Source organism: Ovis canadensis, chromosome 7 (genome assembly GCF_042477335.2).
Source record: "Ovis canadensis isolate MfBH-ARS-UI-01 breed Bighorn chromosome 7, ARS-UI_OviCan_v2, whole genome shotgun sequence".
Lineage (NCBI taxonomy): Eukaryota > Metazoa > Chordata > Mammalia > Artiodactyla > Bovidae > Ovis > Ovis canadensis.
The window spans coordinates 92,908,629-93,196,986 of NC_091251.1; the positions used below are offsets into that span (position 1 = coordinate 92,908,629).

General features: G+C 40.9%; 1 protein-coding gene across 5 annotated transcripts; it reads left to right on the forward strand.

Moving 5' to 3' along the window:
• The first annotated feature begins 6,997 nt into the window (after positions 1 to 6,997).
• Positions 6,998 to 197,089, forward strand: PCNX1 (pecanex 1). Of its 5 annotated transcripts, none has more exons than XM_069596912.1 (36): positions 6,998 to 8,455; positions 37,226 to 37,434; positions 49,413 to 49,518; positions 55,818 to 55,863; positions 56,671 to 56,760; positions 64,020 to 65,726; positions 76,576 to 76,708; positions 82,652 to 82,836; positions 96,057 to 96,147; positions 100,558 to 100,615; positions 102,071 to 102,288; positions 111,552 to 111,705; positions 114,707 to 114,739; positions 116,259 to 116,430; positions 116,848 to 116,958; positions 119,781 to 119,872; positions 129,350 to 129,459; positions 130,082 to 130,187; positions 133,116 to 133,208; positions 135,875 to 136,025; positions 137,891 to 138,032; positions 138,979 to 139,156; positions 141,629 to 141,737; positions 142,751 to 142,880; positions 146,102 to 146,160; positions 148,120 to 148,335; positions 152,668 to 152,921; positions 154,577 to 154,807; positions 179,407 to 179,507; positions 180,245 to 180,395; positions 185,489 to 185,719; positions 186,580 to 186,854; positions 188,144 to 188,349; positions 190,881 to 191,323; positions 191,736 to 191,876; positions 192,053 to 197,089. In XM_069596912.1, exons 1-36 carry the CDS (start codon positions 8,303 to 8,305, stop codon positions 192,191 to 192,193), a joined length of 7,026 nt encoding a protein of 2,341 aa, XP_069453013.1. In that variant the 5' UTR covers positions 6,998 to 8,302; the 3' UTR covers positions 192,194 to 197,089. The 5 variants fall into 5 exon arrangements, with proteins under 5 accessions (XP_069453013.1, XP_069453015.1, XP_069453014.1 ...); XM_069596914.1 differs by having other exon boundaries at positions 102,086 to 102,288; XM_069596913.1 differs by having other exon boundaries at positions 76,579 to 76,708.
• Positions 197,090 to 288,358: the final 91,269 nt, after the last annotated feature.

Sequence of the window (288,358 nt, forward strand, 5' to 3'; positions counted from 1 at the left end):
GGAATCTTCCCAACCCAGGAACTGAACCCTCATCTCCTGTGTCTCTGCACTGGCAGGTAGATTCTTTACACTGTGCCTTCTGGGAAGCCCACTGTATTACAAACAATAGCATATTATACACACTGTTCCACACTTTTTAATTGCAACCATATATCATAAAGATGAATCCAGTTCATTAAAGCCATTTCAATATTCTATTGGCTGCTTGGCATTCTGTTCTTTTTAATATCAAAAGATGGAAAACAATGGGTGTTTATATCCATTCTCTAATTCAGGGATTCCCAACACTGGAGGAGTTTTCCAGCACCCCATGTATTGATATGCCATAATTAGGAAGTCCATGTTTTTAAGATTGTGATTTGGGTGGTTCATGGACTACCCATTGCAAAACACCTGTCATGGGACTTAAGAGCATACTGAGCTTAAAAGATGAAAATACTTGGAGAAAAAGAAGGAGAAAACTAGAAAAACAGGGAAGTTTCACTTTGCGTTGTGATCTCTACTGATTTTTTTGAGAGATTTTATCCTGACTACACCACTCCCTTGGAACATATATACAAAATATACTCTATTTGCATAATTAGAAAATGGTTATGTAAATTAACAGTTGCTGAATCCCAGTGACAATAAGCAAAGCAAAAGCAAAAACCAAAATCAAGCAAAATCAAGTCAAACCAAATGAACAAACAAAACTAGTAAATATATTCCCGTGTTCTGTCAAGGTTTCCACAAAGAAAGTTGTGTAAAATCTCCAAACAAAAAACCTTTTTAGTATTAGATTGTTGCGCTGCTCATTTTTGCCATTAGGAAAAAAGCTGCAGTACTCAAACTAAAAGCAGAGTCTACAACATTAAAGTCCCCAGGATTCTTGAATTCTTCTTGAATTTTTTGACTTGGGGCTAGCACTAAATAGAAAGTAGCAGGCTTTGGATCAAAACACAGGTTTATCTGATTCCACACCCCACTGTCTTTCTACGACCAAATACTGCTTCCCACCAAAGAATGTTCTTGGGTATTCCTTGCTAGGGGAGCCAGACATCCAGCTTCCAGAGGTGACACCTCTCTCATTTCTGCAGAACTACAGGCAGATGCTCTAGATGACACTGCTGCTGCTGCTAAGTCGCTTCAATCGTGTCCAACTCTGTGCGACCCCATAGACGGCAGCCCACCAGGCTCCCCCGTCCCTGGGATTCTCCAGGCAAGAACACTGGAGTGGGTTGCCATTTACTTCTCCAATGCATGAAAGTGAAAGTGAAAGTGAAGTCACTCAGTCGTGTCTGACACTCAGTGATCCCATGGACTGCAGCCCCCCAGGCTCCCCCGTCCATGGGATTGTTCAGGCAAGAGTACTGGAGTGGGGTGCCATTGCCTTCTCCGAGATGACACTAGTAACTACTAATCAGGTGAGCTTTTCATGGAATCACCCAGTTTCATCAGTTGGCCCAATAGGTCCTGCTGGAATTGTTACCCGGGCTGAATCAGAATGGTAAACCAGCTCCTTAATGTGGTGCAGCTAAACACATCAGACGTCTGACATAAAAGAATGCTTTTGCATTTGCATATTGTTTATAAGTCAGGGATTTCCAGTATTTGGTTTTTTTTTTTTTCAGTATCCTATTTATGTATCCTTTCCTTTCATTGCCCTATCCCAAAAGTGTTGTGCATGAGTTTAAGAAAAGTGATTTGGGTTTTTAAATAGGCAACAGAAGACAACCTTAGGATGACACAAAACTATAGTGAGAATTACTGAACTAGTGTCAATTAAAACATGTTCTAAAGTACTCATCATGTGGAATTAACATTAAAAAAAAAAACAAAAACAGAATAGATTGAGATGAGATTTCCAAGAAGGATGAGCTACTCCTATTTTACTTACTTAGCTCCGTATACAGATATTGGGATTTTATGATTCTATTATGTAAGACTTGGAAAGGTCTGTACTCCCCCAACTCCTGCCTCAGCCACCCTTTGACTTTCATTTTCCTGATGTAATATAAAGTGGTATACAGCAAATGACTAAAAAGAGAATCAGGGAAGAATTGTAGGGCATTTCCCTTCTCTTACAAATGATCTTGACCTTTATTCTATATTTCCATTTATTATAATTTATTCCATATTTCTTCTAAACTGGCGAAATGCTTTTTGACTGTTGAAGAGTTACCAACTGAAAGCTAAAACAGACTAAAATCTGTAATTGAAAAGTCATTGCTTTCCGTGTTTATTTATTCAGATTACACTGACCAAGTGTCAATTGATCTTAACAGCTTACTACTAGACATGGTGTGATCGGCTAAGAAGTGCCTTGCCCTCAAGGAATGTAGTTTAGGTGGAGGAATATAAAGAAGCATACATTTAGGTGCTAAATGAATGGAACATATGAGTACTCTAGGCTATTCAAAAAATAATGTGTGGGTTTGAAATAGTCATAGTGAATCTTAGTAGGCAGATGGGAGAGGAAGGTTTTCTAGGTAAGGCATGTGGCATCAGCAACAGCATAGAGGTAGACCACTGATAAATCAGTGGTTTGATAAATAAAAGTAAATGCATATGCTGATATTGATGTTAAAAATGTTTTATGTTGGGGAAATAACAAAAGCTAAGTTACAGAAAACAGTGATTCAGGTTGTGGGGGACCTTGCCTGCCTGGCTAAGGAGTGTGGATTTAGCACCGTAGGCACCAGAAGGGAAAGCTTCTGAGAAAAGGAGAGGCATGGGCAAAGTGAATCAGGGAGATGAATTGGTTGGTGGAATGCAGAATGGTTTTGAAGAGAGACTGGAGACAGCAAGAGGCTATTTGGTCTGAGTTTATGACAGTACACACCAGACTGATGGATCTGGCAATGTCACAGAAGGATCGAGCAAGAGTAAGACTAGGAAACTAGATATGGCAAAGGGTCTAGGAGGTTCTAAGCCTGAGTGAGTGGAGAAATGTTGGTTTCACCAAGAGAAATAAATGAGAGGAGTTGGTCCAGGGTGTGTGTGGAAGAAGACATGGATAACTGCTACATTTAGGTTGCTGGCAGGACATGTGGCTAAGCAGACCATTGCTACTGCATAAACTGACCAGAGCTGCAGTCTGTATGCCTTTGCTCCAAGGTGGGCTTGCGGGGGGTGGGGGGGTTGTTAGAAAATTTTGCACACTCAGCTTTGGCCCTTTCAGGCAGGAGAGAGCATATGCTGTCAGAGCCTTTCCAGTTCTCAAGGGGCCTATGAAGTACAGGAAGTACAATTTTAACAGAATTAGCTGAAAGATGAGCAAACGTCAGGTGGTGGTTTGGTAGTAAGTCATTGCTGCTAACTTTGACATGTTAAGTGTCACATTATTAATGGCTTTTATGCATGGCTAAGAGTGTTAACACTCAGTAAGTTAGATTCCTCAGCTTTTGTCTTGCTCTGATAGTTTATGGGTATGACAGGGTTACCTTTCTGTGTCTCTGCTTCCTGTTTATAAAACTGGAAGCTTGTTGTGGCAACGTTCATAAACACTTTGAAAGTTACAGGTAAAAAGCACTGTAGGATTCTCTCCCCTCCCACCTCCACTCCAAAGACTGAGTCAGTCTCTGGGAAAGGTCATCCATTTCACTGAATTCTTTCAATGGCTAACTCCCTAAGTCAGTTAATTAGCATTTTTGTAAAATGCTTTTACCAGTTCAGAGCTGAAAGATATAGTTTATAACTGTCTTTGCTATCTTCTGGGCCTGCTCATCCTGCTGACCCCTTTTTTACTGAGTGACTAGTGCCATGTGACTCCCAATTCTAGGTGCTTGGATCAATCCTAGCCATTCTGGAAGGAACCTGCCTCCTGAGAAATCTGTACGCAGGTCAAGAAGCAACAGTTAGAACCGGATAGGAAACAATCAGACTGGTTTCAAATTGGGAAAGGAGTACATCAAGGCCGAAAATTGTCACCCTGCTTATTTAACTTATATGCAGGGTACATCATGTGAAATGCCGGGCTGGATGAAGCACAAGCTGGAATCAAGATTGCAGGGAGAAATATCAATAACCTCAGATATGCAGATGACATCACCCTTATGGCTCAAAGTGAAGAGGAACTGAAAAGCCTCTTGATGAAAGTGAAAGAGGAGAGTGAAAAAGCTGGCTTAAAACTCAACATTCAAAAAACGAAGATAATGGCATCTGGTCCCATCACTTCATGGCAAATAGATGGGGAAACAATGGAATTGTTCGGGCTTCCAAGCCCAATTGGATTTTTGGGCTCCAAAATCAATGCAGATAGTGACTGCAGCCATGAAATTAAATTGCTCCTTGGAACAAAAGCTATGACCAACCTAGACGGCATATTAAAAGCAGAGACATTAATTTGCCAACAAAGGTCTGTCTAGTCAAAGCTATGGTTTTTCCAGTAGTCATATATGGATGTGAGAGTTGGACCATAAAGAAAGCTGAGCATTGAAGAACTGATGCTTTTGAACTGTGGTGTTGGAGAAGACTCTTGAGAGCCCCTTGGATTGCAAGGAGATCAAACTAGTCAATCCTAAAGGAAATCAGTCCTGAATATTCATTGGAAAGACTGATGCTGAAGCTCCAATACTTTGGCCAACTAATGCAAAGAACTGACTCACTGGAAAAGACCCTGATGCTGGGAAAGATTGAAGGCAGGAGGAGAAGGTGATGACAGCAGATGAGATGGTTGGATGGCATCACTGACTCAATGGACATGAGTCTGAGCAAGTTCTCGATTTAGTGATGGACAGGGAGGCCTGGTGTGCTGCAGTCCATAGGGTTGCAAAGAATTGGACACAACTGAGTGACTAAACTGAACCGATTAACACTCTGGAACCTCAGCATAATACAACCAGGATCAGCATAAAATGCAATCCTCAGTTCTAGGTATTAAGTTCCTCCTTCATTTCTAAGTCTTCCTCTGCCTGTCAGATCTTGCCTTTGGATACCTGTCTTGTTGCCCCAAGCCCTTGTCTTCTAAACTTGCCCGGTACCTCCTCTTAAGAACCTCAATTCTGTTTTCATCAGTTCCCCAAAGGCAGAGGAATCCAGACCTGGGAGACAGCAGTGAGCTTGAGGTCTTAAGCAGTACATTTTCTTTTAACAATTTATTTATTTATGGCTGTGCTGGGTCTTCATTGCTGTGCAGGCTTTTCTCTAGTTTCAGGGAGAGGAGCTACTTTCTAGTTGCGGTGTCCAGGCTTCTCATTGCAGGGGCTTCTCTTGTTGAGGAACACGGGCTTTAGGGCGAGTGGGCTTCCGTAGTTGTGGCTTCTGGGCTCTAGAGCACAGGCTCTATAGTCGTGGCACAATGAGCTTAGTTGCTCCGCACTCACGTGGGATCTTTCCCGATCAGGGATTAAACCCATGTGTCCTGCATCGGCAGGAGGATTCTTTACCACTGAGCCACCAGGGAAGCCCAACACATTTTCTTAATGCTTGCTCATTTCCCAATTTTTGTCTGTCCCTGGGTTTCCCAAGGCTGCACAGCAGCTGCCCACTGGCTTACATTTTCTGTGTTGAACCAGCCTGATCTTGGCTGCCTTCCTGGCTGCTGCTGGTTATGTAGCCTCCAAACATTGTCTTCTGGCTGCACATTCATCACGCCAACTGGGTCTGCCTCCAGTTCCATGGCTGTATCTCGTTCTGGTCTCCATTCTTCCAGTCCACCTCACCCCATTACAGCTAATTCTTTTACATTAAACTACAGCAGATATTTGTTGGTATGGAAACTGATTTGGTATTGAAATTTTATCCTTGTTTACATTTTTCTTTGTGTTGGAAAAACTTGGGATCACTTCCAAAACCTGCTCAGAGAGCTTTCCTCTTTTAGGAGAAACAAATGAACACTTGACAAAGCCATGTGTTTGTGACAAAGACTCTAGGCCACTCTTTTAATTGTAAGACTGCATATTTTACCTTAATTTTGCTTTATTATATTAATATTAAATTAATATGTTTTAATTAAAAATTAAAAAAAAATTTGGGGCCACACCACACAGCATGTGGGATCTTAGTTCCCTGAACAGGGATTGAACTCATGCCCCCTGCATTGGAAGCGAAGAGTCCTAACCACTGGACCACCAGGGAAGTCCCACTAATACATTTTAAAGTCTATTTTGGCCAGTGTTCATTCAGGTCTCTCAATTTCAAGATATGTTATTGGACTTTCAAGCCTTTTTGCTTATAAGGAAACAAAGAAATCACGGCTGGGGATGGTGTTCTATGATGTAGTCTCAACTTTTAAGGTATGTTGGAATCTTCTGGAAAAGTGTTAGTTGCTCAGTTGTCTCCCACTCTTTGCGACCCCATCGACTACAGCCCACCAGGCTCCTCTGTCCAAGGGATATTCCAGGCAAGAATACTGGAGTGGGTTGCCATTTCCTTCTCCACCGGATCTTCCCAACCCAGGGATCCTACCTGGGTCTCCTGAATTGCAGGCAGATTCTTTCCCATCTGAGCCACCAGGGAAGCATCTTCTGGAGGGTTTGTTAGAACAGAAAGCTAGGTCTCACATCCAGAGTTTCTCTGAGTGATGCCTGAGAATCTGCATTTCTAACACGTTCTCAGGCAATGTTGACACACCTGGTCCTGGGATGACACTTTGGAAACAACCGGTTATATGTTTAAATGGGCCCCAGGTGACCTGAAGCAGAGCAGTTATTGATTAGTTCAAACTCTTATCTGAGTGTATAAGGTGGAGAGTACTGAAAAATAAACTTCCAAAGTTCAGTCCATGCAGTTAGGATGACTGCTGGTGCCAGAGGTCTTTTCAATCCCATCAGAAACTCCGACAATCACTTAGTTTCTTTGAGCTTGTGTTTCCTGACCCATAAAATAAGGGTAGCCTCTATGCTGCCCTTACAGGAGTATTGTGAAGGTCAAATGAAATGGGTGTGGGAATGTGTTAACAGGAAAGCTGTATGACTCTGGAGACACTGCAATGGTTTTTCAATCTTCTTAAAACGTCAGCCCCAGTTTCTTTGGACTGTCTTGCTTTTCTCATTAATTACAGTAACTTTAATCCAGGAGTAGAGAGTACTTTTATTGCTATTATAAACTCAAACTTTTTTGAAAATCTCATTCAATGAGATCAGACACGCCTTACAAATGTTACTCAGAGCCAAGAATGATTCCCATTCTTTACAGTTATAAAAAGAAAAATACAAGACCCTATTGTGACTTGAGGTGGAGTCACAGTTAATCTTTCAATCCTGTTTAAACTGGCCCATTAAAAAAAAAACAACAACACCAAAAAACTGCTACAAGTCACAGCACGTTATAAAAATAAAGTCACCGTATACAGTGCTCAACCTCTCCACCCTATGCTTTCACATCTTTTGCAGCTTCTATTAATTCATCTGTCGTGGGAAGTAGTAAATCTGTTCAGTCCTGGCCGTGGCTATTTTTCTCAGTCAAGGGCCTCTAGCTCGCTTTATGGGCCAACACAGTTCTTGCTCAAATCGGGCGGTTTGTCGTTTTCAACCGTCATCAGCTGTACCTAATTCTTTCGGGCCTTCCACGAGTAGCTCAGATATGAGCCTCTTGTTCCTTAGGTCTTCCCTAAATATCATGAGACGTCAGCTAGGATGTTAACCAGGTTCTAAGGACAAGGTTTCGGGGGTAAAAGAAACCCGCTTCCTAGAGTGTGAGGAACGTGCCAGGTTCGGGCACCAGGAGCGCACTGGGGGTCTGCCACAGCAGGGACTCGCGGTCCCCGGAACCTCGGCAGCCCCCGCCCGCGGCCCGAGCCCGCGACTGCGCGCGCTGCCCCCGGGCGCCGGCAGGAGGCGCCCCCGGCGGCCGAGGCGCTGCGCGCACCCGCGGGGACCAGCCCAAGGGGCGGAGGGAGAGGAGAGGAGGAGCTGGAGGGGGGCGCGGCTTGCTCCCGGTCCCTCCCGGGCGCCGGGCCTCCTTCTCCGCCGGGCCCAGGGCTGGCGGCCGGCGGGGGTCGCGGCGGCGGCGGCGGCGGCGGCGGCGGCGGCGGCGGCGGCGGCGCTGGCTGGCCGCCGTCGGCGGGGGCCTGGCTCCGGCTCCGGGTGTGAGGAGACAAGATGGCGGCGGCGCTGTGGAGGCCGGTCTCCTCCTCTTCTCCGCTCTCCTCCGCCCCGCCGCTCGCCGCCTCCTCCTCGGTCTCCTCCTCCTCGTTCGCTGCCTCCTCCTCCTCCTGCTGCTGCAGCAGCCCTAGCGACCGCCGAAGCGCCGGCCGGCTCTCCCGGAGCTCCGGAGGGGGATAGACGGGGCAGCTGCGGGCTCCGGCGACCCGGAGGCAGAGCTGGGGCCGGGGCGGGGACGGCGGCGGGGACGGCGGCGGCGGCGGCGGCGCCGGGTGGGGATGGGGTCGCAGACGCTGCAGATCCTCCGGCAGGGGGTGTGGGCCGCGCTCAGCGGGGGCTGGTACTACGACCCGCACCAGGCCACCTTCGTGAACGCGCTGCACCTCTACCTGTGGCTCTTTCTTCTCGGCCTGCCCTTCACCCTCTACATGGTGAGTGTGTGGGGGCGGGGAGGAGGGTGGCTCCTTCCCCTCCTGGCGGGCCGGGTTTCCCGAGTCCGGCGGGCGGTCGCGCCTCCCTGGCTCCGGGCCGGGTGTGTGTGTGTGCGCCCTCTTCCCCTCTCCGGCGCGCGCCCCCCCGCCATCCCGCGCCACTGAGGGCCCGCCGCCCCGCTCCCGCTCCAGTGCGCCCCCTCCCCCGCTCCCCTCCCTGGAGGGCTTCCCCGTGTTCAGCGAGCGCAGGAAAAGCGGATCGGCAGCGGCCCCCACCTCCCGCCCCCGGGCGCCCAGCCCGTTTACTGGGAGATAGTAGCTGCCTAGGCCCCCTTCTTCGGGGTTCGGCTGGGCTGGGAGGGGGTCCTGATCCTGCCTTCTCCAGCCTTTCCACCCCGCGGGTAAAGCCCCCAAGTACGGTCGTGGGCGCCCAGCCTTCTGCTCCGGAGGGCCGCTGCGCCCATCCCTGGGCACGCGCGTGCTTATTTGCGCTCCGCGCCTCGGGCGCCGGACAAACCCCCCCCATCCCGGGCACTCCCTTCCCCTCGAGGCGTTCTCGCCTCTCCTCCCCGAGGAGGACCCTCGCTCCAGCGTGTCCGCGTGCGGAGCCCTCGGAGCGGGGTGGGGGGAGAGAATGCGTGCCGCTCCGTGTGGAATGCATCTGTGGGGCGCCCGGGCTCCTCTCAACTCGCTTCGACGTGGTGGTTGAAAATCTGGCTCTCACCCTTCCTGCCTCGCAGAATCCCGTTTTTGCTTACCATTGGTTCTTTTCTGTTCAGCTCCGTGGTCAGTGGTGGTTATTTCCAGGCCAGCTTTCGGGGGAGGGAGCGGGGGAGATACGGGGACTCTGGCTGGCATTTCAACAGATTTGTTTGGGTTGGTTCAAGGCCTTGTACTGATAGGAAAAGGAAAGCGCTGCCTGTTGCTGAATTCAGGACGATCAGTCTCTCCGAACGATGTAGGGTTTTTAAGCTATATTTTGGCCGAAAGTTTTCTTAAAAAACAAAACAGTAGGTTAGGGTGGGGCATTAGGGAGACTAAAGGGGAAGAGAGGTGATACTTGAGCTTCAGTTAAAATCTTAAAGTAACCAGAAGGGAGGAAAGACTGGTAACTTTTTATTTTAGGAGAATGTCTTTGAGAATATTTCTGCCAAGTTTGTGGTTCTTCATGAAGCTGTAGTAAGGGTGCTGGGTTAGAAAATCTGGGAGTATGACTACACCAAGTGTTAAAGGTGAGCATACCTAATTCTTTGCTAAGTGAAGCTCCTTTACCGTAGTTTGCAGAAAAAGTGGAGGAAGATGAGCCAGATAATTCATATTCTTAAGCGATTTTTACTTGAATTGGGAGGGAGGGAAAAGCCGTTTTAAGAAAAAATGCTGAGTTACTGATGGCTTATTTTTTGAAGGGACTTGTTCAGTCTTGTCGCTTTCAGAAAATATATCACAAAATGTTATAATTTTCAATTAATTCTGGCCCGGAGTGTTAGTTCTACTTGCACTTCTCTATCTTCCAGGAATATGACATCATTAAGCAATAGGTTAATTACTTTGGGTGTAAGAATCCTCAGGGTGTCACAGAGCTTTTCATGCAGTTTTCTTTTATCTCCAGGAGAATTGTTCTTCAGATATAAGGATTAGTTGCTGTGTTCCAGTGTAGGGTTTCCATGTTAGCATGGGACCTGTGTTAGTGCCTAAGATTGTTTAATTAACAAGCATTACTAAAGGAAATTTAGAACAAATGTAAAGCGATGCATTGAGTTTGCTGTTTCATTTTGGGAACTTATTCAGTTAAATTTAATTCACAAATAAATACCTGAATGCCTGATGTGTGCTAGGCAATTTGCTGGGTTCTGGGAAAGTAAAGTTGCTTTTCTAACTTTGTTGTTTAAGTGAATGGCAGCTCTACTCTTCCTGAACTTTTAAGAAGCTTTCCTTGATTCTTCTCTTCATTTCTCTTCACATCCCATTCATCAACCAATCTTGTGGGTTCTCTCTTTAAAACCTAACTAGAATCTAGCTAATCTTTGTCACCACCCCCTAATGAGAGTCACTGCTTCCATTCTTTATTCTCTGTTCTTCATAGAGATGTCTGAGCGATCCCTTAAAACAGGTCAGTTCATGGCATTCTGCTCTCGAAGCCACCCCGTCCAGTGTTTCCCCTGCCCCTACTTCATTTGCCTTCTCAGTTTTCCTCGCACAGTAACTGTGTCCCTGCCTCAGGGCCTTTGCACTTGCTCCTCTCCTCCTGTCTGGATGACTCCTCTCCTCCAGATATCTGTGTGACTTATGTGCTGCATTAATTTCAGGTTTTAGGTGTATGTGAGTATTTGCTTGATAACCTATGTAAATAGGAACTTTCCAGCTCCTGCAATACTTCCTAGCTCTGCTACACTCCTTTATTTAAGAGCACTTATTACAAATTGGCTATGTGTTTATTAATTACCCTTTAGAATGTAAGCTCTAAGAGGTAAGAGACTTTTGTTTATTATTATCTTTATCAAGATTAAGATCAGTGCCAAGCACATAATAAGTACTCAGATATTAGTGAATGATTATAAGTTAACAAAATACAGCTTTTGCCTTTGAGGAACTTTAAGTCTAGCTTGGGGATAATGAACAACTACAGGCATTAGAACTGTTGTGAAAAGGTCAGTGTAGATGGCCCTGAGCTTTTTGATTGATCATGATCTAGGGGCAGTTGGCAAAGAATATTGATAAACTTTTTAGGAAGCGTTCTAGTACTATAGTATTGAGGTAGATAGATTGACGTATACATTGGAACCAAAATCCAGCATTCCATGTTAAAATTCAGGCAGTTATAGATTATTTGTATGCTCTTCTGATAATAATTACAAGTGATAATAACTAGTAAGTATGTGTATAGGTTCTTTATCCCAAACCCTGTTTTACTGATGAGGACACCAGCCTTAGTGACTGGTTCCCGCAGATTTTTGAAGCCATTTTGCAGGCATCTGTCCCCTACTCCCCTTTTGTTTTTAAAGATCTCTTTGAACAGATTTATATTGAGCTGGAGAAGGCAATGACAACCCACTCCAGTACCCTTGCCTGGAAAATTCCATGGATGGAGGAGCCTGGTAGGCTGCAGTCCATGGGGTCGCTAGGAGTCCGGCACAACTGAGTGACTTCCCTTTCACTTTTCACTTCCATGCATTGGAGGAGGAAATGGCAACCCAGTCCAGTGTTCTTGCCTGGAGAAGCCCAGGGACGGGGAGCCTGGTGGGCTGCCGCCTCCGGGGTCGCACAGAGTCGGGCACGACTGAAGCGGCTTAGCAGCAGCAGGAAGAGTCTTCATGGCTTTTTGTATGGGAGTCACTTTCTTTTGTTTTTAGTGAGTAGTGTTTGTGGATACTTTGAAAGGTGGATTTTGAAGTTTCTGCAATTATAAAGTTTTTAAGTAGTGAAAGTCAAGAAGTGACTTCCTTATTTTCATTGTCCTTCTATTGGCCTTAAGGCCCTCACCCCATTTTATCTTGTTATAATTATGTGTGTACATGTTATGCCACAGATGGTGAGCTTTGTGGGTGTGAGCTTTGTGGCATTTTCATGTGATGGAAAGCAAACTGGAGTTGGTGGTTATCTTGATTTTTGAGTCTTGGCTCTGTTGTTGATAAGGTGCCCTTTAGACCAGACTCTCCACCTTTTTGAACTTTGATTTACTCACTTGTGAGAGAGTTCATGGGTATTTTGTAAGACAATATTTACGAAATAGAGGAAATTATTCACCTTCAGAGCGACTGTCAGTCATTTGAAAGAGCTAATTAGAAAGAATCATTCAAAAAAGCTAATTAGAAGAGTATTTCCTCTATAATGTATGACTAGAGGAGATTAGACAGTAAGTCAAACCATTATCTTCACATGTTGTTGCTCAATGTAATGTTTTCTTTTATAAAGAGTTATATCCTTAGGTAACGAACCATAACAATAAAATCTCTTTACATAAGTGGTTCTCAGACTCTATTGACGTCAGAATCATTTTATTCAGTTTTTCAACTGTGTCCAACTCTGTGACCCCATGGACTGTAGCATGCCAGGATTCCCTGTCTTTCACTATGTCCCGGAGTTTACTCAAACTCATGTCCACTGAGTCAGTGTCCTCTGATGCCATCCAACCATCTCACCCTGTGTCGCCTCCTTCTCCTGCCTTCAATCTTTCCCAGCATCATGATCTTTTCCAGTGAGTTCACTTTTCACATCAGGTGGCCAAAGGATTGGAGCTTCAGCATCAGTCCTTCCAGTGAATATTCAGGGTGGATTTCCTTCAGGATTGACTGGTTTGATCTCCTTGCTGACCACGGGATTCTCAAGAATGGAAACAGTGACAGATTTTAGTTTCTTGGGCTCCAAAATAATTGTGGACGGTGATTGCAGCATCACTTGGACAAGTTAAAAATGTGCACCTTCTGATGTGGGTGATCTGGAGTGTGACCTATTTAATGTATTTTGTAAACACTCTGGGTCAGTATAGAGAACTTGATCAGAATATGACTCTGATTCCTAGCCCCTGACTTATATCTAGCTGCTTACCCAACAGAATTTGGCCATTGCACAGGGATATCTAAAACCTTTCTAGATTCCCTATTACCCGCCCCCCCCCCCCCAAAAAAAAAAAACAGTGTTTTCTTTCTGTCCTTTTAGTGACACCATCTTGTCTGTAGTAGCGCATACCATCCCCCTGTTTCTTGCCTTAGGAGCAAGTCTTGCCAGTCCCCCTGGCAGCGCGTCTCAGGCCTCCCTGTCCACTTCCAGTTCACACTGGTTCTTGTCTGCACTGCTACCCTGGCTGCTTCTCGTGCCCTTTTACAACTTTTTCTCCACAGTGAGAGCACAGTCTGTTTGTGTCACGCCCCTTTTATATAATATCCTTCCTTTTTTTTTTTTTTTTGCACTTAAAGTCCATCATCTTTACCGAGGCCTCACCAAAGCCAGTTCCGTCTTTGTCTACAGTTTGTGTAGTTTTCCACTGTGTTGTGGTCACACTGGCCACCGTCCTGTTACTTCAGCCTCCTGAGCCTGCTCCTCCAGTGGGCCGTTTGCACATGCTGTGTGTTCTGAAGGGATACGTTTCCCTCCAGCTCTCTGCAAGGCTGCTTGCTGCTGGGGCTTTACGGCTGGTCTTAAAAGTCACCTCAGAGGCCTAACCTGGTACGCAGAAACAGCTTCTCTTTTCCATCGCTCCTTCCCATAACTTTCTTCTGCAGTGCTTATCAGAAACACGTTTATGTCTTTGCTTGCTTGTTTGCTGTCTCTAACTTTCTCCTACCCACTGCCTTGAAAGTCCCTTGAGGACAGAGGCTGTGTCTGACTTGTTTGGCAGTGTACCACCTGTGCCTTCTCTTGTGTTTGGCTTATATTAGGTTCTAAATAAGTATGATATATATTATATTATGATATGTGTGAACCTTCTTTAGACTTAACACCTTCACTGACCGGGTAGCTGGATGTAGAGTGTACTGTGGTAGGCTGTGTTACATGGTAGAGTTACATTTTACTGGGGGTTGGGTTCAATATCACTATTCATGACGGAAATAAAATAGAGAATTATTCAAAAAATCAAATACAGAATAACTTGAAAAACCCTTAAGTCACTAGAAATGCAGCATATATTTTTTTGTGTATAAACTTTGTGCCATTATACATACATATACAAATATACACACTGTATATACAGTAATATATACTGTATTAAACTTATGGAGAAACTTATTCAGAAACTAACCCCTTCATATAAAATATATGAAGGCTTCAACTTTTTCCTCCTGGTTATCTGATTGTTATTTTCTTCTCTGTAGCTGATCTTTATCATGTACTAAATAATAAATTCCTTATTAGTGAGTAATTCTCTGAGGCTGTCAAGTCATTCTTTCCCAAAGATTTAAAAATATTTTAAAGATCACTGTAAACAAGATTTAGTTATGATGACTAAAACTGATGTTTTTATATTTTATAATTTTTATTTCTTAACATGTTTTCCTTCAATTAGGAAAGTTATATATTAGCAATTAAACATGATTATTAGTATTAGAGTATTTTTAGATTATTAGTATCTGCATCCTTTCAGTTCAGTTCAGTTGTTCAGTTTTGTCCGACTCTTTGTGACCCCATGGACTGCAGCACGCCAGGCCTCCCTGTCCATCATCACCAACTCCTGGAGTTTACCTAAGCTCTTTAGGAAAAGTTTAATGGCTAGTGGATGATCTGTTTTGACCTATATTATCTCTGTTATATACCCTGAATAAATTAAGGGGTACATTGTCCAAAGATGGTTTACAAATGCAAGTTTTTAAGAAAGCATTCATTTTATCAACTTGTTAAAAAAAACTTGTGAATTTATCAAAGCAGTTGATCCCTGGAATGTTTTAGTGTCTTTTGTTAATGTCTTTTTGCCATTTGAGAAGTTATTCCAAGTTGTAAAATGATTTGGCAATTAGAAAACTAGGAAAGTTTCCTTTTTTTTCAAGCCTTTGAATACACACGTTTAATAAGCAGGTAGCTTGCTCTCTGTAGCTGACTTTACTTTCAGTAAGTTTTTCCAACATTTTTTTTTAAGGATTTTGAGACATACACAAAAGTCAAAAGAATTGTATCCACCCCCTGGATTCTACTATTTTTAAAAATTCCATTTCTGCCTCTGAATTCCTCTACCTGTCAAGAACCGCCCCCCCCCTACTTTTTAAGGGGGTGCATGTGAAGTAAGTTGCAGACATTAATACAGATCACCCCAAACACTCCAGCACTCGTACCATTAGATAGAGTTCTAAAAGTGAACCATTGGGTGAGTTTTGGTAAATGACTTTGCACCTGTGTAGTGCAAGCCCATCACGTTGGAAGAACATCAGCATCGCCCCAGAAAGTTCCCGCTTGCCCTTTCAGTGAGTTCTGTCACCCCGGTTCTGATTTTTTCCTTTCATAAGTGAGTGTGGAACTTCATATAAATGGGGTCGTGTAGCATGTACTTGTGGAAGCTTTCTCGGCGTAGTGTTGGAGAGAGTCACCCGGGTTGTGTGTATTGGTGGCTTGTTCCTTTATTGCTGAGCAGTGTTCCTTTGTGTGAATACGCTCTAGTCTGTTCATCTTTATCCACTTTCCTGGATATGAGGAGGGCCTCTTGCCAGTTTTTGGCTGTTTTATAAAGGGTGGCACTCCAGCATGAGGGTTAGTTTTATTAGAACTGAAAGAAGTTGGAAAACTTTATTGACTATCAAGAATGCTTTCTCTTCCCAAGTAAGACCCAAGTTTTAATTTAAAATAACTTAGTGATAATTGCATGTTTCAGCCTTCATTTCACTTGTGTTGTTGTTTAGTTCTAAGTCATGTCCTACTCTTTGAGACCCCATGGACTGCAGCATACCAGGCTTCCCTGTCCTTCACTGTCTCCTGGAGTTTGCTCAAACTCATATCCATTGAGTCTGGGATGCCATCCAACCATTTCACTCTTAGTAGTCTTTAATGCTGTACTTTTATTTGCTCAGTATTTCGACTTTTGTTTTGTCAGTGCAATAGAACCTTTTTGTTCAGATGTAAGTATATATATGTATGACAATCAGAAATTAAAAGTAAAAAGAAAATAAAAACCATCTGTAATCCCTTTCAGATAGGCTGTTATAGTAACCAAAATGTATTTGGAATATATAAATACGTATTATGCTTCCTCCTTACAAAAATGGGCTCATAAAATTTGTAGTTTTGAAGTCTCCTCTTTTCACTTGACTATAAATTGTGAATGTTTTCCTGTGTGGGGAAAAAAGCAGTTCTAATCACTCTGTAGTAAACTATAGTATGGATATGTTACAGTGTATTTGACAGTTTTCCCATTGCTGTAGTTTTTAGCTATTTAGAAAACACTAGGGTAAATATTCTTAGAGGTAAATCTTTAAAATAGTCTTTTGTATAAATCCTTAGAAGTGGACTTATTAAAGTATATGCATATTTTTCTTTGATAAATAATTCACTTTTATTAAATGACTATAATAAAAAAAAATATGGATGAGAGAGTGAAATAACAGCGTAAGATCACTGAGAAGGTAAAATCGATTCGTGGTCCAGGGAGCACGGGTAGTAAGGGATCATCCTCAGGAGGAGGAAAGGACGAATGCTGCCGCAAAAGGGATCAGCAGTTGGTGTTAATTAGTTGAGGTAGATCTTCTGTGGTTTATGTAACCTCTTAAAGTACAGAGTGTTTTCTGTTGAGAGTGAGCAGAAGGTGAGGAGCATATTCGAGGTTTGAGGAGGATCTCCAGGAGATGAAATGCTATCCTTATTTTCATGGCGGGAGAATTGTGTAGCAGAGATGGTAGAATTACCGGTCAGTTTCAAGGGTTCCTTTGAGGTTGGAGAACATGAGTTCAGAGTTGTTTGAAGAGGAATGCTCAAGAGAGAAATTGCAGGTAATCTTTGCTTGAAGTTATCAGTGATAGAGGAGAATCCAGGCCACAGAGTAGAAGATCTGGGGAGAAAATACAATTCATCAAGAGAAAGGAGCTTGGTTAGAACTCGAAAGCCCAAGAGCAGTTAAAAATCAGCAAAGGAAGCAAGAAGGCAGAAGGAAAATGAAGAGAGGAACCTATAGCAGAAGCCAAGAAAAAAATTTTTGAAAAGAAGAAAATGGTCAAAAATTCCTCTCCTGACAGGTAGTACTAATTTAATTTTCATCAGCAGTATTGAGAGTACTTGTCTTCCCACCCCTGTTCAACATTTTGCAAAAAGAGTGCTATTGTTATAAATTTCTTTTTCAGTGAATGTTGAATAAACCATTTGTGTAATTTTCTGTTTTTGATAATAGGCAGAATTTCTCATAAAGTACTTTTTAATACAATTTTTTTTTAGTCCAAACTAAAGATGTTTACTGCACTAATATATGTCACAAAACAGTTTTTATTTGATTTTTCCTATTCTCGGTACTCAGATAATTTCCACAGTAGGTAATTCTTAAACAAGCAGAAATGTTTCGAGAGGAAATTGATTGCTTCTTTCTGTTATTTTATCCGAGTTAAATCAAATGGTTTTCCTGTATCTCTGCGCATTCCTGGGGAGGCAGAGAATTATTTTGTAGGTGAGCTAGGACTCCTGGGTTAATAGGGTAGTCACACTAGGATGGCATGGAGAGGTGGTATGGAAAAGGGCAGATTACAGCAAATATTCTGTAGATTTTACTATACTGTTAACTTCTTTAGCAGATGAATTGCTGATGAATTTTACCAAACCTATTGGAATAGTTATTGCTTCTGATTCCTCTGCTTGTCACCCTAAAAGTTGATTAAATGCTTTCTTTGCTAGAATGATAAAACAGTTCATTCTTTCTTTCCTTCCTTTATCTTCAGAACCTTAGGAGTCGCATGTTTTATAACTTGTACCATGGGTACTAGTCTCTGTTGCTTAATGTTATGGTAAGAAAGAAAAGAAAACTTAGGGGAAAGCAAGCCATTTCCTTTTGAGGTTTTAAGGGGAAAAGAAGTCCTATTTGTAGAGCTTAGTACAAACCAAATAGAGCCAGCTGCCCTGAGAATAGGCAGGAATATTAGTCACAAATTGGAGAAGTTTGAATTGTGTATCTGGCTGTTTTCCTAACCCTCCTCACTCCTTGAATGTTGTCTAGACATAAACTGAACAGATTCAAGCACTGTAGTTATCATCTTGAAAACTTTGTATTTTGAAATAGTTTTAGGTTTACAGAAAAGTTGGCAAAACCAGTAAAGAGAGTTGTTATATACCCTTTGTCCAGCTTCCTCTAATATTAAAATTGTACATAGCCATGGTGCACTTGTCAAAATGGAGAAATTATCATTGGTACGTGTAGTACTATTAATGAATCATGGACATTATTTGGAGTTCACCAGTTTTTCCATTAACATCCCTTTTCTGTTTCAGGATCCAGCCTAGGATTCTATATTGTATTTAGTATCATCATCTTTAATATGGCTTTCTTTCTTTCTGTTTTCTCTTACCATTCCTCTATTCTTTGAGGAATTTTACAGTTTATAACAATCAAATTGTCTTAAAAGAAAAATTAGTAAAAGTTTTTATGTCTGTGCTAGGTACATTTTAGATGGATAAAAGAGTATTTTGAATGAATTTTAAATCATGCATTGACCATTGACCTATGTGAGGCTATTTTTAATTGAAATATTTTACATATGGTATGAAATAATTCTAAAGGTGAGAAAAAGATTTTAGACCCCATTCACACAAAATGGACACTGGTGTCCATTTAATGCTATTTCCCTAATTTATAAATTAGAAGCAGTGGGACAGACGCACAACCATGTTACACAGAAGACTGTGAGTAATCTCCTATGTGTCATAAAGTGTTCAGGAATTAGAAGGAGGGTGTATCATTTCCTAGAAGGCTTTATGCAGAGGGTTTATACATTCACAGCCTTAACCCTGTGTTAGGCCTTATGGTGGGGGACCTTTATGGAGTTTGTTATTTCTGCGGAAACATCATTTCCCATAGTCTTGCCACCAGGCAAATGAATCTTTGTTCTGTGGAAAAGATTTTTTAGTGAAAGAATACCTGTTCTTGGGTGTAATGGTTTGCTCTGCTGTCAAGTATTTTATTGTAATATATCCAGCCTATTAAGGCTTTCTTAAGCTTTGTTTAATCATTCAAAGTTACAGTTCCTAGAATTTATAGAACTTAACATGATATCTAATATGGGTAGTGTACTGTTGCAAATTTACTCCTCATTGTTGCTGAGCCTTTGATTTGGTAATCTCACACAACTGCCGACAAACGTTCGTAGCGTCGTTTTTGTTCACATCATACTGCAGTGTCAGTGTTGCTCAGACTTTCACTGTGGGTCTGTCTTGGCTCTGTTTCTTGGTAAAGAATATCTGTAGGTGATCTACTGAAAATCAGACTACTAAAGCCACAGAAGTGCACCACATAGCTCTTCACACCGTTGCAGGCGTTGGCAGGTGGCTTTTAGTTAATCATAACTTTATGTATTTTTGCTGACTAGTCGGGTGAGAATTAGAATTCTCCATGGGATGATTTTAAGCTGCCTGCCCTCCACTCCCCTGCTCATTCTGAGTACCTGCTCATCTCTTTTCCTTCTCTAACAAAATGCATATCATAATACAGGAGTGGGGCTGCTGTTGAGATACTCCTGAGTCAGCCGTCTTTGTTTGTTTTTAAAGGAAGTTACTCAGCAGCTTTAGAAGATTATTAGGAATTCTTTTTATTTTCGTGACTAATGTTTGTCATGACACTCCACTTGAGAATTGCTGGCCTGCCCTATGACTCAGGCTTCTACACAAGGGGTAACATAGAGCTGCCTTTACATTTCTTCTTTAAAAAAAGAAAAGCTCACCATCTGATAACTGGGGATTAATTTACCTGCATTCTTATTTTGCTTTACTCCAATGAATCACTGTCTAGGGGAATTTCCAGATATGTGTATTTTGGAAGCCACTCTGCCTAGATGTACGAACAGATAAAGCCTGTAGGTGATTGCTAGTGAACACCTTATGCTAACAGTCACTACGTGGGAGGTGTTAGTCTATTATTCGTGACTGTCTGAAAATACCTTATTGATTCCTGCTTAGGTTGCTGGTTTAAGTCATCTTTTTTCCAGCAGTGAATAAATTACTGAATAATTTTGATTCTGTCTGAAATAGAGGCTTTTATGGAACTGATAATAGTAACACTTATATGGTGCTTTTTACCCATTCTAATCCTTGAGCGTTTCACCCTCCAGTTAAAAAACCGTTAGGTTTTTATCATGAAAATAATATTAGTTACAGAAATTGTTCCAGGTAGTACTCAAGTATAAAGAGTCCAAAGTAAAAGTACATATAGTCCAAAGGAAGGGTTCAAAGTAAAAGCAAACGATGTGTGGCAATACTGCGGAACACATTCGTACATTTAAGGTTTTAGTTGTGGAGATTTTATAGCATCAGTTTCTAGAAAATTGCTGGGTCAAAGTATGTACATTTAAAATTAAACTAGATGTCAGATTATACCTCAGAAAATGTTAGACCAGTTTATATTCTCACTAGTGTATGTGAAAGGACTTACTGCTCTTTGTTTTCACCAACATTATTAGTCTTTTTTTGATGTTTTGATTTTGTAAAATGGCATCATGTTTTAATTTGTGTTTCCTTATTAATAGGTTCTTTGAATATCTTTTTATAGGTTTAGTAGACATTTATCTCTCTTTTCTTTTAGCTATCTGTTGTGTCCTTTATCCTTTTTTGTAAGTCATGTTCTTTTTTTTGTCAAATAATCCTTTATTATTTTAGTCATGTTCTTTCTAAGTGGTTTTGAGAGCCCTTTGTATATATAGAAGTTAGCTCTTTATTATGTATTAAAAATTTCCCCTAATATGTCTTTTAACTGTATGATTGAGTTTTTTGAGCATGTAAATTTAACATTTTTAGTAGTCACATTTGCAGCTTTTCTTCATGTGATAAAGACCTTCCCTGTTAACAATTTGTTAAAAAAAATTCATGTTTTTGTCTAATAATTTTTAAATTTAAAGTTGCCTGATTAAAAAGGAAACTCTAAGTCACCCTTTTGTCTCTGCCACCATCTTCCCAGTTTTCACCTGCACTGCCTCCCATAAGCAGCCACTGTGAGTAGTTTCTCATGAATCCCATTACAGCATATAGATTCAAATTCAAATACCTGTCTCCCTCTCCTATCAGTCCATTCTATATATTGCTTCCCCTCCCTTAATAGGTCTTAAACATCTGTGCATCAGTACCAAAAGGGCTTTTCAGTTCTTTATTTAAATTAACATAGAGCATTATACTAATTTCAGGTGTGCAGCGCAATGTTTGAATATTTGTGAATATATTATGAAGTGATCACCACAATAAGGCTAGTTAACATCTTTTACCATACGTAGTTAGAAATTTTTTTTTTCTAATGATGACAACATTTAAGATTTACTCTCCTAGGAACTTTCAAATATGTGATGACAGTAATATTAACTGTAATCACCTGTCATTATATCCTTATGCTATTTTATAGCTGGAAAATTATACCTTTTGATCCCTTTCACCCATTTGAGCCACTGTCTACCCCCACCTCTGGCAACCATCAAATCTGTTCACTGTGATCTGGTTTTGTTTTGCTTTTAGACCACATATGAGATTGTACAGTACTTGTCTTTCTGTTTCTGATTTATTGTCTTTAGCATAATGCTATCAAGGTCTATCCGTGTTGTTGCAGATGACAAGATTTCCTTTTTTTTTTAAGGCTGACTAGTATTTTATTTTATATATATATACACATACCACATTTTCTTTATCCATTCATCCAGTGATGGACATTTAGGTTGCTTTCATGAATTGGGTGTTCTAAATAATGCTGCAGTGAACATGCAAATGCATCTATCTTTTTGAGGTAACATTTTTGTTTTCTTCGGATAAATACACTGGTGAAATTACTGGGTCGTATGGTGGTTCTGGTTTTAATCTTTGGAGGCTCCTCTGTGTGCTGTTTCCCATAGAGGCTGTAGCAGTTTATGTTCTCTTCAGCACTGCTCTAGGGCTCCCTTTTCTCCACATCCTTGTTAACACTTGCTGTTTATTGTCTTTTTGATAATAGCCATTTCTGAGTTTTGGTTTACATTTCCCTGATGATTAGTGATATTGAGCACCTCATATTGAATATGAAGATGTACTTGTTGGCCATCTAGATGTCTTTGAAAAAGTGTCTTTTCAGACTCATTTTTACGTTGAAAAAAAAATTTTTTTGCTGTCGTATGAGTTCCTTGTATATTTTGAATGTTAATTCCTTACCAGACAGGATTTGTAAACATTTTCTTTTTGTTGATGATTTCCTTTGCTGTGCAGAAGTTTTAGTTTGATGTAATCCGACTTTTTTTTTTTTTTGGTTTTGTTGCCTCTGTTTTCCATATCAAACACAAAATGTCACTAAGATCTATGTCAAGGAGCTTAACCTTTGTTTTTTTCCTAAGAGTTTTATGGTTTCAGATATTATGTGCAAGTCTTTAATCCAGTATGAGTTAGTTTTTTTGTGTGGTGTAAGGTAGCAGTCCAGTTTCATTCTTCTCCATGTGGTTGTCCAGTTTCCCAACACCATTTATTGAAGAGACTGTTCTTTCCTCGTTGTCTATTCTTGGCTCCTTTGTTGTAAAATTAATTGGCCGTAAAAGTGTGGGCTTATTTTGGTGCTCTGTTCTGTTCCATTGATTAATGTGTCTGTTTTTATGCCAATACCATACTGTTTTGATTACTTTAGCTTTGTAATATAGTTTGGAAGCAAGTTTTGGCTGTATAGTGATGCCTCCAGCTTTGTTTGTCTTTCTTAAGATTGCTTTGGCTATGTTAAGATTGCTTTGGCTATTTGGAGTCCTTTGTGATTCCAGATCAATTTTAGGATTGTTCTATTTCTGTGAAAAATGCCATTGGAATTTTGTTAGGGATTGCTTCGATTCTTTAGGTTGCTTTAGGTAGTATGAACATTTTAAAAATATTAATTCTTTAATCCATAAGCATGAACTATCTTCCCCTTTGTTTGTGTCATCCTCACTTCTGTTCTCAGTCAGTGTCTTATAGTTTTCAGTGTACAGGTCTTTCTTTCCCCTTGTTGAATTTATTCTTAAGTATTTTATTCTGTTGATGCAGTTGTAAATAGAACTGTTCCTGCTAGTAATTCTAATAATATGTTGAATAAAAGTGCTGAGAGTGGGCATCCTTCTCTTGATCTTAGTGGAAAAGCTTTCAGCTTTTGATGATGATGTTAGCTGTGGGCTTATCATATATGATCTTTATTATGTTGAGATACATTCCCTCTAGACCCACTTTGTTGAATGTTTTTGTCATAAATGAGTGTTTTGTCAGATGCTGTTTTTACATCTGTTCAGATGATTATATGATTTTTTACCCTTCATTTTGTATAAGTAGTGTAACATATTGATTGATCTGCAGATGTTGAAACATCCTTGCATTTCTATAATAAATTCCACTCATGGTGTATCATCCTTTTAGTGTCTTATTGGATTTGGTTTGCTGATATTTTGTTGAGGATTTTTGCATCTGTGTTCATCACAGTTATTTGCCTGTAATTTTCTGTCCTTCTGGTGTCTGGTGTTGGTATCAGGGTAATGCTGGGCTTTCCAGGTGGTGCTAGTGGTCAGGAAGCCACCTGCCATGCAGGAAACGTAAGAGATGCAGGATCAATCGCTGGGTCAGGAAGATCGCTTGCAGGAGGGCACGGCAGCCCACTCCAGTATTCTTGCCTGGAGAATCACATGGACGCAGGATCCTGGCAGGCCATAGTGTTGCAAAGAGCTGGACCCGACTGAAGTGACTTGCAGTGCACAATGCTGGCCTTACAAAGTGAGTCTGGAAGTATTTCTTCATTTTGTGTGTTTTGGAAGAGTTTGAGAAGGATTGGTATTAATTTTTTAAATATTTGGTAGAATTCACCAGGGAAGCTGTCTGGTCCCGAACTTTGGTTGGGTTCAGTTGTTTTTTGTTTTAGTTGCATGGGTATATTATTTATCATGTTTCCTGCTAATAGATATTTGTTTATAGCCTTTGCTAGCACAAACCATGCTGCAGTAAATAATTTGCACAGATGTAATCTTACATGTGTCTAGATACAATGTTAAGATAAATTCCTAGATATGAAATTGGTTGGTCAAAGGGATAAATGCTTTTGTCTTTTTCAAAGATAGTGCTAAGTTGCCCTCCAGAGGGGTAGTTATCACTTTACATGCCTGCAGGCAATGTATTAGAGTGCCTGATTGTGCTCCTGTGTGCCACAGCCTCACATAGTTTTGGGATTTTCATAGGTTAAAAGTAGTATCCTAGAGTAGTTTTAATTGACATTTCTCTCATTTTGGGATTGCTGCTACTGCTGCTGCTAAGTCGCTTCAGTCGTGTCCGACTCTGTGCAAGCCCATAGATGGCAGCCCACCAGGCTCCCCCATCCCTGGGATTCTCTATGCAAGAATAGTGGAGTGGGTTGCCATTTCCTTCTCCAATGCATGAAAGTGAAAAGTCAAAGGGAAGTTGCTCAGTCATGTCCGACTCTTAGCGACCCCATGGACTGCAGCCTACCAGGCTCCTCCGTCCATGGGATTTTCCAGGCAAGAGTACTGGAGTGGGGTGCCATTACCTTTTCCAACTAATTCACTAGTTTAGTATGCAATAAAATAACAGAGGCTTTGAATAAGTTAAACTGGCTAGTAACAACTAATCAGTTTTCTGACTACTGTTCTTCTGCATAGGCAGGATAATTCACGGATGGTCTTTCTGGTCTATCTTCAACTATTCTCACCCTACATAATCAATTAGGGACATCTTTTTACAGATATATGAAGAGAACACAGGTAGCTTTACGTAAGTTGAGTTTGTTAAATCTATTTGTTAGGACGGGATTTCTGACACAAAAGTTGCTCCCTGCACACTGAACCCCAGAGAAGTGATGAAACAAGACAGCTGATGTTAGGAGGCATATGGGAGTGGGGTAGGGTGAGAAGTCACGGATAAGTTAATCTTTTCATAAGCTTAGGGGTCATTTTTTTCCCCTATTTTTCTGTAATAGTTTCACGTACTTTATTTTCTAGTAGATTGTTATTGATATCTAGATATTTATTTTATATAGTAAGAATTAATTATATATTTGTAATCTTATTGGAAACATCTAAATAGTTCAGCCTATTTGGAATTTATTTTGCTCTAAGTGATATGGAATGTCTATTTAAAAATTTTTTTAGACAGTTGTCTCAATCAACCTAATTTATTACACACTCCTATCTCTTTCTTAGTGGTTTAATGCCTCATTTTTCATAATCTTAAATTTCCATTGGGGTATTTGCATTTTCTGTTTTATCAGTATATTTATTCTTACATGAATGCTATACTTTCTTTTAGTAATTCTAGTTTAATAAGTTTTTCTTTCTTAGTAATTATTTCTTCTTGTTATTTCTGTGGCCATTCTTGCATGTTTATTCCTCCATTTTGTTCCGTTTCCCAGGGATGTTGTTGAATTTTTTTATTGAAAGGTGTTGAATTTTGGATTTCTTTAGGGAGGAAGGTTTGATATTTTTATAATATTGGGTTAAGATGAACTCTTCATTTCTTTTTTGTCCCTCAGTAGATTTTTTTAAAAAGACATTTTCTTCTGTGTTAACCTCGCACACAAAAGACTGTATAGTCAAAGCTGTGGTTTTTCCTGTGGTCATGTATGGATGTGAGAGTTGGACCGTAAAGAAGGCTGAGCTCCGAAGAATTGATGCGTTTGAACTGTGGTGTTGGAGAAGACTCTTGAGAGTCCCTTGGAGAGCAAGGAGTTCCAACCTAAAGGAAATCAATCCTGAATAATCATTGGAAGGACTGATGCTGAAGCTCCAATACTGTGCAGCCATTTCTTTTGCTATATTTCTAACTGATAATTAGTTGTATGTAAGAAAAATCATGTTTTTTTTTTTTGAAGTCTTATTTTAGAATAGTTCTAGATATATAGAAAATTTGCAGAGAAAGCTCAGCGAGATCCTCTATATTCTGTACCCAGTTTCTCCTGTTGTTAACATCTTAGCTTATTATGGTGTGTTTATCACAACCAATAAATCAGTGTTAATACATCATTGCTAACTTACAATCGCTGCTTTGTTCAGATTTCTTTTTTATCTCATGTCCTTTATTCTGTTCCAGGATTCCATACAAACCTGTTGACTTCAATTTATCTTATAATTAGATACCATAGAATTAGGTTATTCTTTCTAATAATTTTTCTGTTTATTTAAAAAAGATTTTCAGATATGCAGTTACATTTGTAAGTAACAATTTTAACTTCTTCCCAGTATTTATACTTTTTTCTCTTGTGTAATTTCTTGGTATGATACTTCACATATCTATATAAACTAATGCTGAAAATATGGACAGCCTTGCCTTATTCCCATCTTTAATGAGAATTCTAGTGTTTTACCATTGAGCATGCTAGGTTTTTGTTTAGAATATAGATTCTTTTTTCTTTACTGTGTTATGGCAATATTTCTCCATTTTCCAGTGACTTCTGGTGGTTCAGTATCAGACTAATATTTACCTCTGTGTATTCTGAGGTCTCACAAGTTTTAACCACCTCATCTTTTTTTTTGCAGTTCATATTTGCTTATCTTAGTTTTGTCACTACATTGTTGTTCAGTTGCTCAGTCGTGCCTGACTCATTGCCACCCCATGGACCCCATGCTGGGCCCTCCCTGGCCTTCACCATCTCCTGGATTTTGCTCAAACTCATGTCCATTGAGTTGGTGATGCCATCCAACCATCTCGTCCTCTGTCGTCCCCTGTATCCCCTTGTGCTGCCTTCAATCTTTCCCAGCATCACGGTCTTTTCCAGTGAGTCGGCTCTTTGCATCAGGTGGCCAAAGTACTAGAGTTTCAGCTTCAGCATCAGTCCTTCCAATGAATATTCAAGGTTGATATCCTTTAGGACTGACTGGTTTGATCTCCTTGCTGTCCAAGGGACTCTCAAAAGTCTTCTCCAGCACCACAGTTTGAAAGTGTCAATTCTTCCGTGCTCAGGCTTTTTTATGGTCCAACTCTCACATCCACACATGACTGCTGGAAAAGCCATAGCTTTGACTATATGGACCTTTGTCGCTACATTGTTCAAATATTATTAACAACATCAAATAGTTGTGCTATTATATGCCCATGCACTATCTCCTTTCAAGTTTTCTCACTTAATACTTATTGTAGCTCTGTGAAATGAAGATCTGTTACTATCCCTATTTTTCTAGTGAGGAAACAAAGGCTCCTAGAAGTTAAACCACTGGTTCAGGGTTATACAGATTGCCTCTGCTGTTTCTTCCATTTGGCCTCAAGATGACCATCACGGTCACTTTCCACTGTGCTCTTCCACAGTCATGTAAGATGCTTTTCTGATTAATCCGTGTCTGAAAGCCTTCTTGTGATTGACTGGGGTCAACTAAGTGTCCCCAGATCTTTTTCAGTATTTATTCTGAGTCTAGAACTCTCAGAGCTGCCCTTGAAATCACCATCTAATTATATCTTTAATCTTGGCTCCCCTTCTCAGCTAGCATATTATGTGAATACATTGGAAGCCCATTATAAATCTCCTGCAATTTAGTTTTGGTTCTCAGTGAGATAATTTGTCTTACTCATCATTTTGGAGGGGGGGCTAAGGTAGCCAGATTCTGTAGCATGTACAGGCGTACTTCATTTTGTTGTGGCTTCCCTTTGTTATGCTTCATAGGTATTTATTTTTTCACATGTTGAAGGTTTGTGGCAACCCGTTCAGCAAGTCCGTTGGCACCATTTTTCCAAAGTGTTGTTTTCTTGTGTCCCTGTATCATGTTTTGGTAATTTGCATATTATTTCAAAATTTTCATTATTACTAAATTTTTTATTATGATCAGTGATATTTGATGTTACTTTTGTAAGAAGATTACGACTTGCGGAAGTTTTAGATTATGGTTAGCATTTTTAAGCAATAAAGTATTTTTAAATTAAGGTATGTACATATTTTTAGACATAATACTATTTCACACTTAATAGACTACAGTATAGTGGGTATATATTCTATATATAGGAAACCAAAAAATTCATGTGGCTTACTTCACTGTGCTGCCCACTTGATTGTAGTGGTCTGGAACTAAACCTGCAGTATCTACAAGGTATGCCTGCATTATAAGTGGATTCTATTAACATTTAATACCCTTTCACTTCCTGGTCTAGTGTGGGCCTTTTTCCCTGCTGTGTTTCTTTAAAATGCTATTTGTTTTGCCGTTGCTGCTGCTATTACATGTGCGTCTTCATCCAGCTGCAGAGGTGCAGCACTTGCTGTCTGTTTAAATCCTGCTCATTCCAGTTTTTTATGAAATTTTATGAAATCTGAAGTTGTTGTCTTCATGAATATGTAAATAGCAGCAAGAGACACAATTGTTTCAAGGGCTGGAACTTTTTTGGAAACTTTAACCGAAGTTTGGCATTGCGGTTTCTAGTGGGTAGAGGCCAGGGTTGGTGCTGAACATGCTATCTTGAATAGGACAGCCCCTAACCACATAAGATTATCTGGCCCCAGGTGTCAGCAGTGCTGAGGCTGAGAAACTGCTCTGGAGCGTTCATTCTCTCTCTTTTTTAAAGTTTCTCTCTGCTGGATCTTAGTTTCTGCCTGTGGGCTCTTAGTTGTGCCATTCGGGATCCAGTTCCCTGACCAAGGATCGAACCCCAGCCCCCTGCATTGGGAGTGCAGTCTTAGCTCCACCACCAGGCAAGACCTAAGAGTGTTCATTCTCAGTAGGCATGTTCATTCTCAATAGGCATGTTGTTGTCTTCAGGTGGGCGGCGGGCAAAAGTTATTTCTTGGGATGGGGGTAGTGGTGAAATATTTTTATGTGCAAAGTACAGGTATGCATGTAGTATATGTAGATACACAGTGTTCCTGTGGTGGTGAAATTTTATGATGGAGTCAGTATTTAGAAAACCTACACTTCTGTATGCTTCTCCTCTACACTTACAGCACTTCTGACACCAGATGTTGTGGGGGGGTGGTTCCCCACCAAGGAATTCTCTGAGACACTCTCTGACAGTTTAATTCAATTCTGATGCATTTACGTACAGATAGCATCAGACCCCACAAGTTAAGTTTTTCATCCTACAAAACTGCTCCTCTTCCCCACAATTAAAATGCCAGCCCAAAGTGCAGACTGTTTCTCGTCCTTCTGACCAATTGACTATAAATCAGTGGTTTCCGTGACCCCATCCTGAGGTTTGATTGAGTTGCTAGAGAGGCTCACAGAACTCAGGAAAACAGTTTGCCTACTGTCTGCCAGTTTGTTGTAAAAGGCTGTAATTAAGATAGAGAATATGCAGGTGGAACGGATTCATACAGCAGGGAATTTGTGTGGGAAAGAGTTCCCAGCTTTCATACCCTCTCTGGGGGTGCGGCCCTCCATCACCTCTCTGTATTCACCAACCTGGAAACTCACGGAACTTCATACTATTGGGATTTTATGGAGATTGTTTCACACAGGCCTGATCAGTTATTAACTCCACTTCCAGCCCTTTTCAAACCGTACAGAGCTTGAAGGATGAGGCTGAAAATTCCTAGCTTCTAATCATGGCTTAGTCTTTCTGGTGACCAGCCCTGATTCAGGAGCCCACCCAGAGTCACCTCATTAGAAAACAGGCCTTCCTATCACCCAGGAAATTCCCAGGGATTTGCATGTCAGGAACGAGAGTAAACACCAGATGTTAGAATGGCAGATGCCCTTTGTGCTCTGCTCGTTTAGGAAATCGGAAGTGTTGAGGAGCTCTGTGCCGGGAGCCAGGACAGAAACCAATATATCTATTTGTTATTATTTCACAGGGAACACTTAGGGGGAAAATGTCTAAAATGACTCCTTAAGATGGCGGCAGTGAAAAAAAAGTTAACACTGCCTTGAAGGAGACGGTCTACTTATAATGATTTGGAACTCAGGTTCTCAACCACTGAAGTTGGACTAGATGTAAATCCTGTTTTTGCCAGTTTACCAGCTACAGACAATGACTTCATAAGCCTTTAAGTTTTCCTATTTGTAAGAGATGTAGATAGTGATAGTACTTTCTTCAAAGGATTGTTGTGAGACAGATACTTTGCCATTTAAAGCACGTAGCACTTGGTAAAAGCATAGTCATTCTCCTAAGATGCTCCAGGAGAGAGAAAGGATCTTATTTATTGCAATGTAGCTGGGGCTTAAATCAGTATTCAATAAATATATGTTGAATGAATGAATAAAACTCTTATTCCTTGAGTTGAATGTGTCATTTACCATTATGGAAACTGAGGAAGTGGCAGCAGTAAGATAAACTGTACTTCCCTTCATTCTTTTTTCCTGTTGGGCAGCTTTTATATTTACCTCACGTAAACTCTCATGTGTGATACATTGCCTATTTGAACATTTACTTTTAAAGTAGAAATGGATTATATAGCATGCAATACCATCATTCTGTTTCAAGCCAGTTGAGTGAGTTCAGAGCAAGAATGATAGATGCATTCTGTTAATGCTCTTCAGAGAACTAGTATACTTTTTTAAATTTAATTTTGGCTGCGCTGGGTCTTCCTTGCTCTATGGATGGGCTTTCTCGGCTTGCAGCGAGGGGGGCTTCTCTCGAGTTGCTGTGTGTGGGGTTTTAGTTGCAGTGTGTGGGCTCCGCAGTTGTGACTCTGGGCTTAGTTGCCCCGTGACAAGTGGGATCTTCCCAGAGCAGGGATCAGATCTATGGCCCTACATTGCAAGGTGATTCTTAACCACTGGGCAACTAAGGAAATTTGCTAGTATACTTTTAATTTCTAAATCTTAACTGACTTTCATTCTTGTGTTAGGATCTCAACTTGCAATTTATTCCATTCTGTTTTCAGTGAAACATGAAAGAATGTACAATCAAATAATAATGCTTGATAACTTATTTTTTGTGTATTCATATTTTATATAAAAATTTATTTTTATTGATCCTTGTAATTTTCCTGTGGCTTAATGCTTTTGTTACTGAAATAAATGTTTTGATTTTTAAGCCTTAAATTGGAACTGTTGTTATTTGTGCTTATATTGTACCCTACTTTTATAGGAATATAGTTATTAAGTGCACAAAGAATTCCATTATTTTTCATATATTTGCCTCTAAGATAATCTCACTGAATATACCCTGAACTGTTGTTTTTTTGAGGTATAGTAAAAATATAATGACCTAGCTTCTATTCTTCAGAATCACAAAGTGATGTGACAGATTTCTTATTTTCACTTACTATAAATTCTGAAAAATTATTTCAATAGACTATATCAGAGACAGAAAGAAATATTTACCATATGATTAATTTTTTTATCAATTTACTTAGGGATTTACTTAGACTGATTAAACTATTGAAAGAATGATTCATACAACAGAATGTCAAGTTAACTTATTTACAAAAGGAGATATGAATCAAGATGGTTCTTAGTATAGGATACCCCATTCTGTTTCCAGAATGGTTAGGTTTACTCAGAAAAACATATGTAAAACAAAACATTGGTACCTTTCCAAAAACAGACACACAGATCAATAGAACAAGATAGAGAGCCCAGAAATAAGTCCTTGCATTTATGGTCAATTAATCTATGACAAACGAGTCAACACTATACAAGGGAGAAACGGCAGTCTCTTCCAAGTGGTACTCGGAAAATTGGACAGCTAAAGTTCAAAATGGATTAAAGATCTAAGTGTAAGACTGGATACTATAAAACTCCTAGAGGAAAATATTGGCAGACACTCTTCGACATAAATTGCAGCAGTAATTTTTTGGATCTGTCTTCCTAAAGTACAGGAAATAAAAGCAAAAATGAACAAATGGGACCTAATTAAAATTGTTTGCACAGCAAAGAAAACCACCATCACAACAAAAAGATAGCCAAGTGATATGACTGGTAAGGGATTAATATCCAACATATATAATCAGTTCGTACAACTCAGTGCAAAATAAACCCAAAAAAACCAGCCTAATTAAAAAATGGGCAGAAGAACCAAATAGACATTTTTCCAAAGAGGAAATGTAGATGGCCCATAGGCACATGAAAAGTTGCTCAACATTGCTAATCTTCAGGGAAATGCAAATCAAAGCCAATCACACCTGTCAAGATGACTGTCATCAGAAAGAAGACACACAACAAATATTGGTTAGAATGTGGAGAAAAGGGAACTCTAGTACATTGTTGGTAGGAGTGTAAATTGGTACAGCCATGATAGAAAACAGTATGGAAATTTCTCAAAAACTAAAACCAGAACTGCTGTATGACCCAGTAGTTCCTCTTCTGGATGTATTTCTTTAAAATAAAAAAAGCACTGATTTGAAAATATGCATCCTAATGTTGATAGCGTTATTTATAATAGCCAAGATATGGAAGCAACCGAAGAATCCAACAGATGAATGGATAAAGAAGCAGTGGTGTATATATATATATATTCAGTGAAATACTACCTAGCCATAAAAAAGAATGAAATTTTGCCTTTTGCAGCAATATGAATGGACTTGGAGGGCATTATACTAAGTGAAATAAGTCAGACAGAGAAAGAGAGGTACTATATGATATCACTTACATGTAGGATCTAAAAAATACAGCAGACTAGTGAATGTAACAAAGACTCACAGATAATAGAAAATAAACTATTAGTTGCCAGTAGGGGTAGGGGGACTTAGCAACAGCAGCAGCAGCAGGGCTAGGGGGGCAGTATAAAGGTAGAGGAGTGAGAGGTACAATCTGTTGGGTGTAAGATAGGCTCAACGATATATTGTACAACATGGGGAATATAGCCAATATTTTGTAATAACTGTAAATGAAAAATAACCTTTAAAAATCATAAAAAATTTTTTTAAATTAAAAACAAAACATTGGTGCCTCTCAATTTATGTTCTTATAATTTCATTTGAGGTTTTTTTTTTTTTTTTGGTAAAAAAAAAGATCACTTTCAAAATATTACTGCTCATTGCCAACATACTTGGCCCATTAAGAGCTCAGTTAGAAATGTACAATGAGATTCATGTTGTTTTCATATTTGCTAACACAACAACCATTCTACAGCCCATGGATCAAGAAGAATTTCTACTTTCAAGTCTCATTATTTAAGAAATACATTTCTTAAGACTATAGTTGCCATAAATAGTGATTTTTCTCATGACTTGCTTTATTGCAGTGCTCTAAATTCAAACCTATGATAGCTCTGAGATATGCCTATAAAAGTCTAGATTCATATAGGTATGCCTATGTAAGGCTAGATTCTGCCATCTAACTGTCCCTCAACAAAGAAAGAATTACCATATTATCTGAGTTGTTACGAAGTCTTTTATATTGCCTGCTGCTTGCTTGCTTGCTTATTTTCCCCAGTTGCTTTTTTGTGTTTTCAACACGGTTTTCTTTTTTAAGTCCTAAAAAATTTAGCATAGTTACGGTAACTATGAGGAGGGTTTGTTGTTTAGTCACAGTCATGTCCTGCTGTCGCAAGTTTTGAATGCCGTAATGAATTATTAACGATAAAACCACGTATGTTACTCAGTTATGGAGACAGGAATATGCATTTATGAGATGAATGGAAAAGGAATAAAAATTGTCCTAATAAAACACAAATGGGTATCTGTTATAAACAGTTTCCAGTAACAACATCATACATGTTCAAAAGTGTTATAATTTAAATGATATATGCCAAAGTGATGATAATGTGCTGTGTAAGCCTGTTAGATAACTCATGATGGCTTTTAGTTAGATAAAAGATATATGTAAATGAATTGAACAGAATTGTTTTATGAAATAGGAGGGAAGAAATAGAATGGTAAAGAACCTACCTGTCAGTGCAGGAGAAGTAGGAGAAACAGGTTCCATCCCTGGGTTGGGAAGATCCCCTGGAGGAGGGCATGGGAACCCACTTCAGTATTCTTGCCTGGAGAATCCCATGGACAGAGGAGCCTGGTGGGCCACAGTCCATGGGGTGACAAAGAGTCGGACACGCCTGAAGCAACTTAGCATGCACTCAAATATAATGTTTTAACTAAAGACATTGACTTTCACCAAAATTTACAGATTCAGATCATCTAAAAGCTTTTTCTTTTCTTGTTGGGAAAATTTAAAATATAGAAAAGTTCCTATAAAATATGGAAGATAATTTTAGTCCATCAGTATACAGCCTTACTTTTATTTCTTAGGACTTTTATTCCCTCCCTTATTTTTCGAATTTGTGCTCTGTCTTTTCGTAAATGTTTTAAGCTGCCTATCTTTACTCCTAACACTTGTATATTGATGGTGGCTTGTATGTACTGTATATATTACTTTGGTCTCTTTCCAGCTTGTTAATATGTGTTTTTTAATGTTGCTTTCCTAAGCACATTCTACTGTAGATAAAAATGTAAACACAAGTACATGTTTTAGAGTGACATAAATATAAAATGCAACTGTGAACAGAAAAAATCTAGTATTTTTAATAGTTCTATTCATATTAAAATAGTATGTAGATAAAATTCTAACATGCAGAAATATGTATGTATGTATGTGTCACTCAGTTGTGTCTGACTTTTTGCAACCCCACGGTCTGTAGCCCACCAGCCTTCTCTGTCCATGGGATTCTCCAGGCAAGAATACTGGAGTAGGTTGCTGTTCTCTTTTCCAGGGGATCTTCCCAATCTAGGAATCGAACCCAGGCCTTCTGCATTGTAGGCAGATTGTTTGCCGTCTGAGCTTCCAGGGAAGCACAGGAATATGGGTAGGCTCATTTCAATAGTTTGTTTGTAAGCCAGTGCCTTGGGGAAAATATATTCTGAGCTTGTGAGAGGTTCCCAGCTGGCCTGCTGAAATCAGTTTGACTTACTATGTAGTTGGAACTATAGAAAATTATATTTTGGACTTTTTTCTTCGGGCATGTATGTCTGAATCTTGACAATGGGAATAGTTTCTTGTCTTCTGCAGCCCTGTCCTCTGAAAGGAAATACTTACCTGGAATCCTTAACCTCAGCCCCCTGAAGGGGACTGTGGCAAGAGGGCTGAATTCCTCAAGCTGTGGTTGTGATATGAGGGCCTTTCTGAGTCCTTTGGGGGCAGCCTCCCAAAGGTTAAAAACATTCCTTTGGGGACTCCACAGGCAATGGGATAAACCCTACTGGAGGCTAATATAAATAGATGTGTTGAAAATACTAAGCAGCTAAGATCTTACTACTTCCTGGTTCTCCTTCCCAGTTCCTTCTAACACTTTCATAAACATCTCCCCCCATACCTACCTACCATGGGGCGCCTTGATGAATGGGATTGTCCTAAAGTTCAGAAGTGACTGCCTCACTTATTTGTGCAAAAGGTGCCTACGTAGTGAAATACATACTCTTTAGACTAAAAAGATGAAATAAAAATAAAATAATTCCTTTGGGGATTTTCCTGGAGATCCAGTGGTTAGGATTCCACATTTCACCTGCCATGGCTTGAGTTCAGTCTCTGGTCTGGGAACTGAGATCTTGGGCCGTGTGGCCAAAAATAAATAAATAAATAAATAAAATTCTTTTTCTTTCTGATCTAACCTCTTCCTTTACTTCTAATTAATAGTCATTTTCTAGTTTATGGACAATGTTTGGTTACTAAGACCTTCATCTTCCTTTTCCCCCCAGCATTCTCTGTCTGCCTGAAGTGAAAGGTGGTACAGATAGGGAACTGAATTCTGTACTTTGTAGGAATTAGCTTATGCACTTACCTTTTTTTTTTTTTTTGGTGAATAAGCCAAAAGAAATTTTCCATTAGGATGATTAAGTAAAGGTAGCATCTCCAAGCTTCAGGTATACCAGTAGAAAAGCTAGATCCCGGTGCCAATCGACTGCCCCACTGTAGCTCTGTGAACTGTGGTTCTTAATTCTTCCCCTAGTTGACCCTTTGTGCCCAGCGAAATGGCCATAGGACTGATGGATTTGAGGGTAGACTCTGGAAGGAAGGCAGTCCCCTTGTTGTTGCTGTCTAGTTTTTCTTTATCTCAAAAAGTATTCAGGAAAGTTGGTTCAGATATTATTGATGGATAGAATTTATGGTTTAGGACAGGATTAGTACCTATGGTTCACCACCCCATCCCCAGGCATACTGCTTTGAAATTCTGCTAATTTTTGTTTTCATTTGCCATATTTATTTTTGCTGTTTTATTTTTACTCCCTTTTCTATTATACAAAGACAGAGCAGACAACTTTAAAGCTAATAAAAATTTAAGTTCAGTTTTTGTCTCCAAATAGACTAATGATTGTTTATGTTGTAGCTCAGTAGAAGCACCTTAGTAACTGGCAACAAAGTTCCCAAACCACACAAGGAGAGAGCATGGACTTAAAAGAATAATCTGAATGAATTTAGTATTTTGAACTTGGAAGCAAAACTGCTATTCAGTTTTTTTCTTATAGCTGGATATTGAACTGTGACTTACCATAGGGGAACAAAGAAAGGCCTCAGATGACTGGTAGTTGTATTACTAGTTACAAATTTATGGCTAAACACTCTCAGGAAAAATGTCTGATTAAAGGAGATATTGAGAAATATGACCTTCTAGTTAACTATTTGTTTTGAAAGGCAGACCTGAAATTTTTTTTCCCCAATTTTACAATTTCTCTCATAGTTAATCTATGAGGTTAACTATTAACAGCTTTTATTTTTTTAAGAGACAGTGAGGTTCAGCATAGATAGTGGACATAGTGTCTTTACATTGCTGCGCAAGGAAATGAGTGTGTTTATATCATTAAAAAAAGTTACAGGGAGCACATAAACAAGGATTATTTATATTTGGAGTACAACCCTGTCTTATTCACATATTATGTAATGTGATACATTAACTCTCTATTTGGATTATAAGCTTTTTGGCATGAACTTTATTTATACCAGTGCTGTCCACTGGGCATGTAACATGAGCCACATAGTTAATTTCAAATTTTCTAGTAGCCACATTATATATTTTATTTAACCCAATATAATCTAAATGTATTTCAACAAGTAATCAATATAAAGACTGAGATATTTTGCACCCTTTTCTCCATACTAAATCTTCAGAAACTATTGTTATTTTATTCTTAGTGCACATTTCAATTCAGGCTAGCCACATTTTGAGCACTCGATAGCCATAGGGAGAGAGTGGCTACTGTATTAATAGATAGTGCTGTCTTACACTTTTACAGTTTAATATTAGGAGCACAGTCGTTGCTTTGTGTGAGAATTTGTGTCTGTTATTTTAGCTACAGATTTCTCTGGTTGAATAAAGTATAAAAGATTTTAAAATGCCTGTCTTTTCTTTCTCTTTAAGGCCCTTCCTTCTTCCATGATTATAGTAGCAGTTTATTGTCCTGTGATAGCTGCTGTTTTCATTGTTCTGAAGATGGTCAACTATCGACTCCACAGAGCCCTGGATGCTGGAGAGATTGTAGATAGGAACGCAAATGAGTTCACAGATCAGCGAGCCAAAACTGAGCAAGGCAACTGTTCAACACGGAGAAAAGATAGCAATGGCCCAAGGTAAGGAAACCCATGCCACTCAGTTTTTAAGGGTGCACATGACGCCTGTGTCCAGTGATGTGGTTATTGTGTCAGGCCTGTTCTGTTCACCTGGTTTTACCACTGTGAATACAGTGACAGGTATGATTGTCACATTAGACAACGGCAAAGGTGACTATCTGGAGATAAATCAGTATCCTTGGCTTTACTAATGAACATGTTTGAATGATAATAATCAGAATAGTATAATAATTAAATACACCAAAGACCAAAACCAGTGGCAAACAAGGTAAAGAAGTAATAAAATATGACTTCGTAAATCAAAGCATTTTTACTTATACGTATATGTAGTTACATGTATGTACATATACTTATATACTTTTATATAAAATGTGTATACATCTTAAGCTGTGATAATATTTTACTTGACACTTATAATCTGCAGTTTTCCCTTTACTGTAATTTTTTTTCAGTTTTATATTCTCGCCTTAGAAACTTAGCTATTCCTTCCCTCGACCTTAGCATGACTGATTTCCTGTGTAGTGGTAACCCCCTCCTAGATGCTTTCTTTTCCTGTCTCAGCTAAAATATTCTCCCTGCTGCTCTCAGTCACATTCTACCCTGTTAGCCCAGCCTCAACCGAGGAATTTAGTTGTTACAGTCAAAAGGTTGTGACTTCTTAGAAATAATAGGTGTCCCTATTGTAACTCTTCAATTGTTGCTTTATGAGCATACAACATTTTTAAGCTCATGCAGCCCTCAGAGCAATTCTATGAGATGGATGCTGTTATTATCCCTGACTTACAGATGTGGAAAGTAAGGTGAAAAGGATCAAATAATCCAGGCATTCAGGCTCTGGAGTCCATGCCTTTTAACCACTATGCCGTGTTTCCACTCAGAATGATATATTATATCAAGATATAAATAATGCCATTAAAAAGGGGGTATTCATCTTCTAAGGCAGGGCAATATTTCTGTGCCATCTTCAGTGCACTTAAAGCCTTTGTCCTTTTTCAGTTACACTTTCCTTCATCCCTAACATGAGCATTGAACAGATATTTTACTCTTGTGATAATTTTATTCATAGCATAAATCACTATCTGAAGTAATCTTACTTAATCATTTGTTTGCATTTATAAGTTTCTTGAAGGCAGTGCCTTGTTTTTCTTACAAACTATTTTATTCCTAGGTTCTTGAACAGTGTCTTGCACTAATAGGTACTCAGGAAATATTTCAAATTAGTGAAAACATTTTTTTTCTGTGATAGTATTTTTTTTCCCCCCTGTGATAGTATTGTTAATGACTGCACAATATTCCATTTTGTGGGTATATAATAGCTTAATTTAGCTATCTTGTTTTTAGTTATTTAAGTTATTTCTAATTTAAATTTAAGTATTAGACCACTGTGATGTTTAAATTTTAAATGACTAAAATGTTTTTTATCATGATTTAGCAGAAGTAGAATTACTCAAAAAACTATACCCCATTTTTTAATATATATTGCCCTAGTTCAAAGAGTTTTACCTTTTAATTATTGTGATCAGCAGTTGGAGGGTCTTCCCCCCCCCCCCCCCCCCCCGCTTTTGGCAGCACTGATTATTCAGTATTTTCACAAGCTGGTAAATATCTCATTGTTTAATTTTTTCAGTTTTCAGATTACTAGTGAAATGGAGGCATTTTCCTTATGTTGTTCCATTTAAATTTGTTATTTTGCGAGTTGTATGTTTTTCTATCAGTGGTTAATTTTTTACTGTTGGTTTGGAGAAGATACTTATGAAGGATATCAACTCATCTTTTATGTCAAATACTTTTCCTTACTTTATGGCATTTTATTTATGTATTTATATGCCACAATTAATTTTTTTATGATCTGTTCTGTTCTATGCAAGTTTATTAGTTCTGTCTTTGATATCAAGTTTTGTAAGATTTTTCTTTCCCCAAATTATGTAAATTTTCATCTGTGTGTACTTTCAATGTTTTTACCACTTTATCTTTTATTTTTTACTTGTAGTCAATCTGAAGAACATTTCTAACTTTTTTTTCAGATTTGTTAGGACCAACAACATTGAATGAATAATACATCATTATGTCCATTTCTGGGCTCTGTTTTCTGCCCCGTTGATCTCTCCCTTTGCTTAGAATACACTGGCTTTCTAACATGCTTAATACTTAGCAGTGTGAATCGCTCGTCACTATTTTAGTATTTTCTTAGTTATTCTCATGTGTATGCTTAGTTTTTTGTGAGATGTTCCCTTGTCTGCTCATCCTCCAGAAAATCTCAGTAGAATTTTGATGATAATTGTATTAAATTTGGAGGGAACTCAGCTTTTAAAATAGAAAGCCTCACTCAGAGACTTTGTGTGGTTGTTGTACAGTCACTTCGTCTTGTCTGGCTCTTTGATGGGCTGCAGCACGCCAGGCCTCCCTGTCTCTCACCATCTCCCAGAGTTTGCCCAAGTTCATGTCCACTGCATCAGTGATGCCATCCAGCCATCTCATCCTCTTATGCCCTCTTTTCCTTTTGCCTTTAATCTTTCCCAGCATCAGATTTTTCCAGTGAGTCGGCTGTTCACATCATGTGACCAAAATATTGGAGCTTAGCTTCAGCATCAGTCTTTCCAATGAATTTTCAGGACTGATTTCCTTTAGAATTGACCGGTTTGTTCTCCTTGCTGTCCAAGGGACTCCCTTGTATATGTATATGGTATATGTGCATAAATCTTTTAGTGGATTCTACATAGTTCTTAAGTCTATTCTATTTCTGTTATGAAATGCATACCCCCATTTAGTGGGTGAGCAAAGAGAATGTAGATTCTGCACTTAATCTGCCAGGGGCTTGATCAGTTCCTGATAGTATGACCTTGGGGGAGTTAAGCTTTTATGCCTTGGCTTCCTCATCTGGATGATGAGACAAATAATAGTACTATCTCTAGGATTCAGTTCAGTTCAGTCCCTCAGTCGTGTCTGACTCATTGCAACCCTGTGAACCACAGCACGCCAGGCTTTCCTGTCCATCACCAACTCCTGGAGTTTACCCAAATTCAGGTCCATTGAGTCAGTGGTCATTCCCTTCTCCTCCTGCCCTCAATCTTTCCCAGCATCAGGGCCTTTTCAAATGAGTCAGCCCTTCGCATGAGGTGGCCAAAGTACTGGAGTTTCAGCTTCAACATCAGTCCTTCCAGTGAACACCAGGACTGATCTCCTTTCGGATGGATCTCCTTGCAGTCCGAGGGCCTCTGAAGAATCTTCTTCAACACCACAGTTCAAAAGCATCAATTCTTCGGCACTCAGCTTTCTTCACCATCCAACTCTTACATCCATACATGACTACTGGAAAAACCATAGCCTTGACTAGATGGACCTTTGTTGACAAAGTAATGTCTCTACTTTTTAATATGCTATCTAGGTTGGTCATAACTTTCGTTCCAAGGAGTAAGCATCTTTTAATTTCATGGCTGCAGTCACCATCTGCAGTGATTTTGGAGCCCAAGAAAATAAAGTCAGCCGCTGTTTCCACTGTTACCCATCTATTTGCCATGAAGTGATGGGACCAGATGCCATGATCGTCGTTTTCTGAATGTTGAGCTTTAAGCCAACTTTTTCACTCTCCTCTTTCACTTTTCATCAATCTTCACTTTCTGCCACAAGGGTCGTGTCATCTGTTCATCTGAGGTTCTTGATATTTCTCCCGGCAATCTTGATTCCAGCTTGTGCTTCCTCCAGCCCAGCGTTTCTCATGATGTACTCTGCATAGAAGTTAAATAAGCAGGGTGACAGTATCCAGCCTTGACGTATTCCTTTTCCTATTTGGAACCAGTCTGTTGTTCGATGTCCATTTGTAATTGTTGCTTCCTGACCTGCATACAGGTTTCTCAAGAGTCAGGTCAGGTGGTATGGTATTCCCATCTCTTTCAGAATTCCACAGTTTATTGTGATCCACACAGTCAAAGGCTTTGATATAGTCAAAGCAGAAATAGATGTTTTTCTTGAATTCTCTTGCTTTTTCAATGATCCAGCGGACATTGGTGATTTGATCTCGGGTTCCTCTGCCTTTTCTACCAGCTTGAACATCTGGAAGTTCATGGTTCACGTATTGCTGAAGCCTGGCTTGGAGAATTTTGAGCATTACTTTACTAACGTGTGAGATGAGTGCAATTGTACAGTAGTTTGAGCATTCTTTGGTATTGCCTTTCTTTGGGATTGGAATGAAAACTGACCTTTTCCAGTCCTGTGGCCACTGCTGAGTTTTCCAAAGTTACTGACATTGAGTACAGCACTTTCACAGTATCATCTTTTAGGATTATGAGACTAAATGAGGTCATATATGCAAAGCACTTAGAACTATTTCTGATACATGGAACAATGTAGTAATTGCTAGCTCTTATTAGTTCTGTATAAGTTATATATGATTAATTCTGGATAATTGTATATATTCTTAATGCTTATTTTACTTATCTTTTCTATTTTCTTTTAGTTTTCAAAAAGATTTATTGTTAAATATATATTTCAAACAGTATATCAAGTATATGTGAGAATAATAACCAAGTGAATACTTAACCACCACACAGCTTAAGTAATAGGACATTATACAAATTCAAGTCTTTCTCATTTCATTCTACCCTTTTCTTTTCAGGAGTGATCTTTATTTTTAAATATTTTATTAATAATTCCATTGGTTTACTGTTATACAGTCTGTCAGTTCAGTTCAGTCGCTCAGTCGTGTCTGACTCTTTGTGACCCAATGAATGGCAGCACACCAGGCCTCCCTGTCCATCACCAACTCCCAGAGTTTACCCAAACTCATGTGCATCGAGTCGGTGATGCCATCCAGCTATCTCATCCTCTGTCGTCCCCTTCTCCTCCTGCCCCCAATCCCTCCCAGCATCAGGGTCTTTTCCAATGAGTCAACTCTTTGCATGAGGTTGCCAAAGTATTGGAGTTTCAGCTTCAGCATCAGTCCTTCCAGTGAACACCCAAGACTGATCTCCTTTCGGATAGTCCTAAACCTATTATTACTTAATTTTGTCTGCCTAAGATATCCTAAAGACAGTCATACTATTTGTATTTCTCTGTGAAGGGCTTTTTTTGTGCAGAATTTCGTATTTTGTAGACTTACGTATGTTGATGCTTCCGGCTGTTATTTGTGTTTGCTCTTGTATAGTCTACTACTGTTGGAGTAGACTACAGCTTATCCGTTTTCCTGTTGATAGTCATTCAGATTGTTTCTAGGTTTCTTGCTCAGATAACACATTATCATATGTTTCTTTGGCCACATGTGTATATCTAATATTCGTAAGCTGGTTCACAGGGCATTTTCACATTCAGTTTTATTAGGTAATTCCAAGCTGTTTACCAAAACAATAATACCAGTTTATGTGCGAAAGTCCTTATTGTTTCATATCCTCAGTATTTGATTTTGTTGTTGTTTTTGTAAGTTTTACTAGTTTTCCATTTTAACAGCTGAGTGTTAGGTGTGTCTTATTTTGACTTCTATCAATAGTTAACCTTTCTGATTACTAGTGAGACAGACCGTCTTACTTCACATATATGATCCATTTAAGCTTTCTGTTCTTTCCAGTGCCTGTTTATTTCTTGTTTCATTTTTCTTTGGGGTTCTCCTTTTTTTGTTAAGAAGGAGTTCAAGAGAGAGGGGACTTATGTATACCTATGGCTGATTCACGTTGATGTATGGCAGAAACCAATACAATATTGTAAAGCAATTATCCTTCAATTAAAAATAAATAAAATTTAAAAATATATATTCATTATATTACCCCTTTGTTGATTATATACACTACAGATGTCTTTTTCCAGTTTATAGCTTGTCATTTTGCTTTTCCTAAGATTTCTTATGATTATCACACATTTCTTTAATTTATAGTTTATTGATTTTTTTTGGTAATTAATGTTGTTGTGTCTTATTTAAGAAATTATTTTCTACCCAGATATCAAAAAATACTCTCAGAGATTGTCTTTTTAAAATTCGATGTTTCTTTGTTTTCACATTTCAGTTGTACTGGAAATTATTATGTTCTGTTGTCAGGTATGGATTTTAGGGTTTGTTTTTCTTTATATATAACTGGCTTAATCAGTATTTGTTATAAGACTGTCTTTTCCTTTTTGACCTGTGGGACTCAGTTTATCATAAATTGTTTTCACATATGGTGGGTATGTTTCTGGGCTCTATTCTGTTCTGTTAATATAGTTTATGCCTATGTAGTTACTACACAGTCATAATTGCTATAGCTTTGTAACAAGACTTTTGATAACTAGTGGGGCAAACCTTGTACCTTGTTTTTTTTCAAGAGTGGCTTTGCTACTCTTGATCTTTGATACAAACTGTAGAGTCTGCTAGGCAAAGTCTACAAGGACTTAGAGTTTTTATTAGCATTACATTGGATATGTAGATTCCTCTGCTGAGATTCGATATCCTTACAATATTGTATCTTTCCATTTATTTAGTCGTCTTTAATGTCTCTCAGTAAAGATTTATCATTTCTCCATTAAAAGGCTTTCATAGCTTTTATTAAATTCTATCAACTTTTTCTAATTACTTTTTGTTTAAATGTAGTAGTTTACTTTGTTTCCAGCAACCTTATTAAACTCCCTTTTAATGGTAAAATTTTATAGGTTATTTTTTGATTTGCTGCGAATGATGACAGTTTTATTTCTTCCTTTCTATGACTTATTCTTCTTGTTTAACTTTTCATTGACTATAACTTCTAACACATGGTTAAATTAAAATAGTATTGGTGTACATCTTTGTCTTTCTTTAATCTTAAAGAAAGTATCTTGAAGCATTACCGTTAAATAAGATCTTTTTTGCAGAATTTGCTTTTGACATCTCCTTTCCCTCACTCTCCCACTTACAAATCTCTGTTCTGAGGAACAGAAATGAATAGGAACACAAATGCACTTATTTTCAGAGCCTCTCACTGTGCTTGGTACATTAGAGCTGTCAGTTTGTTGCATGGATGAACAATTGCAGTAGGAAAGACTGCTGCTGCTTCTGGTTGCCATTGGCCGTGGTATGGCAGCTCAGAAATAATGATCTTAAATCCTGATCTTAAAGAAAGAGTCAACATCATTTATGTATGTATTACCTTTCTAACGTTTCAGGAGAGGAAATGAGCACGTTGAATTTTAGAATGTGAATATGTGAAGGCAGAACATATCTTTTCTGTTTCTTGTGCAGTGATGCTTGCAATATTGTAAATTAAGGAACCATTTAAAATATGCACAGGTGAGTTTTAGGCTAAATTTTCTGAAGATTTATTCTGTTTAGGGACTTTGTTTTTGTCTATTCATGCTTTTATGAACATCCGTGTGGTCTTGATTAGATTTACTGAGGTAGTACTGTGAAGTTCTAGTTAAAGCTTGAGCTGTTAATGATATTAGTTATCAACAAATTTATTTGTGACATCTTCTTTATAATTCAGATTAGACCCTGTCTACTTTCCTCTTTCCCCTGTACCTGTTTTTTTTTTTTTTAAACAGATGAGGAAATTAAGTCGTAAAGGTAGCGATTTCCTGAATTTGGTCGGTTCGGTCTACCACTTACTGCAGTAGACCACTTTGCTTCTGTGGGAATTGTAAACTACTTACTTTCCAGGTACATGCTGAAATCACCATTGCCGAAAATCTGCAAGCCTTGCTAGTAAAGAAAATTCTTACTCATTCAATTTATATATTAGAACACTGTTAACTGACTAAAAGTTGTGCTGCTTAATTTGTAAGGAAGAGAAAGGTACAGCAAGTTTGCAGGAGGATTTAGTTTTTTTCTATAAAAAGCACTATTTGTTTTTTCTTTCATCTTTTCTTCTCCCTAAGTACCTCCTTCCACTCAGTGTTGATCATTGAGCATTAGATCTAGATTATTTTTTCTCCACTGGAGATGACCCTCCACCACAGGAGATACTTGGCAATATTTGGAGACGCTTTTGGTCATTACGGGGAGAAATACCACCAGCATCTGGTGCATAGAAGTCAGGGATGCTGCTAACCATCCTGACAATGCACAAGACGGTTCCCAGCAGCTGAGACTACGTGGCCTCAAACGTCAATCGTGCTGATGTTAAGAAACCTTCTGTAGATAATGGAGTTTATTTTTGATTTTGAACTGGAAAGAGAACTTCAGTGCCTATTTGTTAAAAGGCATTATTAATATCTTAGACTGTGGCCTTTAGACTTAGACCTGGTGTTCAAATCTTATATCAGTCCTTACTGATTATGAGTACCTACATTCTCATGCGTAAGGGAAAAAAGCAGAAAGAACAGATATGATAATCCACTGTAAAGTGCTGAGTAAGTATTATTTGTGTCCTCCCTTCCCACCTGAATTCCATATACCATTGACTTGGCTTACGTTGTATATTCCTCTGAGAACTTAGGGAAGTTTTTACACCTTTCAGTTTTTTTATCTGTGTAATGAGGATGATAGTGTTTATAGCATAAATTTTAGGGGAATGTTTCATGAGAAAATGCAAATAAAACATGTGCCCTGTGACTAGAATATATTAAATATTTAGTAAATTTTGCTTTGTTATTAATTTTATGTTCTGATTGTAATCATTTGAACTTGCTCTCAGAAGTGATATGTAAAACTAAGAAAGATTATTCATCAACTGATGATTGAATAAACAAAATGTGTTCTATCTTTACGATGGAATATTTGGCCAAAGAAAGATATAAAGCACTGATACATACTATAACATGTATGAACTTTGAAAACATTGTGCTAAGTAAAAGAAGCCAGTTACAGAAGATTAGTGGTTGCTGAGGGCTGATGGGAGGAGGGAGGTGGGCTAATAGCTGAATGGGTTTTGCTTTTGAGATGATAAAGATGTTTTAAAATTGACTGTGGGGTGGATGCCTCACCACATTCACTTTGTGAATATATTAAAAATCATCAAATTGCACAGTTTCAGTGGATGAATTGTATGATATGTGAATTACGTATCATTATAGCTGTTGCATAGGTACTAGGGAAGATGAGAGCTGTCTGTCCTTTCTGTGGTATCGAACATTTTGTTCCTTGGTTTTCACCGTGCTTACCATCTTCTGATTCTTTGCAGTCTGAATTAGAGGATGCTTTCCAGTGGAGTTAGCAGTAATATTGCTGGTTATCACTCATCACTCGCTCAGTGGGTGATAACTGCTTGTATATACTCACTTAAGATTTTGCCAAATTAGAAAAGTATTTCTCATTCTGGCCTAGATAGCCTGTGTGACTTAACACCAAATGTCCAGCACACTTGAACATATTCCAGTTTTCTCACACATGGACATTTGTACACAGAGTCTGCCTTCATATTCATATCTGAGTTCCATTATATCTTGTTTTTATAGATGGGTAACTCAGACAGTAAAGAATCTGCCTGCAATTCAGAAGACGCAGGTTCAATCCCTGGGTTGGGAAGATCCCCTGGGGAAGGAAATGGCAACCCACTCCAGTATTCTTGCCTGGGGAATCCCATGGACAGAGGAGCTGGGCAGGTTATAGTCTATGGGGTTGGAAAGAGTCGGACACTACTGAGCGACTAACAACAAGTTAGAAAGCTGATTTCCATTGTTGGACATTAATTAGCCAACTGAGGTCAGTGGCCTAGACTTAGGGACCCCGTAAGCAAACAGGGACACGATGATTATTAGACCATTAATTAAAAAAAACACACTAGAACTCAAACAGCTTTAGTGATAAATGCGTAAATGGAAGGTGTACTTGTAAGCAGGTTCTATTTGCCTGTATCTTTTGATTAGAGTTGATGGAATATCCCACCTAAACAGGGTTAAGGTAATTTATGGCTCACAGTAGTGAAAAGTTTCTGTCTAAGGGATGTCATCAGATGTGGCAGTGTGCAGAATTTCAAGTAACTTCATGACTGGTTCCCTTTATGAGGCTGTGCTTTTCTTTTAGTTGGTTCCTCAGACAGGTTCTCCCCTTACGGTTGTAAAATGGCTACAGCAGCTCCGTGACTCTTCTCAGCATTTAAGACAAGCAGATACAAAGAAGTTTCTTCTCTCAATAGTAAACCGCTTCTGACCTGAGTTGGGTCATGTGCTTATTCTGGAACTACTAATTGTTTAGACCGAGAGATTGGGATATGCTGACTGACTTTGGCCAGTAGAGCTTCCCTTTAACCCTGAGAGTGGGGTCAGCATTACCCCAGCCATATGAGAGCCTGGGTTGAGGTGATTCACCAGAAGAATTTGGGATTGCTTTTTCTTTTTGTTAACAAGGAGGTTGAATTAGATGCCAAATGGTAAAATAACCTATGGCCACAATAATGTTCAGCATTAGAGCTTTTATCCTTGGTAATGATAGCTAAAAAATTCATAGACTGGATATCAGGTAGAGTGAATAAAAAACTTGGGGCAAAAGATAAGATTATGATAATTACGATAATAATTAGGCCTGAATTATTCTAAAAGTGTGTTCTAGAGGAAACTTATTATAAAATGGTCTTAAATGCTTTGAAATTTGTCTTATCTTGTTTCCTTATTTTGGGATGCCATTATCTTTAAGTATTTTAAGTGGACTTCTCAGTTATTTGAACTTAGTGCTTTTCTCTTATGTCTTTCTAATGCCTGTTTTTCGGAGAAGGCGATGGCACCCCACTCCAGTACGCTTGCCTGGAAAATCCCATGGATGGAGGAGCCTGCTAGGCTGCAGTCCATGGGGTTGTGGAGAGTCGGACACGACTGAGCGACTTCACTTTCACTTTTCACTTTCATGCATTGGAGAAGGAAATGGCAACCCACTCCAGTGTTCTTGACTGGAGAATCCCAGGGACAGATGAGCCTAGTGGGCTGCTGTCTCTGGGGTTGCACAGAGTCAGACACGACTAAAGCGACTTAGCAGCAGCAGCAATGCCTGTTTTACTACGTAGCATCATTTCAGTTTTTTAAACTTGTGCCTTCTAATTCAGCACATACAAATCTAAAATCTTAAGTTTCCAATTCTGTAAAACAAGTTAGTGTCCCAGTGAAATTCTGTTAATTTTAGAAGTACAGATACAAATAGCTTGACCAGGATCATCATTCTTATGCATGTTCTTTATTGTGTTAGGCAGCTTAGACTGTACTCTTGGAGAGAACAGGTTGTGTAAGATCTCATTACCTTCTGACCAATTTCTCTTTGCCGTTGGGAAACAAAAGGCAAATCATCTCTTTGCTACAGTGGTTTTATGGCATATATCATAAAGTGAAAGTGAAGTCGCTCAGTCGTGTCTGACTCTTTGTGACCCCATAGACTGTAGCCTACCAGGCTCCTCTGTCCATGGGATTTTCCAGGCAATAGTACTGGAGTGGATTGTCATTTCCTTCTTCAGGGGATCTTCCCAACCCGGGTCTCCCGCATTGTAGACAGACGCTTTACTGTCTGAGCCACCAGGGAAGTCCTTGTATATCATGAAGTGCGTGTTATATTTAGTCTGGTGCAATTATAGTCGGGAGGAGGCCATGGCACCCCACCCCAGTACTCTTGCCTGGAAAATCCCAGGGATGGAGGAGCCTGGTGGGCTGCAGTCCATGGGGTCGCTAAGAGTCGGACACGACTGAGCGACCTCACTTTCACTTTTCACTTTCATGCATTGGAGAAGGAAATGACAACCCACTCCAGTGTTCTTGCCTGGAGAATCCCAGGGACGGGGGAGCCTGGTGGGCTGCCGTCTATGGGGTCGCACAGAGTCGGACACGACTGAAGTGACTTAGCAGTAGCAACAATTATAATCAAGGCCAGGTTCTAATACTGAGTGGATGTAGAGAAATTGGGAGAGAGTTTTAAATATTTTGGAATAGTGACGTGGTTATAAAATAATTCAAATTATTGGACTTACAGAGGAAGAATAATTTTTTTCTATTTGCTGTATTAAATACTTGAACCTCTTAGTTTTACAGAAAAAAAGTATAACTTAGTAAACAAACCAAAAGAAAACAATTGGTGTCAGAATAAGAACAATTACTCTCTTTTTCTCCCCCCCCCCCCCCCCCCCACACAGTGATCCTGGTGGGGGAATTGAAATGGCTGAGTTCATTCGAGAGGCCACACCCCCAGTTGGTTGTAGTTCAAGAAATTCTTATGCTGGCCTGGATCCAAGCAACCAGGTAGGAACCTGTGCTATTCTGTTTTGCTTTTTTCTTTCCTCTGGATGGTGGTCTCAGGTGTTCTCTTGTCTGTTAGTCAGTTGATGTTTGGGTTTATCTTGCTGATAATTTTTTGATTTGTTTACTGATCATTGTTTATTACTATTACACAGAATTTTCACATTAATTAAGTACTTTGTTGCTGAGCACATACCACATGCTCATTGCCCGGGGTAGTTTTGATCAAAATAGTTGTGAATGCCCTTAGGAACTTGTACTTATTTGCCTTCACAGTGTCTGTATTGGCAACATCTCAGTCTCTTTGTGGAATGAAATGGCTTAGTTCTTAAATATGGCTGCACTTTTTATATTCTTAATTAAACCTGCACTTTCTTCATACTGACAAAATATTGGCAGATTACCCTGGGGAGTAAGCCTATGATTTTGCAACAAACTTTTGAACAGCCACACCTTCTACTTTTTATTTTTTGGTAGCGCTGACAAAAGGACAGCAGTGGCTAACCACCTTTGGTAACTATACTCTTGGCCTTGTGTCCATTAGACTTGCCCTGTTGCAGGAAAGAGAGTGGGGCACGAGAGGATGGTCACATCCCACGTCACATCCAAGTCCCTGGGACAGTTGCCAAGTGTGGGTTCGTGGCTTCACACAGGAAAGAATTCAAGAGGTGTCTTAGTAAAGCGAAAGAAGGGTTATTCAGGCAGGAAACACACTGGACAGAGTGTGGACCAACTCAGAAGGTAAGAGAAGCCCAGGGTATGGTGTTGTCAGGCTTTATAGGGTTAAGTAGTTTCCTATCACTTAACCCTATAGTGATAGTGAAGTCACTCAGTCATGTCTGACTCTGCGACCCCATGGACTATAGCCTACCAGGCTCCTCCATCCATGGGATTTTCCAGGCAAGAGTACTGGAGTGGGTTGCCATTTCCTTCTCCAGGGGATCTTCCCAACCCAGGGATCGAACCCAGGTCTCCCTCATTGTAGGCAGATGCTTCACCTTCTGAGCCACCTGGGAAGTCCCAGGTTCATAGGCTAATGAGTGGGAGGAGTATTCCAGCCATTTTGGGGAATGGGTGGGAATTTCCAGGAACTGGGCCACTGCCTACTTTTTGACCCTTATGATCAGCCTTGAACCTGTCATGGCACCTGTGGGTGTGTCATTTAGCTTGTTGATGTGTGTTGTTTTTTTTTTAATTGAAGTATAATAGCTTTACATTATTGTATTAGTTTCTGCTGTAAAACAAAGTGTATCAGCTATATATATACATATATCCCCTTCTACTTGGACTTTCCCCCCCTCAACTCATCCTACCCTTGTATGTCATCACAGAGCACTGAGCTGAGCTCCGTGTGCGATACAGCAGGTTCCCACTGTTGTTTTTCAGTCACTAAGTTGTGTCTGACTCTTTGTGACCCCATGGACTGCAGCACGCTAGGCTCCTCTGTCTTCCATTATCTCTTTGAGCTTGCTCAAGTTCATGTTCCTTGAGTCAGTGATGCTGTCTAATCTCATCCTCTGCCGTCCCCTTCTCCTTTTGCCTTCAATCTCCCAGCATCAGGGTGTTTTTCAATGAGTCCAGTCTTTGCAACAAGTGGCCAAAGTATTGGAGCTTCAGCATCAGTCCTTCCAATGAATATTCAGGGTTGATTTTATTTAGAATTGACTGGTTTGATCTTGCTGTCCAAAGGAATCTCAAGAGTCTTATCCAGCACCACAATTCAAAAGCATCAGTTCTTCAGTGCTCAGCCTTCTTTATACTCCAACTCTCACATCTGTACATGATTACTGGAAAAAACTCCTGTTAACCTTTGTCCTGCTTCATTTTATACTTCATGGCCAAACTTGCCTTATTCCAGGTTTCTCTTGATTTCCTACTTTTGCATTCCAATCACCTGTGATGAAAAGGACATCCTTTTTTGATGTTAGTTCTAGAAGGTCTTATAGATCTTCATAGAAGCAGTCAATTTCAGCTTCTTTGACATTAGTGGTTGGGGTATAGACTTGAATTACTGTGATGTTGAATGATTTGCCTTGGAAATGAACTGAAATCATTCTCTTATTTTTGAGATTGCACCCAAGTTCTGCATTTCAGACTCTTGTTGAGCGAGGGCTACTTCATTTCTTAGGGATTCTTGCCCACAGTAGTAAATATAATGTAACTGAATTATATTCACCCATTCCCATCCATTTTAGTTCACTGATTCCTAAGATGTTGATGTTCACTCTTGCCATCTCCTGCTTGGCTACATCCAGTCTGCCTTGATTCATGGATTTAACATTCCAGATTCCTATGCATATGGTTCTTTACAGCACTGGACTTTACTTTTACAGACACATCCACATCTGAGCATCGTTTCCACTTTGGCCCAGCTGCTTCATTCTTTCTGGAGCTATATTAGTGATTGCCTCCCCACTCTTCTCCATTAGCATATTGGACACCTTCCGATCTAGGGGGGCTCAGCTTCTGGTGTCATATCTTTTTGCCTTATCATAGTGTTTATGGGATTCTCAAGGCGAGAATACTGGAGTGCTTTGCCATTTCCTCCAGTGGATCACTTTTGTCTGAACTCTTCAACACGACCCATCCGTCTTGGGCGGCCCTGCACAGCAGCATGACTCGGTAGCTTCACTGAGTTATGCAAGTCCCTCTGCCAAGGCTGTGATTCATGAAAGGGTGCTCACTAGCTATTTGTTGTATAGTAAATAGGTGTCATCCCAATCTCCCCATCCTTTTCACCCTCTCCTTCTTTCCTTGCTGATGTATTTCGATGAGTGTGTACTAAGGCCCAAGGTCTAAGAGAAGTAGGCTATTTTGGACCTAGTTGGTTCTAATCATTTTATGTCATTTCCTTGGGCTGTGTCATTCTTTCAAAGCTTGTGTCCTGCCCCTATCCTGTCTCAGCCCTACTTGTTTTAGGGAGGGAGTCCCATCTTGAATATATTTGACTCATGTCTGCACCTAAATGCATAGCACATCTGACTGATTTGGTTTTCCTTAAAATATTAACTCTTGTATTAAAAAGGGCAGATGTCAGAAGCTATTGTGCTACTTGGATTTTGGTGTTTTAGTTTTATACTGTTTATAACAAAAGAAATTATTGATGTAATTATTGTTATCCTTTAGGAAAGCTGAAATGAGGAAGTAAGTTGGACTTTTTGTATATTGGTAGAGAGATTATCAATACAAAGATACCGTGTTTCTTGTACATGTTTTATTATATAGCTCTCACTGCACGTAGTCATAGTGGTTTCTAGTCTTCAGTACTAGATCGTGAGCTCCTTGAACACTGGGGCACTATCATAGTCACTGGCACCGTTCTTTCCTTCATGCCACTGCTGCCCGTCTCCTTTCCATCTTCTATTCTCCATTTCCCCACCCCCCACCCCCCCATTTTTTAAACTGTCGCTTATACTCCTCTCTTTCTGTCACTTACCTTCCTTAAGATGTTTTAGTGCCTGATGGTATTTAAGGCATTTTGCTTATCTGGGATGTGGAGTGGGTCTCACCCTCTCCACCTCTTACCCTCGAAGGGTTTGCAATTTCATGCATGCTCAGTCGTGTCCAACTCTTTGTGACCGCATGAACGGTAGCCCACCAGGCTCTTCTGTCATGGGCTTTTCCAGGAAACTATTGGAGTGGGTTGCCATTTCAATTTCATAGTAGATATCTATAAGTAACTGAAGTTATGATATATTACCAAGGAAATATAAGTAAAAGGTGCAAAGTAATAGTTGTCATAGAAATGGTACAGAAAAGGGGCTAATGATTTCCGAGGAGAAAATAAATGTTTCCAGCTAGAGAGATAGATGGCAAGCTTTCATGGAGGAGGTGGCCTTGCCTGATTGCCTTTAGTTAGAAGTAATTTTTGTTTTCTGATGTTCATAATTGTACCTGGATTTTCCTTTGGTCCTTCTCAAAGAGAAGAAACACTGGAGCATTTTAGTTTGTGCAGATCTATTAAGGAAAACTTCACTGCTAAGTGTATGCAGATACCATTTTTTTCTTAATTTTTTCCTTTTCTAAATGTGTTTATTTTTAGAAAGTTAGCAGATGAAGGAAAGCTGCAAGAAGAAAATAAAATCATCTATAATGTCATAATAAAAAAAAGTTTTTAAACAGAGATTGTAGCGTGCTTGCTCTTTGGCACTTGACTCTCTTCACTGACTATATCATGAATGTTAATACTATTAAGTGTTTCCTGCAGTGAACATCTTGAAAACTGCATTTTATTTGTATGTACTGTGGTTTATATTTTCAGTCCCTTACTGTTTCACATGTGAACAGTAACCACCCCATTATATTTGCAGGGATAAGCTTGAAACAGTTCAGAAAAGCATGAAGGATAAAAATATAACCATACATTGTATCTGTTAAGATTGCTTTTGTCACCAAGTAATAGAACTCAACTAATTAAGTGACTTAAAGAAATAGGAGTTTGTCACCTACATTTGGAGCTGGTTGTGTAGCATTTGTTCAGCAGCTAAACATTATTAGGGCTCTGGGTTGGAATTTCCCCAGGCCTTTTGGTTTTCTCTCAGAGTCGCAGAATGAGCACAGACAGCAGCTTCAATTATGATCCTGTTGAAAAGTGAAGAAGCAGGTGACAGTCTGGGGCAGAGTTGTCCTTGGTCATCATCGTCTCAGACACAGGGAGGTCTTTCCCCAGAGCCTTCCAATAGACTCTCCTGTACATTCATTGACCAGAATGAGGGCACACACCTAGATTAGAGTCTGGGTCCTCTCTTCATAAATCAAAAGGCATATGTCCAACATTTGAACAAAATGAGAGGCTTGTTAAGGAGAGAAAAAGGAAACACTTTGAGGTTGTGAGCAAATGACTACTCTATGCATATTCAAAAAACTTTTCTTTTTTTAAAGTTTAAATTCTTAGAAGGATGCCACGAAATGGTACTTTCTGGTTTGCTTACTTGTTTGTAAGCTTCTGTGTAGAAAGTTATGTGTTTATTATTCTAGTAGAAAAATAACTTGTTGGTTTTTTAACTTATTTATTTAGCAGGTATGTTTAGAATGAAACTCTTTTTGCACTAAAATGCTTTTGGGGCCTTTTTCTCCCTGTCTATTGCAGTGCTTTTTGTGGCTAATTGAAAGCAGATAGCAGGAAAAAGCAGGAGAATCAAACTTAATAAACTGTTCAAAAATATTGCAAAGCTCATTTTTTTGGTCTATACTGCTTATTAGAAGTTTTAACCTATATACATATAGTTATTTTTGCTGGTTTTCACTGACATAACTTTCATATGTGTAGTGTATGCATATTAAGTGTATAGCTCAGTACGTTTTTACATAAAGTGTACATCCATTTAATTGCCATCCAGACCAAGAAAGTCCCTCATGCCCCTTTAAAGTCATCATTAGCTATACTTTTACCAAATTTCTCATTATATACTTCTGTTCAGTTGAATCAGTTGAAGGGAAAGATTTGGCAAAATGCAGGTATTTTCTTGGTTTTAGTATAAAGATACTAAATTTGCTTGACTGTTCTCTTCTCAAATCCCTTGAAAACAGATTATAACAAGAACTACTCAGACTTGTTGATTTAGTAACTGTCATGTTGTTATATTTGGTTTCCTTAATGTGTTCATGAAATTTGTGGTATTTGTTTATATGATTGTTATAATAGTATAATACATGATGGTTATAAAATTTTAGGGACATTGTATACCATCTTGAGTATAAGCCCTAAAAACCCCACAGATTTATAATAGTGTTCTGTTTGTAGAGTTTGTGCTAAAAATTCCTTTTTCTTAAATGCCTTAGTTGTTTTTTTTATTACTATTTTTAAAAAATGCATTGTAGCAGCCTACAAAGAACTTTCTGCCTGAAACTCGGGAAAGTACATACTGATGCACTAACAATTTGACAGGAAGATTTAGGTTGCTCTTTGTTACTATGTTTTATCCTCCAAACTTTCCCTTTATAACCCCTGATAAGTCTACATTTATTTCAGGTAAACTTGACACCTAGTTTTGCTTTGTTTATAACTGGAACACGTCATGATGCAATGTGAAACTGATAACGACTGTTTGACACAGATTGTCTGGGATTGGAGGCTGTCCCCCCGGGGGCTCCATCAGCCCTGAGCACGCGCAGGATTCAGCGTCCTGCTTGTGTGTGCTGGGTGTGCCGCACGCGCTGCAGCAGTGTGGCTCTGATATGTCATGGCCTTTTGGTGAGAGTGACTGGTAGCTTGTTCTGATGATATCACCTCCTTTGATAGTCTTGCTAGCCTGTGCTGATGGCGCAGCTAGCATTGTGTTTACTTCATGTCATGTTTGCAGATTGGATCTGGCTCCTCTCGTCTGGGAACAGCAGCAACTATTAAAGGTGGGTGTGGTCTTCCCTGAACATTACCTCTGACTTTCCATTTCTTTTTTGGTTGTAGTAAAGATAATTAATTGTATCGTGTATTTACGTGTAATGAAAAATCATTCTTGAAATTATTTTGTGGATAAAATTATGTATCTTGTATTAAAGATTGCTGGTTTTAAATTGTGGTCCCTTTTCAACAGGACCAAGTGACTTTCACTTTTTTTATCATCCAAATTTCATAACAGTATTTTAACCACTTGGATTATACTGTATGAATTGTACGTTTTGATCTTTAAGAAACTTCTTTGCCTTGAGGGAAAATGCTTTCATGGGTTTTAGTGGGGTTCATAGAAAACGAATTTAATGTGAAACCATTAAATTAGGCCCAAATAAGACACTAAAAAAAATTTTTCCCCAATACATCATATATATCTCATTTATTCAATACATCTATGTCAAATAAATTAATTATTATTTTTCCCTGTAACTTTATAACTTTCTACTTTTTCCTGGGAGGGACTTTTAAATTGTTTCAAGTTATTACATAATTTGTGTTTCATTTTTAAAACTTCTTTTGAAAGAAATAGTTGTATTAGCTAGTATTATGAGGCCTTTCCATATTTGGTCTGTAGCATATGTGATCTGACAGTCGGTGATGCTTCCTGTCAGTTTAATGGATCTTCTTTTATTGTAACCCCTGATACAAAAACTGCTTTAGTTAATAAATATCTACTATACTCTCTTATGTCCTTCTTTGTTATGCCGCCTGCACAGCTTTTACTTTTAATATAATGTCTTCTTGGGTTTCTCTTAACTTTGTAGGCGATACAGACACTGCTAAGACTTCTGATGATATCAGCTTAAGTCTGGGCCAGAGCTCTAGTCTTTGTAAGGAGGGAAGTGAAGAACAAGGTAAGAACAATTGACTTCATGGCAGCCTCATGTACTGTGATGACCAGGGTGAGTTTCTGCCATGTGCTGCTCATATTTTGGCAGAAGTTTGTAATAATTTAGTGTGGCTTTTTAGAAACGTGGAAATAAAATGATTCGCTAGCATAGCAGTAACACAGTGTGATAGGTACTCATAGCTTTTGGAATTCGGCTTCACATGTTCTGCCAGGTAAACAGAGAAACTTGGTGAGCATATGCCATAGAATGAATATGAGATGGGAGATAAGAATCTGCTCTTCCTTTAGTTGGTCAGAGCATCTTGCTTAGCTCACTGATAACCCAGTGTGTAAAGCTGTTCTTTCCATTCAGTGTGACCTCTAAATGCCAACTGCTGCATATGTTGCCCGGCTGCAGAGACAACAGTGTGTGTGACAGAGAAATAACTTGCTGTTGGACTTACTGAGAAACTGTCTGCCTCCAACATGGTGTCTTCTTGTAGCAGATTTGTAATGTAAATTTTGGTTTTAAGTGATTTTTTTTTTCTCCTTATTCAATTTCATTGTAAATGAGTACTTTGGATTTTATAGAGTTTTTTTTTTCTTTTTTTTTTTAAGAACTGCCACATTTCTGAGTTTGATTTTTAATTTTCAGACATGAAAGGATGGATATGCCATACCCATTTCCGGTTGAGATTATCCCAGGTTATATAATCAGTGAGCCAGAATTGGATTAGAAACCTGTCTCCCTATTTCCAGCCTGTTTTTTTTGTTGTTAGCTTATGGGTGATGTTTGGTAAGCAGGCAAACTGATAAATTTCCTATTATACTTCATTATGAAACTTATTTATAGGGTTACAAATCGATCATTGAATGGAGACATTTTCCCACTAATTTAGTGTTTTACCCAGGTTTGATTCTTAGAAGGATATTTTGTTAGAATTTTAGGTTTATCACTGTAATTGCTTTTGGAGAATTGCAGTACCTCATCATTATTCATTTGCTTTGGTGGACCACCCCTCACAGCCTGTCTCCTCCCCTTAAAATATGCAGTTGAATGTACTGTGTGGTCTGAAAGCTATTTTCTTATGAAAGGGAAAGGTGAATTCATCTCTGAGAAGCACAGTGTTCTTTTGTAGAATACATAATCAGCAGTGTCTCAGAAACTGGGTAGTGATCATAGAGGGGCTAGTGCCCCTGCACTTAACGGGTCATAGGTCTGTTCATTTTCATCTGGGAAGTACCTTGTGTGAGCAAGAATGTAGTAGTCTGGCAGGTTGGGAATTATACTCACACAGATCTACCCTGGCAGGTACATATTGACGCAGACAGTGATGACATATTCAGTCACTGAGTGCATACTGTTGTCCTGTGAAGAGTCAGCATACTTCTCCTTTAAAGCTTTGTCAGCCACATGGCCTCTGTTGCAGCTATTCAACTTTGTTGTTGTAGAGTGAAAGAGGCTGTAAACAACCTATCAATGAGTGGAAATGACTGTGTTATACTAAAACTTTATTTACAAAAGCAGGCAGAAAGCCACTTTGGCTCTATAGGCCTTCGTTAATCAAACCCTGGTTTAGGTCATCTCTTAAGCACTTGCTGTGTGTTCACCCAGTTAATCTTCACGACAGACATTTGAAGTTCACAGTGTTACTATTCTCACTTTACAGAAGAGTGGAGTTACGAGAAACTTGCCCCAAATCACCCATCTGCAAAGTAGCAGTCGTGTAGTTCAAATCTAGTTCTAAATTCTGCTTTTAATCACTATGCTATACTACTTTCATACAGTTTTACAACTTGCTTTTATCATATAACATTTTTCCCATGTATTTAGCAGTTATTATTGAGTACTTATGTGTGCCTGATACCATTCTAAGTACTAGAAATCAGTTGATGAACAGACAGAATTTTCCACCATTGTGGCTTTCATGCCTTTAGTATGGAAACATGCTACTGTGGATCAAACGTGTATGCAGTGATGTGGAATGGTGGGGTGGGCGCTGTGGGCATTGTGAGTTTAAATATTACAGGATGGTCGAGGGGGAGTCTTGCTGAGAGCAGAGACCTGCAGGAGAAGGAGTGAGCTGCGCAGGCTCTCTGGGAGGAGGGAGACTGCCTCCGTGCAGAGCTAACAGCACGGGCAGAAGCCCCAGTGCAGGAGCATGCCTGTCAGAACAGTGTGGCTGCTGCAGAGCCAGTGAGGGGCCAGGTTACAGGCTTGTAGGCCGATTTATTTTATTTATTTTTTAAAAAATGTTTACGTATCTGACTGTCCTGGGCCCTTGTTGTGGCATGCAGGATCTTTAGTTGTGGCATGCACACTCCTAGGTGCAGCATGTGGGATCTAGTTCCCTGACGAGGCATTGAACCCAGGCCCTCTGCTTTGGGAGCACAGAGGCACTGGACCACCAGGGAAGTCCCTTGTAAGCCATTTTAGAGATTTTGCTTTCAATTTCCAGTGAGACGAACAGCTGTATAGAGTTTTGAGCAGAGAAGTATCATCATCTCTATTACATTGTAACAGTCATTTTGGCTCCTGTATTGTTTGAGTATGTATTAAAAGGGGCAGAGGCTGATGCAGTTGGCAGATTATTGCAATAATCAGAGCACAGATCAGGGTAGTGAGAAGTGGTCTGACTGTGTGTGCTTAGTTGCTCAGTAGTGTCCAACTTTTTGCGACCCCATGGACTGTAGCCCCCAGGCAGCTCTGTCCATGGGGATTCTTCAGGCAAGAATCCTGGAGTAGGTTGTCATGCCCTCCTCCAGGGGATCTTCCCAACCCAGGGATTGAACCCAGGTCTCCTGCATTGCAGTTGGATTCTTTACCAGCTGAGCCACCAGGGAAGCCCAGTCTGACTGTGGCGGATGTTAATGAAAGGATATGATGAATTTGGAAATAGCATGTGAAAGAAGTAGTAGTCATAGATGACTCTTAAGATTTGGGGGGTTAAATCATGGGGAGGATGGATTCTCCATTAACTGAAAAGGAGAAAACTGAGAAGGAGCAGATTTAGAAGTGGGGAGAGCATGGTGAAGGGCATGAGAAGGGGTTCATTTAGGGCATATCAGGTATGAGTTGCCGTAGGACCTCTAAACAACAGTAGTTAGTAGATAATTAGATAGGCTTGGATTTTAGATAAGAAATCTGGGTTGAGGTTTTAAGTTTAGGAGTTTTCAGTATATAAATTTAAAAAAAAAAGATTCAGTTATGTCAGACGTGGGGTTGGGTTAATATGAAGTTCATGAACTAGCAGGGAATGCCTGTATCGTTAGCTGGGCCTGGAGTTCAGGCAGCCTGGTTCCCTGATCCAGATCCCTGTAGGTCTGGGCTGCGGTTTGGCACCACCTAGTGGCTGTTGTTCATTCTGGCTTAATAGCTGAGACTCTGCTGGCTCTCTGGCTGCTTTGGATTTACAGGACAGTGACCTTTAGTTATTTGGTTAGCAGTTAGTTGACTAGTTGGCACTCATTCTGTCAACCTGATTCAGGATGATTGGGAGAAAACTGAGGTTGTGGGCATGCGTCAGGTATGTTTTCTAAGAAGGGATTATCTGCAGTTTCCCTCCTCAGCTTCATTCATGTCTTCCCTACCCAAGATCAGAACTCTAATCCATCCCTGTGTAAGTACTGAGGCTGGGTAGAAGACAGAGAAACTAATTACAAGGTATTTCTGAATTGTAGTTATTACGGGGCCAGAATATTGGATGAGATGTATGAGAGAGAAAGAGTATAGGTAGAAAAATGAATGGGTTCCAACAGTCGAGCTCTGAGCCACTGCAGTCTAATAAATCCAGGAGACTGAATTGGAGCAACTGGTGAGGTAGAGGGGCATATCCCCACATCTCAGGGAGAGTGGTCAGCTTTGTCAGAGGTTGCTGGTAGGCCAAGTTATATGAGACTGAGACTTGACCGTTGAACTTCACAGCACAGAGGATGTTGGTGAGCTCGATAGCTTCTTAATGGGGTGGGAGTAGAATACATGTCAGAGGAGAATAATTGAAAACAGTGACTATAGACTACTTTTTGGTGAATTTCATCGGAGGTTGTTATAAAACTCCTTAAAACAAAAACCTATAAAAACATGCCATAAAAAGGTTGAGTAAATTATATTGTCTTAATAATAACACTATGCAGGTACTAAAATGTATATAAAGAGTACACAATAATATGAGAAAATATCTAAAGTGAAAAAGATGGCGCTGTATAAAAACCATGACTGGGTTGCCCTAGTGGCTCAGTGGTGAAGAGTCTGCCTGCCAATGCGGGAGACACGGGTCCAGTCCCTGATTCAGGAGGATCCTGCATGCCTCGGAGTGGCTAAGCTCATGCGCCACAACTGGTGAGCCTGTGCTCTGGAACCTGGGAGCTACAACTACTAAGCCCACATACGGCAGCGGCTGAGGCCCATGAGCCCTGGAGCCCGTCTCTGCAACAAGAGAAGCCACCGCATGAGAAGCCCACACATTGCAACTGGGGAATGGCCCCACTCGCCACAACTGGAGAAAGGCCCGCCCGGCAGCAAAGATCCAGCAGAGCCCAAAAGCTATTTGTAAATAAAATTATTTTAAAAAATAGGGTTCCAATCTGTAAGTGTGTAAGAGAACACTAAGGGTATGTGTGCATGTTCGCAGGAATGTTAAAAGTCATATACCGTATTTAGCCATAAAAGAGAATAAAGTCCTGATACATAATATAGCATGCAAAGTGAAAGAAGTCAGATACAAAAAGTCACATTGGAACATTATATAGTTCCATTTACATGAAACGTGCAGAATAGGCAAGTGCATAGGGACAGGAGTGGTTGCCAGAGGCTGAAGAAGGAAATGAGTATAATGGGTATACGTTTCTTTTTGGGATGATGCAAAGGTTCTAGAATTAGCCAGTGGTCATGAGTGCCCCAAACCACTGAATTTTATTCTTAAAAGGGTGAGTTTTATGACATGTAAATTATACCACAATAAAAAGGAAAAAAGTGACACACCAAAAAATATTAACAGTTATCTCAGTGGCAGAAATGTAAATCATTTTCTTCCTCATACTTAACTGGGTTTTCTAGAATTAACATTTTACTTTTATAAACAAAAATCATAACTTCCTTCTCTCTTCTAGATCATCCTCAGCAATTATAAAAAACAAACTGCTTTATTTCTTTTACATTCCTGAAAAATCCACCTCTCTTCCTTTATCCTCACCTCCTCTGTTACCTGTCACCTTGTATCCCTGGTGTCCTTTACATGAATAATCTTTTCCAGAACCTTGTACAAATATCTGATTTTATCTTTTAGCAGGAATTTCTAGAAGTAGATTATTGATCAAAGGGTAGGTATGCTTTTTGAAGGTTTTTGGTTACCTTGCCAGATTTCTTTGTAGAAGGTTGGTTGCACCAGTTTGCATACCATGAATAGTGTGTTAGATGCCTTTCTTAATCTGAATACTACTAGTAGCAATCACTGGAAAAAACCTTAATTGGGTGAAAAATAGTATCTCTCTGGGTTGATTTGATCCTGTCTTTGATAGTATTGCTACCAGGAAGAAAAAAATGTCTTAAGAAAGCATGTATACTTAAAATTTCCTAAAACCACCTAAAATTCTTACTGACAGAGTCAAACTTACTATGATATGTTTATTTAGCAACACTGAAGAAACCAAATGCATTAAATTAAATTTGGCTATGTCTTTTAAAATGAAAAACTTAAATTTCTGCTTCATTAATGTTTTGGGAGTTGGTATTTTTTTAAAGTCTATTGTATATTAGAATTAGTGATTTTCAACTACTTGCTCAGTTAAGTTTTTGTTTTATAAAATATCCTTGAAATGTGAATATTATATCACCCCATAATTGCTTAATAGGGATATATATTCAGAGTTTTTAAAAATAACATTATAAATTAATACTATAGAAAAGTAAATGCAGGGATGGTTTTTAAATTTGGGTTTTTTAGAGAATGTAAGAACCCAGCTATAGCGGCACAGTTTTGAACAGATGAAAAGAATATTGGTTTCACTTATCTTGAGGACTTTAAGACACAAGATAGGTCATTTATAAAATCACAGTTTTTATGGTACCTTCTAGAGAGTATCTCTAGTTTAGATTTTTAGTTGTTTACATCTAACTTACATTAAGCTTTTTTTGAAGTCCGTAAATATTTCTAGAAGTCATTCTTATTTTATAGTAATCTTAGGGGAAAAATTATGCTTTTATTATTTAAAGTGACTATTGGGAAGAGTCTGACTTATTATAGACTCTGTCACTCTATTTTTCCTCTTCAGTTATGACAAATAAGACAATAATATTTCTTTTTATTGAACTAACAGCAAACTCAGCAATCCTTATCTGTTAAAAGGTATATTAAAAAATCGGCTATTGTACAGTTTGGTTGTCAAGCTATGTTTCAAGATAAATAACAATGTAGGTAGGTGGGTAGATGGGTTTATTTATATTTTTAATCTATCTTTATGTGTGTATAGTATATATGATAACTCAGGTCACTAATCCCTGCCCTAAATGAAGGGTTAAGGAATAATCTTACAGATAGAGGGGGGGATATGTATTTTTTTTCATGAAGCATTTTTAATTGCTGCATCAGTGGTAAAACATAAAATGTAGTATTTTGCCCTGTAATTATTATTTTAATACTTTCAGCCATTGTGAACAGGAAGACATCTTCTATCATTATACCATATCTTGTCTGGGCCTTGGTCAACCTTTTGATTCTTTTTGTTTGTTTCTGATTACTCTGTTTTTGTGGATTTGAAAAATCAATTATATTAGTTTTTCAAAAACATTTTAAATTTAGCTAGGTAAAATAATGATAGCTACCATTAATTGTGCCAGGCATTGTGTTAGGGAAGTATGTTATTAACTCAGTTATCCCATGGTGAGATTGATATCACAGTTTACAGATGAGGAAGCAGAGGCTTGAAAAGGTAACCCACCTTTACCCAGTTACTAAGTTAGGGACAGAACTTACACAGAAATCCAGGTCTGTTTTAAATGTAATCCTTTGTTGCTTCTTATTTTATTGTTGATAGTCCATAGAACTTTTTCTGAGGTTCGTTGAAGATTTGGAAGTTCAGTTCATTCCATTAGTAGAATGCTTTCTTTCTTTAGCTGGGAAATAGAAAGAAGCCCTTTGGAACGACTGGCCAACTGTTATTCAGTGAGCTACTTGGGAAATAGTTTATGCTTAATTTATGGTACGCTGTGAATTCTTTCCATTGTTAGACAGTAGAAAAACAGATTATAGATTTGTGTTAACATTTCCAAATATATGTTTGAAACAGATTTGGCAGCTGACCGGAAGCTCTTCCGCCTGGTCTCCAATGATTCCTTCATCTCCATTCAGCCGTCCTTATCCTCATGTGGACAGGACTTACCAAGGGACTTCAGTGACAAAGTGAGCCTGCCAAGTCACAGCCACCACCACCACGTCGAGCAGTCTCTATCTAATGCCTGTGACACAGAAGTAGCTTCTCTTGTCCCTTTACATTCGCACTCTTACAGGAAAGATCACCGGCCGCGGGGTGTACCACGGACTTCTAGCTCTGCTGTGGCTTTCCCAGACACCTCACTGAATGACTTCCCTCTGTATCAGCAAAGGCGTGGGTTGGATCCTGTTAGTGAGTTAGAATCCTCCAAGCCTCATTCTGGATCCAAAGAATCCTTGGTGGAAAATTCGTGTTTACCTGGGGAATTTCAGCTGGTTGGCGAGCTGAAAAACAGTAATTCTCAGCCACCTACCAGAAGTGGGAAGAGCAAACCCTTGAACGCAGACAAAAGCATGGACAGCTTGCGAAGCCTGAGCACGCGCAGTAGTGGCTCCACGGAGAGCTACTGCAGCGGGACGGACCGGGACACCCACAGCACCGTCAGCAGCTACAAAAGCGAGCAGACCAGCTCCACTCACATTGAGAGCATCTTGTCGGAACACGAGGAGTCTCCCCAGGTGGCAAAGAAGAGCAGTCAGAAGAAAGAGGGCTGTGCCGAGGCAGAGGACAAGAACAGCTGCGCCGGTGACGAAAGGACTAGCGGAGCAAAGACTGCCGTGGACGAGAGCACTGACAGCGGGGCTCAGGGGGCCAAGGAGCCTAACGGCTCTGGGGGTGCGCACGGCCAGAAAGGCCTCAGCACCTCTGCGTCTGAAGAAGCCAATAAAAACCCCCACGCAAATGAATTCACTTCCCAGGGGGACACACCACCTGGGAAGACTGCTGAAAACCAAGAGGAGGAGGGTGAGAAGCCAGCTGTGTCAGTGGACTCGAAAGTTAGTAAAGATGTTGGTGGAAAGCACAAGGAGGGGGATGTGCGACCTAAATCCTCCAGCCTAATCCACCGGACAGCCTCTGCCCATAAGTCAGGCAGGAGACGGACAGGGAAAAAGCGGGCCAGCAGTTTCGATTCAAGTCGGCATAGGGACTACGTGTCCTTTCGAGGTGTCTCTGGTACCAAGCCGCGTAGTGCTATATTCTGTCACGACGAGGACTCCAGTGACCAAAGTGACCTGAGCAGAGCGTCCAGCGTCCAGTCTGCTCACCAGCTCGGCAGCGATAGCTCTTCTAGCACCACTTCTCATTCTTGTCAGTCTCCTGAGGGCAGATACAGTGCCCTCAAGAGCAAACACGCCCCTAAGGAGAGGGGCACCGACTCTGAGCATACACACAAAGCCCACCTGGGCCCTGAAGGAACTGGCAAAAAGCGGACAACACGGCGGACTTCCAGCACAAATAGTGCCAAGACTCGGGCCCGAGTGTTGAGCCTGGACAGCAGCACAGTAGCGTGTCTGAATGACTCCAGTAGGCTAATGGCGCCTGAAAGCGTAAAACCCTTAACGACTTCAAAATCCGATCTGGAGGCCAAAGAGGGAGAGGTGCTAGATGAGCTATCTTTATTGGGACGGGCTTCCCAGTTAGAGACAGTCACTCGGTCTAGGAATAGCTTGCCAAGCCAGGTTGCTTTTCCTGAAGGCGAAGAGCAAGACGCGGTCAGTGGAGGTAAGTAAATTGCAGGAGGAGATTTACCCAAGAATCTGCAATTTTCGATGCTGTTGATTGGATGCTACTTCAAGTATATTTTGTGTTAACAGCCCCATATCCACTATGTTGTTAAATAAACTTTCTTTCCATGAAGAAGAAGATGGTTATCTTAAAAAAGGTTTTGATCTGAATACCGAGAAAATGTTTTTTGTTCTATTATATATCAGTTTGTTTCCATGACATTCACCTTTTCTAAGCCATTTGCCACCTGTTAATGTTTTACCAGGAATAACAAAAAAACTGGTCCCCTTCCTCCTCTGTACAACCACAGTAACAACAAAATGTAGAATTTTATTAGGGTACCAAACCATTTTTAGTTATCTCTTATACACTGTGTGCCACTGAACTTTGAGAATGAGATCTCTCAACCTGTTACATAAGATTTTTCCAAATATTACTTTAGCTCTGTGTACTTTGAAAACATATGGCTTTTTTCTTTGTTTCTGTCTTAGGTATTTTCTTGCTTACTCAAGTTTTAGTCATTAAACCGTTTTTCTGTAACTTCACATTAAAGTTTATTAATCTACGTTTGCAGTTTATTATCCATTAGTGGATATATGATGTTCCGTGTGATAACAGTAATAGTGCTTTGGTTAAAGTATGAGCTTACTGATTTCTGGTTTATGCGGAATTGTGCAAAATTCAGTAGGTGATTTTGTATTGCCAGTGTGTGTTGGCCATTTTGTTTATTTCAGAGTTGTCTCTTGGTATTTCCTCCTGCCCAGAATAGTTTGCTTATTCTGTTTCGGTTATTATGGAGTCTCGTTCTTGAATCAAATCAGAAGAATGAAGTCTTCTCTTGATAGTGCATGACTTTTTTATCATCTGCCTCATATCCTTTAATAAAGCTTATGTCTTTGGCTTTATAGTTTACAGTCTATTGGTTCAGTAACATTTAGTCTTTTTATGAAAAGTTAAGCTGAGTTTTTGTTTGCACAAACATACTGAAACAAAGAACATGCTTTTTCTCAATTCTAATTTTACCCACAATTTTTAAAGTCCATAATGTGGTAAACATTCTCTTGCTTCTTTTGGTATAGTTTATAACAAAGATTAATTTTTAATAGAAATGTAAAAAGTGATCTTTAGTGCCTAAGGAAGAAACTAGTCTGACTTAAATATTGAGAACTAATTATATCTGAAGTGATTATAATCATTTGGTAACAATATAGTAATTAACTTCTCGAGTCTTTGATGTGGCTGTCAATCTGCTTTTTGTAACAGGTCTGAAATGCTTTTAGTGATTTCTCACACAAATCATGTCTGTTTGTGATATGCAGGAAACCATTGGGTTTTAAATTATAGCTTAATTTTTATTAAAAGGGTGATTAAAATAAATTCTAAGAATGAGCATGCAATGATAGAACACTATTGCCATTCTAAATGTTGAAATGTAAGTAAAAAGATAGTACATCTTACGCTTTTGTATTAAAAATGCCATTTCCTTTTCATAGGGAATGTAGGGTGTTTTGTTTTTTTAGGAAAAGTTACATGAGGTCTTATTTGATCTTTGATTAATATGAGCCCTCATTTTTTAGATTTCAGCTTTTGTGTTCTTATTTTTTTTAAAAAAGCAAACTATCCACTATTAAAAAAAAATAAGGAACTAAAAATTTCCATTTATGTCACTTCAGTGGAAAAAATTTTATCATCTGTGGGCTGTTAAAAACATTCTTTTGCTAAAGGAAGACATTGTCGGAACTGTTTTTATCTGAGCTTCATTGTGTTTAGAATAAAAATAAGGACAAAACTAAACTGCTTAAATATATTGGATTTATATTTAGTTTGTTTTCATCTCATTTTGTTAGTGTCTTGGTTTCTTGGAAGATTGGAGGGAGTGGGAGGCAATGTATTTTGGTTATCATTATTTAAAAGTTATGTAGAATCTCAAATACTTTGTAAAATGTGTTAGGTTACATTTATTGTTAGTTTTTTGGTTTTTTTTATTTTTGATGATTAGGAGACATTTTTCTTCACCATCTGTTCTACTTTCTGTACTCCTGAAATGTGTCGATACAACAGAGGATACAGGTTGACCATGTGTATGGCTATACATTAACTATAATGTATACATTATACATTAACTATACATTAACTATAATGTATTCATTATACATTAACTATATATTAACTATAATATATAGCCATACTAACCATTAGATTTTATCCTAATGAATTTGGATGTGTTGCTGAGCTTTCCAGTGGTTTCTTTTTGTCTTATCTTTAAACTGGATGGTGTTGGTCCTGTGGAAGGATGAAACTAAGGAAATGTACTTTGAAGTACTAAAATAAACTAAAATGGGGGTTGCCTAATATAGTGACATGGCGTCATACATCCTTGTCAGTATATGGGCTCACTATTGTCATGATTCTGGGAAAGCTGCTTACCTTCTTAAGCCTTGACTTCCTCATCTTAAAATGGAGGTGATAGTGATATCTATCCTATAGAGGTTTTATGCAGGGAAGGCAATGGCACCCCACTCCAGTACTCTTGCCTGGAAAATCCCATGGACGGAGGAGCCTGGAAGGCTGCAGTCCATGGGGTCACTGAGGATCGGACACAACTGAGCGACTTCACTTTCACTTTTCACTTTTCACTTTCAGGCATTGGAGAAGGAAATGGCAGCCCACTCCAGTGTTCTTGCCTGGAGAATCCCAGGGACGGGGAAGCCTGGTGGGCTGCTGTCTATGGGGTCACAGAGAGTCAGACACAACTGAAGTGACTTAGCAGCAGCAGCAGAGGTTTTATGAGGACTGAAGGCTTTAATAGATTTAAAATGCTTACAACAGTGCCTGGTACATAGTAAAAGCTTATTAATAGCACTGATGTTCCTGTTTCACTGGGTTTCCCTGACAGTTCAGTTGGTAAAGAATCTGCCTGCAATGCAGGAGGCCCCAGTTTGATTCCTGGGTCGGGAAGATTCCCTGGAGAAGGGATAGGCTACCCACTCCAGTATTCTTGGGCTTCCCTGGTGGCTCAGTGGGTAAAGAATCCACCTGCAATGCAGGAGACCTGGATTTAATCTCTGGGTTGGGAAGATGCCCTGGAGAAGGGAAAGGCTATCTGCTCAAGTATTCTGACCTGGAGAATTCCATGGACTGTATAGTCCATGGGGTTGCAAAGAGTGGACACGACTGAGCGACTTTCACTTCACTTCTGTTTCACTGACCAGTCTGTTCTGCTACTCATGTGTATCCTGTCCTAAAGAAAATGATTAAATATAGAAATACATTAGAGATACTCTCATTGTGCCATTTTGAAACTCAATAATAGTAAAAATAAAAAATCTGAATTCTTAATTTCTTACATAATACCAAAAAGCAAAACATTAATCTGATATAATATTACAGACTTTAATCTCACCTTGGCAGCAATACATGTGTAGCCTATCTTTTGATACTCATTCATATAACAAATGATTGTTTTCATAGGACTTCTCACTATTAATCTAATACTTTGATTAAAGTTGGATTTCATCAATAATGTTCTGTGATTGCTTAGGTAGGAAAAAAATTTTATGTTCAAGCTATTTTCTGTTGTTGATCTCTTGTTTTTGCATTTAATTTTTCTTTTATAATTATAAAGCATATCTTTAATAACTTATGACTGGTATTTTAAAAATAAAAAAGTACAGACAAATTATATATGACTGAAAAGTATCCTGTTTTCTTTTGGGTCACTTAATCTTATTTACCACCTGATTCAACAGACTGTGAAGAACAATCAGAATAGAAAGATTTATGTTCATTCCATTATTTGTTTTTTTTTTTTCCTCGATTTCTTAACCTCTGTTTTTCTGTTTGAGAACATTATTTTAAATGTAATAGTTGGGTTCTATAAGCATGAAATAGGATTCTGTTATAATATTTTTGTGTTGGGAATCAATGATAGTCTTCTGTGAAGGGATTGTCACTATATAAAGAAAAGCCAAATTTTCTTGATGATGGCTTGTGAGAGTGTGTACCATACATGTAAATTTGATCCTAAGTATCATTGAAAGAAGACAAAGACCACTGAACCAAAAAGAGTATGTGAATTAACGCTTTTGTATTTTACTGAATAGAGGGACTCTAAATTCTAATAGATTTAATCTTCTCATTTCCCAGTTCACATGGGAGGTTAGAAGAAAATAAATAGAAAGGGAGGGGTTCCTGTTGAGGCTAAAACTGATGGCAGCAGAAGAAATGCCCTGCTGACTCTACAGAAGCCGGAATAACCATACGAACCAATGCCAGAAACACATGGGAGGTGGTCATTAACTGCAGGGGCGAACTGTTTGTTCAAGGACATCATAATATCATAACTTAATGCTGTATTGCAGTATAACTCACTAATAAATGTGTATGTGATTAAGGAAAGTTTATATTTTATTTAGTCTATACTGAGAAGAAAGCTTAGGCATATAAAACCGCATCAAAGCGTGTTCATTAGATGTAATAAACAGGTTTGGATCCTTCAGTTACTTGGAAAAATTATCTTAAGAGTTAAGAGGCATTTTATTGATGAAGCACATAAGGATTATATATCAGATTCACCAGATCAGCCCATTCTTTCTAATACCAGTAATGTTCTGTTTAAGGAATCAAACAGTTACATTTTAATGCCATCTCTAATTACTTCCTGGATAGTCCAGCAAGCCATTAAACCTGTGTCTCGATTTCTCAGTTGTAAACCAGTAGTAGTAAGTGTTCAGGTTGGCTCACAGTTAATGATCAGACTTTTAACAAGCTACCATGTATAAAACTTCTTTCTATATTCATTATGAAAACTAAGACACTGATGCCTTTTAATCATTTGTAAGGACGTTTTCCATTTTAAATATGTCACTTCAAATATATATTCTTCACTAATGACGCCTTATTAGGTGAATCTCCTGAAGATATATTAAAAAATGTTTCTGAGTGCAGTTTTCCAGGAGAGAGGGTCTGTCAGACCATTCACAAAGGATTTAAAAAGAGTAGGAACCACCTATGAAAGTAAGTAATCCTTAAACTCTGTCTTTTAGGAATTGTTCTGTGTGATAATGACTCCAGAGTATCATTTAATTTCGTCTACCAAACTGTTTGATTGACTGCCTGGGATTATAGAAAGTATCGATAAGGATATGCAGATTCTCGACACAGCTAATAATTTTGTTGTTGTTTGCTATTGTTGCTGGTTTATGGGTCAAAAAATAATGTAGTCCTTTAAAATGTTTTCACAGATAGAAATTATTTAAATTCAGAATGAATGCTTAGAAACTGGGCAGTAGATTCTTGTTCTTTGGCCTCCCAGAAAATGATGCTTATAAGCATTTGTTTCAATATTAAAATCTTGGCATGCTGCTATTAGCATCATTCTTGACTGACATGGAAATAAGAAAAGGAAAGAATGGATTTCATGCCTAGACTAAAATATTTCCTTTAAAAGAATTCTTTGTGCATTTCTTCATATAGTAACTTAATTATTAAGTAAAATAATTTTTTACCTTGAAGAATATTTCAGTGTATTTCAGAATATTTGCATTAATTTTCTGAAATGTGTATATGTTTCGTATTTTCATCTTTTTTCTTTAATAGACATTCCCCACTGAAAACAACACCTTTCTTGAACAGTTTCTTCTAGTTTTTTATTCATTTAATAGTGATTGAGCTATTATGAGAGACCAGTTTTAGCAGTCTGTAACAACTAGAAAGTAACAAAGTACATATGAATCCTTCAGCTAATCAGCTGAATGATTCACATCATTTTTAAGTGGCATTTTTTCCTATATGTATCTCTGCTAATAACTTTCCAGTTGTTGAGATACAAAGCCTTCACCGCCTACCTCACCAAATCGTGCTCTTTTGTGCCATCCCAGTCCCCCTGAAATAATATGAGTGCCTTTTTTTTTAAAGTCTTTATTGGATTTGTTACAGCGTTGCTTCCAGTTTTGTTTTGTTTTTAATTGCTTCCACTTAAAAATGTTTTTGTTTCTTGGCCTGCATGCATGTGGGATCCTAGCTCCGCAACCAGGGATTGAACCCACAACCCCTGCATTGGAAGGCAAAGTGTTAACCGCTGGACTGCTGAGGAAGTCCCATATTAGTGCTTTTTAACGCTTTCCCCGTCTCATTCACAAAGTAAAACAAACTGATGATCTATTCTTTTAATACCCCCATATTAAAAAAAATGGTACGTAAAAGAAGTCAATATAGAGTGTGTAGGATTTTCCTTAACTCATGGAGATAAATGGGAAGTAACTCAGGTGGGAGGTGTGTATTTTGTTTTCTTTGTAATCTTTCAGTTCAGTTCAGTCGTTCAGTCGTGTCTGACTCTTTGCGACCCCATGAACCACAGCACACCAGGCCTCCCTGTCCATCACCAACTCCCGGAGTCCACCCAAACCCATGTCCATCGAGTCGATGATGCCATCCAACCGTCTCATCCTCTGTCATCCCCCTCTCCTCCTGCCCTCAATCTTTCCCAGCATTAGGGTCTTTTCAAATGAGTCAGCTCTTCACATCAGGTGGCCAAAGTATTGGAGTTTCAGATTCAGCATCAGTCCCTCCAGTGAACACCCAGGACTGATCTCCTTTAGGATGGACTGGTTCTATCTCAGTGTAGTCCAAGGGACTCTCAAGAGTCGTCTTCAACACCACAGTTCAAAAGCATCAATTCTTCAGTGCTCAGCTTTCTTCACAGTCCAGCTCTCACATCCATACATGACCACTGGAAAAACCATAGCCTTGACTAGATGGACCTTTGTTGGCAAAGTAACGTCTCTGCTTTTTAATATGCTGCCTAGGTTGGTCATAACTTTCCTTCCAAGGAGTAGGCGTCTTTTAATTTCATGGCTGCAGTCACCATCTGCAGTGATTTTGGAGCCCAAGAAGATAGTCAGCCACTGTTTCCACTGTTTCCCCATCTATTTGCCATGAAGTCATGGGATCGGATGCCATGATCTTCGTTTTCTGAATGTTGAGCTTAAAGCCAACTTTTTCACTCTCCTCTTTCACTTTCATCAAGAGGCTCTTTAGTTCTTCTTCACTTTCTGCCATAAGAGTGGTGTCATCTGCATATCTGAGGTTATTGATATTTCTCCTGGCAATCTTGATTCCAGCTTGTTTTTCTTCCAGCTCAGCATTTCTCATGATGTACTCTGCATATAAGTTAAATAAGCAGGGTGACAATATACAGCCTTGACGTACTCCTTTTCCTTTTTGGAACCATTCTGTTGTTCCATGTCCAGTTCTAACTGTTGCTTCCTGACCTGCAAATAGGTTTCTCAAGAGTCAGGTCAGGTAGTCTGGTATTCCCATCTTCTTCAGAATTGTCCACAGTTTATTGTGATCCACACAGTCAAAGGCTCTGGCATAGTCTATAAAGCAGAAATGTTTTTCTGGAACTCTCTTGCTTTTTCCATGATCCAGCGGATGTTGGCAATTTGATCTCTGGTTCCTCTGCCTTTTCTAAAACCAGCTTGAATATCTGGACGTTCACGGAATAGATCAGATCACAACTGTTGAAGATGTCTTAGTATATCTGCGCCTTGTGTGTGAATTGCCGTTAGGTGCTCAGTAAATGTTTATTAATTGAATGATTGTATCGCTACTCCAGAAATAGAACTAAGTTATCTGAAGTTCTCTCTTCATCGTAGATAGTAATTCAGTTTCTTGAAGTCTTTTTAATACAAAGAAATAATTAGAAAGTCAAGACTCTTATATTTAAAAAACATGTTGAATTCACATTTGTCTAAATAAATGTCCTTGAAAGTGTTTTATATCTGTCTTGTCATTCATGGCCTTTGAATCAGTTGAATGTTTGTGATTTTTTTTCTTTTTTACCTACACATGCATAAAATTTAGTTGTACCTAGAGTGCTAGGTTTTTACTTTTTGCATTTCATACTCTTACTATACTAATTTTATTCTTTACGAGGGATACTGAGTTTTAAGCAGTAAAGTGTTTTCTTTCTCCTTCTCTAGTCCCCTAGTTAAAAGATTTTTTTATTGTTTTCTTTCTGTTTATAAAGTTAAAGAATTCAGAAAGAGCTTTTTGTAGTTGGATTGTGAAAGCGAATTTTCATCAAGTAAAGCCATACTTAATGTCATTGAATATACTTACAGTAAGTTATTTTAAGCTTTAGACAACTCTAATAAACATTGAATATTCTTTTATCATTAGACATTTATGCCCTGAATATTATAGAGGATGACTGAGGGCAAAATAGGCAGCAGTCGTAACTCCGTTTTAATATGTTGTCCTGTGTACATCTAAAATTTTTTCTTGGTATGTTTTTAAAGCTGTTTTAGTAAGAAAACAGTGTTAAAAGTTATTTTGGCAGATTACAAAATATAAATAATATGTTAATAGAAAAAAAAGTGTTTTCTGGAGAAGCCAAAGAATATATTGACTACAAAGGGACACTGTAGTTGTGTCTTTTTGTCCCAGTATTATGGAGTAACTAGCTTATATTTAAAATTAGCTTCATTAAGTCCTCAGTAGAAGGAAGATAGTAAAGAAAACTGTTTCTTATTTGCCTTCTTGCTGTTCTCACTATTCCATGATCATGTATTGCTTTTTTCAAATACTTCTGAATAGTTTTAGTACATTTTATGGATTAAATTATTCTCTATAAATTCTATCTGGATGAATTTAACTGTTATTTTGGTTGAAACAAACTCTTAGTGAGAATGGAAGTTTAAGTGAATTGACGTGTATAAATTGAGCAATAATATGATAGAAATCTTCAATATAATTTCAAAAAATGTCTTGAATTGAGGTTTAAAATAGTGACTTAAAATCTTGTAACCTAAGTTCTTACTGACATCTAAGAACCATTAACAGATATACAAGTCACTCATTAACTTCTCATTTCTTCTTCCACGTAGCTTGTTTGTTTCCCTTGGTTCTGTCCTTCATCCAGTGGCTGCCCTGCCGGCATTGGTTTCTTAGTGACAGTGCTGGTTGGTGGTGGTAGTTAAGTTGTTGAGTGCTGGTTGCTGCTTCCTCTGTTGAGGTCTTCGTCCTCAGGGGTAGGTAAAGCACACAGTATGCTTTGTGCAGACAGGCATCCTTGACTTTCTAGATCAGCACTGCCAGTACCGCTTTCTGTGGTGATTGAAGTGTCTTTATCTGTACTGTTCAGTAAAGGTGGTCACTGGCCATATGCAGCTCTGGAGCGTTTGAAATGTGGTTCATGAATCTGGTAAATCAAACTTTTAATTTTCTTTAAATTTAATTTGTTCTCACAGGTCATATATAATTTTTGTGTACATGAGCTTCTGCATCACAAGAAACAGCTTTTTTCACATTAAAGGAATTTTCATTGTATCACAATAAAACTGGAGAAAGAAAAGAAGTATTAGCTCCAGGAGTCAAGTTTGATTTGGATTCAAAGCCCCAAAGTTTAATTCTGATTTCGTTGTCTGGCTTATAATGTCACTGGAGTGTGTGTGCTAAAAAAGAAAGTAATAATGTAAATTATTCACCTGTGATTTGTGACTTAATGCTTCTTACTGGAAGAAGTTTGCCAAGTGGGTGAAGTAATTCTGTGCTTGTCATCCCTTTAATAAAAGAAACATTGCCTGAAGATAGAGAAGTCCATGCCTTCTGGGGGTAACCCATATATTCCTAATTGTAATGAACTAATTACACAAAGAACGTTCATTGGGGAAGGGATAAAATGTAAACATTTAAAAGAAAACTTTATTACAATTAACATTTAAAATGATGGAGATTGCTGTTGCTGAGCAGAATAATGATGAGAATTAAAAGCCTTTAAAATGTCAATAAGGCTTGTCATAGAACTGAAGTCCAAATACAACACTGTTGATTTTGTAATCCATGTCATCCTTTTCAAATGAAAAGGAATTTTCATTTGTTGTTTTTTAAAAAAGATGTTTTACGGGCCAAGTTGTCTGTATTCATATTTATCATCAAAATGCACTTTCTCAAAATCAAAATGATTCTTAAAATATTTAGATCACTATAGACAACAGTTGTTTAAGAGTCAGATGGATAAACATCATTTTGCTTTAGAAACCCAAATCAGTCATGGTTCTGTAAAATTTTATGTAATTCTGTTTAGCCTTAGTTTTGATTTTCTCGTTGTTATATATTTGGTTTTAGTTTGTTGCTGTTTTGCTTTTCGATTAAACTATGGGTTTCTAATTTTTTTTTGCTGATGTTTTGTTTGCATTTCCTTCCTAGTGTTGAGGGAACCAGTGTAGGGGCATGAAGTTGCATAAAATTTGGCAGCAAACTACAGCTTAACGTATATTTGTGCTACCTTGAATCAAGCATTTAAAAAACTAGTTGTGCAGCTTAGCAGTCAACCGTTTCATTTAATGCTGCCAAAATTGTGGCACAGGGTAGTGTCAGATAAATGCACTGCCTGACTCCAGTCATCACAAGTACTATCGTTGCTGCTTTTACTATCTTCGTGAAAGGAAGAAACTAATGCCCCTTTCCCATTATTCAGAACTAACCAATATAATACATATGGTACTTTTAAGGCTGACTTAAAGGGCCAGTAGAGGAATATGGGACTTTATAAATAAGACGTTTAGAAAAAGATTGAAAATAACAGAGATCTTAAATAGAAAATTGAGGTTGAAGAGAAGATGGTGAGGCCAGATACTCAGAAGCATTTTTACAAAAACAGTTATCTATAGCAAAAGGTGTAGTCCCTAACTTCTCACCCTCAAAGTAAAGGGGACCTGACTGACTGAGCCAAAGCTTTCGTAGGTTCACTGTTGATCTGTCGTACCAGGGAGGACAGGCTCAGCTGCTATTTACATCCCCGACCTAGGCTTCTGTTTGACCTCAGTCTGTCTTGATGCAGCAGCCCAGGCCAGCGAGGAGACGGTGTCATTTCGCCGTGAACGCAGCACATTTAGGCGCCAGGCAGTACGGCGCCGGCACAATGCAGGGAGTAACCCTACCCCTCCTACATTGCTCATCGGATCACCCCTAAGGTATGGTATTTTAAAATTCCACCAAGCTTAGCATGCATTGTAACAGACCTCTAACCTGTTTTGTCAGTCTGAAGAAAGCATTTATTAAGTAGTTTTGTTTTTCTTTTTCTTCCAGTCTCTCTGTATCTTTAAGATATCTTTCTCTGCATGTGACTGTGAGCTTATTGCACCATGCATGTCTTACGTTGCATTATAAACAAAATGATCAGATTGGTTTAGTCAATTTTAAATCACAAAAGTTATGTTTAGGGCAGTTATATAAATGTAAATAGAGGCCTTAAGTTAGTTATTTATTTTTTTCCTATTCCAAATTAGTAATTCAGTATCTTTCCCCAACACCTTAGACAGTGTTCAATATGAGCAAATACGGACTGAGTGATGAGCTTATTGAGGATATCAGCTTGATAAACCAGTTTGATTATTTTATTCCATTAAAAGATGGTATATTTTATTTTGCATTGCTTGAAAGTTAATCACTAGGACTTAGTAAATGATGCAGAACTAGAATATTTAAGTTTTGGTAATGTATGATCAACTGGGGGCTTCCCTGGTGGCTCAGACAATAAAGAATCTGTCTGCCAGTGCAGGAGACCTGGGTTTGATCCCTGGGTTAGGAAGATCGCCTGGAGAAGGAAATGGCACCCCACTCCAGTACTCTTGTCTGGAGAATTCCATGGACGGAAGCCTGGCGGGCTACAATCCATGGGGTTGCACAGAGTCGGACACGACTAAGTGACTTTCATGGTCAGTTGGTGATACATATACATAATGTATATGTATTTGTATGTACACATTTGTTGAATTTCTTAACCTCCATATGCTGAACAAAAAGCATTTTTATTTTTGCCACTGTTCCTAAGAAAGCTTCTTTATAATCTTGGGAGTAAATTTTTATTGAAATTCTTAAGCTTGTTTATCCTTAATTATGTCAGATATAATGAGTCTGTAGCTTGAATTAGAGATATTTTTTATAAAACCTATTCAAAAGACTTGTGCTTTATTTTAAGAATACAAATATGGATGAAAATATGTGTTCGCTTATTCATTAAACCATGTGTATGTTATCATAGTGAAAGTGAAAGCTGCTCAGTCCTGTCCGACTCTTTGTGATCCCATAGATTGTAGCCCACTAGGCACCTCTGTCCCTGGAATTCTCTAGGCAAGAATACTGGCGTGGGTAGCTGTTCCCGTCTCTGGGGATGTTATTACACCATACGCTTTTTATTAATCTCTGCATCTAAAGGCTCCATTATCCAAGTTATTTCCCTATATTTTGAAATTCAAAAGGAAGAACATTTGATGAAATAACTGCTGTTGAATGCATGGTAGGTTTGAAGAGATAAATTTCTTCCCTTGTTAAAATCTGGTTCCTGAAAGTAGCAAAATCCTTATTTTTTTAAATTACTATTTTATTGTATATTTCTCTTGATATTTAAGATGATTATTTTTCTGAGTTTTACATTACAGTCAGGAACTTCATCTTTCATAGATCATGTTCCTGATTAATTCTGCAGTAATGCGTCATTTACAATATGCAGTATGGCTTAATTAAACCAGTATTTAAAATATAAAAATGAGAAGGCAACCGTTTAAAAGAAGCGTTGGGTTTAGACATCTTTTCTGAGTGCCTTTGCTTTTAATGGGCCCTCCTCTTCTATTTCCTTTGCTCCCTGAAGTAACTTTTTTTGCTAATGGATTTAGGGTGTGTAGTCCCAACCTGCAGAAAGAATTCACCATTTCATTTTACGTTTTCTATTTTGTGTTTTCTAACCTCATCTTTTTTCTCCTTGAATAATACTTGCCATAAACATATTCTTTGCTTACCTTCTCACTCCGTGTTGATATTTCTTAATCCTTTTTTTTAACCTTCTCTTTTTAGTCTTTATAAATCCTTTCATTCTTTGGATCTCACTCACTAAACAAATGTAGACAATTTTTGTTTTCTCTGCCTGGTGGAATATTAAAGAACTGTGCTAACTCCAGACAACCACATAGGATTTATCCTTTTTTTTTTTTAAGCATTTTAAACATATCACCATTCAAATGAGGATATGGTGTGAGCTATTTATTTCTAAAGGGCTCACTTTAGGATTTTTGGAAAGTAGTCTTCCAGTAGTCAGTCAGCATGTAAATTGTGTTAGTTCAGTTCAGTGGCTCAGTCGTGTCCAACTCTATGCGACCCCATGAACCTAAGGTTCCATGATATTTCCAGTGCAAAGATTATGTGTATCTTAAAGAGGCTGACTACATCATGAATAAAAGAAGATAAAATTTAGCTGTGATTAATTAGGAAAAACGCCAATTTAATAAAAATTGTATTTTTTTTAATTGCAAAAATATTCAGGTAAAGTATAGTGATACTCTCAGTGTAAGTTATATAATAATGTCATCTTTAAATATAAGATAGCATGGTTTTGAAAAACTTGTCAGAAATGGAATAGGTATGATGATAGTTTAATTATAATTATTCTGTAGATACTAGTAAAATGTATTAACTTATTTTAAACTTTAATGAATAGTGTAAGAAATTGACAGTCTAAAAAGCAACTTCATAAAAAATATGTATCCAAGGATTGGGATTGAATCATCCATTTCCTCACAAAGAGAATTTGCATATATTTTTTAATGCTAGTTAGAATATCCTATTTCAGAGTTATTTTTAAAGGTTTTTTTGTTGTTGTTACTTAAGTTAACCTTGTAGGCCCTTAATACTTCTTCCCAGTTACTAGAGGTGAAAACAGATGAATATTTAAAGATTCTGTAATAATAATATTAAGAGTTAATTCTGTGTTTATCAGCCTAGATGTGGTATCTTTTAGAGCTCTAGTTAATAGACTGGAATGAAAGTAAACCATCAGTGCATTTGCGGAAGGGAAAAAAGCTTTGCTCTATAGTTAGATTTATTTTTAAAATGGAGTGAAAGACCTGTAATCAAATAAGGTCATAGTTAAAACTGAGTCTGTAATTGGAAATTCATATCATTTTTGGTACTCAGGAATGAATCCACCAAATACTGAGTACTCTCGGAAATCTGGAGATCTGTAGCAGTAATGTAATCATGCTCAGAGTTTGTTTAGTTGGAAAGATACATGCAAAGATAAAAAACAGCATACAGCAGAATGTGTTACATACTAAATAAGTGTTCAGAGGAAGGAAAGACCAAGACCAATTATATTTTTTTAATCATTTAAATTAGGAAAGCTAATTAATTATTAGAATAACATGTCAGTGATGCTACTGATAGCCGATAGTTTAGAAACCTAAATTTCTATCTTTTGCCACATTGTGAAATAGTTGCTGTCTTTTCTGAAACTGGTAGTTTTGATATATAATTAGTATTATAGAAAAGATTATTTTTTATCAGTTATTAGTTTAAGATGAAATACAACCCTCCAGGAATAGTTTTCCTGGCAATTTGTGCAAAAATAATAGGCTTTTTGGAATTCAAGGGACATAAACATTTTTTGTCTTGCTTTTGATGTTCAGAAACTTGACATTTATAACTGCATAGATTTTGGCTAATTTTCTTTGTTCTGGAGTTGATTTTCATACATTGCCTAGTACTTTGAAAACCTTTTATATATATGAATATGTTGAAGATGAGTATATTCTCAATACACTCACTCTAGAATATATCTGACTGCCATAGAGCACCTTTATTTATGATTTATGTGAAAAAATTGATGGAAAAATTTGTTGAGCATATATATATATGTTTATATATGTGAGTGTATATATACACACACATAAATTTTAATACTTTACCTTCTGAATCTGAAGGGTCATCATACTTGAGCTGAAAATTTTTTCCCTTATGAAATTTTGTCATTTTGGTAAAGTTCACGGATAAATTTAGATGGCTTCCAAGGACAGACTTACTGTTTATGTACGTAAGAAACAAACATTTTAGTATATCTTTAGTTCCTAAGGTCACCTCTTGATTTATTTCTATTGTGCAAAGATTCTACTCCGAAGACATTATTAAGTGAATACCTGTGAAGTTATGACTTAAACAGTTAGTGCCAGTGAGTATTGGCAAGTCTTTGTAGACTTGATCTTTTTAATATGCTGTATACATTCCTGTGCTCTGCTTAGAGTATATCGTTTTTATTGGCTCTAAAAGAGGCCTGAAAACATGAATGTTTCAGGCAGTGGTGATTAACAGAACTTTCTGTGGGGTGGATATAGTCTATAGTCTGAACCATCCAGTATGGTAAACACTGACTGCTAGCTCTGGCCTGCCCTGGTAGCTGTGGTAGCCACTATCTATGTTACATGTCTCTTGATCACTTGAAATATGATTGAGGAGCGAACATTTTAGTTACTTTAGTCGCATATAGCTACTGTTTTAGACAGTATAGTTCCAGAGTATGTTCTACTGCCACAACCACAGCTTTAAGCAATGTATGCAGTATTTTTCCTTTTTATTTCATGGTTACAGTTGACCCTTAAGCAACATGGGCTTGAAACGCATGGGTTCAGTTACATGTGGGTATTTTCAATAATAAATAGTACAGAATGACATGATCCGTCGTTGGTTGAATCTTTAGATAAGGAGGGGCACCATAAGCTATACATGGATTTTCGACTCTGCCGAGATTTGGTGCCTTGTCCCCCATGTTGTTTGAGGCTCAACTGTACTTCAAGTTTAGCTGTCTTCCCAGTCTATAGCAGATTAGTTTGTTGTCTTGTAGACATCAGAGAAAGCACTGCTTTTAATTTAGAGGATTAGAGAGAAGTTGTTATTCATGAAAGTAATACTGCATAAGGCTGTTGTTAGTAGCATTCTTCTTTTAACTCCTAAAAGGCCTAATAATTTTAATAACAGTGCAGAATTGCATTGAACATCGTGTAGAGGGTGATGTATAGTTATATTCAGTGTTCTCATCAGTTTCGTCAGTTTAAATTTGAGTGTTATACTAAGAAAATTTAAGTTCTTAGTGTTTTAAAATAAATATGTAAAAATTAAAAATGAGTTAATATAATAGTTTCTTAGTTTTATCTACTTTTTAGATAATTAAAATTATCAAAATTATAAAATTTAGATAATTTTAATAATTTTATAATCATGAAATACTAAGTATTTTAAAGTTTTTATAAATTTTGAAAAGACTAATATTCCTTGAATAATTACTGGCTTCTAAATTATTTTTAAGGTTTTCTAAAATGATGGATTTCTGTAATGAAACTTGAGTATGAATTGGGAAAGATAAGATCAAAATTCACTAAGGGAACATAATTACTGTTAACTAACACCTGTATATAAAGCCTGTGACCTTGTTTTAGAAATATGTAGGCTTTTCATAGAAAAAATATTTAATATATTTCTTGTAGCATCTCAGCAGTCATTTTTATTTCACGTGGTTGAATCAGTATATTTTTTTTTAATTCTGGTTTTCTTCACTAGTTTGTGATTTTCTTTTGATTCAGAATTGTTATGTTGGTTGCATTTGATAAAGATTCTTTGGTTTTCAAGTGCATAGAAATTTTGTTTTATTGTGAATTTCAGATGCTAGAATATTTGAAAGAACAATTCTAGAATAATTGTATCAGGGTTATAAATAAAAGTGCATACTGAACTTAAAAATAGGTATTATTTATGAGGGACCAGCTGTAGCCTATATGTATTTAATGTACTTGTGACTCTTCTTTGTTGCTTTCTTTTTGCTTATACTAGAACTTTGTTGAGTTGGAAAGATGTAACAGATTCGTTGCTCAGCATATACATTGAATTTTTTTCTGTGTTCATCACCATGAATCAGATTTTGAAAAACCAGAAATTTCAAGCCAGCAGTATAATCTGCATATTTTACAAAGTTTGTTGGCTCTTTTTTAGGTTACATTGACACTTTAAAAAAAAAAATTAGTTTTCTATATTGACTTCTAGCTATTGTTTTCTCTTTTCTTCCCTGTAATGTCTCCCCAATCCATGTTTTTTCCTAGCCTTCAAGATGGTCAGCAAGGCCAGCAGTCCACAGCCCAGGTCAGAGTCCAGTCCCGCCCCCCTTCCCAGGCTGCAGTGCTCAGTGCTAGTGCCTCCTTGCTGGTGAGAAGTGGGAGTGTCCACTTAGAAGCGTCACATGACAGTGCGTCTGCTGCAGGCGGCAGCAGCTTGCACGATGAACTTGGTATGCAGGCCTTATGTAATCTTGGTGGCATAGACCTCAAATATAGCCGATAATGGGTAACGATGATCACAGTTCTTTCCTGAGATAGCTTCATTATGGAACTATGCATAAGAGTACTTTTTACAGGATTTGCCCTGTGTATAAGGAAAATTTGACTTGCTTTTACCTTTTCTGTTTCTCTCAATTCATACTCATTTTCTTCTGAGCATGTCTGTTATTAATAAGTAAAGTGTCAATAAATGTTCGCACTTTACTGTCCTCTTGTAATGATTTGGGCAATTTTGCTGTTTCTTGGTATTTGTACCATGTGGTGAAATGCTGAGTTTTTAAAAATTGTTTTTGATTGAACCTTCATTTCTCTAAATTCTCTGCTGTAGAGAAGGCAAAAATACTTTCTAATGGCCTATTACTATATAATCTTTCTTTTAGGTATTCTGTATTTTACTTCACTGTCTGTCACCTGAAGTAGGACTTAATGTAATTCTAAATGCAGTACCTTGAGAACATCATGGCTCTATATTCAAATCAAAGAACCTTATAAAGTTTTTTTCTTTTTTCCTGTTAATACATCTATAAATAGAAAATATAAGTTTTTAAACAGTTAAATCTCAGGTGGTAGAGTTTTAAGCCTCAGTAATGTGTTAGAGAAACAGTATTTTTTACTAGTTTGTTTTCTATTTCTCTCTCCAGTTCAGCTTTCTTGTGCTCAAAATGCAGATTAGTAGCGATTGAAGAAAATCTTGTTATTCAGAAATATACATTTCAAAGTATTTTATTTGCTTACTCTGATTTTGTTTCTCCAAGTTATAACTGTCTTTGATTTATAACAAAGGTAGTCTAGCTGATGCTTTGACTAGAAGGATATAATTGGTAGAGGGTGCCCAAATTAGGTATAAAAAATGTCATATGCTGTTAATTAACTCTTTTTCTGTTTTGTAAAAACTGTTACAGAGAAAATTAGTAAGTATTAGATATGCATATTGATGAAAATCATCAACTTTAGCAAACTTTATAGAAAGTTGAAAATGATATCTGTTTAAAATCTCTGTTAGAACATTAGAACCTATGGTGATTTCTAAATAAAATGAGAAGGAAATAAGATATTTTAATTTTAGAGTGCTTATGCTTTGGAGTTTGTAATTTGAAGAGGGCAGGGAGTCTGTTTGAGAGAGTAAGGTAGACTTCAGTTTAGTTACCTGCTTCGACTTAGTTGCAAATATATTGAGTAAATGGTATCTTTTTATTAAGGTTTCTCTTGGGTTAATGTTTGGAGGACTTATCGATTTGTACCTGTACAGTTACAGTTACTATCACCACTGTCCATTGGTCATTTGGTAGTAGATTAACTAAGCTTAGATTTGGTTAATTTTGGGTTTTTTAACTTTTGTCAAATGAAGAATCAATTGAACTAGTAGGTGATTTTCCTCTGTAAAAATTCTTTGTTCAAAACACTTGCCAATCAAGAAATCACATTCATAGATGATTGAGAATATGTACATTATTAACTTAGCATCTACTGGTGAATATTCAGGACATTCACTTAAAATTTGGATTTTAGCTTCTGTTTTAACTGCTTTCTAATAGTTCTTGGCCTCTCTTGTAGTTCAGTGTTGTAAAATTGAATGCCTAGTAATAATTAGTACAAAATACACAGTCAGTGGACAGTGTATATCTGTTCATTTCATAGCACATAAGGTTGACTAAGAAAAGATTCTAATAATGACCTTGCAGCTGAAGTTGAAGGAACTGACAGAGATACTGATTTTTATAATGTATTCCACTAGAATATATGTGTTGCATAGTTTAATCTTCAATGTGATTTTAAGTAACAGTAGTAAAATAACTTTATGTGACAGAATTGGGAACACTGTATACTCAAATATGTTAAAGTTAGCCATGTTGTTCTAAAAGTATGGAATTCTTACAAGGAATTGCCCCCTTCCAAACTTAGCTTCTTCAACTGAAAATTTTAAATGTATAATTTGTACATGTTAAAATTTTTATATATACATAATATATTTATGTAACTCACACACATATTGAAACATACATATATACACTCATATATATATTTATACATATGTTTGAGTACATATAAATGTTTGTATGTGTATTCATGTATATGTTGTAATTATATGTTTACTTTTTAAAGTGAGAGATATTTGCCTTTTTCAATTAAAGGAAACTTGCAGTCAGGCATTGTTGAATTCCAAATCTAAGTCATTTTCCTCAACTGTGTTTTTGACATTTTTACTCTGTGGTGTCATAATAATTGATGACATGCATTTCCTCTACTAAACCCTGAGAATCCTTATTTTTCTGTTGCATTTTAACTAGCATTTCAAGACTTATAAGGTAGCACTGGATATGGTAGAAAAGTTCATTGAAGATGGCATTATGTGGTTTATTACTAGTTTATTTAGCAGAGGAAAATGCATTTTCATCATCCATTTTCAGCAGGCATAATTGTTCATCACAATTAATTTTTAAAACTGAATCTTAAGTGTATAATTTAGAACCTGATCTGAATAATTTAATGGTTTCCTTTCTTATTTATAGACTGAATTTCCATACAAACTTTGTTTAATTATATGAATGATGGATATGTTTTAAAGTTATAATCTTTAAAAATTACCATCAAAGAATTTATCAAATCTTTCAATGTAACATATTGTCCTTTTTTAAAAAGAAAAACAACAATGCATCCTAAAGGGTAATTTTCTTTTTATGAGCCATTTGTTGAATTTAACTGATTTGTGGTTGATTTCATACTAAACTTTGAAACTGCAATTTTACTAAATAAAACAAGCTTTTGCGTATTATCCAGGTAAGTCACAGAAGAGACTCAGTTTTTATGTTAATCCTGGCTTCTACTTGTAACATAGGACTAATAAATTGGTATAGTGATGAAACAGGTTATTCTCATTGATAAACTCTTAATATATATATATAACACAGCATCTCAGAAGAATTGTTGTAGATAGGATCAGGTAAAATAGGAAAATTTATGTCTTTTTTGTGCCTGTTTGAAATTAGTAGTGATGAGTATTGAGAAGTATATGTAAAATTATTTTCATGTGAAAAATAAAAATGCTATTCTAGGCAAGAAATGAGGAAAACAGAGTTTTATGTTTACCAAGACATAAGTATATAGATATCATAGTAGTATTCCTCTGAATTTTAAGACTTTCTTAATTTCCTTAATGTATTAGATATTTAGAGAGTAATGAATTGATTTTTCTAAGGTTTTCTTTTGTTTCGTTACTGTACAACTGTTTACAAAGAAGGTGTTCCTGAGATAATCCTCTTTACTACAGAACTTATTACTTTGAAATTGTGGTCAGCTCTAGAAAAAGACTTAACAGAAATCTGCTAACACCCTATTGCCCTTAGGTAGTTTATAGCAACTGTGCATTAGTACGGAGAAATACAACTTGGAAGCTCTTAAATTTTTTACTTAAAAAGCACTCAGATGATCTGTAATACTTTAAGTGATTTTTATTACTTAGTGTTAAAAAAGTTATATGTATTATAGACTACTCTAACATTTTGGGCTGTGTCATTAAATACTTCTCATTACTATAAATACAAAGTCAAGATGGCTTTAAGGAACCTTGGAGTCCATACTTGGAGTCCAGTCTTTTGTGTTACAGTAGATTTTTTTCATTCATCTAAACTAAAAGTTATATTCTTTTTTGCAACAGCCTTGATCTTGTTCTTTACTGCTTTTTAATACAAATTCTTTTTTGTATGTTTTTGCAGGGGAGGGCAACATAAAGTATTATATGTATAAATGAAAGTAAAATGTTTATTTTTATTGAAACAGTAAAACTCCTTCATTTTCCTTTTTGGTATAAGGATGGGAAAAGCATGTTCTAATACAAGTTACTGGAAAATAAAATGAAGAAGATTAAGTCATCTGTAATCTTATCACTCAACTTAGTGACTAAACAGCAACAGTCGTATCACTCAGAGAGAGTCACTATTAACATTTTATATTTTTTTCCTTTCTTTTTTATTACATACGTGTATATGGTTTTCTAACAAAGAACTGGGATGACGTTGCATGACTTTTGTGACACTGTATGAGTTTTGCTTTTTCTTTTAGCACATTTAAACATTGACTGGTTCCAAATAGGAAAAGGAGTACGTCAAGGCTGTATATTGTCACCCTGCTTATTTAACTTATATGCAGAGTACATCATGAGAAACACTGGGCTGGAAGAAGCACAAGAGGAATCAAGATTGCCGGGAGAAATAGCAATAACCTCAGATAAACAGGTGACACCACCCTTATGGCAGAAAGTGAAGAGGAACTAAAAAGCCTCTTGATGAAAGTGAAAGAGGAGAGTGAAAAAGTTGGCTTAAAGCTCAACGTTCAGAAAACGAAGATCATGGCATCTGGTCCCATCACTTCATGGGAAGTAGATGGAGAAACAGTGGAAACAGTGTCAGACTTTATTTTTCTGGGCTCCAAAATCACTGCAGATGGTGACTGCAGCCATGAAATTAAAAGATGCTTACTCCTTGGAAGAAAAGTTATGACCAACCTAGATAGCATATTGAAAAGCAGAGATATTACTTTGCCAACAAAGGTCCGTCTAGTCAAGGCTATGGTCTTTCCAGTGGTCATGTATGGGTGTGAGAGTTGTACTGTGAGGAAAGCTGAGTGCCGAAGAATTGATGCTTTTGAACTGTGGTGTTGGAGAAGACTCCTGAGAGTCCCTTGGACTGCAAGGAGATCCACCCAGTCCATTCTGAAGGAGATCAGCCCTGGGATTTCTTTGGAAGGAATGATGCTAAAGCTGAAGCTCCAGTACTTTGGCCACCTCATGCGAAGAGTTGACTCATTGGAAAAGATGCTGATGCTGGGAGGGATTGAGGGCAGGAGGAGAAGGGGATGACAGAGGATGAGATGGTTGGATGGCATCACCAACTTGATGGACATGAGTTGAGTGAACCCCGGGAGTTGATGATGGACAGGGAGGCCTGGCGTGCTGCAATTCATAGGGTTGCAAAGAGTTGGACACAACTGAGTGACTGAACTGAAACATTTATTAATGCTATTGTTTTTTAACTTAGTGACTACCTAATATTTTATCACTGGAAACTACATGAAAGGTAATATAGAATAGTGGACTGTAGAATCAAACTTCATGGCTTCAAATTCAAGCTCTGCTACTTTTAGCTGTAGTTATGTGATCTTGGGCTATTTTCTCTCCCTGTGCCTCAGTTTCCTCATGTATCAAAAGGGGGTAGTAATATACTTGATAGGTTTTTGGTGAGGATTATATCTATTAAAATATGCAAAGCAATTAGAACAGTGCCTACTAAGAAGTTAATTATGTAAATAATGATTGCTATTAACATTATTTATTAAAATAGTTGACCAACCCCACTGTTAGTCTTCAGGGTGATTCCTGATATTTTTCTATTGTAATAAGCCCTCTGGAGAATATCCTTCACACAGACTTTTCTGTGCAGCTGTGATTATTTCCTTAAGATAATTACAGTGAAATGGAATCATCTATCAAGGGGAAAAAACATCATTGAGACCTTGATGTATACTCTTAATTGCTTTATGGAAAGCCTGTACTGGTTTGCTCTTTATCTGGCAGGGTTTGAAAGTATCATTTTTTTATCCCAAGTATTAAAATTAAAAATAAACCTAGATAAATTTTATTTCATCCACCCTAATCTTCATTTCCTGGAAATGCTCAGAAGTTTACTGTTGTTACTGTGAAAAGACTGGCATATTATTTTTAGAAGTTTCAGATGCATGAACTACTCTAGAAACTGGTTGAGATAGCTGATTTGTCTCCTGCCAGTCTGTGTTGTAAAGAATTCACTGAAACACTAGATTAACAGCTTTCTAACATTAAGATTCTATATTAAAGTTGACTAGTATGTGTTACATCAGTTAGAATGTATGTAGAGTCTTTCAGTGAGAGACCTGTTCTCCCCTATCAAGTGACTGAAATTAGAGAGAAGTTTACATTTCTCTCAGCAGTCTGTTGAGAGCTGTCCTTAGAGGCGGGCTGGTTCTCTTTGTCTTCCATATACCTCTTCCCTGCCTGGTCCATAGTGAGTGCTCCAGTTGTTGACATTTCCCCCCAAACAGGAGGGTGGAGAGGAGGGGTGCTAAAATGAAAAGTCAAGGGGAGCTAGACTTTATCTTTGAGTTTGTGACCTGGGAAATCTGTCACTGTCTTCTAGCTGCAAGAGAGGCTGGGAGAGGCCTCCAAGCACATAGGCATAGTGGTGGTGGTGCTCAGTTGCCCAGTTGTGTCCGACTCTTGCAGTCCCATAGACTGTAGCCCGCCAGGCCCTTCTGTCTGTGGGGTCCAGGCAAGAATACCGGAGCAGGTTGCCATGCCCTCCGCCAGACACTCTTCTTGACCCAGGGATCTAACCCGTGTCTGCTGCATTGGCAGGTGGAATCTTTGCCTCTGTGCCCCATGAGAAGCCCACATAGGCATAGACTCAGCTGAAATTCAGTGAGGGGAAAGTCCTGTCTCTGAAAGGGGTAAGGACAAGATGAATACTAGGGGTCAGTCAGTCATCTTTGCCACGAGACAAAAGCGCTGAGTCGAGTCCGACTCTTGAGATCTCATGAATTGTAGCTTGCCAGGCTCCACAATAAGCCAGAAAGTACTTCAAATCAATAAGATAAAGATCCATGACCTTTTAGAAAAGTTGAACGTTACAAGTGGCTTGCAATTATTGGCAAACAGTTCAACTTTCCTCATAATTTTTTAAATTGCAAATTAAAAACTAGGATTAAGATATTTTTCATCTACTGAATGTATAGTGATATCCTTTGTTGGAAAGGTCTGGAGATGTAGACAACTAAAAGATTGAATATTTTTGGAGGACAGTTTAGAACAATAGACCAAAAATGCCTATATATTTTAATCTACAGGTTTTGGAAACATACAGATGTATATGTACATGGATATTCATCATACCATTGCTTGTATATTTGAAAAACTTGGGACAGACTAAATGTTTGTTACTAGAGAACCCCTCCTGTGTTATTCTATTCATGTACATAGCTATAATATTCAGAACTTGATGTGTATATGTTATTGACATGAAAAGTTAAGCTATTTAGTAAGCAAATGGAGATAAAAATTGCTCAGAACAACATAGAGTCTGCTCTGGCTTTTTCTGGTGGGTGAGAACTTTCTTCATTTTATATACTGCTTTCAATCTTTCAATGTGTCATATTTTTAAAATGAAACAGCAAAACAAAGCAACAGATGTCACTCACTGTCCAAAACCTTGATTCGTTACTTGTGGGAATTTCACCGACTACATGCTGTCTCATGCTTATCTATCCACTTTGTCTTTTACTTGGTCCATCTTTTTTTTTCTTCTTTGTTTTTAAATCAACTTTATTGACATAAAATTCAGGCATGATAAACTGTATCCCTTCAACATGTACAGTTTGTGAGCTTTAACAGATGTGCACACCTGTGAAATCAAGATACAGAACGTTTTCACCATCTTCAAGCGATTGTGCCCCTGTTGCCGTCCATGCCTCCTCGGCTCCTGGCCACAGGCATCCACTCCGTGCTTTGTATCATTGTTTTCCCCTCTCCTAGAAGTTCATATACATGCATTCACATTTTATGTGGCCTTTTGTGTTTGGTTTTGCACTTGGCATGATGCTTCAGAGAGTCATCATGTTGTTGCATGTGTTAGCAGTTTGTTGCTTGTTGATGGATATCCCTGCTGTGAGCTTCCTCTATGTCATGTATTCATTCATCTGTCAATGGACAAGTTTATGTTGCATCCAGGTATTGGCTGTTGTGGATAAACTGTCTAAAATGTTTTCAAAAGTAGTTGTATGTTCCCACCGGCATGTATGAGAGTTCCAGTTGTTCCCATTCTTGCTGACATTTGTTATTGTTGGCTTTTTAAGTGTTAGACCTAATGGGTGTGTAATGGTATCTTACTGTGGTTTAAATCTACATGTCTCTTATGACTAAGGGTGATGAGGATCCTTTGATGGGTTTATTAGTTATGCATATATCTTCTTCCGTGAAGTGTGTCCAAATCTTTTCCTCACTTTCAAAATTGAGCTGTTTGTCTTTATTATTGACGTGTAACAGTTCTTCTGATATTTTTAGATATCGCTAAGTCATCAGATGCAAGTTACAAATATCTTCTCCCCAGTTTGTGATTTTTGTTTGTTTGTTTGTTTATCTGAATCACTTGTAATGTCATCAGTGTCATTGTTAGAGATTATTTTTATCAAACTAAGGAGGACTTGTCCTTTCGAAGGAAATGTGAGATGATGAAATTATATCAGAATCTGAACTTGTATATTCACTTCTGGACAGTTCACCTGATCTGGGGATTCCACTTAATAAATCACAACACTGCTTAACAGTGTTTTGTTAAATGAGAGCTAGAGAACAGTGAGCATGGCGTTAAAATATACCAGTATATAAATCTCTTTCTCTGTTATCAAGCAATAGTTATCTGTCTTTCCTTTGTGTGTGTGTGTGTGTGTGTGTGTGTGTGTGTGTGTATGTGCGCGTGTGCGTGCGCGCTTGCACGTGTGCGTTCAGTCACTCAAAAGCTGTCTTCTAAACTAACTTCATTTTCCTCTAAAATAACTTCTTTTTCCTTCCCTTTTTCTTATTCTTCTCCTGCTTTAAAAACCTAGCACAGTGTTGTACATTCTACGAAGGAGGACTGGTTCTCAGTATTGAAACTTTAAATTATGAGCAGCATAGTGACTTGATTTCCATTTAGAACAAGAGTTAAAGAGGTTTTTATAAGACTAAGGCTTTTGGTCTAGGACAGAGATTAGCAAACTATGGCCTAGAGGCTAAAATCCAGCTCGATGCTTGTTTCTGTAAATAAAGGAAATGAATATGTTGCATGCTTCCTGTGGCTGCTTTCACACTGTAGTGGCCGACTGGAACTGTTGCACCAGTGACCGTCCGGCCCACAGAGCCTAAAATATTTACTGTGTGGCCCCTTATAGAAAAACTTCACTGACCTCTTGTCTAGGGAGAAATAGGTCCATGAACTTGTAGGCAGCAGTGAAATGAGGCATTTCTGTCTGAGACTGCACTGAGGCACCACTCACGATGATAAGGGAGGATGCTATCCAAGAAACTGGAACTTGTCAAGACCTTCTCTCTTAAAAAGTGCAATCTATTCATTAAAGTCGCATTGTGAGCACAATACTCGTCACCGTCAGAAAAAGGCACTTTTTGTGGTGTACTCAAGTGAGTTGTATAGATTGATGTATTCCCCCCACTGCCTTTTTTTTTCCCCTTGTGAGGGTACTATTTTATTATATTTAGGTACAGAAATTCGGAAACATTTCTAGTTTTCTTGCCATATCTTTTTTTTTTTAATTGCAAGATATTTGCTTTACAACATTGTGCAGGTTTCTGCCATACATCAACATGAATCAGCCAGAGAGATACATATTCCTCTCCCTCTTGAACCTCCCATCTCCCACCCCATCCCACGCCTCTGTGTCCCCCATCGCCTTCTAAAGACACTTTGTAAAGCCCTCTCCTTCCTGTCTATCTCTGTTCGTTCTTGTAGCCAGCCCCTCCATGCCCTGAGAGTAATGCTAGAGAAGTGAGACGTCAAGCAGTGTATCAGGGTTAGGCTTGGAGAACCCAGGATGAGTGGGAGTGGGGAGGTGATCTGCAGAGGGAAATTACCCAAGAAGTATAAGAGGCCTTCTTTGTTGTTGGTACTGGGAAGATTTGAAAAACTCTATGGATGATTTGCCCTTGTAGTAGCCACGTCTTTCTAAGATAAATGAGAGTGACGTTAAGGAAGCAATAAGGATTTCTCATGATCTTATTCACTGAACTTTGTATTATGTGGTGAGTATTTTTATTGATAGGACTAATTAGAGAATCTCAGTAATTTCTGTCTTTTATCTGTGTTTTTTCCTGTGTTTATTTTAAATCTGTCTGCTGTGTCATTTTGTTTTCAGTAAAATGCTTCAAGGGTCCTTCCTTGTTCTTTAAATCAGTATTCAGTTTTACTTACCTTCTTGTTCATCAGTTATTTATTGACCTGTGGTTACTTGAAATTCTCCTACCTCAAAAACAAACAGAGTTTTGTGTAATTAAATGGAATTTTTGTAGATAATTGCAGTCATTATTGAATAATATTTGAGACATAAATACCAGGTACCTTAACGTTTCTTTATCTTAGAGACACTGTATCATGACCAATCTCATTATTAAGTCTGAAATTTCAGACTCTTGTGAGAAATTGCTTTTCTTTTAATGTCATCAGATAGCCAAACTATTAGATATAATTAATTATGACCTAGGAGTTGAATTAGGATGAAATAACTTAGTGTATAATCATATGTGAGGAGGACTTATTTCATTAATATTCTACTTTCTTCCCAATTTATGTTCATTAGAAATAACATTTAAATAGAACTATTTTTCTTAATACACAAATTTATTAAAATAGGATTATTAATAGGGGCACATTTACTTGTTAAGAACGGTTAACTGATTATAGTCTTAATCTCAACTGAGATATATATGAAATTGTTATGTTTGCTAAGAAGATTTGTGCAAATTTAAAGAGATTCTTAATTTTTATAAACCAGTAGAAAAATGTACTTATTTTTATTTTGGTTGTTTTCAAAGATGTTTTTAGTAAATTATTAATATATTAAAATGTTATAAGTTTTTCACAGAAACCCTAAGCTAAACATTTTTTAATGTAATATTTTCTTTCTGAGTTATCTTATGAATAACATTTGTTACTTCCAAAGTGCTATCAGTTGCCAGGCTCAGAGATAAAAGAGGGACATAGAATCTGTTCTTTTGGTGGCATTAAGTTGGAAATAAACCAGGAAGCCTTAATACAAGTTAAGTTAGTTCTGACATATACCATGTATTTTTTATGAACCTGAGCATGTTTATAGTTAGTAGGTAGACAGAAGTGTCTTAAACAAACCTGTTGAAGTCATGCATGTTTGTTGAAATGATAGCTGCCCTTTTCTTAGATGTGTTTTATGCCTTGTTGAAATTTTTAAATTTTATTACTTGTTAGTCACTAGTTTGTATGTATTCAGAGTTGTAGATTTATATAGTAATAGAATGACAACATTTTTTCCAGCTTTCTATCTAAAATACTTTTGAGGGGGAATCTTTTATTTTTATTTCTGTATGTTTCATACTAGACATTTATAAATAAAGGACAACATAGTTGTGTTAATGACTTTATCATCATTTACTATTTCACTTGAAAATTACGAAGAATAATATTCTAGTTAACTTCAGGTACATACAAATATTATTTTTAATAGCCCAAGAATAGGACTTATATTACTAAATGCTTAAATGCTCAGAATATATTCCAATAATTTAAATTTTATTGAATATAGAACTAACTTGGAAAATATACACAAACTATGTGATATAAACACAAATATTTATACATTCCTTTCTTACTGGATTTCACCCTTCCAGCTCTGTTAATGTGTGATTCAGTCATTTAATATGATTTTATAGTTCTTCTATACTTACATGCAATCTGTGGTTTTGATCAGGTGTTTCTTTTTTTCTGCTAATGTGAGTTAATTGTTGTAGCACAGCTAGTCTCTGATTATCCATTGCTAAGTGAGAAAAGAGTACAGAATAAAAAATTACAATTTAAAAATTAAAACATCTCAGTCAAGGCAGTTTTTAACTTTTTTGTTTACTAGCAATTTCTGCAAACACACCTCCCCCCATCACTTCAAAAAAATGATATCCTTTCAATTTAATTTCTTATTCTGGTTTCTGTTAGAAGTGCTAAGAATGAATAACTCTTTCTGAAAGACAGAGGGGTAGAAAGTGAAGTTTTGGATAACCTACATGCTGAGTAATCCTCCTTTGAAATACAGCAAATGAGTTGAGGATTTCATAGAATTTTTTTCCTAATTTATCTCAGGAATAGTCTGACCCCCCCCCCCAAAAAAAAAACAGCTACTATAGAAAAGACCATATTATAAATATTTTCATATTCTATCTATGACCCATAAGTACTCAAATAATCCTATTTAATTAAGCAGTTTTTCTGATTCAACTCATTTTGAATCAAGTAATTGTTGAAATGTTCTGCAAACCCTTGGTTATATTATTAGTATATTAGAGGGAATTTTATTGTCATTTTTCAAGGAGTTCACTTAAATAAAAATTCTTATTGTGTCCTGTTCTTATTGTAGTCATGGAAGAGAAATCTTTTAGCCTTGCCATCAAGTTGAAATTGCCCTTTAGATTTCTCATGTTTATAACCTCAGTAATTCTAGCTAGTAAAACAAAAACTTCATAAATATTCAAAAGGCAGCCTGGACCAGATCCAAACAGTTTCAGTTATATACCGCATTGTCTTACTAGAAATTTGTATTTTTTATTTATGTTCCCTACCCACCATTTCATATGGCTGTCATAGATCTTCAAAGTTTAGAATTAATTTTAGTATTTAGATTTCTAAAATTCCATTATTAGAAGTCATTTTATCTTATATAGTTAATCTTTGTAAGAGTTTTTTTTTTAACCTATATTCCTCTGCAATCAATAACGTCTCTAAACCTTTTAGAGTTTTGTAGATAGTTGGCCACAACAAATTGTGTTCCTAAATTTCTCTGTAGAATTCTTGTAAAACCATACAACTAGTAATGTTCATTAAATATTGTAGTTTAATTATCACCAACATTATTATACATCATTCATTGAACTTCCTTAGATCCATTTTGACACCATTTCTTCTTAAAAGTAACATAAAACCAAAAAACTCTGAAGGTAATCACACGAATTTTTTGTCTTGCGGTTTGAGCTGTATTAAAACTTACAGCAGCACTTCCAAATGGCCACTTACCACTGTAACTAGTGGTCAGATGACCTTAAAACAGCATTAAATTTGTATATATTGTAACTTGAATTGAAAATCTTCTGGGAGGAGAAAAGAGAAGACTGCTCTTGTAAAGCTGACTTAAATCACTTTTAATACCTGATTATGTATGTTGACATTTTGTCCACTGTTTAGCATTCTCTTTTGATTTATGCCATGCTGAATTACATGTAGATCATTGTTTTTAAATATTTTGAAAAAAAGAAGTTACAGTTCATTTTCTTAAACTCTTAACAAGTTTAAAATTAGTGTTTCATGAAGGAAAATTTCTGAGTATTCTAATGGCTTTTTTAAACAAATGATTTATTTGCTAGGTAAGTTCTCTTCTACGCTTTATGAGACTGGTGGCTGTGATATGTCACTTGTGAATTTTGAACCAGCAGCAAGAAGAGCGTCCAATATCTGGTATGTGTGAAGTCGTGTTAGGGGAGTTTATGTACTTGATAATAAGTTTGCCATTTTTAAAGTTTGTAAATCTTGAGTTAGAAGAGTTATTTGTTTATATTGGCTTAAATAAATTCACATTATGTAAAAATTTCCTATAGATGTTACTGTGGGATAGTGGTTTCCCACAATTTCAAATTTAACTCTCTATATATTGCATGATGGAAAAAACTTATTAGAAAAACATTTACACAACTATGTTAAAATCCATCAATTCTCTTTTTTGGTGTAATTTCAAATTTTTATTTCTGTGTGAGGATTTCAGCCAAGTGTCTTTTTAAATGATCGTCTTTCATTTTGTTTTAACATGTGTTTACCAACTATAAGGAGGAGGAGTTTCTTAAAATATGACTCATGTGTTACATTTAATTTCTTTTCTCTCCTTCCCTCAGGAAGAAATTATGTAAGATAACAGAAGTTTGGAGGAAAGCAAATAAGAAATAGAAACCTTGATCATATAACACAGTTATAATTTAGAATGTGTTAAAATTTTTGAAAGTTTTTACTAATCTGTTCAAATTGCTGTATTGAAACTCACTGTTGCTTGGTTAGCCCACTTTTTTTTCCCACAGGGGTCATTTGATTTATATTTTAGGACTTCTGTTTAATAATGGGACACTTATTTAAATGTTACATATCTATGGGCAGTTCACTTAGTTTTTTCAGTTTTCAGGGGCTATTTAAAACAATAAGATCTTATGGTCACTTAGCATGAACATTTAAAAACTGTACTCTTTAAGCTCTTTTAATACTGTTTCAGAGTTTACCCCCTCAGATTGAATTGCGGTGTTTAGATGATTTTGTAACTGTGGAAGCAACAGGAGGATGGAGCACTGAGAATAATTATGTTTAACATAATTCAAGATAAGAACAATTCCTTACACCATAATGTGTTAAGGTCTCAAGTTTTGAAATCTAAACTTGAGTGAACTGTGGAAACTGAATTGTCATGTTCTGGACTACCATATAGATTAAATTTATTGTGGCTCCTGGCAATATGTTAATTGCTTTCTTAAAAGTTTTCACAGGAACCTTAAAATCAGTTCAGTCGTGTCCGACTCTCTGTGACCCCATGGACTTCAGCACACCAGGTTTCCCTGTCCATCACCAGCTCCTGGAGTTTACTCAAACTCATGTCCATTGAGTTGGTGATACCATCTAGCTATCTCATCCTTTGTCGTCCCCTTCTCCTCCCGCCTTCAATCTTTCCCAGCATCAGGGTCTTTTCAGATGGGTCAGTTCTTCACATCAGGTGGCCAAAGTATTGGAGTTTCAGCTTCAGCATCAGTCCTTCCAATGAATATTCAGGACTGATTTCCTTTAGGATGGACTGGTTTGATCTCCTTGCAGTCCAAGGGACTCTCAAGAGTCTTCTCCAACACCACAGTTCAAAAGCTTCAATTCTTCGACACTCAGTTTTCTTTATAAGTCCAACTCTCACATCCATACATGACTACTGGAAAAACTAGTTTTGACTAGACGGACCTTTGTTGGCAAAGAAGTATCTCTGCTTTTTAATATGCTGTCTAGGATCCTTCCAAGGAGTAAGTGTCTTTTAATTTCATGGCTGCAATCACCATCTGCAGTGATTTTGGAGCCCCCCAAAATAAAGTCTGTCACTGTTTCCATTGTTTACCCATCTATTTGCCATGAAGTGATAGGACCAAATGCCCATGATCTTACTGAATGTTGAGCTTTAAGCCAGTGTTTTCACTCTCCTCTTTCACTTTCATCAAGAGGCTCTTCAGTTCTTCTTTACTTTCTGCCATGAGGGTGGTATCATCTGCATATCTGAGGTTATTGATATTTCTCCCGGCAATCTTGATTCCAGTCTAGCATATTTCATGATGTACTCTGCATATAAGTTAAATAAGCAGGATGTCAGTGTACAGCCTTGATATATTCCTTTCCCAATTTGGAACTCAGTTCTAACTATTGCTTCTTGATCTGCTTACAGATTTCTCAGGAGGCAGGTCAAGTGGTGTGGTATTCCCATCTCTTTCAGAATTTTCCAAAATTTGTTGTGATCCACACAGTCAAAGATTTTGGCATAGTCAGTAAAGCAGAAATAGATATTTTTCTGAAACTCTCTTGTTTTATCGATGATCCAGAGGATGTTGGCAATTTGATCTCTGGTTCCTCTGCCTTTTCTAAATCCAGTTTGAACATCTGGAAGTTCATGGTTCACATACTGTTGCAGATGACTGCAATTGTGCGGGAGTTTGAGCATTCTTTGGCATTGCCTTTCTTTGGGATTGGAATGAAAACTGACCTTTTCCAGTCCTGTGGCCACTGCTGAGTTTTCCAAATTTGCTGGCATATTGAGTGTAGCACTTTCACAGCATCATCTTTCAGGATTTGAAATAGCTCTACTGGAATTCCATCACCTCCACTAGCTTTGGTCATAGTGATGCTTCCTAAGGGCCGCTTGACTTCACATTCCAGAATGTCTGGCTCTAGGTGAGTGATCACCCCGTTGAGATTATCTGGGTCGTGAAGATCTTTTTTGTATAGTTCTTCTGTGTGTTCTTGCCACCTCTTCTTAATATTTTCTGCTTCTGTTAGGGCCATACCATTTCTGTCCTTTATTGTGCCCACCTTTGCATGAAATGTTCCCTTGGTATCTCTAATTTTCTTGAAGAGATCTCTAGTCTTTCCCATTCTATTGTTTTCCTCTATTTCTTTGCACTGATCACTGAGGAAGGCTTTCTTATCTCTCCTTGCTATTCTTTGGAATTCTGCATTCAAATTGGTATCTTCCCATTTCTCCTTTGCCTTTCGCTTTTCTTCTATTCACAGCTATTTGTAAGACCTGCTCAGACAACCATTTTGCCTTTTTGCATTGCTTTTCCTTGGGGATGGTTTTGATCCCTGTCTCCTGTACAATGTCACGATCCTCTGTCCATAGTTCTTCAGGCACTCTGTCTATCAGATCTAATCCCTTGAATCTGTTTCTCACTTCCAGTGTATAATCATAAGGGATTTGATTTAGGTCATACCTGAATGGTCTAGTGGTTTTCCCTGCTTTCTTCAATTTAAGTCTGAATTTGGCAATAAGGAGTTCATGATCTGAGCCACAGTCAGCTCCTGGTCTTGTTTTTGCTGACTGTATAGAGCTTCTCCATCTTTGGCTGCAAAGAATCTAATCAGTCTGATTTTGGTATTGACCATCTGGTGATGTCCATGTGTAGTCTTCTCTTGTATTGTTGGAAGAGGCTGTTTGCTATGACCAGTGCATTCTCTTGAACTCTATTAGTCTTTGCCCTGCTTCATTCTGTACTCCCAAGGCCAAATTTGCCTGTTACTCCAGGTGTTTCTTGACTTCCTACTTTTGCATTCCAGCCCCCTATGATGAAAAGGACATCATAGGGGTGTTTCTGTGTGTTAGTTCTGGAAGGTCTTCATAGAACTGTTCAACTTCAGCTTCTTCAGCATTACGGGTTGAGGCATAGACTTTGATTACTGTGGTATTGAATGTTTTTCCTTGGAAATGAACAGAGATCATTCTGTCATTTTTGAGATTGCATTCAAGTACTGCATTTTGGACTCTTTTTTTGACTGTGATGGCTACTCCATTTCTTCTAAGGGATTTGCCCACAGTAGTATACATAATGGTCATGTAAGTTAAATTCACCCTTTCCAGTCCATTTTAGTTCACTGATTCCTAAAATGTCAATGTTCACTCTTGCCATCTCCTGTTTGACCACTTCCAATTTACCCTGATTCATGGACCTAACATTCCAGGTTCCTAAGCAATATTGCTCTTTATAACATTGGACTTTACTTCCATCACCAGTCACATCCAGAACTGGGTGTTGTTTTTGCTTTGGCTCCGTCTCTTCATTCTTTCTGGAGTTATTTCTCCACTGATCTCCAGTAGCATATTGGGCACCTACCAGCCTGGGGAGTTCATCTTTCAGTGTCCTATCTTTTTGCCTTTTCGCACTGTTCATGGGGTTCTCAAGGCAAGAATACTGAAGTGCTTTGCCATCCCTTCTCCACTAGGCCACGTTTTGTCAGAACTCTCAGAAACATGACCCTTGCCTAACTCAGTGAAACTATGAGCCATGCTGTGTAGGGCCACCCAACCTTGTGCTAGAAGTCCTCTTATCCTGTGAGGAAACTGAGGTATTAAAAGATTAGATAACTGTCCAAGATCTCATTCAGTTGAGGAAGAGGTTTGAATATAAATACTCTGACCCACAGGTTATGCGCCTTATCACAGCCCTAGGAAAATTTGACTTTGTAATTTGAAGTTTACATGGAAAAGTAAAGACAGTGTAAATGTCATATAATTGTTCATGCATTTATTTTTCTTTCTACTATTTGACAAGCTGTTTATTCCCTAAAGTATTTTTCATTTTATTTTAGTGACACGGATTCTCATGTATCCAGTTCTACCTCAGTTCGATTTTATCCACATGATGTGGTAGGTTTTCCTTTATTTTTATAAAATGATATATTTTTGTTAGTTATATAAAGCAGAAAAATGGTGAAGTTATATAATATTGATTTTGTTGAAAACTATGGCAAAATCACCTTTGCTGTTCCAAAATGGATGTCTTCTCATAAGTCCTTTGTTAAGAAATAAATATAAAACCCCGTAAAGTTGGATTAGCTATATATGAATGCGTAATTATACTTCTAAGACCTTTGTCATTTTTGAGATTGCATTCAAGTACTACATTTTGGACTGTTTTTTTGACTGTGATGGCTGCTCCATTTCTTCTAAGGGATTTGCCCACAGTAGTACACATAATGGTCATCTAAGTTAAATTCACCCATTCCAGTCCATTTTAGTTTGCTGATTCCTAAAATGACATTCCTCACCAATGTCATAATCTAGGTGTGCCATTTTAAAACTTCACTTTGAATATTATGGTTTTGGTACATAGCTAACTGATCTGGTACTGTGAGCTGTTGGTTAACTATTAGTTATTTTTATATCAGTGTGTATATCTGTGTGTGTGTGTGTGTGTGTGTGCACGCACGTGGAGAGCTTAGTGACATTATTGCTCTATTAAAAAAAAACATAGAAGATACAGTGGGTATATTTTAAAAGATAACAAAGATAGCACTGCCTTTGTGTGATACATATAAAGATGTATATATTGAGGTTAAAAAAATAAAGTAGATAAAATCCTTACAAGCCATATATGAGATATTTAGATAAATTTAATGCCAAAGGGATTAATTATAATGTTTGCTCAAGTCCTTTGTGTTAAATGACAAAGTAGTATTTTCCACCATTAAATGGTGTGAGAGCCTTGAGATAGCACAATTCTGGCTAGTGCTATGCTAGATGTAGTCAACTTTTGATTCTTTCAGAGGAAGGAGAAGCTGGATGAGTTGAACCTGAAAGAAACATAATGTGGTAATATCCTGTATAGCCTCAGCTGAGCAGTGTGCCAAAACAAAAATAAATGCGTATGGGAGGGATTTGAAAACAGCAGTAACGATGTTGAGAGAGTATGGGAAGAATTGAGCATTGAAGACATTGAATCCAGGGCAGAGGAGCTTATATTTACCATAGTAGTGAGCTTCACAGCTTAATGAGAGAAGAGAAGGGACAGGGAGCAGGATACCACTAACCATTCTCTGTAGGTTGTGGAATGGATCCACCAGCTATACAGCCATAAAATGCTAAAATTTCAAACACTCCCTAATAAAATCTTTCCAAAAGCCCCATCAGTTGATTTGCTTTGTTGTAGAGATTTCTTTCTTTGTCACCTTCTGTAGTTTCTAATGATCATAAAGTATCCACAAGAGTGGACTAGTATAGAGCATTAAGGTGGTTTTGATAATCTGCAAGCTGATTGGGTAGCCCTTGAATCATGACTTGATTAAAGATATTTTAAGCCTTTCAGTGCTGATTTTCTTTTAGCTTTCTCTTCCACAGATCCGACTGAACAGACTATTGACCATCGACACAGATTTATTGGAACAACAAGACATTGACCTAAGCCCTGATTTGGCAGCTACTTACGGTCCAACAGAAGAAGCTGCTCACAAAGTTAAACACTATTATCGCTTTTGGATCTTGCCTCAGCTGTGGATTGGCATTAACTTTGACAGACTCACACTTTTGGCCCTGTTTGATAGGTGAGAATGTAGATTTTACTTTTAAATTGAAACGTTTCAAATTACCCGTTGAGTATTTGACTTGGTTTCCATGTTGGAAAGTGTTTTCTATTTTAGAAATCACTTTTATCATTAAGAATCATGCAACTGTGTTTAAAAGCCAGAGAATATGAGGTGTTAATGGGTGTAAGGTTATACATATTATAGTGACTCTTACTATGAAAGGTTTAAGAGGAAGTTTCTTTCCCTACTTCTTGTCACTAGTCTTAATAGTAAACAGCAGTAGTTAGTTATGAACTTGGTGGCCAAATGCTGCTTCTAGTTTACTCCAAGGAGTAAAAAAGGCTGGACTTACTCTTCCACCTGAAACAATGAAAAACAGATAAAATTCATGAACCAGTGGTTTTCAAGACACGGGAGATAAGACAGAAAAAGACGGTGACACCTGAGAGATAGGAAGCAAGTTCTGTGAGCCCTGCAATTGCCCAGCTTACTGCCTAAAGAGAGTTTCCAGGTTCTGATCCTGAAGTAGAGTCCAGCAGACTTGCTGAGTTGAGGAGATGGAGCTGAGTCCAGGGAGACTAGAGCAGCCTGAGCCTGTGGTACAGAACATCAGAGAGAGGATCGCTGCTCAGAGAGAAACTCAGAGATGTGTAGTGGATCCCCTCACTGTTTAGCAGAGTATTGGTAAGAGAATGTGTGAGGAGACTAGGCCAGGGGAGAGAATCATGTAAAAGAAATCATGTGAATCATGTCAAAGAAATAGAGGCACAGTGCCTGGCACACAGGGCTGGGAATGGTGCCTGTCCTCACCTGCTGGGCTGAAGAAACTCATAATAATTCATATTTTATGGTGCATTATGTACAGTACTCAGGAAAGTCCTGCCTTAGAAGTCGGAGCACTTAGCCCTAGTATAGGCACTGTTCCAGACCCACCTAGCAAGTCATAAAAGCAAGACTTGAAAGGATCCAACTGTTTTCAAGTAGTGTAGCAAAGCTCAAGAAGATTTATAGAAATTCAGAAATTCTCACCACATAAAAAGTTGAGGTTCACAAGGTCTGGCATCCAGAGAATACCAAGCATACAAAGAAATGACAAAACGTGATTTATAATGAGGGAAATAATGAGTCAGTCGAAACCAGCCTTTAGCTGTCACTGATATTAGAATTAGCAAAGACATTAAAGTTATAACTATACTTTGCATGTTAGTAAAAGTTAAGTAGATATATGGAAAATGCAAAGGAAAAAAAAAGACCCAAATTGAACTTGCAGATGAAAACTAAAATGTCTGAGATGAAAAATACAGTGGATGAGATTAATGGTAGGTTAGACATTACAGAAGAAAATCTTAATGAAGTTGAAAGCATGGCAGTAGAAACTATTGGAAGTGAAACAAAAGAAAAAGAATTCCCCTCCCTCCCCTCAACAAAAAGAACATACAGAATGAAAGTATGCTCTGGGAGAGGTGGGGAGAGAAAAAATTTTGAGGAAGTTAATGGTGGAAAACTTTCCAAATTCGATGAAAACTATTGAAGAATCTCCTTGAATCTCAAGTACAAGAAACATGAAAAAAACTATAGCAAGGCATATGGTTGTTCAAAACCAATAATAAAATTTTTTTAAACTTCAAGAGGAAGAAGATACAGTTTGTATAGGGGAACAAGGATAAGGAAGACATCAGATTTATTGTTGGACAAAATCCAGATAAGATAATGAAGCAACATTTTTAAAGTATTGAAGGGAGAAAAAGCTCAACCTGGAATTCTGTAGCCAGCAAAACTGCAAAAGCCAGGATGAAATAAAGATAGTTTCAGACTAGAAAAAACTGGGAAGACTCTTTTTCTGGCAGATCCACAGTACAATATAGTACCGGATTTCTTTCAGGCAGAAGGATAATAATACCAACTGGAAATATGGAGCTACCCAAGGAAACAAAAGGTGAATGCAAATGTTAACTACATGAATAAATATATAAAATTTCTTCTTACTAATTAAATCTTTTTGAGACATAATTGGATGTTTAAACAAAAATGATGATATATATTGTGTGATTTATAACATAAGTAAAAGTAAATTTCACAATAATAATAGCATAACTTTTATCAAGATAAACCATATTGTAGGCCATAGTATGTCCTTTACTCCAGGAAAGGACATTTGAAAGTATACTACTATAAGTTTCTTATACAATATGTGAATTGATTTAAGTTTATTTGAGTTAGACTACCATAAAATGTATACTTTAAACCCTAAAGCAAACACTAAGATAACAAAAGAGTTATAAATGGTAAGTTAAAAAAATAAAGGAGATAAAATAGACTTACAAAAATTATTCTCTTAATATAATATAAGGCAGAAAAAGAGATCAAAAACAGATTGACACAAGATAAATGGCAAGGTGATAGTTGGGAAAAGCCAGAAATTGTCAACTTGGAGAAAATAGCAAGACTCAATTCTTTGCTGCCTATAAGAAATGCACTTTAAATATAAAAGTAGAAAAGATAGATCATCCTAACACTAATCAAATTAAAGTCGGGATAGCTAAATTAATATCAGGCAAAGTAGTTTTCATATCAGACAAAGTAGATTTCATTGGAGAAGGCAATGGCAACCCACTTCAGTTTTCTTGCCTGGAGAATCCCAGGGATGGGGGATCCTGGTGGGCTGCTGTCTGTGGGGTCGCACAGAGTCGGACGTGACTTAAGCGACTTAGCACCAGTAGCAGCAGCAGCAAAGTAGATTTCAGAGCAAAGAAAATGTTCTTTTTACTCCAAGATAAAAGGAGGTGGTTGTATAATGATAAGGGGTTAGTTAATCCATAGGATTTAACCATTCTAAATGTTTCTACATCTAAACAATACTACAAACTAAAAGCTGATAGAAATAGAAATGGATAAATTTACAGTTATAGTTGAATTCAACATGAAAGAGAAAGTGTCAGTTGCTCAGTCATGTCTGACTCTTTGCAATCCCATGAACTGTAGCCTCTGTCCTTGGAATTATCCAGGCAAGGATATTGGAGTGGGTAACCTTTCCTTTTTCCAGGGGATCTTCCCAACCCAGGAATCGAACCTTGCAGGCAGACTGACTGCAAGTCTCCCACATTGCAGGCAAATTCTTTACCGTCTAAGCTTATATACCTCTCTCAGTAATTGATAGAACAAGTGTAGAAAATGAATAACGATATAGTAAATTTGAACAATACTGTCAACCAGCCTCAAGTATCAATAACCTCAGATATGCAGATGACACCATCCTTATGGCAGAAAGTGAAGAGGAACTAAAAAGCCTCTTGATAACAGTGAAAGAGGAGAGTGAAAAAGTTGGCTTAAAGCTCAACATTCAGAAAACGAAGATCATGGCATCTGGTCCCATCACTTCATGGGAAATAGATGGGGAAACAGTGAAAACAGTGTCAGACTTCATTTTTTTGCAGATTTTGCAATATCAGTGCAGATGGTGACTGCAGCCATGAAAAGAAAAGATCCTTACTCCTTGGAAGGAAAGTTATGACCAACCTAGATAGCATATTGAAAAGCAGAGACATGACTTTGCCAGCAAAGGTCCGTCTAGTCAAGGCTATGGTTTTTCCAGTGGTCATGTATGGATATGAGAGTTGGACTGTGAAGAAAGCTGAATGCCGAAGAATTGATGCTTTTGAACTGTGGTGTTGGAGAAGACTCTTGAGAGTCCCTTGGACTGCAAGGAGATCCACCCAGTCCATTCTGAAGGAGATCAGCCCTGGGATTTCTTTGGAAGGAATGATGCTAAAGCTGAAACTCCAGTACTTTGGCCACCTCATGTGAAGACTTGACTCATTGGAAAAGATGCTGATGCTGGGAGGGATTGGGGGCAAGAGGAGAAGGGGACGGCCAAGGATGAGATGGCTGGATGGCATCACTGACTCGATGGACATGAGTCTGAGTGAACTCTGGGAGTTGGTGATGGACAGGGAGGCCTGGTGTACTGCGATTCATGGGGTCACAAAGAATCAGACACGACTGAGTGACTGAACTGAACTGTCAACTAACCTAAGCTGATGGGCATTTAGGAAACACTTCACTCATAACAACAAAATATATGTTATTTTACGTGCACACTTGAACTTTTATCAAGATAAATTCATATTCTAGGCCATAGTATAAGGATCAAATGTAGAAGGATGCAAGTTCTATGTAGTATATTCTCTGACCATAGTTGAGTTAATTATAAATCAGTAACAAAAGAACCTTGGAAAATTCCTAAATACTTGAAAGCAAAATACCTCCAAATAACTCACAAATCAAAGGAGAAATCAAGAGGTAAATTCGAAAATATTTTTAAACTGAATAAAAATTAAACACAGCTTACCAGAATTTTTGTGATGTTGTTAACATATTACTTGGAAGAATTTATAGCACGAATAAGAAGAAAAGTCAATTCAGTGCCTTCACCTTCCCTTTAGGAAAGTTTAAAAAAGAAGAACACATCAAACCTACGTATTCAGAAGCTAGAAAATTGTAAAGAACAAAGTGGAAGTCACTGAGGAGGACTCAGAAGACAGAAAAGTCAAGGAAACCAAAACCTCAGTTAAATTAATGCACTCTAGCCAGGATGACCAGGGCCAAAAATGTTACAGATGAGGGCATGTGAGCTAGGATGTCATGATAGGAATGTGAGCTAGGATGTCATGATAGATTCTACAAGTAATAAATGGATAATAAAATATTATGAGTGGTTATATGTAAATAAGATAAATTTCTTGAATAATAGAAATTATCAAATTTCACTCTGAAAGAAATATAATACTTAAGAAATACAATACCTATCAAATAAATGGGCATTATAGTTAAATACCTTCCCATAAAGAAAACTATTCAGGTCTAGAGAGTATCAAAATAATATCCCAAATCATAAAAATAGGCTTTTCAACAAGTGGTGCTGGCCCACTGGACTTCTCTATGCAAAAAAAAAAAAAAAAGAATTACCTTGTGTCATATTGTAAAAATTAACTCAAAATGGATCATAAACCTCAGTGTAAAGTCTAAAATATAAAATTCAGAAAAAAGCAAAACATAGAAAAGATTTGTGACTTTGGGCAAAATTGCTCAGATGTGACATAAAAAACAGGATCAATGAAAAAAATGGATGGATAAATTAGACTCATCAAAATTAAAAGCTGACAAAAGCTGACAGGAGAACACATGTTCAGAGACCAGTGATGTGGCAGAATGTAGTGTAGCAGGGCTGGCAAGAATCGCTGGGCTCGGCAAGTCTGGAGTTCCACATCTGCCACAGAAGAACGAATGGAGAGATGCCAGTGTTCCGCTCATTGTTTTGAAAATACTGTTGAACTTATTTTCATCTGGGAGAACTGTCAAGTGAAATGGTACAGAGATGTTTGTGAATTTTATTTTTTAGGTGAATAGATCATTATAAATAGGGCGTTGACTTAATAAAAACAAATGAAAACATTTTCATGATTATAAATGCAATTTTTTATGAAATACATAGAAAGACTTTAAGGTAGAGGCCAGCCACAATCCTTCCACCCAGAGAGAACCATTATATCGATACATGGTGTATTTTCTTAATAGAACTTACATCTTCCTACAGTTCTGTGTCCTGCTTTTTTTGTATAGCGATGTACTGAGCATGTTCCCGTGTCAATAAATGTTCTTTAAAATCAAGACTTTTAGTACTCTTGCCTAGAAAATCCCATGGACGGAGGAGCCTGGTAGGCTGCAGTCCATGGGGTCGCTAAGAGTCGGGCACGACTGAAACAAGTTAGCAGCAGCACATATTTTACATTTTGTGAGTAGCATTTGCCTAAGAAGTAATGAGACAAATAGTTATTTTTTTGGCATTATCTACAGAAATCATTTTAATTGCTGTATGTAGTATCTTGGATTTCACACTGCTTCTTTTACAGGGTCACTTTAGTAAAATATAGAACTGTCTCAGAAACTGATAGAGTAACTTTTTAATTTTCTAGAAACTCCTTTGAATATTTTTCAAACTTATTTCTTTGTATATTTCCTTTATTTGCCATCCAAGTTGGTTAGTTATTTGGCAACAAATTTGACAGAAAAGCAGATGTTAAGAGTAAAGTTATAACATAGAAATTAAAACTATATTATGTATTAGAACTTCACAGTCCTCTGTAGCATGCTTTATTTGCAATAAGAATGTGTGCTACTGTTGGTGGGAATGCAAATTGATACCGCCACTATGGAGAAGAGTATGCAGATTCCTTAAAAAACTAGGAATAAAACTACTGTATGACCCAGCAATCCCACTACTGGGCCTATACCCTGAGGAAACCATAATTGAAAAAGACACATGTACCCCAGTGTTCATCACAGCACTGGTTACAATAGCTAGTACATGAAAGCAACCTTTTCTTACTCTTCTATCTTTTTGCCTTTTCATACTGTTCAGGGGGGAACAGTATGAAAAGCGGGAATACTGAAGTGGTTTGCCATTCGCTTCTCCAAGTAGGGAAAACCACTGGACCATTCAGTTATGACCTAAATCAAATCACGTACGATCGTATAGTGGAAGTGACAAATGGATTCAAGGGATTAGATCTGATAGACAGAGTGCCTGAAGAACTATGGACGGAGGTCCGTGACATTGTACAGGAGGCAGGGATCAAAACCATCCCCAAGGGAAAGCTATGCAAAAATTCAAATGGTTGTCTGAGGAGGTCTTACAAATAGCTGTGAATAGAAGAGAAGGAAAAGGCAAAGGAGAAAAGGAAAGATAAACACATTTGAATGCAGAGTTCCAAAGAATAGCAAGGAGAGATAAGAAAGCCTACAGAAATAGAGGAAAACAATAGAATGGAAAAGTCTAGAGATCTCTTCAAGAAAATTAGAGATATTAAGGGAACATTTCATGCAGAGATGGGTACAATAAAGGATAGAAGTGGTATGGACCTAATAGAAGCAGATGATATTAAGCAGAGGTGGCAAGAATACACAGGAGAACTGTACAAAAAAGATCTTCATGACCCAGATAGTCATGATGGTGTGATCACCAACCTAGAACCAGACATCCTGGAATGTGAAGTCAAGTGGCCCTTAGGAAGCGTCACTATGTACAAAGCTCGTGGAGGTGATGGAATTCCAGTTGAACTATCTCAAACCCTAAAAGATGATGCTGTGAACATGCTGCACTTAATATGCCAGCAAATTTGGAAAACTCAGCAGTGGCCACAGGACTGGAAAAGGTCAGTTTTCATTCCAGTCCCAAAGGCAATGCCAAAGAATGCTCAAACTCCCGCACAATTGCAGTCATCTCACACGCTAGTAAAGTCATGCTCAAAATTCCCCAAGCCAGACTTCAACAGTACGTGAACCATCAACCTCCAGATGTTCAAACTGGATTTAGAAAAGGCAGAGGAGCCAGAGATCAAATTGCCAGCATCCATTGGACCATCAAGAAAGCAAGAGAGTTCCAGAAAAACATCTATTTCTGCTTTATTGACTATGCCAAAGCCTTTGACTTTGTGGATCACAACAAACTGTGGAAAATTCTGAAAGAGATGGGAATACCAGATCACCTGACCTGCCCCCTGAGAAATCTGTATGCAGGTCAGGAAACAACAGTTAGAACTTAACATGGAACAACAGACTGGTTCCAAATCTGGGAAGGAGTATGCCAAGGCAGTATATTGTCACCCTGCTTATTTAACTTATATGCAGAGTACATCATGAGAAACACTGGGCTGAATGAAGCACAAGCTGGAATCAGGATTGCTGGGAGAAATATCAGTAACCTCAGATACGCAGATGACACCACATTTATGGCAGAAAGTGAAGAAGAACTAAAGAGCTTTTTGATGAAAGTGAAAGAGGAGAGTGAAAAGTTGGCTTAAAGCTCAACATTCAGAAAACTAAGATCATGGCATCTCGTCCCATCACTTCATGGGAAACAGTGACAGATTTAATTTTGTGGGGCTCCAAAATCACTGCAGATGGTGACTGCAGCCATGAAATTAAAAGATGCTTGCTCCTTGGAACAAAAGTTATGACCAACCTAGACAGCATAATAAAAAGCAGAGACATTACTTTGCCAACAAGGGTCGGTCTAGTTGAAGCTGTGATTTTTCCAGTAGTCATGTATGGATGTGAGAGTTGGACTATAAAGAAAGCTGAGCACTGAAGAATTGATGCTTTTGAACTGTGGTGTTGGAGAAGACTCTTGAGAGTCCCTTGGATGGCAAGGAGATCCAACCAGTCCCTCCTAAAGGAGAATAGTCCTGAATATTCATTGGAAGTACTGATGCTGAAGCTGAAACTCCAATACTTTGGCCACCTGATACAAAGAGCTGACTCATTTGAAAAGATTCTGATGCTGGGAAAGATTGAAGGCGGGAGGAGAAGGGGACGACAGAGGATGAGATGACTGGATCGCATCACCAACTCAGTGGACATGAGTCTGGAGATATGAGTCTCCAGGAGTTGGTGATGGTCAGGGAGGCCTGACATGCTGTAGTCCGTGGTGTCACAAAGCATCAGACACGACTGAGTGACTGAACTAAACTGGAAGCAGCCTAGATGTCCATCAACAGATGCATGGATAAAGAAGTTGTGGTACATATAGACAATGGAATATTAGCCATAAAAAGAAACATGTTTGACTCAGTTCTAATGAGGTGGCCAAACCTAGAGCCTATTATCCAGAATGAAGTAAGTCAGAAAAAGACAAATGTCGTAAACTAGTGCGTATTTATGAAATCTAGAGAGATGTTGCTGATAAACCTACCTGCAGAGCAGCAGTGAAGGCCAGAAAGAGAGAACCGACTTGTGGACCCTTGGGTGGAGAGGGTGGGGCGAGTTGAGAGAGCAGCATTGAAACATGCGCATTACCGTATGCACAATTAGATGACCAGTGGAAATTCTCTGTGTGACGCACGGAGCTCAAATCCGGTGCTCTGTGACAACCTAGAGATGGGGTGGGAGGTGGGAGGGAGGCTTAAGAGGGAGAGGACCTTTGGCTAAGGACCTATGGCTGATTCACGTTGATATATGACAGAAACTAATATAATATTATAAAGCAGTTATCCTCCAATTAAAAGTAAATAAAAAATTTTTAAAGAATGTGTGCTAGCTTTCTATCTCAACCGGGCATACTTTTTCAGTATGAGCCAAAGCCGCCTTCAAACCTAGGACAAAGGAAAAAAAAAAAACATCGTAGCAAATACAATATGAACTTCATATGGATGTCTTCCCCTTTTCACTCTGATTCATTTCTTGTATTGATCATGTACTTACTGATAATTTTTTTCTGTCTACAGAAATCGTGAGATCTTGGAAAATGTGTTAGCTGTCATCTTGGCTATTCTTGTGGCTTTCTTGGGATCCATTCTTCTTATACAAGGCTTCTTCAGAGATATCTGGGTCTTCCAGTTCTGCCTGGTGATAGCCAGCTGTCAGTACTCACTGCTTAAGGTACCAGCATCTCTCTTCTCTTCAGACTTTGGCATAATCGCTGTGTTAAAAGGCAAAAGGTTTTGTATCATTCATTGAATTACATTAAGAATATAACTTTTAGATTTATTTTCCTTGGATGTTTACATTAGATTGGGTAAGGAACAAAAGGGACATATAAACTTAAAAAAAATGATATGTGAATTAAACTTTTTTTTGTATTAAATATTTGGGCACTTATTAAAAGAAAGAGGTTGTGGTTTTGTTTTTTTTTTTTTTTTTTGGCATCACCTCCTGGGGTCGCAGAGTTGGAGACGACTGAGCGACTGAACTGAACTGAACATGGTTTGTGGAATCTTAGTTCCCTGACTAGGAATTTAACCCAGACCCCAGCAGTGAAATTACCAAGTCCGAACCACTGAACTGCCAGGGAATTTCCAAGAATTTGAGTTTTTGAAATTAATTTCTTTTTAATTTATCAATATTAACCCTCCTAATCTCATATTTTAAGTGTTCTATTATGTAGGTGAAATTTGTTAAAATCCATCATTGGTAGATAAAGTAATGTCAAAACTAGCATATTTATTCTTTGACAACACCAAGAGCACATGATTGGCATCCCTTTGCTTTTGTTCAAAGAGTGGCTCTGAAATACCAATTTTAAACTTTCCATAAATGGGAGAATTAAATACCAAAATTTTTACCCTCCATGCAACCTCACTGTGCACGGGTAACACGAACTGTTTTCTTCCCTTTCTTAGCCAGCTCTGTTTATTTGCCTGGTACACACTAACATGCAGAACCCTATCCCATCCCGAGAACTATTTGTTTAGTTCTGTTTACACCATCAGCTACCCTTGCTTTCTTCTCTCTCCATTTATAGACCTCTAGAGTAAGCCACCTGTGTCAAGTGCTCTGTTTCCTCAAGGCCCATCCATACGTTTTTCCTCGTCGCAGTTCTGAGATCACAGTCCTTGTGCGCTAATAATCTCTAGTTGCCAACCCTGTGGTCTTAGCCTTCGTTCTCTGTGAGTGCTGCTCCGTTTTTATGTTTTCCTTCTTGTTGATCTGTGATCTTATACTACCCTCGTGATCATCTGACTTTTCAAGTAACTTTGTTTTTCTTTGTTGATGCCCCTTTGTTCTTTTGACCGCTTCTTAATTTACGAGAATTTGCTAGGGTTTTATTTGGCCCTCTTTCCCGTTTGCACTTCTTGCCAATGAAGTCATCCTCTTTTATTGCCACTCTTATATACTTGCATATAAATCATGTCCACAATTTTTGTTTCAGTCCTCACCTTTCTCCTAAGCGTTAGTCCTGTATATCTAAGAGGAAGCTGGGCGTATTCTGAGAAGGGCGCACCATCGTCTTCTGATGTTTTCCTCTCCCAGTTCTTTTGCTTTTGATCCTAGTCTGTACCTGTGTGTACTCAGTTGTGTCTCACTCTTTGCGACCCCATGGACTGTCACCCACCAGGCTCCTCTGTCCATGGGATTCTGCAGGCAAGAATACTAGAGTGGATTGCCATTTCCTCCTCTAGGATTTGGTAGTAGTATACCAACCCAAATCTTAGAGCCTCTGCTCCTTCCTTCTTGACCTTTAATTAATAACATTATCTGAAGTCTCTCTGATTAAATTTGGTGATTTCTGTGTTAAAATTTCTGGACTTTGTCCTTTTTGTTTCAGTTCCCGTTAAACCATCCCTTTATTGCCTTAAACCATTTGAATTCATTCCCTGGACTCAGTGTTTCTAACCCTGTTAATTTTGTCCACTGCTTAATATGGTTAGATATGGAAAAGGCAAAAGATAAGTGAGATTTTTTTAAGTATTTCAGATTTTTAAAATCAGCTTGACTACAAGAATAGTAATATCATAAACAGAAATAAGAAAGGCAGGAACAGAGCTTTAGGAGGATAAACATTCAAGTTGAGTTTAAAGAGACCAGACGAGGGCTATGTGCCAAACTCTCTGATCTTAGTCCAGTGTTGAATTACAGGATGGCAATAGACTATCCTAGTGAAGTTCTTTGGTATGCTATTGAAAATGAACTCCAACTCGGGAGAAAAGTCATCATTTGGGAGGTAACTGCATAATACCTTTTGAACATTTTTATAGAAAATTGATGGTCTCTTAGAAGGATATAACTTATTTGAGTTTGATGTGAAAATGCATCATATAAAATGTATACTTGATACAACTGCCATTGAATTGTTTAGTAAGCTTGAGTTTGGGGCATAACTGGAATCCTCTTTATAAGCTCACTCATGCTGCTGCTAAGTCGCTTCAGTCGTGTCTGACTCTGTGCGACCCCATAGACGGCAGCCCACCAGGCTCTCCCATCCCTGGGATTCTCCAGGCAAGGGCACTGGAGTGGGTTGCCATTTCCTTTTCCAGTGCTGCTGCTGCTGCTGCTGCTGCTGCTAAGTCGCTTCAGTCGTGTCCGACTCTGTGCAACCCCATAGACGGCAGCCCACCGGGCTCCCCAGTCCCTGGGATTCTCCAGGCAAGAACACTGGAGTAGGTTGCCATTTCCTTCTCCAATGCATGAAAGTGAAAAGTGAAAGTGAAGTTGCTCAGTCGTGTCCAACTCTTCGTGACCCCATGGATTGCAGCCTACCAGGCTCCTCCGTCCATGGGATTTTCCAGGCAAGAGTACTGGAGTGGGGTGCCATCGCCTTCTCCGAAGCTCACTCATAGTTTATGCATTTCCTGAATGGAGTGATGTTGTCATAAGAAAGCATTCTGCCTTAATTGTACTTAGATGTTGTAATGTGCCAAGCAGTAAGATGGATCTATCAGCTGTTATATGCCATTTCAGAAACATAATAAGGTTAGGCGTTAGGAAAGATTTGAGTGGAGCTGGTGTTTCATCTTCTGTTGATGCTTCAGCAGAATTAATGACCTACAGGTCATGACTTAGCTATGCAATATTCACTTAAAATTATTTCACGTATTTTGGAAGTTAATGTAAAATTCCCAGGTCTTCAATAATATAATCTATCTTTCTGTTTCTTTTTTAGAGTGTTCAACCAGATTCTTCTTCTCCTAGACATGTAAGTCACTCTGATATACCTACAACTTGTGATTCCTTGACATTCCTCAGAAACCATTTTTTTGGTCATATGTCAGATTGAATTAAGATTTGTGGTAGTATTTTCTCATTGACAGAAGAAACTCCATGATTGTGCATTTGTTCTTTGTAGTCTCCTTTAATCTAGAGCAGTTCCTCAGTATTTGACACAGTATTGACGTTTTTAATGGATACAGGCTAGTTATTTTATACACGACCTTCAATTGGACTTTGTCTGATATTTCTTATTAGATACAGGCTGTGCTTTTTTGGTAGAAATAGTACAAAAGCAATGTGTTCTCAGTGTATCATATAAGGAAGCTCATAATAACTGATTTATGCTTTTACTGGTGATAACTGATCTTTTGTCTAAGGGTAGTATCTGCAGTGTTTTTCAAACTCCGCAGTGTTAACATTCAGGGCTGGATAATTGTTTGTTGAAAGTTGGGGGTGGGGAAGCTCTGTCCTATACATTGTAAGATGTTTAGCATTATCTCTGACTTCTACCCACTAGATGCCAATAGCATACTCACTCTAGTTGGGACAACCACAGTGTCTGCAGACTTTACCAGATGTCCCCTGGAGGGTGAAGTCTCCCCTGACCCCCTGCCCGCCCCCACCCCTTGAGAACCAATACTCTAATCTTACCATTTTTCTCTTGCAGTCAATAACTATATAGGAGACACTTGAGATTGTGTATATGTCCTGTTGCTCTGCACATCTCCACCGACTTGTTTTTAATATCTGTTGATGTTTCTTGGCTGAATCAGTTATTATTTCTTGGTGACCAAACAGTGATTTTTTAGGTCCATGTTCCCTTCTATATTTATTAGTTGACTTCTTTTTGTAAGTAAGAACTTTCCCTTTTCTTGTATTGTTGTGGTTTCACGGACTCTTACTTTATTAAATGGACCATAATGTTACTATCATTACTTTTGATGATCAAATTGTCCCTGATTTGACCATTGAGAACCCATCAGCTGCCTTCCTTGTCCTTTTGACATACCTTTATCATTTTAAAAGTGTTTTCTTCATTTGGAGCACAGTAATTTGTTCCAGGCTCATCTTATACTTTCCCCGTCTTAGCCTTGAACCAACTTTTTCTCTGTGGATCCTTGGATCCTTTTAGTGAGTATTGTTATCTGTAACCTAAGATCAGTTTGCTAGTAATCTTTATTACTAGAATATCATTGCTTCTAGGTCCTCTCAGTGGATAAAACTAGAAAAATATATGTATACACATATACTCACACATTTATTCTTCATCTGTCTGCATTATTAAAAATAATAAGTTCATAGTGATACTTAATTTCAATTGATATCCTAAAGTTTATTCTGTTCTTCCTCCTTTCCATATTTGTAATTCCCTTCTGCCACAGTCAGAAACGTGACTTCACATGGAAACATTTTGAATCTTAAGGATATAAGCCATCAAAGATCTCAGTAGCTAGTTGTGACTCTTCAAATTAACTAACCTGACTTCTTCTTAATGTCATTTTCAGGGTCATAATCGTATCATTGCCTACAGTAGACCAGTTTATTTCTGTTTATGCTGTGGTCTTATTTGGCTCTTGGATTATGGTAGCAGAAACCTAACGACAACCAAGTTCAAATTATATGGAATAACTTTCACCAATCCTCTGGTGCTTATATCAGCCAGGGATTTAGTTATAGGTGAGTCATCTTAAGGTATTGTAGGTCTTAACATTATTTGTATACAATCCATTCACTGATCTTTAAAAATAGTTTTAGTGGGCTTATTTTGGTATTTATTGCCATCCTCTCAGTAAGGAACGAAAAAACTATAGGGCATTAGGAATGAAAAAACATGATGAGCAAATAGAGCTGATGGAATGAGAGATTTCCCTTGGATCTTCATCTTAGGTTCCTATTATGTGAAACTAAATTGTTCATAGTTGGAAAGATTATTTAATACTCAGGCAGTTATGTAGAGAAATAATTTAAAATGGTAACTTTAAGAAATTTGCTTAGTAGTTTCAAGCAATTGTAAGAAACTTGCTTAGTAATCTGTGTTAATTTGGGGATGGGTGTGACATGCTATTTTTAACTTGCTTTTCTTTCCTTCTATAGTGTTTACACTCTGTTTCCCAATAGTATTTTTCATTGGTCTCCTGCCTCAGGTGAATACATTTGTAATGTACCTTTGTGAACAATTGGATATTCATATCTTTGGTGGTAATGGTGAGTACTTCCTTATAAAAATTAAGTTTAAAGTATTACTTTTACAGATCATTAAACAATAAACTGACCATTAAGTTGCTTTTTCAGTTTTTACTTTAGAATTGAAATTAGAAAGAAAAGGCACTATTTAATAATTAAAGATTGAACAGGAATTAGTTTGTAGATAGGAAAAAAATAGTCAAGTTTGCTACTTTAGTGAAAGATCCAGGAATAATGGAGATGATTTGTAACAAGTGTTAAAATACTGTTACCTTAAAGTTACAGTGAGTTACATGGAACTTTATAGACTTATGTAATATTTATAAAAGATCAAATAGTTTGAGCTCTGATATGTGGCATTATATTTACATTTTGAACTAGTGTATGCATTTGATATTCTATATTTAGTTTCAGAGCTTTGTTTCATTTTTAGAATCAGTTCAGTTCAGTCGCTCAGTCATGTCCAACTCTTTGCGACCCCATGGACTACAGCATGCCAGATCTCCCTATCCATCACCAATTCCCAGAGTTTACTCACGTTCATCATGTCCATTGAGTCGATGATGCCATCCAACCATCTCATCCTCTGTTGTCCCCTTCTCCTCCTGCTTTCAATCTTTCCCAGAATCAGGGTCTTTTCCAACAAGTCATTTTGTATCAGGCAGCCAAAGTATTGGAGTTTCAGCTTCAGCATCAGTCCTTCCAATGAATATTCAGGACTGATCTCCTTTAGGATGGACTGGTTGGATCTCCTTGCTGTCCAAGGGACTCTCAAGAGTCTTCTCCAACACCACAGTTCAGAAGCATCAATTCTTCAGTGCTCAGCTTTCTTTATAGTCCAACTCTCACATCTATACATGACTAATGGAAGAACCATAGCTTTGATTAGACGGACTTTTGTTGGCAAAGTAATGTCTCCGGTTTTTAATATGCTCTCTAGGTTGGTCATAACTTTTGTTCCAAGGAGCAAGCGTCATTTAATTTCATGGCTGCAGTCACCATCTGCAGTGATTTTGGAGCCCCCCAAAATAAAGTCTGCTACTATTTCCACTGTTTCCCCATCTATTTCCCATGAAGTGATGGGACCAGATGCCATGATCTTAATTTTCAGAAAGTTTGAGTTTTAAGCCAACTTTTTCACTCTCCTCTTTCACTTTCATCAAGAGGCTCTTTAGTTCTTCTTTATGCCATAAGGGTGGTGTCATCTGCATATCTGAGGTTATTGATATTTTTCCCAGCAATCTTGATTCTAGCTTGTGCTTCCTCCAGTTCAGCATTTCTGATGATGTACTGTGCATATAAGTTAAATAATTAGGGGGACAATATACAGCCTTGAGTACTTCTTTCCTGAATAGGAACCAGTCTGTTGGTCCATGTTTCATTCTAAATGTTGGTGCTTGACCCGCATATAGACTTCTCAGGAGGCAGGTCAGGCGGTCTGGTATTCCCGTCTCTGGAAGAATTTTCCACAGTTTGTTGTGATCCACACAGTCAAAGGCTTTGGCATAGTCAATAAAGCAAAAGTGGGACACCTAAACCAGAATGCTTTTACATTTTACTAAAGAGGATTTTTAGAAATGTCTCTGCTTTTAGAGTAGAATATATGGATATGAATTGATACCATTAGAAATGTTTTCCCCTGTTGTATGTACATTTTATTTTCAAAATAAGTAAGACCATACCAAAATTACTCTGGAATAATGTTCTGCAGAAATTGAAAATAACACTTTGGTCTGTGGTTAGCTGAGGTTAAAATATACCCTTATTTAGTTTAACCATCCAACATTTTACTGAGAGATGAGTGTACAGCTAGGAAAAAAAGTATGAAAGGGAAAGAAATTACTGACCTTTGTTCATCACATTTTGCTGTCCTTATCTCCCAAGTACAGCATTGAAATTATCTCTACTGATAAAGTTTTGATATTATAGTTTAAATTTGAAATAGAAACAAAGCTTTTTCTATGTTGCTGTGTATCTAGAGCACTTTTAATGTTTTGAAATTTTGAAGGAGCATGAATTAAGAACAGTTGGTGTTCAGCACAGCTTAATGGTTATAAAGCAGTTTCAGTATTTAGGGGGCTATTATAGGTGCTATATTAATCTATGGAGAAGGCTTAGTGTAGATAATTTATAATAGTGGGCATCATCATAATTTATAAACTTGTACGAGGTATAAGCTTTTTAATATCTCCTAAAGAAAAATTTTTCTTGTAGTTTTTTTTTAAGGTCACCATATAAAATTACTGTTGAAGTCTGTTATCTTAGGCATCCTTTCTTCCTTATTAGTAATCCCATTGGATCTGTTTTTTTGTTGTTAGTAATTAGTCAGATCTATACTTTTTGTGAGAATTAATTAACTGATTGCAGGAATATAAATTTACTTCTGTGGGTAGCAGAAGTTGTGTTTACATAGACAGACTAACATCTTTTAGTGAAAATACATTTCTAGTTTCTTTTGAGGCTCTTTGAACTTAATATTTTCCCAAACTTTTATAAATAATAAGGTACATTCTTGAAGTACAATATAGGTATAATTTTTTCTACTGTAGATAAATATAGTAGTAAAATAGAATAAAATTTTAAAGATTTTTATTACTTTATTACTTCCAAGGTGAATATATTTTACCTTGTATCAGAAATTGCCTGTAGTAAACCTTTATCATTTCAAAATTTTTGAAAGGACCGGATAAAGAAACCCAATTTTTATGAAGTAAGCAAGTAGATACTTAATTATACTCAGTATCATGCCATTTTAAATACTTTTCAGTGACTTTTTTATGTAAGTTTCTTCCGTCCACTTACATGCTTGTGAGTGTTGATTTCTGTCTCTCTTTCCTGTCTAGCCACCACAAGCCTGCTTGCAGCACTTTACAGTTTCGTCTGTAGTATCGTGGCAGTAGCCTTACTGTATGGATTATGTTATGGGGCCTTAAAGGTGAGCATTACATGTAGTATGTTTTGTCATTAAGGCTGCTTTTCTATTGATATATGAAGATTGTTTTAAATTGACTAATTACTTTTTTCCTGGTATGTCTTCAGTATTAATTTCCATGGTCTTCATATGTTGAGCATTATTCTTATTTTCATTTAGCTTGAATTTGAGAGCAATTTTATAGTTTATTAAAAGAAAATTCTGTGCAGTAATAATAGGTTAATATTAGAAGCAGATTATTAAAAACTAAGCTGGTCTAGGATAGAGGTGGGGCATGGTGATAACAGAATATAAAATTAATTTTAGATTTTTACTTAAGAATATGTGTAACTACTCTTCATATCAAGATTTTTTTCAAACTTAGAGAATAAGTTCAAGTACTGCAATTTAAGATTCAGTCTAGTAAAAATTAATGCACTGAAATTTAATGTCATTATTGGTTTAGAAGAATTCGATGAGCCCTATTAGCTCCATTTTTAAGTAATTGTCTCCAAATTATAAGTAAAAATTTTAGGTTTCTCATAAACAATTCTTAATATTCTTTTTAATGATTAATACAAGATAAACAGAGAATAATAGGGTTGAAAGGGTTGTGAGAAGGGGCTTATAGCATCCTTCCTTGATTCATGTACTCAGTAGCATTTACTGTGCTTACTATGTGCCTAGTTCTGTGCTAAGTACCATTTTCTGCTTTTAAGTTGCCAGTATGTTAACTGTGGTTAACAAGTTAACTGATGCTCTTAACTGAGGGTGAATAGAGGGGATGAAGGCTGTGAAAACAGAGTATGACAGGTATATGAACTAAGACATTATCCTCTTCAATCTAAAGGGATTAGAGAAGATTTTCCAAGGGAGTGGTTTTTTACCAAAATTTGAAGGACAGTAGGAATTAGCTAGTTGAAACACGGGGTGAAGAACCATCGAGTTGTAAAGAAAGTGTGTTGTGTACAGGAAACAGCAAATAATTTGGAATTGCTGGAAATTTGGGTACATGAGGAAAGATGGCCTACAGTAAGGCTGGAAAGGTAAGCAACGACTGGATTTTGAAATATCTTTTGTCCTGAACGTATTGGGTGGAGATGGAAGACCATCAGAATAATTTGAGGTAAGGCAAGGAAATGATCAGTGTTGCATTTTAGAAAGATTACTTGGTCCCCAGTGTGAAATATAAGCAGGTAGGATCAGAAGCAGGGAGTCACTTGTGCTGCCACCTTAAAATGATAACGGCCTTCATGAAAGCTGGGCTCAGTGAAGATACTTGGGAACTCAGTGGTTAAAAGAAAAAAGCCCAAGTAGGGTCTGGGAGGACTCCTAGGTGGGTGCTGGTTTGAACAGCTGATTACATGCTGATACTAATGCACATGAGTGGAAGTATCTGAGTTTCCTGCGGAAGGGGATTGTTTACATTTAGACACTTCTGTTTGTTGGCATTAATGGGGTACCCAGGGGTACATAGCAGGTAGTTATTTGTGGTAATGATGGAAAGATTTAGAATTCATCAGCAAATTAAAGTATAAGAAAAAGATTGCAACCCTGGGTTGGCAGGAGAAAATGGACACAGATAGAACCCTGGGAAATGCCAGTATTTAAGCAGTGAATATTAAGCCGTGAATGAAACAAAATCCAACAAAGGAAACTTCAGAGGGAGTACAACGTGAAAAAATTTTTATTTAATTTGGCAGTTAATAGGATAATGGTGACTTGAGCAAAATAGCTTTTTTTTGGTATTTTGGCTGAGGAAACTAGCTAGAATTAATAGAAATTTAGGTTTGAATTGATATTAAGGAAACATTTTCTACTCTGTAGAATATAGTTGAGAAGCCTGTGTACATGAGGCAATTGTTTCCTGGGTTTTGTTTTCTAAGAAAGATCTGAGGCTTGATTGCATTTAAAAGGGGAGGTAGGAAATGGAGCAGAGAGGGAGATGCTTGATGATGGCCCAGGAAAGAGCTAGAGGTGATGAATGAGATCCAAATCCAAGCTCTCCCAGGTACACCATCTAAACCATCCTGGTATAAAGGTTTCAGATCTGTGTTTGGAGAATATGTTTTGGAAAATGGGTCATTATTTGGAAATTGCAGCCATAGAAGTTAACAGTGCAGTAAGTTTTCTAATTTTCCAAAAGCCAGTTTAACTGTAATTATGTAGCAGAAGAGCAGCAGTTGTAAAGCTGCCAGCTAGTACCTTGTGTCCTAAGACAGGCAGGGAGATATATTTTTTTCCTTCTTTCTTGGCCATGGCATTTTATACCAGACTATTTTAGTTTTAGATGTTCCCCATTGTAATAGAATAAAAAATGTGCAGATTTGGTTATGTAAATGAGTAAAGATTATATACAAAGATTTTATCATAGCAGTGTTTATAACAGCACAAGCTGTAAATGACCCAATATTTGTCATTTGTGGCTAGTTAAATTAATTATGGTATAGCCCCACAATGGTATACCATACAATCATGAAAATGAATAAAAATAGATTTCTCTGTGCAAATGTGAGATTTCCAAGACGTATTATTTTTCTTTTTTTCCAAGCTGTATTGACATGTAGTTGACAAATAAAAATTAAGATATTTAAAGTGTATGTGATGATGATTTGATATACATTTAAATTGTGAAAGAACTCCCCCCATTAAGTTAACACATTTATCACCTCAAATATTTAGTTTTTTTTCCCATGGGTAAGAATGTTTAAGTTTACTCTCTTAGCAAACTTCAGTTCTGCAATACAGTGTTATCAACTATCACTGTGTTACTTATTAGCTTCTCAGACCTTATTCATCTTTTAATTTTTTATTAAGGTATAATTGACAAATAACATTAGTTTCAATATTTATGTATATTGCAAAATGAGACCACAATAAATCTAATTAATATCTGTCTCCATGTGTTAGTTGCTCAGTCATGTCCAACTCTTTGCAATTGCATGGACTGTAGCCCATCAAGCTCCTCTGTCCATGGGATTCTCCAGGCAAGAATACTGGAGTGGGTCGCCATTTCCTTCTCCAGGGGATCTTCCCGACGCAGGGATTGAACCTGGGTCTCCTGCATTGCAGGCAGATTCTTTACTGTCTGAGCCACCGGGGAAGCCACTATAGATAATTACAAATATTTTTCCTTATGGAGAGAACCTTTAAGATCCTGTCCTCTTAGCAACTTTCACATACGCAATGCAATATCATTAACTCTGTACTTACTACCTTTTAGTACTTATTTATCTTAAAACTGGAAGTTTGTGCCTTTTGACCCTCTTTATCCATTTTGACCACACCTTACCTAAATTCTGTTTTATAACTCTTTCACCAACCTTTCCCTGTTTCCCCTACCTCCCAGTCCCTGGCAAGCACTTTTCTATTCTCTGTTTCTATGAGTTAATTTTTTTCCCCTTTTTATGATTCCGCGTATAAATGGTAAGATGCAGTATTTGTGAATCTCTGTGGCTTATTTCCCTTAGTATATTGCCCTCCAGTTTCATCCATGTTTTTGCAATTAACAAGATTTCCTTTTATTTAGGTTGAATAATATTCCTGTGTGTGTGTGTGTGTGTTAATACAAAGGAAAACAATATGCCAAAAAATAAATGTTCCCTTTGTGCCTTTATTTAAAAACACACCTGATAACTTATATATATATAGAGCATTTATGGAAGAATACACAAGAAATTGATCATAGAAGTTACTTTTGGACAGTTAGATTCATTGAGGAACTTTATTGCATATCTTTAGGAATGGTTCAATTTTTTTAATCTATTCACTGATACAGACATTTATTAGATTGATAAAAAAGTAATTGTGGTTTTGGACCATGAATTTTAAATCATTGTAAATAGACTTGACCACATGTTTATTAATCAGGATAGGATCCATGACAATCAACCCATTTTTGCCAATGAGAAATAAGTTTGTTTATTCCTGTAGCATAAAAACCCATGCTTCAGGATTTGATGAACTCGTGGAAAGCATTTTCTGCCTCCTGCTGTTTGTGGAAGTGATTTCCTTGCAAAAAGTTGTGGAGATGCTGGAGGAAGTGGTAGTCGGTGAGAGGTCAGTTGAATATGGCACATGAGGCAAAACTCTGTAGCCCAATTCGTTCAACTTTTGAGGTTTGGTAGTGCAGCGTGCAGTCAGGCATTGTCATGGAGAAGAATCGGGCCTGTTCTGTTGAACAGTGTGGGCTGCTGGCATTGCAGTTTTCAGTGCATCTTATCAATTTGCTGAGCATACTTCTCAGATGTAGTGGTTTCACCAGAATTCAGAAAGCTCTAGTGGACCAGATGGGCAGCAGACCACCAAACAGTTACACAGTGCCCATGACCTTTTTGATGCAAGTCTGGCTTTGGAAAGTGCTTTGGAGTTTCTTCTTGGTCTAGCCACTGAGCTAGTCATCACTGGTTGTCGTATAAAATCTACTTTTCTTCACACATCCTAATCCAATCAAGAAGTGTTTTGTTGTTGCATAGAATAAGAATATGACACTTCAAAACAGTAACTTTTCAAAAAATTTTCAGTCGGCTCATGAGGCACCCACTTATCCAGCTTTTTCATCTTTCCAGTTTGCCTCAAATGGTGAACAACCATAGAATGGTTGATGTTGAAGTTCTGCAGTAACTTCTCGTGTATTTTTAAGAGGATCAGTTTCAATGATCCTCTCAATTGGTTGTTGTCAAATTCCGATGGCCGACCATTAACGCTCCTCATCTTCAAAACTTTCGTCTCCTTTGCAAAACTTCTTGAACCACCACTGCACACTGTACATTGGTTACCAGTTCTTGGACCAAATGCGTTGTTGTTGCAAGTGGTCTCTGCTGCTTTACAACCCATTTAGAACTCAAATTTTAAAATTGCTCACATTTACCTTTTATCTAGCACCATTTCTAAAGTAAATGTAAATAGCAGGTAATAAGTCATTAGCAAAAAACATAAGCAAGAAATGCACATAAAAATAATGTATAACATAATTTAAGAATGTGTTTAAGAATGTATCCCAATATCAAACAGCAAAGTTCAACAATGCAAAACCATAATTACTTTTGCACCAACCTAATGAACCGTGAACTTCCAGATGTTCAAGCTGGTTTTAGAAAAAGCAGAGGAACCAGAGATCAAATTGTCAATATCCACTGGATCATTGAAAAAGCAGGAGAGTTCCAGAAAAACATCTATTTCTGCTTTATTGACTATGTCAAAGCCTTTGACTGTATGGATCACAATCAGTTCAGTTCAGTCGCTCAGTTGTGTCTGACTCTCTGCAACCCCATGAATCACAGCACGCCAGGCCTCCCTGTCCATCACCAACTCCCGGAGTTCACTCAGACTCACGTCCATCGATGCCATCCAGCCATCTCATCCTCTGTCGTCCCCTTCTCCTCCTGCCTCCAATCCCTCCCAGCATCAGAGTCTTTTCCAATGAGTCAACTCTTCGCATGAGGTGGCCAAAGTACTGGAGTTTCAGCTTTAGCATCATTCCTTCCAAAGAAATCCCAGGGCTGATCTCCTTCAGAATGGACTGGTTGGATCTCCTTGCAGTCCAAGGGACTCTCAAAGTCTTCTCCAACACCATGGTTCAAAAGCATCAATTCTTCGGCACTCAGCCTTCTTCACAGTCCAACTCTCACATCCATACCTGACCGCTGGAAAAACCATAGCCTTGACTAGATGGACCTTAGTCGGCAAAGTAATGTCTCTGCTTTTGAAATGTTATCTAGGTTGGTCATAACTTTTCTTCCAAGGAGTAAGCGTCTTTTAATTTCATGGCTACAGTCACCATCTGCAGTGATTTTGGAGCCCCCAAAAATAAAGTCTTGACACTGTTTCCCCATCTATTTCCCATGAAGTGATGGGACCAGAAGCCATGATCTTTGTTTTCTGAATGTTGAGTTTTAAGCCAACTTTTTCACTCCTCACAAGAAACTGTGGAAAACTCTGAAAGAAATGGGAATACCAGACCACCTCACGTGCCTCTTGAGAAACCTGTATACAGGTCAGGAAGCAGCAGTTAGAACTAGACATGGAACAACAGACTGGTTCCAAATAGGAAAAGGAGTATATTTTCCTTGTAAGTTAAGTCAGGTCGCTCAGTTGTGTCCGACTCTTTGCGACCCCATGGACTGTAGCCCACCAGGCTCCTCCGTCCATGGGATTCTCCAGGCAAGAATACTGGAGTGGGTTGCCATTTCCTTCTCCAGGGGATCTTCCCGACCCAGGGATCGAACCCAGGTCTCCTGTATTAGAGGCAGACGATTTAACCTCTGAGCCAAGGCTGTGTATTGTCACCCTGCTTATTTAACTTATATGCAGAGTACATCATGAAAAATGCTGAGCTAGATGAAGCACAAGCTGGAATCAAGATTGCCAAGAGAAATACCAGTAACCTCATATATGCAGATGACACTACCCTTATGGCAGAAAGTGAAGAACTAAATAGCCTCTTGATGAAAATGAAAGAGGAGAGTGAAAAAGTTGGCTTAAAACTCAACTAAGATCAGAAAACTAAGATCATGACTAAGATCATGACATCTGGTCGCGTCACTTCCTGGCAAATAGATGGGGAAATAGTGAAAACAGTAGCTGACTTTATTTTTTGGGGCTCCAAGATCACTGCAGATGGTGATTGCAGCCATTGAAATTAAAAGACGCTTACTCCTTGGAAGAAAAGTTACAACCAACCTAGAAAGCAGAGATGCTACTTTGCCAACAAAGGTACATCTAGTCAAAGCTGTGGTTTTTCCAGTGGTCATGTATGAATGTGAGAGTTGGACTATAAAGAAAGCTAAGTGATGAAGAATGATGCTTTTGAACTGTGGTGTTAGAGAAGACTCTTGAGAGTCCCTTGGACTGCAAGGAGATCCAACCAGTCCATCCTAAAGGAGATCAGTCCTGAGTGTTCATTGGAAGGACTGATATTGAATCTGAAACTCTAATACTTTGGCCACCTGATGCGAAGAGCTGACTCATTTGAAAAGACCCTGACACTGGGAAAGATTGATCGCAGGAGGAGAAGGGGATGACAGAGGATGAGATGGTTGGATGGCATCACTGACTCAATGGACATGCGTTTGGGTAAACTCCAGGAGTTGGGGATGGACAGGGAGGCCTGGAGTGCTGCGGTTCATGGGGTCTCAAAGAGTCGAACACGACTGAGCGACCAAACTGAACACATCTATTAGAAATTCTGGCTTCTGATTTTTTTGTTTACGTTTTTTCCTGTGAACTTTAAAGCTCATTAAAAGTTTACAGTTTTCCTCTAAGACAGCTTTATTACTTACTGTTACATACATACTTCCTACATCTTTAGATATTTTTAAAGAGATTGCTAGAACGTGGGCCATTGTTTACTGAAGTAAAAGCATTTAGACCCAGTACAGCGTGTAGAACAAATTCAGCTCTTAATCTTTTAATCATCATATTTCATGATTCAGAATTATTAATGTAAATAAAATAAGTCATTTTGAGACCAATTTAAGGATGCTTTTCTTTTGTCTGAGAGAAATAAAAAGTATTGTCAAGCGTTTGTTAAATAATACTTGTTTTGAGGCAGAATTTATACACAATGGATCTTAAGTACACAGTTGGACAGGTTTTGACGAATCATGTACCTGTGTGATATACACCCCTAGTGAGATATAAAATAGTTTCTCACCATCAGAAGGTTCCCTCTGGTTCGTTCCCAGTCACTTTTCTTGTAGGTTTTGTACCCCTTTTTCCCTTCCTCAGAGTTACCACTTTCAGTTCTTTGAGCTGATTCTTTAGGTGTTTGCCTCTGTATCTCTAAGTAACTAATTTATACTTCTTATAATTTGTCAAGTTTTAGGCATTAGCCATGGGCTGCACATTATGGAAGCTGTAGGCTTAACTTTGTTTTCCCTCTCTCCCCACATTTCTATTAGACAGTCTTCCTTGTCTCCCTCATACACCTGATGCTAATGCTGTTCTTACATACATTTCATTTTCTCCTCTATTTTGTTGCCTTATGTATTTATCTCTCTTTCATTCTGAAACTCTTCACATACTGTTTAATTTTATGCTCAGCAAATTCAAACATATAAGGAAGTTCAGTTTTTGGTTCTACCGGTTAACTGGACATATTTAAACCATCTCTATCTTAGTTTCCTCATGTATAAATTAGAGAGTAACAGTACATATCTCCAAGGATGATTCTAAGAATTTATAAATACTTACAAAGATCTGAGAAAGAAGCTTGACACAGAGTATGATATACATAATATGATGATGATGATTAGGTTTTTATGTAGCCATTAAAGAGAAGGTCTCTGTTGTGATGTGGAACAATTTCCAAGGCTTTATTATTAAATGGGGGAGGGGAGCAGGTTGTGTAATAAACTACCGTTTGATTACCTACTCCACCATTCTCCCCACTTGAATCCCCAGAGACAAAGGTGCTCACCTCACAGGCTTGCTTAGGAACTGTTAGCTATTCCTTTCACCAATGGTGTCTACGCTGCACCAGGAACCGTGTTAGCAGACTCCAGAGATACTGCAGTGAGCAAAGCAGACATGGCATGCCCACGTGTCTGGTGACCTCAGAAGCAAGCTTTGTGTTACTTATTTCTGGGAATATACAGCTGTTCACTCAAGAAGCACTGAATGCCTAGTGCTCTAGGGAATATAATGGCATATGAACAAAGGCATCTAAAAGTAGTGTACCAAATGTCAGCAGTTTGTTTTGCCTTAAGTATTATATCATGTGTTGCCTTTTCCTGCACCATTATTATATATAATCAAAAGTTTGCTACAAGTTATTCTGTTTTTTAAAAAATAGGACATGATTTACTATAAACTTAAGTTTAGTTCAGTCGCTCAGTCGTGTCCGACTCTTTGCAACCCCATGAATCGCAGCACGCCAGGCCTCCCTGTCCATCACCAACTCCCAGAGTTCAGTCAGACTCACGTCCATCAAGTCAGTGATGCCATCCAGCCATCTCATCCTCTGTCGTCCCCTTCTCCTCCTGCCCCCAATCCCTCCCAGCATGAGAGTCTTTTCCAATGAGTCAGGTCTTCACATGAGATGGCCAAAGTACTGGAGTTTCAGCTTTAGCATCATTCCTTCCAAAGAAATCCCAGGGCTGATCTCCTTTAGGATGGACTGGTTGGATCTCCTTGCAGTCCAAGGGACTCTGAAGAGTCTTCTCCAACACCACAGTTCAAAAGCATCAATTCTTCGGCTATAAACTTAATACCACTTAAAATATGACAGAAATTGATAGCAGCATGTATCAGAAACAAATGCGCCATTCCTAGTGTATAATAGAGCTTTAGTACCAAAAGCAACCTGATGGTCATTTAGCAGTTAGATTCTTGTTCGTCAGAAAGTAATAAGTCTATATGGAATAAAATGCAATTGGTAACATTACTGAAAAGGTTTTGTTTAATTCTGTTATCTTCTCCAAAATACTGACATAAAAGGATTATATGATAGATTGTGAATTAGAAGCATATTGTTCTGTCATACTTTTCTTTCTCCAACAGGATTCTTGGGATGGCCAGCATATTCCAGTGCTTTTCTCCATTTTTTGTGGCTTATTAGTTGCAGTATCCTATCATCTCAGCCGACAAAGCAGTGATCCATCTGTGCTTTTGTAAGTGATCACTTGTTATTGAATTAGAGAAATTTAAATAAATTGGCATTTCTTTTAAATTAACTTCCAGGATCTGTTTTTCCACTGCACTGTCAAAACACTGTTGACTTATCTATATTTGGTTTCAAAATATATTAACTTTGGGTCATTGTAATCACCAAGGCTGAGAGTATTTGTTAGCTTTTAGCTTTTTGTCCTCTAAGATGTTACACTGTATTTTTATTATAATATCCTTATTGTATGCTTATTTATGGCATCTTAAACTTTCTCATTTGTTAATTAGTAAATATGGGCTTTCCTGGTGGCTCAGACATTAAAGAATTCACCTGCAATGCGGGAGACCTGGGTTCAGTCCCTGGGTTGGGAAGATGCCCTGGAGGAGGGCATGGCAACGCACTCCAGTATTCTTGCCTGGAGAATCCCCATGGACAGGGGAGTCTGGCAGGGGTAGCCCATGGGGTCTCAGAGTTAGACGCGACGACTGAGCGACTAAGCGTGCATACACACAATGAGTAGATATACTTGGATCACTTTGTTTTCTGTTATATCATTAAGTTTATTTGTCATTTGAAATACTAGTTTATAGGTTATGATTTTCTCTCTCTCTTTTTTTAACATAAAGCTCTTTGGTGCAATCCAAGATTTTTCCAAAAACAGAAGAGAAAAATCCAGAAGACCCTTTGTCTGAAGTAAAAGATCCACTGCCTGAAAAACTTAGAAATTCTGTTGTAAGTTTTAACTTTTTAAGATCACCTCAAATTGAATTTTATACAGTTCATCATATCGTATAATGAACATTTTAGGGGGTAACACAATTTTAGTAACTGGGAAAAATACATGTATATTATTATTGTACATGGTTGGTGGTTTTTATTTCAGATTTTCACATGTAAGAAATGCTCATTCCTCAAAGTTTGTTTTGATGTAGAACAGTATGCTAAATATTCATTTTAGATAAGGTGAAAGAATACACAGAAGAACTATACAAAAAAGATCTTCACAACCAAGATAATCACGATGGTGTGATCACTCACCTAGAGCCAGACATTCTGGAATGTGAAGTCAAGTGGGCCTTAGGAAGCGTCACTACAAACAAAGCTAGTGGAGGTGGTGGAATTCCAATTGAGCTATTTCAAATCCTGAAAGATGATGCTGTGAAAGTGCTGCACTCAATATGCCAGCAAATTTGGAAAACTCAGCAGTGGCCACAGGGCTGGAAAAGGTCAGTTTTCATTGCAATCCCAAAGAAGGGCAATGCCAAAGAATGCTCAAACTACCGCATGATTGCACTCATCTCACACACTAATAAAGTAATGCTCAAAATTCTCCAAGCCAGGCTTCAGCAATACGTGAACCATGAATTTCCAGATGTTCAAGCTGGTTTTAGAAAAGGCAGAGGAACCAGAGATCAAATCGCCAACATCCGCTGGATCATGGTAAAAGCAAGAGAGTTCCAGAAAAACATCTATTTCTGCTTTATTGACTATGCCAAAGCCTTTGACTGTGTGGATCACAATAAACTGTGGAAAATTCTGAAAGAAATGGGAATACCAGACCAGCTGAACTGCCTCCAGAGAAATCTGTATGCAGGTCAGGAAGCAACAGTTAGAGCTAGACGTGGAACAACAAACTGGTTCCAAATAGGAAAAGGAATACGTCAAGGCTGTATATTGTCACCCTGCTTATTTAACTTATATGTAGAGTGCATCATGAGAAATTCTGGGCTGGATGAACCACAAGCTGGAATCAAGATTGCCAGGAGAAATATCAATAACCTCAGATATGTGGATGGTACCACCCTTATGGCAGAAAGTGAAGGAAGAACTAAAGAGCCTGTTGATGAAAGTGAAAGAGGAGAGTGAAAAAGTTGGCTTAAAACTCAACATTCAGAAAACTAAGATCATGACATCTGGTCCCGTCACTTCAGTAGCTGACTTTATTTTGGGGGGATCCAAAATCACTGCAGATGGTGATTGCAGCCATGAAATTAAAAAGACGCTTACTCCTTGGAAGGAAAGTTACGACCAACCTAGACAGCATATTAAAAAGCAGAGACCAAAAAAAAAAAAAGCAGAGACATTACTTTGCCAACAACGGTCCATCTAGTCAAGGCTATGGTTTTTCCAGTGGTCATGTATGGATGTGAGAGTTGGACCATGAAGAAGGCTGAGCTCCGAAGAATTGATGCTTTTGAACTGTGGTGTTGGAGAAGACTCTTGAGAGTCCCTTGGACTGCAAGGAGATCCAACCAGTCCATCCTAAAGACCAGTCCTGGGTGTTCATTGGAAGGACTGATGCTGAGGCTGAAACTCCAATACTTTGGCCAATCTCCAATCTCATGTGAAGAGTTGACTCATTGGAAAAGACTCTGATGCTGGGAAAGATTGAGGGCAGGAGGAGAAGGAGACGACAGAGGATGAGATGGTTGGATGGCATCACAGACTGAATGGACATGGGATTGGATGGACTCCGGGAGTTGCTGATGGACAGGGAGCCCTGGCGTGCTGCAGTTCATGGGGTCGCAAGGAGTCGGACTGAATGACTGATCTGAAATGAAATTGATTTCATTGTTTACAGAATTCTCAATCCTATTGACTTTAAACTAGGATTTGAAAGGTGAATATTAGCATGAATTAGACTTATTTTCTTGTTGTTCTTATTGATGAAAACTTTGTACTTATGAGTCATCTGCTGGTCTTTTAGTGGTTTTAGTTCTGTAAGGCGGTTTGAAAAGTGTGTATGTGTGTTTATTTTCTAGGTTGAAGGAGAGAACAGTAACCTATACTAATTTCATATACTTAAGCAGATATAGTAATTTAAAACTTTGTAATGTTACCTCCCTTCTTTTAATAATTAAAAAAATGAGCTCTATAGATTTATATCTGCTTTATGCAACAAAACAGAAAAACATATTTTTCCTAAGTTACTTAACGTATCTCCACTTATGAAAGACTGAATTTATATTGGTCGTGAATTAGATTATGTTTACATTCACTGAACTTGAGCTGTTCACATAGTCAAATAGAAAACTTTAGAGAACTATAAAACTGCCTCAAGATATAACTTAAGCAATTTCTCCTAACTTAAGTTTTCATGTTAGCAAAGGACATTTCTTGTTAAATATAGTAGGCTATTTCTGAATCTAGCTTAAAAGCTTTATAAATCTGAGGTGATGATGACCATAGATATCAAGAGGTTTTTGGTTTTTACTATAACTCCCCAAAGAATCAAAATTCAGTAAGTAAAATAGGACATGTACATACAATTTCAACATTTCAGAAAGCCAGTGAAAATATAACTGTTATCCAAAATGATATACCCTATAGAAAAACTTAAGGATCTCATTTCTTTTTCCCATGTAAAACTTATAGACCAATGAGGGGAAAACCTTCATTCTAAAAGACTTTGTTATGATATATTTACTGTGTGTGGAAATAGTTAAGCTTGTTTAATTTCCTTAAACAATCCTTGGTACAGCATCGAACCAAGATAGGAGGTAAATAAAACTTCTGGTAGTTAATTATTGTGTGTAAGAAATAACCTGGAAGTGCAACAGAATAGGATCAATGGAAATTTTGTTTCTTAAATTTGGCCATTGGGAGGAAAGATTTGTTTAAATTTTTGTGTGATGCTTGATGAGTTGTTTTGTTCCATAGAGCGAGCGTTTACAGTCTGACCTAGTGGTGTGCGTTGTAATCGGCGTGCTGTATTTTGCTATTCATGTAAGCACAGTGTTCACAGTATTGCAGGTAAGGAATCATTTAGTTCTTTTCACTGGGGGAAAATAACTTTGTTTGGATTCACTTCTGATTTGATCATAATGCTAAAATACATGACTTTGTTTGGTTTTAACAACAAATTCTTATTCTCACGGTTTCTCATGGGTCGTGACTCTTGAGAGTGGCTTGGATGATCCCAGCTCAGTGTGTTTCCCTACCGTCATATGCAATTGTAGTCATCTGAGGCCATGAGTAGGCCTCACTTCCTTGCTGACCATTGGCCGTATAGCTTAGTTCCTGTCCATGTGGTCCTCACCATGGGCTGCCGAAGTGTCCTCACTAGCTCCTTTGCCCCAAAGCTGGTGATCCTAGAGAGAGAAGTCCCAAGACCGATGTCCTGATCTTCTATAACTGTCATGGATGTGGCATACCACCAAGTCTTCCGTATCCATAGGTCACCCCGGGCAACCTGCTGTAGTGTGGGAGGGGAATACAGGCAGGCATAAATGTCAGGAAGGGAGGGTCGTGGGAACCGTTCTGGACTGACTTCTACAGTCTGCCTGCTTTCCTCCATGACTGACATCCTTGTAAACTCCCTGGAGTCTCCTTCTGGTACAGCTGGAAGTCCAGAACCCCGTCCTGTCAGTCGGGCCCGGGTGTGGGTGGTGCTTCCCAGACGGTGGTCCTGCAGGCCCCGTGGCTGCCCTCCTCGGTGCTCTTCGTTCTCCTGTGCAGACCCGTGTTTCTGCTTGTCGGCAGTTTGACTGTCCTGCCCCGTCGCATGGTTTTCCTCATGCTTTTGTGCTTAGGGTACATTGCATCTGTGGTCTGGTTTTCATCAACTTTAGACAGTTTTGGTCATTATTACTTTAAATGTCTTTTCCATTTTTCTTCTGTCCCTCCATCCACTCCTGCTCGTGGACTCCAGTTACACAATCTTTGGCCTCTTGAATTGATCCCACAGATCACTTTTTTTAAAATTTTAAATTCTGTTTTTCCCTCTGCATGTTTAATTGTGAATACTTTCTATTGCTTTGTTGTTAAGTTCACTAATCTTCTCTTCTGTAATGTTTAATCTGCAGTTAATACCATCCAGTGTATATTTTATTGTCAGAACTAACAGGTTTCATCTTTGAAAGTTGGTTTCAGGTCTTTTTCATATCTCTCATGCCTCTGTTTACTTTTTTGAACTTACATGATTCCTTTCTATCTCTCTTAATGTCCTTGTCTCATAATCCTAACTTTTGTGTTACTTACGGGTTGGTTTTGATTAACTGATTTTTTTCCCCCCATGAATCATAGTTTCCTGATTCCTTGCTTGCACGGTCATTTTTGATTGGATGTCAAGCATTATGTTTTGCCTTGTGGGTACTAGATATTTTTTTATTTCTAGAAATATTCTTGAACTTTGGTTTTGGCCCTAAGTTCCTTGTAAACAGTTTGATCCTCTCAAATCTAACTTTTAAGATTGCTTATTGGGGACAGGACTATTCAGTCTAGGGCTAATATTCTGCCTACTTTTGGAGGCAACACCCTTTGCAGTACTCTGCCCAGTGCCCTGGGAGTGTTGAGTTTTTCCAGTCTGGCTTGTGAGAACAGGCACAGGAGTACCTGCCGTGTGAGGTTGCCGTGGTTCTTTCTCTGGCCACACATGGTCTATTCCCACACATGTGTGTCTGATTCCCCTGAATACTCAAGCTAGACCCTCTGCAGATCTTCCTCCATGCAGCTGTCTGTCCATGCAGTTTTCTGTTTAGAAAACTATTTACTCTGATGAGCTCTAGCTGCCTTGCTGTGTCCAGCCTCTAAGTTCCATTTCCTTCACTCAGGAGGTTCCAGGCTTACATGGGTTCCCCTCCCTGCAGTACAGTCTGGAGACTCTCTAAGGGCAATAAGCTGGAGCAGGCCTGACACTGACCTCGTCTGTTCTCTTTCTCTCAGGGTTCACTGTTTATTTCCTTATGTCTAATACATTGCAAAACATTAGTTCATGTATTTTATTGTATTTTGTTTCATGCGGAATAAAGTAAGTCTCTATTATTCCATTTGCCTAGAAACAAAGGTTGTATTATTTAATTTTAACATTTTTGCTTGTTTTCTTCTTTTCCAATTTGAACCATTAACTCTTGAGTACCTTGCAAACTGAGTGAGATCCTGTGAGTCTTCAGGGGTCAGATGCAGGCCTCTTTAGTTTCTAAATAATTAATTTGAATATTTGAAGTGATGGTGCTTTGTTTTTTTGTAAATTTAGTCATACACAAGAACTCTCTTCCAAACTATGTAAAGACACAACAACAGAATACTGTTTTAAGTTTGAGTCTGCTCTTCAAATTTACAATTTTATTTAGCTAATGTCTTTTATCTCTGTTAGTAAAAATTTAATACATTGCTCTGCTAGTCACGTAGAACATTCCTAGAGTAGGAAGCGGTACACCTCAAGCCATACTCTAGTTACATTGGCAGTGTGAGACACCAAAGTAGTTAACACATTTTAAAATATCTGTATTACATGACCAGCCACTAACTTTTATAGCTGTTTTAATCAGAAAATTACATAATATGGAAATGTTAACTGTAGACAGATGTTTAGTTCTCAGATGCTGTAAGTGACTAAAATTGAATTGACAAATTAGAAGTTCTCCTTTGAGTCATTTTGAAAATCACTTGTAATTTTTTCAACTTTATCCTTGCCTTAGCCTGCGCTCAAGTATGTGCTGTATGCACTGGTCGGCTTCGTGGGTTTTGTAACCCATTACGTGCTGCCTCAAGTCAGGAAGCAGCTGCCGTGGCACTGCTTCTCTCACCCTCTGCTCAGGACGGTGGAGTATAATCAGTATGAAGTTCGAAGTAAGTGGTTCATTAGCACTTTTCCTTTCAATACCGTGGATTTTTTTCTTTTACTTAGTGGACAGGCAGACAGTTAAATAAGTTTCATCAGGTAACACTTTGGTTTGTGTTTCTCAGCTCTTTGTCAGACCTTTTGCAAGATGCTTTCATTTCATTTGAAGTCTTTATTGTCAGTGCTGACTTTCCACAGGATAAGACCTTGCTCTTTCTTCCTCTAAGCTGTCCATCACAGACCTCTCATTGATTAATCCTTCAGGGTATGTCTGTGACTTCTCTTTCCAGGCCCACCTTTACCCTCAGTTCTTCCTTGCCATTTGCAGGCAACTCAACCCCATACAAGACTTCCACTTGGCATATTTTTAACTCAGATCATAAAAGAAATAGGCTTCTGTTTCCACCAATGACACTGCATCCTACCAGAGAGAGTTATAAAAGAGTTGGTCAAGAGAAAAGAGGTGGAAGGCACTTGTAATTGCTTCTTCTCATTCAGATAATTTAGGATAGAATATAAAATTACTAAAAAGAAGTAGAAGGCCAGTCCATTCGACAAGTGTTTTACTTGTTGCTATAGACCTTTACTTTTCAATTATAAATTATCAGTCTGGTTCATTGGCTCCATAAACTATAATGGCCTCTAATGTATTATACTTCTTCATTTTAGAGAAGTAATAAAAGTTAATATGTGTCATCATTGTTATATGCCATTGATTAAACAAGCCAGTGTTTAATGAATTAATATGGAGAGTGAATTTCTCAATTGTTTGGAGATAAATTAAACTTCTGTAAAAAACTCGAAAGTGTTTGAAAGCTTTCCATACCAAATTTGACTTTGCAATCTCAAAGCAAATTTCCTGAGCTCTTTAGCAGAATTGCTGAAGTCATCATGGTACTGTGATCTTGATCACTGTTTTGATCCTGGAGAGATAATTAACCAAACAATAATGTGTAGATTGCAATAAAATGACATAAGACTAAAAGAATATGTACTGGTCCATTCTTACTGTAAGGAAAATAACTCATAGTGATGTAAATATTTTTTATGGTTAATTATTAATTGCTTTCATATATAAATGTTAGCAAGTACATCTGGTTTAAGGAACAGTTTTCATTAAAGTTAACCATTGATCTTATACTTTGTTTTCATCTTAACAACAATTTAGTCCAAAATTTTTTCAATTTTGAAAAAACATTTTTCACTTATTAAGGGTGTTAGGCATTAGCAAAGTTGATTTTAACAGCTATACAGAAAAATACCCATTAGAAAACTTCTTAAAGGTGGTTGACATTATTTTCAGATGGTTGAAGAACCTTATTTTAAATCTTTCAGTTTATCCTAGATGCTTTCCCCAATGACGTTAAATGTTCAAGTATTGGGAAAATGTTGCTGGCGATGAAAATGACACTTAGGCAGTGTGTGAATCCAAAGCACACCATACTTTCAAAGCTCTTCTGAGATTTATATATTAAAGGTGTATGTGTGAGTGTAAGGATTTTTAAAACAGTTTAATAGATCATTTATTTCTTTTGGGTGAAAGGAACAGTCTAATTATCTTCAATAACATTTTCTCCAAATGTTATAAGTGTAAATATGAGAAAGTTATGGTTAAAAACTGAGGTTTCAAGAAGTAAAGCTTAAAATGAAATTCAACTCATCTAAATTTAAGTTAACATCCGAGTTGGAAAATTGAAATGTGGCTCAGAATTCATAAAATTGACAAATGACTGATGTATTGGATTTTTTGCATTATTAATAGTAGAGCTGAATTTGAGTAGGAAGATTTTCCTTTCTTATGACATTGACAGACTGTTCTACGCATTAAAGTGCGTTTATACATGGTCTTCTTAACTTAATATTGCCTTGTTAGATGCAGCTACTGTGATGTGGTTTGAAAAACTTCATGTGTGGCTTCTTTTTGTGGAGAAGAATATCATCTATCCTTTGATTGTTCTCAATGAACTTAGTAGCAGTGCAGAGACAATTGCAAGTCCAAAGAAACTGGATACAGAGTAAGTATGATATTCCTCTTATCTAAGTTTGACTGTTGAGGACTGTCGTAGCACTCTCTCCTCTTAGGTTATTGATCAAATATCAAGTAAGCATTGAGTGTCTCTTTGGTGCAAAGTACTGTGTGAAAAATTAAGGTGAAATTCAGTCTTTGAGTTCCCTTTTCTGAACATCTGTTTCTGCTCTTAGCATGTTACTACTCCAGACATCTTATTGTCAACCTATATTTTATGAGATGACATTTATTAAATAAGATTCACTTTACTATTAGATGGTAAGTTTTGGAGATGATTATTTTTGTGTACTATGTGAATCAGACCATTTAGGTGGTCACTTGCCTATACAGTCATGCTGTAGGCCTACTAGGTACATGTTGTTGGGTAAGCATTAATATGATTTTTTTCCAGCATTGTTTCATGTTCATTTTTATTGGGCTATAGTTGCTTTATAATGTTGTGTTAGTTGCTTGCTGCACAGCAAAATGAATCAGTCATACATATACATATATTGACTCTTCTTTAGATTTCCTTCCTATTTAGGTCACAGCGGAGCTTTGAGTCGAGTTCCTTATGCTGCATACTACACCCTCATTAATTACCTATTTTATACATAGTAGTATATATATTTCATTATTAATATGTTTTTATGTGCTAAATGCTATTAATGTTAAAGCAGTAGAAATACTGAGAACCTGAAGAACCAAATGTCAGAATTGGAATATTGTCACTTATTTGTGTGTGTGTGGGGGGGGTTTTGTTACTTACTTTTTAAGCGTGCTTATTTATATAAAGGATCAGAATCATGACACAGTATTTAAAAGGAATGTTTGAAGTTTAAATTTGATATAATATTCTAAGCTTAGTAAATGAAATGGTAATTTCTCTGAAGTTCATGATTATCTAAAGTTTTCAGTTATTATTTGATTACCATTCTTTCTCTACATTGTAGGTTAGGTGCTTTAATGATCACCATTGCTGGTCTGAAGTTGCTGCGGTCCTCTTTTAGCAGTCCTACATATCAGTATGTCACAGTCATCTTTACTGTGCTCTTTTTCAAAATCGACTATGAAGCTTTTTCAGAGACCATGCTCTTGGATCTCTTCTTCATGTCTATACTCTTCAACAAGGTAATATCTGAAGAAAACATTCCTGTCTGTAAAAAGTGTCTCCCTAAGTGCTATGCCATTTAGTGAGGATTATGCTTGCATTTCATTTGCTTCATTATCTTTTAAGTAATATCTTTCTTTGGTCAACCAATTATTTAGGATTAGAATCCCTAAACAATACCAGTCAACTGTGACCCATAGAAGATAACATTTCTTGCTGTAGGTAGGAAGGTAAGATTAAATATTATATGGGAAAATTAAAGGAACTCTTAATAAGTATATATTTTTGGATACATGGGATCTTCCAAAAGGCGGTGTGATTTTGAGGTTTAGAAATAGACATGGTAACCATTGAACTAAGCTGTGGGCAGCTGGATAGATAGAGGAAATAACCTGATGCTGAGTGAAAACGGTAGAGATGGAGAGCAATGAACCCATGTGGGAACAATCAGACACCGGTTGATTTGCAGAATACTCTGCAGTTTACAGAATGCTTCCAAGATTTGTTTTCCACCCATCAGATAGGTGCTTAGTCCTACAGATGAGACGGTAAAACCTGCGTCTTCTGCCTCCAAGAATCTTTTTGCTAAACCACACTGCCTTTCTGAATGACTTCAGTTGTGCAGATTATTTGAAATTAAATAGAGCTTAGATTTCGTTTTAACACTGACCACATACAAAGGACTTTGACATATATTATCCCATTTGATAGGTAACAGAGAGCTGAAGCATATGAGCAGCTACAAAACACAATGAAAGCCCAGTTTTAGAAAAGTTAACCTGGTCAGCCACATTTGGGATGAATTGGGGAAGAGAGAATCTAAAAGGATGGAGAACAGCTTAAGAGATTGTGACAGTAATTTAGATTTGATAGAGATCTGGCCTAGCATGGGGACAGTACAAAGGAAAACCATTAATTGAACAAGGCTTTAGTAGTAGTCAGTTTCTAAATATTGTACTATGTATCATGCTAAATAGCTTCTAAAATATTGCAGTATTATATTTGCTCAATTACTAATTTGTTTACATTTGTATCACTTATTTCCTCTTTTAGTGAGCATGTTTAACCAAAGAAAGAAGCCAGAAAGTTAGTTTGAATTAAAAAAGCATGTGATTACTCACAGACTTAATATTTAGATTGGAAATTGTATTGAATCTTCTTATACGGGTTGGAAAAAAGTGAAAGTTGGAGTAAAATATAAACTAAACAATCCTTGAAATAGTCACGACACTTAACTCACATTAGTTTGCACTTTCTTAATACTTTCATTTGTGAGGCAGATTATTTTTCAGAGCATAGCACGTTCCAGAACTATTCTAGATGCTTAGGCTACGTTAGTTAACAAAACAGAGAAAGGGTAAGGAGTTTGCGTTTTCTATGGCTACTTCATAGAACTTAACAGTCATATTAAGCACGTAGTATTGAATATTTAAGATACCATTGTAAGATATACCATCAGTTTAATAATATTTCAAGAAAACAATTACTCTGAATATGAAAATGGTTTCACCAGCCACTTTCCATGTCGTTTTTCTTTAATATTACAGTCAAATTTGAGTACAGTCTGTATTTAGAGATGGAGGAGTGTTCTGAGTCACTGTTTTTAAGCAGTTGTAATGGCTTCTGATAAGTCTTCCTGTCATCCCGATCATGTTAGTGCAGAGGATTGTCAGCACAGTTTTGATTCTTGGCAAAGAAGGCAGGGGTTCATCTGCATTTTCTGATTGGTTGAGGTTGTGATTTCTTTTTTAACTTAGAAATTAAACAAGTTCATTTGTTAATCAGCTAAATAATTTAAATTTGAGGTGTTTGGTGCCTGAATCACGGCACTGAGTTAGTCAGAACGTCTTGCTTTTGAGATTCTGGGATCTGTTCTAAGAATGAGGTCTTGCGTTGCCTACCATGCAGAGGCAACCTTAGGCAAACGCAATATTCTGTTTCAGTGTTGAAGACATATTCAACAGCAAAACAGATCCTAATTTAAATAAGATGGAAATGTACATTATGTTTCCATTGGCAGTAACAGTTCTGATTATGAACAGATGCCTAATACACACTAATAAAATTCTTAGGCAAATAGGCAGTGACAACTGTATTACAACTTATCCCCTTCCTGCTGCTTTCAAATTCCTTTTGACATTGCCTTTAAAACATGCTCAGTTCCCGAAGCACCAAAATTTGACGGAAATGTATTAGAATAAAAAATATATATATTTATTGCCTAAGTTTTATAGACATCTATATTTCCTACCTTTTTTTTTGTTTGTTTGTTTGTAGTTGTAATAGAACCAGTAGAGAGCATAGAATTAAAAAAAAAATCCATAAGTCAGTTAACCGTCTTTACTTAAAAACGTGCAGTGTTTTGGCAGGGCTATTTCTTTTATTTCAGTGCTATTTCCTTGTTAGGAAGAAAATAATTTTAGAAGTTTTTCATTTTCTATTGTAAAAGTCTGATAATAAGCTTTTTACTGATTGTTTTTTTCCTCCTACAGCTTTGGGAACTCCTTTATAAGCTGCAGTTTGTGTATACTTATATTGCCCCATGGCAGATTACATGGGGTTCTGCTTTCCATGCTTTCGCTCAGCCTTTTGCAGTGCCCCGTATCCTTCTAATAAAAATGTTATAAGAAAGGGCAGTCATATCCTTGATGAGAATGTTGGTTTGTAGGCATAACTTTTCCCAGGCATAGAATATAGGGTGCATGCATGCGTGCTAAGTCACTTCAGTCATGTCTGACTCTTTGTGACTCTATGGACTATAGCCCCCCATGCTCCTCCATCCAAGGGATTCTCCAGGCAAGAACACTGGAGTGGGTTGCCATGCCCTCCTCCAGGGCATCTTCCCTACCCAGGGATCAAACCCATGTCTCTTACATCTCCTGCATTAACAGGCAGGTTCTTTACCACCAGAGCCACCTGCGAACTCCAGAGTATAGGTTACTGTATGATAAACTATCAGAAACTCATAATCTTTTGAACCCACACCTGTACCGATTTTGATTGTTTAATTTGTATTAACGTCTGTGGTCCACAGATCATCTGAGCATGAGGACAGTATTAAAGTTTAATAATTAAGTGAGGCTGATTAAAAATTTTATGTTAATATATGTGAGTATTAAAGTCTATGAATTTTCAATACATATAAAATGTGTTTAAAGATACATATAAATGAATGAGGGTTCAAAACATTTTTCAAAATGATATGGTAATAAAACTTTTATGTTCAAAATTTTCTGTTCTCATCTTAAATGTACATTCTAAGTAAGCATATAAGTTAATGACCATGTAGATGTTGATTTTTATCATGTAGAAGTTTAAAACCGAGCATGGTTTGGGTATATCTACCCGAGTGGTACATGGAATTTTATCAAACACACGTTAGGAAACATTTATTTGGCTCCCTTCACAGCATCATGCTGGGCTGTACATTCCTGGCCATGTCTTTTTACTTCTACCCCTCAGATTGCCCAGGGACACTTTCTTCTGTATTCGTCTGATGAACCTCATCTTTCTAACTGCTGTAACTGCGGTGTGTTTATGAGAGAGGTGAATGTATGCATGTGTGTGTGTAATAACTAGATAAATGTTAAGATCCTTAACCAGTTTTCCCATAGATTCAGCCATGTTGTTTGTCCAGGCTGCCGTGTCAGCCTTCTTTTCTACTCCACTGAACCCCTTTTTGGGAAGTGCAATATTCATCACGTCATATGTTCGGCCTGTGAAATTCTGGGAGAGAGACTATAAGTGAGTAAAGACAAATCTTTGAAAGCCAATTTTTATCTTTTTTTTTTTTCCCTAGGAAAAGCTATTGACAACATTATTGTAAATTATTCTCGGTTAATCAGTTTTTTGTATTGAAATACTTGAAATTTTATGAATTTTAAAGTTCCAAAATTGTGTACAATTGGAAGAATCAGTCAATTTTCTCTACCTTTTTTTCCCCCTAAGATTTAACAACATAGTCCTAGTTACATATACTCATTTTCTGTTTGCTTTTAATGTTATTTCTTAGAATTGTTTCATATTAATCTTACTCTGAAACTTTATGCTACACAATGTTACTTCATTATAGCAGTCATAACTAGTTATCTTGTAGTTTTCTAAGAAGGGTGTTTTTAGAGCTAAATGTTTTCTAGATTATTTGTAGTTTTTCATGAGGACAGACTTTTAAGTGACCATCTTTGTACGTAAAGTGTTTTCCCCATTGAAGCTTAGTTCCTTAGATGAGATGTTTCATATAATGCCTAGAAACTATCTTCGTATATAATCTTTCCAAATTTTTTTCTTGTTTTTTTTTTTTAATATAAGAAAATATCTAAAGGAGAAATACTGAATCATGGACCTTAAACTTTATAAAGACTTATGATATATATTAATGTATTGATTCAGAAAGAGTTTGTACAAATTTATAACTTAGCTGGCCAGCTCCATGACTGTATTCCTCTCTCTCCACAGTGTCACACATTGGCACATATAATAGGTGAAAATGGTAATCTTGACTTTTGAACAATGAACTAGCTTATGGATGTGAAACTTCTTCTCTGGTCTTCTACCTAAAACCACACATAGTGTTTCCCTTTTTGGTGAATTTTAGTGTTTGTTTATGTCTTTGTTTTCTTTTGGGCCAACTTAAATTTAGTTCAGAATAACTTCCGTGGCAGCAGTTATTAAACTTTTTTGATCTCAGAACCCCTTCACATAAAATCTTAAAGTTATTGAAGTCTCCAAAGAGTTCTTGTTGCAGATATTTTATCTGTTACACCCCTGGTGGCTCAGTGGTAAAGAACCTGCCTGCCAGTGCAGGAGGCAAGAGACGTGGATTCGATCCCTGGGTCAGGAAGATCCCCTGGAGGAGGGCATGGCAGTCCACTCCAGTATTCTTGCCTGGAGAATCTCAGGGACAGAGGAACCTGGCAGGCTACATACAGTCCATGGAGTTGCAAAGAGTCAGACATGGTTGAAGCAACTTAGCACACACATACATGCACAAATATTGTACAACATGCTGCATGTGCTGTGCTTAGTCACTCAGTCATGTCCGACTCTTTGCAACCCTTTAGACTGAAGCCAGCCAGTCTCCTCTATCCATGCCAGTTTCCAAGCAAGAATACTGCAGTGGATTGCCATTTCCTTCTCCTGGGGATCTTCTTGACCCAGGGATTGAACCCTTGTCTCCTGTGTCTCCTGCATTGCAGGCTAAGTCTTTACCCACTGAGCCATCAGGGAAGCCCAGTATAAATCAAAACTCAGAATTTTAAATGTTTATTAATATAAAGATAACAATAAACTCATTACATGTTACTATAAATGACATTTTTTCTAATGAAGAATAACTATTTCCCATTCCACACCAAAAAAATCAGAAGAGTGTCATTGTTTTCTTAGTTTTGTAAATCCCTTTAATGTCTGGCTTAATAAAAGACAGCTGGATTCTCTTACCTGCTTCTGCATTCAATCTGTTGTTGCAGTATGTTGTTCTGGTTCAAGTATATAGAGTAAATCTGGCCCCATACAGACATATAGTTTGAAAAGAAAGTATTTTAATATCCTTTTTAGACAATTGTGGGTATTCTTCTTTGATCCTTCGACAAATGGTAGTTTCCTAATGATTAGTGGAAATGTGGAATCTAAAACTGTATCAGTGAATTTTGGGAGCTGTATTACATCAGAAGTCACTGATAATGTCTTATAGTGTGAATGGATCTTTTACCCATGCATATGTTTATAACATCTTTATTTATCATTTGGACAATACTAGTTCAGTAAGTAATGTATTTCTTCCAGATTTTGAGCTATTTCATTATACAATATTGTGTGTATATATATATATATATATATATATATATATATTCATATCACCACCAATCTCAGAAGTACTGAAGTATTGGGAAACTATCAAGCACATGGTGGTAAATGAAAGTTTTCTAAAATTCTAATATTTACTTGAAATCTTGAATTTTTATTATTGGCATCAGGTATAATTATCAGTTATTTTCTTTGAAATGTCAAACTAACTTTCTTCACTTGAGAAACGTCTGTCAGATACTCAAGTGTGAATAGTCATAGTTTGTTCAAGTGAAAATGGTGATCCACGGGGAAGAAAAGCTAGTGCAGTCTGCAAGTCATGTAGCTACTCAGCTGCTTTCCATTCAGATAGTCATCCTACTTCAGAGCGCAGCAGAAATGCTTCATGTGTATTTTGTCACACACGATATTAAAAAGACCTGTACTGAGGGACTGCAATTTAATAAAATTAATATTTTTATTGCTTCATTAAGGACATTTTTAAGGGAAACTGAATTTTTATTTGTTTTTTTCTTGTGCATAGGTAGCAGTGAAAAATAGTACAGTTTGGTGCCACTGCTTTGATTCACGTTAGAGCATCAGCAATCTTATCCATCATTGTTTTTGCACCATCAGCACAGTTGTCAACGGTGGGGAAAAAAACAAAGCAAATGCCAGTCCAGTACTATTATGAAAATGGTTTTGATTTGGAACACTCCCTGAAAAGATCTTGAGTCTCATGCTCCAGGTCCTGTGGACCACATTTTGGAAACTGCTATTTTAATGAACATTGTCCCATGGACATTAATATTTCCTTTACGAGGAATGTTCCATGCACTGAGTATTTTTAGGAAGTGTACAGTGTGCATTTTTTCAGCCTAATCAAAATTTTTTACATTAAACTCATTACTATATTTCTATACACTGTTCAGTTAAAAATCAGCTAAGAAAGAATTTGTGTTTATGTGTGATAGAGGTAGAAGAGTAAAAACTAAATCCTTACCCTAAAATTGTTCTATTGGGGAACTTTATCAATATGTTACTGAACAGATTTTTCTCAGACATTTTCATAAAGTGGTAATATTTATTGCATCTGTATTGTATAGTTTTCTCACTTTTAATTATTAGGCTTCTTTAATATAAAAAAGCATGCTAAAGATGTTTTGTTTTGCCCTTTTCAGCACAAAACGAGTGGATCATTCAAATACCAGATTAGCTTCCCAGCTTGATAGAAATCCAGGTAATAGCCCTATTTTTGAGTAAAGAAGCAAGTCTAAGGAATTTGTTATATTTGTTTTTCACTGCCAACTTACTGGGAATCCTCTGTGGCATCCAGAGGTCATTTTTTTATTAACTAAATATCCTTTGCTATGTTTTACTTTAGCAAAGTGCATGTGAACTAGAGTATCTAAAATTTATATACTCATCCTTTATAAAATGTATTTTAAGAATGCTGATGAGCATAAAAACTGCCATTCAAAGGTTGTTCTTACACAGGTTAAAAAAGTAGAGCACGGTGAAAGTAAAACTGCTGAGGGGCATTGAAGAATATGCAGTCTGAACTTTACTTATTAATAAGTTTGCTTCTCTGCCTCCCCAGATGTTTAGATAAATGTTAATGTAATTTCATTTAGCTTATTGTATACAGAGAGGTCGTCTATAGGAGCCAAATAGCCACTCAAGGTAAGGCTTCATTGGGTGAGATTTTGGTGGTCTCATTACATGACTGAGCGACTGAACAGACAGACAGATCATTACCATTATCTAAACTTTGGGCCTGTGGGCCTACCTATTACCTGTATTCTGGCACAGAAAGAGTGAGTCTCATTGTCCCAGCCATAAAAGATTAATGTATCAACTGGAATATCAGTGTATTAATCTACTAAAAGAAATATAGCTCCCCATAGACTGGAATATTTATTTTCATTGACTCACAGATGACTCAAGTACTCTGCTTGAGAAACTAAATTATAGTAATCAGATTGATTCATAATTATAAAATTGGATTAAGGAGAACTACTTATTTGATATTAATGACTGTGTTTATCATGTTCTGGTGGATGAAACAGCTGTCTCAACTCTGATATGTCCTTGGAAGGGGCTTGGAATGATGTTGCCTTCCTGTGTATCACAAAGACCCATGTCCTGAAGTAATAACTCGCACTTCCATAATGAGCAGACAGAGCATCAGATACAACTGTTTTATTGAAGTTTGAGCCTCGGCTTTCCTTTTTGTTATTTAGTTAAGCTGAGTTTAAAATAAACATTTAGCTTAGTATATTTTGCCATTCTTTAGTTCTATACTTTGGGCACCCATTTACAGATTATTGCTTTGGATGCACTACTTTTGAAGACACTCATCTCATTTATTAGGTGATGTTTTATTGTAATTTTTTTTTCTTAAAGGACAACTAATGAATTTTTCTGGTTTCTTGTTGCTGTTACTATATATATGGTTTATTTCTGTTAAACTAATATTAGACATCTCAATATACAGTTGTTTTTTGTTTTGTTTTTAAGTGACCAACTTCTCTTTGTTTTGGACTGTCTTGTTTGTCCAAATCTCATATTACTTAACTCCCTTCTTTTATCATTGTTGGGCTTCCCTGATAGCTCAGTTGGCCAAGAATTTGCCTGCATTGCAGGAGACCTGGGTTCGATCCCTGGTTGGGAAGATCCCCTGGAGAAGGGAAAGGCTACCCACTCTAGTACTCTGGCCTAGAGAATTCCACGGACTGTATAGTCCATGGGTTGCAGAGTTGGACATGACTGAGAAACTTTTATCAGTATGTCTTTTTGTTGTGGTTTTAAATTGCTTTTATCTTTTTCATTTCTCTTACATCGTTTTAGTTATAAGGCATAGTTAATTGAGCAGTGATAGAAAAGATCATGGTCTGCTAAAGAGGAGGAAATGACCTTAGATCTTATCTAAGATCTTATCTAATCCAATTCTTACATTTTATGGATGGGAACCAGAGATTTAGAGAGGTTATATGACTTCTAACTCTAAGAAATTTTCCCATTGTCGTTTATTTCATTTTTATGTAGAAAGTCTAAGGATATCTAAATATTGTCCTCCTCGTTAAAGAAACATAGATATAACCCTAACTGGAAATTAGTTATAATACTTGAAACAATCTTACTTGTAGATATAAAGGGGACTTAAAATAATTTAACATTTTTTAATCCCTTCTTATAGGATCAGATGACAACAATCTGAATTCCATCTTTTATGAGCATTTAACCCGATCCCTACAACACAGTCTGTGTGGTGATTTGCTCCTAGGACGGTGGGGAAACTATAGTACTGGGGACTGTTTCATTCTTGCCTCTGACTACCTCAATGCGTTAGTCCACCTTATAGAGATTGGAAATGGGCTGGTGACTTTCCAGCTGCGGGGACTTGAATTCAGAGGTAAGATATTAACCTTTAATTTCTATAATGTACTCCTGTGACATCTAAGTTTTAAGTGTTTACATCTCCAATAGGAAGTTATAAGATCTTTAGCCTTTGGAATTGTGGAAGGAGAAAAGCTATTAAAGACTAATTACTAGCTTTTTTCCAAATTTCACATTCAGAGAAGAACAGTTTTTTGTAATATGCTCGGTATGTAAAGGTAGTATCTATAGGGTGTAAATACACTTGTTTCCCTGATGATAGTGAATTCTGTTCTGTGCTTGCCCTCTTGTTTGTCTCTTTGTGATTAGCTGCATATGTTCATTAGAGGCAGAGATTAGCTGAGTTGCTTTCATGTGGTTGCCATGCCATTGTCTGCAACAGTTTTTTTAATCGAGATGAAATTCACATAACATCGATTTTAAAGTGAACAAATCAGTGGCATTTAAGTACATTCATGATATTGTACAACCATCATCTCTGTCTAGTTCCAAAGCATTTTCATCATCCCCAAATACAACCTCACATCCAATAAGTTACTCCCTCTTCTCCCGCCAGCCCTCAACAATTTTGTATACGAACAAATGAAGCTATTTTTACACAGAAGATTGTGCATTCAGAAACATATGGGCTTGACTTTATCAACTGCTATAAAGTGAATGTCTTTTAAGCAGAAATGAAAACTTATTTCATAGGAATTGAAGGAGTCCTATTAGTGCACATGTATCCAACCTAGCGAACATTTGGACTGGAAAGTTCTTAGAGAAAGCATTCAAGCAGTGTTTTGATCTATTCTAAGAAGTACCATAGGTGTTTTTAACTTGAAACAGGAAATAAAGCATTTGTCTAAATAGAGGATCAAATTAGACCTATACCTTATAGCTTTATTTTTGCCATAGTATTGAATCAGAAAGTTTGTACCTTTTTCATGTAATATCTTTGTTAATGAAGCAAGTGCTTTTCTAAAGTTACTCCATTCATCAGAAATAAGATTTTACTTGTATAACTCTCAGGGTAGTAAATGTTAATGTTTGCTATTTATTTGTAATCCATTCTCTCTCTCTTTTTCAAAATGTCCTGTTGTCTTATGATTTGTTCCTGACTCTCCATCAGAAGCTTAGGACCTTAATTCTGTCTCTTCTAGGATCTTAACCCACTGCTGTTCAAATTGAATGCAATTGGTCTTATCCAAAAGTTGGCACCCCCTTACCACTACAGATACCACTTGCTGTAACTTCACTTTCTTTTAAAATTGCTGGCACCTGAAGATTTCACCTTTGCTTTTTAACTCTTTCTTTGACAAATATTTTGTGGGGAGGCTATTTTATCCATCATTTCTGTGTGTGTGAATTGGAAAGGAGTCCTTCTTACTGCTCATTCCATCAGATTGGTCAGAAATGCTCCAAATCAAAAATAGATCCAAAATTTCACTCTCCCAACCTTATTCTCTGGTACCAAATAGATTCAAATAAAATTTTGGATAAATCTTTTACATCCAAACTCTCATGTTTTTTGTTTTTAAACTCAAATCAGTTTGGGAATGTAGTACTCATTAACTTTCTGAAAATGAAAATGTTAGTCATTCAGTCATGTCCAGCCCTTTGCAACCCCCTAAAATGTAGCCTGTCAGGCTTCTCTTTCCATCGAATTCTCCAGGCCAAAATACTGGAGTGGGTAGCCATTCCCTTCTCCAGGGGATCTCCCTGACCCAGGGATCAAACCCAGATCTCCCACATGACAGGCAGATTCTTTACCATCTGAGCACCCAGGGATCAAACCCAGATCTCCCACATGACAGGCAGATTCTTTACCATCTGAGCCACCAGGGAAGCCCCGTGTTATTTTCTGAACTCATGTTGAGTTTCAGTAGCCAGGGGACCCTGTAATTCTTCATTCAGCCATAGTGATTCTTTTTCTTAAGGCGAATTCAGTTATGTCCTTTCCATGGTTAAAATTTTCAGTGGTTTTTTATTGCGTTTAAAGTAGAATTCAACCTCCTTACAGCAGCTGCAAGATCTGTCCTCTCCCAGCTTCTCCAGCTTGCTTTATTAGCACCCTTCTCATCCACTCTAGCCACACCGGCCTTCCTTCAGTGTCCTAGCTATGCTGAATTCTTTACTAAGACCTTCTTATCACTCTCCTTTTGCCCAGAAAGTACCAGCCATCTCCTCTCCTCCCACCAATCTTCCACCTCTAGTTCCTTAATTATCTTTAATAATTAGAATAACTGTCAGAATTCTAATTTTATACTTGTTTGTGTTTATTTGTTTTTAGTTTATTTCTTCTGTAGCCCAGGGGTTGGCAGATTTTTTCTGGAAAGAGCCAAGACAGTTAATAGTGTAGGCTTTTATAGCCATGCACGTTCTCTGTTGCATGTTCTTTTATTTTTCTGTTAAACAACCTTTTAAAAATACCAAAACCACTGTTAGCTTGAATTTGGCCCAGGGCTGTATTTTGTAAACCTTTGCTGTAGATTATAAACTCCTCAAGGACAGGAATCCTATCTGCTTCATTTATCATCGTATATCCAGCACCTCTCACAGCACACCTGACCTGCCTCTTGAAAAACCTGTATGCAAGTCAGGAAGCAACAGTTAGAACTGGACATGGAACAACAAACTGGTTCCAAATAGGAAAAGGAGTACATCAAGGCTATATATTGTCACCCTACTTATTTAAGTTATAGGTAGAGTACATCATGAGAAACACTGGACTGGAGGAAACACAAGCTGGAATTAAGATTGCCGGGAGAAATATCAATAACCTCAGATATCCAGATGATACCACCCTTATGGCGGAAAGTGAGGAAGAACTAAAGAGCCTCTTGATGAAACTGAAAGAGGAGAGTGAAAAAGGTGGCTTAAAACTTAACATTCAGAAAACGAAGATCATGGCATCTAGTCCCATCACTTCATGGGAAATAGATGGGGAAACAGTGGAAACAGTGGCTGACTGTTTTTCTGGGCTCCAACATCACTGCAGATGGTGATTGCAGCCATGAAATTAAAAGATGCTTACTCCTTGGAAGGAAAGTTATGACCAACCTAGACAGCATATTCAAAAGCAGAGACATCACTTTGCCAACAAAGGTCCATCTAGTCAAGGCTATGGTTTTTCCAGTGGTCATGTATGGATGTGAGAGTTGGACTGTGAAGAAAGCTGAGCACCGAAGAATTGATGCTTTTGAACTGTGATGTTGGAGAAGGCTCTTGAGAGTCGCTTGGACTGCAAGGAGATCCAGCCAGTCCATCCTAAAGGAGATCAGTCCTGGGTGTTCATTGGAAGGACTGATGTTGAAGCTGCAACTCCCGTATTTTGGCCACCTGATGCAGAGAGCTGACTCATTTGAAAAGGCCCTGATGTTGGGAAAAACTGAGGGCAGGAGGAGAAGGGGACAACAGAGGATTAGATGGTTGGATGGCGTCACCGACACAATGGACATGGGTTTGGGTGGACTCAGGGAGTAGGTGATGGACAGGGAGGGCTGGCATGCAGTGGTTCATGGGATCACAAAGAGTTGGACACGACTGAGCGACTGAACTGAACTGGAGTACTAAACAGTATAGGTCATTAGCTTGGCCAAGCTTACCTCTTCAGTCTTATCATTCGTCATATACCACCACCACCACCACCAAGTGGGGCTAAATTTCATGACATCTTTTTTTCTCAGAGTAGTTTTTCAAATATACATGTTGTATATGTTCTGTTTAAAATAAAAAATGTATTATAACATCCCACTTATTTTTGTTATAATGTAACTTTAATATATCCTGGAGAAGGAAATGGCAACCCACTCCAGTAGGTTGCCATTTCCTTCTTGCCTGGAAAATCTCATGGACAGAGGAACCTGGTAGGCTACAGTTCATGGCATCCCAAAGAGTCGGACACAACTAAGCAACTTCACTCGCTTTTCAACTTTAATATATAGCTTTAAAATTAGCTATAATCCCTCTGTAGTCCTTGTATCATGTAAGGAATTTACAGATTAAATGAAAGTCACAGAACAAAATAAAATTAACATTAATGTGATGGGTGATATTTTGTTGGCATAGATGGCTGGGCTCTAATTCTTTATTTAATCTGACTTTCTTTTTTTATTTCACAAATTCTCAGACCCAAATGTGCTGATACACATTCTGATTCTCCAGAAGATGAATGTATACTATGCCTCTCTTCAGGAATGTCCTGCGGTTTGCAAATGGACAGTGTAAAGCAGATCCAACACATACTCTTAATTGCTATAAACTAAATGTTTTTATTTCAAAGTTTCTCATATCTTTGAAGTATTCTTTTTTCCACTTCATGTTTTACCCATTTGCTATAAGAACTTTCTTTCTCTGTCTCTCTCAGGTACTTACTGTCAACAACGGGAAGTGGAGGCCATTACCGAAGGTGTTGAGGAAGATGAAGGATTTTGCTGTTGTGAACCTGGCCATATTCCTCATGTGCTTTCATTTAACGCTGCATTTAGCCAGCGCTGGCTGGCTTGGGAAGTGATAGTCACCAAGTATATTCTAGAGGGCTATAGCATCACTGACAACAGTGCTGCCTCTATGCTTCAAGTCTTTGATCTTCGGAAAGTACTCACCACTTACTATGTCAAGGTAAGAGATGTGCCTCTTCAGAGCTTCTGGTGTCAGAGGCTCTTCTTTTAAAAAAAAAAAATATATATATATATAGATATATAGATATATAGATATATAGTTGTTTTAACTTGTGTCTTGCTTTTTCATAGCAATAGAGATTTTCTAGTATCCAATACAGTTAGTAAATTATACCTATAAGGATCTTGCCGTTTCTTTCTTCAGTGGAACTTAACTACATTTGTTCATTAATATTGTTAATAAAAACTATTATCTGTAGCACATTTCTTTTAGGCACTGTATTAAAGAATGCACGCGTGCATGCATGCATGTATACATACGCCTATATATCTCTTAACTAATTCTCTAAAGGAATATTACATTCCTGTTCTACAAATAAACAAGTTACCGATCAAAAGTTAACTTGGTCACAATCCTCTAACTAGCAAGTGAAATCAGGGATTTAGAACCCAGGTTTGACTGACTCCTTAGCCCTTGCTGTTAACCACTGCTTTCAGAAATCTGAATGAAAGTATTGTATGATTTGGGAGGTCCCCCAAAACACCATCACATGTGACACCATTGCAATTTCAGGGTCTCTGAGACCACAGTCAGGTTCATTAATTTGTTAGAAGGACCCTCAGAACTCAACAAAGCCATCATCCTCGTGGTTAGAATGTATTACAGTGGAAGGATACAGAGTAAAGTCTGCCCAGGAAAGAAGCACATAGGGCAAAGTCTAGAGACCCTAAGGCATGAACTTGCAGTTGTCCTCTCCCAGTGCACTTGTGCAGACAATGTTTATTCCTCCCAGAAACAACTGAGGCAATACAGAGTGTTGCCAGCCAAGGATGCTCGCCTGCTCACCTGAGCCTCAGTGTGCAGAGTTTTCATTGACACACAACCATTTAGATTTGCTCGCCCATCCACATCACCAGCCTTAATCTCCAGATCCTATAGAGTTCATGGTTCTAAGCCTCCAAGTAAATAAAGACTCTCTTATGAGGCAGGACATTGCAAGGGATTAGAGTTGAACTCCCAGAACCCAAGTGCAAAGGCCAAACCTCTCTTTGAGCAAGGTTAGTGTTTTACTGCACAGGTATTCTGTTTTTTGCTAAAAATTTCACAGATATACAACATGGTTATCGCTAGAGGTTTATAGGCAAAGCCAACATTTTCAAGAGGAAAACATATGCTAAATCTTCATGATTCATGTGTTATTACTTCTGTGTACCAACTTATTTGTGTTGATTGGTTGGGTTGAAGCCTGAATCTTCTGTTTAATTAATGTTTGGTTAAACCCAATCTCAGGAAGCTAAAGAAATTGAATTTACAACATTTTTTATTAATAATTGTGTGTGTGGCCTTTCCTATCTCTATGTGTTTCTATTGCTTTATTTATTATATTTTTATGAGTTGACATAAGATCACAAGATAGCTTAAAGTTCTGTGAGAAATTTCTCAAAATAAATGCACCACAATAAAGGTTTTTCACCTCTCTTAAAAGATCATAAATTCAGTAGATTGGAATTGTTTTTAGACTATTTTAAAGTTAGTAAACTAATGTCACTTTGATTCATATTATCAGTATAAACAATTAATTTAATGAGATACTGGTGTTAATTCAGATTGTGATTTAGCCTGAGGTGTTTTTTTTAAATCTTTTTTCTCATTAGGGTATCATTTATTATGTTACAACCTCTTCTAAACTAGAAGAATGGCTAGCTAATGAGACGATGCAGGAAGGACTGCGTCTGTGTGCCGATCGAAATTATGTTGATGTGGATCCAACATTTAATCCAAACATTGATGAAGACTATGACCATCGACTGGCAGGCATATCCAGGGAGAGTTTCTGTGTGATTTACCTCAGCTGGATAGAGTACTGCTCTTCCCGAAGAGCAAAGGTGGGTGATTTACCTCAGCTGGATAGAGTGCAGCTCTTCCCAGAGAGCAAAGGTGGGTGATTTACCTCAGCTGGATAGAGTACTGCTCTTCCCGAAGAGCAAAGGTGGGTGATTTACCTCAGCTGGATAGAGTACAGCTCTTCCCGAAGAGCAAAGGTGGGTGATTTACCTCAGCTGGATAGAGTACTGCTCTTCCCGAAGAGCAAAGGTGGGTGATTTACCTCAGCTGGATAGAGTACAGCTCTTCCCGAAGAGCAAAGGTGGGTGATTTACCTCAGCTGGATAGAGTACAGCTCTTCCCGAAGAGCAAAGGTGGGTGATTTACCTCAGCTGGATAGAGTGCAGCTCTTCCCGAAGAGCAAAGGTGGGTGATTTACCTCAGCTGGATAGAGTGCAGCTCTTCCTGAAGAGCAAAGGTGGGTGATTTACCTCAGCTGGATAGAGTATAGCTCTTTGCAAAGAGGAAAGAATACCTCTATTCGTTATTATGTCAGTTTTTCTAGATTTTCTCCTTTCAAACTATCTGCATAAGAGGACCTGTGTGGTTCATAATGGTTGGGCGAAACCAGCTCTATCAAAGCAGATTAGAAGGAGAAGCCTCCCTCGTTCTTTGACCTGCAGTGTCGCAGTCTCACTGTCTAAATAGCACTGCCTCTACCTGTGCCTACACATACATATAGGTTGTAGATTACATGTAGAACCTTCTTAAAGACTGCATTTTGGAGCACCTCCAGCCCCAAGTCCCCAAACACACATACCAGACTTATGGATAATTAATATCTTTGTCCCAAATCCAAAGTCTACTACTATTACTAAGTCACTTAAGTCATGTCCGATTCTGTGCGACCCCATAGACGGCAGCCCACGAAGCTCCCCTGTCCCTGGGATTCTCAAAGCAAGAACGCTGGAGTGGGTTGCCATTTCCTTCTCCAGTGTATGAAAGTGAAAAGCGAAAGTGAAGTTGCTCAGTTGTGTCTGACCCTCAGCAACCCCGTGGACTGCAGCCTTCCAGGCTCCTCCGTCCATGGGATTTTCCAGGCAAGAGTACTGGAGTGGGGTGCCATTGCCTTCTCCAAAGTCTAGACCAGTGCTAATACAATTTTCCACAATGATGGGAACATTCTGTGTTGTTCCAGTATCGTAACTACTAACCCCTCACATACGGTGGATTATGAGACACTTGAAATGTAGTCGGTATGACTAAGGAAATGAATTTTTAAGTTTTATTTAATTTTAATTGATTTAAATTTAACAACTCATATAGGATAATGACTACCATACTAGACAGTGTTCATCTAGATTATTGACTTTAAAATGTTAATATGGATAAAAATGATATAGGAATGAGTAAAAACACAGGTTCCTGGGCCTTGCCTGTGAGATTCTAATTCTGTAAGTCTAGGCTGGGAACCCAAAATCTGTATCATGCTGGGTGATTGTACTTTCAGTTCAGTTCAGTCACTCAGTCATGTCCAACTCTGTGCAACCCCATGAATCGCAGCACTCCAGGCCTCCCTGTCCATCACCAACTCCTGGAATTCACTCAGACTCACGTCCATCGAGTCAGTGATGCCATCCAGCCATCTCATCCTCTGTCGTCCCCTTCTCCTCCTACCCCCAGTTTCTCCCAGGATGAGTCTTTTCCAATGAGTCAACTCTTGGCATGAGGTGGCCAAAATACTGGAGTTTCAGCTTCAGCATCATTCCTTCCAAAGAAATCCCAGGGCTGATCTCCTTCAGAATGGACTGGTTAGATCTTCTTGCAGTGCAAGGGACTCTCAAGAGTCTTCTCCAACACTACTTTAGGTGGTTCTTAATCCATACTTCAGAACAACTTGTCTTACCCTAAAGGAAGGGTGAGTTGTAGACTTCTCCAACTACTGTTTTCCTGCTGGGCCTCATGGCTCTTTGGCAGTGTTGCTCCTGATTAGACCCCATGTACAATAACCACAGTACCAAGGCCTATGATCCCAAAAGCTAACCCTCTATCACTATTGCTTCCCAAGCAAAAGTCTTGTGTAGTTGAACCATTGGTATCCTGTGTACAGGTTTATTCTGTATCATGGAGCATAGGGAGCCAGTTTGACAACCAGTGCCTGTATTGTGGTCTGGGATGTACACGCTGATGGACTTTAAGTGTGATACCTTGTTTAGTCCTTCTTTTACAGCTACTCAATTAGAGTAAGGCACGCCATCATATCAGCCCGTTTCTCTTCACTTCATCAATAAGAAAGGGAGCATCCTATATTTCCCCTCTGAACAGTGACTTTTGAGCGTTTATAGTGGATGCACAGTAGATACTGAGCAGAGTAGCATATTTTTAAAGAAGGACCAAGGAATAGAATAAAATAACCTCATAAGAGCTCAGAAAAAGGGTCAGTGGACAATGTCTGGAAATAGAGGACCTCAAAGCTTACCATCTGTTCTTTCAAACACAGAACATTTGTGGGTTTGTTTGTTTTTTTCCATAAATGAAATATACCGAAAATGCTTTGCATGCTACTCTCAAATCCTTGGACTTATTTCTTGGGGCAACAGGGGACAGGGAGTGATCATATTATTCAAATAGTCTTTCTCTGGCTTAGACTGTATTGGTTACTTTTGTTTAACTGTGGTTGTCTGGGCTAGGAGCTCATTGTCTTCCCACTCAGAAACAGGCTCCATTCTTTCTGAATTTAAGGAATACATAATCTCTTAAAGATTATTGCTGAGGTCATAGATATATAATAGCTCAAGGAAGTCATTCTCTTAATTCCTAATAAATCATATTCAAAAGGTTTGCCTCCAAACGTGGGTATCTCCAGTCTCTTCTGAGAGCTTTCTGTCCCTAGGTCATTATGGCTTATAGTCTATTCTTGTAGTCCCCTTTAGAAGAAAATTGTCAGGAAAGATAATTCCTTCATGCTCCCATTTTTTTTAAGTTGAACAATATTATCCCTACCTCCTTAGAACCATGCATTCTGTTTTCTGAGTCATCATGCCCGGAAGAGCCTCTTCACAGGGACGTTAATTAAAGCAGAAAGGTTTGCTGACTCTAGATTGTTGTACCCTCACTTGAATGTTAATAAAGTTGCCTTCAGACGTTCTCCCCCCATAGTTTTCCTTCCAAGATAGTTTTCTAAGTTGCATGTTGTACAAAAATAAAAAACTCATTCTTTGCATCTTCTCTCATTATATGTGTTCTTAGAGGAAATAATCTTTCATACAATAGCTGTACCTGTTTTCTAAAGAGCTTGAAATAATGTTTTTGTAAGTGTGGCCCTGGATTAACTGCATTAAAGCCACCTGGAACACTAGACTCAGAGAAGGCGATGGCACCCCGCTCCAGTACTCTTGCCTGGAAAATCCCATGGATGGAGGAGCCTGGTAGGCTGCAGTGCATGCGGTGGCGAAGAGTTGGACACGACTTCACTTTCACTTTAGCGCATTGGAGAAGGAAATGGCAACCCACTCCAGTGTTCTCGCCTGGAGAATTCCAGGGACTGGGGAGCCTGGTGGGCTGCCGTCTATGGGGTCACACAGAGTCAGACACGACTGAAGCGACTTAGCAGCAGCAGCAGAACACTAGACTGCAAGGACTTCTCAGCTTGACTTTGCTTCCTGCTTCTTAAATGACCATAGTTTTCTTTCACCTTTGTTAGTCTTAGCAACCAGTCTGAGAATTTCTAATTCAGTTGAGGATATAAGACATATGCCTTCTCCAACCATAACAAAATAGAGCTACTATGGTCTAACCAATTTTTTTTTCTTTTGAGTATGTTAGCAACGCGGCTACACTTCCTCTGGCTTGCATTGTTTCTGATGAGATGTCTGTAGTCATTCTTATCTTTGCTGTTCTGTACAAATAATAAAGGCGCACCTCAGAGATACGGCAGGTTTCATTCCAGACAACCGCAATAAAGTAAATATCACAGTAAAGCAAGTCACACAAATTGTTTGGTTTCCCAAACAGTTGTGAATATTATGTCTACATTTTACTAAGTGCCCTTTTAGGCTATTTGTATCAGATGACCAGTATCTTGGACATGTGATGCAAACGGCCAACTCATTGTAAAAAATCCCTGATGCTGGGAAACATTGAGAGCAGAAAAGGGTGGTCAGAGGATGAGACGGCTGGATGGAATCACCAAGGCAGTGGACGTGAACGTGGGCAAACTTCAGGGGATGGTGACAGACAGGGAGGCCTGGCATGCTTCAGTCCATGGTGTCACAAAGAGTTGAACACAACTGGGCGACTGAACAACAACATATCAAGTGTGTGATTATATTATGTAAAAAATGCAATGATGTACATTACTTAATTTAAAAATACTTTATTCCTTAAAAAATGCTGGTTATCATCTGAGCCTTCAGCAAATCACAATCTTTTTGCTGGTGGACAGTTTGAAATATTTTGAGAATTACCAAAATGTGACCCAGGGACATAAAGTGAGCAAGTGCTAGTATAAAAAAATGGTGCCAGTAGACTTGCTTGAAACAAGGTTGCCAGAAACCTTCAGATTAAAAAAAAAAAATGGTATCTGCAAAGCACAATAAAGCAAAGTGCAGTAAAACACCATATACTGGTATGTGTCACGTAACAATGTGGGGTTTTCTTCCCCCCACTAGCTCATTTTTAAGATTTTTCTCTTCATCACTAGTTTAAGCAGTTTATGCTGTTTTCTTCATGTTTCTTGTTCTTGGAACTCATTGAGCTGCTTGAATCCCTAGGTGTGTATCATTTTCATCAGATTTGGGAATATTTCAGTTATTGTTTTCTCAAAATGTTTTTCTGTTTTCCTCCTTCCCTTTGTGGGGGAACTCCAATTACATTTATATTGGGCTCCCTAAAGTTATTCTACCTACTCCAGTATTCTTGCCTGGAGAATCCTATGGACAGAGGAGCCTGGTGGGCTACAGTCCATGGGGTCGCAAAGAGTTGGACACAACTGAGCGACTTAACTAACTAAAGTTGTTCTGTGACTGCTGATGCTCTGTGGTTTCTTTTTTTCAGTCTTTATGTTTAATTTTGTGTAATTTCTGTTGATATATTTTTAGATCATTTAATTTTTTCTTCTGCATTAATATCATTAATCTCATCCAGTGTATTTTTTCTATTCTCAGACAGTGCATTTTTTTTTAATCTCCTGAGGTTTAATTTGTGTTTTTATATAGACCTTCCATGTCTCTACTTAGCACCCTATCATTCCTCTGTCTTTTTGAATGTATGGAATACAGTTACAATAACTCTGTCAATATCCTTGTTCACTAATTCTAACATCTGTATCATTTCTGGGTCAATTTTGATTGACTGGTTGATTATTTTTCTAATTGTGGGTTCTATCTTCCTGCTACTTTTGCATGCCTGACAATTTTTGATTGAGTGCTAGACTTTGTGAACTTTGCCTTGATGAGGCTGGATATTTTTGTATTCCTATAAATATTTTTTTCTTTAAGTTTTTTTTTTTAATGTAGACCATTTTTTAAGTCTCTGTTGAACTTGTTACAATACTGCTTATGTTTTATGTTTTAGTTTTTTGGCCATGAGGATGTGGGATCTCAGCTCCCAGACCAGGGATTGAACCCTGACCCCCTGCATTAGAAGGCAAAGTCTTAACCACTGGGCCACCAGGAAAGTCCCTAAATATAATTTTTTTAATCTTTAAAAATTTATTTGGCGCCTCTGGGTCTTCATTGCTGCACATGGGCTTTCTCTAATTGTGGCAAGTGGAGGCTACTCTCTAGTTATAGTGCACAGGTTTCTCATTGTGCTGCCTTCTTCTATTGCAGAGCACAGACTAGGGTGCAGAGGTTCAGTTGTTGCAACTCCAGGGCAAGCCGGCTCAGTTGTGGCTCATGGGCTTGGTTGCCCCACAACATGTGGGATCTTCCCAGACCAGGGATCATACTAAGGGTCATTTCAGGTCCCTGTTCGCTACATTGGCAGACGGAGTCTCAACCATTGGACCACCAAGGAAGCCTCCTGTAAATATTTTTGAACTTTGTTCTGTGACAGTTAAATTCCTTGGGGACAGTTTGATCTTTTCAGGGTTTACTTTTAAGCTTTCTTAGGAGGGACCAAAGCAGCCTTTAGTCTGGGGCTATTTTTTTCCCATTACTGAGACAGTATTCTTTTGAGCACTGTAGCCAATCACAGAACTTTCCATTCTTTTCTGCATTTTTCTGTTGGTTTTTTCCTTGGGCTTGGCTCATGTGCTGATAAGTAATCTGCTGAACTCAAAAAAGGGACCTTCTGCCGGTCTCCAGCGCTTGCTCCCTGTGTAGCTATCTCCTTCTTGGCACTGTGCCCTGCAAAACTCTAGCCGCCTTGACCTTCCCAGACATCTTCCCAACCTGGAGGTCGCTAGGCTTCTGCATTCCTCTTCTTCATACCATGGCCTGGAAATGCTTATAGGGCCACCTCATTTGTTTCCCAGAGAGTGTCTCAGTATATTTTTTTCTTGGTCATTTCAGGTGCACGGGTGTTGTTGTTTGGTTGCTAAGTCCTGTCCAACTCTTTGCAACGCCATGGACTGCAGCACGCCAGTCTCCTCTGTCCTCCACTATCTCTTGCTCAGATTCATGTCCATTGAGTGGGTGATGCTATCTAACCATCTCATCCTCTGCTGCCCCCTTCTATTGCCTTCAATCTTTCCCAGCTTCAGGATCTTTTTTTTTTTAAGTTATTTATTTTTTACTGAAGGATAATTGCTTTACAGAATTTTGTTGTTTTCTGACAAACCTCAGCATGAATCAGCCATAGGTATATATATATATCCCCTCCCTCCCATCTCCCTCCCCATCCCACCCCTCTAGGTTGATACAGAGCCCCTGTTTGAGTTTCCTGAGCCACACAGCAAATTCCTGTTGACTATCTATTTTACATATTGTAATGTAAGTTTCCATGTTACTGGTGTTCCATATGTCTCACCCTCTCCTTCCCTCTTCTCATGTCCATAAGTCTATTCTCTGTGTCTATTTCTCCATTGTTGCCCTGTAAATAAATTCTTCAGTACCATTTATCTGGATTCTGTATATATCCATTAGAATATATAGAAAATATATATATTTATATTTTATCTATGTATAAATATATAGATATTTATTTATCTTTCTCTTTCTGACTTACTTCACTCTGTATAGTAGGTTCTAGGTTCATCCACCTCATTAGAACTGACTCAAATGCATTCCTTTTTATGGCTGTGTAATATTCCATTGTGTGTATGTACCACAGCTTCTTTATCTATTCATCTGTTGATGGACATCTAGGTTGCTTCCATTTTCTAGCTATTGTAAATAGTGCTGCAACGATCAATGGGATACATGTGTATTTTTCAATTTTGGTTTCCGCAGGTTATATGCCTAGAAGTGGGATTGCTGGTTCTTATGGTGGTTTTATTCCTAGTTTTTTAAGGAATCTCCATACCGTCTTCCATAGTGGCTGTATCAATTTACATTCCCACCAACAGTGCAAAAGCGTTCCCTTTACTCCACACCTGCATCATTTATTGTTTGTAGACTTTTTGATGATGGCCATTTCATGTGTTTGTTAGTCATCTGTATTTCTTCTTTGGAGAAATGTCTGTTAAGGTCTTTTTCCCACTTTTTGATTGGGTTGTTTGTTTTTCTGATATTGAGTAGTATGAGCTGCTTGTATATTTTGGTAGTTAATCCTTTGTCAGTTGTTTCATTTGCTATTATTTTCTCCCATTCTGAGGAGAAAATAATGTCTTTTCACCTTGCTTAGTTTCCTTTGCTGTGCAAAAGCTTTTAAGTTTAATCAGGTCCCACTTGTTTACTTTTGTTTTTATTTCTGTTACTCTAGGAGGTGGATCATAGAGGAACTTGCTTTGATTTATGTCATCAAGTGTTCTGCCTGTTTTCCTCTAAGAGTTTTATAGTTTCTGGTCTTACATTTAGGTCTTTAATCCATTTTAAGTTTATCTTTGTATAAGGTGTTAGGAAGTGTTCTAATTTCATTCTTTTACGTATAGCTGTCCTGTTTTCCCAGCAGCATTTTATTGAAGAGGCTGTCTTTGCCCCATTGTATATTCTTGCCTCCTTTGTCAAAAATAAGGTACCCATAGTTGCATGGGTTTATTTCTGGGCTTTCTATCTTATTTCATTGGTCTATATCTGTTTTTGTGCCAGTGCCAAACTGTCTTGATGACTGTAGCTTTGTATTATAATCTGAAGTCAGGAAGGTTGATTCCTCCAGCTCCATTCTTCTTTCTCAGGACTGCTTTGGCTATTCAGGGTCTTTTGTGTTTCCATATGAATTGTGAAATTTTTTGTTCTAGTTCTGTGAAAAATGCCATTCGTAATTTGATAGGGATCACATTGAATCTGTCGATTGCTTTTGGTAGTATAGTCATTTTCACAATATTGATTCTTCCTACCCAGGAACATGGACTATCCCTCCATCTGTTTATGTCATCATTGATTTCTTTCATTACTGCTGCTGCTGCTAAGTCGCTTCAGTCGTGTCCGACTCTGTGCGACCCCATAGACGACAGCCCATGAGGCTCCCCCGTCCCTGGGATTCTCTAGGCAAGAACACTGGAGTGGGTTGCCATTTCCTTCTCCAGTGCATGAAAGTGAAAAGTGAAAGTGAAGTCTCTCAGTCGTGTCCGATTTCTTTCATTAATGTCTTATAATTTTCTGCGTACAGTTCTTTTGTCTTCTTAGGTAAGTTTATTCCTAGATATTTAATTTTTTTGTTGTTGCAATGGTGAATGGGATTGATTCCTTAATTTCTTTTTCTGATTTTTCATAGTTTGTTAGTATATAGAAATGCAAGTGATTTCTGTGTATTGAGTTTGTATCCTGCCACTTTGCTAAATCCACTGATTAGCTCTAGTAATTTTCTGATACTATCTTTAGAGTTTTCTATGTACAGTACCGTGTCATCTGCAGACAGTGAGAACTTTACTTTTTCTTTTCCGATCTGGATTCCTTTTATTTCTTTTTCTTCTCTGCTGTAGCTGGGACTTCCAGCACTGTTGAATAATAGTGGGGAAAGTGGACACCCTTGTCTTCTTCCTGATCTTAGGGAGAATGTTTTCAGTTTTTCACCATTGAGAATAATATTTGCTGTAGGCTTATCATATATGGCCTTTACTATGTTGAGGTAAAGAAGGTAAAGGAGATCAGTCCTGGATGTTCATTGGAAGGACTGATGCTGAAGCTGAAACTCCAATACTTTGGCCACCTCATGCGAAGAGTTGACTCATCGGAAAAGACCTTGATGCTGGGAGGGATTGGGGACAGGAGGAGAAGGGGATGACAGAGGATGAGATGGCTGGATGGCATCACCGACTTGATGGACGTGAGTTTGGATGAACTCTGCGAGTTGGTGATGGACAGGGAGGCCTGGTGTGCTTCGATTCATGGGGTTGCAAAGAGTTGGACGTGACTGAACTGAACTGAACTGATGTTGAGGTAGGTTCCTTCTGTGTCCATTTTTTGAAGAGTTTTAATCAAATGGGTACTGAATTTTGTCAAAGGCTTTTTCTGCATCTATTGAGATTATCATATGGTTTTTATCTTTCAATTTGTTAATGTGGTGTATCACATTGATTGATCTGCATATGTTGAAGAATCCTTGCATCCCTGGGATAAACCCAACTTGATCATGGTGTATGAGCTTTTTGATGTGTTGCTGAATTCTGTTTGCTAAAATTTTGTTGAGGATTTTTGCATCTATGTTCATCAGTGATACTGGCCTATAGTTTTCTTTTTTTGTGTTGTCTTTGTCTGGTTTTGGTATCAGGATGATGGTGGCCTCATAGAATGAGTTTGAAAGTGTTCCTTTGTCTGCAATTGAAGGATAGGCATTAGCTTTTCTCTAAATGTTTGGTAGAATTCTCCTATGAAGCCATCTGGTCCTGGGCTTTTGTTTTTTGGGAGATTTTTGATCACAGCTTCAATTTCAGTGCTTATAACTGGGTTGTTCTTAATTTCTATTTCTTCCTGGTTCAGTCTTGGAAGCTTGAACTTTTCTAAGAATCTGTCCATTTCTTCCAGGTTATCTATTTTATTGCCATATAGTTGTTCATAATAGTCTGTTATAATCCTTTGTATTTCTACATTGTCTGTTGTAACCTCTCCTTTTTAATTTCTGATTTTGCTGATTTGATTCTTCTCTCTTTTTTTCATGATGAGTCTGGCTAAAGTTTTGTCAATTGTGTTTATTCACTCAAAGAACCAGCTTTTAGTTTTACTAATCTTTACTGTTGTTTCTTTCATTTCTTTTTCATTTATTTCTGCTCAGATCTTTATGATATCTCTCCTTCTGCTAATTTTGGGGATTTTTGTTCTTCTTTTTCCAGTTTTAGGTGTAAAGTGAGGTTGTCTCTTCGGTTTTTCTTGTTTCTGGAGGCAGGATTGTACCACTATACACTTCCTTCTTAGAGCTGCTTTCACTGCATCCCATAGGTTTTGAGTTGTCATGTTTTCATTGTCATTTGTTTTTAGAAATATTTTTATTTCCCTTTTGATTTCTTCAGTAACCTGTTGGTTATTTAGAGATTTGTTGTTTAATCTCCATGTGTTTTTGTTTCTTACAGTTTTTTTCTTGTAATTGATAATCTAGTCTCGTAACATTGTGGTCAGAGAAGATGCTTGATAGGATTTCAATTTTCTTAAATTTACTGAGATTTGATTTGTGACCCAAGATGTTGTCTGTCCTGGAGAATGTTCCTTGTGCACTTGAGAAGATGTATTCTTCTGCATTTGGATGGAATGTCCTGAAGATGTCAATGAGATCCATCTCATCTAATGTATCATTTAAAACTTGTGTTTCTTATTAATTTTCTGTTTTGATGATCTGACCATTGATGCGAGTGGGATGTTAAAGTCTCCTACGATTATTGCGTTACTGTCAGTTTCTCCTTTTATGTCTGTTAGTGTTTGTCTTACATATTGAGGTGCTCCTATGTTGGGTGCATAGATATTTACAGTTGTTATGTCTTCCTCTTGCATTGATCTTTCCATCATTTTGTAGTGTCCTTCCTTATCTGTTGTAAGCTTTATTTTAAGGTCTGTTTTGTCTGATATGAAGATTGCTACTCCAGCTTTCTTTTGCTTCCCATTTGCATGGAATATATTTTTCCATCCTCTCACTTTCCGTCTATCTGTGTCTTTAGGTCTAAAGTGGGTTTCTTGAGGACAGCATATAATATGGGTCTTGTTTTTGTATCCATTCAGCCAGTCTCTGTCTTTTGGTTGGAGCATTTAATCTATTTACATTTAAAGTAATTATTGATATATATGTTCCTACTGCCATTTTCGTAATTGTTTGGGGTTGATTTTGTAGATCTTTTCTCTTCTCTTGTATTTCTTGGCTGTGTAAGTCCCTTTAACATTTGTTGTAAAGCTAATTTGGTGGTACTGAATTCTCTTAACTTTTGCTTGTTTGGAAAGCTTATTTCTCCATCAGTTTTGAATGAGATCCTTGCTGAGTACAGTAATCTTGGTTGTAGATTTTCCCTTTCAGTACTTTAAATATATCTAGCCATTCTCTTCTGGCCTGCAGTTTCTGCTGAAAGATCAGCTTAAGTGTATGGGGTTTCCCCTGTATGTTACTTGTTGCTTCTCCCTTGCTGCTTATAATTCTTTCTTTGCATTTAGTCTTTGTTAGTTTGATTAGTATGTGTCTTGGTGTGTTTCTCCTTAGGTTTATCCTGTATGAGACTCTTTGCACCTCTTGGACTGGATCCACTATTTTCTTTTCCATGTTGGGGAAATTTTCAACTATAATCTCTTCAGAAATTTTCTCATACTCTTTCTTTTTCTCTTCCTCTTCTTGGATCCCTATAATTCGAATGTTGGTGCGTTTGATATTGTCCCAGAGGTCTCTGAGACTATCCTCAGTTCTTTTCATTCTTTTTACTTTATTCTGCTCTTCAGAAGTTATTTCCCCCATTTAATCTTCCAGCTCATTGATTCGTTCTTCTGCCTCAGTTATTCTGCTATTGATTCCTTTTAGAGTATTTTTAATTTCCGTAATTGTGTTGTCTCTGTATGTTTATTCTTTAATTCTTCTAGGTCTTTGTTAATTGATTCTTGCATTTTCTCCATTTTGTTTTCAAGGTTTTTGATCATCTTTACTATCATTATTCTGAATTCTTTTTCGATAGTTTGCCTGTTTTCTCTTCATTTATTTGGGCTTCTGTGTTTCTGGTTTGTTCCTTCATTTGTGTAGTATTTCTCTGCCGTTTTTTTTTTTTTTTTTTTTTTAACTTACTGTATTTGAGGTCTCCTTTTCCAGGCTTCAAGGAAAGTTGAATTCTTTCCTTGAAGAAAGTTGAATTCTTTCTTCCTTTTGGTTTCTGCTCTCCTGAGGTTGGTCCAGTGGTTTGTGTAGGGTGAGATTTGTGCTGAGTTTTTGTTTGTTTGCTTGTTTTTCCTCTGATGGGCAAGGCTGAGTGAGGTGGTAATCCTGTCTGCTGGTGATTTTGTATTTTTGTTTTGTTTGTTGTTTAGATGAGGTGTCCTGCACAGGGTGCTATGGCTGATGCTGGGTCTTTTATTCACATGGTTTCATTTATGTTGAGTTCTATTTGATACTCCCTAGAGTCACTGCTGTCACAGTCCTTTCCCTGGGAGTCACAGTCCACCTTACCTCCCTAGGATGCCCTTTAACACTGTGCTGATCTCTGGACCTGCTGTGGTGGCAGCTCAGATTCTAATCTGGTCCTACTTCTGTGTGTTCTTGCCTCCAATGTCCACAGCTATCAGAACTAGTGTGTTTTCTTTTGGGGAACTCTCAATGACCTCTTATGTCATAGACAACAGTCTGCCTAGTTGATTGTATGGATTCAATCTGCAGCTTGTGCAGCTGGTGGGAAGGTTTTGGGTCTTCTTCCTTCGCCACACTGCCCCTGGATTTCAATTGTGGTTTTATTTCCACCTCTACATGGGGGTCATCCACTGAAGTTTGTTCCTGAGGCTGCCCTAGAGGACTTGGGTTTGCCCCTGTGAGGTCCAGGTGTGGAGGTGGTGCAGCTGGTTGGGTCACAGGAGTTCTGGCAGCACCAGGTACTCAGGGGAATTGGTACTAGGGCAGCAGGAAATATAGTGCTCTATAAGGGTATGGCAACCACTATTAGTCAGTAAGCGCCAGTATTCTCGCCTGGAGAAATCCCCTCCCTGACAGAGAAGCCTGGCAGGCCACAGTCTACAGGATGGCAAAGAGTTGGACACCAAAGCGACCCTGCATGCATAGATGAAGACATTTCTTGCCTGTGGCAGCTCTGCCCCAGTGAGAGTTGAGTGTGAAGGTGGCACAGCTGCTTGGCGTGTGGGGACCCTGGTGGCGCCATGTGTGCAGGGACTTGGACTGCCTCTACTGCAGGAGTTACAGCCCTATCAGTCTTTTTTTCTGAGCCTCTGTAGCTGGCGATCAGAAGGCCTTTTTGGCCAGCCTTTCTCCATAGCTTTGCCCGTTCAGGCATTTAGAGGGCTCCCTTGCCTGGGGTCCTTCTCTGTTGTTCAGCACGTCAGGCACATAGAGAGCACTCCTGGCTGGGGTCCTGCTTTGTACATCGGCAGGTCAGGCACTTAAAGGGCCATGTGGGTGGGGTCCTGCTCTGTAATTCAGTGCATCAGGCATTTGATGAGCCAATCTCTCTATTATTCAACTACGGATGCTGATGTGTAGGGAGAGAGAGGCTATGGAGATGGCTCCACCTCCTACGCATAACTCAGCAGTATCACTTTGCTTCCATGGATGCCAGGCTTTCCTCCACAGACATTTCCCACCACAGTCTCCTCCCTCACATCCCCTCAATTCATCTTTCTGCAGTCAGCAGCAGCCCTCACCCTGGGATTGCTCCGCAATCCCAGAACTCCAGCTCCCGGCTGATGCACCTTCCAGGGGGCCAGTGTTCTTGTCTGGGGTATGTATGGCTGCGGCAAGGACTGTCTGATTACCATTCCATTTAGGCTGCCACAGATCAGCTGTTTCACCCTCGGGCTTGAATGTTTCTCCTCTGACTCAGAATTACCCCATGTGGGGATCGGACCCCTGCTTTGCTTACCCGTCCCGCAGAGGGCAGGTCCGGTCCTATTAACTCTCATGTTTTTCCCGCTAGTTCCTTCATTCTACTGAGTTTGCGTGGTTCGATATACTCTTTTCCACTGGTCAGGTTCTCCTGTCTGCTCTCAGCTGGCGTTCTGCATGCACTTCTGTGTCTCAGGAGTATTCCTGATGTATCGTGGAGAGAGATGTACTCCTCATCCACCTCCTCCTCCACCATCTTGTTCTCCCAGGGTCTTTTTCAGTGAGTCGGCTCTTCACATCTGGTGACCCAAGTGTTGGAGCTTCAGCTTTAGCAGCAGTGTCTTTATTACTGTATCTTGACCAGTTCCAGAAGCCTGAACTAAGTTAAGAAAAAAAAAAATTTTTTTCCCCATAACAGAAACAGTACATTTTCAGCATATGTACTGCTTCTGTTATGGGAAAAACATTTTTTTTCTTTTTGTTTTTTTCTTTTTTTTTTTTTTTACTTTCTGGAATTTTTTTATTTTTTTTATTTTTTTAATTTTAAAATCTTTAATTCTTACATGCATTCCCAAACATGACCCCCCCTCCCACCTCCCTCCCCACAACATTTCTCTGGGTCATCCCCATGCACCAGCCCCAAGCATGCTGCCCCCTACGTCAGACATGGACTGGCGATTCAATTCTTACATGATAGTATACATGTTAGAATTCCCATTCTCCCAAATCATCCCACCCTCTCCCTCTCCCTCTGAGTCCAAAAGTCCATTATACACATCTGTGTCTTTTTTCCTGTCTTGCATACAGGGTCGTCATTGCCATCTTCCTAAATTCCATATATATGTGTTAGTATACTGTATTGGTGTTTTTCTTTCTGGCTTACTTCACTCTGTATAATTGGCTCCAGTTTCATCCATCTCATCAGAACTGATTCAAATGAATTCTTTTTAACGGCTGAGTAATACTCCATTGTGTATATGTACCATAGCTTTCTTATCCATTCATCTGCTGATAGACATCCAGGTTGTTTCCATGTCCTGGCTATTATAAACAGTGCTGCGATGAACATTGGGGTACATGTGTCTCTTTCAATTCTGGTTTCCTCGGTGTGTATGCCCAGCAGGGGGATTGCTGGGTCATACGGTAGTTCTATTTGCAATTTTTTAAGGAATCTCCACACTGTTCTCCATAGTGGCTGTACTAGTTTTCATTGCCACCAACAGTGTAGGAGGGTTCCCTTTTCTCCACACCCTCTCCAGCATTTATTGCTTGCAGATTTTTGGATCGCAGCCATTCTGACTGGTGTGAAGTGGTACCTCATTGTGGTTTTGATTTGCATTTCTCTAATAATGAGTGATGTTGAGCATCTTTTCATGTGTTTGTTAGCCATCCATATGTCTTCTTTGGAGAAATTTCTATTTAGTTCTTTGGCCCATTTTTTGATTGGGTCGTTTATTTTTCTGGAGTTGAGCTGCATAAGTTGCTTGTATATTTTTGAGATTAGTTGTTTGTCAGTTGCTTCATTTGCTATTATTTTCTCCCATTCAGAAGGCTGTCTTTTCACCTTGCTTATATTTTCCTTTGTTGTGCAGAAGCTTTTAATTTTAATTAGATCCCATTTGTTTATTTTTGCTTTTATTTCCAGAATTCTGGGAGGTGGATCATAGAGGATCCTGCTGTGATTTATGTCTGAGAGTGTTTTGCCTATATTCTCCTCTAGGAGTTTTATAGTTTCTGATCTTACATTTAGATCTTTAATCCATTTTGAGTTTATTTTTGTGTGCGGTGTTAGAAAGTGATCTAGTTTCATTCTTTTACAAGTGGTTGACCAGTTTTCCCAGCACCACTTGTTAAAGAGATTGTCTTTACTCCATTGTATATTCGTGCCTCCTTTGTCAAAGATAAGGTGTCCATATACGTGTGGATTTATCTCTGGGCTTTCTATTTTGTTCCATTGATCTATATGTCTGTCTTTGTGCCAGTACCATACTGTCTTGATGACTGTGGCTTTGTAGTAGAGCCTGAAGTCAGGCAAGTTGATTCCTCCAGTTCCATTCTTCTTTCTCAAGATTGCTTTGGCTATTCGAGGTTTTTTGTATTTCCATACAAATCTTGAAATTATTTGTTCTAGTTCTGTGAAAAATGTGGCTGGTAGCTTGATAGGGATTGCATTGAATTTGTAAATTGCTTTGGGTAGTATACTCATTTTCACTATATTGATTCTTCCGATCCATGAACATGGTATATTTCTCCATCTATTAGTGTCCTCTTTGATTTCTTTCATCAGTGTTTTATAGTTTTCTATATATAGGTCTTTAGTTTCTTTAGGTAGATATATTCCTAAGTATTTTATTCTTTTCATTGCAATGGTAAATGGAATTGTTTCCTTAATTTCTTTTTCTACTTTCTCATTATTCGTGTATAGGAATGCAAGGGATTTCTGTGTGTTGATTTTATATCCTGCAACTTTACTATATTCATTGATGAGCTCTAGTAATTTTCTGGTGGAGTCTTTAGGGTTTTCCATGTAGAGGATCATGTCATCTGCAAACAGTGATAGTTTTACTTCTTCTTTTCCAGTTTGGATTCCTTTTATTTCTTTTTCTGTTCTGATTGCTGTGGCCAAAACTTCCAGAACTATGTTGAATAGTAGCGGTGAAAGTGGACACCCTTGTCTTGTTCCTGACTTTAGGGGAAATGCTTTCAATTTTTCACCATTGAGGATAATGTTTGCTGTGGGTTTGTCATATATAGCTTTTATTATGTTGAGGTATGTTCCTTCTATTCCTGCTTTCTGGAGAGTTTTTATCATAAATGGATGTTGAATTTTGTCAAAGGCCTTCTCTGCATCTATTGAGATAATCATATGGTTTTTATTTTTCAATTTGTTAATGTGGTGAATTACATTGATTGATTTGCGGATATTGAAGAATCCTTGCATCCCTGGGATAAAGCCCACTTGGTCATGGTGTATGATCTTTTTAATGTGTTGTTGGATTCTGATTGCTAGAATTTTGTTGAGGATTTTTGCATCTATGTTCATCAGTGATATTGGCCTGTAGTTTTCTTTTTTTGTGACATCTTTGTCAGGTTTTGGTATTAGGGTGATGGTGGCCTCATAGAATGAGTTTGGAAGTTTACCTTCCTCTGCAATTTTCTGGAAGAGTTTGAGGAGGATAGGTGTTAGCTCTTCTCTAAATTTTTGGTAGAATTCAGCTGTGAAGCCGTTTGGACCTGGGCTTTTGTTTGCTGGAAGATTTCTGATTACAGTTTCAATTTCCGTGCTTGTGATGGGTCTGTTAAGATTTTCTATTTCTTCCTGGTTCAGTTTTGGAAAATTGTACTTTTCTAAGAATTTGTCCATTTCTTCCACGTTGTCCATTTTATTGGCATACAACTGCTGATAGTAGTCTCTTATGATCCTTTGTATTTCTGTGTTGTCTGTTGTGATCTCTCCATTTTCATTTCTAATTTTATTGATTTGATTTTTCTCTCTTTGCTTCTTGATGAGTCTGGCTAATGGTTTGTCCATTTTATTTATCCTTTCAAAGAACCAGCTTTTGGCTTTGTTGATTTTTGCTATGGTCTCTTTTGTTTCTTTTGCATTTATTTCTGCCCTAATTTTTAAGATTTCTTTCCTTCTACTAACTCTGGGGTTCTCCAACTCTTCCTTTTCTAGTTGCTTTAGTTGTAGAGTTAGGTTGTTTATTTGACTTTTTTCTTGTTTCTTGAGGTATGCCTGTATTGCTATGAACTTTCCTCTTAGCACTGCTTTTATAGTGTCCCACAGGTTTTGGGTTGTTGTATTTTCATTTTCATTAGTTTCTATGCATATTTTGATTTCTTTTTTGATCTCTTCTGTGATTTGTTGGTTATTCAGAAGTGTGTTGTTCAACCTCCATATGTTGGAATTTTTAATAGTTTTTCTCCTGTAATTGAGATCTAATCTTAATGCATTATGGTCAGAAACGATGCTTGGAATGATTTCGATTTTTTTGAATTTATCAAGTTTAGATTTATGGCCCAGGATGTGATCTATCCTGGAGAAGGTTCCATGAGCACTTGAAAAAAAGGTGAAATTCATTGTTTTGGGGTGAAATGTCCTGTAGATATCAATTAGGTCTAACTGATCTAATGTATCATTTAAAGTTTGCATTTCTTTGTTAATTTTCTGTTTAGTTGATCTGTCCATAGGTGTGAGTGGGGTATTAAAGTCTCCCACTATTATTGTGTTATTGTTGATTTCCCCTTTCATACTTGTTAGCATTTGTCTTACATATTGCGGTGCTCCTATATTGGGTGCATATATATTTATAATTGTTATATCTTCTTCTTGGATTGTTCCTTTGATCATTATGTAGTGGCCTTCTTTGTCTCTTTTCACAGCCTTTGTTTTAAAGTCTATTTTATCGGATATGAGTATTGCCACTCCTGCTTTCTTTTGGTCTCTATTTGCGTGGTATATCTTTTTCCAGCCCTTCACTTTCAGTCTGTATGTGTCCCTTGTTTTGAGGTGGGTCTCTTGTAAGCAGCATATAGAGGGGTCTTGTTTTTGTATCCATTCCGTCAGTCTTTGTCTTTTGGTTGGGGCGTTCAACCCATTTACGTTTAAGGTGATTATTGATAAGTATGATCCCGTTACCATTTACTTTATTGTTTTGGGTTCGGGTTTATACACCCTTTTTGTGTTTCCTTTCTAGAGAATATCGTTTAGAATTTGTTGGAGAGCTGGTTTGGTGGTGCTGAATTCTCTCAGCTTTTGCTTGTCTGTAAAGCTTTTGATTTCTCCTTCGTATTTGAATGAGATCCTTGCTGGGTACAGTAATCTGGGCTGTAGGTTATTGTCTTTCGTCACTTTAAGTATGTCTTGCCATTCTCTCCTGGCCTGAAGAGTTTCTATTGAAAGATCAGCTGTTATCCTTATGGGAATCCCCTTGTGTGTTATTTGTTGTTTTTCCCTGCTGCTTTTAATATTTGTTCTTTGTGTTTGATCTTTGTTAATTTGATTAATATGTGTCTTGGGGTGTTTCGCCTTGGGTTAATCCTATTTGGAACTCTCTGTGTTTCTTGGACTTGGGTGATTATTTCCTTCCCCATTTTAGGGAAGTTTTCAACTATTATCTCCTCAAGGATTTTCTCATGATCTTTCTTTCTGTCTTCTTCTTCTGGGACTCCTATAATTCGAATGTTGGAGCGTTTCATATTGTCCTGGAGGTCTCTGAGATTGTCCTCATTTCTTTTAATTCGTTTTTCTTGTTTCCTCTCTGATTCATTTATTTCTACCATTCTATCTTCTATTTCACTAATCCTATCTTCTGCCTCCGTTATTCTACTAATTGTTGCCTCCAGAGTGTTTCTGATCTCATTTATTGCGTTATTCATTATATTTTGACTCTTTTTTATTTCTTCTAGGTCCTTGTTAAACCTTTCTTGCATCTTCTCAATCTTTGTCTCTAGCCTATTTATCTGTGATTCCATTTTGATTTCAAGATTTTGGATCATTTTCACTATCAATATTCGGAATTCCTTCTCCGGTAGATTCCCTACTTCTTCCTCTTTTGTTTGGTTTGGTGGGCAGCTCTCCTGTTCCTTTACCTGCTGTGTATTCCTCTGTCTCTTCATCTTGGTTATATTGCTCCGTTTGGGGTGGCCTTTTTATATTCTGGTAATTTGTGGAGTTCTCTTTATTATGGAGCTTCCTCACTTTGGGTGGGGTTCTATCAGTGGCTTGTCAAGGTTTCCTGGTTAGGGAGGCTTGTGTTGGAGTTTTGGTGGGTGGAGCTGGGTTTCTTCTCTCTGGAGTGCAGTGGAGTAACCCGTAATGGGTTACCAGACATCAAAGGTTTTGGGATAATTTTGAGCTGCCTGTATACTGAAGCTCAGGGGAGTGTTCCTGTGTTGCTGGAGAATTTGGGTGGTATGTCTTGTTTTGGAACTTGTTGGCCCTTGGGTGGAGCTTGGTTTCGGTGTAGGTATGAAGGCATTAGATGGGCTCCTATTGCTTAATGTTCCCTGAATTCAAGAGTTCTCTAATGTTTTCAGGCTTTGGATTTAAGCTTCCTGCTTCTGGTTTTCAGTTTTATTTTTACAGTAGCCTCTAGACTTCTCCATCTATACAACACCGATGATAAAACATCTAGGCTAAAGATGAAAAGTTTCTCCACATTGAGGGACACTCAGAGAGGTTCACTGAGTTACAAGGAGAAGAGAAGATGGAGGAGGTAGTTAGAGGTAACTGGAATGAGATGCAGTGAGATCAAAAGAGAAGAGAGCAAACTAGCCAGTAGTCACTTCCTTATGTGCGCTCTATAGTCTGGACTGCTCAGAGGTATTTACAGAGTTATACGGGGAAGAGGAGAGGGAGGAAGTAGACAGAGGTGACCAGGAGGATAAGAGAGAGGAATGAGTAGGAGAGAGACAAATCCTGCCAGTAATCTGTTCCTTAGGTGTTCCCCACCGTCTGGAACACACAGAGATTCACAGAGTTGGATAGAGGAGAGATGGGGGGGAAAAGAGACAGAGGCCACCTGGTGGAGAAAAAGGAGAGTCCAGAGGAGGAGAGAGTGGTCAAGCCAGTAATCTCGCTCTCAGGTAAACTGGGGTAGTGAAGTTTGCGTTTTTAAATGTACAAAATTGGCAATAAACACCTAAGAGCAAAGATTAAAAATCTAGAGTAGAGGTTGGATTTTCAAAGATACAATATTAAAGATAAGCAAAAGGAAAAAGGAAGAAAGAAAAAAAAGAAAGAAAAAGAATTATTAAATAACAAACAAACAGACAAACAATCAAAAAAAAAAAAAACCATCAACAACCATCCAAAGACTATATATGGTGTTTGCCTTAAAAAAAAAAAAAAAGGTCTTTAAAAAAAAATAGTAATAATAGGTTATAGAAATAAAAATTAGAGGAGAAATAGAAGACTTAACAATTAAAAAAAAAGAAAAAAAAAAGGAATGCTTTTAAAAATATTTAAAAAATATATATCTGGCCCTTTCTGGTGTTATGGGCCGTGTGGGATCACTTCCAAGGTGGTTCCCTCTGATTAACTTCTTCTGTTTGCTGGTTTTTTAGGATCACTAGTTCAGTCGCGCTGTGGGGAGGGGGGATGCTGCAAACAAATAGCACTGTCGTGTGCACACAGTATCTCTGCTCCGCTTGACCTGTCCTTTCTCACGGCGCACAAACCGCTCCGGCTCTATGATGCTCAGCCGGGAACCGTCTGGGGCCGGCCCTAGGCTGCGTGCACTTCCCCGGTCCAAGCCGCTCAGGTTTGGCGCTCAGCCAGCCCTCAGAGGCACAGATTCGGCTGGAACTGCGCTTTGTGCCCTTCCCAGGTCCGAGTAGCTCAGGAGTTTGGCGAGCGCGGTCGCCGCGGCTTGTCACCTTTTCTGCCGCTGCTGCTCAGCTTTCTGGGTGGACCGCTGGTGCACCCCGTGAGGCAGATTGTGACTGTCCAGCACCCCCAGAAGTCTTAGCAAAGGAGCCTGCTTGCAATTAGGTAAGTAAAGTCTCTCTGGGTCTGCAATTGCCCCTTTCCAGACCTTATGGCTCTGGCTGCCTGTCCCCGGCGGGGGATGGTCTGCAGCTGGCTTTTTCCGTTCCGTCCTTTGTTCTGTGCTCAGTCCTGGCGGTGTCTTATGTTTGAGCTTTTCGCGTGGTAGCTATCCCACAGTCTGGCTTGCTAGCCCAAGTTAGGTCGTTCTGGTTGCGCGTGGGGCGTTCCTGCCCGATTCTTACAAAGCTCTGCAGCCCACGCGTCCCTGCCCTGCCCCCACTTCCCAATGGCGGATGCAGGCGTCTGTGCTGCTTTTCCGCTGGGGGAGTTACTGTTGGGCTTGTAATCTCTTGGTTTTAATTATTTATCTATTTTTCCTTCCTGTTATGTTGCCCTCTGTGTTTCCAAGGCTCGCCACAGACTCGGCAGGGAGAGTGTTTCCTGGTGTTTGGAAACCTCTCTTCTTAAAATTCCCTTCCCGGGACGGGCTTCCCTTCCCGGGACGGAGCTCCCTCCCCACCTCCTTTGTCTCCTTTTTCGTCTTTTATATTTTATCCTACCTGTTTTTGAAGACAATGGTCTGCTTTTCTGGTTGCCTGATGTCCTCTGCCAGCCTACAGAAGTTGTTTTGTGAAGTTTGCTCAGCGTTGAAATGATCTTTTGAGGAATTTGTGAGGGAGAAAGTGGTCTACCCGTCCTATTCCTCCGCCATCTTTTCCTTCTCTCCCATTTTTTTTTCTTAATTTAGTTGACTGGGTCAGGGAGAGAGGGAGACAGAAAAGAAAGAAATGTAGGATCTCCTTCACAGTTAAAATTAACTAAATTACCCAGGTAATGGTAATTAATTAAACAGTCTATATTAAGCTAGTATCTTAGACAGCTGCCCTTTTCTGTATATGTTAATGGTTTATAAAATCAGATAAATATATAATTGGAAAAGATAGAATAATTAAGCTCATTAAAAGCCTAGACCCATGATTCTTCAATGTTAGCATACATTAGAATGTGATGGGAGTGTGATAAGTGGACCCCACCTCCAGAACTTGACTTAACAGGTCTGAAATGGCTCTGGAATTTGCATTTCTAATAAGTTCCCAGGTGATGCTCTTGTTGTTTCCCAGGATTACACTTTGAGAACCGCTGCATTTGATTGTTTCTCAGTAATTAAGATGCTACCAAGATTCTCTTTAGTATTATGTAAGGTGTACCAGACCACCTGACCTGCCTCTTGAGAAACCTATATGCAGGTCAGGAAGCAGCAGTTAGAACTGGACATGGAACAACAGACTGGTTGCAAATAGGAAAAGGAGTACGTCAAGGCTGTATATTGTCACCCTGCTTATTTAACTTCTATGCAGAGTACATCATGAGAAACGCTGGGCTGGAAGAAGCACAAGCTGGAATCAAGATTGCTGGGAGAAATATCAATCACCTCAGATATGCAGATATGCACCACCCTTATGGCAGAAAGTGAAGAGGAACTAAAAAGCCTCTTGATGAAAGTGAAAGAGGAGAGTGAAAAAGTTGGCTTAAAGCTCAACATTCAGAAAACAAAGATCATGGCATCCGGTCCCATCACTTCATGGGAAATAGATGGGGAAACAGTGGAAACAGTGTCAGACTTTATTTTGGGGGGCTCCAAAATCACTGCAGATGTTGACTGCAGCCATAAAATTAAAAGACGCTTACTCCTTGGAAGAAAAGTTATGACCAACCTAGATAGCATATTGAAAAGTAGAGACATTACTTTGCCAGCAAAGGTCCGTGTAGTCAAGGCTATGGTGTGGTCATGTATGGATGTGAGAGTTGGACTGTGAAGAAAGCTAAGCACCAAAGAATTGATGCTTTTGAACTGTGGTGCTGGAGAAGGCTCTTGAGCGTCCCTTGGACTGCAAGGAGATCCAACCAGTCCATTCTGAAGGAGATCAGCCCTGGGTGTTCTTTGGAAGGAATGATGCTAAAGCTGAAGCTCCAGTACTTTGGGCACCTCATGTGAAGAGTTGACTCATTGGAAAAGACTCCGATGCTGGGAGGGATTGGGGACAGGAGGAGAAGGGGACAACACAGGATGAGATGGCTGGATGGCATCACTGACTCGATGGACATGGGTCTGGGTGAACTCTGGGAGTTGGTGATAGACAGGCCTGGCGTGCTGCAATCAGGGGGTCGCAAAGAGTCGGACATGACTGAGCAACTGAACTGAACTGAAAGTGTACCATTTTGTTTGTGTGTGTGTGTATATATATATAATTATTACATACTTTTATATATAATATATATTTAATAGTCAATAATAAAGGTATGCAACTGTGAAAGAATTAAAAGGTTGAAGGAAAGCAATATTCTATAGACATCAATTTAATTTCCTTTAATGTGGTTATTGTCACTGATAGGCTAATGCTGTTGTCACTAATGCTTGCCAGGTTAGGTCAATAAATAACTAATTAATAAACAGAATATTATATTTCAGGAAGGGCAGTATCAGTAATAATGTATATCAGCAAGTACTTTGAGATGTTTAGCTAAGACCCTAACATTCTAATACAGCCAGTTTTTTTCAGTATGTTCCAGTATTACTATAAAGCATCAGTTTTATTTAAAGATTCCAAAGAACCTCTTTATACACATTCATACTTCATTTTATGCTGCTGCTTTTCATTAGAACTTATATTTGAGGTGATAGTAAGTATATGCTACTTGAGTTCCTTGTCTTCTCTGATTTTTTGAATAGATTTTTCTGATTTGTTAAATACTCATATACCATTCTGATAAGTAATATTCTTTTGTTCTTTTTTATTGAGGTATAATTGACATGCAACATTAGTTTCAGGTATACAGCATGATGATTGGGTATTTGTATATACTGCAAAATGATCATCACAATAGCTCTCATTAACATCCTTCCTCATACAATTACAGAATTAGTTTTTCCTTGTGATGAGAACTTACAAGATGTACTGTCTTAGTAACTGTCAAATATGCAGTATAGTATTACTAAACTGGAGTCAACCGTGCTATACTTTACATCCCCATGACTTACTCATTTTGTAAGTGGAAATTTGTGCCTTCGACCCCGTTCACCCTGTCCCTTGTTTTCTTTCTCTCTTTTTTCATCTAAAGCCACTGGATGTGGACAAAGACTCATCTCTGGTGACTCTTTGCTATGGACTCTGTGTTCTGGGACGGAGAGCTTTGGGGACTGCATCTCACCATATGTCCAGGTGAGGAAGGTGTTGCTGTTTTCAGAAACAGACTGGGAAGCTCTGTAACCAAAATCTGAAAAATCTGAAATGGTTTTTAATGGAAGCATTCTATGTTAATTTATTACAGATGTTTCTTCAGACATTGTATAGATCTTTTTAGTAAACACAAGTGGTTAAAAGAACTAACTTTTAAAGTTCACATGTGTGTAGGCAGCTGCAGATAATGAGAATCTAAGAATTTAAGACATTTAAAAAAATAACTTACAATGTATGATTGGTGTCTTCCCATATACATCTATTTTTCTAACCGTTCACTTCCTTTTATTTTTATTTTTCTCCTTTCAGTCTTTGCTCAGAGCATTTATATTCTTAATATAATGGTACATTAGATTTGGGGACTCTAAATGTAAACTGAATTTCTTGTTGTGAACACCCAGTTGAATTAGAATTAAGAAATGCCACACAACGCTTCTTCTCACTTCATGTTTTCCACTAGGCCCTCCTTACTTTCAAGTTGGAGAGTCTTTACATTCTGTTTATGTTCAAGGACTCACTATTACGGTAGTTCATAAACAAGGGTCCAGGGCATATAGCCTTGACCTTTGTGATTCTGATTCAGGGGTACTGGTATTAGTTCTTGGCGTCTGTATCTTCACAACACTCTCAGATGATTCTGATGCATAACCAGATGTTAGAATGAGTGTAATGGAAGACCTTTGTCAAAATACGTAAACTTTTATCTCCAATCTTAACAGTAATTTAGAGTCATTCCTCTATGGATTGCATGCCCTATTTAAGGGAGATTTCCGTATTTCTTCAATTCGGGACGAATGGATCTTTGCTGACATGGAACTCCTGAGGAAAGTAGTAGTCCCTGGAATTCGTATGTCCATTAAACTTCATCAGGTAAGAGGAGGGAATTTCTAATGCATTACTGGTTTTAATGGTACTTCTTCACTTGACTCCCAAATTATGTTCCTTGGGATCCTTTTGAGAAATACTGATTTGAGACAAAGGAAAACACGATTCTTGACACAATATTAAATCTTAGAAGCCTGAACCTGTGTTTGTAACACTGAATCTGAATAGTAATAGTAGAGAGTGACCTGGGCATGAACTTGAAGAAAAATACAAGCAGTGGCTAACTGAAAATAAAAGCCTTGGGCCCCTGTAATGGTTTGCTTAGACTTCAGGTGATTTTAATTCATGTCTGTTCTTAGGTGATTGTAATTCATGCCTGTTCTGTGGGTAAATGTTAGTTGATTCCCAGTGCAATATAACAACATCTCAGGAGTCTTGCAAGTGTTATTATTTAACTATGAGCTTCATTTACCATGTTTTATAGAATAAATGATGGTTAGGACAGAATCAGCCTTAATTAAATAATCCTAGTAAAGTAGTAAAATGAAAATGAGACCCCCAAATGCAAATCTAAAGCCCTGGGCCCCTTTAAGAATATATTTTGAAATTAGGTACTGGCACTTGCTGCCCTTACCATTCCGCCTGACAGCTGTGATGAGATATGAAGATAGCACGTGACAGTATTGATCAAATGCACCTGCTGTGCTCGAATGGGGCTGTCTCTCTCTGCCAAACAAGAGGTGGATTGCTCTTCAGATGATTTTACCATGACCTAATGGAATGAAGCTAACACCCGTATATTATTTAGGAGCATTACTAATAAAGACTGTAGTATTTGAAAATTTCTATTTTGGGGCAGATGGGGAAAAAAATATTTGGGATCAAGGAGAAGAGGGCGGCAGAGGATGAGATGGTTGGATAGCATGACCTACTCAATAGCCATGAACTTGGGCAAACTCCAGGAGGTAGCAAGGGACAGGGAGGCCTGGTGTGCTGCAGTCCATGGGTCACAGAGTCAGACACTGCTTAGCGACTGAACAGCAGCAACAGAATTGTCCATCATCAGACTGGCTTTAGAGTTTCAAGAAAAAATTCAGTGTATTTTAAAGAAAAGGATAATGATTTCATATTTAAATGTTTTTAAAACTTAACAGTTTCTCAGAAGGTATTGTGTTTCTGCTACATATGAAATACTCTTTTATGTAGCATAATTATCTAACAGCTCCTGACAGACATCTTTAATTCTAAACATCATGACAGGTATTTTATCTCCATCTGGCAGAGAGGAAACTGAGGCACAGACTCTCCATATTTTCTGATCCCTGTCTATCCCTACAAGTGCTCTTGCCTGGTGCTTCCAGTCCATTTCCTTACATGTGTTTTTAGCCTGTGACAATGGTTCTCTACCTTATAATCAGGCCCAACACAGTTGAGTACAACACACTGTCATCATTAGCCGTGACTGACAGCAACAATGACAGATTGGGAAGGGGTAAGGAGGTGCACAGAGGAACCCAGGGCCATGGAGTGCTGAGGGAGGGGAGAAGGTGAGAACAGAGGTGCAACCTGGAGAAGTTCTGTGATCCCCGTACACCTTGGAGAACAGTGAGATTGACCTGTGAAGTAACAAGCAACAGCCATTCAGTGAGCATGACTTTGACCAGACAGGGGGTTGCTGGTGAGAGACTCTCAGGCCAGGAAAAGATAGATGTGTAAATAAGTAGTGTTCATCTCCAAAGTTCATTTGTACTCAGGAAAATCCACAGAAGGCTTCTATGTTAAAGTATTAAATGGCAACCCACTCCAGTATTCTTGCCTGGAAAATCCCATGAACGGAGGAGCCTAGTTGGCTACTGTCCATGGGGTCGCAAAGAGTTGGACACGACTGAGTGACTTCACTATCTACACATGTATACTACTTGGCATGTGACCTAGCAAGTCCATTCCCACATATTTACGCAAGAGGATGAAAGCATATGTCCACCCAAAGACTTACACATGTGTGCATAGCAGTTCTAGTCCCAAGAGCGCAAAGCTGCAGATAACTCCAGTGTTCATCAGCAGATAGAATATTACACAGCAATAAGTATAAATGATCTACTGTTAGATGCCACAGGAAGAATGAATACCAAATATTATACAGAATAAGGGAAGCCAGACGTAAAAAGAGTGCATATTGTATTATTTTATTTAGGTAAAATTTAAAACAGGCCAAACTAATCTGTAGTGACAGAAAGCAGATCAGTGATTGCTTGGGATGTGGAGATTGAATGCCAGAGGGCAGGAAGGAACTTTGAAATGACAGAAATAGTCTATATTTAGATTGTAGCAGTGGTTAACACGGGTTTACACATTTGTCAAAGTGCGTCTGACTATACTCGTAAAATGGGTACAATTTAAAAAAAATGGGTACAATTTATTATGTGTAAATTATACCTCAACTGATTGTTTTTTAAAAAGATTCTGTTTCCAGAGAGCTAAATACTTAACATTTCTGTTAACCTTTGTTTCAGACACAGTCTCTGATAGGGTGCTTTTTAATTTTTAATTCTGCAATCTGTTATATGTTTCACTTTAGAAATTAAAACTGTTATCTGTGTAATATTTAATTTTATAGTGTTCTATAATGTATCAGTGTTTTCATCCACATAATCACCCACAGCCCAGAGATTTATTTTACTCACAGTTTTGTAGCTGAAGATGAGCCAAAACTCAGAGAAATTAAGTAAATCACCTTTTTGATGTGTTCTCTCTTGTCCTCTAATCATTTTGTAAAACAGCTTACTTCCTTATTTTTTTTTTCCCACTAGTCTCTTTAAGGGAGTTTACATGGTTGTTATAGCTAAAATACACCAATTAAAGTCTAGCTTGGTTTACAAGAGATATATAATGAAAATGTTAACAACCTGTGATCTCCTTGAGGACAGTGATAGCGTCTTAGTAATCTTTATATCCTCATTGCTTAGCACAGTACTTGGCAGCCAGTGAATGTTGCATGAGTTGCATTGTTTTCAACAAATAATATTTCCTGTGCATCTTCTCATAACTTCTCAAGTGTATTTCTAAAATGCTTCTGAAAACCTTTCCTAGAATTGGGAACATTATCTCTTTTTTTATTTATTTGAAAACTAATAGAAAACAATGAAAAGTAAACATCTCCCAAGAGCAAGCGTCTTCTGTCATCCCATCCCATCATACAATACTCCAGGAAGCAGTCACTGCCAGTAATTGGATGCCCATCTTTTCTGCTTTCCCCAAGTTCATTCAGGCATTTTCAACTACATTTATACATATTTTCCTTTTTAAAAATGTAATCGTGCTGTGTAAATTGATCTGGGTCAAGCTTTTTTCCCAGCTAGTATAATGTGGACACCTTTCTAAGTCAGCACCTGTAGAGGCATTTCATTTTTTTTTTTTTAATGACTAGTTTTCCAGAGTGTAATTTTTACTGTTTATTCAGCCCTTTCTCTATTCATGGACATTCTGCTTGTTTCAAATATTTATCAGTAAAACACTGCTGAATGATGTACATAGAAGTTTACATATTCATTCAACCATTTTAAGCCCAATGAAAATAAGTACTTGGACAGGATTGAACATTCTCCGCTTTTGGCATGCCTAATGATTTCAGACTTTGTGTCCATTTTACTGAGAATGTGTTTATTGCTTGTCTCTGCACTTTTATTTTCTATTCAAATAATTGTACAAATACTACTAATCCAAGGATGTCATTTCTTCCTTAAGTGAGTATCTTGCTGAAAGAGAGCATCTTATGTCAGAATGAAAAAATGCTCTAAAAATGTATTCAAGTTCTGGCACTACAATCATATACTAATTTTCTAAACCTCGTTGTTCAGCCACTAAGTCATGTTAGACTCTTTGTGACCCCATGGACTGCAGGCTTCTCTGTCCTTCACTATTTCCTGGAATTTGCTCAAACTTACATCCATTGAGTCAGTTATGTGATCCAACCATCTCATCCTCTGTCACCCCCTTCTCCTCCTGCCCTCAATCTTTCCCAGCTTAAGCCTCTTTGAGCTTCAGTTTCCAAATTTGTAAAATGCTGGCATTATCTGCTCAGCCTTCTTGACAGCATTGTTTCAGGAGTTAGGTGAGGTCATGTGTTGGAGAACCTTGTACACTGTGCACCCACATGTGCGTGAAGACTTCTGTCATCCTCGTGTTGGTGGTCCTCCCGACCTGGAGGTGCATCTGTGGGGATATCACCCTCTTGCTCTCACCATCTCACCTTCCGATAGCACACACTCCTGTCAGCTGGCCTGAGCACAAATGAGTTACTTTACCTGGGTGTAAAAATGTATCAGCCTCTTAACTATAAATATGAAGGCAGCTAGTATAGCATTTGTGTTTCCTGAATAACATACCATTTCAGAAATTCGAAATTGTGCTATGATTATTGGGGTTTATATCCTGTATCCCCTGTTAGTTTGGGGGTTTCTGAATGGGAAGTGTTGATACATTCCATATACTCCGTTGTTTCATCCAGGCTATCTGCCACACAGTCTTGCATGTGGTAGATATTAAATAACAACTTACCAAGTAAATGAGTAGTTGCTAAGATCAAGAAGACCTAGCTTCTCTAGGACTTAGGACCCTTAATTTGTCCTCCAAGCTCATAGTTTTGAGCCTTCTCTTAACTAGATGAGAGGCAGGATAAAAATTGTATATTGTTATCATACAAGAGATGCGACTTTAAGTGAAAAGCACCTAGTTAAAAAGAAGCATAGTTTAGAGACCTTTTATGTAGCGTTAAAGGTGAGATAATCTTTTAACAGGAAAAAAAAATGAAGATATGCAAACCAAATTGAATGAGGTAAACAAACTATAGATAAATTGGAAATAAAAATGGTTTAGCTAATAAAACTTAGAGGACAGGTAGGGTTGAATTGAGGAATTTGCGGAAGTAGTAGAGCAGTAATGAGCTAATTCCTAATCTGGATAAATTTAAGAATCAATCATTTACCTCTGCCAATACTAACACATTCTGATAATGAAATACATAAGCCAGTTTTTAAGACTTATAATTTAGTAACTAGTTTTACAGAGGTGTTCATTGTCTTGGAAGTCATTCTCTAATTTTCCTAGAAATACAGGTCTATCTTTATCTCTGTCTATAGGACCATTTCACTTCTCCGGATGAATACGATGACCCCACTGTGCTCTACGAAGCCATTGTATCCCACGAGAAGAACCTCGTCATTGCCCACGAAGGGGACCCTGCGTGGCGGAGTGCCGTGCTCGCCAACTCGCCCTCCCTGCTCGCTCTGCGGCACGTCATGGACGATGGCACCAACGAGTATAAGATTATCATGCTCAACAGACGCCACCTGAGCTTCAGGGTCATTAAAGTAAGGCTTGGAGCACCTGTCTGCCTCTGAAAGCAGTGAGACTCAGAGAGCCTCATCCAGACTTCTAAAAGTCATGGAGTTCTTTCACAGGAAGCAAAAGCATGCAGCCGCACCACGTTGACGGTTATTGTTTTAAGCACTTAATAATTTATTTTGTCAGTAACGCACTCTGTCTTCTGAAGTTTCCTCATGTGCTGTGAAGCCTTAAAGCCTTTCCTTATTTCTGTTTTGGCAGTCTCTTGCCTGTTTGGGCAACATCTCTTCTGAAAATGTCAGCCCTGTATTGCTAACACGATTGATTCCTAGGTTGCAAAATAATACTATAACTTGTACTTGCTAGCTCACTGTAAATGGTTCGTTCTGACCTGTTTTTTTGGTTGGTTTGTTCTGTTGTTTTTTTAAACGTCTCAAGACTGTAGGAGGCATAATCTCTGAAATTTTATTTTGATAGTTTGAAATGTTTTACTTGTTTCTTCATCGAATCAAACCCCCCCCGACGAAATCACAAATATCCTTTCAACTCTAAATACTTGTTACCTCTCATTTCTGTCAGAAATATCTGTTATCTCAGTTACAGCATTCAGTGCTTCACCAATTTAGAAAACTAAATAGACTACATTTTACTTGGTATTTTTACAAGACAGCAAAGGGAAGAGCTCTGTAGGTGCTTATTATTTAACAACCTAATAACGGTGGGAAATGGTTCACTCCCATTCAGATGTGACCTACTTATATTTGTTTCCTGCTTTTCACAGCTGGTTATTGTAATATCTTTCATATCCCTCCCATTGCTACCCTTCTATTTATATAAATTTTATTCTTAGCCCCTTAACCTACTTCCTGTGTGTTCTGATTTTCAGGTGAATAAGGAGTGTGTCCGAGGTCTTTGGGCAGGGCAGCAGCAGGAGCTTGTTTTCCTGCGTAACCGTAACCCAGAGAGAGGTAGCATCCAGAATGCCAAGCAAGCGCTGAGAAACATGATAAACTCATCCTGTGATCAACCTATTGGCTACCCTATCTTTGTCTCACCCCTGACAACTTCTTACTCTGACAGCCATGAGCAGCTTAAAGAAATTCTTGGGGGACCCATCAGCTTGGGAAATATCAGAAACTTCGTCGTGTCAACCTGGCACAGGTGAGCCTTGGGGCTGCCTTTTCCAGCAGTGGTGTGTCCTGACCCGCCTAATTTATACCTTGTACATAAGTGTCACCTGGAAAGCTTTAGGAAAAATGCAGCTGGCATGGTACAGTAAAAACTCGTTACAGCTGAGCTTTAGGAAGTAGAATCTGAGCATGCGTATCTTTAAACTCTTACTAGATAAATCTAACGCACAACTCTGGTCAGGAACCACTGCTCTAGCATTTAATAGAATCTTGAATAATTCCCTCTCTAATTTTTTTAAACTCTACTGCAGCATATTGTTGCTATTAGAATGTGTGGGTCAGCAAACAGGGCAAACTAGAGAAAAAGCAAAGAAACTTGGGCAAGCTGATTTCATTCTTTTGGAGTTCCATTTGAGCAGTAGGGGGAGCACGCTATCCATGTTGAAGCTCCTCCTTGCGCAATGCAGAGATACTGCTGCCATTTGAACAAGGAGCACTCAAGTCTCAAATCTGTAATGTCCTCAAGTATGCACATGAATTGTTTCCTCTGCCTTGTGTCTGGTAAATTCTGACATGTGGTATAGGAACATCATAATTTGATGGGTGATAAAGAAAAATTGCAGATCAAGTGTTGTTCAGATCTTTAAATATCAGAACTTAAGAAAAACGGGATTCGAGCAATGAACTCTAAAACAGGTGCTTTAAAATTCTTCCAGCATCACAGTAAAATTTCACCATTTTAACATCAACCCCTGTTCAAACAGGAGGAAGAACACAAACCAGGATAGTGTTCAAAGGAGTTTTGTCTTAAAAAAATAGGTGTTGTGTTGAAATTGACTTGTTTGCTCAGGACTGAGTGGTTTAATGGGGTGCAGGATTTTCAGTGCCAAACTGAGACAGTTTAAACTTTACACTTTAAAACAAAAGAAAAATTATTACAGCAGCTCTCTTCAGTTTGCTACAGCATAAATTAGATTTAATTTATATCAGTTAGGTTCTCGTGGGTTGTATACAGTGGCAAGAATTCTATTTCCAGCTGAGATCTTAATGGAACACGTTATTATGTGCAGTTCTTCATTATGATGTAGGAAAGGTGATAGAGTGTATAAAAGTGAAGTCAGTTAAGAATGGAATCAGTGAATTTAAGAGGGCAATATGAAAACATAAAAGTCTTTTGCTTCCTGATGTTGATTGCTCCATGAAGACTTTCAAAGGTGAACATAAGTCGCGTTAAATGTTTAGAATATCTAGGGAAAGGAAGAAATACCTATCTTGAAGTGATCTTGGGGGAGTGCCTCCTACCCTGGTGTTTGTTCCTAGGTTAAGGAAAGGTTGTGGAGCCGGATGTAACAGCGGTGGCAATATCGAAGATTCTGATACTGGAGGTGGACCCTCCAGCACCAGTAACAGTGCGACAACTGCCAACGATCCCCACAGCAGTGCATCCCAAGGAAGCGCTGGAAACCCAGGCCAGGCACCCGGAGCAGGACTTCATCCGCCTGTCACATCCCACCCTCCAACCCTAGGTAATCTGAACCAAAGTTATGTGTGAGATGTCAGTCCCTCAGCTGTGGGGTCCAGGTGGTATGTGTGTGTAAAGAGGATGACACATTACCTACTTGGAAATATGTAAGCAGAATGTGTTATTTGATTCCCAGTGGGCCGTTATCCTACCTGTCTATATCAATCATTTTATGTATATAAATATATAATACTTAAAAATAGCCTTTCTTTGGAAGTACCATTTTTAAAGGCTAATCATACATAACTAATATAATTTATGTAACTTCTCTCCTATTGAACAATGATTTGATTTCTTCTGAGTATTATAACTTTGTATATAAATCTTTATGTTATAATCTCTTTTTCTTTTCTTGGGCTGGAAACTTGAGAAATGAAATTAAATCAAAGTTTATGTAGATATTTATGACTCATGATATAAAATGCCGAAAATCTTTCTAGACTTTCTTTTTTAAACCAGTTGGTACTTTGAACAGTCGTACATAGAAATGTCCAGCTTTGAGTCTCATCGTTCCCAGCTCTGCTCCCTGCTCTCTCAGAGAGACAGGAGAAGGGGGTGGTCTTTAGTTCCATTGTTTTAATTTGCATTGCTGTAATACCTATGGTTGGAAACTTTTGAGTTTATCATCTCTTCTTTCTGGAGTCATATTAAGTCTCTTGCCCTTTTTTCTATTTGGTTATTTTTTTCTTATTTGTCTTTAAGATTTTATTTAAAAATGAATTTATCTTTGTCTGCGCTGGATCTTCATTGCTCCGTGTGAGCTTTCTCTAGTTGTGGCAAGTGGTAGCTACTCTCCAGTTTGCAGTGCACCTGGAGAAGGCAGTGGCACCCCACTCCAGTACTCTTACCTGGAAAATCCATGGACGGAGGAGCCGGGTAGGCTGCAGTCCATGGGGTCGCTAAGAGTCAGACACGACAGAGCGACTTCACCTTCACTTTTCTCTTTCATGCATTGGAGAAGGAAATGGCAGCCCACTCCAGTGTTCTTGCCTGGAGAATCCCAGGGATGGTGGAGCCTGGTTGGCTGCCATCTGTGGGGTTGCACAGAGTCGGACACAACTGAAGCGACTTAGCAGCAGCTTCACATTGCTGTGGCTTCTCTTGTTGCAGAGCAGAGCTCTAGGGTGCGTGGGCTCCAGAGTTGTGACTCAAGGGCTTAGTTCCAGGGCATGTGGGATCTTCCTTGACCAGGAATCAAACCCTTGTCCCCTGCACTGGTAGGAGGATTCTTGAGCACTGGACCACTAGGAAAGTCTGTATCTTCTTCCTATTTATATTTGAATATTCTGGATTGAGGTTTTTGTCAGTTTTCTGTACCAAAGATAGCTCTTCCCATTCTGTATCTTGGTTCTCTCTTCTCTTCCTGTGAAGAGTGGGCTTGTCTTTTTTTAATGAGAAGTTCTTTATTTTTGTATAGAGCAATTTACTAATCTTTCCCTTTATGATTAACACTTTCTGTATCCTATTTAAGAAAATTTTCTTTATCCCAGAGGAAGGTATTATTTTACTAATTTGCCTTTTACATGAGAGCCATAATCTTACCTGGTATGCAAGCCAGATTTCATCCATTCCCAGATGGCTGGTTGGTTATCAGCATTGTCCTTTTCCCCACTGTTGAACATGGGTCAGATTAAATTTTAAACCACTTACTTCAATTAAAAAAAAAGGTAGCGGCACTGAAATTGTTGAGACTCTAGATAGGGGTGTGATCAACATTTTGTTTGTGCTCCTTTACCTTTCGAGTGGAAACCTGAAACTGCCAGTGTGCTACTTTAAATGTGCCTTCTTCTCTTAACATCGATTAGCTCTTTTTAATTTTCACATTAAAAGCACGTGTAATTATTTCTCAGTATAATTAATAATAATTTTCTAATAATCTTCACGTCACTCTTCACAAATCCGAAGAATTCTGTCAAGCCATTAGAATAAAGGACACAGAAGAACCTGCTATTCAGAATCATTGATCATATTCAGCAGTGATCCCTAATACACAGGCATACTGCAGTGGTGCCTCTCTGTTCTTCTGTAGGTAGTATAACTTGTCATTGCAGTAGACTGAAAGGGCATTAATACTTGACTTTGAGAAATAGTTACAGAGCTTGCCACATAATAGATCCTTAATAAATATTTCTCACTGTCTCATTTCCGTGAACTATTTCATCTCTGATGTGTTAAAGAGGTACTCGTGTTATTCTGAAATATTTGAGTGAAAGAAATTTTAGGATTTATCTCAACCCTAAATCCCGCTATTTCCTGTAGATTACCTAATTGTGTTTTTCATGTGGCCCAAAATTTGGATTTTAAAAAGCTTCAGCAAATGAAAATTATACGAACCACATGAGAAAAAAGATCTCAGATATTTATTCCTTTTCGACAACTTTAAAATTTTCAGGTATAAATGTTAAATTCAGTAAATTGACCAGCTAATTTATGATGAGAGGCTTAAGGGAGAAAGTCCTAGAAACTACAAAAGAAGCGACTGTGCCTGCATCATTCCACTCAGAGTGAGCACTGCTGCTGTCTCTCCCTCCCCAGGCACTAGCCACAGCTCTCACTCCGTGCAGTCCGGCCTGGTCCGGCAGTCCCCCGCCCGGGCCTCCGTAGCCAGCCAGTCCTCTTACTGCTACAGCAGCCGACACTCATCTCTCCGGATGTCCACCACGGGATTTGTGCCTTGTCGGCGCTCCTCCACCAGCCAGATATCGCTTCGCAACTTGCCGTCATCCATCCAGTCCCGCCTGTCTATGGTGAACCAGATGGAACCCTCTAGTCAGAGCGGCCAAGCCTGTGTGCCGCATGGCTTGCCTTCCTCCAGCAGCTCCAGCCAAAGCATCCCCGCCTGCAAGCATCACACCCTCGTGGGCTTTCTCGGGACTGATGGCGGCCAGAGCTGTGCCACTGACGTGCAGCCCGGCAGCACCTCAAGCCCTGCCAATAACTCCCATGCCAAAAAGGGGGAGGTGATTTACAGAGTCCAAGTGAGTAAGCCCAGCGCTCTTCTTCCACTGTTTCTCCTTCCCAGTTTTGATTTCTTGTGTTTTGAGTGAAGGACTCCTGTGAAAACGCACCTTAGACTACTTAGTCTGAAGGAAGAACATTTGTGAATGTTGCAAAAAAAGTCTCTGCCAATGTAAAAACTGAAAGCAAGCAGTTTTTCACTGGTGATATTTGTTCCCTCTTCAGCCATGGTTACGTGGCCATGGCAGTAAGGTCTCCCAGGAGGCTGAAAGGAACTCACATGGCTGTTGAGTTTGTTTTTTATTGCATTATAGGCCGTGGAGAATGTGGACACAAAGAGTACTGTGAAAGAAATTTTGTTTGGAATTATATAATTATTCATCTTCAAGGAAATAATGAATTGGAAATGATTCATATTTATTTTCAATGTAGATTGTGGATCCCGGTCAAATTCTGGATGGGATCAACCTGTCAAAAAGAAAAGAGCTGCAGTGGCCTGATGAGGGTATTCGGTTAAAAGCTGGGAGGAACAGCTGGAAGGACTGGAGTCCTCAGGAGGGCATGGAAGGCCATGTAAGTTCTTCTGAAGCTGGTGCCCTGACTTTGGAGCCTGTATGCATGTTTCTAGCTGATTTATGTACTTATGCTTAATTATCAAACTGAATTACTGCCTCTAATCGTAAGGGTAGAGTCTGTGAGTGTATTCAAGGTCTCTGCCACTAACTGCTTGTTTTGTTCTAAATCATTAGGTGATTCACCGATGGGTGCCTTGCAGCAGAGATCCAGGTACTAGATCCCACATCGACAAGACAGTACTTCTGGTCCAGATTGAAGATAAATATGTGACTGTAATTGAAACTGGGGTACTAGAACTTGGGGCTGAAGTGTGAGCCAATGTTTTATAACTTCATTTCTTTTCCCTCAAAATTCCAAGATGTTGGGGAAAAAAAAAAAAAAGAGGAGAGAGCAGAAGATGCCTGCAGTTATCACTTTGATCCTGTAGGAGAGACTTGAACACAGAGTGGGCTAGGTTAAGCACCTCTCCTTCACCCTGACTCCCATCACTGTCTCCATCCCCAAATAAAGCTGAAATATTTTTTTAAGTTAGCTGCTGAGAAAACATTTTGCATGAAGGATAAAGTTCTGTTAAAGTACATCCTTAAAAGTTTTTTCCTATGCATTGCCTATGCTTTAAATCAACAAATTCTTGATTTCTAAACTACAATCTCATATTTTTCTAATTTCTTTGCCAAAAATAATTGCCATGTTTTGTCATAAAACATGAAATCCATTTACCTTGATTTTTAAAAACAAGCGTAGAAACCTTCAGTTTGACACATAGCAGTATAAAAGTTTAATGTACAGTGAAAGAGACTATGAACAGACATAGATTTATCTTATTCCTTGAGCGCTAAAAACTTTAATGAAAAAAAAACTGCACTAATTTTTTACAATGCACTAAAGTCTGAGATTTCTCAGAACATTTATTTATATATAAAAATAAAATGACATTATTTAAATTGCCTTTGGGATAAACCCCTTCCCTTTCCTTATAAACATACGTAGCAGGAACAGTGCTGCCCACTCTTCTTTAGTAGTCTGTACTTCATGCCAGTCCACCAGTTGTTTCCTTTCAAATGAATACTCCATCTCAAGATAACACGTGGCTTCATCGCTGGTGTTTCCCAAAGCCAGTAGTCAGTGACTCGGTCCCGTGAACACTCCTGTCAGCTTCCGTGTCCACACTTCAGATGGGCTCCAGCACCAGGAGCACCCCGGCCACCCTGCTTCTCCCACCTGAGCAAGTTCTGCTGGGGTCAGTTCTGGGAAGAAAAATGCTTTTTGCTTTTCCAAGAAGATGAAATGTCCAGGAATTTAAAGAAAGGATTGATTGCCTTTAAAGAGTTCTTAGCTCTTGAAGTCATTCACATGCAGTTCAGTCAATCAAGTAAAGTTTTTTCAAACAGAATTATCCAAATGGTGCCGTTCTTATCGTTATATCCCACTTTAATAGCTTTGCCTTTTCTTTTCCTCCTCTCTTCTTGTTCTGTGACTTGAATTTTATTTCCAGTGATTTATAGTGTGTAGCTGTAATTTGGAATATTTATATCTGTGATGAAATTGACTTAACTCATATGTTGTCTCATAACTTAAATTTTATTGTTTTTTTTTAATGTATGTATTCAGGGAAATATATAACTCAAATTTACAGTTGGTCTAGGTGGGAACTGCAGTTTAGATTTCATTTTCAACATATGGCACTTTTTAAATCCTTCAGAAAACTTTTCACATTTTGTGTGACACTCCAAAGAAGACTGTACGTGTGAGCATTTAGGAGCAGCCATCTTTCTGCCCCCGTGAATGAAAAGTAAAAAGAAGCAGATGAAGTTAATTTCAGTCATACATTTTATATGATCTGTTATATCCAGAGTATTCCAATTTCAGCATGTGGAACTAGCCGTATTTCAGGTACTTGCTGGCCACATGTGCTTAGTGGCTACTCTGTTGAGCAGTGTGGGTTTGAAGTTATCTTTCTGAGACAGAAGGAGATCTTGGTAATTCTAATGTAGATCTTACAGTATAGCATGACACTTCAGTAGAAGGAATGGAAACTAAGAAAGTAAACAGCTAATATATACCATATGATTGCATTTTCACTCCAAAACCTTTTTTTCTTTCCTTTTTCCAATTTAAAATTTTGTGGTTATTCAGGAGCCAGTGTGCCTCGTGTTGATGTTTCCAGACTTCACACACTGCAAAACTTATTGTTGAGAAACTTTTCATCAAATAATTTATTAAACCTTTATATAAAGAGTACCCTGTTTCTCAAAACAAATTGAATTTTGTTATCTTTCAGTAATTTTATTAATTAGGAATCCTAAAAGGAGCCCTGTTCTTATTTTTTTTAAGTCTAAAACTTGTAGTCTTTTTAAAATCATAATACTTTTCTAATAATTGCATCTGGGGAAGTATTGATAATTAAGGAAGGATTCACATCTTAATAATTTGACCTAAACTATAATAGAGAAATATACACACTTTCAGTAATTAAACTGATTATACATGTCTTACTTAACCCTGTCCCATACGCCCTTGGAGGATAGTGAGCTGTTCATTTAGATTCCCTGCATAGCGTTTTTCATTAGTAGCAATGTATAAGACTCCAGTACACACTCATTGGCATCTTTAGTTCACAGTTGCCAAAACTTTGAGAGTTCCTTAATTTGAAAGTAAGGATACATAATTAAAACACAACTTTTTTCATTGTTCTAAATAGTTTTATTGATAGCTGTCTGGGTTTTTTTCTTGTTTGATTTTTATTTAGAGTTCTGGAGTAAGTTATCAATGGTTAGCTTTTTTTTTTTTGGTTATTATTTAGTGGTAAAAATCATTTTATAACTCACATTTTTGGTTAATCTTCCAGTTTATAATTTGGTGTAAACCTTTTTACACCATTTTTCAATACTTGATAAAATTTTATATGTTGACTTTTTTCTAAAGAACAATAATTTTTCAAGAAGTCTAGATTAATATGTTGATATTTAAGGGGTTTGAGAGTGTAGGTGGTGAAGCTCTGTATTTTTAAGATGATAAGAGATTAATTACCTTTCAGGAAATTAGTGAACAGACTTCATCAGTGTTTTGCCTTCTTTGAGTTTCCATTACTGGGAGATTAACCTCCATTATATTTGAAGTATTTTTCTTAATATTTCAAGTATATCTGAGATACTTCCACTAATCCTTGAAATAGAATTAGTCAGACAAGATTTCTCTTGAGCGAAATATGGAAAATTACTCTGTGTACCAGATGTCAGGCAGTGAAAATATAAGCTTTAACTTCAGCTCATTAAAAAGATGTATTTTTCTTCCTGGGTTGGTTTACTTTTCCATCTCATATCAAAATATAAAAAACCAGCCTCACATTTAAGCAAGGGTAGCTTAGCCTTAATGAATTCCGCTTTGCCTCTGAGCAGCAGCCCTGGGCCCCTGCTTAGGAATTCTTCATTTGGTCGATTGCTGCACTGAGTCATGTTCATCCAGAGCTGAACCTTTTAAACTGATGATTTGCCCCGAGGCTAAAATTATCATTTTATCTTAGTTAACTCACAAAAATCTTTCTTAGTAAATATATGACTTGAGAAGATAGCAATAGTGTTACATGAGAATTATTTGAATTTGTTTACTAGCTACAAAATTAGAAGTTGCTCCCCACAATGTGAATTACTTTTGTGTTTATTTTCATCACTTTTTCATGAATATGGACAAGACCTCACCCCCCTTTTTTTTTAAATTTCTCAGTATTCCTTCTTGTTCTTTTCTGTAGTACATTATAATCACATAAAATTACTTTGCTTGGACACAGACCCAGTGAATTTTTTACTTTTGTGAGCATACCTTGTTCAGATGAGGTGTAAAACATCCATTGTTCTAGAGGCTTTTCCTTTAATTCCAAAATAAATTAAGAGAACAGTGTCGTTGAAGAAGATGATAGTTGGAACCCATGACTTTGAACTTTGTTTTGGTCTTTGTGGAAGTTGAATTTTTATTAATCTGGAAAAAGAGGAAAATTAGACATTATGATGTATTTGTGCAGCATAAACATTAATATTATGTTGGATATGTATAGTTTTTTTTAATAAGGTATTAAAAAACTAGCCTCTCTTTTCTTCACTTCTCTTATTTAAAAAAAAAAATATCTGGTTGATACATACCTAGGCCTTTTTTTTATTTAGGTGAGAACTGTGATTGGAAAGAAGTTCATTATTATACAAGTAGATCTGATAGGTATGTGAGTTGAAGTATTAATTTTGCTTGAAACAGAGGTGTATTTTCTGCTTTGAATCACCTCACCCAAGTCATCTTGTCAAGAATCACGTGTGATAAGAATTTGTCTCTATTGCCTATCAGCCACGTGTTCTTTCTGAGTTAGAAAAAATAAGTTCTATTTGTGAGCTGAACTTCCTTATGTACTGTTTTATGGAAGCAGCATAACATTCTTTGGGGCACCAGAGCTGATTGTCTTCACAAGGTTACATGACCGCTCTGTTCTAAGACACACCTATTATATAGAGTTATACCTTTTTTTCCCTCTGCCTCAGCTCTGTACCTGAGAATTTATGATTCAGTGGAGCAGGAAGAAAGGTCATCTAAGATTGTGATAAGGATGAATTCCTGCAGGTTATTTGCACAGAATGGGACGATACCTTGAAATTTAAAGCAGAGAATTAGTGGAAAAGTGAGATGGCTGCTCCAGATGACTCTTGGGTTTAGTGTAATTGTAGTATAACAAGATTTTTTATATATGAAGCTTGATTCTACAACCAAAATAATAGAAATGGGGAAATCGTGTCTGCTTATGCTTTTTTTTTTAAAGCTTACTATAATTTAACGAAAAATAAATTGTAAAAAATGATTACCTTAACATTATACAAGTCTGGCAATGAGCTCTGCATGAGGAAATGGAAGGAAGAATATGAAAATGATTCCAGGAAAGTAGGTGGGAGGAAGGAGAATGGGTTTCCCTTTTCTGATCATGGGCTCTGGAAGTATTCATTGACTCTACCAGCATTCAGTATAAACCAGAGATATGTACTCCTGTGTGTCTGTGAGCGTGTGTGTGTGCGTGTGTCTGAGTGTTTGTTATTCTGAACAGCTTGTAAATACTGTAGTTGTTTAAAATGGAAACTAAAAGCTGAGATTGTTTTTTCTTTGCAAATATATTGCATCAAAGATACAGTATTGACAGTGGATAAAACACTGAGGAAATAAATTTTTTTTCATTTTGCCTTCTGTCCATTTTTGTCAAATTAAGAAAATTAAGAGTTTACCATATTAAGCTCTGACTAGCATATTTTTAAAACATGTACTTGGTTGTGAAGATAATCATTTTAAACAGATGCTTAAGCTTGCTGACATGGGATTCAGCCTATAATAGAAATTTATCTATTTCATAATAAAAGGATATCCTTTCACACTTGGCAGAAAGGTTGTAGTTAACATTTTATGAACTTATCTGAATGTGTCTTGCTAGTGATATTAGATGGACCATGTAGGATGAGGGATGGAAATGTGTGCATATCCACTGTGCTAATCTAGATTACAGTTCAGAAAATGACCATGCAGATCACAGTCATCAAAACCTGGCAAATGCTAAATAAGGGTGTGTACTGATTCTGTGTATAATACTTAAGGAAAGTGCAAGCTGACTTACAATGATAATAGATATACTCTTGACAGAGTCACTCATTAAGCCTTTAGTGAGTCTCTTGAAGTAACAGCCCAAACTGGCAGGGTGCAGGTGATGTCCTTTGGTATCAAGAGCCCCAAACAGTTTGCTCTCTTTCTGCCCAGGATCACAGTGACTCACCTGGAGATGTAATGGCAGTTAGTCTTAGGACAATATTTTTATCTAATGGCAGGAAGCATGCTAGTTAAATGAAACACATCTTCAAAGAAAGGAATTTTCTGTGTGTGTAATCTACATGAATCTTAGACCCAGAGTTTCAAAGGGGGGTTGACCTGAAATCTGGGTCCCCTAAACCTCTTCGTTGTTAACCTCTTAAAGTGCAGCTTACTTACGGTTTTGTTGGGGTTTTTTTCCCTCTCCTAAAGAATTCAGATATGTTTTGCTGGCCTGTAGGCAATGAACTCACCATGTAGGTGCATTTTCCTCTGGAGAAGGAAAAAAGCACCTTGTGAAGTAGGGACATGACCAAATGATGGCTTTTAGGGTATTCACTCAGCACTTACTGTGCAAAACATTTGTTTGATTCCCCTCTTCTCCCATTCACATGTGTTTATTAAAACTAAATATTCTTGAACTTCATACTTAGAAAAATGTAATTTTTTTCTACAAGAGAATCCCTAGGTTGCTCTGTCATTTTCTCAGGACATCTATTAATAGCAAGTGGCTGACTATTTTGGGGGGCTCCAAAATCACTGCAGATGGTGATTGCAGCCATGAAATTAAGACGCTTAGTCCCGGCAAGAAAGTTATAACCAACCCAGCTAGCATATGAAAAAGCAGAGACATTACTTTATCAACAAAGGTCCGTCTAGTCAAGGCTATAGTTTTTCCAGTGGTCATGTATGGATGTGAGAGTTGGGCTATAAAGAAAGCTGAGTGCCGAAGAATTGATGCTTTTGAACTGTGGTGTTGGAGAAGACTCTTGAGAGTCGCTTGGACTGCAAGGAGATCCAACCAGTCATCCTAAAGGAGATCAGTCCTGAGTGTTCATTGGGAGGACTGATGTTGAAGCTGAAACTCTAGTACTTTGGCCACCTGATGGGAAGAGCTGACTCATTGGAAAAGATCCTGATGCTGGGAAAGATTGAGGGCAGGAGGAGAAGGGGACGACAGAGGATGAGATGGTTGGATGGCATCACCGACTCAATGACATGAGTTTGGGTAAACTCCAGGAGTTGGTGATGGACAGGGAGGCCTGGCGTGCTGCAGTCCATGGGGTCGCAAGGAATTGGACACGACTGAGAGACTGAACTGAATGAGATGAATCTGTCTTGCCTGAAAGCCTTTTTAAGAAACCATTCAGTTTCAGTGCCCAGTAACCTGTGCTGAAGGGTTTCCCTGGTGGCTCAAGTTAAAGCGTCTGCCTCCAATGCAGGAGACCCAGGTTCAATCCCTGGGTCAGGGAGATCCCCTGGAGAAGGAAGTGATAACCCACTCCAGTATTCTTGCATGGAGAATCCCATGGACGGAGAAGCTTGGTAGGCTACAGTCCACGAGACCGCAAAGAGTCGGATACGACTGAGCGACTTCACTTTCAACCTGTGCTGAAAGGGAAAGGTCATCTTTTAGTCCAGGGTTCCTTTTTGCTGCCAAGGACGCTGTATGAATACAAAATAACTGGACCTCTGTAAGGATACTCCAGGTTGGTGCCATCCTGAAGCACAAGCATCCTGACTTGTTTTTATCAGATAGTCGCCATCCCAGGACAGCACTGAATTTAATCAGATACCAAGCAGTGCCTCTGTGCTTTTAATACTGTTAATGGGTTTGCTCTCACATATCCCCCACCACTGCTCAGTTGTGTACCAGTTAGTAACACCGTTGTGTAACAGTTAGTATGTCCTAGTGGGAACTCAACAGTGGAGCACAAATGGCTTATGTGAGGTGTACCTTTCTTTAGACGCAGTGCAGATTGGTCTCAGTTGTAAACGCAGGGGTGACTCCTTTTGTACAATTACATTATGAAACTAAATAGTTCTAAAATATTTACTTAAGAAGCCTACGTAGCAAGAAAGAAAACAACCCAATTCAAAGTTCCTGAAACAGGAAATTGGCTTACTAGAAAATGAAAGGTAATCTGGGCTTTTAGGATTGGTTAATTCATGTTACTCCATCTCTGTATATCTGTGATTTTCTCAACTCTGCCTTCATATGTATGCTGGCTTTCTTTTCAGACTGGAACTAAGTGTCTGTTTCTGGACCTCATTCCATACATATTATCATTCAGAAAAAAGTACTTCCCATTACCTCCCTTAAGTGGGACGATCTCCCAAGCCTTAGCATGTGTCTCCTTGCATCTCATTAATGTAAGAATGTAAGATTTGATCTATGCAAGGTTCTTGACCTGCCCCTGTGTCCTGATTTTCTGAACCAGTCACAAGAACAGTCACCATCACTGGCTCAGGCAAATCAGAGAGTCCAGAACCCAGACTCCACTCCACTAACAGCACAGCTGCTATACAGTGTGTGCAGAGGAGTTGGCCAGAGAGTCTGCAACAGGTCTGTACATAGCTTTTCAGAACTTGAGTATTGTTTTCAAGAATCAGATTCAGGCCACCTATGAAATAAAAGTGTTTCTTTTAGGATGCCTCTGTAGCAGACGTAGGATAAGAAGTCAGCAGGAACTGAGGTGGATTAGGTCCAGATGTTTGCTCTGTTTTTCCTCGGATTTCCTTACATCTCATGATGCTTCTGCTTTTCTCCATGTAAATTATTTCCTTCCTTGTTGGGGAAAAAATGGTAAACACCTAGGCATAGAATGATCTTTAGAGAAAGTTTTTAATGATAGATTCAGTTTCTAAAGGACTATTCAGGTTCCCTTTTTTGGGGGGTGGGGGGGGGACTGGATCCCACCATCTTAGTTTTTTGAATATTGAGTTTTAAGCCAGTTTTCACTTTGCTCTTTCACCCTCATCTGAGGCTTTTTAGTTTCTCACTTTCTGCCATAAGAGTGATATCATCTGCGTATATAAGGTTGTTGATATTTCTCCTGGCAATCTTGATTCCAGTTTGTGATTCATTTAGCCCAGCATTTTGCATGATATACTCTGCCTATAAGTTAAATAAGATGACAATATATAGCCTTGTCATAATCCCTTCCCAATTTTGAACCAGTCATTTGTTCCATGTAAGGTTCTAACTGTTGCTTCTTGACCTGCATACAGGTTTCTCAGGAGACAGGTAAGGTGGTCTGGTATTCCCATCTTTTTTAAGACTTTTCTACAGTTTGTTGTGAGGCTTCAGCATAGTCAGTGAAGCAGGAATAGATGTTTTGTTTGGGATTCCCTTGCTTTTTCTATGATCCAGTGGATGTTAGCTCATACATCTAGAAGTTCTCAGTTCACATACTGTTGAAGCCTAGCTTGAAGGATTTTGAGCATAAACTTAAACCAGCATGTGAAATGAGTGCAGTTGTATAGTAGTCTTGGCAATACCCTTCTTTGGGGTTGGAATGAAAACTCACCTTTTCCAGTCCTGTGGCCACTGCTGAGTTTCCCAAATTTGCTGACGTATTGAGTGCAGCACTGTGACAACACCATCTTTTAGGATTCTAAATATCTCAGCTGGAATTGCATCACCTCTCCTAGCCTTGTTTGTAGTAATGCTTCCTAAGACACACTTAACTTCACACTCCAGGACGTCTGGCTCTAGGTGAGCGACCACACCATCATAGTTATCTGGGTCATTAAGACCTTTTTTGCATAGTTCTTCTGTGTATTCTTGCCACCTCTTTTTAACCTGCTCTGTTAGATCCTTACTGTTTCTGTCATTTATCCTGCTCATCCTCGCATGAAATTTGTTCTTCAGTTACCAGGTCGTGTCGGACTCTTCCCGATCCCATGGACTGCAGCATGCAGGCTTCCTTGTCCCTCACCACCATCTCCCAGAGTTTGCCCAAGTTCATGTCCTTTGAATCAGTGATGCCACACAGTCAACTCAACCTCCGTCACCCTCTTCTCCTGCCTTCAGTATTTTCCAGCATCAGGGTCTTTTCCAGTGAGTCAACCCTTCACATGAGGTGGCCAAAGTATTGGAGCTTCAGCTTCAGCATCAGTTCTTGGAAGAGTATTCAGGGTTGATTTCCTTTAAGACTGGTTTGATCTCCTTGCTGTCCAAGGGACTCTCAAGAGTCTTCTCCAGCATCACAATCAGAAAGCATCAATTCTTCAAGTTCTGCCTTCTTTATTGTCTAGCTCTCACATTCATACGTGACTCCTGGAAAGACCATAGCCTTGAACATACGGACCTTCGTTGGCAAAGTGATGTCTTTGCGTTTTAACACACTGTCCAGGTTTGTCATAGCTTTCCTTCCAAGAAGCAGTCATCTTCAAATTTCATGACTGCAGTCAACCATCCGCAGTGATTTTAGATCCCAAGAAGAGGAAACCTATCATTGCTTCCATCTTTCCCCCTTTGCCATGAAGTTTTGGGACCAGATGCTATGATCTGAGTTTTAAGCCGGCTTTTTCACTCTCCTCCTCCTTCACCCTCAACAAGATTCCTCTTCGCTTTCTTCCATATCTAAGGTTGTTGATATTTCTCCCAGCCATCTTGATTCCAGCCCACCATTTCATATGATGTACTCTGCATATAAGTTAAATAAACAATTTGACAATAAACAGCCTTGTTGTACTGTTCTCAATCCTGAATGAGTCAGTTTTTCCATACAGGGTTCTAACTGTTGCTTCTTGACCCACATACCGGTTTCTCAGGAGGCAGGTAAGATGGTCTGATATTCCCATTTCTTTAAGAGTTTTCTTTAAGTTGTTATGATCCACATAGTCAAAGTCTTTAGCATAGTCATTGAAACAGAGGTACATGTTTTTCTGGAGTTCTCTTGCTTTCTCTATGATCCAGAGAATGTTGGCAATTTGATCTCTGCTTCCTCTGCCTTTTCTAAACCCAGCCTGAACATCTGGAAGTTTTCAGTTCACATAATGCTGAAGCCTAGCTTGGAGGAGGATTTTGAACATAACTAGCACAAGAGATGAGTGTCGTTGTCCTGTGGTTTGAACATTCTTTAGTACTGCCTTTGTTGGAAATTGGGATGAAGATTGACCTTTTCCAGTCCCGTGGCCACTGCTATGTTTTCCAAATTTGCTGGCATATGGAGTGCAACACTTGAATTGCATCATTTTTTAGGATTTTAAATAGCTCTGCTAGAATTACATCACTCCCACTAGCTTTATTGCATGAAATGTTCCCTTGATATATCCAGTTTTCTTGGAGAGAACTCTAGTTTTTCCCATTCTATTGTTTCCTCAGCTTCTTTGCACTGTTCATCTAAGAAGGCCTTCTTATCTCTCCTTGCTGTTCTCTGGAACTCAGCATTCATTTGGATGTATCTCATCTAAGAAGGCCTTCTTGTCTCTCCTTGCTGTTCTCTGGAACTCAGCATTCATTTGGATGTATCTTTCCCTTTCTTCCTTGCTTTTTTGCTTCTCTTCTTTCCTGCATTATGTGTAAAGCCTCCTTAGACAACCATTTTGCCTTTTTGCATTTCTTTTTCTTCAGGATGGTTTTGGTCACTGACTCTTGTACAGTGTTGCAAACCTCCATCCATAGTTTTTCAGGCATTCTGTCTACCAGATCTAATCCCTTGAATCTATTCATCACCACCACTGTATAATCATAAGAGATTTTATATAGGTTATACCTGAATGGCCTAGTGGTTTTCACTGCTTTCTTCCATTTAAGCCTGAATTTTGCAATAAGGAGCTGATGATCTGAGCCACAGTCCACTCCAGGTCTTATTTTTGCTGACTGCATGGAGCTTCTCCATCCTCAGCTGCAAAGAATATAATCAGTCTGATTTCAGTACTGACCATCTGGTGATGTCCATGTGTAATCTCTTGTGTTGCTGGAAGACGGTGTTTGCTATGACCAGTGTGTTCTCTTGACAAAGTGCTGTTAGATTTTGCCCTGCTTCATTTTGTACTCCCAAGGCCAAACTTTCCTGTTACTCCAGGTATCTCTTGACTTCCTACTTTTGCATTCTAGCCCCCTATGTTGAAAAAGACGTCTGATGTTAGTTCTAGAAGGTCTTGTAGGTTTTCATAGAACCATTCAAGCTCAGTTTCTTTGACATCAGTGGTTGGGGCATACACTTGGATTACTGAGATGTTGAATGGTTTGACTTGGAAATAAACTGAGATCATTCTGTCGTTTTTGAGATTGCACCCAAGTACTGCGTTTCAGACTCTCATTGACTATGAGGGGTACTCCATTCCTTCTAAGGGGTTCTTGCCCACAGTAGTAGATATAATGGTCATGTAAATTAAATGCACCCATCCCTGTCCATTTTAGTTTACTGATTCATAAGATGTTGATGTTCACTCTTGCCATCTCCTGCTTGACCACTTGCAATTGACCTTGATTCATGGACCTAACAACCCGGATTCCTAGGCAATATTGTTCTTTATACCGTTGGACTTTACTTTCACCAGCAGAAACACTGACAACTGAGTGTTATTTCCGCTTTGGCCCAGCCACTTCATTCTTTCTGATTGTTGTTCAGTTGCTCAGTCATGTCCAACTCTTTTTGACCCCATGGACTGCAGCATGCCAAGCTTCCTTGTCCTCCACCATCTCCTGGAGCCTACTCAAACTCATGTCCATTGAGTCAGTGATGCCATCCAACCATCTCATCCTCTGTCGTCCCCTTCTCCTTCCACCTTCACTCTTTCTCAGCATCAGGGTCTTTTCTAATGACTCAGCTCTTCACATCAGGTGACCAAAGTATTGGAGCTTCAGCTTCAGCCCCAGTCCTTCCAGTGAATATTCAGGACTGATTTCCTTTAGGATTGACTGGTTTGATCTCCTTGCAATCCAAGGACTCTGTCCACTCTTCCCCAGTAGCATATTGGACACCTTCTGACCTGAGGGGCTTATCTTCCTGTGTCATACCTTTTTGCCTTTTCATATTGTTCATGGGTTTTTCTTAGCAAGAATACTGAGGTGGTTTGCCATTTCCTCTTCCAGTGAATCACCTATTTTCAGAACTCTCCACTGACCCGTCTGTCTTGGGTGGCCCTACACTGCGTGGCTTATAGCTTCATTGAGTTACTCAAGCCCCTTCACCACGACAAAGCTGTGATCCACGAAGGGGGTTTTGGAATACTATTGACATTTTAAAAAAATTGAATCCCCCTGCCCCCCACCAAAGAACTTTTCTTTCTGTAAAAAATACTTATTGATACTTATTACATTAGAACTTAAAGGAGCAAATACTAAGGACATTACTTCTAAGTGAATTAATAAACTCATTACATGTTAACACATTTCTATTTAAAATGGCGCTTTCAAATTTTAAAAGTTGAATAAAACGTGAACTGTCTGCTTCTACGTACAATGTGTTGTATTGCATTATTTTGATTGAAGTATATGAAGAAAATCTGACTTCTTACATATATGTAGCTAAAAAAGAGGAGTATTTGAATAGCCTTTTCAGATAATTGTTAATATTTTTGTTTCAGTGCTTCACTAAAATGTGTTAAGTGGTAAGTTCTTAAAAGTTAATCTCTTCTGAGCCAAGTGAGATGAGTGTTGATAAAGTGGTTTATCAGCTGAAAACCATCCAGTCCAGAGGCTTATGACTGATTTTCTAAGACCTTAGACTTTTTTCTTTTTTTTTTTTTTTGCAAATATGGGGCGGGAGGACAGGAGGCAGAAAATACTTCACTTGGATAATATCTTTCGCTTTCTGAAAACTAAAAAGGTATCCAATGCCACGAGTTCTGACACGTTCTAGTTAACATCTCTTTCTCAACCTGTATTAGGTCACCCTCTGGGAATGCAGGTCAGAAAGAAAACCTATAGGTTATGTAGGCCATGGGTGAGAGGGCCAAAAAAAAAAATTGGTAAGTACTGAAGCAGGGAAAGCTCTGGTGTCTCCAGGAATTAGGCAAGCGTTGACTCATCTGCCTGTGGCCAACATAGCAAGCATAATTGGGCCTAAAAAATGGAACATCCTCAGCTTGTGTACTTCTGCAGAGCATGAAGAATAAAGTCAAATTTAGGGTGCTTTTTTTTCATAATGAAGTTTTCACGAGCATCACTTTATAGCTAAAGCTGCACAGAGTATGTTTTAGATAAAAGTGTAAGATCCTTGTGAGCTAGAATTAATGTGGAGAGAGGCTCTGAAGAGAGGCAGATTGCCTATTCAAATATGTGTGGGTTCGGAGTTTGTTAGGAGTTGATATTGTCAGGATGTAAGTTTTTTAGGAACTTGATTTTTTTCTCAGAATCTGAAATAACCTCAGAAAGCAGCTGATGATAATGAAAGTAGTAGAAGGCCATATGTTGATGAAAATGCCAATGTATTGATTTACAGTTCTAGAGACGGGCATTCTCAGCCTCGCATCAGAAGGTTCGTTCATCAGAAGTTAGTTTATGGACATAGAGCACAAGGACCTGTCTAATTCTGGACATCGTGTTTTTCCTGGCTTGGGATAGCACACTGTATATTTCTTTCTGCTTTTCTAACGATGGAATGTTTATGTCCATCAGTTTTAGTGTCCTCACTCTGCAGGAAACACTGTCAAATTTTGGTCTTTGGCTTCCTTTTTCTAGGCTCCAAGCAGACCACGTTTCTTCTATTGTCACATTCTTGCTTCATTCAGGTGTGTTAACACGACTGTGCCAGGTCCCAGCTTTCTCACACTCAGTGGATTACTCAACACCTTGCCCTTCCTGCTTTGATTGTGGAGAACTAGTCTTACCCACTGGTGTGAAGTTTACTAGTTCGAACATGGGCAAGTCCCTTTACCTTACAGTTCAGAAGACATAACTTGACTACACCTCCTACTTCATTACATTTCCAACTAAGAATAATCATCTCCAAATACACCATTAATTTGGGGAAGGGAAAATTGTCTGCCTCGTGACTTTTAGACTAGGAGCAAACATGTTTTAAGAGATTAAAAGCAAAATCTAATTTTTAAAAAAATTGAAGTTCAGACTCTGTTTAGCTTGAAAGGGACAGTTGTAAGTTGATCTTGGATAGTCAGTGTTCCAAGAATGTGGAAGATAAATGACACACACTGATTAAACACAATCTAATAGTGAAAAATTAAAACGATGCTGACATGTCTGTGGCAAAGAGCTGGAATATTGGCATACTCTTGCCAAACTAAAGATTCTGGAAAGTAAATTATATTTCCATTGCAGATTTTAGCAAAAGGACTCTATATAAAGCTGTAATGACTTTCTTTGAAAAGTGTTTATTGAAGTAAGCATGTGAGCCCCCGTTGCGTGCCAGATAAATTCACAAGAAATCCGCCAAGTGTTTTTATCATCTTGTAAATGTGGAAATTGAGGGTTAAAAGATAGTTTTCAGGAAAAGATTAAATCATGGTCCTCAGATATAAAAATGTACACATGTTCAAGACTTTATCTGATGCATTAATCTGGAGAACTAACTGCATGTTGTAACACATTCAAATTTAAAATGTTTTAAAAAGAGCACAAATAAAGGAATAAAGGAGTAAAGGAATGTTAGATATTGTAAAACAGAGACCTTTTTTTTTGTTGTTTTGAGAAGGAGTTCACTGAACCTCCACTAGACTGGATAGAATTTACATATCATTATCAAATAAGACCTACATTTTATAAAGTTATAAACTAACTCCCAGAGTCAAAACCTGGTAAGACAGCAAAAGTGCTATGGGTGATGCAGTTTTCCATTGATGTTCATGTTTTCTCTACCTTATTTTCAGTAATTGGCCTGAGATAATACACATGATAAGTGGCATGATGGAGGTAAGATTGGGGGAAATTCCTGGCGAGCGGGGGGAGTTGTCCAGGGCATTCAAATTGCAAGGGAATCCCTGGGGAAATCCTCAGTGATTCAGTCATGAGGCAGTGTTGACTGTGGCAGTAGCTTTTGTGGAAGCAGACCCACGCCTGGTGTCTTTGCATAGGGAGTTTATTGAGAGTGCTCTTCAGGAACAGTACAGGTGAGGGAACCAGAAGCTGGCTTGATGAACTGTTGATGTAATTACAACCAAGGCCTTAGTTAAAATCCATGGGAAGACCTGGAGCTGGGGTGGCCCTTCTGAGATGTAAGGAGGATACGTCTTGGGGTGGCAAAACTCCTGACAGTGGGGGGAGTCATCATCTCCATCCTGAAGTGGAATTCAGGCAAGCACCACAGTGCCCACCTCAGTGCTTGGCCAGCTCCTATCCACGCGTCTCCCTCCTCTACCACCCTCCTGACCAGCACCTCTGCTAGTCTAGTCTAAGGATAACCCCGACTCCCTCATTCTTGAGAGCCCTGAGTCTGTCTCGGTCACCATGCTCTTCCCCAGCAGTGATTGCTGTACCTGACTGACCATTTTTCATGTAAGTTGGGTGAGGGATTACCAAGAGACCCCAGTGCATCACCCGGGTGCCAGGTGTGTCTTTTTGGCTCCCATTGCATGGAGGAGGAGCCCTGCCTCTCCTGATTTCCTTCCCACCAAGGAAAGAACATGATGGTGATTTCTTGCTCATTGACTTCTTAGCACAAAGGACCCAAAGTGACTGGGTGATAGCCATAGCTTAAAACTGAATGGGATTCTTGCTGAATCCTCTGATGGACGATTTCCACCTTCAGAAACCAGGTACTTTAGATCCACTGAGCCTAAAGTTGTGGGAGCAGGAAGCACAAATTCTCCAGGTGGGTCATCAGTAAAGATGGTTAGCAGGGCCATTCCCATTTCTATTTGTTGGTTCCAAGTCTGGTGTATTCCACCAACTGGGGTCACTAGAATGGTCATGAATTTAGGATATACCCTGCATCCTAAAGGGTGGTGCCCCATCCTCACAGGATGTCATTTCCAAGCTGGCACTCAGCTGCACCTTTAAAAGGTCACTCAGTTGTTCTATCAGACCAGCATCTTCAGTAGATGACAGGGCCAGTGGACTGTGGCCATGTGCCCACTGTTTCGCTCTCTTTGGCATAAAATCTCGTGGTCCTATTCAGTGCCATGTGAATCTGACACTCTGCAAGCACGCATTCAACCATCATGCTGATGCCCTGCAAGCAGGAGAGGCAAAATCAATGCCCATAACATGTTGGTGCTGGTCAAGGTAAAGAGTAATAACTGCCCCATTTAGAGTAAAGGGGTGCAACGTAAACAACTTGCCGCCAGGTGGATGCTGGTTCTCTTTGAGGGGGTGGGTATTAAGTCAATACACAATGTACAGCAGTGATCTCCATAGCACTCAGATTAAACATTTGGCAATGTCAGTAGCTAGATCATCCTTGGCGTGTAGAATCTCATTGTGAAAAGACCCTGATGCTGGGAAAGATAGAGGGCAGGAGGAGAAGAGGACGACAGGATGAGATGGTTGGATGGCATCACTGACTCAATGGACGCGAGTCTGAGTGAACTCTGGGAGTTGGTGATGGACAGGGAGGCCTGGCATGCTGCGGTTCATGGGGTTGCAAAGAGCTGGACACGACTGAGCGACTGGACTGAGCTGAGCTGAGCTGCCATCATGGCTGCTCGTTTCACGCACACATCTTGCCAGCTCAGCGCAGCTCAGTTCAGTTCTGTCGCTCAGTCATGTCCAACTCTTTGTGACCCCATGGAATGCAGCATACCAGGCTTCCCTGTCCATTACCAACTCCCAGAGTTTACTCAAACTCATGTCCACTGAGTCAGCGCTGCCATCCAACCATCTCATCCTCTGTCGTCCCCTTCTCCTCCGGCCCTCAATCTTTCCCAGCATCAGGGTCTTTTCCAATGAGTTAGTTCTCCGCATCAGGTGGCCAAAGTATTGGAGTTTCAGCTTCAGCGTCAGTTCTTTGCCAGCTCAGGAGTGACTAATGAAGAAGGTGGTAGATACCAGCTGGCCAGATCACTTGTGCCACTTGTTGGTTGAGTGTCTCATCCACAGTGGAGGCGCTCTGGTGGCTGTTGACACTGTTAAAGGCCTTTATGCTCCTGCCCTTTCTCATAGAATACCCTTGTGCCCTCGGGCTTGTCCCTAACCACTTTTATCTTTCTCCTAAATTTCTGACCGATCAGTCAAGCCGTTTGCTACTCCCATCAATTCATGATTTTTTTTTTCTGGCTTTGGACTTATTCTATTTCCACACAAAGTAGAGGATTGGATAGCCTAATTTTTGCCTTGCAGTGGTTTTTCTTCTTCCCTGTTAAAGGGCCGCCTGAATGGGGCTCTGTTGCAGCAACAGTCCGCTGTTGGCTTACCTACCAAATGTTGGCTTACCTACCTACATCTACCTACCAAATGGACTCATCCGTGAACCAAACTTGGCTTTTTTCCTTTTGTAAGTCTGTTAAAAGGGACACGTTTCCACACCACCAGCCATAGGTCTGAACTGAGGGAAAGGCACTCATGCAGCAGTAGTGAATGGCGTGGCAGAGAGTCTGGCCCACCTGCTCATGAGGCCCACCCATGCCCTCTCTTCCTGCTCCGGTCCAAAGCCCTGTGTACCACTTCCATCTTCAAATGGGTTGCTGCTGGACCTACTCAGACTTATGTCTGACAAGTCACATGGCCAAACAGTCTCTACCAAGGCCAACAGCAAACCAGGAGCTGGTACAAGTGCCATGGCCTTACTCCAGAACCCTATTTGTCTACATTGTGCCTCTCCAATCAGGTCTACCATAAACCCTATACAGCATCTTGTCCCATCACAGGTACTTTGAATATCATAAGATCTACCAAGTTGTGTGGACCAAGTGGCAAGACTGCTTACATCACATCCTGGCCTGCCTGTGGAGTCATTGTGCTTTGGCCCTCTCAAAGCTTTCCATGTGACTTGAAGCCAAGTTTGGTTCACAGAGCAGTATTCCCACAATTGGACTTTAGAATCCACATTGATCTATGGGCATTTTGAGTCTTGTTTAGTGATGGGAAAAATGAGTTCTTTATGTCAAAGGGGGTGTTCCAGCAGGTTCCTGAATTTTTATAGGCTTTATCTCCTATCACACTTGCTCCTTCTTGCTCATCCAGTCTGACTGACATGTTGTCATCGATGTGGACCAATGTGATTTTCGGCAGTATGTCTACACAGACAGCTTCCTTCAGACAATCTTTAAGATGGTATACAGTGTTACCCACCTCCTGTGAATGCATACTCCTTCTGGCATTCATCTGCAATAGCGATGGATAAGAATACATGTGCCAGAGTGACCATATTCCAAGTGTTTGCATTTGTCTGTGTTTTGTAGGGACTTGACTAGTGACTCAGTTGGGAAAGTGAGAGCCACTACCCTCTCTTTTATTTTTTTTTTCATTAATAATAATAAGTTATATATTATTCCTGCTGGCATAATTCCTCTGATATACATATTTTTTTCAGAGCACTCATAGAGACTATTCATTTCACCTTCAACACGCTATATGTTAACCTTTTTTTTCTATTTTTTAAAATTTTTATTTTTACTTTATTTTACTGTACAATACTGTATTGGTTTTGCCATACATTGACATGAATCCACCACGGGTGTACATGCGTTCCCAAACATGAACCCCCCTCCCACCTCCCTCCCCGTAACATCTCTCTGGGTCATCACCCTGCACCAGCCCCAAGCATGCTGTATCCTGCGTCAGACATAGACTGGCGATTCGATTCTTACATGATAGTATACATGTTACAATGCCATTCTTCCAAATCATCCCACCCTCTCCCTCTCCCTCTGAGTCCAAAAGTCCATTATACACATCTGTGTCTTTTTTGCTGTCTTGCATACAGGGTCGTCATTGCCATCTTTCTAAATTCCATATATATGTGTTAGTATACTGTATTGGTGTTTTTCTTTCTGGCTTACTTCACTCTGTATAATCGGCTCCAGTTTCATCCATCTCATCAGAACTGATTCAAATGTATTCTTTTTAATGGCTGAGTAATACTCCATTGTGTATATGTACCACAGCTTTCTTATCCATTCATCTGCTGATGGACATCTAGGTTGTTTCCATGTCCTGGCTATTATAAACAGTGCTGCGATGAACATTGGGGTACATGTGTTTCTTTCAGTTCTGGTTTCCTCGATGTGTATGCCTAGCAGTGGGATTGCTGGGTCGTAAGGTAGTTCTATTTGCAATTTTTTTAAGGAATCTCCACACTGTTCTCCATGGTGGCTGTACTAGTTTGCATTCCCACCAACAGTGTAGGAGGGTTCCCTTTTCTCCACACCCTCTCCAGCATTTATTGCTTGCAGATTTTTGGATCGCAGCCATTCTGACTGGTGTGAAGTGGTACCTCATTGTGGTTTTGATTTGCATTTCTCTAATAATGAGTGATGTTGAGCATCTTTTCATGTGTTTGTTAGCCATCCGTATGTCTTCTCTCATCCCCACAGGTCAGCTGTGTCTTGGGTGGAGGGATGGATCAGGGGGAGTTTCATGGGTTTCTAGCTGGCCTCTCCCAGTGTGGTTGACTAGTTTGTTTCTCTGACTGCCAACTCTGTCCACTCTGATTATACATTCAGGGACAAGCGGAAAGCCCTAGGCAGGTCTCAGAACCTAGTGGGCCCACTCTAAGTCAGACCTTCACTAGGACTCTATTTGTATTTTATTTACATGATCCCCATTTGTCTCCCTGACCTGCAATCTTTAATTATTTTTATTTTAAATTGGAGGATAATCGCTTTACAATGTTGTGCTGATTTCTGCCATACAATAATATGAATCAGCTATAAGTATATACCCCCTCCCTCTTGAACCTCCCTCCACCTGCCTCCCCATCCCACCCCTCTAGGTCATCACAGAGCACCAGGCTGAGCCAGCTCTTTGGCCCGTGGTAACGTGTGCATGTGTGGTAACATGCATGTGTCCATGCTGCCCTCTCAATTCGTCCCACCCTCTCCTCTCCCCACCCTCTCCTCTCCCCGTTGTATCCACAAGTCCATTCTCTCTTTCTTTGTCTCTATTCCTGCCCTGAAGATGGTTCATCAGTACCATTTTTCTAGATTCCACTGCTGCTGCTGCTGCTGCTAAGTCACTTCAGTCGTGTCCGGCTCTGTGCGACCCCATAGACAGTAGCCCACCAGGCTCCCCCATCCCTGGGATTCTCCAGGCAAGAACACTGGAGTGGGTTGCCATTTCCTTCTCCAATGCATGAAAGTGAAAAGTGAAAGTGAAGTCGCTCAGTTGTGTTCAATTCTTAGCAACCCCATGGACTGCAGCCCACCAGGCTCCCCTGTCCCTGGGATTCTCCAGGCAAGAGTACTGGAGTGGGGTGCCATTTCATTCTCCAACACATGCATGCATGCTAAGTCGCTTCAGTCGTGTCTGACTCTGAGCAGCCCTATGGACAGCAGCCCAGCAGGCGCCTCTGTCCACGGGATTCTCTAGGCAAGAATATTGGAGTGGGTTGCCATTTCCTTCTCCCTAGATTCCACATATATGTGTTAATACATGACACTTGTTTTCCTGACTGACTTCACTCTGTATGACAGACTGTAGGCCTGACCTGCATTCTGACAGGGATCACAAAGATGCTTTGGGTGCCCAACATCAGTATCAACTCAGATTCTGTTTCTGTGTCCAGCCGGTCCTTAGAATCTCTAGTTTTTCACCTTGGCCCTCAGGGAAGGACAGGGAATCATCCTGAATATGCTGTTGTGCTGTTGCAGAGACGCTTCCTCCTGAGGGTCTGGCTTTTCCTGCTCTGAAAGCTGACGCAGATGCAGAAACTGCACAACAGATTTTAAGTTCTTATTGAGGTACTTCCCTCAGCTCCCTTAAGTTCATTTGACTGTATAGACTGAATGATAACCTCGTTGCCTGCCTGCCTAGACTCTTGCCCTTCTGAATGCCATGTTCTCCAGCAGTTTCCATGTTCCCTCTGGGTCAGGCTCTGCAGCCGCCATGCTGGCTCTGCTCCTTGTCACAATCATCGCAGCCACCTTGCTTCTGATCTGTGCCCTCTGGCCTCTCTTAATCCGAGACTCTGTCATCCCACTGCTATCAAGGAATCTTGCTCTATAGCGGTGTCCCCTGGCCTCATTCCTGGCCGCAGAGAACCACCTGCACTGACTTTCTCAGTTGTGCTGGTGCCTCTCTCACTAGCATGTCTCACTCTTGCTAAACAAAGTGCCCTCCCAGCCCTCCTTCCCGTGGAACGTAGTTGGTGGGTTCTCTGACCCTTTGTAATAGACCCATTTTAGCATGCTCGCTTCTCTGGGCCTTGGGTCCCTTCTCTACCACTTGCCATGGCAATCCTGGCATTTCTCTTTCACTTAGGATGGATTATTGCTTTTTCCAGGCTTTGGGGAACCAACCTAGCAGCATATTTGAATAATCTTTCAGGGGCTTTGCCAGGGTATCAATCTTCTGTCAAGGAGCGTGTTCTCATGTTGATGACGTCTCTCTCTGCCAACTTCATATTCGGTTTCCCTTGATTCGGCAGCCCCCAGGCCCAGTCCCATCTATATTCTCCTAGCTTCTGTCAGGCCACACTGACGGGGCTCACAGCTCCTTCATCCCATAGTCCTTTCTTCCCTTAGCAGCCTCAGCACATCCCTAGCCAGGTGATGTTGTGACCTCACCAGTTACTGACCAGGCAGGGGAGGGCTGTGACTTGACCAGTTATGGGCCCAGGAGGGGAGGAGGGAACAGATTGTCTTCAAGCGGCAGAGACAGACTCACACCTGCAGGCCAGTATTTGGGGGTCTGGCAGGGTTGCAGGGCTGTCAAGAACATCAAGTTGAACTGCCGTGCAGGTACAGCAGGGCCATCATCCGGCCCCACAGGGAGCTCCAGACACATCATGATCCCTCTCTAAGTCTCGCCTGTTTCCCTGCCAGGCCCTTGTCCTTGGCTTGCACACCTGCCAAATCAAGAATTCAGTCTGCTCTGGAGCTCTGTTCCTCCCGCTGCTGCCCTGGGCCAGGCCTCAGCTGCTCTGCCCTCTGGCTGAAGGAGATGGAATCTACATGCTACCAAGCATACCCCTCTAACGTGTCTCTTTGCCTTAAATAGGCAAGTAATTGTCCTCAGCCTCTTGCTGTCTTCGGTTGTCGAGAGGGCTCATCCTTGGAGGGGTGAGGGTGCGTGCTGGGCTGAGGGAATTGTGATGCAATCCCAGCGAGGCCTCAGGAAAGTCCCACGGGAAGCTCTGGGGCCTCGATGGTCCTTCTGAATTAGCTCAAATTGAGGGACAGAGGGCCACCCCTGCCAGCACTGACTCGTTCCTGCTTGTGCATTACCTCCAGGAGCTGACTTAACCTTGGTTAGTTACTTCCTGTGGAAGGAGGGCAGTTCCTGGGGAGAGCTTTAGGTTTGGGCATCCACTGACCTTGAGTGTAAAGAGGAGAGCTACCAACAAGAGAATGGCTCCTGGAAGATGAATTGACAGGATCTGCTGACCCGAGAGCGTGGAGGGCTTTCATTGAAGAAACATTCAGCATCGCCTCTGTGCTCAGCCTTGTGCTAGATACAGATTATGGACGTGAAAGGTCCTTGACCTTGAGATTGAAAACAAACACCAATGGAGGAGTCAGGATGTGCCAGAATTTCAGTCTGCTGCCTGAGCGGAGGAATGTGGCTAAGCAGTAAAGGAACCCTTTGGTGTAGTTGGAGCTTTCTCATTAGCTTCAGAGCTTGTATTTTTCCTCCCTCAAGAGACGCTCAGATCCCCGGGCATCAGATCCCCGACAGAAACAGAGACAAATTTCCTGGAGCGCTGGGAAGGACAGAGCTGCTCCGTTGGAACCTGACTCATCAATGGTCACACGCAGAGTCCACTCCCCTGCTGGCATGTCCTGTCTCTCTGAATTGCACCACATGTGGGGACCGGACATCTCAATGGTGCCCTGCAGGGACAGTACGTCCCGGCAGAGGTAAGGCCCTCCCAAGTGACAGGGATGGGCTGAGAGGCCTCATCCTCTGTCCATGAAGGAAATGCCAAGAAAGCCCCGGTGTGTGCTAAGTCACTTCAGTCACATCCAACTCTCTGCGACCCCATGGACTGTAGCCTGCCAGGCTCCTCTGTCCATGGGATTCTCCAGGCAAGAATACTGGAGTGGGTTGCCATGCCCTCCTCCAGGTATCTTCCAGACCCAGGGATGGAACCTGTGTCTCTAATATCTCCTGCATTGGCAGGTGGGTTCTTTACTACTAGCATCACTTGGGAAGCCTGAGGAAGCCCCCAGTCTCTGCAGACAGAATGTAGGAAGCGTCCCCACGTAAGCTGCCACCAGATGGCAGCAGGCGCTCAGCCCAGGCTAGGGAGAGGGTAAGTACCTCGGTGTGTTGGGGTCCCAGAGTCACATGCCAGAAGAGGTAGGAGGAACAAAGAACAACTAATGACAACGCTCTTGGAGTCTGTGAAACCGGGGGGTCGACGTGTGGGTAGTTGCCCTGGCTACGTGCTCCTGGATGCACACATTTACTGCTTGACGTCTGTGCCTCTCGCGCGGTCCCCTTGAGTCCCTGCCTGTGGCTCAGTGTGGACTGTGCAGTCACAAACCTTAATGTCATGACTGCCCCTTAGAGCATCCCATGTCTTGCTGAGTCTTGCTTTCTCTCCGTCCTTTCGCTGAGCCTCACAGGAGCTGTCCCTTCAGCTGTGAAGTTGGACCTTCTCCCAGGACCCATGGGGACACTGTCTCAGCCCCTCAGTCTCTTGTCTCAGGAGAGAGCAGAGGGGGGCCTCACCCTGATTCCACCTTGGCAGGCAGGAACGGGTGACCGTGATAAGTTCAGGTGGCTTCCTGTTGAGCGCTGTGTGCTTCCTACACCTCAAAGTCCTGGGCGGTTTCCTGGTGATGACACAGGAGCAGCCTCTAGGCCAGGGAGGAGCCTTGGTGGTCCACCCCCACCCCCACCCCCACCACCATCTAGAAGCCCAGAGGGAAACCACGCTCAGTGACTGGATGGAGTGTAATGTCAGGCACGGCTGCAATAGTGAGGGGAGCAGGGTGGACATGGCCCAGGGGCACAGGGCCGGGGCCAGGGGAAGCCCGCACCCCAGGCAGGGAGCCACGCAAGAAGTGGGCGCTCAGACCTAGCGGCTGGAGCTCAGGCTGGCCTCCTGGAGCTTTTGTGGCCCTGCCAGGGCATGACCACACATATGATGCCAGGAAACAGCTGCTGAAGGAACAGATTCGAAGTCAGGAACTGTCCTTCCCCCAACTCCTACCATCCTGTCTCCCCCCGGCCCTTCTTGTCAGAGCCTAGGACAGAGCAGAAAGGTCATATGTGGAGCAGGGAGAGGGGTTAGCTCAGAGATGACCCACCAGCCACCAGCTCTGCCCTGCATTGCTCAAGGTAGGCCCAGGGTGCGTTATGCCAGGAGAGAGGGGCATCCCCCACAAGGAGAAGAGGGTGGAGGTTTGCAGGCTCCTCACAGTAGTGAGCAGGGGTGTGCAGGAGAAGAGCGTGTCTTCATGGAGGTGTGGGGAGGCTGGAGCCCCAACCCTGCCCTCCTGACCACAGCCAAGATCTGAGGGCTTCTCAGGGATCACGCGGGCTGGATGGGGGCCTCCCCCAGGGAAACCCTGGGCTGTTTGCAACCAGAGGAGCCTGCTGGGACGTCTGACCCCAAGTAAGATCCCAGATTCTCTGCTCATCTTTGGGGGATCAGGGTTTGTGGTCCAAATTCATTTGATTGAAGGAAAATAAAGTAATATGAAATAGTTAACAAACCCAGGTTTGCGAGCAAAGATCCTTCTGGCTCAACTGACGGCCGTCCACTGCCGTGTGCCTGCGACACACGGACCTCACCCTCAAGCCCTTTGCTGCGTGAGCGGTCGTCTGGGTGCTTCTGCGTCAGTAACTGGCTTCTTTGGCAAGGTGTCGGGAATTCAGGGCATGATAAATCCTCTCCAAACTACATAAAAACCACAGCTGCTATTTATCAAGAGCTGCTCTGTGCCAAGTGCTTACTCCCGGGCTCCTCAGCCTCAGCACTGTGACTTTTGGGCCCAACATATTGTTGTGATGAAGGCTGAGAGCAGCCTGGTAGAGAACCATTGATTGATACTAACTCATTTCACCCTCACCACCCTGCACTGTTACCCCTCCTCATTAAAAAAAAATAATAAATTACTTAAAAACATTGTGGTGGCATACACAGTACATAAACTTTATCATCTTAGCCATTTTTCAGGGCACGGTTCAGTGGCGTTAAATGCATTCACTCTGTGATGCAGCAGCCGCCACCATCCATCTCTAGACCTCCTCCATCATGCAAAACTGAGACTTTACCCATTGAGCACGGACTCCTCATCCTCTCCCAGCCAGCCCCTGGCCACCGCCCCTGGGCTTTCTGTCGCTATGAATCTGACTGCTCTAGGTGCCTCATGTAAGTGGAATCATACAGGATTCGTCCTTTCACCTAGGACGGTGTCTTCAGGGTTGGTCCGTGCGGTAGCATGTGTTACAGTTCCCTCTCTTTTTAAATCTGCATGATCTCTGTTGGATGGATACATCACATTTTGTTTATCTGCACATCCCCCAGGAGACCCTTGGCTTGTTTCCACCTTTTGGCTATGATGAGTAATGTTGCCGTTATTACCCCCTTTTGACAGAAGCAGAAATGGAGGCAGAAGGGGTGAAGAAAGTTGCCAGAAGTTCCACAGCTGGTAAGTAGCAAAGCCGGGACCACAGCCAGGCCGTCAGCTTCAGGGACGGTGCTGTTGACCACAATGAGCCCAGCTCGATGCAGGCGGTCAGCCACCGGGAAACACACCTGCTTCCGTTGTCATCTGATCGGCTCAGACCCATCACTCTTTGCTGGGAACTGACTCGGGCTGAAAATTTGGAGAGATGGAAGGGTGTTGGGAGTTGGAAAATGATAATTTTTCTGGCTTCCGCATCAGACTTTGAGTCTTATTTTATCCCTGTAAAGCCTAGGTCAAATCAAGAGGTAGAGAGAATTCTCCAGTAATGAAACCTGTACAAGAAGTTCCCGATATCTCTAGGCTCCCACTGTCAGTAACCACGCCATTCCCACTCAGTTGCCTGACAGGGGATGAGGACTGGGGCTCATATACTTCCAGGTACAAAGAGAACACCTACCCTGCATTCCTGTAAGGTCTTCCATTTGAAAAAATTCCCTAAACAAGCTCATTAATAAATTCTTCCTTGCAGGTTGATTCCATGGCATGAGCATATTATAAAAGATGCATGTGCTCTCTGTAGGGAGGGAAAAGAAATAAGGCATCCCGTTGTTTCACCCAGTGCTTAACAAAAGTGTCTAACAAAGTTTACAGAATTTAGAAGTGAAACACTTGTGGTTTGGGTTTTTACGTAGAAGTCCACCACCTTTCTGGGTGAGTCAGCTCTTTGTCTGGATGGCCCCTGTGTATCAGAGCTTCATAAGAAGCCCCTGACTTCTTCAGGTCTGCAGGTTTTCAGACACCAGGTTTCTAAAGCATAGAACAGCCCATGGTTTTACCACTTCCCTCGGTGTCCGTACATTTTATTCTGGGTGAAGACAGGAAAAGGCCCCTATGAAATCTCACCACCACCAAAAGCAGGAAACGTATGAGCCGAGTCCGCAGTCCCTTCGTCTTTGTGCCCACGGCTGAGAAGACTGGCCTGGTGGGCTGGCTTCCTGCCTTCTCTGCTGGATTCTGGAAGATGTAAACGACACGATGAGAGAAGACTGGCTCCTACCCTCCCTCCCTCCACTCGGTGTCCACATGGCAGTTTGCAGAGAGAAAGCAAACAGTTGTTCTTTCTGTCTGCAAATCGTCTGGTTGCAAGGCGAGAAAGTAAAAACTGCAGTTTGCTGTGTCATCTCTGCAACTCTTACAAAGCCCGGCATCTGGAAAATCTGGTAGCCTGGTTGCAGCATGAGTTAATGGAGGCCCCCATACCACCTACATCCTGTGAAATATGAGGACCCCCTAACCACACAAGACACCTTGTGCTGGTGGGCTCTTGTCTCCTGACTCAAAAAATCTTCCCCTTCAGCCCAGGACATGTAGGGCCTACAGTTAACCTGTTGTGGGAACATACAGAATAAATATGTGGTTTTCGTCCCCAGTGCCTGACAGATCCTCGGAACCCTTGGAACTTGCTGTCTTATATGCTAATGAGATGATTCACGGTGGTGGGGGTGGGGGCGGCGGGGATGATGGCTTCGGAATATGGTCTGGTCACCAGAAAAGTCAACCATGTGATTAGAGGGTTAGAAATTTCAGCCCCACCCCTCACTCCCAATCCGAGGGAAAGGAAATGAGCTGGAGATTGTGTTCAATCACCAGTGGCCAATGAGTTCATCAATCATGCCTGTGTAACACCACCTTCATTAAAAACCCTAAATGATGGGGTTTGGAGAGATTCCAGGTTGGTGAGCACACCAATGGGCTGGGGAGGGGTGGGGGGCGGCATGCCCAGGGCGGGCGTAGATGCTCTTCACAGCCCCCATCTTGCCCTGTATGTCTCTTCCATTACATTTGGCAGTTTCTGGGTTGTAGCCTTTATAAGAAACTGGTAAATGTAAGTCAAGAGTGTTTCTGTGTTCTGTGAATTTTTCTAGTGGATTATTGAAGCTGAGGGGAGAGTTGTGAGACCCTCTGAGCTTAGAGCTAGGGGATCGAAAGTACAGATGGCCCCTGGGACGTGTGAATGGCATCTGATGTAGGAGCCGTCTTGTGGGCCTGAGCCCTTCCCTTGTGGGCTAACTCCAGGTAGTTACTGTCAGAATGAAACTGAGCTATTGGACACCTGGTTGGTGCCAGAGGTTTGCTTGTTGGTGTGGAAAAACCCCTCACTGTTTCCTATTAAACTGTAATCTGTTTCTACTACCTCCTCTTTCCCCTCCGCGTTGCATGTTTCCTGGAGGCCTGGGTGGTCAGCCTGTTACCTGCACCCACTGACAGCCAACCACACTGACACTCGAGGCGTGATGGCTCTTTGCCTGGTATTTAGCAAAGTATATTTAGCAGCATCCCTGATCTCTACCCACTGGGTGCTGGTAGCGCTAACCCACCCACAAGTCTCTGACTTTCTGAATAAATGTGATCTTTCCCTCCGGCTGAAGCTGGATCTTAAGAACGGGTCATCGAGTCACAAGGAGAGACCTAGGGTCTGGTCCTGGCTCTGTTCCTAACTCCCTCCGTGACTTTGGACCTCACCTCTGAGGTGGCCTCAACCGTAAAGTGAGGGTCTGGCCAGATCAACCCAAGTTGTGTTCAGCAGTTTGAAATGTGGCACTGCTGGGCATGTTTCCTCCGGAACATGGAAATTCAGCTCGTTAAAGGTAGTAGGTCAGGCTTTGACCTGTTTCTCGTTCCATTAAGGCCTGAATTCCCCTCTGTCTGAGTGACTTGACCCCCGATGTTCCATTTCACATCCTGAGGTCTGCAGGGGCCTGGCAGGGAGTCTGTGTTGGGGTCAGATGCCACTGGCAACCTGAGGGGAAGCCGCCCGGTGACTCTGGAGTTAACTGCAGTAAAGAGTCTCGTGGGCTGAGTGAGGGCACTTTTCTCCGCCCAGAATGGTGCCTTTGCAGGATGTACATGCACGTGTGTGTGTGCGTGTGGGAGGCGGCGGGGGGGGGGGGGGGGGAGTAATATGGGAGCCCAGAGGCACCGCAGGCGAACACCCAGGCAGGGTGGCCTGAAGCCTGGCCTTGCTGCCTGCTTGGTCCCTGTAGGGTCAGCAGCCTCACGGTCCAGCCTGCCCTGGGCTGACCACATTCTGGAGGCAGTGGTCACCAGCCGCTCACCTTTCTGGGGTTCTGTCCTTCAAAGAGAGGCTTCTATCCTTTTCAAAGATAGAAAATCTGAGCTCAGCAGGCAAGAATAACATTGCAAGGAAATTCCATTCTCTACATTAGACAGTACAACGCAGAAAGTAGAAGGAATTACAGTCAGTTGCAACAGTGTCTTGTGCTGCCTGTACTGGGGGGTAATGAGGACGGAAACACTCGTTAAGAACTGAGGGAAAAAAAAAAAGCTTGGTGCTTAGAACTAGTCTCAGCTGTTTATATGAAGCATTTCATTTAATTCAGAAGATAGTTGTTAAGAACTGAGGGAAAAAAGAAAAGCTTGATGCTTAGAACTAGTCTCAGCCGTTTATATGAAGCATTTCATTTAATTCAGAAGATACTGTAATATTTACTCCCATTTTACAGATTGGGAAACTGAGGTTTTAGACTTGGAACATCTTTCCCAAACATGCTTTCAGTCAGGTCAGTTCAGTCACTCAGTCGTGTCCGACTCTTTGTGACCCCATGGACTGCATGTAGCACGCCAGGCCTCCCTGTCCATCACCAACTCCTGGAGCTTACTCAAACTCATGTCCATCTAGTCAGTGATGCCATCCAACCATCTCATCCTCTGTTGTCCCCTTCTCCTCCTGCCATCAATCTTTCCCAGTGTCAGGGTCTTTTCAAATGAGTCGGTTCTTCACATGAGATGGCCAAAGTATTGGAGTTTCAGCTTCAGCATCAGTCCTTCCAATGAAACATGCTTTAATGATGCTTTAATGATGAATAGATCTTCCCTGGTGGCTCAGAGGTTAAAGCATCTGCCTCCAGTGCGGGAGACCTGGTTCAATCCCTGGGTTGGGAAGATTCCCCTGGAGAAGGAAATGGTAACCCACTCCAGTATTCTTGCCTGGAGAATCCCATGGACAGAGAAGCCTGGTAGGCTACAGTCCACGGGGTCGCAAAGAGTCGGACACGACTGAGCGACTTCACTTTCACTTTCACTTTTCAATGATGAATAAGTTTTCATGATTTCATTCTCCCAGGCCTGCAAACCCTCCCCTATAGACTCCCCCACCTTCCTTTGGCAGCAGGCTCACTGCGGGAGCATGAAGGTAGCCTTGTTCCCCTGTATTGGGCCCTTTCATCCCCATCCTTAGTTACTCTTTACCTAGAATCTAGGCTAGACCAGGCCCAGATGCACAGATGAATCAGACACATCCCTGCCCTCGAGGAACTCTCAAGGCTGGTGGAGGGCCTGTCTGCATTTAGGAACACCTGCCATAGAGCTGAGAATTGAGAAGACCACAGGGACAGTGGCCAGGAGAAGGTGATGCTGGAGACCAAGGGTAGGGAAGGGGACTGGAACATTCTCCGTGATGAGGGGCACCTGGGACAGCAGCTCAGGGTGGTGGGAAGCCTGCTGTCCTAGGGGAGGCATAGGAATTCACCCAGCTGCCAGGATTCAAGGTTCACCTCCACCGCTCACCACCTTCAGGGTGGGGCTGCTTACTGGCCCCCTGAATTCAGATCCCCCCTACCAGCTGCACAGTGGGGAGTCTCTGGCTTAGGGCTGTGGTGGTGAGATGAAGTGAGAGGGCAGAACAGTGCCTGCCCAGAGTAAGCATTAAGCGCACACTCCTGATGTTGTGACTGTTATTCCCTGGTGTCCCCAAAGAGGCCAACACCAGGCAGCAGACTTTCTGAATGAATGAGTCACTGAGGCTGGAAAACAGGATCAATATGCAGGTGTATACGTCACAGGCTTGTGAGCTGCAAGAGTGAGTGGGATGGAGCAGAGCCCCAATAATAAAAATATAGGTATAATTTATGGAATTTTTCCTATATGCCAAGGACTTTGCATTTATTATTTCTCCTCTCTCCCTCTCATACACACACTCCCCTCAAAGATTCTAAGCTGTAATTAGGGAAGGGGTGGCCCAGGGAAGTGGTTAAGAATTCGGACACAGGTTCGATCTCTGGTTGGAGAACTCGGACTCTGCACACCTTGGAGCAACTAAGCCTGTACATCACAACTACTGAGCCTAGAGCCCTTGCACCCGAACAAGGGAGTCCAGGGTTCTCCCTGCAACTAGAGAAAGCCTGTGTGCCGCAACAAAGACCCAGTGCAGCCAGAGAAAGGAAGCGTAATTATTCTCTAAAGATGAGGCAACTGAAGCCAAAAGATACCTCTTCTTTCCGTCAGGATGTTGTCCTCTTTGCCTAGAATGTTGGGTATTGATGGTGATGCTATAACTGTTATTTGGAAAGATAATGTTCTCTGCTGCTGCTGCTGCTGCTAAGTCGCTTCAGTTGTGTCCGACTCTGTGCAACCCCATAGACGGAAGCCCACCAGGCTCCCCTGTCTCTCAGATTCTCCAGGCAAAAATACTGGAGTGGGTTGCCGTTTCCTTCTCCAAAAATGTTCTCTATGGGGGTTTAATAAAATAAACCAAACCAAAGGGGAAGTAACTTTCTTTTGAAGATGCTCATGAGATGGTCAGGTGGGGGTGCTCCAGAGGGCCCAGGCGAACTTGCCTGTGGAGGCCGATTTGGCTGCCTGGACCCCCAAGTACTTGTTCAGGTGGTGAGGGGTGGGGAGGAAGAAGCTCTGTCAAGCGCTAAGGTATGAGGCAGGAAAGAGAGTCTGGTTTCTTTTCTAGAGTGAGTCCAGCCTGAATTCAAGGCTGGCTCCATCACTTACCAACTGTGCCATCTTGAACAAGTTACTTAATATTTCAGTTCAGTTCAGTTGCTCAGTCGTGTCCGACTCTTTGCGACCCCATGAATCACAGCACGCCAGGCCTCCCTGTCCATCACCAGCTCCCGGAGTTCACTCAGACTCATGTCCATCGAGTCAGTGATGCCATCCAGCCATCTCATCCTCTGTCGTCCCCTTCTCCTCCTGCCCCCAATCTCTCCCAGCATCAGAGTCTTTTCCAATGAGTCAACTCTTCCCATGAGGTGGCCAAAGTACTGGAGCTTCAGCTTTAGCATCATTCCTTCCAAAGAAATCCCAGGACTGATCTCCTTCAGAATGGACTGGTTGGATCTCCTTGCAGTCCAAGGGACTCTCAAGAGTCTTCTCCAATACCACAGTTCAAAAGCATCAATTCTTTGGTGCTCAGCCTTCTTCACAGTCCAACTCTCACATCCATACATGACCACTTAATATTTCAGAGGTAACCTAAATGGAGATAATGATACCAATCCCTAGAATTTAGATAAAGATTGAAGATAATGTATAAAAAGGCTAATCAACATAGGCAAAGGTTAACTTTCCATCATCATTAATGCAAATTTTTAAATTATGAAAATTTTAAATTCTTGGGCAAATATTTTAAGCTTAATAATGGACAATATTGGCAAGGGTATGATCAAGCAGGCACCTTCATATAGTTTTGGTAGGAGTATAATTAGTACAATAGCTGCAAAAGACAGCTAGGCATTAAAAAACAGTTTTTTAATGCATATACCTTTTGATATAGCAATTCTACTGCTCTGAATTAATCTTATGAATATATCAATTTTAATTAGGATACTGGATTGATTGCTATAGTACCCAAAATAACAGTGGCTTAAATACGGTAGAGACATATTTCTTTCTGGAACATAACAGCTCAGTTTATCTAAGGCCAGGATGATGTGTGTAGGAGAACAGGAGGTTGTGATTCTGTGGTGTTGAGAGGTCTAGGTTCCATATTTTTTGCTCTACCATCTTAGAATGCTGCCCTCAACTGCATGGCAGAAGGCAGTGCCCCACTACATGGGAAAGGAATGGGGGACATACCCCTTCTCTTTAAGCCACAACCCTAGAGTCCCATTCATTACTTCTGTCATATCCCACCAGCTGGAACTTAATCATATGTTCATACTTAAATGCAGGGGTGTTGGAAAATATAGTCTTTATTCTGGCCAGCCATGTGCTACTAAAATCCGGGGGCTATATGACTAAAGAAAGCAGAGGAGTTTGGTTAACAGGGACCACTGAACAATCTCCAATACAACACTCATATACGTAGGCCTAGATGTAGGCATAAGAGTATTCATTGCAGCATTTTTTATAATTGGAAAAACCCTAGAAACAGTCTAAATGACATCTACAAGTGCAAGATTGATTGGAGAATGATACATTTATTCAGTGGAATATTATACAGCTATTAAAAACGAAAGCGGCAGATATTTATCTACTAACAAGGAAGGACGTCCAAGGTATAGAAAGTGAAAAAAGGGAGTTGCAAAACTATTAAATAAAATATGAAGATACATATGTGTGACTGAGGTGTTCACGATTAATGGAAGGATGTATTTCAGAGCAAAATGAAAAGGGCAGTTGGGCAAATTTCATGTTCCATTTCTCATCCTTCCAACTAAAGTTCTTACCATGTGTATATAAAGTGGTTTACCAGTTGGGGTACAAATATGTAGATTTTTTTCATTTCCAGTATGTCATGCAGGTGCCCACCTGCTGGAAGCCCAACACCTTCTCCTTCTTGAGGCCTCAAGTTGTCCTGTGGACTTAAGGGGATTCAGTCTGAAGGGCCAGCCTCCTTCCCAGTGTCAGGCAGAGACTGGAGTGGGGTGCTGCCTCTATGACTAACACGGCATCGTCGTGACACAAGAAGGTCCTGTGCCGCCCAGTGTGACCTGCTCCGGGCCCTGCTGGGATGATACCCAGCCTGTGCAGGTCTGGACATACGGTCCCCTAGGTTCCAGGCTTTCTACGTTACCGTCATGTATTTTGCTGTTGTTTCCTAAGCATGAGTGTTACGCCAACTTTCGCAAGTTGTGGGATTTTCTAGCCCAAGACACACACGAGAGAAATGGTCTCAGGCCTCCTGTAGAAAGACACTGAATTAGAGTATATCAGCTCTTTTTTTCTGATGAACCTCTCCTTGGGTCTGTGATTCCTTTTGTCAACAGGGAACCTGGGTAATGACCACCCCAGTCCATTAAAAAGTTCTAATACTATAGTGAAGTGAAACGAAGTGAAAATCGCTCAGTCGTGCCCGACTCTTTGTGACTCCCATGGACTATACAGTCCATGGAATTCTCCAGGCCAGTTCTGGAGTGGGTAGCCTTTCCCTTCTCCAGGGCATCTTCCCAACCCAAGGGTCGAACCCAGGTCTCCCGCATTGCAGACGGATTTTTTACCAGCTGAGTCACAAGGGAAGCTGATCCCTTCTTCTCCAGTGGATCTTCCCGACCCAGGAATCGAACCAGGATCTCCTGCATTGCAGGTGGATTCTTTATCAACAGAGCTATCAGGGAAGTCCAATACTATGAAGCATTATCAAGTCACATGTTTTTGTCTGTCATAATACTTAGAGCCCCAGTTTTTTAGCTGCGTGATAATGTTCAAAAATTAAAAGCATGACTTTCTTACAAATACAGGATAAACCCATGTCCAAAACTTCATTTAGTTCACTCATTAAGAAGGGAAACAACAAAACTGTGAGGCTGGTTCTCAGAGCTCTGGCGTCATTGGGGTTTACATAATTGCACTAAAGAAGGAATATTGGCTACATAAGTTGGATACAAATCTCATTAACATCCTCCAGGCAATTAGTCTTCACCTTTGAGGTTATCTTTTCTTCTAGACAGGAATCATTTGCTACACAACTCTACAAAACAACTTTTAGCTTCAGGTTCTGAACCCTTAATTAATAGGAAATAGAGAAGTCAAGCAAATAGGACGTTCTCCTAGAATGTTCAATAATTCTTGGATGAGCCGATTAAACAGTATTTCGGTGTGGCATTGAAAGGACACACAGATAACCCCTTAGCCTTGTTTTCAGGTTCTGGGTTGCTTTTCTTAATGCTGGTCAGGTAACCCTTACAGCCACAGTACCTAGTCAAGGGCACAGCCTCGTTGCCCTGGGGCAATGACTAAACACACCCACGATTGTCAGGAAGCCCTCGAGAAGGCACCAAACGTGGGGGTAGGGTACCAGTGGAGAAGGGCCAAACTTTCCAGTCCTGTCCACAAGGTCCAGTGCTTTGACCACAAGGCCGTGCGTGCGTGCTAAGTCGCTTCTGCCATGTCCGACTCTTTGGAACCCTACGGACTGTAGCCTGCCAGGCTCCTCTGTCCATGGGATTCTCCAGGCAAGAATACTGGAGTGGGTTGCCATTTCCTCCTCCAGGGGATCTTCCTGACCCAGGGATGAACCCACTTCCCTTGCAGTTCCTGCATTGCAGGCCGTTTCTTCACCACCAAGCCACCAAGGAAGCCCCGACCACAAGGCCCTTCCCGGTGAATCAGACAGTCCCCCTGCCGGTCTGCTCTCCAGGCTCCCCAAGTTCTCCCAGCTTAGGGCCCAGAAGAGCGGGTCCCTTCTCTGAACCCCTTCATGGCTCTGGATGTTCCTTGTGGCCCTTTCTGCCAGTGACTTCTCTATAATTAGGATGCACAAATGTGCTGTCATTTAAGAGTATTGGCTTTTTTTGTTATTTCCTGCGGCCTCTACGGCATCCGCAAGGTGCCCAGCATGTAGCAAATGATTAGCAGACGTGATTAATACACAGCTCCGTGTAGCATCAGAGGCCCCAGGCGCCTTCTGCAGACGCGCTCTCCCCTCCCTCTCTGCCTTTCCTCCCCTCCTCGACTGCCCTTCCTTGTCGCAGCTCTTCTCCAACCAGCCTTTGAGACTCCATCCTAGGCTGCATCCTCGAAGTTTATTCTCCATACTCACAAAGCATCTTCCTTTCCCAGAGTTTTCTCTGTACCTGGGCCTCCCCCTCCCTCTGCACTGTCACAGCTCGCTCACACTTCATGCTGCCAGCCCAAGGGTCTTGGGCTCCCAGAAGCACGGGCCAGGTCTTAATCACCTCTGTGCTCATCGCAGTGCTTTGTACCTAGTGATGCTAAGCGAATGCTCCTGGGCTCAAAGAATAGCTGTGTGAGTTCAGGGGTGGCTGCTCCTGACTTTGGCAGCAAATTCTTCCTGGTTTGTTGTTGGCAGTGCTCCAGGGTCCTTCCATCACCTGCAGGAGGGGTTTGGGGGGGGGGGCACCTGTTGTCTGTCCTCTCTTGCACTCATGGGGGGCCTGTGGTCAATGGTCAACCTCAGCTGGAGCAGGTCCCTTCCTGCTCAGTCAGCAGCTCATCTCTTTCTCGGTTAGGGGAGGGGGTTGGGTAAGGCAGCTGCTGCCTTTGCTGTGGGGCCAGCCTGCAGCCGCACAGGACACGGAGCCTGGACCCGATGCAGAGGAAAGCGTCCCTCAGTATACTTTTGGAAAGCACATTGACACCGCTGAGCTTCTGCTCAACAAAGGCCCCCCTGCCCTTCCCCTGCAGCTGGCTTCTCCAGGGGAAGCAGCAGGGCTTTGCAGCAGAGGAGCCCTAGATACAAGTTACTCAGCATGTGGTCCATGGACCGGCTGCATCAGCATAGGCCAGAGCTGCTGAGAGATGCAGAATCTAGGGCAATACCAGACATCCTGAATCAGAAGCTGCAGTGAGGGAGATCCCCGAGTCATGCAAAGGCCAAGAAAGTGTGAGAAGCAGGCTCTGGCCAGCCCTCGGGCTCATCAGTGAGTGATGAGCCCCACTGGCCCAGGCCCAGGAGCTGAACTTGTGACACCTGCCATGGAAGGTCCTGACAATTCGATGGGGAGTGCTCTAAGGTCCTAACTCTGGGGCTTGGACAGTATTTTGATTGCTTTATGGCAGGAGACCGGAAATGCTCAAATGCTGTTCTCTTCTTTATACGCAGGGAAGAGGAATCAATACCCTACTTTATTAATAGTTGGGCTGTAACCCAGTATCCTCTTTGCAGAGCTGCAAAGGTCAGGAGCCTGCAGCCACCGTCCCTCATCCCACTCCTGAGTCCCCATCTCAGGATGCACAGGAAGACAAAGCTGAGGGCAGAGCTGAACGCCAAGGACTGTCATAAACTGATGAGGATGTGGATTCGGTGAGCCACAGCCCTCCCTTGGAGCACGGGTGGGGGTGGGCTGGGCGCGGCAGTGCACCCACACCTCCAGGCAGTCCCTTGGTGCCTGCCGGCAGAGCGCTGAGTCCTCAGTGAATGTCTTGTCCTTGTCTGTTCAACTGTCCATAGAAACTTTCTTCTGAGATACTTTCATTTTCCTGAACTACTTTCGTGTCCGACTCTTCACGACTCCATGGACTGTAGCCCACCAAGCCCCTCCGCCCACGGGATTTTCCAGGCAAGAGTACTGGAGTGGGTTGCCATTTCCTTCTCCATGAACTACTTTACTGAGGTATAATTGACATACCATGAAATTCACCCATTTTAATTGTACAATTCAGTGACTGTCAGAATCTTCACAGGCTTGTGCACCGTCCCACAGTCTAATGTCAGAACATCCCCACTACCCCAGAGAGGAACGTGATGCCCATTGCAGTCACTCCCCTTTCCCACCTCTGGCCCCTGGCACCACTAATCTCTTTCTCTCTCCCCTTCTCTCTCATCTCCTTCCCTAAATGTCCACAGTAGTCTGGGTTCAGTCACTTTTCTCACCCAGATTTCCCAATTTCCCCCACAGGGCTCAGCACGGGATGCTTTCTCCTATCAGGGGAAGGAATGATTTAGAAATGCCTGGAATTTAGATTTCGAAGTTCTTGGCACGTAGTAGATGTGTCATACATATTTTAGAAGGAAAACAAAATATCTGCCTTTTAAGTGTTTTCTGTGCATTTTGTGAGCATTTTTGTGCATTAAATGTTTCAAGTGCGTGTTGTAAGAAGGGGGAGCGGTGAGCTCAAAGGAATGAGCCCTTGAGTGGGGATGTTTCAGACCCGGTGGCCTCCACTAACCACCATCAAGCATGGGAGAGCTGATGAGCTCATTGCTCACCAGGACATGGAGCCTCCTCAAACCCATCAGCAAGTCATCAGAGCTAGAAACATGCCACTCAGCTTCCACCCCTGACTCTGGGCCAGGGCAGTGATGGGGGTGGGGGTGGTCATAGAAGGAGCTCCTGCCTTGCCTGGGCCTCCTGCTGTCACCAGGCTCTCTCTGGCTCCAAAGTTTCCCTGTTTCTGCAGCCTTCCGGGCCCTCTGCTGTGGAAGTTTATTGCTCCGATTGTCAGGCATCTGCTTCAGCCCTTTATTCAGAAGTCAGAAACCTCCTCCTCCCTTTGGGGAGCACTCACCTCCCTGTGACATGTATTAAGTGATTGCCTTTCTGCTTCAGACTCACCCTTTACTATGATGCCTTGGGACTTCATACTTTCCCTGCTCACCTATGCAGAGAGGAGGCATTAAAAGGACCCTAAGAAAGTAAAAACCTGCCTAGGGCTTTCTGTCTCCTTGCTTCCCCTCCCCTCAGCTTTATTGAGATATAATTGATATTCAACATTGTGTAAGTTTAATGTGTATGACGTGTTGATTTAATACACTCATATCTTGCAAAAGAATTACTACCATAGTATTGGCAAGCACCAGTATCATCGTTATTATCTTTTAAAACTTTATAGAGGTATAATTTACATGCCATAAAATTCACATATGTAAATTGTACCTTTCAATAATTGCTAGTATTATTGACAGTTGTGCAACCATGCCACAATCTTATCTTACCGCATTTCCATCTGCCCATAAAAAAACCAGAGCTGGTAAGCAATCGCTCCCCATCTGAGACAACCACCAGTCTCCTTTCTGTCTCTGGATTTATCTTTTCTGGACATTCATAAAAATAGAAGCACACAATCTTTGTCCTCGTGCGTCTGGCTTCTTTCACTTAGTGTAATATTTTTGACGTTGTTTCATGTATAAGCAGGCATCAGGACTTTGTTCCTTTTTTACTGTTGAATAGTATGCACTCCAGGTGGAAATACCACATTTGTTTATCTATCAGCAGCAACACAGTCCCTATTCAGCCACAGCTGAATCCATTAGCAGTTTTTCCAACCCTAGTTGAACCAGCTGAATTGTATCCCCCTCAGAGATACCAGGGCTTCCCAGGTGGTTCAGTGGTAAAGAATTCACCTGCAGTGGAGGGGACATGAGTTCGATCCCTGGGTTGGGAAGATCCCCTGGAGAAGGAAATGGCAACTCACTCCAGTATTCTTGCCTGGGAAATCCCATGGACAGAGGAGCCTGGTGGGCTGTAATGCATGGGGTCACAAAGAGTTGTAGAGGTCACAAAGATACCAATGGCTGAGTGACTAACCAACAACAGGGATACCAACCAGCTGGCGCCCCCTCCTCCGAAGTCTGGTTCCCAGAACCCAGGATCCCTTCTTTCAATTTCTAAGCTTAAATAATTTCAATATCTTCCTTTTCTTCCCCAGTCCTAGGGTTTAGTGGCTGTTTCAGGCAGTTGCTAACTCCGCAACCCATTAGAATTCTCTTTTTATCTTCCTGGGTCCTCAATTAACAAATTTATAAGAGTTGAATTCTAAAGAAAGCTGAGCACCAAAGAATTGATGCTTTTGAACTATGGTGTTGGACAAGACTCTTGAGAGTCCCTTGGACAGCAAGGAGATCCAACCAGTCTATCCTAAAGGACATCAACCCTGAATATTCATTGGAAGGACTGACCCTAAAGCTGAAGCTCCAATACTTTGGCCACCTTATGTGGAGAGCCCATTCATTAGAAAAGACCCTGATGCTGGGAAAGATTGAAGGTGGGAGGAGAAGGGAATGACAGAGGATGAGATGGTTGGATAGCATCACCAACGCAATGGACATGAGTTTGAACAAGCTCCAGGAGTTGGTGATGGACAGGGAAGCCTGGCATGCTGCAGTCCATGGGGCTGCATAGAGTCAGACACGACTGAGCAACTGAACTGACTGACGCATAGAAACTCTTTCTCGAAATTCCTCACCATTCACGGAACTGCAGCTGTTGTGATTTCAACCTGTGGTCCGAGTGGGAACAAACAGCCCTGCTGCCTGCTGCCTCCTTCCTCCTCGGTACCTGTCCATCCAGAGGTGAGCGTGGCCGTCAGGTGGACCAGTCAGAGTCCTTCCCTGTGGTTTTGTTTAACTGAAGCTTCGCTAAAGGAGGGAGTGCTGTCTTCTCTATTGGTGATGTGGGTGATGGTCAGCCTGGGAGCTGTCTGAGCCTGGACAGAGCAGGCCTGAAAGGACACAGCTGGCAACAGGGGTGGAGGGGTGCAGATCTGAGAACCTGCAGAAAATGCCTCCTCTGAATCCTGGAACCCCAGTTCCAAAGGGTGATCCATGGAGCGGCCCTGATTCTGCTTCTCAAGCCTGACTGTGTGAGCCAACCTCAGTGTCTTTCTACTGAACTCCATCCCCTCCCTTCATGCCCCTAACCTAGCCAAGCTGGAAGGAAGTTACCAGGCACAGTCTATGCCTCCTTGAAGGCACAGCATTCCTATAAATTATTTTGAAATTCTTCTGCATGGAAGGTTTGTCCCTCCTCACCCATTTATTTATGTTTCTAATCATTTCTTTTACTTTTGGTGTTACTTTGCAGTCTGTTTTTAATTTATTGAAGTATAGTTGATTTATAATGTGTTAGTTTCTGGTATACAGCAAAGTGATTCAGATACATATATATATTCCTTTTCTTATTCTTTTGCATTATGTTTTATCACAGGATATTGAATATAGTTCCTTGTGCTATACAGGAGGCCCTTGTTGTTTATCCACCATTCTCTATATAATAGCTTGCATCTGCTAATACTAAACTCCCAATTAATCCCTCCACTACCCCTGCCCCTGGCAACCACAAATCTGTTCTCTAATCATTTCTATATATCAATATGGACTCATGGAAATTTATTTCATACCTTGGGTTATAATCTAGCCCTATATTTTTTGTTGTCAAGTTGTACCAGCTTTGCTCATTGGGAGTTCTTTCACTTCCCCGCTCTGTCCCTTTTATAGAACCCCTCATCTCCACCCTACCCCCATCATTGTGAGTTGGGTAATTTTTGCTTTATTTTGCTTTTTCAGTACTTCCTTACTTTCTGGCACTACAAGGTGCTTCAGGCTTATCTTGGAAATTTCCTGCTGCAGTCCTGGGATCAGCCCTTTTTCTCCTAGGAGCCCTTGTTCCTTTTATTAGAGACTAGTTCTAGCCTCCAAGATCAAGGGGCCAGGTGTGCTCAGGTAGTTAGCATTTATCCCTACATTATAGAGAAAGAAACTGCAGCTTGGCGAAACAAAATAATTAGCTCAGAGTCACGTGGCTACTTTACTCCTGCCTCTCATTGGAAAGCATCTGTCCACCTCCCCTTCCTAATTATTAATCTCGAACTAAGCACTGTGTGTCCAGGGGGACTGCAGGCGAAGAGAGGTCGTACCCGTGCTGTTTCTGCTTCTTGTACATGGTAAAGTGCTGCGCTCACATGGGTGTGGTTACTGTTATTGCTGCCTCATGTTGTTCTCTTACGAAAGAAAGTCTCTGTGTGTGTCTGCTCTGGAGCCCCAGGCACATGCCATGGGCTGTTAGGATTTTTTTCCAGCCTCCTCTGTGTTTATCCCCAGCTGGACCCAAGGTGCTCAGAGAGTCTCCGGCAGGCACCAGTAGCCCTGGGGTCACAGTGGGTCAGCACCACCGCCTGCCATCTGGCCTTCCTCTTCCACCTGGGCTGCAACCCCCTACCGGGGTGGGAGGTGGGGCTAACGCCTGGAAAGTGCTAGAATGCTGTGCCCCATGATGAAGTGAAGACAGAAGACTTGAGAAATGCGAAGCCAACCAGTGAGAGGAAGTGGGAGAGCTGCGGGCCCACAGGCAGGGCTGGGGTCTCTGCTCCCTGCCCAGGGCGGGCTGCCTACTCAGGGAAGCCTGGACACCCCTAAGTACAGCCTTGCAGCCCCTGAGCACATCACTCCTCCTTGGGCCCCTCGGGGCTGGGCAACCCCTCTCCCAGTAATTCATTCCCTTCCAGCCAGGGCTTTCCTTGGCTTCTCGTGTTTTACATAGAAGAAAGGCTGTGTCTAAGCCCTGCAGCCTCTGAGAGGCTCCCAGACTCAGACCAGCTCTCCACATCCATCACAGCCATGGCCCTGCCCTCAGCCCAGAAGGTGGCCAGAGGACTGAGTACCACAGCACGGAGCCGGGGGTGGGCAGCGATGGTGCACACGCTGGGTGTCCGGAGCCCAGAGCTCTGGGTTGGCTGCTGTGAGCAACATGGAGACCAAACCCCTGCAGGACGGGCATGCACTAGGTAGGTGGCACCACAGAAGTGTCCTTTCTCTGCTCAAGCCTTCTGTAGTATGGGACCACCTTTCTCTTCCTTCCCTAGTGTCTCAGCTGGTAAAGTATCTGCCTGCACTGTGGGAGACCTGGGTTTGATCCCTGGGTTGGGAAGATCCCCTAGAGAAGGGTTCAGTTCCTAGGTTGGGAAGATCCTCTGGAGAAGGGAAAGGCTACCCACTCCAGTATTCTGGCCTGGAGAATTCCATGGGCTGTATAGTCCATGGGGTTGCAAAGAGTCAGACACAACTGAGCGACTTTCACTTTCTCTTCATACCAAGGGGATACTCCAACAGAAAGAGAGCCAGGGACTCATCAGGCATGGGGGAGACAGACCAATTTTCAAGCAAAGTTTTGCCGAGAAGATGGGGAGCTGGAGGCCAGCGGAAGCAGCAGCTGCAGAAGCCTCTCGGCAGAAAGCAGTGTGGAATAGTTCACCCCCTCCCAGCAAGAGGCCCTGACCTGGGCTCAGCGGCTCTGAGAGGGGGTCCCAGGGCTCTGGCTGAAGGCACAGCTCTCCTCCCCTCCCCCTTTGGGGGTGGAGCCACCTCCTTGGCTCAGAGCAGCCTGAGGAGCATCTCCTGCAAGCCCGAGGTCGGGTGCAGAGACTGCACCGGCACCCACCCAGGGCGCATGCCGAGCCAGCCCCCTGGGTTCTCTCTCCTTCTCCAGGACATGTATGGTTTCATCCACACGTTCTTCCTTCTCTAACCGTTTGCCAAGAGCCTGCTGTGTGCCGGGCACAAAGTCAGGTGCAAAAGCACCGTCCTTTCCCAATCACGCAGGAGTGCCACTTGCCACTAAAACAGGTGGTTCTCAAGGGCGCTTGGTGTGGACTTCCTCATCTTTGAGCTTTGGCTTCTCTAGTGGTCCCTGTCCCCCAGCCCTCATCTCACAGCACTACGCCGGGGACTGACTTTTCACGTCGCAGGGTATAAGCAGGGGCAGAGGAGAGTCTGCTCTGACCAGCCGCCAGCATCTGTGGGGCTGGGAATAACAGAGCTGGGCAGTCCCATTCTCGCTCACCCTATGGCCCCGGCTGCTACCTTCCAAGTACCCTATACCTCATAGCACTGAGATGCAGCTGGGACAATAAGGAGGGGTCCTGGGGATGGAGACCAGGGCGAAATTCAAGCCAGAGGAAGAGTGAGTGAGGATGGAGGGAGGGGTGTTGTCTGTCCCTCGGGTGTCAGGGTGGGAGCTGTCTTCTTGGACACTGAGGACAGCATCCTTATGTCTAGGCCCACTCCCTGTCCAAGCTGGGCAACCATGAGTATGGAACAGAGGCCCTGCAGGGAAAGCTCACACATTCAACACACAGCACTGAGGAATGAGCAAGCATCTGGGGACAGAAGAATCCCATGTCTGGAACCCTCTTCTATCCACCCTGTTAAGTTCCCAAGTATCACCTCCTCAGAGAAGGTGTCCTCAAGCCTGTGGTCTGTCTTTCCTTTCGTCACACAACTTCAGAGATGACTCTGTGTTCCTCTCCTCCATGGAACTGATCCGTTTTTTAATTATAAACGTTTAGTGTGATTATTTGACGGCAAGTGCCAAGAGAGCAGACCTCTCTGTGTTTGCTCATCCCTGCACGTAGCAAGTGGAATTTCTCGGCAGTTAATAAAGGTCACACTTCAGGACCCCCTGCTGCATGGTCCCCCGTAAGGGCTGGGAGTTACAGAATGTTCTAGTGGAGCAGGATGCAAAGAGGCAAGCATTTCTATTCAATCACGGCATGCCATTGCCCATGGAAGCCTCAGAATAAAGGAGCTCAGTGTCCAAGACACCAAGAATATGTTGTAATTTCTCATTATAAATATTCATTTCGTACTTGATTTTTATTTGTAAGTTTTCTTACAGAAGGTTCCCAAGTAAGTGACCCCACAAAAAGCTAGATTTGCCCTTGAGAGAATTCAGTAGCATTTTATTGAGTGAATAAATGATTGAATCGAAAATAATTAGAATAAAATACTGGTGTAGGATAAAACAGTTCACATGCATCTGCTCCCCTCCTAGCCTCCAGGACTGCCTGGACATTCCAAATTTAGCCTGACAGCTCAGCTGGAGGGGCCATCCCCCCTGCCGGATGCTCTGAGCTTTGAAATCTTAGGAACCGGAGTCCATGAGGAGCCCAGGGACTGGGACCTGGCTTCCCAGCTTGCCCTGCCAGCTCTCCTGCCACACTGCTAATTGTATGATGTGGCTTGAAAGAGAGTGGTGAGGATCTGAGTTGGCTGCTCCTCCCAGGGACATTCAGACCCTGGGGGAACACTAACTGGCAGTATCCTGGACATCTCAGTTTTCCTCTCTCTGAAATGGGTCAAGAATCCTACTTTTTATGGGGCTATTGTAAGGATCAGAGTCTCTCTTGAAATCCCATGCAGTTAATATGTAGCAAATGCCAAGTAACGTCCACGCCTCTCCCAATATTCCTTGGAACCTCTCAATTGCCACCTGATGGAGGCAAAGTTTGATCCCATGGAACCAAAGAGTTGGCTCAGTGTGGGGTGGTTGCCCACCTGGCTCACCACTCAAAAACTAGCTTGCCTACCTATCAGAACTCGCTTGCCCATGTGCCTGAGGTGGGTCAGTCCAGCTGCCCTTCTTTCTGTCCCTGCTAGAGTCTAAACAATGGAGAAGGAACTGTGTATCTCACCCAGAGAACTTGTCATAATTAGGGAACGCTGCAGAGTTGCAAAAGCCCCTGTTTCTCCAGGTGGAACGTTGCTCTGCAAGTTACAACACAGAGGAATTCTGCCGGTAGGGTTGACAGGAACTGGGCTTTTGTTTGAGGCTCATGGCGCCATTTCTGCAGTGCCAAGAACTTGGCTAGCCAGGGTCCTGAAATGAGAGAAAAGAGAAGAATACAGGTCCAAGAGTTTTCTGGGCAGTAGAGGGAACAAATGTGTTTTATGGTGCTTTTTATTGAATAAATGATGGATTTTCACTCTTGCAAAAGCATTTTAACGTAGCTGGCTATTTAGGCTATTTCCAAATTTTCTTTTTTGTAGATATTGCTGCCACCAATATTCTTATATATATATTTTGACTCTATCTCTGACTATCATTGGACTATATTTCTAGAAATGTCTTTCTGGTTCAAAAGATATGGATATTTTGCTAAGTATTGCTGCTTCCACCTTTTGGAGGCCCATTATTAAGAGAATACCCACAACAAAATAGCAGGCTTGCCAACACTGTAAATCGTTGTTTTGTGATCACTCTTGGTCTGCTGGGTCCCAAATTCTTTTTTCCAAAAGCTTTTAGAATCAGCTTATACTTTCTGCTTTATTATTTCTAATGACATTTTTCTCAGAAGCCTCACTCTTTTGATTTTCCTGACCCCTTACTCATTTGTCCTGGAAACATACCCCAGTTCGAGCTGGAATCCTGTGCTCAAAGTTCACCCCAACATATTCGTCCAGAGCTAGTTTTTCTAAGGGCAAATTTCAGCCAGGCGACATTTACTAGGTGCCCTCAGCCTGAGCAAGACATCACTATCCAATGTTGACCTGGGCCATGTCCAGGGGAAGCTGGGCATCCTGAATCCCATGGGAGGCAGGTAGATACCCATGATGGGGGCTGGGCAGGCCAAGACAGGCAGGGTCTGGGAGACACTTGGTTGAATAGATGATGGCAGCAACTGGGAAACTGAATGTCAAAGGCAGGACTCCAGGCATGAACGAAGTCAGGAAGCTATTTCCCCGTAACAAGCAGGCTATTGCAGTGAGTGAGAAATGCAGTAGCTATGATTTATTGTTTACTGTTTGCCAGACATTTTTATATGTATTTTAGGTATATTATTTTCCTCAATTCTTACAGCAGCTGCAGGGGATGTATACTACAGATGGCCCTGACTTAAGATCGTTTGACTTACCAATGTTTCGACTTTACTGTAATGCAAAAGTGATACACATTCAGTAGGAACTGTACTTTGAATTTTAAGTTTTGATCTTTTTCTGGGCTACTGACACAAGGTTTGATCCCCTCTCCTGATTCTGGGCGGTTGTGGCAAGCTGCATCTCCCAGACAGCCATGTGGTCACGAGGGTAAACTACTCAGAACCTACCACCATTCTGGACCCAGATAACCATTCTGCTTTTCACTTCCAGTACAGTAGTCGGTAAATCACATGAGGTATTCAACACTTTACTGCCAAATAGGCTATATTGTTAGATGATTTTGCCCCAAATGTAGGGTAATGAGTTTGGAGTATGCTTAAGGTAGGCTGAGCTAAGCGATGATGTTTAGTAGGTTAAGAGTATTATATGCTTTTTCAACTTGAGGATATTTTCAACGTACAGTGGGTTTACTGACCATAACCCCATTTCTCAGTATAGAAAGATCTGTATTTATATCCCCATTGTACAGAAAATGAGGCCGAGCGAGGTGAGATCACTTTCCTGATGATGTCACCCAGTGAGTAAGGAGCCAACATGGGGTTTGAACTTGTAGAGACATTCCACCCGTCTCTCCCGAGGCAGGAGCAATGGCTGAATGAAGCTGCAGTTAGTGGCAAGCACAGAGGCCACTGTGTCAAGTGTGTAGGGCAGAGCCATCCCCCAGAGCTCTTCAGGGTGGACACTCCAGGGTTCATAAGAATTAGGTCCTGCAACTGTGCAAGCAAAGTTATTCCAAAATCCTCATGCTCTTTACTTACATTCTTCTAGCCCAATGACGAGGACTACAGGTCTGCCTTCAAAGCCCTTGGGAAAACTCCTACCTTCCTAGTTCTGTTCTCTTTCCCCTTCTATCAGACTTTTATCAGGTACATTGACACACCCTCTCAATAAAGTCTTCCTTGCTTTTCCCATCTAATTTGCTCCCCTTTGCCCATTACAGAATGGGTTCCTTTGCCCAAAACAACAATCATTTTGTCTGGGCAGGTTCATTCTTTGGAGAGCTGGGGGCAGGAGCAGGGGAGGAAGTAAAAACTCACAGGTGGAACTCAAATCCACTAGAATGCTCAGGGGGTTGGGTACAGCCCAGGAACATTCACATCCCATTGCATTACAAAACAGGGAAATGTGCCCAAAGTCAGTGGCTCCGCGCGCTGCGCAGGCAATTAGCAGCCAAGCCAGTATCTATTTCCTCACCTCTTTTCCTTGCAAATACAACCCTGATTTGATTTAACCAAGGGACCAGATTCAGATGGTGAAAGCCAGATTCAGTGATTGTGCTGTGCTTAGTCACTCAGTCGTGTCCGACGCTTTGTGAACCCAAAGACTGGAGCCTGCCAGGCACCTCTGTCCATGAGGATTCTCCAGGCAGGAATACTGGAGTGGGTTGCCATGCCCTCCTCCAGGGGATCTTCCCAACCCGGGGATCGAACTCAGGTCTCCCCCACTGCAGGCAAATTCTTTACCGTTTGAACCAAACGTGGTTAGTCTTAGCCAATAATGATCTTCTGCTCTCTTTCACAGGCTAACTGATTTATCAATCTCCTTTGCAACTGGTGGAGCCCTGGGATCTGGTTTGGCCAAGGATGCGGTGGTAGGCAAAATAACAACCTCAGAAAGATGTCTGCATCCTGATTCCTGGAAATTGAGAATAGGATACTTGATAAAGGGGACTTGAGGTTGTAGAGGGAGTTAAGACTGCTAATCAGCTGACCTTTACATCGAGAAAGTATCCTGGGTTATCCAAGTGGGCCCAGTGTAACCACAAGTGTCCTTTAACATGGAAGGAGGAAGCCGAAGAGTCAGTATCAGTGTGATGCAGTGGGAGAATGGTTCAGCCAGGCATTGCTGAATTTGGAGATGGAAACAGGCCACAGTTGCCCCTAAAAGCTAGAAACGGTAAGGAAATGGATCCTGCCCTCGAGCCTGCTGAAGGAATGCCGTTCTGCTGACACCTTGGTTTTAGCCCAGCGAAAGGCATTTCAGACTTCTAGTCTCTAGAACTAGAAGGTACACATGTTGTTTGAAGTCACTAAATTTGGGGTAATTTGTTGCAGAAGTCTTATGAAACTACTACAGACACAGAAGAGAAACTCTGTTGAGGGGTTTCTGCAAAAACTTTTGCTTTTCTGATTAAAAAAAAATGACTGGTTCCATTCTTTCTGCTTGAAAATAGACATGATAGCAGGGGCTGTGGCAGCCCTGTTGTGACCATTAGGTCACAGCATGAAGATGAAAAGACATGTTTAGTTGAGAGTCAAAACAAACAAACCTGGGATCTTGATTACATTGTTGAGTTACCAAAATAATCTGAGAACTGTGAACTTCTACACTCTTTGTTGTGTGAGAATGATACTGTTTAAGCCCTGTCAGTTGGATCTTGTTACTTACACAGTCCATCAAAATTTTTATTGTAGCAGAAAATGGGAATGAATCAAAAGAAAAAGGAAATACCATATTCTGAGCACTTACTGTCTGTTATGCATTATAGAAAGTACTTATCTGATCTCACTTATATGACCTAAGCTGGAGGGGAGACAAGGAGGTGGAGGATACAGAGCCCATTCCCAGCCCCAAGGCTTTAGGGGAAAAGCTAGGTAAGCCCCAGATCTCAGCCCCTCCTTGGAAAGCCTGATCCTTACCTCTGGAGTCTGGAGAGGAAGTGGGGACTTCTGGCAACCCTCACGCCTGAGGAAACAGCCAGACCATCCTGGGCAGGGGCTGAAATATGGACTCCTGCCACCTGACCTCAGCTTGAAGCCGTAGACTGATTTCTGAAGGGCTCCCTGAAGCCGCTGAAAATTTAGAGAAGCAGAACTAGCGTGTCTCTGTGACCTTCTCCAGAGACTGGGGAGCAGGGAGGGAGGGTGGGTCTTGTTCTCTCCAGGCTGAGCAGAAGGCTGCAGTTCAGGGCAGGGTTATGGTGACAGAGACACAGGGCTGCAGCTCCCAAGGCTGCTTCCGCAAATGCTAGGGGAGCCCTTTCACACTGTGTAACCGCTGGAGGGGCAGGCGGTACTGAGACTGCCCCCGCCTCAATGCTGGCCAGCAGTGCAGTTGGTAATAACAAAGCAGTCACTCTCCCTTGAGTGCCTGGCAGCTGTGGGTCATAGCTAAGTGCAAAGTAATTAAATAGGAGCCCCAGAGTCCCTTCCTGCCAGGCAGGATGGGAGCAGGACAGAGATCAGAGAACAAACCTAACACCTGTTTAACACTGTGATACATGATTTATAAGAAAGGTACATATTCTTTGCTGTTTATCCTCGTTTCTGGCCCAAAGCTCCTAAAACCCTTGAAGTTTTCTGTGAAGAGAGACATAAAGGTGTCTCTTGTTATGTTAGTGAGGTGATGTTTGGACCTGAGGATGGTGCTGCTGGTTGCTGGGAGATCCGATCACTTTCAGCCCCATCCCCTGACCGTGGGGGAAGGCAGAGAGGCTGGAGGCTGAATCAGTCTGTCTTGGCAAATGATTTCATCCAGCGTGCCTATGTAATGAATCCTCCAAAGAACCCTGAAAGGATGAGGTTCGGGGAGCTTCCTGGGTTAGTGGAGATACAGGGAGACTCTCTATCTTTGAAGACATGGAAGTCCTTCCCCCTCCCCTCCCCTACTCGCCGCTTCCATCTGACGGCTGCTGAGTTGTAACCCTTTACAACGAACAGGTGATATGGTGAGTAAAATATTCTCTGAGTTCTGTGAACTGCTCTAGCAAATTATTTGAACCCAAAGAGAGGGTCGTTGGAACCTCCAATCTATAGCTGGTCAGTCAGGAACATAGGTGACAACCTGGAATTGTGATTGGCGTCTGAAGTGTGTGTGTGTGATGGGGAGGGCAGTCTTGTAGGACTGCCCTTAACCTGTGGAATCTGATGCCACCGGTGGGTTGAATGTCAGAATTGAATTCAACTGTAGCACTCCCAGCTGGTGTAGGGCAATTGCTAGGATGTGTGGGACTCCACCCCACTCCCCCCAAAACACACGTGTTGAAAATTGGTGGCTAGAATCTTCAGTTGGTGATCAGAAGTGGGATCACAGTCAGAACACTTTGAATACTCTTGTTAAGGGTCTGCTGTGTGCCAAGTATTTGAAATTACAAAGAAGAATGAGAAAAGTCCTGGCCTTAAGGACCAACAGTAGATGGTTTCTACTAGTAAACAGTAGTACTGTTTCTACTGTGGAGAAGCAGTAGATAAGAATGAATCCAGACAGGCGGAAGGTGCACAGCACCATGAGGAAGACAAAATAAATTCCTGAGGGGACAAAAAGGGTTACAAGCTCGCTTCAACCGAGAGGTCCTGGAGAGCTTCCTGGAGGAGGTGCTACGAGGAGGAGGCCACAGGGAAGCCACTCTAAGTGGAAAGGATTGGCAGGAGAAGAGGGAACATGGGAACCCAAGGGCAACCTGACTGCAGCGCAAGGCCCAGGTAGGGTGGCAGCTGATTGTTGAGCTGAGGAGACAGCTTAGAGCCAGATGCTAGTCTGGAACGCTGTGTGACAAGCCATGGAGAGCCATTAATAGGGAAATAACCTGAATAGAACTATGTTTGGGAGATTTAACCTGGCTGGAGAAGACAAGGGAGATCCGAGAGCCTTCCCGAAAGACAGGAATGCCTTGCGATCTTCTAGCCAGAAACGGAGAACGCAAACAACTCAGGGGCAAGGGGCAGAGGGGACGATGAGGGCCGACGCTAGCCCTAAGGCACCCACCATGCCCTCCAGACTCTCCGGTCCCAACAAGTAGGGACCAAAAGAGCTTACTTTGCTGCACAGAAAGTCATACCTTCGTTCATCACCAAGCAGCGCTTTCTTTGACAAGATGAAACAAAGTTTAAAGTTCTGGAAAGTTAAAGCAACATAAAATATAAAGAAGAATTCTGTCATTAAAAGAGATGTTTCTGCTTTAGACAGACCCAGAGTGATCTGTACTAGGATTGAGCATTGAATGCAGGGGGTGGACATAGAGCCATGTCCCCCCAACCCCTCTCCGCTTCAAGGCTCAGAATGCCTGAGTGCTCTCTCTTCAGGCGTGCACACCCAGCTGGGAGGTGCCCTTGACTCTGTTCACGCATGTGTAGACTCAGCTCTGATGCAGCTCTGAGTGTGACACAGCTCTCACACTCAGCTCTGACACCCCTCCTCAGGGGGCCATTGGTGGGAACACATCCTCTGATGGACGGGTAGTGATAGGTGACCAGCACCGCCACCTCTGAGACTAGCAACCAGCGGATGCTAGGGTGTGTGAAGCGGAACTTTTGCAGGCATTTTTCGTTCTTTTGGCTATTTCAGGTCTTCGTTGTGGCACATGAAATCTTGTTGCTTTATGCAAGGTCTTTTCATTTGCAGCACACAGAATTGTGGCGTCTGGGCTTTGTTGCTCTGCAGCATGTGGGTACTTAGTTCTCAGACCAGGGATCAAACCCGCATCGCCTGCATTGCAAGGTGGATTCTTACTACCAGACTACCACGGAAGTCCCCTGCAGGCATCTTTTGTTGAGCTAAATGACCCAGGGTTACCAGAGTCCGAGCTCATACCACTAGTCACATGACAGGCCAATAAACTGAGAGATGGGTTAGTGGGGCAAGGAATAGCAACTTATTTGGAAAGCCAGAAAACTGAGAGGTGGTGGACTGGCATCCCAAGGAACCATCTTCCCTAAGTTAGAATTCAGGCTTCTTATGGACTAAAAAGGGGTGGGATAAGGTCCTGGTTTTGGCCAGACTCAGAGGAGATGTTTTTCGTACAACCATTCACAGGTGGGCTTGGTCAGGATGTTTCCTGTGAGCTAAACAGAAGTATTTTAGCTTAACTCTCATTACCTGGGAGGCAGAATTTCTAGAGATGGGCCGTCGTATATAATTTAAGCTTACATGCAACATCCCTCTAGTGATTAGCCTGTAATAGAGGTCAAAAGTTCTTCCCTGTTACACTCCCACTTAAAATGGACAACTAAATGGTTTTTGGTGTATTCATAACTTGCACAACCACTGCCTCAATCAACTTTAGAAGCTTTTATCACCCAAACTGAAACTCTGTGCCCACTCAGTTCAGTCACTCAGTCGTGTCCGATTCTTTGCGACCCCATGGACTGCAGCACACCAGGCCTCCCTGTCCATCACCAACTCCTGGAGTTTACTCAAACTCATGTCCACTGAGTCAGTGGTACCATCCAACCATCTCATCCTCTGTCGTCCCCTTCTCCTCCTGCCCTCAATCTTTCCCAGCATCAGGGTCATTTCAAATGAGTCAGCTCTTTGCATCAGGTGGCCAAAGGATTGGAGTTTCAGCTTCAGCATCAGTCCTTCCAATGAATATTCAGGACTATTCTCCTTTAGGATGGACTGGTTTGGTCTCCTTACTGTCCAAGGGACTCTCAAGAGTCTTCTCCAACACCACAGTTCAAAAGCATCACTTTTTCAGAGCTCAGCTTTGTTTAGTGTCCAACACACACATCCATACATGACTACTGGAAAAATCATAACTTTGACTAGACAGACCTTTGTCAGCAAAGTAATGTCTCTTCTTTTTAATATGCTGTCCAGGTTGGTCATAGCTTTTCTTCCAAGGAGCAAGCATCTTTTAATTTCATGGCTGCAATCACCATCTGAAATGATTTTGGAGGCCCCCAAAATAAAGTATGTCACTGTTTCCATTGTTTCCCCATCTATTTGCCATGAAGTGATGGCAAACTGCTTCATGTACCCACTACATGAAGCTGGTCCCCGTTTCTCCTCCCCTCCAGCCCTAGGCAGCCAGTCTACTTTCTGTCCGCAGATCTGTTGATTCTTAGCACTTCGTATAAATGAAACGAAGCTGTGCTATCTGCGGCCTTTAGTCACTGGCTTCTTTAGGATAACTGCGCTCTCCAGATGTATCCACATGCAGGATGAGTTGGTAGCCTCTGTAGCCTAATGCTCTACTGGGTGGAATCAGCACATTTTTATCCATTCACCTGGTGATGGATGTGGGTTGCTTCCATTTTTCAGCAGTTGTGGACAATGCTGCTGTGAACATTTGTGAACATGTATTTTAAGCAAAGATGTGAAGGGGATGAAGGCATTAACCACACACAGCTGTGTAAAGGCCGTAAGTCAGAAGCCTGCTCGGTGTGTTTGAGGAAAAGCGAGGAGGCCTCGAGGAGGCCGAGATGGAGGGAGATGAGGCTAAGAGAAGCAGGTGGTGAGTCAAGGGAGGTGCTGGGGGCCGCTGTAAGAATATGAGTAACGTGAGGATCGCTGGGTGGCCTTGAGCAGGGAGACACATGAGCTGACATCTGGTTAGTCCTCTGTGCTGTATCAGCGTGTTTTCTGAGTTCAGGGGAGGATGAGGCGGGAAGAAAGTGGGAAGAGCCCCGAACATGCCAGGAAGGCCCAGGGGGCAGAGGGGAGAGGCCACAGTCCCCGACACACAGGAGGTGATACCTGGTCTACGCTGGGATGCGCCCGAGGCAAGACTGGGCACCTTTGAGTTGGACAGGCTTCCCCATTGCCATCCTCCCTGGATGAACGCTGATGTTTCTCTATCCAGAGTGTGCCTCTGAGAAGCGCATCCTTCTGTCATCTGAGGTGGGTTGCTACTGTCGCTCGCTCAGGGGGCCCACACCTTCTGACATCTGCCTGCCCTCCCTCTGACAACTGCCACCCCCTCCCTCCCTCACTGTAACTTGGCTTTCAGCCCAGGAACTCTTCGAAACAGTTGTTTTGAAGGCAATCTGCTAAGATGGTTTGAGAAGCCCCGTTTTCTCTGCCCATCTTGAGGGGGGATGACTCCTCCTGCCACTTGGTCAAATTAAGAAGCGGGGCTGCTGTCCTTTGACATGACTAGCTTCCCCGCCCTTGGCCTCAGTGACTGTTGAGCAATGTGTACAATTAAAGTCAAAACCCTGGGTTTTCCCTCTCCAGCATCCACAGGCTGGAGAGAGTGGAGCCTGGGTCTCTCTGCGCCTAAATGATTCGGTGGAGTAAGTGTTGCTGTCCAAGCGAGAGAACATGAAATGTGGAGTACCAAGCGTCAGTGCTGTTAGCTGGATACTCAACCAGACACTGAGTCGGGGCACTGTGCCTTTAAGACAGATGAAAACACATCCTGGGGGGGTGGAGCCCGGTCCAATTATCCAGGTGCTGGGAAGTTGCTGGGGCCTGCCTTTTCTGGGATCAGGTCTCGGTGGTTCTGGTTTGCAGTTCCGGCAGCGCCAGCCCCGCTTCCCTCCTTCCCTGCCGCCACACAGCGAAGCTTTGGCAGCGGTGAGCACCCTCCCACCCACACACCCACCAGCTCTCTGTCTTTCCAAGCCCAGTGTTGACAGCTATCATTTTCAAACTCCTCTTCAGGCCTTTTTTCATCTTCAAGTTCAGGCTCTTCTGTGGTTAAAATTATCTCTTCTACATTCTCCCTTTCCTACCTGTCAGCCTGTGCTAGGGGAGCAGCCGAAAGTAAGGAAGAAGGCTGACCTTTGGGGGTGAAGGTGAGGTCACCCAGTCTGTTGGCTGAGCAAGTGTTTTGAATCCTGTGTATGTGTGTGTGTCTGTCTGTCTGTCCTGAGCTAGAATTGGTGACTCTCTGAAAAGAGAGTCCAGGCTTCCCATGCCTCCAACCCCAACCTGGTATTCCAGCTGCACACAGTAGGTCCTTGATAATAATGGGCAAAGATTGAGAAAGGCAGAGTATTAGCAGGAGAACTGGCCAGGGAAGTTAAGACACTTGGGTTCTAGCTCCGACTTCAGCTGAAGCTTTTTCAAAGCACCTTAACTTCCCCAGCTTATCCACTTTCTATAAAAGAAGCCAATAATTCCACCCTCACCTCCTCTGGCTACCGTGAGACCGATGAGATAATTGAGCAGACATTTTCTTCCAAGGACCAAAGAAGAGGACCAGCTGGGCAGAAGTCATAAGGGGGCAGATTTTAGGTCAAAATCAGGAAGAAGTTTCTATTAACCAAAGTGCCCTCTAGAGGTCCCCTAATTGAACAAAGAACCTTCTGTTCTGGGAACTGCTCAAGCCAGACAGATGGATCCGCTGACGGATGTCTGCAAGAAGGGGGCTGACCCCTGGGCTGTAAGGTCCCTTTGAAATGTGAGTGGCTCCATTTTGGTGGATGTAGAAGGGCTTCGGAAAGAATCTGCATGAGGCTGGAAGTCTGTTGGCTTTTCTGCACATTTCCCAGGAGCCTGGCCAAGTTCAGGTATGGAGCGTGGGCACCAAAAGCCAGGGGAGAAGAAACTGCCAGCCTGGGCTCTGGTGTCGCAGAACGGCCTTGCCGTTCTAGCAGGCACCCTCAGTCCAGAGCTTCTGCGTCTCCCGAGTGCCCTGAGCAGACGCAGGCCCTTTTCTGCTGGGGTCCCGGCCGTGGGCCCACTCTGGTGCGAACCGCCTCTCTGGACTCTCAGAGCCCAGGCTCCTCTGGCTGGGCCACATGCTCCCAAGGGAGGCGGCCGATGCTAGGACTGGCCCCTCAGGGGATGCCAGTGTCCAGAAAGGGAGGCCTGATACCCTCCACTCTGAAATCAGACCCTGTAAACCTGGTACAGGAGGGGCCTCCCCAGGAGACAAACCCACCCTTCCTCCCTGGTGTTTCTTGGCTATAAACTTTGATCAAAGAAAACATTATCTTTCACATCTTTCCAAGCCTACCCTTCAGCTCCAAGACTAAGAATTAGACCCTCTCCTTTTACCTCCTAAGGGTCCTGTGGGGAGGATTCTCTTCCATTCCACAAGAATTGACTCAGGGTGGCTGGGTGGACAGCTCCTGCCGTCGGCGCCCCTGAAGGAGCCCGGTCGTCTTTTCCCTACCATACACACAGAGGGTCTCTGCTCGCCCATCTGCCACACAATGGAAATTTTCTTCTGTAACTTGGGGAGGATAGAATATTTTTGGTAGGGAAAGGTTCAGAGAAGATGAAGGGGTATCCGACATCCCTTCTCTTGGTTGGTCCTGTGGACTGGCATACAGCCCAACTTGGGAGTTGGGAGTGGGTAGGGATGTTACGTGGAGAAGGCAATGGCACCCCACTCCAGTACTCTTACCTGCAAAATCCCATGGATGGAGGTGCCTGGTAGGGTGCAGTCAATAGGGTCGCTAAGAGTCAGACACGGCTGAGCGACTTCACTTTCACTTTTCACTTTCATGGATTGGGGAAGGAAATGGCAACCCACTCCAGTGTTCTTGCCTGGAGAATCCCAGGGACAGGCGAGCCTGGTGGGCTGCTGTCTGTGAGGTCTCAGAGTCGGACACGACGAACCAGGGCTCTTGGCCTTTCCCAGTCAATAGAAATTGACGAGAGGCCAGACCAGAAATTCAAGCAAGGCTCTACTGGGGCCCCAGCTGCAGCAGGAGGGAAAGCACAAACAACAGATTCCCTTGCTTGCTTCCAAGAGGGGAAGGCGAACTTGTTCCTTATATGGGGTGAGGGTAGGGATGTGTCCAGGGGTCGGGCAGAGGCTTTTGTCCACCCTTTAGGTGCTGGCGTGTGCAAGGGGTATGCTTAGTACCCTGCTTTTGCTCCAGACTCCTCAAAAGTAGCAGTTGAGTTGTTGTATAACTTTTTCTATCCTTGGGGGCCAGAATTTGCCCTGACTGTGTGTGCACACAGTCATTTTTAGTCCCATACAATTTCTTTGTATTTTGTTGCTTGAGGAGTGGTGTTTCGGGTGCAAGCGCTGCAGCAAAGGGCCCTGGGGCTCAGCTTGTCTCGTGGAGGGCAAAGGTTGAAGTTGAGGAAACCTTGAACACAAGTACAATGGCTCTGGGGCTCAAGAGGTGTGCAGCTGGGACTATCCTACTTGAAGCCCAGCTCCCTCTGGCGCCCGGAGGACTAGACGTGTTCGAACACCTGAGATAGTCACAGGTGTTGATGTGCACACGGTGGATACCAGCAAGGGGGAACTGAGTGGAGAGTAGAGATGCTGGGCAACATAGGGAGGGATCTGGACCCCTTGGGAAGTAAGAAAGGAGAGAGAAAAAGTGCAAGCTGCTCTGAGAAGAAGCTTTGCCATGAGGGAAGGAGAGTAACTAGAGTGGAACACATGTTTGGTTTAGATGTTTGTTTGTTTTTTTAAATATGGGAGAGACAGAAACGTGGTTATAGTCTGAGGAGGAGAGCTCACAGGGAAGCAGAAGATGAACCATTAGGAGAAGGGAGATAATTAGTGGATTAAAGACAGGTGAGGGGAGGGAAGGGATCTTGAATGCAGAAGGGATTTTCCTGAAACAGGACAAGGGAGGAGGAAGACAGGAAGGAGGTAGAGACCCGCCCAGGAGCCTTCATCTCACGCATGAAATGGGAAAGTCCCTCACTGTGCCCTCTGCAGGCACGGGGCGCGAGGAAGGGCCAGGTCCGAAGAGGCCGCAGTGGGTGTGAGGGGGGTTGAGGGACCTTGGGGCTTGAGGATGTACCAAAGCCACCACAGCCGGGTGTGAGCCTCAGCTGGGACTCCATAGACGGGACAAGGGGAAATGGCCCGAGAATCACCAGGTGGCACCAGTGAGTGCAGACACCCAGCACCCCAGGGAGGGCTGGCCTAAAGACTCCAGAGGCCCACTTCCAGCTCTGTTCCCAGGACGCCATCATGGATGGATGTTGGGGAAACTGGAAACTCCTGGGGTTTCCACTGTCTGATTAGTAGATCACCTGGCTTAGGAGCTGATGAAGGCAGGGAAAGCTGGCTAAAGTCTCACTGTGGCTCTTGGGAAGAGCAGAGTATGTCTTATTGTTTTCTTTATTTTTGGCTGCCCTGGGTCTTCACTGCTTCGTGCAGGCTTTCCTGAGTTGTGAGCAAGGGCTGTACTCTAGATGAGGTGCTCGGGCTTCTCATTGCTGTGGCTTCTCTCATTGCAGGGCATCGGCTCTAGGGTGCCGGCTTCAGTAGTTGTGGCCCACGGGCTTAATTGCCCTGTGGCATGTGGGATTTTCCCAGGCCAGGGATCAAACCCATGCCCCCTGCATTGGCAAGTGGATTCTTAACCACTGGACCACCAGGGAAGCCCCAGAGTATGTTATTAATTGCACCACCCACTGCCCCAGAGAGCAGATATTGAAGGCAAAGCCAATTGCTCAAGACTCATCAAATTGTTTCCTTGAGATGCAGCTGCTGCTGCTAAGTTGCAGTCTAGTAGAAAAACGATGAGGGATTAGTGCCCAGGATATTAGGAGGCTAGCCTGACTCTTGCCTCTGAAAACTGTGGGACTTTGCTTAGGTCATTGGCCTCAGTTTCCTCCTCCTCTTGGGGTGTATTTGTGGTCATGTCATGTGGTGAGGGAGCAGCTTCATAGAATTAGAACAAGAAGAGTGAAGAGTCAGGTTCTCGTCTCTTCTCTCCACCCCACCAGTAAGCACAGATTTCCCTCCTCCCAGATTTAGGAGGAGGACCTGCATGGACTGGTCCGCCTAGAGCCCAAGGGCCCTGTGTGCCCCCTGACAACCCCCCAACCCTGCTGCTACCATCAGACACAGGCAGCAGGGGTGGGGAGTCTGTCACCCCTTGCCGCCTGCTCAGGTAGCTGTATCTACTTCTTTGCTGCTGGTCCCCAGCCGGCTCCGTGACCAGCACAGCTCAGGCTGTGCTCACCGACTGGGTTTCTGAACCCAGAAGCATTCCCAGCTCCCTGGTGGCGGGCAGCTTGTTCTCTGCCCCTCCAGGGATCTGGGATCGATTTAGCCTATTTCCGTGGCAGCGTGGGTTGCAGTGGCAGCCTCTGCCTCCCCGCGAGGCTGGTTGAGTCATGGCTGCCCACGCTCACCCTCCGCAAGCCTGCCGGGAGCCTGGAGAAATCGGCAGGGGGTTGCCAGAGCACTCTGCAGGGCTGGTGGCTTCCTGCCCTGGGTCTCAGGCCCAGTACAAATAGAGCGCTGGGCACAGGGCCCTGGACCGGGCTCACCCACCCAGAAACCTGGCAGGCTCTGCCCTCGAGGGCTGTCAGATCTGCTCTGACTTCAGAGTGGATACTTTCTTAGCTGCTGCCAGCAGCTGCAAGGCCTCATGGGAGAGACCTGCAGGTGTTTGGACTCCAAGTCCAGTGTGCTTTTCGCTGCCCAACAATCGGCTCTCAAACTTGTCTTCCTCTGCCCACCTCAGCACCCAGGTTCCTTCCGGCTCTCCTCCCACCACCTCCCTTTGTGACACCCATCAGCCTTCTCCTCTGAACAACAGGCCTCATATTGCATTCTTTCCCAGGTCTTCTCCTCCCTGAAACTTACCTTTTCTTCCTCCTTTCCCCTTTTCTGATCTGGGTAAGCTGAAAAAAACAAAACACAAAAAACAAACCCGAGATCATTTTGTATCATTAAGGCTAATAGCAGTTACAGGGCTCATCTCAAAGGTATTGCTTTTTATCCTTGGCTTTGAGAAGCCGAACATCTGTCTAAGGCAATAGTTTCTCAGCATATAATCCTTGGACCAGCAGTATCTCTGGGGAGCGTGTTAGAAAGGCAGAGGCCCCACCCCAGTGCCCTGTGTCACAAACTCTGGGAATGAGGGCTGACAGTCTGTGTTTGACAAGCCCTCTAGCTGACTCAGATATCTGCTGGAATTTGAAAACCCTGGTGTAAGGAAGTGGATCTGTAGCCATGGGGTTGGAGTGTTTTGGTCTACACCTCTGTCTGTGGTCACACCACAGCTGCCAGTGTCTCGGTTTTGTTTTAAATTTATTTTATTATAGGTCTTTGGCTGCGTTCTGGGTCTTCGCTGCTGCACACTGAGTTTTCTCTAGTTCTGACGAGCTGGGGCTTCTCCCTAATTGTGGGGTGCAGGCTTCTCATTGTGGTGGCTTCTGTGATTGTGGAGCACAGGCTCAATAGCTGTGGCACATGGGTTTAGTTGCTCTGCGGCATGTGGGATCTTCCCGGACCAGGGATTGAACCTGTTTCCCCTGCACTGGCGGGCGGATTCTTAACCTCCAGACCACCAGGGAAGTCCAAGTGTCTCTGTTTCATGTGAGCCATACTGAGGGGATTGGGTTAGGCAAAGACCCCAGCTGCCCAACGCTGGGGGCCCAGAGTTTTCCTTAATGACGTCCTTCATCCAGATAGTTTGCATCAATGGAGAGAAGCTGGTGTGTCTTTTCCTACGTGGAAAGGGCACCATTACCCTACCTACCACAGAGAGGGCGTGGAGGCGGTGAAAGGAAGCCCGCTCATTGGAAATAAACAATCCAGCCATTGTGGCCAGGGACGAGAGGCCCTTAAGCACATTTCTTAAGACCTAAAGAATTCCAGCAGAGGAAAAAGGCACTGGTGATGCTTGTTAATCAACGCACATTCCTCTTCCATCTCTCAGTTCTTGGCTACCTCGGGTCTTAGCTGCATTATGTGGAATCTTTCGATGTGCACACGGACCCTCCGCTTTTGGTGCAGGAGCTCTGGAGTGTGCAGGCTCAGTAGTTGTGGCACTCGGGCTTAGTTGTTCCACAGCATGTGGTATCCTAGTTCCCCGACCAGGGATCAGACCCAAGTCCCCTGTATTACAAAGCAGATTCTTAAGCACTGGACCACCAGCGAAGTCCCAAGCATGAGGTCACTTTGACCCAATTTGGGTCAGGGAAGCTATCCTGGTTATGCCCGGGGAAATACTCAGATCCAAAGTTGATGGACCTCTCTGAAACACAGGATGATATGCAAAACAGCTGAAGGACCTTGTTAAAGTTCCTGGTCTGGTGTGTCTTTCTTCTCCCCACACTGCTGCTGCTGCTAAGTTTCTTCAGTCATGTCCGACTCTTTGCAACCCCAAATTTGGCAGCGCACCAGGCTCCGCCGTCCCTGGTATTCTCCAGGCAAGAACACTGGAGTGGATTGCAATTTCCTTCTCCAATGCATGCATGCATGCTAAGTCGCTTCAGTTGTGTCCAATTCTGTGCAACCCCATGGACAGCAGCCCACCAGGCTCCTCTGTCCACAGGATTCTCCAGGCAAGAATACTGGAGTGGGTTGCCATTTCCTTCTCCACTTCCCACACTATTAACTAACAAATCTTTGTATTTGTGCAACATTACAGTTTTCCAGTAGCTTTCCTGTGTGGCTAAGACCTAAAAGCCCTCCAGGCACCCAGCCTGAGGACTTGGTTAGCTTCTGGTGCTATGTTCACTTCCGGTAGGGGGTGTGGGATGAATCTTTTGTTATAAGGCTGGAACGTCTAGTTCTCTGTGCCTACTCTACCTGGCAGCACATTCCCCCACCCAGCTGCCCCAGGACTGCCTTGCAGGGCAGGTAGCGCTTCCAAAAGGCATCTGCAGAGAGGATGGGAAGGCTCCGCTACAGCAATGATGGACACAGAGCGGTGGAGGATGCCTACCTTCCCCCGCAGGCAGGAACGGGACCCATTATTTTGAGCTTGCAAGGGAACACAATGACATAAGCTTCCCATCTGGCTCCCCAAACACTTTGGAAACAATTCCATCACAAGTCCGTTAGTTTTATGGGGACTCTAGAGACAGGCCAAAGTTACCATTTATCCTCTGGAATCTCCATCCCTCTCACTCGGGCTTTGTCACCCTGTGTGCGCTTCATCCCTGCCAGCTGCCTCACTCCTGACTCTCTGTCCTTTTCTCTCTCACCTGCCTCCCTTCCCCTTTTGCAAACCTCTCCCTAACATGGGTCCAGCTAGGGCACCATTCAGTCTAACCAACATTTTCAGAGTGTCCGCTCTCTGCAAGATCCACACCGGGGGCTGGAGATTCAAGGACAAGCAGGACAAAGCTAGAACCTAAGGAGCTTGCTGTCAGTGGTTTTAGACCAGTGGTGACACCTTCCTCAGATACCTGCTTTCATCCTGTTCCACCTTGCACCCTCTTCCTTTCACAGAACACTTATCCTCAGATTCTCCTGTGTGCCAAGAATGTAAGAATTTCTATGCATTCTTTCACTTACACTTTCACATCAGGCAGATTCTAGTATGTCTATTTTCCAGGTCAGGACATGAAAGCTTAAGAGATTATATGAATTGTCCAAGCTCACACAAGAAAGGGCCAGCTGGGACCCCTCCAAGATGGACTGCCTTCAAGACCCAGCTTCCTCCTACGCTGCTGTGTTTTAACCACCAAAACTCACGCAGTTGGTTATCCACAATCAAAACAGAAAGAACAAAGAGATGTCCAGGGCTGTAGCTCTCTACTTCTCTTCCTTTTGACAGTTGTGGGGGAGGGTTTGTTTTTTGTTTTAAGTCTAGGGATTTGGAGATCATTGTCTCATATTCTTCAGTCAGTTCAGTTCAGTCCAGTCGCTCAGTCGTGTCCGACTCTTTGCAACCCCATGAATCGCAGCATGCCAGGCCTCCCTGTCCATCACCAACTCCTGGAGTTCACTCAGACTCATGTCCATCGAGTCCGTGATGCCATCCAGCCATCTCATCCTCTGTCGTCCCCTTCTTCTCCTGCCCCCAATCCCTCCCAGCATCAAAGTCTTTTCCAGTGAGTCAACTCTTCTCATGAGGTGGCCAAAGTACTGGAGTTTCAGCTTTAGCATCATTCTTTCCAAAGAAATCCCAGGGTTGATCTTGCAGTCCAAGGGACTCTCAAGAGTCTTCTCCAGCACCACAGTTCAAAAGCATCAATTCTTTGGCGCTCAGCCTTCTTCACAGTCCAACTCACATCCATACATGACTACTGGAAAAACCATAGCCTTGACTAGACGGACCTTATATTCTTTGAGTTTTAAAAACTGGATGTTTTGATCATTTCTTCACTCCCTAGGGGGCTTCCCTGATAGCTCAGTTGGTAAAGAATCCACCTGCAATGCAGGAGACCCCAGTTCAATTCCTGGGTCGGGAAGATCCACTGGAGAAGGGAAAGGCTACCCATTCCAGTATTCTTGGGCTTCCCTTGTGGCTCAGCTGGTAAAGAATCTTCTCACAATGCGAGAGACCTGGGTTCGATCCCAGGGTTGGGACGATTCCCTGGAGAAGGGAAAAGCTACCCAATCCAGTATTCTGGCCTGGAGAATTCCGTGGACTATATAGTCCATGGGGTTTCAAAGAGTAGGACACGAATGAGAGACTTTGACTTTCACTCTCCAGAGCGTAGTAGAAACCTCTTCTGACACACCACTTGAGCACCGTGGTCTGGCCTCTGTCTCCAAAGTCATCTCTAGGAGTCCTGGAAACAGCATGGATGCTGAGCTGTCTTTTCGCATCATTGGAAAGGGGGTGTTCAGGGGTCGAAGAAATGGTTCACGCTGTCAGGCTACTCTCAGTCTTCACTCACGGCCCTCTCTCACTCTGACCCCCTTGGAAGGGCAGGAGATGTCACAGACCCCCATGGAGATTTCCGAAGGGTCCCACCCCTCCAGGGCTGTCTGTTGGGTGTCGTGTGATTTGCATGTTGTGTGTGGTTTTCAAGCATTCTCGTAAATTGGCCAAATATCTACGGCAGGATCCACAGTAAGATTTTCTTATCCTGGTGTTTAAAGCTGTCAAGTCTTAACTACTTTTGAAGCTTCATGTTGTGTTAGTTGGTCAGTTGTGTCTACTGTTTGTGACCCCATGGACTGTAGTCTGCCAGGCTCCTCTGTCTATGGGATTCTCCAGGCAAGAATACTAGGGTGGGTTGCCATTCCTTTCTCTAGAGGATCTTCCCTACCCAGGAGTCAAACCCAGGTTTCCTGCATTGCAGGCAGATTCTTTACTGTCTGAGCCGCCAGGGAAGTGAAGGCCAGGGAAGGCACCATGGCAGCCACTTGCCTCCCCACTCAAATCCCCTGTGCCTCTGTATGGACAGACAAGGAAGTCAGGAAAAATGTAAGCACTCCCTGAAAAATCACTTGGGGTCACTCTGCTTTCCCAGGCAACTTTGGTGCCAACTGTCTCCAAGAACAGTGACTCAGACTCTATCACATCACTCCCCACCAAGGCTCTGCAAAGCCCTCACACTGAACTTGGTTTCAAAGGCAGCCTTGGTGAGGTAGTGATCCTGACTCCGTTAACCGCAGCAGGAAGAGGGCAGATGCGGAGCTTAAGGGGTGGCAGCTGGGGATCCAGGAAAAGGCTGGAAGTCACGTGTTGACATCAGGAAAGTCTCCCAGAAGATAGTGAAGCTTAGGACATAAGCCCAGGTTCAGAATAAGGACCTCTGCCCCAAGAAGTCCAGTTCTGGAAAGACTGAGTTACCGGGGAGGTTACAAGAGTGGGAACTCATAACGTGCAGGGTGAAGAACCATGCTCAGTATCAACAATCCAGGTGGAGATTTGTTTTCTCATCCATAGCTTACTTTTTAGAACTGGGGCTTAATACCCAAGTCATAGGAACTGCAAGAGTAACTCAGTGCTGAGTGTCAGGACCTGAAGTTGTGCTACTGAAATCTCTCCAGCTCAAGGCAGAAATACTGAACACAGGTTTTTGTCTGTCCTGTTCTTCCCCACCCCCACCCACCCCCTGAGAGTACCTAATTCACAAAATTACCTTCCCCACACAGCTACTACAAAATCAGCAGCTATTCTGTGTGACTTAACTCGCCCCTCTTGGCCCTGATTGACTGGCCCAAGGGTGACCTCTGACCAAGGCCCTTTCCAGGGATGTTTAAACTTGGGACCCAGCACCTTGAGACACCTTCCCGGTGGTGACTCTAGCAGACCCTATCAGAGCCCAGCACATGTCCCCTCACTCGTCTCTGTTCAGACTTCATATGACTCGTCTCCTATAACGGATTCTCTGCTGACCAGCGCATTCTCCAAATGGCTAATGTCCCTTTGAAAATCTGACATTCCTGCTTCTTTTCCGCATATGCCTTGCTCTAAAGCCAAAAGATCGAGAATTGACTCAGTAATTTTCTTCATTGGGTTTCACACAGCTTCTTTCAGAGGAGTCAAAGATTCTGATTTCATTCTGAAGCTAAAGGATTCCTTTCACCACCACGGCTCTCTTGCCAACCTCTGGAATCTTTCCTGGTACTCAGAGATTCTGAGTGGCCCTTTTTATACCAGATACCTGAGCCAAACCTTAGCTAATTTCAGTTAAACTCTTCAAGTTGGGAGCTAGGTGAACTTAAACTGTCTTTTTAAAGAAACAGACTGATTCTGTAATAGAATCATGTTTAGCTATTTTTGTGCTATGCACTTATTTCATCTAGTAGATTATAAACATTTGGGGGAGACGTAAGTGTTAAACCTCTTTGCATCCCTTGGCTCGTAACCAAGCACTTATTATATATTCAGTAAATACAAGTTTAATACATAAATGAATCATTCAATTTGATTTATGTTAAATATAAAATTAATGATTTGAATGCCATTAATCACATAGATAATCCCACTAGGATACATTTTAAGGTATACTGTTATATATTAGAATGGCTTTATTTATTTTTATTTTTTATTGACGAATAGCTGATGTGTAATGTTATTAGTTTCTGGTATACAGCAAAGCCATTCAGTTATATACACATATATACATATTATTTTTCATATTCTTTTCCATTATGGTTTATGACAGGATATTGAATATAGTTCCCTGTGCTGCATAACAGTGCCTTGTGGACTGCAGCCTGCCATGTATCTCTTATGCCTCCCACATTGGCAGGAAGGTTCTTTACCACAAGCACCACCTGGGAAGCCCCATTTGTGCCATATTTTAGAATCAGCATGTAAGATGTCATATGGAATTTGTCTTTTTCTTTCTGACTTACTTCACTTAGTACAATAATCTCTAGGTCTATCCATGTTGCTGAAAATGGCATTATTTCATTCTTTTTTATGACTAAGTAATACTCTTTTGTATATATTTACCACATTTTTTAATCCATTTATCGGTAGATGGACATTTAGGTTTTTTCCCATGTCTTGGTTATTGTAAACAGTGCTGCTATGAACATTGGGCTGCATATATCTTTTTGAATTATAGTTTTGGCTGGATATGTGCCGAGGAGTGGGATTGCTGGATCATATTGTGACTCTATTTTTAGTTTTTTGAGGAAACTCCTTACTGTTTTCCCTAGTAGCTGTACCAATTTACATTCCCACCGATGGTATGAGAGTGTTCCCTTTGCTCCACACCCTTTCCAGTGCTTGTTATTTGTAAACTTTTCAGTGATGGGTGTTCTGACTGGTGTGAGATAGTACCTCATTATAATATTAATGTGCATTTTAGCGTGATTTTATAATAGACCCAATATTAATAAAATTGGGTAAAACTAATTGGCACTTTCCTTTTACGTATAGCATACCCCTCTGCTAAGAGACCAGTTTCCAACATGTGTTCTACATCAGGAAGATCTGCTACCTTCCCAGTCAAAAGCTGTTTAACCCTTTGATGGAACAGGGAAATCTCACTGGCAAAGCAGAAATGGACGTTGTTGAAGGGAGTGGGGTTGAGGTGGGGGGCATACCTTGAACTGTCACTGAGTATTTGCTCTGTCTGCTGTGGGCTGGGGCTCAGTTAGAAGCAACTTATGAGGGCTGTCCCCCTGCCCCAGTCCAGAAAGCAGGGGTCATGGCACCCCGGACAGATGCTCAAGGAAGACCCCATTGGAAGTGGGCCCAGAAAGGTCCTACAGAAAGGTGGTGGGTCTGGTAGGTCATGAGTGGGGACAGAGCAACCCCGTGGAGAGACGTCATAGCCCCAGCATCAGTGTGAGCCCCAAAGCCTGGGACACAGGGTTCCCCCAGCCTCCGCTTTGCTGCAGCTAGACTCCTGCACGTGGCAGGACAGATCTCCAGTGTGAAGTCTTCCTGTGGTCCCCAGATCTTCTGTGTATCAGGAAGGGAAGGCAGTCTACTCTCAGAGGAACAGAGGTATAAGGGCATAGAAATTTCCACTGCCTTATAGCCAAGAGAGGAAATTAGAAGGCCCAGAGCAGAGCAGAATGTGTTACAAATTTACGCTTTGACTCTGCTTCTTGCTGGTGACCTGGGTGAAAGGCACACACACACAGAAGACCCTATAGGATTGCAGGTGGCTCAGGGGAAGCATAGAGACACAGAGAGACACCGCGCTCCCGATTGCCTCTCCAGGTCCCAAATACCCCGCATTAGAGTAGGTCAGACGGCAAGGTGGCGAGGACATTGGTTGTCCTGGCCTGCCCACTGTTCATTCCACCCTTTTCTGGTGACACTTGATTATTCTCTGGGAATCCATTCTTCCCCCACCCCCTCAAGTCCTGTGGCCTCATACTCCTGTTCTGGAAGTGGATACCTGCCCTTCCTAGCCAAACAATGGGTTTTGTCTCCTGGCCATGGTAATGATTTAGGAGAGTGGTGTGTGACCCAGCCCCAACCAGTCAGCCCAAGGTAGATGGCTGAAGTTGGAGAAAGAGGCACCCTTTTCCTATGAGGGCAAGCCCAGAGATTTGAGGGTGAGTGGAGAAGAGACAGGTGCTGTGTGGGGAGCTGGGGCCCGAGAATAGAACCAACATGGCAGGGATGGGAGTCAAACGAGCAGCCCAACCCTTATTCAACAGATTTCCAAGCCAAGAAATTCCCTATTCTTAAACCCCTGGAGAAGGTAACAGCTACCCACTACAATATTCTGGCCTGGAGAATTCCATGGACTGTATGGAATTCCATGGACTGTATAGCCCATGGGGTTGCAAAGAGTCGGACATGACTGAGCGACTTTGTTTTCAAGCCAGACAGTCGGCTCTTGATGCAGTCAAGAATCCCCTCGGTGACTACAATAGCCAATGGTCCCATCAATCAGAAAAGGAAACAAAAGGAGAGACCATTACTGAGGTGCCAGCCTGGAAGGGCTTCACTTCCAGGACTTTTCCATTTTCTCCCCTGAGATCGGTTCACACAAGGCAATTCTCCTTGAGAGGATGCCTGCAAATCCCCAAAACCAGAGGGCCCTCGGTTCTTTCCCTACCTCCCCTCCGCACTGCGTCCTTGTTGAGGGAAGCCCACCCCTCCCTCCACAACGTCACAGGAGATGGGTGGGTTTCCATGGTGCCCTTCACCTGCAGAGCCATTTTTAGACCTTGTTTTCTATCGACCAGAAAACTGCTGAAATTAGAAGACATTTGAAGTGGCTCTTCATCAAGCCCCGAGGAGATTTCTGCAGTTGCTATATTTGAAAGCCCGGCAGCAGGTTGTTTGGGCTTACGTCCTGCTGTTATGTAATAAACATAATGTTAAGCTTTAGAAGCCTGGAACACGGGGTGGGAGGGAGGAGACCAGTAGCCTCACAATGATGTGTGCCCTGCAGATGCTTTGTAGAGGTTGAGGAGAAGATAATATAGTTTCTGCATTAAATGGTGTTAAAATAACAATGTGTGCACAGCAGAGTTGAATTACTATGTAAATTCCCGAAGGAAACATTAGGGGGGAAAAGACAGAAGAAAGAAAAGAGGTTGTGTATTAATATATGAGAAGATGTAATCAACAGCCAACTAGAAGCTGTTTTTAGTAAGATAAAAAGACTCAGAGATGTGGGCTGATCTGCAGAAAGGAGATTGTATTGGTTTTCCAGGCCTTGTAACAGACTACCATACATGTAGTGGATGAAAACACTATGAATTTATTATCACAGCATTCTAAATCAGAAGTCTGATCATGGTATGGCTGGGTTCTCTGATTAGGGTCTCACGAGGTGAAATCAAAGTGTCCTCCAGGCTGGGACCTCACTTGAAGTGTGAGGTTCTCTTCCAAGCTCACATAGCTTTAGGCAGAACTTAGTTACTTTTCGGTGTAGGGTTAAGGGTCCCTTCTCTTTTCAGCTGTTGCTGGGAACTGTTCTTAGCTCTTAGAAGCCTCCTACATTTCCTCACCATGTGATCCCTTCCATGAAAGTTGCTCAGTCATGTCTGATTCTTTGTGACCCCATGGACTGTACTGCTGCTGCTGCTACTGCTAAGTCGCTTCAGTCATGTCCGACTCTGTGAGACCCCATAGACGGCAGCCCACCAGGCTCCCCCGTCCCTGGGATTCTCCAGGCAAGAACTGGAGTGGGTTGCCATTTCCTTCTCCAGTGCATGAGAGTGAAAAGTGGAAGTGAAGTCGCTCAGTTGTGTCCGACTCTTAGCGACCCCATGGACTGTAGCCCACCAGGCTCCTCCGTCCATGGGATTTTCCAGGCAAGAGTACTGGAGTGGGGTGCCATTGCCTTCTCCACATGGACTGTACAGTCCATGGAATTCTCCAGGCCAGAATACTGGAGTGGGTAGCCTTTCCCTCCTCCAGGGGATCTTCCCAACCTAGGGATCAAACCCAGGTCTCCCACATTGCAGGTGGATTCTTTACCAGCTGAACTACAAGAGAAGCCCCTCCATAGGCCCTCTTGAAACATAGCTGTTAGCTCCTGGAAGGCCCCAGAAAAATCTCTCTTGCATTTCCAATCTCTCTGACTTCTTCCATCTGCAGCTGCTAGACCCTCTTTAAAGGCTTACCTGATTAGGTCAGGCCCACTCACCTCAAGGAAGGGGTTTACACAGAGTATGCACACTAGGGGGTGGGAATCTTGGGAACCATCTGAGAATTCTGTCTATCTTAGTGATCAAATTTCCGTACAGAAGCAGAGACCCCCAAACATGTAATCTCTTCTGTTTTGCATTTATTATTTATTTGGTTGGGGTGGGTCTTAGTTGTGGCAAGCACGATCTTCACTGCGCCATGAGGGGTCTTTCCTGGCAGTGCAGGGACTCTAATTAGGCGCTCGGGCTCAGGAGTGTGGCACGCGCTCAGAGTGTGGGCTTGGTGATTGTGGCATGCGCCAAGAGTGTGGGCTTGGTAGTTGCAGCACATGGCCTCAGTTGCTCGGCGGCATGTGGGATCTTAGTTCCCCAACCAGGAATTGAACCCATGTCCCCTGGATTGTCTTAACCACTGGACCACCAGGCAAGTCCCCAAAACATGTAATCTTAATACGTTACTGACGTGGACTAAATGTTTACATCTCACCAGAATTCATATGTTGAAGGCTTAACTCCCCAACATGATGATGTTCAGAGGGGAAGCCTTTGGGCGGCGATTAGGATTATTTGAGGTCACAGAGTTAAAGCCCTCCATAATGGAATTGGTGTCCTTGTAAGAAAAGGAGGATAGACCAGAGCGCTCTCTCTCTGCCAAGTGAGGATATAGTAAGAAGGCAGACATCTATAGGCCAGGAAGAGGCCCTCTCCAGCACCTGAACTTGCTGGCACCTCAATTGTGAACGTCCAGCCTCCAGGACTGTGAGAAATAAATGTCTGTCTGTAGTAGTTTGTTAGAGCAGTCTGAGCTGACTAGGATGACCACAACACTAAAGGTTGCACTCATTTACCTCCACATGAGTCTTCTGAAACCAAAGTATTCACAGGCTGTGAAAACATTCAGGATCTAGAGCCTTCCCAGGACGTTCCTTCTTCTACACCTCATTTGTTGTGCCTTTATTCATTCAGTGACTGAGGGCTTCCTCTCCCCCTCGGCACTGTGCTTGATCCCAGGGCTGTGTCTAGGGTGAGACCACTGAGGCACCTGAGGACAAGCTGCAAGGGGTGCCCATTTGCACAACCCTGAGGGTAACTGCCCCCTGAGATTCTGCAGACTAGCTTCACAAGGACACAAAATTTCCCCTAAAGAACACAGTTAAGTACAACTGGAAAATTGACCCCTTCTGCCCTTAAATGAGTCCATAAAGGTGCAGAGTCATTTCTAACACTATCAAGATAAAATCTGACGCTCGGGTAAATTCAGTGCTCCAGTTCATTGAATCATAACTCTGATGAAAAACCACCACCACCTGATGCTCCGTCAAAATGTTTGTGCAGTTTTCTCACATCCTGGGGAGAAGCCATGGGTCCTAGGAGCATCCTTGTATCTTTTTCACCTCTTGTTCAAGTTTTCTTTCTCTTATTTGCTGTTTCATCACCAGCTGGAGCGCCTGTTGGAAGACCTGCATGAACCTCCATTTTTCCCCTTGCTTCCATCCACAATGGCTCATCTGCTGAGCCAGTCATCAGAATCTGACTTGCCGTCCTGTAGGTTGTCCAGAATTTCATCTGTCTTAGAAGCCCCTGGCTCTGTTCTGAGTGCCGTGGGAGCCTGGCCAGTCTATGGCACAAAGGCCAGCTGAACCCCATGACCTCAGCCCTGAAGAGCGCACAGGAGAGGAGAACACCCCCGCAGCATCTTGCCTAGGACCTTTCAGACTCTTTGGTGAACCATCCTCTACTCACTATTCTCTGCTCCCCAGCTGGGTGGGAAAACAAGCCACCTGATTACAATCTTGAGGCTGGGAGCCCTGCATGTCCTTGTTTAAATAAACTTCCTTAAAGAGCCAAGAACAGCCCTGAGTTTAATTTCCTAGGGTGTTTCTCTGTGCTGAGTGCTTAACTAGAGAGAAGGTTAAACAGAGTACTGAGCTGATGGCAAATACACAAGACTGATTCCCCAGCCTCAGCCATGGAAGGGGTTTGAGGGGCTGGATCTTGGGGCCCCGTGTGCTGCCACAACCCAGATCTACATCTTCTGGAATTCCTTGCAAAACAGCAGACGTATTGTGAGGACTTTCTTTCCTCCTACCCTCATGCCCCAAGCAAGGCAGATGTTTACTTCCAGCACTAAGAGAAGGAGGGCGTGTGGGCAGACATGGGAGGAATGCTAACCAGAGCTAACCCAAGTCAGATCAGCAGACTGGCCACTAGCCAGCCTCTGCCTTGCCCTCTGGGGACAAGCTGGGTCTCTGTGCCCTGGTCTGTAGGTTAAGGTTCTGATTCAAGGCTCTGTCACTTCCCCTCTGATGCTTTTAATATTATTAATCATCCTTTTGCTGAGAAGGTAACTCATACAACAAAAGAAACCTGAGACGGACCCTTACCTAGAGGCTGCCAGAACCAAAGGAGTTTCCTGCATTTCTCTTCATGTCAGTTTCTTCATTCAAAAAAGGAGTGGTAATTGTATTCGGTTTGCAGGATTTTGTTTTTAATTAAAAGTAATGTATACCAGGCACAGTGCTTGGAAACTACTACCCCCTTAAGAAAGGGTTGCTACTGCTATTACTGTTACACCCCCTCACAGTATGTGTTGTTGATCTGGGCTGTGAGTTTGAGAACTAAGATTGTGTGTAGGGTTGATACCAGTGATAGTACCTGGCATGGCAGAGGTGTGCGATCAATGAATAAGTCTGGAATTTGAGCAAGGGGCAGTAGCCACCAGGAAGTACAGAGCAATTTTCTGCTCTATTTCCTGGGTCAATGGTTCTTCAATTATTTGTGTTCCAGACACATCTGATGAGACTGACATATTCAGACAACTATGAGTCAGTGATAATTGCTACTCAATCCCTGTTAGGAAAGAACCATGTCTCCCAGTATCTGTAAAAGTAACCACCGTGGTCCCACCGTTTATTTGAATACCCTTTGGCACTGCGGTTGGGGGTAGAATGCTTACTGCCCTGACCTCCCTGACTAACGTACACAAGAAGAATTCTCACATGTTCATTTAGCCACCATATTTCTTGGCGACTAATCTGACAACATACCTTGTACCTTTTCCCAGCACTACAGGCCATCGCCGGGGCTTCCCCAGTGGCTCAGCAGTAAAGAATCCGCCTGCAATGCAGGGGATGCCAGTTTGATCCCTGGATTGGGAAGATCCCCTGGAGTAGGAAATGGCAACCCATCTTTAGTACGGACACAGGAGCCTGGCGGGCTATAGTCCATGGGGTCACAAAGAGTTGGACACGATTGGGCGCCTGAGCGTGCTTGCACAGGTAGCCGTGGTGTGTTGGTCCACAGATCTCAGGAAAGCATGGAACATTGCCCTTGGAATTCCAAGATATAGCTTTGCAGTCTCTATTCATCAATAATCAACAAGGTCCTTGACATGTAGTCATTTGTAATTTTACTAAGAAGTCAATTTTCAAAAATTAGCTATTATACGAGTAATATATGAGTATATATATTGCAAACTGCTTATACAGTAGAGAAATATACAATGGAAACCTGTAGAGGTAGTCTTTACTTGTATCAGTCAAAGTAGGACATGTTACACTGCAGTAACACACACACACACACACACCCCACCACCCAAACTCTCAGTGGCTTATTGCAATAAATGTTTATTTCTTATTCACAGCACATGTTTTTCACAAGTTGGCTACAAGCTCTGCTTCTTGCTTTTTTCACTCCAGAACCAAAGCTGATGGGAACACCTAGCCTCTATCTGGAACACTGTCAATCTGGTGGCAGAAGATGACAAGACAGATGAGGTCCTGACTTCTAAAACTTTGCACAAAAGTGACCAACATCACTTCTTTGGCCAAAGCAAGTCACATGCCATTCCCGAGATAGACAGTGTGGGACTGTATCTTCCTGCAGAGAGGAGCACAGCTGGGAAAGAAAGTGGAAAGTTTGGGGAATGAGATGACATCTCCTTCTACCTCCTCTTAGGATGACTTTCCGCCCAGAGGTAACTGCTCTCAACGCTTCAGTTCCCTGTCTGATAAATTTGCCTGCGTGTGTGTGTGTGTATGAAAATATATATGCACAGAAGCATAGAATGTTCGCATCTTGTTCTGCAGCTTGCTCGGCTCCCTTAATCTGCCTCAGAAACCTTTACATGCAGTATATATAAGCCTATCCCACTCCTTCTAACAACTATATGGCATTTCATGCCATAATATGTTTAAACTCTTGGTGTATTTTTGAATGTCTTCAAAATGTTTTTCTATTACAATTAATGTGATATTTATCCTTATGCACATGTCTTTGCACATATGTATATTTCTGAATAATAGGTTTCTAGAAATTAACTGTTAAAGCAGAGCACGTGCACCTTACGATTTCTGATAGATACTGCCAATTTACATTGAAAAATGCCTTCATCAGGGTACACAGATGTCAGCAGTGTGCCTGACCTTCCAAATCCTCAACAACTCTTAATATTATTATTAAGCTTTTTTTTCTTTGTTGATCTGGTGAATTTTCAAAATGTAGTTCATCGTTTTCATGCATTTCCTTGTTTATTGGTGAGGTCAAGTGTTTGTGTTTATTGGCTAATTTCACAGTATTTTCTTTTAGAGTTGTCTATTTCCACTCTTTGCTCATTTTCTAGTGGTTGTTTTTCCCTTCACATTTGAATATGTTGAACTATACTTTTCCTCAATATTAATCCATTCATCTTGTAGCTGGAATGTGTATCCTCATTTCCCCCTTGTTTGCCCCTGGCAATCACCTTTCTACTCTCTGCTTCTCTGAGTTTGGCTTTTGAAGATCCTACATGTAAGTGAGATCATATAGTATTCGTCTTTCTCTGTCTGACTTATTTCCCTTAGTATAATGCCCTCAGGGTCCCATGTTTTTGCAAATGGCAGGGTTTCCTTCTTTTTTGTGACCAAAGAATATATATACCATATTTCATTTCTCTATCCATCCCTCAAAGAAGCTTAGGTTATTTCCATACCTTGGCTATTGTGAATATTGCTGCCGTAACTGGGAGTGCAGACATCTCCTGGAGATGATAATTTCGTTTCACTTAAATATATACCCAGAGATGGAATTGCTGGATTATAGGAAGTTCTATTTTTAATTTTGGGGGAGGGGGAACTCTACACTTTTCCACACTGGCTGTGCCATTGTTTTTAATTTTGTTCATGGCATCTTTTTGTTGCAAAGTTTGCCATTTTCACGTAATCGAATCTCTGCTTATTTAAAGTTTCCAGGTTTGAAGTCTTGTTAAGACTTTTCTTAACTCAGAAATTCTCTTCTATATACAGATATTTTAAAGTTGATGGTTTTGTTTTATGTTTAGCTCTTTACTCATAAGGAATTCATTATTGGATCAAGTGTATGGTGGGGTAGTAGAGGCTCAATTTTCTCTGCCCTAAAGCAGGTAGCTTATCACCCCAATACCATTTATTGGATATTTCCTCCTTTCTCCAATTGGTTTGAAATGTACCACGAATTAAATTCTTAGCATTTAAAAAATGTATTCTGTATCTTAAGGCATCAGATTTTATGGTGGAGCTGGTGTACAGGTGTGCACACCTCAGGGAGTGTGAGGTTAATTATAGCACCCATGGATTGTCACAAACATTTCCTGCTCGTTGTAATTACGCTCACAAACATGAAGACTTCCTTATATGTAATGAATGATTCTGACAATTGCTGATGATGCTTGTCAAGGTACTAGCGACCTAGGTCCCTGGACTGTTTAATCAATAGAAATTGGTAAGAGGCCAGACTAGGAATTCAAGCAAGACTTTATTAGAAGTGAAAACAAAGACCAGCTTCCCTTGCTCACTCTCTGTGGAGGGCAGGCTGGTTCTTTAAAGGGGACGAGGCTAGGGGTGGATCTGTGGGTTGAGCCCAGGGAGGTTTAGGCGGTCTGCCCACCGGGTTGGTGGTGCCATGTGCAGGGACCATGTGCAGAGCCCCACTTTTGCTCTCTGCACCTCAGAAATGGCGGTCGGTTTGGGGCGGCACGTTGTACCTTATTGTTGATAATTTGTCCCAGCTGCGCATGTGTGCAGTTATTTTTAGTCCTCTATAGTTTCTTTGTGTTCTGTTGCTGGAGGAGATGTTACCCAGGGGCAAGCCCTTCAGTAAAGGGCCTCAGGTGCCAGGTCCCAGGCTATCTCAAAGGGATCTAAAGAAGTGAGCGACCATTACAGTTAACTGGAGTCTTATAGTAATAGACGGGCTTCCCAGATGGCGCTAGTGGTAAACAAACTGCCTGCCAGTGCAAGATATGCAGGAGACACGAGTTCAGTCCCTGGGGTGAGAAGATCCCCTGGAGGAGGGCATTGCAACCTACTCCAGTATTCTTGCCTGGAGAAACCCATGGACAGAGGAGCCTGGCGGGCTACAGTCCATGGGATCACAGAGAGTCAGACACAACTGAAGAAACCTTAGCATGCATGCCAAGTAATAGAATTATTAAAGTTTTTAAGGGGTCATTTTCATTTTTCAGTTATTCTTTAATACATTTTACTTAGGGTCTGTTTGGGTTTGGCGATCCTCAGGAATTCAGGGATTCAGTAGTTCTGGGGTGAGTCCCTAGAAGCATTTGGGTTCTACTGTGCCGGGAGCTTTCCTGGTGCCCAAGATTCTCCTGCAACTGATTTTACCTTGAGGGCAGGAGCGGGTGAGATCTTTCCAGGTGTTTCCATACCACACAGTTAGTGAAAGAAAAAGCTGCCCTCTGTGCATCCATTTTTCTCACCGCCGGTAGCTCTTGATCCAACGGCAACCTGAGTGGCCCTTCTCCACATTTTCTCAGAAATGCCTCACGCCGGTCTGGTCAGAGGCATCTGAAGATGCCAGGCTGGGGGCAGAGGAGTGTGGGTAGTGTTCAGAGAATGGCTGACCTCAGAAGGCAGACGCTTTGAGCCTCCCGTGCCCTGGGGGGTGGACTTAGAACAGACAAGTAGCTGATAAGTTGACAATTGCCAGCAGGAAAGGGGAATGGGTCAGAGGTCTGCCCCGTTCCACATCCCGCTCTCCTACTGCACCCGCCCTGGCTGCTTGGTGTCCCAGGATGAGCCACTTCATCTACACCCTGAAGGAAGATCAGATGATAACCTGAAGCAAGGCGAGCTGCCTGGGCTGAGGACACAAAACTGAAAACTGCGTGGAGAATGTGGAGAATGCCTCACAGGTAAAGGAACTGCTGGCTGCCAGTCTGGGCCAGGGATCTCCCGGCCCTGGGCTGCCTTCCAGCCAGCCAGTAGGTGTCTTCTCCTTTCTCTAGAGAGCTTTCACCTCTGGAGGGCTCCACACCTGGAGCCCAGGCCTGCTGCGCCCCAGCCAGGGTTTCTCAAACTCTTCCTGCTAAACCAGCCCCACCCCAGGCCAATGTGATTTCTCTGGCTTCTCCACCTTGATCTTTAACACTGAAGCAAGGGTGTCTTCTACATCAAGTGTCTATGCTTGTTTTGATATCAAAATTGCATTTTCAATTTCATGCCTGACCTCCCCTCCCCCTTCCCATCAGGTCCCAGTATAAAACTCAATGCTGCTCTGTACTTCACAGGGCTCATCATGGTTGTAATTAGTTTATGATGTTTGCCCAATCATGTATTTGCTGTCTTTCCCACTAGAGTGTAAGCTCCAGGAGGGTAGTGGCTGTGTCTGTCTTGGTGGGAGCATTCGCAGGGGCTGGCCGTGCCTATTTGTGGCCTTTAGCCTTGGTGGTGAGAGCCTTCTTACGATTAAGCTCCTGCTTCCTTTCACCAGAAGAAAGGCCTGATACCTCACAAAGGGGTTATTGTTCTTGGAGGGTCCAGGTGAGAGGAGCCATCCATCATTGCTGGGGCCCAGTCCGATCACAATTCCTGGCCCCCTCCCAATGAGACAATGACATCATCTCAGAATATATACAAAGGACAGCCTATTCTGTCAGTCTGTCTGTGGAGAATTACTTTAAGCTCATTCCTGCTGTATTAGGTACATAATATCATAACTCAGAGTTTCCCAGATTTAGTTCAAGGGCATAGATGATTTGGTTAGACATTTGATTTTTAGAAATGTCATTTCCAGGAAGAATTTGAAATATGTCTTCCTGAGGGTACAAAATTACCTCGATTTGGAAGAGGAGCTGATTTCTCAAAAAAGTAATTGTAAATTGTGTCAACCTCCCTCATCTATGGGTCTAGTTCGCCCATCTCTTACACAGGGATTTTCTGTGACAACACTTATCTTTATTGCTCTTGATATCCACAGAGCACTGTTAAAAAGATTTATTGGTTAAGAAATGCAAATTCCTTAAAACAGCAAAGTGCTCACTCTAAGTTTCATGTGAAGGTGTGATTAAACAAACGAGCCAGCATTTGAAGACAGTGCTAATGAAAAGTAGTCCGAAATCTGAATTGTGGAGTAGCTATTTTTATCATAATTGCTTACATTTATTTGCACATATATTATGTCACTAAACTGAGTTCTTTGTGTGAATCAGCTCATTTAATTCTCACAGAAACCATCGGATAGAGGGAGAATTTGATGCCCGTTTCATAGATGAGTAAACTGATATTAATAATTGGGAGGGAATACGTAACTCTCCCAGGATCATGCCTAGTGGGGAACTGGGCCAGAGCTCTGGTTCTGATTTATACTGTTCTGTGGTCCAGGCTGTTACCACTGGACAGGAATAAGTGTTACCCAGTCGTGTCTGGCTGCTCACAGCTTGAAAATCAACATGCAAGAGAGAGATTTGGGTAGAAAGGAAAGTTGCTTTTAATCAGAATGCCAGCAACCTGGAGAGATAGTGGATTCAGGGGCTCCCAAAACCCAACTCTGAAGACTCTGCTTGGCTATGAAAGTTTTTAAAGTGAAAAGGGGACGCAATCTCAGTTAATCATTGAGATGGGAGGTCATAGTTGTTGCCATCCCCCACTGTGCAGGCTTCTGTGTAGGTTTGTTGACTTCTTGCAATTTTCTTCATATGCTATTGTGTTCACACAGTTAGTTTGTGGGCTTACTGAAGGGAAAGCTAGGGAGGAGATCTGGTCACCTGATAATTATTTATTCTTAATTTCTATTTCTTTGATTTGTGGAAAGAACCAACAAATTAGGTGATGTGCTTCCCTGGTGGCTCAGACAGTATAGAATCTGCCTGCAATGCAGGAGACCTGGGTTTGATCCCTGGGTTGGAAAGATCCCCTGGAGAAGAGAATGGCAACCCACTCCAGTGTTTTTGCCTGGAGAATCCCTATGGACGGAGGAGCCTGGTGGGCTATAGACCATGGTGTCAACTGAGCGACTAACACTGATTGTGTGATCAAAAGATTTGAAAGGTGTGTGAGGGCCAGAGATGAGGAGAGCATGGGGGTGCCTGGTTTAAGAGTGGTGGCAAGACAGAAGAGTGCCTCCTGTAAAGAGTTCTTTTCAGGCAAAAGCTCCTGACACAAGCAGTGGACATTTGTGTCTAAGAAAGAAAAAATTTTCACCACTCCAAGTTCAAGTGCTGGTTAAGCCTGTGTTGCTCAATCCAGGGCCTTACAGGTTTGTTTCAATTATCCAGTTCATAATGATCCTTTCTAAGTGGCTCATTGGTTCATTCACTTTTTTTAGGTGATGGAAAACCTGTTTTTCCTCTTTAAAATCTTATGTTTATTACAACTTAACAACCTCCAACTTTATTACAATCTTACAAATACAATTTTCAGAAGTGAGTTTGGCCCATGTTTAAAATGCTTCAAGATCCAAATTTCCATTTGACCAGTCATCAGATAGGAAGTTCTGACTAGTGGTACTCTTATTTTTTAAAAAATTTTTAATTGGAGGATGATTGCTTTATAGTGTTGAGTTGGTTTCTGTACAACAGACGTGAATCAGCTGTAAGTATACATATGTCCCCTCCCTCCTGAGCCTCCCTCTCACCCCCTCTGCCCCCTCTATGTCGTCACAGAGCAGCAGGCTGAGCTCCCTGCGTTCCGCAGCAGCCCCCACTAGCTGGCTATTTTACGCATGGCGGTGTGCATGTCCCAATGCTGCTCTCTCAATTTGTCCACACTCTTCCTCTCCCGCTGCGTCCGCAAGTGCTTTCTCTTCGTCTGCATCTCTGTTCCTGCCCTGCAAATAGGTTCATAGGTACCATTTTCCATGTGTTGATATTCAAAGTACCTGTTCAAATTCCTAGTCCAGTAGTTATCTTGCTGTAAACATTTATCTCATTTTATTCTTCCAGTCACCCTCTTGGTCCCATTTTTTTCAGAGAAAGAAACTGGGGCTCAGACTAGATGAGCCCGAGGTCACACAGCTAGTGGACTAAGAATAAGGGTTGACTGCAGATCTGACATCACAGCCTGAGCTTTTAATCCCCATTCTTTAGTATCTTTCCAGTGAGGGCCAGGGAGTCTGGAGATAGGGGCTGTAGTAGTAATTCAGGAAGATTCCATGGAGGAAGTGGAGGATGAGTTGGATTTTGAAGATTACATCAGAAAGATGAGAATTACACTGGGGAGGGAGTAAGGCAGAAAAGCAAACAGAGCAGGCTCCCTTGCTTTTGTAGAGGAGGTGAATTAGACCATTTTGCGGTTGACATTGCCAATTAATTTTCAATTCAACACCTGCCTTGCCATTAGAGCTTAATCTTATTATAGCAGATCTCTTTGCATTCCTTTTGTTTGTGCAGATTTTACATGCAGGGGTTTTAAGTCAATCAATGAGCATCTGTGCTGAAAGGAATTATATTGTGTGCATAAAAATAATTGCTCAATTCCTCTCTGAACCAAGAAAAACCTATCTAATTCCTGTCTTAGAGGTAGAGTGATGTAATAGAGGAATAAAAGCAGTTACCTAACTACCTCTCCTCTATTTTCTAGTCCATTCCACAATGTCCAGGAAAATGAATTTATACTGTTTGGAGGAAAAGCTGAGATCAGCATAACTAGTCTGAATTCAGCATAGAGACAGTGTCCTTGACAGTCATGCTCAATGTGCATAACTGTGCAAGGTATTCCAACAGCAGAGAGGAACCAGCTGAGACACAGGTTTGAACTTTAATTTTCCACATGTGACATCAAGATATACTACTGTCCTTTTTTTTTTTCCTTCTGCTTTTTATCATCCCACCATGGAAATGCCTCATACAAAATATTCTTTCTGAAATATCTGGTCATTTTTTCCAAGTCACTTAATTTTCCGCAGGTTGTTGACTCTGTGTTCTTGTCTTTAAATCATCTACTGCATTCACCGTTTCCATCTTTCTTGTCGTTTTTGCAGAAAGTAATTTTTTCAAAGACATTTCAATGTACAGTAGGGGGAAATTACTTCATTTTTATTTAGCATCTTCAAAAACTTTCCCCGTTTCAGAGAAAGCTGGAGTCAAGTGATTTTCTCCTCTGTATATCTGGGCAACTCAGTTTCTCTATTTCTATACAAAGATAAACTTCACTGGTAGCAGCCACCTAGCCATCATTGCTGCTGCTAAGTCACTTCAGTCGTATCCGACTCTGTGCGACCCCATAGACGGCAGCCCACCAGGCTCCCCTGTCTCTGGGATTCTCCAGGCAAGAGCACTGGAGTGGGCTGCCATTGGGTGGGGCCAAACCTCCTCTCAGCTCCAATAGGTAGCCCTGCCTGGCCTAGGCTCCTGGAAGCCCAGTAGTCCTGGTCACAAGATTTGGCTCAGAGACGAGCCAGTCAGTGCAAAGCTTTGACACTGCTGTTGGTTGGTTGTGAGAGACAAGCTTTCCTATTACATGAGAATAAGCGTGAATTCTTCCTATAGTCATTAGGAAGTTAGCCCTAAGAGGCAACAAACACTGAGTATAGAAAAGAGAGGTAGAAAGAACTTGAGTCCTCACATCATTGTAGTCATCAAAATAGTCCATTTACCTCTGGGCTCTCACTTAGCCATTAAATCTCTTCTTGTTTGTGAGTTCCAGTTAGGTTTCGTTGCTTACAACCAGAAACCTTTTGTCTAATATACCTGACTATTGGATTGAACAGAAACATTGTATTACACCTCAAAATGCTAGACTTCTGTGCTTCCACTGCAGGAAGGACATGGTTTGATCCCTGAGCAGGGAAGTTCAACACGCCACGTGATACAGCAAAAAATAAAGCAGTCTATCCAGTCTACCCATCTAACAGTAGAATGTCAGGTAATTAAATTGCATCTGCTGATAATGTATTAGCTAGGACGGATGAGGCTGTTGTAACAATGTCATAACAATTGGAAACAATTGTGTGCCTGGTCAGCAGCTGGCTTTGTTCTACATGGTTTCATTGGCTTTTCAGGAACCTGGGTTCCTTCCATCTTTTGGGTCCCCCATCCGTAGGGCCTCTCATCACCCTCATGGATCTGGCAGAAGGAAGAGGAAGAAGAAGAGGACAACCCTGCTTCTTTAAAGACTTGGCCCAGAAATGGGACAAACTCTTTCCACTATCCCTTGATGAAAACTGGTCACACAGGCACATCTAACTGCAAAGAAGCCCAGGAAGAGGAGATGGATTTTGGGTAACTAGTTCCTAGTCTTGGCCCAATTAGGATATTTTAGGGGATTTCCCTGGTGGCTCAGTGATAAAGAATCTGCCTACCAATTCAGGAGACTTAGGAGATGCTGGTTTGATCCCTGGGTCAGGAAGATCCCTGGGTCAGGAAGATCCCTTGAAGAAGGGAATGGCAACCCACTCCAGTATTTTTGCCTTGGAAATCCTATGGACAGAGGAGCCTGGCGGGTTACAGTCCATGGGGTCGCAAAAGAGTCAGACACAACTGAGCAGCTAAACAACAAGGAGATTAATAAATACGTAGGAAAAAGCCACAGAGCATTGTGCATAGTCAGCCCACGCTTTCTAAGGTCCCACGTCTCTAAATGCTTAAGTCCTGTCTCCTTCTGTTCTTGCTCTTTTCCAGGCATGTGAGTTCATTCATGATGTTCTCAAATGCAAATACACCCCACCATCCCCTGATGAGTGAGGTGGATGTCATCTGAAGTTCTTGGAGGGAGACAGAAATGTAATCAAATTCCTCCAAGGACATCAGTTCTTTCCTCCAAAATTGTCTTCCCTGGTAGTAGGCTCACCTTACTCGCTACTCTTCTCTATCACAGGCTTCTTTTTCACAGTCTCCAGTCCCTGAAAATGTCTTCATTGCCTGAGCAATTCTACTCTTGCCCTTTGTTGTATGTTACATGTTTGTTATATGTCCACTCAGCAAAACACAAACCTGATATTAACCCTAAAACCAAACAATATATTTTTTCTTTCAGCATACCCCTCAGGGAAGTTGACAAATCATTTATTGAACAAAAAAGTTCTCTTCTTGGGGCAGGGCTGGGTGGAGAGCTGCCAAATAAGAAAAGGAATTCTATGTAAAAATTCATTTTCATAGAAAGACTAGAAGGATATTTCCAAAATGTTGACAGTGTTTATTTCTAGGTAACTGGATTGCTACTGGTCTTTTCCCTCACGTGTGTTCTTATACTTTAATTTTTGTTTCCCTACCTTTCAAATTTTCTATTGTACATGATGTATTTCTTTAAGCTAAAAAAAATAATAAAGAAAATTTTCTTTTGTTCAGTTTCGTTTATCAGGAGGGAAATGCAAATTAAAAGCACAATGAGATACCACTTCACCCCAATTAGGATGGGAATTATGGGAAAAAAATAGAACAGGAAATAACAAGTGTTGGCAAGAATAGAGTGAAATTAGAACCCTTGTGCATGTTGATAGGAATGTAAAATGGTGCAGCCATTGTAGAAAATAGTATGATGGTTTCTCAAAAAAAAATTAAATATAGTATTACCGTATGATCTAGCAACTCTATTTCTCCCCACACAGAAGAATTGAAAGCAAGGTCTTGAAGAGACAGTTGTACGCCCATGTTCATAGCAGCACTGTTCACAATAGCCAAGAGATGAAAGCAACCTACATGTCCATAAATAAATGAATAAATAAAATGTGGCATAGATGTATGATAAAACATTATGCAGCTTTAAAAGGAAGGAATTCTGGCATGTGCACACAGATGATCCTTGAGGATATTATGCCAAGTGAAATAAGTCACAAAAAGACATTGTAAAATTCCACTTCTGTGAGATAACTCTGTGGGTGCTAAGTCACTTCCGTCACGTCTGACTCTTTGTGACCCTGTGGACTGTAGCCTTTCAGGCTCCTCTGTCCAAGGGATTCTCCAGGCAAGAATACTGGAGTGGGTTGCCCTGCCTGCCTCCAGGGGATTTTCCTGACCCAGGGATTGAACCCACATCTCTTGTGTCTCCTGCATCAGCAGGCGGGTTCTTTACCACTAGCACCACCTGGGAAACCCATACGAGGTACCTAGGGTGGTCAAATTCACAGAAACAGAAAGCAATATGGTTGTTGCCAGGCACTGGGGGAGTCAGGGATGGGTTGTTAGTGTTTAATGGGAACAGAGTTTTAGATGGAAAAGGTGAAAATGTTCTGGAGATGGATGGTGGGGATGGTTGCACAACAGTGTAAATGTACTTAATGTCACTGAACTGTACACTTAAAAATGATTAACATGGTAAATTTTCCATTATATATATTTTCACAATTTTTTAAGAGATGAATTTATGTTTCCATAGGCAATTTTACAAGAATTCTTGACTTGGATGGCTTGTGATCTCTTTTGAAAACCAAATAGTTCCCTTGTTTGGGTTTTCCACCTACACAGTATGCCTTTTTAAATGCATTTGTAAAAGAAGAAATACTTATTATACCCATATTACATAAGGCTCGTTAATAAGATATGACTTCTCCAAAGTTTTGCTATCTAATAAGTGGGCAAGACTGGTGAGCAACTAACTACAATCCACAGGGAAATGCAATAGTGGCCAAGTGTAAAGAGGTGCTGTGCTGTTGCTTTAGTCGTTTTGACCCTGTGGACTGAAGCCCACCAGGCTCCTCTGTCCATGGGCTTCTTCAGGCAAGAATACTAGTCTAGAGTGGGTTGCCATGCCCTCCTCCAGGGCACCTTCCTGACCCAGGGATCAAACCTGTGGCTCCTGCATTGCAGGCGGATTCTTTACCACTGAGCCATCAGGGAAGCCCAAGGATAGAGGTACAGGCAGTGAACTCTGCCTGGGTAGTTAAAGAGGCTTTTCAGAGAAAGATGTGTTTAAACTGGACCTTGAAGAACTCCTAGGAATTTACTAAAGGAGAAGAAGGGATGGACGTAGGAGGCACTTTGAAAAGTGACCTAGAGGTGGGGGACAGCATGGGACAGAAGGAAATCAATCACCCCAGTCTTAGGGCATCAGGGGACCCTGAACATGCCTGGCTGAACACTTGCAGTGGGGCAAGCTCAGGCCTGGACCTGGCAGTGTTGTTTTTCCTGGAGAGATGACCCAGGATGTGGACTGAACTCAGAAAGCAAAGTCCAAGCCAGCCATGTGTCAGGGCCAGAGCTGAAACTCTGGCTGTGTGGTATGATTCTAGAGGGACATGGAGCAAGCCACGGCTTCCAGAGCAGAGAAATGCTCCCCAGCTGTTGGTGCCTGATTGCATGCCGCTGTTGGCTTTGCAGTCTGAGAAGGAAAAGAGTAGAAGTGCTTTTCATTGAACGTAAAAGCTTATGTAACGTTTCCTGTTGGCATCTTGAACTTGGCCAATCTACTGCGTGTCGCCCCCCAATACCCATGTATGTGGACGATGCAGGGCGATGGTGTGCAGGTGATGCACAGCTGGCCCAGGCGGGGGCGAACAGAGCATGTTTGGGAACTGGAAATCTGCGGGTGCCGCGTCAGTCATTCTGAGTCGTGAGATGTGGCTGGGTTTGGGGGAGGAGACTGGTTTGTGAAAAGGAGATGGAGGGCTTGTAGAACTATGTCTTGGACCTGAGAGATGGTCAAGGTCCATTCATTCACTAGTTCATTGTCAGCCGATGTGGGTCATTCTTGTCACTGCAGCTGCTTCTGCTCTTTGAAGCCTCTGCCATGTGTTGGTCCTGCCGTCTGCTGGGTACTTCTATTTCAGGCAACCATAATGATGGTTGTCACACCTCTTGTCTGCATACGCAGACTCCCCTAAGAGGAATTTTAACCCTCCTCCCAAGGCCACAAGAGTGTCCAGGATCCATGAACATTCTCATCTGGCCATGGCGGAGGCACGTGTAGGGGACAGGTCATGTGGAGAATCCTACAAACATATCCGATCTCATTTTTCAAGTTCCCAGAATCCTATCACTTCCCTGGGGTCAGACCTTGACTCTCTTACCCAAGTAGCGCATGAACCTCCACCCTCTTCCCTTCTTGGAAGCCTCCTTAATTCCCCAGGTGGGCCTGACTCACAAACAGTTGGAAATTCCCTGCCTGGGGACACCCAGGTCTGGGAGCACAAAGCCCTGGCTGCCTTTCCTGGAAGGGAAAGGGAGAAGTTATCTTTCCATTGTTTTTGCTGATATAGGTCAGAGTAGCACCAAAGATAAGTTATAACTAATTTCTCAATATCTCACTTTGTTCACATGGATGGTCTCACTTGCCTGAACACCTGGAGACAGGTGAGCTGTGTTGCTCAGTCAGGTGGAGCCACGGCCCTACCACTTGTTAGCCTGTTCCTAAGTCTTTGTTGACTCCCCAGGATGTAACTTGTGGATACTTTTTGGTGGGCCATGGATGGCTACTTCATTTCCTTTTATTTAGATTCACTGCTGCTCCTGTATAGCACCTCCCATCTCATCCCAGCTCTCTCTTGTCCTCTCCTAGTCATTCTGCATCCTCTGGCATAGAGCCCCAGGGCATCTGATCTGATTTTAGGGCAGAGTCCCACTGATGGAACAGGACCTAACATTAGCAAAGCAATGACAAAGGGTTGGGAATCTAAAGTATGGACCTCCTTTTGATGTTGTTGTTTAGTCGCTCAGTCGTGTCCAGCTCTTTGAGACCCCGTGGACTGTAGCCCACTAGGCTCCTCTGTCCATGGGGTTTCCCAGGCAAGAATACTGGAGTGGGTTGCCATTTCCTTCTCCAGGAGGATCTTCCTGACCCAGGGATCAAACCTGAGTCTCCTGCATTGCAGGCAGATTCTTTAAAGCCGAGCTGCCAGGGACTCTCCTTACACTCAAACAATTCTAAAACTAGTTTTGAACTAGGAATCCTGGCACGCCTGACCCAGAGGAGTACTGTCATTTGTGACAAGCCAGCTGTCCCCAAGCCCCGGTCAAGAACCCCTAGGATCAAATGGCCTGAACTCTGCTAAAGGGACAAGGTCCTTCTTTTCTGGGCTCTGAAATGATTAAGTGGCTCAACGGAAGCACTTATCTTTGTTCACTGAAGGAAGGGCCTTATTGGTTAGCTTTTTATAGAGTGTCCTTTAAGGAAGTTCGCAACCTGCCAGATGCTCTCTGTCTGATTTTCCATCTTGTCTGGGTTATTAGTGAAGCTGAAGCCAATCTTCCCCCTGATGTCCAAATGCAGGGAATTGATGAGCTCTTTACAATGGAAGATTTGTTAACATCAGGGCCATTCCTTAGGCGTCATTTTCCAGCCACTCCCAGCAATCTTTGGGCCTGAACTCCATGTCTGGTGTCTGGGATGTACGTCAACAGTTTTAAGGCCTCTTCTGCTTGTCAGATCCTGCCCTCCTTGCCCACCTTTCCCAGGTTTGGAGGCTCTGCCCTTTCGCCTCCTCCTGGCTGTAGCCCCCGGAGAGTTTGCGGGCATGTCACCGTGCTTGCTGCAGCAGCCTATGTGCAGAACAGATACAGCATCCCACAGTCTGATTTATGCTTCCCAGATCTATCACATCAACCGCATACCCAGGCAGGCTGATATTTTAGGAGCGTGAATCAGAGTGTCTGGCAGGGTGCCCTCTGCAGCCGAGCTCCGGCTGCAGGCATAATGAAGTTGGTGGGGAGGGGGAAGAACTCAACTTATCGGGGAGGAAATGTGTGTCAGTAACAAGTCTGCCTGGCAACAGCACCAGGAGAGATCCCAGGACCAGAGTTAGCATTTCCACATTGGCGGAGCAACATCACACAGCGCAATTTTCCTCCTTAGTGGGCTGACAATTCTCTTAAAAAAAAAAAAAAAAGAAGGAAAGTAGGTATTTTGGAGAATACATTCTCCAAAAGATATTCCCTAACCTGCCACCAAACGGGAAGACTGTGATAAACTGAAATGTCACCCAGCTGGGGCTGTCCACGCAGATGTTATACATGAATAGTAAGAGATGAGCTTCTGTGATGGAATGAGAGGCAAGAAGATGAAGCTGAAAGAGGCAGAACTGACTGACTCTGTGAGACTCGGTGTAGGACTCTGCCTGGGGATAGGGCTTAAGACTAGGGACGTAGGGAAATATTCCTTTATTTTTTCCCAATCTCTTAGGTATGTGCTGCTACATATAGTTTCCTATTTCTTAAGGAGTCTATTCAGAATGAGGAAAAAAATGGAACAAGGACTGATCTGGACATCTGAACATGTGTGACTATGTCAAGAGCAGTGGCTCCCTTTCTTTTTTCTTTTAACCTCTACATTCCAAAGCCTAGAGCAGCCATAGACACCTGATAGCAGCTTCCTACAGGTGTGTTGAACCAAAAACAGAGGCTCTGTACTTTGAGTGCCCTTGAGTGTATCTCTTCCCCACTCCAGGCACCCTTTTTTACCATCAGGAAGATGAACCGATGATCTCTTAGGGATCATCCCTGGTCCAACACTCTAGGCCCCCAAGGTCAAAATGAGTTTTACAGTTTTTTAAAAGCAGGGACTTAAACATATTCCCATAAATGTTTATATCTCAAATGCCTGATCTTCAGGTTCAGCTTTATTATCTGTGTGTGCATACAAGTCTTCAGGCTTGAATGTTCCCATGAATACATCATTCAGTGGTATCTGGGATACATTTACATTTTTAGCATCAGTGTAATTCTATTTGGTTTTATGCCATAGGAAGTTCAAGCCTGATTCAATTAAGGGGTTTCATAAAACGAGTTTTTAAAACGGAAGGACAATGCATTGCACATGTTATACCATTGTACTTTGTGTTGTTATCCAATCAGACATGTTGGGGGGTGGCTCGTGCTTTGGTCCAAGAATCTGTTAGCAATACATAAAGTTGAATATTTTACCATCTTATTTGGAAGCATGGAATTTAAGAGCTGGAATGAATCTTTGAGGTAGGCAGGCATCACCTACTAAAACAAGGGAAGAGAACTTTGGGTGAGTTTTTGCATACCTCTCACCTCCTAATGTAACTTTCATATTGTTGGCCTGAAAAACAACAGAAGAGCCCGGGTTGCTAACCTGGGAACGAGGCAAGGGTCGGGAGCATCAATGAGAATTGCATCCAATCTGAGCATGCGTCCCTTTCCTAGCAAGATTGCAATTTCTGTCTGTCAGAGAAGGGGCAGAGGTAACCGTGCAGATCTGCACAAAGGGAGAATTCTTCCCAGGGAACAGCTGCAGCCGCCTGGTTTCACAAAGCACGCGCTGAAGAGAAGCAACCTTCCATGGAAATAGAGTTGAAGTCAATCCAGACTTAACGCTGGGGAACATTGAGTCAGTTCAGACAGACTGAGGAGTTATAGCAATGAGCTAAAACATCTGGTCTGAGTAAGCAGGTGTGGTAGCAGTAGAACCCAGAAGGGAATCTCAAACCAAAAAGGATGAGAAGCCAAAGTTCTGAGATCACCCAAGAGAGGTATGAGGCGAGAGCAGAAATCACAGGGACACTTTCCTAAGTTCTCCCGAGGTTGTGTAGTTGCAGGGAGGCCCCTAGTCTTACCCAGTCAGAAGTATAAGCTGTAATGGAGAAGGCAGGACTCACCATCAAACCTGAGGACCAGGGGAAGTTGAATCCTGGGGACTGAAAAGAGAAGCTAGAGGCAACCTGGGGGAATGGAGGAAAGGGAAGGGTCAAGGCAGCAGATTCAGAACAGAGGCAGTGAGCCTTAAATTCCTGGAGTTCTTTTGTGTGATGTTTGATCCATGGCTAGGGGGACCATTCAAAGGAGCTACATCAAAGTTTGGACAAATAAAAGGACTCACACAGGATTACGACAGAATTATTTCCTTTAGACAATGTCCTTAAATATTAGAAGTTAATACCAGAACCACAACTATATGTATCTTCATTTTATTTTGGCTACAGCAATGTTACCCCAAAACTGGGCCCATCTCTTGGTGGGTGTCATGCCAAGAGACAAAACAGAGACAAGATTTGGAGAAGGAAGAATTTATTATTCACAGCAAGTAGGAACACCAGCGAAGTTTTAAGCTTAGGGTACATGCCTGTTTGGGGCTTCCCGGGCACTCAGCGGTAAAGAATCTGCCTGCAATGCAGGAGCTGCAGGACCTGTGGGTTCAAACCCTGGATCAGGGAGATCCCCTGGAGGACGGCATGGCAACCTGCTCTTGTATTCTTGCCTGGAGAATCCCATGGACAGAGGAGCCTGACGGGCTACAGTCCATAGGGTCACGAAGAGTCAGACACGCCTGAAGCGACTGAGCACACACGCACACACTTGCATATTGATGAAGGGGCTTGAGCAGAGAGAATTCAACATTGAACTCGGACAAAGGTTGACAGAGTCCAAGGTTTACTTGATTGAAATCACAACTGTCAGAAAAGGTCACTGTCACCATTCCTTAGGTTCTGCCCTAAGGAGTCTTAGGTCAGTAGTTACTTTGCTCCACCTAAGCAGGGTCCTGAGTTTGTGCAGAACTCAAAGATGTGTATCAGATTGTGATACATATCCCTTGAGAAGAAGCTTGGACTCTGTTTTATTGCTGAGCTATTGCTTCTTGAGTGCGTTTCATTTCTTTGTTCCCCAGAGATCAGTAAATACTGAGACCTGCTCAAGGGCAAGCATTGTGGCAAGGCTCAGATCACAAAATGGCTTCTCTTATGTCAAGAAAGCCATGCCTGATTCTCTTTCTCTGGGGACCACCCCACCCTATCTACTAACAGTAACAGAAAACCCAGCAGAAAGGAAGTTTAACCATAAGAAATGTTCGTTACCTGATAAAGCAGGAAGCTAGGTGAGATATGGCAATTCCAGGATTCTCCCAGTCAGGGCCCCCTAGCCTCTGCAAGAACCTAATTCACTCCATCCATATTCTCATCCTCAGAGTGGTGTCCTCTTAGGATGGCTCTTCTCACGGCTTCTGCAGTTTCAGGCATCCATGTAGACAATACTGTCCAAGACAGGAAAAAAAAAGAAAGTCCTGCATTTGTGTAATTTCTTAAGAGCAAGGAATCCCTTCCCAGAAGTATCTCTCACAATTTTTCCTCACATCTTTTCAACCATAATTGCAGTACATTCCTATGCAATTGCCAAAGCAATCTTTTGGCAAGAGAAGCTAGATAAACAGGCTAGCTGAGACTGATGAAGATTCATTCGTTAGGGCCTTCCCCTTACTACTTTGAATGGGATTTTTTTTTTTTTCACTTTCCCTGTCAGATATTTCATTGTTAATGTATAGAAACTCAACTGATTTTTGTATGTTGATTTTGTATCCTGTTCAGTTCAGTTGCTCAGTCATGTCTGACTCTTTGCAATCCCATGAGTGGCAGCATGCCAGGCTTCCCTGTCCATCACCAACTCCCGGAGCTTACTCAAACTCATGTCCATCGAGTCGGAATGCCATCCAACCATCTCATCTTCTGTCATCCCCTTCTCTCCTGCCTTCAATCTTTCCCAGCATCAGGGTCTTTTCCAATGAGTCAGTTATTTGCATCACGTGGCCAAAATATTGGAGTTTCAGCTTCAGCATCAGTCTTTCCAATGAATACTCAGGGCTGATTTCCTTTAGGTTAGACTGATTTGATCTCCTTGCAGTCCAAAGGACTCTCAAGAATCTTCTCCAACACCACAGTTCAAAAGCATCAGTTCTTTGGTCCTCAGCTTTCTTTATGGTCCAACTCTCACATCTATACATAACTACTGGAAAAACCATAGCTTTGACTAGATATACTTTTGTTGGCAAAGTAATGTCTCTGCTGTTTAATATGCTGTCTAGGTTGGTCAAAACTTTTCTTCCAAGGAACAAGCGTCTTTTATTTTCATGGCTATAGTCACCATCCACAGTGATTTTGGAGCCCAAGAAAATAAAGTCTGTCACTGTTTCCATTGTTTCCCCATCTATTTGCCATAAATTATGGGATTGGATGCTGTGATCTTCATTTTTTGAGTGTTGAGCTTTAAGCCAGCTTTTTAACTCTCCTCTTTCACTTTCATCAAGAGGCTCTTTAGTTCCTCTTCCCTTTATGACATAAGGGTGGTGACATCTGCAAATCTGAGGTTATTGTTATTTCTCCCAGCAATCTTGATTCTAGCTTGTGCTTCATCCAGCCTGGCATTTTGGGTGATGCACTCTGCATATAAGTTAAATAAGCAGGGTGACAATACACAGCCTCGATGTACTTCTTTCCCAATTTGGAACCAGCCCATTGTTCCATGTCCAGTTCTAACTGTTGCTCCTTGACCTTCATACAGATTTCTCTGGAGGCAGTTCAGCTGGTCTGGTATTCCCATCTCTTTCAGAATTTCCCACAGTTAGTTAGTTGTGATCCACACAATCTAAGGCTTTGGCATAGTCAATAAAGCAGAAGTAGATGTTTTTCTGGAATTCTCTTGCCTTTTCTATGATGCATCGGATGTTGGAAATTTGATCTCTGGTTCCTCTGCCTTTCTAAATCCAGCTTGAACATCTGGAAGTTCTTGGTTCATGTACTGTTGAAGCCCGGCTTGGAGAATTTTGAGCATTACTTTGCTAGTGTGTGAAATGAGTGCAGTTGTGTGGTAATTTGAACATTCTTTGGCATTGCCTTTCTTTGGAATTGGAATGAAAACTGACCTATTCCAGTCCTGTGGCCACTGCTGAGTTTTCCAAATTTGCTGGCATATTGAGTGCAGCACTTTCACAGCATTATCTTTCAGGATTTGAAATAGCTCTACTGGGATTCCATCACCTCCACTAGCTTTGTTCATAGTGATGGTTTCTAAGGCCCACTTGACTTCACATTCCAGGATGTCTGGCTCTAGGTGAGTGATCACACCATCGTGATTATCTTGGTTGTGAAGATACACGATGTACAGTTCTTCTGTGTATTCTTGCCACCTCTTCTTAATATCTTCTGCTTCTGTTAGGTCCATACCATTTCTGTCCTTTATCGAGCACATCTTTGCATGAAATGTTCCCTTGGTATCTCTAATCTTCTTGAAAGATCTCTAGTCTTTCCCACTCTGCTGTTTTCCTCTATTTCTCTGCACTGATCACTGAGGAAGGCTTTCTTATCTCTCCTTGCTATTCTTTGGAACTCTGCATTCAGATGCTTATATCTTTCCCTTTCTCCTCTGTTTTTGGCTTCTCTTCTATCACAGCTCTTTGTAAGGCCTCCTCAGACAGCCATTTTGCTTTTTTGTACTTTTTCATGGGGATGATCTTGATCCCTGTCTCCTGTACAATGTCACGAACCTCCATTCATAGTTCATCAGGCAGTCTGTCTATCAGATCTAGTCCCTTAAATCTATTTCTCACTTCCACTATATGAAGACCTACAAGACCTTTTAGAACTAACACCCCAAAAAGATGTCCTTTTCATTGTAGGGGACTGGCATCCAAAAGTAGGAAGTCAAGAAACACCTGGAGTAACAGGAAAATTTAGCCTTGGAATACGGAATGAAGCAGGACAAAGGCTAATAGAGTTTTGCCAAGAGAATGCACTGGTCATAGCAAACACCCTCTTCCAACAACACAAGAGAAGACTCTACACATGGACATCACCAGATAGTCCACACCGAAATCAGATTCATTATATTCTTTGCTGCCAAAGATGGAGAAGCTCTATACAGTCAGCAAAAACAAGACCGGGAGCTGACTGTGGCTCAGATCATGAACTCCTTATTGCCAAATTCAGACTTGAATTGAAGAAAGTAGGGAAAACCGCTAGACCATTCAGGTATGACCTAAATTAAATCCCTTATGATTATACAGTGGAAGTAAGAAATAGATTTAAAGGACTAGATCTGATAGATAGAGTGCCTGATACATATTAATAAATGTATGCCTATAAATGAATGTGATTAGTCACTCAGTCATGTCTGACTCTTTGCGACCCCATGGACTGTAGCCCCCCAGACTCCTTTGTCCATGGGGATTCTCCAGGCAAGAATACTGGAGTGGGTTGCCATGCCCTCCACCAGGGGATCTTTCCAACCCAGGGATCGAACCGGGGTCTTCTGCATTTCAGGTGGATTCTTTACCAGCTGAGATACTATTTTTATTTTAATAATCTTGAAGTCAATTTTTGGAAAAAAGTCGTTTCCCATGTATAAGGAACAAGCTTGGTGCCCTAGACTGTGTGTTAGGAAGGCAGCTATGCTCAGCCCTATATCACCAACACCATACTAGACTTTGTGTTAGGGACCATGGCTCCCAACCTTCTGACTCTCACTGCTCTCATCACAGATCAAGGCACACTAAAGGAAAACTAGTATCTACTGAGTTCCAGCTCTTTGAGAAGAGTCGTGAGAAGTGCGTTTCGAATAGTTTCGGCCCATGTAAACGCACTGTGGTTCCCCCTCTCAGACTGGCTCTCTGAGTGTCTCCCCTCTAACTAAGCTGACCTGGCAGTGGAAGCAGACACTCGATAAACACATCTGACAGAAGCTGCAGGAAAACAACAAAGAAGGCCATCTGTCTTTGGCTGTGATGACAGCGTCAATAGCGCGTGCATCTTGAATAGGTTTCCCTGAAGTGATGGTGATTCTAGCTGCCCGTTCGGTACAGCTCCTCTCTCTCCTCTGTTCTCATCAGTGACCAGTGAGTGATGACAGGTCACTATTCCATTTGAAACTCAAGAGCCAGACTTCTGTAGCCCAATGCCGTTTTCTCCTAGCTCAAAGATGAGTCAGTGTCAATGAATTACAAGGGGGATCTGATGAGTATGGAGATTTAAAGGTCCACCCTTCTCATATCTCCTGTTCCCACCCACTTTAGCTTTCTTCCTTTCTCCGCACTGCCTCAAATTTTTGCCCTCTTCATCCTCCTTACTCTGTGCCCCCTGTCTGTGAATTTGGGTAGGATGAATTCACGCAGCCAACCAGACTTCCCTACCTCAGAGGGGTGGAGCGCATTTCCCAGCCACAGAAGAAAACCAGCTTAGTTTTCACAATACATCAGTTTTCCTCACTCTAAGTTACCTTGAGACAGTAACCAATATGGCCCCCAATTTTTATTATTTACAACCTTGGATGCCATTCTTGGTTGTTTATTCCACAAGCTACACTCTCTGCTGGGTTGACTCATCACGGGGATGCCAGGTACTCACCAAGTTTGTTCCAAGGGAACTAACACGTGAATCCATCCCTTGCTCACCCCTTGCCCAACTGCTGAATGAGCCAAAGAGAAAGTTTTTTGTTTTGTTTTGGCCTTGAGCGGCATGTGGAATCTTAGTTTCCCCTAAACATGTATTGGAAGCACTGAGCTTTAACCACTAGACTGGCAGGGAAGTCCCAAGAGAAAGGATTTTTAATTGGGTCCTGTTTTGATAAGATTTTACATGTTACCTTTAAAATAAACACATAAAAACCTTCCTCTTCTACTCTCCCAATTTGTAGCAAAATAAATAAAAGAAAAGAACACTGCAGGGAGGGAGACAAGGGGAGAAGAGGTTCTCTCAGCAGCTACACATTAACTTGGAAATTTATAGATAATTTCAAAGAGGGGGAAATTTAGAACAAATTATGTTTCCTGTAAAAGCAGCCATCGCCTGTATTTAATGGATATATGGAAGAACTTTTTGTCATCTGTGCCTGGATTTATTTGCTTCAATTATCTTCATGGATGTCAATTTCAACTTTTCCTCATCCCTTGAAAGACAGGACATTGTTTATTAAAAAGGAGATCCAATTCCTTTCTAAAGTATGAGGTGCCTGTCGTGTCACTAAAGAAAAGTGTCTGTAAGCAGCCCCCTCTGCAGGGGTGGACGTAGGATCCTTGCTCAGATAAGATGATTAGATCTCAGCATCACATCTGATGGGTACAAACTTGAGTGTCATACCCTTAAAGCAACGTTTCTCAATCCAGTTTGCACATTCAAATCACGTGTGTGTGTGTGTGTGTGTGTGTGTACAGACACATACACACAGATTTCCTGGGCCTCACCCTGGAGACTCTGATTCAATTGGCCTGAGGGCCAGGCATTGGTAGGTTTGAAAAGCTCCCTAGTGAATCTCCTGTGCACGCAGGTTGAGAACCGTTAGCTCAGAGTTTTGAGAAGGAGTTTTCTCCCATGTCCCTACCTGGATTTGTTGCCCTGTGAATTCGATAACTTTCTTCTAAAATTCTAAAGGAGATTCTTGAAGTTGGTTACCTGTTTGCAGTTGATAACAACCAACAACAAAAAAGAAAGGAAGTATAACACCTAAAGATGATAGGAAGGACGCTCCTGGTGGTCCAGTGGTTAAGAATCCACGTGCCAATGCAGGGGACACATGTTCAATTCTTGGTCTGGGAAGATCCCACATGCTGCAGGGCAACTAAGCCCATGCCCCACAGCTACTGAAGCCTGCTCACTCTAGAGCCCGCGCTCTGCAACAAGGGAAGCCACCACAGTGAGAAGCCCATGCACTGCAGCTAGACAGCAGCCTCTGCTCGCAGCAAGGAGAGGAAGTCTTCACCCGGCAGTGAAGACCCAGAGCAGCCAAAAATAAATTCAGTTCAGTTCAGTCACTCATTCGTGTCCGACTCTTTGCGACCCCATGAGTCGCAGCATGCCAGGCCTCCCTGTCCATCACCCACTCCCGGAGTTCACTCAGACTCACGTCCATCGAGTTCATGATGCCATCCAGCCATCTCATCCTCTGTCGTCCCCTTCTCCTCCTGCCCCCAATCCCTCCCAGCA

Coding starts and splice junctions, on each gene's coding strand:
- PCNX1 (XM_069596912.1), top strand. CDS start 8,303: ATGGGGTCGCAGACGCTGCAGATCCTCCGGCAGGGGGTGTGGGCCGCG. Junction 116,959..119,780: donor TCATATCTTTGGTGGTAATG/GTGAGTACTTCC, acceptor TTTCCTGTCTAG/CCACCACAAGCCTGCTTGCA. Junction 179,508..180,244: donor GCATCTCACCATATGTCCAG/GTGAGGAAGGTG, acceptor CAATCTTAACAG/TAATTTAGAGTCATTCCTCT.